General features: G+C 36.2%; 1 pseudogene; it reads right to left on the minus strand.

The window, feature by feature from the left end:
• Positions 1-14580: 14580 nt before the first annotated feature.
• LOC134368155 (F-box/WD repeat-containing protein 2-like) lies at positions 14581-136031 on the minus strand (annotated as a pseudogene).
• Positions 136032-288358: the final 152327 nt, after the last annotated feature.

Below are 288358 nucleotides of genomic sequence, written 5' to 3' on the forward strand. Positions count from 1 at the left end.
TCTGAACTGGCAGTAGAGGTGTGCTCCAGGGTGACTGGCATGGCCTTAGAAGTCTATATTTGAGGATTCTGTCTAGATGTTTTTGCATCCCCCATTGAGCCCATCAGGGGATATGGTATTGCTTTTGTTGGACCAGCATTGCCCCTGGTTTCACTTTCACCAGGACTGGGGGAATGTCCTTGGCCAGACCTGGTGGGTTGTCTTCAGCTTAGACTCTGGGCATTCAGAAGGGAAGCTCCAGCAATGTTGGTGTTGTGGCCTCTAAGCTAAACAACTGCCATCCTTCCCCTGGGGAACAGTGAGAGACAGGATCTGAGCCTCTGAATCTCCCAAAGTTAGGGACATTTCTCAAGTTTTTGAGAAAGTTATTGGGGCCTGTAACTTACTCAGTAGATCTCATCCAAGTAAGGGTATTGGACAGTCTGGCAGGTAGAGGAACTCGTGAATGACTTCTCTTTTTCTGGGCAGCAAGAAGGAGAGTCTCTGTTGGTTTCCTGTGGCTCTGACTATGGTGGTTTGTTTCTGAGATAGAGGTCCAAGAGGCTGTGTGACTACTGAATGTTCTGCTCCAGTGTCCACCATGAAGTTTATAGGTTGGTCCCCTACCATCATTTGGACCAAGGGCTCCTGGGGGCCCAGGGAAAGGGAGCCCAGTCAGTCCTATGTATTTTCATATTGTTCAAGTTTTGCTAAGCTGATGAAATCTTGCTGAGGTGCCTTGGTAGCTGGTTTGCCTGGGTTGTGGTTTCCTTGGGAGGCTTGTCACTTTCTCAGGGGCTGGAATTTGCCCTTAGTGGTGGCCAGGAGTTGGGGACATTTTTTTTTAATGATGGTCTTCATGACAGGAGGCACATTAGTTGGGTCTTAGAGGTGGTCTGGAACCGGGTGCATCCTGTGGCTGCCCTCTGGTTGGCTTTTGGCCTCAACCCTGGGGCCCTTTTGGAGGTCCTGACTTTTCAGTCAGTGTAGCAGCTAGGAGGTCCACCTTCTTCTTTATTTTCCTGTTTGCCTTGTGGTGGGCCTTCAGGTCCCAGTTGATGAACATCTTGGCTGTAATTTTTAGGAGTTGGATATCCCCCTGTGCTAGTCCCACAAAAGCGGCATTGGCCATCCTCTGGTTTTCATGTTGCTCAGGCTCAAAGGGCGTGTAAAGGTGAAATGGCTTGCAGAGCCTCTCATAAAACTGACTGGGGCTTTTGTCTGGCTTCTGGAGGACTTCAGAAATCCTACTCGTATTGGTTGGCTTCCCCCCCCACCCTTGCCTTTAAGTCTCCCAGAAGACTCTCTTGGTACTGTTCCAGCATCTGTAGGCCCTGATCTGTGTTGGGGTCCTATTGTGGTTCCTTATCTGGGAAAATGGGTTTGGGTATACACTTGGGCATTCAGTGTCCCAACTGGAGCATGGTCTTAGAGCCATTTTAGAGCTGCCTGGCTGATATGGCATCACTCTTCTGTATTGAAGAGAGTCATTGAGAGCTGCCTGCAGTCCATCCAAGTAGGTTGATGAGTCTGAATGATGGGCTGGACCAGATCCTATATAGCCTGGAGATTTTCAGTATATGTGGGCATATGATGTTTTCAATTCAAAAGGTCAGTCATTGTGAACAGCTGATAGATGAAGGTGGGGTGTCCTCCCTGCAGGTGCCCATCTTGATCATAACATAAGGGACCCCAAGTCTCTCTGAGTGGCATCTGGAGAGCCATTCCCCATGGTGACTCAGTTGAAGGCTGGGTCCGGCTTGGACCATATGGGGTCAGGGTAGGTGGTGGCAAGGTCTCTGGAGATGTGGGAGCTGAAGTGGTCCCTTCTGATGGGGCAGGAGGAGATGTTGGAGTCACCACTGGAGTAGGAGGCAGTGATGGGGGCCATGGGGGCAGCAGAGCAGCTGGCTCAGTTAAGTAGGGAGGTGGCAGATCCTCTGGATCTGAGGGTAGAATAGCTGGCTTGGGGGCCACATGTAGCAGTCACCTCCAGGCATGAGCCTGACCTGGGACTGACATTTCTCTGGCCAGGAGAATTTGGCAGTGTATTTCCATGCAGGCCTTTAACCAGAAGGGTGGAGAATGATCTAAGTCTTCCCAAGAATCAATATAGGGGTACTGGTCAGGGTGGCCCTGAGGGTCATTTGCACATTGGCCAGTAATAACTCACCTGACTCAATAGATAAGGGAAAGGTCAAAAGACCCCTCAGAGGGCCATCCTACATTGAAAGACAGCCAATCCACCTCACAGAATGCCGTGAGTTTATCAGGAGATAATTTGACACCAGAGTCATCAGAAAAGCCCTTTTTAAAATTCTTCAGTATACAGGCAAGGGGAGTTTGTTTGTTAGGTGTTCCTCCCATGTTTTTCACCTGTGATTGGTGTCATAAAGACACTCTATTCCAATCTGTTTGTCCATCTCTGGCTGCTCACCTCGTGGTGATATTTCAGCATCTCTTGGCTTTGGTGAGACAGTATAAACCCCCATGAGGACCTCTCTTGCGAGAGTCACCCTTAGCCATATGAGGTTGCAATGGAACCACAGATTGGGACTCTGCACTCACTTCATATCCAGGATATGTCTCAGCCACACATTCACACACTTTCATTCACCACCCAAAAATTCCTAAAAATCCTAACCTGACCAGGGAATGTGGTTTCCTCTGTATAATGGAGTACTAAGACATTTCTCCCTTTGGGAGTTGATCAGGCTCCCTTTCTACACTCATGGGAGTAGGAACTTAGTGGGACCTGGGTCCTTACCTATTCTGACAGGTGGAGCTCCCTGGTCTGCTTCCTGCACCACTTTGAGTTCCATTGAGCACAGGGTTCATCCTCTGGGTCCAGTTGGTGAGGTCTTTCCCACTCATGGAAAACTCTCTCTTGGTGTCTGTGAGAAGTATGGTGCGTGTCATTGGGTATCCTGGGGGCTGAGACTGAGAGACAAGGGAGGTGGTTAAGCTGCCATTTCCACCATCCCAGATGAGCCCCTAAGAAATGTTGCAGTGTGTTACTGTGAACTCACAGGGAGAGGCAGGAAACACCAAGGCTTAAGACAAGAAACAGAGTTTATTGATATGCCAGCATCAGCTCAGCAGACTATAGTCACAAAGGCTGAGCCATGAATGCAGTGAGGTTGTTATTTTTATGTCATAGCATTTTCGGGTTTTTGTAACAGGGCAAGAGGGATGATCTTATGATCTTATGTGGTTATGACTCTGTCTCAGGGTGGAAAATTATAGCAGGAGAAGCAGAAGCAAGGTAGAAAATTCTGTTACAGCAGTCTGTGGCAACTGCAGTGTGAGAAAAGGCAGGGCTGTAGCTGTAGCTGGGTCTGTATGATATGTGGGTCGGGGTCTTGGTTACAGCATAGTGTGACACAGCATGGGTGCCTAATGGCCACAGCTAGGCAAGACACAGCCAGGTAAGTACAAGTGTCTCAGCCTGACCTATGGTTTATTTTTGAATTCATAAGTGTCTTAAAGTTGAGGTTATTTTGGAATCAATAGAAGAGTGAGTTCATTAAAATAATTTGATTGGTATTAATCAGCAAGCACAAAGTCACATACTTAGCCTTCAAAGTGTTCCCCTGCTCCTAGGCCAAGTAGGCGCTTGAAAAGAAATGAAAGAGACATGTTACCATCTCTGAGAAGAAGGCAATTATTTCATCTTCTGAGTTTATATTCAGAACACATCCATAGCAAATATAATTTAAGTCCGTGTCATAAATATTTCACAAGAAATGTTCACCAGTTCCCAGAACTTGGAGTCACCTCTTTGGACACCAGACCATTCTGAGATATGCCATCACTTTCATGTAGGAGATAACTATCACAGAATATTTATTGTAGTGCTCCTTATTTTAGTAGAATATATCTTTAAAGAAGGTTTCAGTAAAGTGATTGTTTTTATTTTTCTGCCATCTAAACATTCACTTATCTGACCAGATATCTGGAGCTCAGGAGCTGTGAGAAGTTCCCATATTTGGTGCAGTACTTCTACATTGGTTTTGGAAAGAAAACAAGGCTCCAAGCCCAATGCCCTGATTTAAGCACCTAGAAAAATCTAAAGTGTCTTTTGTTGTTGTTATTGTGAATGAACATGTAGTCCTTATTTTCTCCTTATGCACATATTAGTGAAGCATACTTTAGAAACCATGGAAGGCACTTTTCTACATAAGAGAAGTTACTTCAAAAAGTTCATGGAAAAATACAATTAAAAGATAGTACAAATCTTACCATGAACCTTTTGAAGTATTGTTGTATATAGCCCATCCCCTGCATTAAAATGTCTAGTTTGTCTGTGAAACCCATACTTCTAAGGCAGTCAGGGCCTACCAGTGGGGTAATGTGGGTAGTGGTAGCTAAATAGAACCAGAATGCTAGACACAACTCAATTAAACAATGGTACATGGGATCTGAGAAATCTATTGTAATTACTCCTTGGGTCATGATCATCAGTGTAGGCTTCTGATATGTGGGAGAGCAGAGGGTTAAACAGAAATATTGTACATAAATAGTTAAATTTTAATAAAGTAATGAAAAACCCAGCCTCTTGTACAATACCTCGAATATAGTAAGCACTCAGAAGAATTTGTTGAATCATTGAAATTTCCCCATTTCTTTCTACCTCAACTCCCTCTTCTTGGATCACTTGTAAAATAATATAAACAAAAGTTTAAAAAAAAATGAGAGATACTTTTATGAGCTCACTGTAAGGGTGTCTTTCTTTTTAAAAAATAATATGCAAAAATACTAACCATAAAAGATAAAATTGATATATTAGACTATATTAAAAATTAGAACTTCTGTTCATTACTAAAAGTGAAATGGCAAGCCTGAAATTGAGAAAATGTATTTATAATACACATAACTACAAAATGATTGATATCTAGAATGTAATTTTTAAAAACTACTACAAATCACATCAGTAAAACTCACAACCCAATAGCTAAGATAGGCGAGAGTTGCTACAGAAATTTTGTAATAGGTAAAACGAATATGGAGAATAAAAACATGAAAAGATGTTTCTTTCATTACTAATCAAAGAAATACAAATTAAGAGAACCATGAAGCAGCATTTTACACATCTGAAAAAATTAGAATTATCAGTACAAAATGTTGACAAAGTGTGAGGATCGATCGGAACATTCAGGATCTGCTGAGGGTAAAGTAAATCTGACACACATCTTGAAAAATAATTTGGTATTATTTTTTAAAGTTAAACTTTTATATACTTTATGGTCCACCAATTCCAACTCAGGAGTAAGTTTTAGAGAGATTCTTGCACATATACACCAGGGGAACTATATAGGAAATGTTCATAGCAGCATCATTCACAATAATGCTAGGAGGATGGATAAATCAATAAATGAATGCATTTTTGGTATATTGAAATAATAGAATATCACACAGCATTGAAAAAGAGCAAATTATAGTTCACACACACAAAAAATGAATAAATCTTAGAAAAAGAGTAGAAATCTAAGTCAGAAAAGATTACATACTGTGATTTCATTTTTTATGAAGCTAAAAAGCAAGGAAAACCGATAACATATTGTTTGTGAATACATCAATATGTGATAAAAGTATTTATAAAAGCAAGTGAATAATAAAAATGACTTTGCAAATGGAGGTATTACCTCTAGAGGAAGGCAGGGGGATGAAATAGGGAAGAAGTGCACAGGTAAAGTCAATGGCTTTGGTAACTTGTAGCAATTAGGTTGGGGACTGGGCTGTCAGGCTTTTACTTTATTATTATGTGTTGTAACTGGCAACATCTGTTAAGTATGTTCTTTTATATGCATTAAATATTATATAGTTTTCAGTTAAAGAGCTTGAGGTACCTAGTGATGATCCCTGCTGGTCCTGAGTTTCAGCTCTTCCTATCCTATCTCTCAGCATTAGACCAGGGCCCTGGACTTCTGCTCCCTACTCCTAGGTTTCAGTCTGTTATGCTGTCTGCTGCCCCAGTTATTTATGGACAGATTTCTTGGATACCTCTCTTCTTACCTAGAATTCTAAGAACTGTCTTCCACAAACTCTGTTTTAGTCTCCTGCCTAGCTATTGGTATCTTGCTTTTGCACTGTGGTTCTCAAATATTTCCTCAATTGGGACGGAGAGTTCTGTGCTTCTTGGATCCATCTCTGTTCAGCTGACTGCACCTCCAAATTCAGCTTCCATTGGAGTGAGTTTCCCAGCACTTGTCTCCTGCCATTGGTTGGGTTTTAGATTTATCATTTGTCCTGTTGGCGTGCATTACTGAGTGGAATCAAGAAGTCTATTCCCCAAGTCCTGAGTTAACATGAGAAGAAGGAAGATGGTAAAGAGAATTCTTGAGACAGTTAAGTACAGCAAAGGTAATAATCACCATTCTTTTACTTTTGGAGTTCCAAGATATATTCACAGAAGTGCAGCCAAATTACTGTTTATGGTTAGTGTAATTCTTAGGAAAATGTTACACAGATATTGTCACATAGCAGATTGCCCTTTCAGAGTAGGGTAAACTTATTCCTGGACAGAACTTGGCACACATAGTTGAGTATGCATCATGGTGTACTAAAATATGAACACTGATGACCCTTGAAATTTTTATCAGATCACAGCAAAAATTAATTCTACTTTCATAATTTATCTTTCTCCTTCTCGGACAGAATATTAAAATGCCAATTCCTGCTTTTTGAAGTACATTTAGCCAAATTCTTGGAAAATGTTCTGTGGGTTCAATCTTTTCCGTTAAGACTCATTGTTCTCATTTCCAAAGATTATTCTTACTTATTAAGCATTTATTTCCATCAGATTTCAAAAAACATTTTTAAAGCGCTTGAGTATTTTATCAAGATGTGCCCAGATCCCATCCTTTTCCTTTGCTTGCTTAATCAAAATCTTCTTTTAATCAGTACTCTGATTTTCACCTTCACAAATCTCTTAATGTCAATGAATTCTGCTCTCCTTAGAAGTCACATACCCTTAACACCCCCAAGCAACATTTTCTCACTGGACAATCTGCTTGAAACCAAAGTAAAGCTTTTAAAGATGTGTATCATTTGGTTTCCTTAAGCTGTTCCTCCTATGTGGTAGAATTTCTTTTTAATATCTAGGGACCAACTTGGGTTATAGGAAGAGAGGTGAGATTCACCTCTATGCTTCCCATTTCTCCAGCCTTAGCCACTGAAACCTGGGTTTTAATAGAATCATGGATATATCTAGTATTGGGGATGGAAGGGACCTTAAAGGTCATCTATTCCAACTATGCATATAACTTTTCATTATTCAGACAATTAGGAATTCAGTGACAAGGACATTGAAAAGAAGCATAACTCTATCCCTTCTCTAAATTCATACAAGTAATGAATTTAGTGAGATGCATTCTTAGGTCCCTAGAAACTATGTCTATAGCAACCAGAAGAATAAGAATATAAATTCACCTGAATATTAGAGGGAAAACTTTATATGCTTACTTTTGATCAAACAATGCTTTATTTTTCTTTTCTGACCAGAATAATGTGCAGCCAGTGGAGAAAGTACTACAAATAGTAGGTATGCTAAATTTCCATTGAGTTTAGCGTTTTTATGGTCCACTAATAAGATATTTGCTATGATCTCTCCCTATTTAATTTTTTCTCTGAGATAAATTCTTTCATCTGTCTGTAGCACACACCATATTTTTAGCATCTTAGCATTTTAAATCGTCATCATGTTTTGTTAAAACACATCCTTTAAAGAACAGAATTATTCCAGGACTGCTTAATTTAAGGCTTTTTACCCCTGACATTATGCTACCAGAATATGGCAAATGTAATTAATCTGTCAAAACACAAAAGTTGTGAGTTTATTGTGGATCATTATTCATTTGAAAAAATATAAAAGAATTAACATTTAATATGTGTCATAAAGCACATTAATGGCATTTTCCAAAGTTTAATGGGTAAAAGTTAGATACGTATAATCCATGTGTGTTCTTTGTGCTAGATTTTTAACAGATAAATGTTAAAACAGAGGACACCTTGATATATATTCTCTTTTCATAAAAATGTGGTTTAAAGCAGAACTATGGTCCCCAAAGGAAAGCACATGCTGAGTGATCATTTCAAATCTGCCTGGGCTAGTTTAGTCTATGGCTATGTCTATAAAATATAAACTAAAGAGTCAGAGTCACTGAATATCTGCCAAATGGATTAGCCATTGGGTGGGCAGAAGAGAGAAAAAAGACATCTTAATTAGTTAGGTTGTTTGATTTTCGCCTCTGGACAATATGGTGCTAGATCACTCAGTCTGGTGCTTTACATTACCTTTTTGATTCTGCTTCACTAAGACAAGACTTGAGTTAACTGTTTTTCTTTGGCTTTATGCTTCTTTGAATGGGTTGTTGACCAGTAGATCTGTAGAACAACACCATATCTATTTTAATTTATTTTTTGAATTGAAACTTAATTGATTATACATATCTAAATGCCCCAGCACCTGTGTAGTCTATGGTTGGTGGGCACTAGTATGAAAGTTTCCTTTTGGTTCCTTGCAATTTGTTTTAGGATGTAATTGCTCCCTCTGAGAGATCAGAAGAGGCAAAAGATAGATCGAAATTCCCATCCGGTTCTCATTCGGACAGATAGAACCCTCTTATGGCTGATTAGCAATTTATAATTTATTTGCTTTTTATTCATTCATTCATTTATCAGTCATTTCAGTCATTTATTCAGCATCCCATATCTAATAGACATGAAGGGATATTAAGATGAATAACAGTCACTACTCTTCCTCAGAGGTGCTGTGCTTCTGTTGTGGTTTTAATAAATATCCAATAAGGTAGATTTAGAATATGTGGGAGAAAGAACTTCTCCAACTATACTAAAGTTCTCCATGACTTTGATGTCATGCTTCAGCTTGGCACTACTGACTCTTTAATCTATTTTATGCCTATAAGGAAACAGTGCAGGTGGAAGAGAAAAGCCTTGAAGGATAGATAGTTGTGCTTCTGATTAGCATGTACTTGTGATTTCATACCAAAGGGCATGATTCAAATGAGTAGTTTAAACATAATACATGTCACAGGGTTAAAGGACTCATGCCTTTTGTTTAAATTTCACTGCAGTATCCTGATATGTCTTATTCACACCTATTGTTAAAAGTAGATAATGGCTCTGGATACTGGCTCTAAAAAAGCAACCAACAGATATGTTGAATTACACTGAGTCTAACCTGCCTACTTTCTCTGATTTGAACCTATCAGCTTTATTTTAAAACATATTTCACATTATCTGCAGGTAGAAATTGCTACCAGATAGGCACAGGAAGGGAAAACCTTTCCACCATCGTATTCCACTCCCTAAGGAAAGAATTAGGATACGGGCAAATGATAGGGGAACTCTAAAGTGAGAAAGAACCAAAATGACAAATGCAAATTTCTCTCTAAATGTGACAAGGAGAATGTTGGTAAAAAGGGTAATTTGGTAGCAGTTAAATTGTTGAGTCAAAAGTGCAAAACCTTTTATGGACAGAAATCATCTAGACTAATCTATTTTGTCAGCACAGAGAGAAAACAGCAGTTCAAGTGTATTTTATAGAAAGGCTATAAATGTTTATCCTTATCTAAAAAGGAGAACGCATACATCTGTTTGTTTAAAACTTGACTTACTTATATTTTCTGTGTTTGCTGTGATATTTGTCTTTTGATTTTGTGCCTAAATATTTCAAAGTTCCCTTAATTATTTGCCCTAGGAAATATGTTGACATCCTGTTATATAAAATAGTAGCATTTATTCTAGAAAATTAGAGAAGAAACTGTGAATACATTTGCTTGGGTATGGACTAAAATACATCTACATCTAAAATACATCTAAAATAATAAAAAGCGTATATATTGACATTGATTAATAAGAACATATTGCTCAACTTCCAAGGATAATTATGTTTTATGCACACAAATACATTCAATGCAGATGTCAAACTGCCTGTTCAGTAATTAGTGTTACCTGCAGCTTGAGTAAAACTCAAAATTGATATGCCAACTGCATTCAGTAATACAACACATCACAAGGAATATATATACACTAAAACTGAGGAATTTATACTTCATGCTCACCGATTTATCAGTTAAAATATGGACATTTAAAATTTGTTCATGGTAATTTGGTGCATGTTTTGGACAATGACATATACTATTCAAATGCTTCTAAATAATTTAGAGTTATTTTTAAATTGGGCCATGTCTTGCACCACAAAATGATAATGTTCTTGTTTATCATTCTGCCAAAGTCACACTGTGGTAGAGTGAATCAGTTCTTTAGTTATGAATACTGCAGCACACTAAACCCTGCTTTTCTCTGTATTTAACGAACCAGTCTGTTGAAAAGATGGATAAGGATATGGTTCTCGTAATTTAGAATATATCATTTATGTGGTCAAGATTCTCCAGTTGGCTTACTCAAACCACAAACACTACAAGGAAGCTCAGGGTAGAAATCTACCGTGCAATTTGTGATTTCACATTTGTTTCTGCTTGCAGTCAAAAACACAATATCACTCAGAGGTAGTCTGTTGTAAGCTTAATCATCATATTTTCAAGAGTTTTTATTTTTAGAACTAACAATGCAAAAATGATAGTTCCACTAGGACTTAAAACTAAGGACTTGTCTAATCAGAGACAATCATTCTGATAAAAGGAGAAAAAAAATTCCAAATGTATCCACATAGTCAGTGTTTGATATCATTATATAAAACAAAATAATAATAATGCCATCTGTTTTATCATATCTTATTTCATTTAAACCATACAAAACAAAACCCCCCTAGGGACAAAAATTATTTTTTTCCATTTTACATATGAGGAAACTGAGGCTCAATGAGAGGGTTCAAGTCCATCCATATCTGACACTAACATGGTGCAATGCTGCCCCATGAATGTGTAAACTAAACTTTTCCAATTACCTGTATCAGTACTATCTCATGTGAATTTCTTTTTATGCATCACAGATGCCTTTGGTATTTATAAAATTAGGAAGAAAATCTTGGGCACTTCCTGACATTATAGAAATAATAAATGAGATAAATCTTGAAAAGCATCCATTGTGTAACAGATAGGATTGCTTATTTTTGCTTCCAGAACTTTAGATATCATATCATCATAATGATTATACAATTCCCAGAAGATGATAGTCTTTTAAAAAATGTTTATCTGGTCTTATTATTACAAATATATTATAGTAATTCTATATTTACAATGCTATCTTGCCATTGTTTGAGGCTAAAGAAACATAATTCTTCTCACTGGATTTGAGATTTCCTAGTTAAAAGCCATATAGAACACAGTCATGTGCCGCATAATGACATTTTGGTCATTGATAGACTGCATATATGACTGTGGCAATACCATATAGCCTAGGTGCATAGTAGGCTATACTATCTATGTCTGTGTAAGTGCACTCTAGGATGTATGCACAATGATGAAATCAACTAAACATGCATTTTTCAGAATGTATCCCAATCATTCAGCAACTCATGACTATTACTTTCTAGTTACCATTAGTAATACTAACTAGTCATGTGGATTAAATAGCAGATCCAAATTATGGACTGTTCAGGTATATTGGCCACTTTTGCCTCATTTGATGTGTTATCTAAAACATAAGTATCTTGTACATAACATATTCTTTATAATATGTGATTACACTGAGTTAAAAATCCTAGCTTCTGTCCTTAGAGAACATATAAATTGGCATGTGTGCCATTTAAAAGTACCCAGAAAAATTAGTTTCTGTTGTTCTAGTAAGTCATCCTCAACAATTGTTTTTCATGTGTCATCGTGCTTTCATACTAGTTAACCTGTATCAGAACCCTCATGTCTCACATCCAAACTGTCCTGTTGACTCTATATCTTAAATATCTAGCAAATTGTTCCACTTATTTTCATCTCCACCTCCATTACTATAGTTCAGGCCATACTGTAGCAGATAACCTTTAAAGTAATATTTGGAAACAAGCATCAAGACTTACATACTTCTGGTGTTTTTTCTTGGATTGTATTAAAAGTCCTGAGAATAAGAAAACATACTTAGGAATGTAGCAGAAGTTGGTGAGGATCAATTACAGCAAAGAAAACATAAAAAGGAAAAGATTTTCTGATCCTTCCTCAGTAGGTCCGTTATCTTCTCTCACTTATCTGTTTTTTTTTTTCTTCATAATGCATATCCCAGTTTGTGAATACTTGTTTCAGTGAATTTTAGATGCCATCATTGAAAGATGCACCATTATTTTATGGATCACTTAAAACAAACTAAAAATGCTGCCAATTATGTTATGGTACACCATTGGTTATAAGATACATTCAGATTTCAGAGATGATTAAATGTGAAAAAAAAGTATGTCTCAGAATCAAAGCATTATGGGATTTATTTACATATAATGATTTTACATATTTATTGTCTATCTTCTCCACTAGAATATCAGATTCAGGGGGACAGAAAACATGTCTATTATTTTTATCATTATATACTCAGAGAAACTAGTGTAATACTTGGTATAAAATCAGTGCCAAGTATGAAGTTTTTAAATCAATGAGTGTTGTGTGGGTTTATTTTACGTGTCACAGGATGGGGATGGTGGACATTTATTTAAAATACACATATGACTTGCAGAAAGAGATCTAAGAACCATCAAAAATCATAGCACTGGAAGGCTAGTTGGGTTACGGTCTAAATCCTGACACTTAAGAAGGATTCGCATGGGGCTGCACACAAGAGTATTCCACTCAACTCTGTGGCTGAACATGTTTCCCAGGAAAAGTGCCACCTGACTCTTGGCATGTAGTTATTGCAGAGGAGGAAAAAGGAACTATTAAAGGCTAAATGCCCATGAAGGAAATTTTGGTATGGATTTCTAAAAGGCTAACAGCATCAAGGTAGGAATGCACTCATTTGGGTTAAAAATGCAGACCCACCCTACTCCCAGGCTCTGGTAGCCAACATTCTACTCTCTACTTTCATGAGTTCGACTTTTTTAGATTCCGCATATAAGTAGATCATGGGGTATTTGCCTATCTGTGCCTGGGGGGATGGAAAGGTGAAATGCTGATCAAAGGGTACAAAGTCTCAATTAGACAGGAAGAATAAGTTCTATTGCACAGAAAGGTGACTATAGTTAATAATAATGTATTCTATATTTCAAAATTACTAAGAGAGTGAGTTTTAAATATTCTCAACACAAAGAAATGATAAGTATGGGAGATGATGGATATGTTAATTCACCTGATTTGCCCCTTCCACAATGTATACATGTATTGAAACATTGCTTTATACCTCATAAATGTATACAGTTGCTATCTGCCAATTAAAAATAAAAATAAAAATTTTAAAAATGCAGAATTACTATTCATATATAAAAGCCAGTCGATTCTGACTTTGCCATGTGCAATAGTTCTTCAGCCACAAAAGTTTTAAATATTTTTCAAACTTTATTGACTAAATGTAAAACACAGATCCCTGGGCCCCACCCCCAGGTATTTTCTAAGGCTTGTTTTCTTATTCAAATATAACTTATGGAAATTCTTCAAAGAAAGCTGGTATAGAACTGTTTTGTTATTTTTTAATAATGCAGAAGATTATATTTTGAACTTACAGCAAAATTTATTCAATAATGTCCCTTCTAAAAGACATTCATTTGCTGTTTTCATCTTTTGCTACTATGAACAATGCTGCAATACATATATACTTTGTATATATTTTTCACCTATTGGTGTTTTTATTTTTGTGTTTTTATTTCCTAAAACTGAGATTTCTGCATTGAAGAGTATACCAACAGTGCTTTCCAGAACAGCTTAATCAATTTATATTTTCAATAGAAACCTATGAGAACAGCTTTTCCTTCTTATGTAAACTATAGATATGTATTATCATTGTTTTACTATAGTATATGATCTAATATGTCTACTTTTATATCTTTTAAAACTCCTCAGTTTCTGATTTTGGCTAAGAAGCTGATTACTTCCCCTGGCCTCAGATTTTGTATGTAAACTCCTGTATGTTCTTACATAACTTTTTTGTTCACATTTAAGTATCTAGCCCATGTGAAGCTTACTAATGTTTTTGCTTGTTTTAAGTGATGGGTTTAAGTTTATTTATTTATTTTTAGACTAATAGCTAGTTATGCCAGTGAAATCTATCAGATAATTCATCCTTTCTCAAACAAAATATCACATCGGCCTTGCCATATTTTATTTTTTATGGTAAAAAGCTTTAACAGACTAAATGTGATTTTATAGGCAACTAATTAGCAGATTAAAAAATCACTTAACTTTCTTTACTTAAAACCTATATTCCACTCAAGAAAGATGAACCCAAAATGCATCTTATACTGACCCACATAACTAAGTACAAATGGAGTCAATGGTGTACCCTGTTAGCATGCTGCATAGTATGTCAATAAAACAAGCCCTTCTCTGCCCTGAATCCTGTCCCCCTGGCAAACAGAGATAAATGATTGTGCATTGCATGATGATACCATTAGGTGAAAACTTAGGTTCATGCAGTTGGTTGCCATAGAAATTGCACCCAAAACCCACAGCCCCGGCCCCCGAAGTCAGTTAGCAGTGGTGGCTTGTGGTGTCAGCCGTGCTCCTTCCACAACATCATGTGAATACTGCGGTCAGGCATGCTGGTGGCAAAGACCAAGCCTGTGTCATTGTGCCCATCCAGTCCATTCATCCAGGATACTTTGCCTGTCAGGAAGCTTGAGCCTTTCCTTGATTTCCTGTACTCCAGCAGAGGACAGCGCCTAATCAGACTCTCTGTCCTTAAGTCCGTGATGTACAGGTAGCAGTTGTCAAACAGCAGGGCAAAGATATCTCCAAAGCCAAGCAAGGCCAAGTTTGCTATCTCAGGAGTCTTGAACCCTGAGAATATCATAACTGTCAAAGTCCCACTGGTAGAGACCTAGTGCTGAACTACAGACCCATCAAAATGAAGTTGGCAGCAGGCGGATACTTCTATCCACAGAGACATATAATATCTTTAAGCACTTTCAGTTGATCTCTCTCCTGGTTGGTCAAATCTTGATCTCATATTTGTCTGTGGTTAAGAGGATGTAGTCTTCAGGGCTTAGCAAGAGAGACTTGACTTTGTACTTCTGCAAAACCACCTTGGTGATCCATTCCACGTGTCCAGTGAGTGTGTTCAGGCATGTCCTAGCAGATAAAGCCCATACTTTCACAGTGAAGTCTGCAGAGTCACTCACTAAAATACCCAGTTCATCATCATAGTCCATGCTAAACACTGCCCCTGTGTGCCCCCGGAAGTGCTGGGTCCTGGCTCCGGAACTCCATTCCCAGCTGGCCACGGTGTTGTCAAAGCCTGTCACACATTTCTGCTCACTGAACTTCATCAAACTGCATAAGGGTGGGTCTGGATGCCATAAACGCACTGCCCTGTGCTCACTTCCCACAGCTTTGCAGACAAGTCATCTGACCCTGTATAGAGAAGCCCATCTTTCTAGTAAAGTGCATACACTCTGGCACTGTGTCCAATTAGTAATGAGGTTTCAAAGGCTTCATGGTCCTCCAGTTGCTTCATTCTCAAAATAGCCTTCAAATAAACCTTCTTCCAGTGCAAAGTATCCTGAACAGAATCATCTATCTGCTAGCCCAAATTTTTACACAGAATCTGCCACACCTCTGTACAGGCACTTATCACCTTATTCCACTGTTTAGACACGAGGCAGCGCGTGAGTGAAGTCTGAAGATCTAGTTATTTTAATAAATAAAAACTGAGCTCCAGGGGAAAGAGTTTGAGAAAGTCCCGCCTGAGGAGAGTCTCCAGGTTATTGGGGAAATGCCTGAGCTGGACTGTCCCACTCAGACTAATCAGGTGATCCAGAGTTTCATTTGTCTGCAAGTCCACCAGGCAAAAAATGTAACAGAAATGTTATCAAGCCATGTCTCAAAGTCCTTTCTCTCCAAAGGTTATGGAAGAATTGATCTGAGTGAGCACCCCAGGGCCTGGGGCCTCATATCAGGTTCATACTGACTAGGTGCGCTCGGGCCACCACTCAGCTCAGCAGCCAGGGTGCCTGGCCCTGCAGCATCCTTTCGGAGCCCGCAGCCTCACACGGGAGTGGCTTCTGGTGCTGCCTGTGTCATTTCTGGCTGTTCCACTCTCCCCACCCTTGCCATATTTTAAATTATCATATATACTGGAATCTATTTCGGTTTTCTCTGTTGGGTTCTACTTGCATATGCCTATACTGGTACTCTATTGATTTGATTAAAGTGGATTTACAGGATGCTCTGTTGAAGTTTCAACCAGTGTTTTAAAATAATCTTTTGGCTACAATTTGTCATTTAATCATCAATATAAATTTTAAAATCATTTCTTCCAATTATGAAAGGACAAAATTGTTGGGATGCTAATTGGAATTGCATTGAGTTTAGAGATTATTTTGGGGCTAACTGACAGTTTTATACTATCTGCTCAGACCTTGCTTTGAACTCTTCTGTAAATGCTTATAATTTTCTTCATATAGGTTCTTTGACTTTATTTTTTATTTCAATTTTAATAGTTTTTTGGGTTTTTTTTTTGCTATTGTGAAGGGAGCATTTTTTCCCCATTGTCTTTTCTAGGTTCTTATTGTTAGAATAAAAAACAGCATGTAATGTTTGCATATTTATGTATTATTCAGGCAACTCATCAAATTATACTAATTATTTAGTTGTCTTACCTTATTTCAGTTGCTAGAATATCCAAGACAATGATAAAAAAAATAATGATAAGAACTTGATTCCTTAGTTACTGATTTTAATTATATTGGTTTTAGGGTTGACTATTTGAGATAATATTTGTTTGGGACTTTTGATAGTATTTATTTAAGTAATTTTACTCCATTGCTATTTTATTTAGATATTTTATCAGAGGTGGCTGCTGAACTTTATTAAATAACTTTTTAAAATTTGTTGATATAATAATATGGCTTTTCTCTTGTGTTAACTTCATGGCATATGCAGACAGATTTCCTAATATGGAACTCCTTACATTTATGAAATATATATTAATTGGCTATACTGCATTGTAATTTTGATACAGTATTGGATTGTATTTTCTAATATGTTATTTAGGATATTTGCATCTATATTCATATTGAAGTTGGTTTATAGAGCTTATTTTAATACAATTTTTAATCTAGCCTTGGTAACTAACGTATGCTCTCTTCCTAAAACGACTTGGAAAATTTTTAGTTTTTTTCCTCTGGATATGAAATAGTTTAGATAGCATTGAAATTATGTGTTCATTACAGATTTGAAAAAATCCAACTTTTAATCATCTGCTGCTATCTTTCACAATGATGGCCTTATATCACATTTGCAATCTCCTATCACAATTAGTATATTCATGTTTTTTAATTCTTTTTGGGTCATTATTAGAAATTGTGTTATATTAAAAGATCATCAGATTTTCTCTACATTTTCAAATTTGTTGTCTTGGAACTGTGTGTTAAATTCTTTTTAGAAGAGAATTCTTCTGAATCTGTGATTATGTTTTATTTATCATTCTGATATTTAATTTGCTCTCTCTTTTTCTTAATGAGTCTTAGGAAGTAGTTAATTATTTTATTTATCTTTTTAAAAGGGTTTACACTCTTGTATTATTTATATATTTGCTTTTCAATTTACTAATTTCAGCTTTATCTGTATTAATTCCTATTCCTGACTTTTTAGGCTTGTCTTGAAGTTCTTTTTTAAATATTTTAAATGAGAAATACGGTCATATATTTTTATATATCCTTTTTACATCAAAGGTATTTAAGCTTCAATATTTTCTTTAAATACAGAGGTTTCTGTATCTCATATACTTTGATATGAAGTGTTTCCTTTTTAGCTTACTCCAGATAGGTTTTAATTTCAATTTTGATTGTCTCTATGATCCAAGTATAATCTAAGATTATATTATGTAGTTTCCACGTAGTTAAGATTTTTTTGTTTTTGTTTTTGGTCATCTTTTTATAGTTTGTTTCCAGTTTTTTGGATTATGACAGAAATGTAGCTTGCATGTACAATCTTTTGAACATGTTAAGTTTTGTGTTTTTTGATGAATATATGATTTTTATGAATGTTCAATGAACATGCAAAAAGAGTCTGTTTGAGGAAGACAAGGTTCTATATATGGCACGCATAGTGAAATGCATTATAATATTATGATATTGTCAATATACATTTAGCCTATTTTGTATGTCTGCCTCTGAAAGAGATATGAGGATACTTCAAGATGTTTATGGAAAATGGAGCTAAAAAATAATACAAATCTTTCCATGAACTTTTTGTAGTACCTTTGTATGTTGATGTCTCTTACTATAATCATATTTTCACCAATTTCTTCTTGAATTTATAGCAAGCTTTTGTTTAGTAAGTTTATCTTGTCTGGTGCAAAAAACTATATGACTGATATATCTTTTTTGTAAATTCAGCCTTTCATATTAAATAATCATGGTGTTTACTCTGTTTGATGCTTTTAAATGTTTTTTTCCAAAATATTTTAACATTTATTTGTACATTTATTTAACATTTATTTAACATTATTGGTGGGGTACAGAGTTGACTATTAGTATTTGTGTACAATATGTGATGATCAAATCAGGACAGTTGGCATAATCATCATTACAAAGCATAAAATGTAGTTTACATTTAAAAAGACTAAGATTATAGAAAATATGTTCTCTGACCACAATAACAGAAAGAAATTTAGAAAATTCACAAATGTGTGGAAATTAAAAAACACTCTCCTAATTAAACAATGGGTAAAAAGAAAAATCACAGGAAAATTAGCGAGTACTTTGAGGTTAAAAATCAAAGCACAACATTTCAAAATTTTTAGAGGAAAATTACACTTAGAAAATTACTTAGAAGAAAATTTATACTTATAAACATCTGTATTAAAAATAAGAAAAATCTCAAATCAGTAATGTAAATGTCTACCTTAAGAAAATAGAAAAAAATGAGAAAACTAAACCAAAAGCAAATATAAGTAGGAAATAACAAAGCCTACAACAGAAATATATGAAATAGGGAATTAAAAAACAATAGAGAAAATCAACAAAACCAAAAGTTGATTCTTTAAAAAGATCAACAAAATTTGCAAACATTTATCTAGACTGACCAAGAAAAAAAGACTGAAATTACTAAAATTGGAAATAAAGCAGGAACGTTATTACATTGTCATTATGGGTTATTTTTTATGGTGGTAAGATTTAGTTTCTTTCTCTTACTTATTTGTATTTTTGTTTGACCAGTAGGTTTTGTTCTTGTGTATTCATGGTAGTGGTTATCATTTTTTGGATTCCAGATGCAGGACTTCCTTGAGGTTTTCTTGTAGGGCTGGTTGTTTGGTAGCAAACTCCCACAGCTTTTGTTTGTCTGGAAAATACGCTGGTTTTCCATCATTTCTGAAGGATAGCTTAACTGGGTATAGTATTCTTGGCTGGCAGATTTTTTCTTTTAGTATTTTGAATATATCATCTCACTTTCTTCTGGCCTGTAGAATTTCTGTTGAGAAGTCTGCTATTAGTCTGATAGGGCCTCCCTTGTATGTGACTTGATGCTTTCTTCTTGCTTCTTTTAAGATTCTTTCTTTGTCTTTGAGCTTTGCCAGTTTGACTACAATGTGTCTTGGAGAGGATCTTTTTGGGTTGAATCTTTTTGGGTATCTTTGAGCCTCCTGGATCTGAAGGTCCATGTATTTCCCTATACCTGGGAAGTTTTATGTTATTATTATGTTGAATAGGTTTTCCATGCCTTTTCCTTTCTCCTTCCCTTCTGGGACACTCAAGATTCAAATATTTGTGTACTTAAGGTTGTCTGCAACTCTCTTAGATTTTATTCATTTTTTAAAATTCCTTTTTCCTTTTTTTGTCCTCTTGGGTTATTTTGAAAAGATTATCTTCAAGATCAGAAATTCTTCCTTCTGCTTGTTCTAGCCTGTTGTGTATGCTTTCAGTTGTGTTTTTTATTTTGTTAAGTGACTCTTTGAGTTCTATGTGCTTTGCTACAGTCTTTTTCAAGGCATTAATCTCATTGTAAATTTCCTCCTTCATATCCTGGACTTTTTTCTTGTTTCATTATGTTGTCTAACTGACTCTTCTTGTATCTCAGTGAGTTTCCTTAAGATTGTTGCTCAGAATTCCTTTACAGTCATTTCATGGGGCAGGGGTGGTTCTTGCTCTATAGGGTCTGGTATTTGAGAATTACTCTTTTGGTGGTGTCATATTTTCTTAGGTTTTCATATTTCTAGTATCTCTATATTGATGTCTGGTCATATGGTAGAGCATTTGCTTCTTCCATTACGTTGAAGTGGGCTTTGAGGAGAGAGATGTCTTCTTTTTCCGGTCTACACTGGTGACTCTCCTTGTGTCAATGCAGTCGACTCTCTAGTAGGTCACCTACATGGCAGCTGTGGCTACTGCTGTCATATCAAGCTGCTTTTGTGGCAGCTGTGGCTATGGTGGTGGCTGTGGTGGGCCACCTGTGTGGAAGTGGTGTTGTCAGTGTGTACTCTTCCATGCTTCTGGGTGGGGGTGCTGCCCTCAGCTCTTGCTTAGGACCCTGGGCATTGCTGTCTTGCCTGCTTCCAGGCAGAGGGGGATGCCCTTGGCTATTGCCTAAGACCCCGGGTGTTGCTCTCTTGCCTGCTTCTGGGTGGAATGGGCTGCTCACATCTCCTGCCTAGGACCCCAGGCATTGCTCTCTTGCCTGCTTCTGGCAGAGGGGGCTGGCTGCCCTCCAATCTTAGTCTTTTAATGCAGGAAGTCACTCCATTCACACTTAATAAAGTGACTGATATACTTCATTTTATTGTAATCATCTTTATTTTAAAAATTTATTTATATTATTTGCTTTATTTCACTTTTCTCATTTTTCCTGGTTTGAGAAAGTTGATATAAATTTTGGGAGTTCAATATCTAGGCTGTGTTTAAAGCCATGACACAGGATGAGACCACCCAGGAAGTGAGGGTAGATTGATAAGAGATTTGAGGTCTAAGCCCTTAGTTCTTCAATATATAAAGGTCATAAAGATTAGAAGGAACCAGCCAAAAAGACCTGTAAGGAATAACTAGTGATGTTAGAGGATTTTCAAAAAAGAGACTGTTGCCCAGGAGACCAAGTAAAATGTTTCAAGAAGGAGAGAGTGATTAATTATGTCAAATTCTGCTTATAGGTCAAGAAAAATTAGACTGAAAATCAGATTTAACAGTGTGGTGACCATGATGACTTTGACAAATTTTGGTGGAGTGGGGGGAGGGCAAAGTCTTAATTAAAGTTGTTGAAGAGAATGTTAGAGGGACGTCTGGTTATGAAAGTGTGAAGAGGATGGATGCAAAATACAACTATAAAACAGTCAAAAACAAACATTTGAGGGCAATGGAAATTAAGCAAGGGTGCAACAAAATTGATAAACGTTTATTCTTCAAAAACTGCAAGAGCATTTAGTAAGAGAAGCAAGAGTATTATAGTCTCCTTGCCTTGGGAAGATCTCATACTCCTCAGTTCCCCACCAATTTGCTTAGTCAGAAAGAATGATGGTATTTTACCATTTAGGAGCTCCTCATGAAAACCAGAAAATTTGCTGCTAGAAAGAATTAATTATGGGGAGTGAAAACCCATTGGTGTCTCTGACTAAAAATAGTGTACTAGGTTAGGAAAAAGGAAAGAAACCCCCCAATTTTACTAGCTGAGGTTACTGTCCCAGAAGTGAGCAACAGGTTAACCAGAAATGTAATGGTAAGATGCTAGAGATAAGAGAGTGATAGAAAGGTAGATATAAGCTCTTCATGCTTTCCTGGTTAAAAGGAAAATTACACATGTGTGCAAAAGTCTCAAGAGAGCCCCAGCAAATAATGAAATAGGACTGGGCACAGACTTCATGAATACGACCCCAAAAGCACAGGCAACCAAAGGAAAAATAAACAAATGGGATTATATCAAACTAAAAAGCTTCTGCACAGCAAAAGAAACAATTAACAGAGTTAAAAGACAACCAACAGAGTGGGAGAAAATATTTGCAAAATATACATCTGACAAAGGATTAATATCCAGAATATATAAGGAACTCAAACAACTTTACGAGAAGAAAACAAGCAACCCAATTAAAAAATGGGCAAAAGAGCTAAGTAGGCATTTCTCTAAGGAAGATATCCAAATGGCCAACAGACATATGAAAAAATGCTCAACATCACTCAGCATCCGGGAAATGCAAATCAAAACCACATTGAGATACCATCTAACCCCAGTTAGGATGGCTAAAATCCAAAAGACTATGAACGATAAATGCCGGTGAGGTTGCCGAGAAAAAGGAACTCTCATACACTGTTGGTGGGACTGCAAAATGGTGCAGCCTCTATGGAAAATGGTATGGAGGTTCCTCAAACAATTGCAGATAGATCTACCATACGACCGAGCTATCCCACTGTTGGGAATATACCCAGAGGAATGGAAATCATCAAGTCGAAGGTATACCTGTTCCCCAATGTTCATCGCAGCACTCTTTACAATAGCCAAGAGTTGGAACCAGCCCAAATGTCCATCATCAGATGAGTGGATACGGAAAATGTGGTACATCTACACAATGGAATACTACTCAGCTATAAAAACGAATGAAATACTGCCATTTGCAACAACATGGATGGACCTTGAGAGAATTATATTAAGTGAAACAAGTCAGGCACAGAAAGAGAAATACCACATGTTCTCACTTATTGGTGGGAGCTAAAAATTAATAAATAAATTCACACACACACACACACACACACACACAAACACAAAACCGGGGGGGGGGGAGAAGATATAACAACCACAATTACTTGAAGTTGATACGACAGGCAAACAGAAAGGACATTGTTGGGGGGGAAGGGGGGAGGGAGAAGGGAGGGAGGTTTTGGTGATGGGGAGTAATAATCAGCCACAATGTATATCGACAAAATAAAATTAAAAAAAAAAAAAAAAGAAATGCCAAACATAAAAAAAAAAAAAGAATATTCAACATTAAAAAAAAAAAAAATGAAAGCCAAAAGAGACTTGGTAACTCACTGCACATTTGAATACACTACTGAGCCCACATACAGATAGATTGGCATTGGGTGGATACCTTTCAGGTTCAAGATGTTTGAATAAAACCTCTGCCCAAATCACTGGTGACCACTAAGCAATGTAAAGGGGTGACCCTAGGAAGCTAGACTAAATGTATGTATAAAATCAAAGACATCAGTGGCTACAGTGGAGGAGACAGAGTTCACAGTTTAAGTCCAAGCAAGTTACTAAAACAAAACAAACAGCCTGAGGGAAGGGGGGATATATATATGCTGCTATATTGCTTAAACATTCACTTTTGGCTAAAATCTTACTAGATATGCCAGAAAACACCAAAATATTAAATATGTGTATACAACACACACACACTCACAGACAATTTAAAATGGCATTCTAAAAACTATTTAACATGGGCGCCAGCAAACTATGGCCTGTGGATCAGATCTGGCCCACCATTTGTTTTCATAAGTAGAGCTTTATTAAACACAGCCATGACCATACATTTATGTATTATCTATGGCTGCTTTTACATTACAATGGCAGAGTTGTATAGTTTCTACAGAGACAAGATGGCTCTCAAAGCCTAAAATATTTACTATTTGACTCTTCACAGAAAAGTTTGCCTATGAAGGCAGTGAAAAAGGAATAGAAGGACAAAAAGATATGACACAACCATATCAATAATTACATTAAATAAAAATGGACTAGAAACAAAGATTGGCTAGGTATAAAAAAAGCAATATTCAATCACATACTGCTTTCAAGAGACATACTTTAGCTTCAAAGAAACAGAGTTTAAAAAGATAGACCATGGAAATAGTAACCACAATGAGCTAGAGGAACTATAATAATAATATCAGATTTTAAGACAAGTTACATTACTAGAGACAAAGAAGGATATTTCATAATGATAAAGGGATTACTACATCAGGAAGATATAATGTAAAAAGAAAGAATGGGAGGAGATTAGTAACAAATATAAATAACTCTTTTGAGGAGTTTTGATGTAAAGATGACATGAAGTGGAATGTGAAGTAAAGAGAGGGGTTTTTTTTAACCTAATTAATATAGCAGTTTGTTATGCTGATGGAAGTGATCCCGAGGAGTAGGAAATAATTGATGATGCAGGAGAGAGGTAGAATTTCTGGAGTGAAGGCTTCGAGTAGTAAAGGGAGAGTGTATGGGCACAGATGTAGGATATAGATGTAGGCGGCGTAATATGTGTTGATATATTCTTTAGGAATATTCAATTCTGCTACAGAGGAGAACAAACAAGATCAATAAAACTCACAAAATTTGTTTTTTGGAAGATAATTCTTCATAAGTCTCTCTTGTTTTTGCATATCTTGAGAGCACAGGCATCTTTTCTAGAATGGTGGTATAATGTACAATCTTGAAAGAGAGATAGCACTCTCTCTCCAGAGCCTAGTGCAGATTTGTTTGCTCTCCATTATAATAAAGATAATGTCGTCATCCAGGGCAAAGGATAGGCGTGCTTGCAATTCATTATAAAAAGTTCTGGTTCTCTTATGTTTGGATTTCTTCTCCTGTACTGAATCCCTCTAAGTGTGCAGGCTTCATCTGACTCTTGTTGCATTGTTCTGTGGGATTCAGAGTTTGGGCAACTGCTGCAAGAAAATAATATTCTGACTACTGCTATTGCTGTGGAAATAAATTCTCCTTTATGTCTGACCAGAAGTGTCATATGTTCTTCTACAAGAAACTATGGCAAACTAACTTGTTAGCTTGCAAGCAACATGAAATCTCATACTCTTCACAGTTTTTGACAGTGTTCATCAGATTATAAGGAAGAAATTAACTTACAGGATGTTAATGAAGTCCATAAGTTATGGTGAGCACAAGTAATGGGTAAGCACACAGCTTGTGAGACACAGGCAGAATTCATAAGATATGTTAAATATAGGTAATAAGTTAGTATGACATGTTACATATAAATAGACCTATTAAAGATAGAATAAATGGAATATATCATGGATCAAACAAGGTAGAAAGGAATGGAAAAATAACATAAGATGCCTTTATGCCCCCATCTGAATTAACAAATGTGCCATCCCTAAATTGGCCATTCATTGGTAACACCCAGTATAATTCTTTTCTGGCCCCACCTGTGCTCTGCCCAAGAAGCAAAGGTAAAGCCACAGTTGTTCAGCAGGTTAATCAGTGAGCTACAGCTATTGGCCCAGCACATTACTTCTTTCTATAAAGCAAGCCACAGATGCCTTCTGTTTGTGCCTCCTCCATCCCCTTTCTCAAAACTCATCTCTGGTCCTTACAACCACACAATCAGTGGGAAAAGTTGATGCAACAGAGAGATAGAACATATGAAAATTGTGTAATGCAAGATTCAGGCAGTGTGGTCTGTCCAGCCACTTGCATCTTATTCTGTGTATTGACATGCCAGATTTCTTTCCCCGTTGCTTCTTGATGTGTGTTTTAAATTGATTTAATAGATCATGTGATAAAAAAAAATCTTAATTTTTCTCTATGAGCTTTTCTGTTCTGTGATCTCTTGGAGAGTTTGGTAGTAGGCTTGGTAGACACCATTGCATTATGGTAACTTCACACAACAATAGTGGCAGCCTGTGAAAATGATCCTCTGATTGCTTCAATTTTCATAATTTATTAGGAAGTAGGTGATCAGCTGAGAATGAAGAAAGGGAGGGGACTGGAAGCTTGAGAAAACTGAAAGTGCAAAACAGTAATCTGGGACAGATGTAAACTAAACTGATTAGGAAAATGTAATCAAATTATTGGGAAGCAGTAGGGACCTGCTTGAGGTAAGTTGTCATAGAGCTCAGTAGGTTAGAGCATGGTGATTTTAACACTGAGATTAAGGGTTCAAATCCCCAGACCAGGCAGCCAAAAAAAAAAGAAAAGAAAAGATAAAAGATACTAGTTGTCATGAATTTAAGTGAAACCTGTCGCCATGATCTTTTCTTTATCTATAGCCACATTCAACTGTATGGGTACAAGCAGGAAGTTAATGGAGTTGCATTTATCCAGAATTGGGGCTTTTCTTTGAGTGTGTGACAAGGAAAGAGGGGTCAATGGATTTGAGTATGTAAGCTCCGTGTTGGGGGAACTGTTCTCCAATGCTTAGAACAGTGACTGACAGTACATGTTTAATAAATATTTGCTGAATGAATGAAAACTTGTTAGATTTTTCTTTTCTTCAAAGTTCAGTAATTTGGGCTGACCCTGTGGCGCACTGGGAGAGTGCGGCGCTGGGAGCGCAGCAGCGCTCCTGCCGCGGGTTCGAATTATAGGGATGGCCGGTGCGTTCACTGGCTGAGCGCGGTGTGGCCCATCGCAAAAACAAAACAAACAAACAAAAAAAACCCCAAAGTTCAGTAATTTTACAGGTATGTCTTTTCTCACCAATTCTGACTAGAATTTGGTGATCCCTTTCAGTCTGTGAGCTTAGCTATTTTTTCAGCTTAGGGAAATTTTCCTCTACTATTTGCATAATTGTTGTCTCTCTTCCACCTGTAATTTATATCCTTCTGGAACTCTTATTATTTGCATATTAAATTTCCTGGATCTATCTTCTAAGCTCTTACCTTTTCAAACCCCCATGATTTCTTTCACTTCATATTTCTGCTTTGCGTTTTAGGTATTTGTTGTTTTGATTTTCTAGTTTCCCAATTTGGGTGTCAATAAACATTATTCTTTACTTAAATGTATCTACTCTGTTTAGTTGGCAAATTACCCAATGGCTTTCTTTTATTGGGTGTGTGCTCTACTTGTTCTGAATGATATTCCTCTCCCTGATTGCTTGGTCCTTTTGGTTTGGTTGTTTTCCTTTGTCATCCATTGTGAGCTCATTAGGGCCAAGGCACATTTGTTGGAGTTCTCTACATGATAAGAGTCCCACAAGTGTTGAAAGGTGACATGGTGTCTATCCCTTAGGGCTAATGGTTTTAAAGCAGATAGGCTGTCAGTCTTACACATCCTGGTTTCCTTGCACATTCCTGGCCTCAGAGTCAGGGAAGACTCACCTACTATTCCAGCTTCTTCCTGGCCTCATATAAACCAGGAGGATCAGCCACACTCCCACTAGGGGTTTACTTTTCTCTCTCTCGCCCTGCCCCAACAAGAAGGCCCACGCGTCTCTGTAGGCCAAGCTCTGTCTAGGGTCTACTGTTGCCTCATCTGACTGTAATGCTATTCTCCAGCAGAAATCTTTTAAAAACTATTCTACCATCACAACCTTGTTAATGACCCAAACAAACAAACAAACGAACAAAAAACCCTATATTTTTAAAACCTTCTTGGAGGAATCCTACTCTGCTTTGACTAGTGTCTTTATGTCTATTGACCACTTAGGTGCTCCATTTTTAATGTATACTTCTACCTCATTTGAAACAAGGCCAATTTGTGAAAATATGGATTAATATAAGTAACAAATTAGGGAGTAACTCTTTGCTTTATCAAACTTCCCAAAGCAGTATTGCATCAATTAAGCTTCTGTTTTTTCTCTAAAAGCAATTTAATTTGAGAAAATTTAATTTATGCATACATTTTCAGGAACATATCTTCTGCTGAAAGTCAGGCATTTCAGTATAATTTTGTATCTGTTAGTGCACTTACTAATTATTCCCAAGCCACGGAATATGTTGTGTATCTAGACCATAACCTAATAACAGTAGAAGCTGTCTCCTCAACCATTTTTATCCTCTCCACAGTGCCTGAAACTGTGTTTGTACATTGAAGATTGTTAATAAATGTTTAATTAACTGGACTGTGGTTAAGTCCAAATTGTAGTAATTATCTGGATAATAGTTATGTTACAAATGCAAAACATATTATAACGTGAATCATAATATTACAGTACAATGGTCACAGAGTTTCTCCCTTCTTTCAGAATTTCTGGTCTCATGAAGAGTTTGGTGTTGGAGGTAAAGAAAAAGTATGAACAGAGAAATTGGCACCATCTGGTAATGTCAGCCAATGCATACTTTTCTCACCGTATTACCTATTTATTCTACTTTTCCTGTATCTTTCTTCTTCAATGTATTTTTAAAATCTACCTCATATATTTTCCTGGCATCTTTGTAATCTTTTCCAAAAATCTAAATAGTTGCATGAATTTTCATTATCAAATGAAAAGCAGACCAATTTTATAAAATCTGTTTTCCTAATTGCCAGCTTATTGCATTCATTAAATACCCACAAGGGAAGTACACATTCACTTGGTCTCTCTATTATGTAAGAGTTTAAAAACATATTAATTTGTCTTAACCTCTTTAGTTAAGGTGACTGCTATTTCAACTTTGAATAGAAAGTGATAAAATTTAACAATTTGGAGAAAAACATGTTTAATTCTTACAGGCATTAAATGGGAAATTCTTAGTCCAGAAGTAAATTTTTATGCAGAATCTAAATACTTCAAATGTATTGTGTTTCACGAGAGTAAAAAAAAAAAAAAAAAAAAAAATCCATATTAAAAGAAGGAAATCCTGTCATATGCTATAACATGGATAAACCTTGAGGATATTATGCTAAGTGAAATAAGGCAGTCACAGAAGGGCAAATAGTGCTTAATTCCACTTGTATGAGGCACCTAAAGTAGTTAAACTCATAGAAACAAACTCAATTGGTGGCTGCCAGGGACCGAGGGGAGGGGGAATGGGGAGTTAGTGCTCAATGGATATAGACTTTCAACTACAGAAGATGAAAAAGTTCTAAGGTCTGCTGAACAAGACTGTGCTTATAATTAACAATACTCTGCCCTTAAAAATTTGTTAAAAAGATAGATCTTGAAAGGTCTTGTCCTACTCCAGATATGTTACTGATTTTTGTATGGTTGTTTTAAATGTCTTTTGTTCCTTTCATTTACTTTTATTGTTTGTCTTCAAAGCTTGTTGGTTTTTTTGAGTTGCCAAATTTTGTTTCTTTCTCTTTTGCCTATCTGTCCTACCAGTGGGTTTTATTCTTTCTTGTGTATTCATGAAGGCGATTATCATTTTTTTGGATTCCAGATGCAGGACTCTCTTGAGGATTTCTTGTAGGGCTGGTCATGTGATGGTGAACTCCTGTAGTTTTCGTTGTCTAGGAAATACACTATTTTTCCTTCATTTCTGAAGGATAGCCTTGTGGGTATAGTATTCATGTTTGGCAGTTTTTTTCTTTTAGTACTTTGAATACATCATCCCATTCTCTCCCGGCCTATAAAGTTTCTGCTGAGAAGTCTGCTATTATTACTTTGCTGGAGACTCCTTAATAGGTGACTTGATGCTTTTCTCTTGCTGTTTTTGTAAATGGTTGAATTCGCCACTCAAAAGACATAGACTGGCTGAATGGATTAAAAAACTAGACCCAACTATATGCTGCCTACAAGAAACTCACCTCACCTGTAGACTCATACAGACTAATAGTGAAGTTATGGAAAAAGACATACTATACAAATAAAAACAAAAAATGAGCAAGAGTACTATCAGATAAAATAGACTTTAAACTAAAAACTATAAAGAGACAAGAAAGGTCATTATATAATGATAAAGAGATCTACCCAGGAAGAGAATATAACAATCATAAAAATATACACACCCAACATTGGAGCACCTAGATATATAAAGTAAATACAATTAGACCTAAAGAGAGAGATATGCACCAATATGATAATAGTGGGGGACCTCAACACCCTTCTCTCTGCATTGGACAGATCATTTAGGCAACAAATCAATAGAGGAACACAGGATATAAATTACATTTTAGACCAATTCGACGTGGCAGACATCTACAGAACATTTCATACAACAACCACTGAATATACATTCTTCTCATCAGCATAGGGAACATTATCCAAGACAGACCACATTTTAGGTCACAAATCAAATCTCAACAAATATTAAAAAACTGAAATCATTTCAAGTATCTTTTCAGAACACAAAAGATTAAAACTAGAAATCATTAACACATGAAATTATGGAAACTATGCAAATACATGAAAATTAAACAACATATTCCTGAACTAGCTATGGGCGCAAGAAGAAATTGAATATGAAATCAAAAATTTCTCAAAACTAATGAAAATAAAGATACATCACCCCCAAACCTATGGGATACTGCAAAAGCAGTACTAAGAGGGAAGTTTATTGCAATAAGTGCTTCCATTAGAAGAGCAGAGAGACTTCAAATAAACAGCAACCTAATGTTACACCTCAAAGAACTAGAAAAAAAAGAACAATCCAATCTCAAATTTAGTGGATGGAAAGAAATAATTAAGATCGGTTCAGAACTAAATGAAATAGAGACACAAAAACAATTCAAAAGAGCAACAAAAAAGTTGTTTTTTTGAGAAGATAAAATAGACAAACCATTAGTTAGGCTAACTAAAAAAAGAAAAGAGAAGACCCAAATAACAAAAACTGGAAATAAAAAAAGGAGACATTATAACCAATACCATAGAAATACAAAGAATCATTAGATATGATTATGAACAACTACATGCTAACAAATTGAAAAACCTAGAAGAAATGGATAAATTTCTGGACACATACAAACTACTAAGACTGAACCAAGAAGAAATTAGAAAACAAGAACACACCAATATTAAGCAACAAGATTGAAGCAGTGATCAGCAGTGTCCCAACAAAGTAAAGCCCAGGACCAGATGGCTTCACTGCTGAATTCTACCAAACCTTTAAAGAACAATTGATACCAATCCTTTTCAAACTATTCCAAAAAATTGAAACAGAAGACTTACTTCTAAAATCATTCTCTGAGGCCAGCATCACCCTGATACAAAAATCAGACAAAGGTACAAAAAAAAAAAAAAAAGAAAGAAAGAAAACTACAGGCCAATATCCTTGATGAACATAGACACAAAAATCCTCAACAAAATATTAGCAATCAGAATACAGCAAAACATCAAAAAAATTATATACCAGGATCAAGTGAGATTCATCCCAGGGATGCAAGGATGATTCAGTATAAGCAAATCAATAAATGTGATACACCACATCAGCAAAATCAAGGACAAAAACCATAAGATTATCTCAATAGATACAGATAAAGCTTTGACAAAATTCAACATCCCTTCATTTTAAAGACTCAGCAAATAAGGTATAGAAGGAAAGTATCTCAACACAATCAAAGCCACATATCATAAATCCACTACCAATATCATCCTGAATAATAACATAAACAAGAATAAGATTAAGAACAGGAACAAGACGAGGATGCCCAGTCTCACCAGTTCTATTTGACATACTACTGGAAGTACTAACCACAGCAATCAGTCAAGAGAAAGAAATAAAGTGCATCCAAATTGGAAAAGACGAAGTCATATTGTCCCTGTTTGCAGATGACATGATCCTTTATATAGAAAAACCTAAAAACTCTACCAATAAATACGTAGAGATGATAAATGAATTCAGTAAAGCTGCAGGATACAAAATCAATGTACAAAAGTCAGTAGCACTTTTATACTACAATAATGAACTAGCAGAAAAAGAAATCAAAAAGCAAGCCCATTTACACTAACAACCAAAAAAATAAAATACCTAGGGATCAATTTACCCAAGGAGGTGAAAGATCTCTACAAGGAGAACTACGAGTCACTGCTGAGAGAAATTAAAGAGGACACAAAAAGATGGAATGACATTCTGTGCTCTTTGATTGGGAGAATTAATGTGAAATTTTCTACACTACCTAAAGTGATCTACAGATTCAACGCAGTTTCCATCAAAAAACCAATACATCTTCCATAGAAATAGAAAAAGCAATCTTAACATTCCCATGGAACAAGAAAAGATCTTAAATAGCCAAAGCAATGCTGAGCAACAAAAATAAAGCCATAGGCATTATAATGCCTGACTTCAAATTATACCACAAAGCTATAGTAACCAAAACAGCACATTACTGGAATAAAAACAGACACATAGACCAATGTAACAGAATAAAGAACCCAGAAAACTATCCACATACTTAGAACCAACTGAAAAAGGCACAAAATATATACACTGGGGAAAGAACAGCCTCTTCAATATATGGTGCTTGGAAAACTAGATATCTATGTGTAGAAGAATGAAACTAAACCTGTACCTCTTACCATATACCAAAATAAACTCAAAATGTATTAAAGACTTCAATATAAGACCTGAAACTGTAAAACTCCTAGAAGAAAACATAGGAGGAACACCTCAGGAAGTAGGACTGGGCAATGGCTTTACGACTAAGATCCCAAAAGCACAAGTAATGACAACAACAAAATTAAAGCAATGAGATTATGTCAAACTAAAAAGCTTCAGCACATCAAAGGAAACAACAGAGTGAAAAGACAATCTACAGAATGGGAGAAAATATTTGCAAACTATATATCTGACAAGTGATTAATATCCAGAATACACAAGGAATTCAGACAACAGTAAAAAAACCACACATAATCCTATTAAAAAACAGGCAAAGGAGCCGAATGCACATTTCTCAGAAAAGACACACAAATGGCTAACACGTACACCAAAAAAAATTCTCATCATCAGTAATCATGAGGAAAATGCAAATCAAAACTACATTGAGATATCATCTCACGCCATTCAGACTGCTCACTGTCAAAAAGACAGAATAACAAATGCTGGCAAGGATGTGGAGGAAGGGGAACGCTTCTATACAGTTGGTGGTACTGTAAATTAGTACAGCTATTGTGGAGAACAGTATGGAGGTTCCCCAAACAACTACAGATAGAACTGCAATACAATCCAGCAATCCCACTACTGGGTATATACCCAGGACAATGAGATACCTAACAGCTGTCTCACATTTTTAAAGCCATTACAATCTCAATGAAACATACTTGGGAAGAATTTGGAAAATAAACATTCCCCAAACCCTACTATAATGAGGCAAATACCATTAGAAACAAATTGGCTGGAATGCAAAGGAATGGAAATCATCATGTCGAAGGGATACCTGCACTCCCATGTTCAATGCAGCTCTATTTATAATAGCCAAGATATGGAACCAACCTAAATGTCCATCACTGGATGATTGGATAAGGAAAATATGGTATATATACACAATGGAAAGCTATTCAGCCATAAAAAAGAATGAAATTCTGCCATTCTCAGCAATATACATGAGCCTGGAGAAAATTATGTTAAGTGAAATAAGCCAGGCACAGAAAGAGAAATACTGCATGTCCTTACTCATAAGTGGGAGCTAAAAAATAATAAATAAATAAATAAATAAATAGAAAGAAAGAAACAAACAAACAACAATCACAATAATACATTAAACTTCCAGAATGAGAGAACACAACTGTGGTTACTAGAGGTGGGGAAGGGGTAGGGGGTTAGAGAGGAGAAATTGTTAATAGATACAAAGAGTGATTACATTTTGTAATGATGAATATAGCAATTATCCTGATTTGATCATCACATATTATACACAGGTGTTGATATTCAACTCTGTACCTCACAGGTATGTATAATCAATTGTGTTTTAATAAAAAATAAAAATAAAGTTTTAAAAAGGTAGATTTTATGTTTTGTGTTTTTTATCTGAGTTTAAAAATCCATATGAATTTCAGCCTTCCTTTCCTTTTAAGGCCTCTGGTATAAAAACACCTTCATTTTTGAAATAGAAATTTTGCATCTACTAAGTCTACAACATGTACTAAGGCATTTTGATAATCTAAAAATTATATTCCTTCTGTTTAGTTACATCAAGGGGAATAAAATTTGAAAGTAGCTGCTGAGATTCCACATAATGTTTTGAGATCAAAAGTTCATTGATATCAATGTTTGTGATTCCAGGACCTTTTACTATCTTCAAGAGGTAGAAGCAAGCCCCAAGCAACCAATTTGTTTCTAATGGCATTTGCCTCATTATAGTAGGGTTTGGGGAACGTTTATTTTCCAAATTCTTCCCAAGTATGTTTCATTGAGATTGTAATGGCTTTAAAAATGTGAGACAGCTGTTAGGTATCTCATTGTCCTTCATGTTAAAAGATAATACTGCTGACATGGTTTCTTCCTGCAGTGTGTGTTACTGGTAAGAACATTACAAAGTCTGTGTTCTCTACCCTACTTCTCTCTCTATGTGTCCTTTGCTTAATACTTATAGCTGCTTTAAGGACAGGTGACTAACTGCTAAAGTTATACTTTACAGAAGTCTCACCTTCCAGGTCAATTTGAGGCACCCCATCCCTAATTGTGTGTCCCCGTGTTTTCTGTCTGTGCTGGTTGCTTTGTTAAAAGTTAATAACTTCTTAGAGAGTAGAATAATGGTTGCCAGGGGTTGGTAGTGGGGTGGAGGGGAATAGGAAAAGTGGTGAACTAATGAGTACAAAACTATGCTATCTACCCTAAGAGAATCATTGTGCAGTATATGCATATATTGAAACAACACACTGTACCCCACAGGTATGTACAAATAAATGTCAAAGTAATAAAAAATTCTAGAAAAGAAATAATCTTAAAATTAAATATTACACTAAAATACATACACTTAATACCAAAGAAGGCATTAAAAAAGGAACAGAAGAATTAAAAAGACTTGAGATATATAGCGAAAAATAATAGTTATAAATCTAATCATATCAATAATAACATAAATATGACTGGATTAAATAATTTTAGAGGGTTTGAGGGACTTGGTGACTGATCATGGAAAAAGATTTGACTATGAGGTTGCAGAAGCACATGCAAGCTTTACTGAGCAATGCTTTGACATGTTTGTATGTGGAGGAAGACCCTTATAGCCAAAGTCTGTCCAGAGGTTATAGCATGGGGATGGCTACTAAGAAAAGGAGAACTCAAAAGAACTCCCCGGGACGGAGAGGGAGCAGAGAAGGACTTAGTGTTTAAGTGAGGTGACTCAGCAGCATAACGGGGCATCCCGATGTCAGTGAGCTCTGAAGGGCAGCAGCCTCTTTGGGGTCTTTATGGCCTGGGGCTCATCTTATCTATTATCAGCAGATGTTGTGTGTAATTTTGTTTGGTGCAGGTAGGCTTTTAAGCTAGTGTCTCAGCCTACAGTGAAGAAATAAAGAACCTAGGGGCCGATACACAGAGGCAATCTTTGGCTCATTTACTTAACAATAATTTATTCATTCGAAAGGCGGATATTATCAGACTGGGTTAAAATAAAAGATCTAACTATATATTATCTAGAGGAGACATATTTTAGATTTGAAGGTACAAATACTTTAAAAATATGAAAAATATATTTTATGCAAACTGCAAAGATAAGAGAGCAAAATGATTATAGTAATATCAGACAATAATCTAGAATAGTTGCTACTTCTTGCTTATTAGTTCCAATAAGCATAACATCATCAACGTAATGGACTAGTGTAATGTCTTGTGGAAAGGAAAGGTGTCAAGGTCTCTGCAGACTAAATTATGACATAGGACTGGCGAGTTGATATATTCCAGAGGCAGGAAAGCAAAGGTGTATTGCTGACCTTCACAGCTGAAAGAAAAATACTTCTGGTGTTCTTTACTAACAGATAGCAAGAGAAAAGCATTTGCCAGATCAATACCAGCTTAGTAGGTCCCACAGGATATGTTAATTTGCTCAAACAATGGAATCACAACTGGAACAGCAAAAAAATGTGGAATCACTGCTTGGTTAACTTCATAACAATCCACAGTTATTCTCCAAGATTCATATGTTTTACGTACAGGCCAAAAAGCCTCATTGAATGGGGATATGGTGACAATCACCACCCCTGTATCTTTTAAGTTTTTTTTTTAATTGAAACATAATTGATTGTACATATCTGAGGCACAGAGTTGCATATCAATACCTGTGTGCAGTATGTGATGCTCAAATCAGGATAATTAGTATATTCAATATTATACAATGTAATCATTTTTTGTGTGTCCTTTAAGTTTAATGGTGGCACTAAACTCTGCAGTCCCTACAGGAATGTGGTATTGCTTTTGGTATACTATGTTGCTAGGGAGAGGCATTTCTAGAAGCTTCCACTTAGCCTTTCTTACCTTGCTAGTCCTCACACCACAGGTCAGGGAACCAACATTGAGATTCTGTTAGCTGCTAAGTATGTCTATTATAATTATGCATTTTGGAACTGAGGAAATGGGTCTGAGAACCCATTGGACCCACTGTGAGACAGACCTAAACTAAAACTCTGTTGATCACCTGTCCTGCATAAGTCCCTGCTCTGCCTGGTGGACCACCAGTGTTGTTTTAGAATTAGTGTCAGTTTAGAGCCATTGTCCAGTAATCCCTGAAAAGTATAATTATTTCCTTTTCCACAATGCACAGTCAGGTTCTCAAAGGCCTTAGGTTCCTTTGGGACAGGCTAGGGGAAAGAGAAACAGTACAGATTTTTGGTACTGTATCTGGTCCTTCTTCAAGAGGACCAGGCCTCCCCTTCATTCAAGGGCTTCTAGATGGTGAACTAGCTCATGTCTGGGAATTGATTGAGGGGGAATGCTCTATGTTTTTATGATTCAGGTTAGGCTTTTGTTCACCTGACCTAGGTCTTTCATGCTTATACAGATCATGTGATAATTTAGTAGACTTCCCATTTATTTCACTTCTAGGAACACCATGATCAACCAGCTAGTGTCATAGCTCTCAACAAGATGGATAATTTGATTACTGTTTTAATTCTGCCATCCATTAGGGTAACCATGCCCACATTGTTTGGGGTAATTAAGTGCCACCTTTGGTCCCTGCCACCCCAGGATAAAATTATCCCCGTGGCATTTAAGGACCCCTGTTTGGGGCAGAACTTCCCAGTGTAATTTCTGACATATATAGGAGAGTGACTATGAATCTCTTCGAAGGTGCTGGGGCTCCCCTCACCAATTTATTTTTCACAGTTGTGGTGAAAGGTGTATGTTCTGGACACTCCCAGGGTGCATGATACATAATAGATTCACTCTGACTTTCCAGGCTCCCTAAGTCTTCACATACCTTTCTCTATACCTTCCTCTACAGTTTAGCATTGCAGTTCTGACACTTCAATTTCCTTTAGTGTAGGCCACCTTTTGGTTGATGTTCCAGACTACCAACTGAACAAACTGTCAGAGTTCTTTCTATCTCTTTGAGCTATAGCAATGCATCCAGAATCTATGCTTAGAGGTCCCATATCAAAAAAATTGGTCTGATCCAACTTTGTTTCTTCCACCATTTATCTCACACCCTTAATATCCATCCCTAACTATATTACCCATATGGAACCAACCTAAATGCCCATCGACAGATGAATGGATAAAAACTGTGGTATATATACACAATGGAATACTATTCAGCTGTAAAAAAAAAAAAAAGAAATGATATCCTATCATTTGCAGCAACATGGATGGAACTGGAAGCCGTCATGTTAAATGAAGCGAGTCATACACAAAAAGATAAATACCACATGATATCACTCACATGATACTATTCATATTCATAATCTAAAAAAATAAAAAAGTGGTTCTCATAGAAGTAGAGAATAGAATAATGGGTACCAGAGGTTGGGGGTGGAGTGGAGGGGAGGAGGAAAAGTGGTGAACTAATGGGTACAAAACAATGCTATCTACCCTAGGTGAATCATTGTGCATGTATTGAAATAACACACTGTACCCCACAAATATGTACAAGTATGTGTTAAAATGTTTTGAATGAAAAAAATAAGTTAATAACTTCCAATATAGTATTCATTCAACATGTGATTTCTTGATTCTTAGAGGCTGTATCTGGGCATACGAAAATGATTAAATACTCTGAATCGGTGAATGACTTGTCCTTCAGCAGACTGAGCTTGCTCTCTCCTGAGTTTTTGTTGTCATTTGCTTTGTTTTGTTTTTTTCTTTAGTGAATACAGTATCAAGGTTACATGAACTGTTCTTCCCCATGTATTGCACTTTGGTGAGAATGCCTTCATATTCTTCATTAGCTGAGTCTGCACTCAGACTCCCCAGGAGGACAAGCTGTTTGTAGAGGTACATGTGTGTCAGGTTGCCCAGATGAAAGGGTGTATCATGGGTTCAGAAGGCCTGCTGATTTGTGTTTGTTTTTCTAAAGTCAGATAGCAAGAGAAGAATATTCTTCTCCACCGACCCCCTGCTATTATCACAATTTAGAGCTTTAATTCAATAGCCAAACTATGTGGGTTCATGGAAGACTTTGAAACCTGACTTTTCTGTTCCCTGAAAACAAAATATACATGTTATTGAATTTTCTTGCATGCCAAATATTATTAAGGATATGTGACCTTACCTCCAAGCATTCTTAAAAATAAAAACAAAATCAAATATCATTTGCTTTGGGCAAATGGTAGAATAGCAGATACACATTACTGTGCCTTCAGAGCAAAGCTATAGCTTTGTGAAATGCCATTAAAGTGAAAGAAAAGTAGGAATGAAAAGGAAATAAAACAATCTCTAACAATTAGGGAAACACCTCTCTACAAACTGTAAAACCCAAAGAGATGTAAATGACTGCTTGAATCAACCAGTGAAGCATTGACCTCAGTAGGTAGTACCCTCAGTTGTAATTTACACTTATTGGTGTGCTGAACGAGCCGGATGCAACCTCAGCGCTTCTTGACTGTCACTTGGAATTGTGATTTATTTTTCTTCTCAGGCAGAATCAAAGAGCCACATGCCACAGCCTGGTACCTTCATATTAACAGCTTATATTTATTGAGCACTTTCACATGCTTTTTATATGTTTCACCTATAATTATAATCATAATTGTATTTATATAATTAATTATAACTATAATTTAAAAAATAATATTTAATGTTCACAATAGCTTTATGAGGTCTAGATTATATTGTTATCATCATTTTATACAAGAAGCCGCTAAGACCAAGCAGCTAAGGAACTTGCCCAATGTCATAAACCTAGAAAAGGAAGAAGTTAGAATTTGCAAGCAGAGTTGATTCCAGGCCTCATATGCTTAACCTGCTACCCACTACTGCTTCTCTTCTCATCATCACCATTAATCTCTTTTTTAAGTAAAGCAAGAAATACTCAGACTTGTACCCACCTCTCTGGTCTATGGTGGGCCTATTAGTAGTTCTTAGAGTGGAAGGGTCAAGTTTTCACTGAATACCTGAGGCAAAAATGGAGAAACAGACTAGGGGATTGGCGCAGCAGTGGAGATGTCCTAATCAGGCTCATGGTCTGTTTGGAATAAGGAGTCTGAAATAAGTCCAGGGAGGAGATTAATTCAAGAAGAGAAGGTCTGGGGTAAAAACTAAATTTATAGATTTTAAATAATAATAATTTTAGAATCTATGGAAAGAACTTGGGCAGTGATTACAGAGTCAGAAACCCAGACAAACACCCTTCAGAACAAAAGATCAGAATTAAAGCAAAGAATGAGAGGAGTATATAAGAGGTAATGACAGCAAGAAGGATCTTGATGTGGAACCAACCTTTTGCTTCATGTTTAGAGCTTTCAGAAACTTCCTGTTAAAATAGCCAACCACTAAATTTGGCTAATCTGGGGATGCAAGTGAAGACGTCCATCATTTTTTGGCAAGACTGAAAAATAAGAAGCCTGAGATAAAAGCAGTCTCTGAAACTATCCATTCCTTTAAAACATCTGCATTCAGGGAAAGAACTGATATCAGTCATTTTTGCTTCAGTGTGAATAAGGTACATTCTGTGCTGCCTCTCCTAGGAGATTTTACATTTTCAGTCTTGGCTTTCAACGTAGAATAAAAATCTCGATCCTGGTTTTTAGGGATTTCTAGCTCAGGCCACAATATGGAAGTAGATTTAGGGAGAGGAGTGGAAGATCTTCCCAGCATTCTTGATAATAAGCCACTTTGCTTAGACTTTAGACCTGCCCTACCAATTTTGATCATTTAGCAGTGAGAATCCCTGAAGGACTTACATATTTTGGTGACTTATTTCATTTCCAGTTGGAAGTCTTTTGTGCTTCTCTCTGTAATAGTCAGTGTAGATATTTTAAAAATTAGAAGATAGCAGAAAAGGTTGACCTTTTCAGTTAATGCATCTTTATATGGGCACAGCAGTTTCATTGGTAAGTGCCCTATCCTGGCTGGTATTCATAATTAAGGTGATTCAGAATTGTCAGATAACTGCAATTTTCTTATCAGTTGTAATTCTTAGAATTTAGTGAAAGAGAAACAAGGAGAAATTGAAGTTTATACCTCTGTGGCTAAATTGCAAGAGCATTGCTCTCAGTTGGTAATTCATCCATCAGACCTGCAAGAGGCTGTATTCAGGGATAAAACAGACATCCTCTTTCATCTGTCTGCTCTTAGGAATAATGAGTCCAGTGTGAATGAGTAAGATGATAAGCATACAACTAGATAAGAAATTGTACATAGTTTTAGAATACTGGGTAATATACTGTAAGGGAATTAAATGATGTTAGGAGACAAAGTAGCTGTGTTAATTTGTCTCTACACTGGACTAATATACTTTCAAAAATCAACATGCACTCAAACTCAGGGCTTAAAAGAAACACTCACATATTTTCATGTGAGTTATATTATTTTTTGTGGCTCTACCCCTTTCTTATTGTGTAAGCTTGGGCCAGCTATTTGAACTCAGTAAGTTAGTTTTATTCTCGTAAAATGGTGATAATAATGGCATATTCTTCATAGGTTATTGTAAGAAGTAAATTAGATAATATATGTAAATCGCTCAGCACAGAGCCTGGCACATAGCAGATATTAAATAATAGAACCTATTATTATTCCTTTATTTTGTTAAAACAACCCTGTATAGTAGGTAGAGAAGATATTAATATTCTCATAACAGAGAAACAGTCTCAGGAGTTAAATTATTTGTTCAAAGTTGGTAAGTAGAAGAGTCAGATCTATAATTCATGAATATTTATTATTGTTACCTTTAGAATTTAATTTAATTCTTTTTTTTTTTTTTTTTTTTGGCAGCTGGCTGGTATGGTGATCTGAATCCTCGACCTTGGTATTACAAGGCTGTGTTCTAACCAACTGAGCTAACCAGCCAGCCCCTAGAGTTTAATTCTTGATATGTGTGTGCATGTGCAAGTTTTCTTTGCACAGAATGAAGGTAAATGAAAAGGTAGAATAGAATACCGAAAAGTGAGAATACAGAGTGGTACAAAGAAGTATTGGAATCAGAGTGTAGCTCCAGGAGATGGCAAATCCAGGGAAGAGATAGCTTGTATTTCTAGAATATGAAGAATCTGAGAATGTAAACAGAAGCAAAGGAGCCAGCATAAAGGCCTGATGCGGTAAAACAGGGGTCAGGAGCTCAGAAGTCTCCAGGGTCTGCATGTAGTTAGCTGGCTGAGGCCAGCGAATGTAGGACAGTAAGAAGGAGTGGGGACTGAAACAAAACTAAGAGTGTGTGTCCCATCTAAAAACATTACAAAAACAAAACAAAACTCTATGCAGACCAAACGAAATGAATCTGTGAGCTAATTTCAAACCTTAAGCTGATGACACCTGGTATAATAATGGGACAGGTGTTAGAGGAAATGGGATGAGATGGCATCAAGAGCAAAAAAAAAAAAAAGGGAGAAAGGGACATCTATCTTGAGGTTATATAATAGTTAGGGAAGTGCAGTTATAGATATTTAGATGTGGAGGGGAGAAAAGACACAGGAGTCTATGCCCGTCTGTCTTCTAAGGAAAGTAGAAAGTGAGCTATCTCTTAGGGGTGTTTTTGAAGACAGAACAGGAACTGTGGGCTTGGGAATATAGAGAAGGCCTACCTAGAAAAAGTCACTGTAAGAAACACAACAAGAAGTCAGTCAAAAGGAATAAAAGAGCTGCTCACTAGCAGAGGAGGAAAGCTGAGGTCAGACAGCATAGATTTGAAGTGGGACCACTCAGCATGGTTTTATGATTTTTTTCTAAGCTCACACCGAAACTGTTTCTTATCTGCCTTTCATCACTCTAGCTGTAGTGTGTTCAAGTAGTACAAACCCTTGTATTATTAAACAATGTCAAATGTGATTAAAGATACATGTACAACACAACAAAAATATCATATTGCTATTGCTTTAATTTTTATAAGAATGATTTTTGGTTTCTTTATGCTGCTGGTTCTCTCTCAGTGTGAAAGATCAAGAATTGGCCAAATAGTACTTTCTTTGTCTTAATGTTCAATTTACTTTTTCATAGGAGTGGGGTGAATGTGTGTGTGTGTGTGTGTGTGTGGGTGTGTGTGTGTGTGCGCGCGTGCGCGCACGCGCATGCATGTGTGTGTGGTACAAGAAAATCAAGCATTCATTTGTGAATGTTCTCTTAGTTCATGGATATCAGAAAGAGGGGCCTAATTCTCAGAGATTGCTGCACAGGTTAATGTGGATGACACGAACAATATTTTTGTAGGCCTGCATAGTGTCTTAACATCCCTGCAGTGTTGATCTCACAGATTATATTTAGGCACCTTAGGATGTGTGTCTGTTTTAGCATTTCTCATAGAGAAGAAAGTACCTTGGTACTTTTTTTTTTTTTTCTAATATGGTATAAGAAAAACGAGGAGCTATGAGAACTATTTCCTGAATAAGCAACCAGTAAAATCTGCATATTTCTTCTACCAATAAACAGTTTTAAACACCCAAGATGACATTAGATATGTGCTAAGTACTACTGGGTATTTCAAATGTAGTGAAAGATGTTTTGTGATAATTTCTTACTAGAGAGTAAGAGTAAGAGAAGAACCACAATTATCAAGGGGCTCTGGAGTTTGGAGACTTCCTCCAAATTGGGAAAAAAAGAAAGAATGGAGCTTGTGGATCACTAGCCATTCTTGAGTGGCCTGAGGATGGGAAGCAATCTACTTGAGAGAACTTCTGCTCAGAGGCTAAACAGTGTGCCACAGGGCAAGGAAGGAAGAAATGAACAGAGAGAGCATTATGACAATGAAAGATCTTAGAAGATGGGAGAGGGTAGGGAAGATTTTTAGCAATGGTCATGCCAAGGAACTTTGAGGATAAAGAAATATGCATATTTTGCATTTCTGTTAAGCTTTCTGTGTGCAGTGCTGTGTAAATCTTCTGAGCCAGCCTTGGTCTTCTAGAATTTATCATTCTTTAAAATGCAACTACCTTCATAGATTGGGTCATGTAGGACCATGTCATTTGTTAGGGGCACACAGAGGCATAAAGTCATGTCCTTCATCCTAAGGAAAAAATAGCAATCATAGAATATAATGACATACAAAATTGCACCTTACTGCACAACTTGGGAAGAAGTAGAAATTTATGGGAACTCTTTATTTTAGGACCACAGCTTCATCAAAACTTTCTGTATTCTGACCTTTCAGATAAAGAACAAAAGCAGAATAACTCAATGACTTTTCTCCAAGCTTTTATCAGACCTTAATGCCTACGTAGAGACAGCTCTACGTAGGCAGAGGCAGCTCACATGGAAAGAAATTGCTTGGCAATCCCTTTGCAACTGATGTTCAAGTACATTAATAGAAGATACTTGTTAAAGACTGATGGCAAGCCAGCGGGTACACCAGAGGCTCCTCAGCCCCAGGGTGGCCCAAAGTGTGGGGCAGCGCAGTAGTGGTAGGCTGAAGAAGGTTGCAAAGGAAGTGGTGTGGTGGACCAGACCCCTCAAGAAGCCTGACACACCACTGCTGAAGCCCCGAGGGAGCCACAGGTAGCCGAGCATCAGCAACATCCCCTGCCACTGCTGCAGACAGCAGTGTGGAACAAGTGGACCATGACAGCCTCTGCCAAAACAGCAGCCACTGCTGCCTCACAGGTTTTCTGGTGAATACATATCAGCACAGGCAGAAGGAGTGTCACCAGTGGAGCCCAGGGAAGGAGGAAGGAAAAAAGAGAAAACCCATCCAGGGTCACCCATTCAAATCGAGGAGTACTAGTATACTTCAATGCACCCAATAGAGTAAGGGGGAGCTAGTCATGGTGCCTACAGTCCTGCCCAAGAACACTCACTATAATCTAAGAGTGACAAGACACCAAGGTGCTATCACCCCAAATTTGAGAGCTTTCCTGTGTCCTAACAAGCTGGTATAATGTCACCAACTTCAGCAAAGAAATAATAAGTATCCAAGGGAATAGGTCACAGAGGCACTCTCACACAACTCCAACATCAAATTTGGCCAAAATACCTTCAAGGTGACTACATGATGGTATCTACCAGGATCCAATTCTAAAATACCCCATTCAACCATCATTATATAACATACCTGCAAGAGGAGCTCCCTCTCTTCTAACCCCTCCCCAAAGTACCAGAAAAAGTAACTTCTCTATCACATGACTAAACACCAATGCAGAGATACTAGAAATATGAAAAAATAAGAAAATATAACATGACCAGAGGAATATAATAACTCTCAAGTACAATATCCTATAGAACAGGAAGTCCTTGAAAAGACAGACAAGGAATTTTGAGCAAGAATTCTAAGGAAACTAAATGAGATACAAGAAAACTCAGTTAGACAACACACTGAAATGAGGAAAATTACACAGGACCCGAAAGAGGAAATGTACAAAGAAATCAATGCCCTGAAAAAGGATGTAGCAGAGCTTGTGGAGCTGAAGAATTCATTCAATGAAATAAAAAACACAACAGAGAGCTTAAATAGCAGGCTAGAACAAGCAGAAGAAAGAATTTCTGACCTTGAAGATGGCCTGTTTGAAATAACACAGGTGGACCAAAAAAAGAAAAATGAATTTAAAAAACTGAAGAAAATCTAAGAGAGATAACAGACAACTTAAGTGCTCAAATACTCAAATCATGGGTCTCCCAGAATGGGAGGAAAAAGAAAAAGGCATTGAAAACAAATTCAATGAAATAACAGTAGAAATCTTCCCAGGTACAGGGAGAGATACAGATCTTCAGATTCAGGAGGCTCAAAGATCCCCAAACATATTCAACTTAAAAAGGTCCTCTGCAGGACATGTTATAATCAAATTGGCAAAGCTCAAAGACAAAGAGAGAATCTTGAAAACTTCAAGAGAGAAGCATCAAGTCACCTATAAGGGAGCCCCTATCAGACAAACATCAGACTTTTCATCAGAAACCCTAAAAACAAGAAGAGAATGGGATGATATATTCAAAATACCAAAGACAAAAATTGCCAGCCAAGAATACTTTACCCGGTAAGTCTATCCTCTCAAAATGCAGGACAAGTAGTGTATTTACCAGGCAAACAAAAATGGCAGGAGTTTGCTACCACATGACCAGCCTTACAAGAAATTCTCAAGGGAGTACTGTGTTTGGCACCTTAAAAACAACCATCACTACCTTGCATCCTCAGAAAAGAACAAAATTCACCAGTAAAAGAAAAATGCAAACAATGAAGAGAAAATAAGTTTATCTAGTTTATCAGATAAAATAGACTTTAAACCAAAAATCATAAAAAAGACTAAGAAGGCCACTATATAATAATAAAAGGATCTATCAAGCAAGAAAACCTAACAATCACAAATATATATGCACCCAATATAGGAGAAGCAAGATATATAAAGCAAATACTATTAGACCTAAAGAAAGATAGACACGAATACCATAATAGTAGGGGACCTGAACACCCCACTCTCAACATTGGACAGATCATCTAGGCAAAAAAATCAACAGATACACAAGATCTAAATAATACTTTAGACCAACTGGAATTGGCAGATACCTACCGAACATTTTACACAACAACCTCAGAGTATTCATTCTTCTCATCAGCACATGGAACATTCTCCAGGATAGACCACATGTTAAGTCACAAATCAAGTCTCAACAAATTCAAAAAAATTGGAATTATTCCATGTATTTTTTCAGACCACAATGGATTAAAACTAGAAATCAATAATAAATGAAACTCCGGAAACTATACAAATACATGCAAATAAAACAACATTCTACTTAATGACATATAGGTCCAAGAAAAAATTAAACAGGAAACCAAAAATTTATTGAAACGAATGAAAATAATGACACATCATACCAAAATCTGTGGGATACTGCAAAAGCAGTACTAAGGGGGAAGTTTACTACAGTAAACGCTTACTTTAGAATAATGGAAACATGGCAAGTAAACACCCTAACTTTTCACCTTAAAGAACTAGAAAAACAAGAACAATCCAAACCCAAAGTTGGTAGATAGAAAGAAATAATTAAGATTAGAGCAGAACTAAATGAAGTAGAAGCCCCCCCCCCAAAATGATACAAAGGTCAAAGAAACAAAAAGTTGTTTTTTTGAGAAGATAAATATAATCGACAAGCTATCAGCTAGGTTAACTAAAAAATGGAGAGAGAAGACATAAATAGCAAAATTTAGGAATGAATAAGGACATATTACAGCCAATACTTTGGAAATACAAAGAATCATCAGAGATTGCTATAAACAACTATACGCCAACAAATTTGAAAATATGGAGGAAATGGATAAATTTATGGTCACATGCGAACTACCAACACTGAACCAAGAAGACATAGAAAATCTGAACAGACCAAAAACAATCAAAGAGATTAAAGCTGTAATCAGCAGTCTCCCAAGGAAAATAAGCCCAGGACCAGTTGGCCTCACTGCAGAATTTTACCAGACCTTTAAAGAAGAATTAATACCAATTCTCTACAAACTATTCCAAAAAAATGAAACAGAGGCCATTCTAGTAAACTCATTTGATGAGGCAAACATCATCCTAATACAAAACCAGACAAAAATACAACAAAAAATGAAAACTACAGGTCCATATTTTTGATGAATATAGATGCAAAAATTCTTGATAAAATATTATCTAATAGAATACAGCAACACATACATAAAATTATAGGTCATGATCAAGTGGGATTCATCCCCGGGATGCAAGGTTGGTTCAACATACACAAGTCAATAAATGTGATACGCCACATCAAGAAATCAAAGACAAAAACCATTTGATCATCTCTATAGATGCTGGAAAAGCATTTGACAAAATTCGACATTTGTTCATGATGAAGACTCTCAGCAAATAAGGTATAGAAGGAAAGTATCTCAACCTAATTAAAGCCATATATGGCAAACCTACTGCTAGTATCATCCCGAATGGGGAAAAGTTGAAAGCTTTTTACTTAGGAACAGGAATGAGACAAGGATGCCCACTCTTGCCACTCCTATTCAACATAGCATTGGAAGTACTAGCCAGAGCAATCAGGGGAGAGAAAGAAATAAAGAGCACCCACATTGGAAGAGATGAAGTCAAATTGTCCCTGTTTACAGATGATATGATTCCATATATAGAACAGCCTAAAGACTCTACAAAAAAACTCTTAGAGTTAATAAATGATTTCAGCAAAGTTGCAGGATACAAAATCAACATGCAAAAGCAGTAGCATTTTTATACTCCAACAATGAACTAGCAGAAAAAGAAATCTCTTGATTTACCCATTTACAATAGCTACCAAAAAAATAAAATACTTAAGAATAAAGTTAACCAAGGATGTGAAAAATCTCTACAGTGAAAACTGCAAATCACTGTTGAGAGAAATTAAAGCAGACACAAGAAGATGGAAAGATATCCCATGCTCTTGGATTGGAATAATTAACACTGTGAAAATGTTCATACAACCCAAAGTGATCTACAGATTCAGTGCAATCCCAATCAAAATTCCAATGCCATTCTTCTCAGAAGTGGAAAAAACAAACATTCATATGGAATAACAGAAGACCATGAATAGCCAAAGCAATTCTGAGAAAAAAAATAAAGCTGGAGGCATAACACTACCTGACTTTACACTATATTACAAAATTATATTTATCAAAACAGCATGGTATTGGCATAAAAACAGACACACGGACCAATGGAACAGTATAGAGAACCCTAAATCAATCCACACACGTACAGCCATATGATCTTTGACAAAGGCACCAAGAACACACACTGGGGAAGAGACTGCCTCTTCAGTAAATGGTGCTGGGAAAATCGGACATCCATATGTAGAAGATTGAAACTAGACCTGTACCTCTTGCCATATACCAAAATCAACTCAAAATGGATTAAAGAATTAAATATACATCCTGAAACAATAAAACACATAAAAGAAAACATAGGGGAAACACTTCAGGAAGTAGGATTGGGCATAGACTTTATGAATACAACCCCCAAAGCACAGGCAACCAAAGGAAAAATAAACAAATGGGATTATATCAAACTAAAAAGCTTCTGCACAGCAAAAGAGACCATTAACAGAGCAAAAAGACAACCAACAGAATGGTAGAAAATATTTGCAAAATATACATCTGACAAAGGATTAATATCCAGAATATACAAGAAACTCAAACAGCTTAACAGCAAAAAAAAACCCCAAAAACAAAAAACAAGTAACCCAATTAAAAACTTGGCAAAGGAGTTTAATAAGCATTTCTCAAAGGAAAGCATACAAATGGCTAACAGACACCTGATAAAATGCTCAACATCACTTAGAGTTCAGGAAATGCAAATCAAAACCCCTTTGAAATATCATCTCACTCCAGTCAGGATGGCTAATATCCCAAAGACTGAGAATAATAAATGCTAGCAAGGATGTGGAGAAAAGGGAACCCTCCTTCACTGTTGGTGGGACTGCAAAATGGTGCAGCCTTTAGGGAAAATGGTATGGAGTTTCCTCAGACAATTAGAAGTAGGTCTACCATATGACCCAGCTATCCCACTGCTAGGTATATACCCAAAGGAATGGAAAACATCATGTCGAAGCAAAGCGATACCTGAACTCCCATGTTCATCGCAGCACTCTTTACAATAGCCAAGAGTTGGAACCAGCTTAAATGCCCATCATCAGATGAGTGGATAAGGAAAATGTGGTATATCTACACAATGGAATACTACTCTGCTGTAAAAAAGAATGAAATACTGCCATTCACAGCAGCATGGATGGACTTAGAGAAAATTATATTAAATGAAATAAGTAAGGCATAGAAAGAGAAATACCACATGCTCTCACTTATTTGTGGGAGCTAATAAAAATAAATAAACAAATATACAAACAAATACATGGGGGTGGGGGAAGACACAACAATCACAGTAATTCCTTGAACTTGTTAAGGTAAGTGAACAGATATGATGTTGTTGGGCAGGAGGGGTGAGGATGGGGGACAAGGCAGAATTGGTAAACGGACATGAAAATCATCTACATTGTATACTGATAAATTAAAAAATAAAAAAGAATGAAAGAAAGAATGAAGATAATGGTTGGGGTACACACTGTTCTAATTGCCCTTTATTTTTCTGTAGCCATCTAATTACACACCATTTAAACAATGTTTTTGCCATATCACACGTATTCAGTCTTCTTAAACGTAGTTGTATTGATCTGTTTCTGTGTTGCTGTAACAATATCTGGGACTGGGTAATTTATAAAGAAAAGAAGTTTATTTGGCTCATGATTCTGGGGCAGCTGTGTCTGGTGCTGGCCTCGGCTGCTTCTACTCATGGCAAAAGGTGGCAGGGCAGCCAGTGGGTGCAAGATCATGGTGAGGAAGCAAGACAGAGAGAGGGAGAGGGAAAGTTCCAGGTTCCTTTTCACAACCAACTCTCAAAGGAACTAATCCATTCCTGTGAGAGCTTACACACCCCCTACTCCTAGGGAGGGCATTACTCTATTCATGACAGATCTGCCACCAGGACCCCAAACACCTCCTAACACTGCCACATTGGGGATCAAATTTCAACATAAACTTGAGTGGAAACAAACTTATCCAAACTACATCGATAACCCACACTTTTCAGTAAAAGCAGTCAAGAGAAATAAAACTGTTTACTTTCTTATAGCCATTCCTTTTTCTCTTTTGAAAATTATACTTTCAAATAAATGTATCAGCTTTTGAACCCTGTCAAAGTCTAAAGCCCATAGCATTTTTTAATAGCCTTGCAACTTTATTCAGATCTCTGAAGACTGCCTGTAAACTGTTTGAAGTTCCTACGATTCAGGTAGAATTTCGACTTTGCAGAAAAGCTAACCTTGCTGTAATAAGCTTGCTTCGAGTGTGTATGTGTGTATTTTCTTCCTGATTTGAGCCAAGTGCAAAAGACTTACAATCTTGCTCTGAACAGAAGAAAATGTTTCCTTTCTCATTCCCTGAAATTATGGCTTTCCTATTTTTCTTTATGCAAAATTCCTCCTAGAGAGGTTAAGGAAAATAGTGAAGTGGGGAGCTGCTAAAGATTTTTATAGGTGTATTAAAATAAGAAATGATAATGTGGGTAAGCAATTTCTGGTCATGTGGTCTTAAAGATTTATACATGTGGTTTTGAAATAATATTCACCCATCACATCACCCTGCTAATCTTGTTCATTTGATAAACATAGTTTTTCACTTTTGTTCACTTGTTGGCTGACAAATCAATGTGGGTAGTTTGAATCTAGCAAAGAGAATACAAAATCACTCTCCTATGATATGATCTGATTTGGATTTGGACCACCACTGAGAGAACTATGTAAGGTTTCAAAACAGAAATTTGTGCACACCAAGATTGTAGTAGCAACATCCTGCCAGTAATTTGATTTTGTTGAACTTGTATTCCATTCTAAATGGTATAAACAATATACAGTTTAAAACAAAGTAAATTAACCATATTAACCATACCATTGTTTTGAAAAAAATTTTGTTGGTAACTACTGAGATAATTAGAAATGAAAAATTCATGTTGAAGTGTTATAGACAACGGTTGAAAATAACTGCTCTTAATAATGGACAATATAATATATCAACTGACCAACAGAGTACTTTTCTTTTTTCATCCCCCAAATTTTAGCATTTCAATTTTCACCAGTTTGTTCTAGCAAATTTTTTTACTTGTAGGCAGCCAACAAATATGAATTAGACTATAGAAAGTCAGTGATTACCATTACATCTATTTGTAACTTCAGTAATTTCACATTTTCATTAGCAGTCTCAATGCTAATTGCCAAATTTCTGCGCTTCTCTAAAGCTAGTGCTTGCAGAGTATGCAGCAGAAAAATATTAATTATTATTGTAAAGACCAATTAAAAGTTGAAAGCAAAGCTTTAATAAGCATAAATACCATTGTTTGTCAAATGTGAAAAACACATACTAACTATTATTTTGCGAAACCTTATCCTTAGACTCATATGTGTGACTCTCAAATACACAGACAATAGCATTATGAGATGGTGATTTGGGGTAGGAGTCTAAACTTAAAGGAGATCAGTACCTCTAGAGTCAGTCAGCATATTAGGATATTGAGGGAAAAAAGCTATTTTTCACACAATGTATTTTTGATAATGACAAAAGAAAAATAATGAGTGCAAAACATTTGCTTTCCATCTTCTTCGGTGATGCTGAACACAGTAGTAAAAGGAAGTAAAAAGCAGACAGCAAAAAGACAGCTTGTGAAATACACAAAATTTGTCATCAAATTGCCAGTAGTTGTGAAGAATGGGCAAGTAAAAAGAGAGAAGACAAAAAATGAAGATGGGAGAAAAGAGGATGCTTTAAATTTACAGGATGTTTTAGCATAAATCACACTTCTAAATCTAACTAAGAAAATAATTGTCCTAACCAACATCTTTTTCCTTGTTTTATGATATGGGTTTAGGATAAACTAGGTCAAGTGGTGCTATTTAGCAGTAACAGGTCATTGTGAAATCTCTCATGGAGAAGGACAGGAAATGCTGAATTGTTTGGATTGCTCAAAGTGCAACCAATACCTGAATTTCCAGTCTTGTGTCTAATGATACAAAATAGACCCTATAGAGACAAATTATAGGAACCAGAGGCCAATTAATTCAAGCCAAAAAGCTGAAGCTGATCAAATTATTAAAATCAATATGTAGTCCAGAGGGGGCCCAGGAGGATAACAATGATGTCCTTATATGGCCAGTGGTACAGCAACAAAAGAGAGTAATTTACAAGCCCACATAAGGCTGCCATAATGTACCTTGCCATCTCCTCCTTCAGGCACTCCCTTATTATTGCCAAGTGTATTAGTCAGTGTTTTCCAGAGAGACAGAATCAATAGGATATGTTATAATTATATGAGAAGGATTTGTTAGGGGAATTAGCTCAAGCGACTGTGAAGAAAAGTCCCACGATAGGCCATCTGTAAACTGGATGCTGGTAGCGTAGCTCAGTCCAAGTCCAAAGGCCTCAAAACCAGGGAAGCTGATGGTGTCCTCAGTGTAAGTCCTGGAACCTAAAAGCTGAAGAGTCTCGAGATCTGATGTCCACAGATAAGAGAGAAGAGTGTATCCCAGCTCCAGTAGATCAAGAGCTTCACCTCTTTCCTCTGTCTTTTGTTCTCTCTGAACCCCCAGCAGATTGGATGGTTCCCACTCACACTGAGGGTGGGTCTTTCACACCCAGGCCACTCAGACTCTCATACTAATCTCTGCTGGAAACACCCTCATGGATACCCCTAAAAAGATAGCTTTACCAGGGTTCTCAGCATTCCTTCATCTAACCCAGTTGACACCTAGAATTAACCTTCACACCAAGCTTCTGGAAAATAAACAATGTGTCTACAATAATTGCCTGCATGTCTTCAGCTCCTAACCCATGTCATTCTGACTTCTTCCCACACTACTAACCTAAATGGTCACCAATAATAAATGGCCACCAATAATCTCCTAACTGCCAAATCTGTTGAAGATTTTTCTTAATTGATCTTTGACATTTGACTTCGTTGAAAACTGCCTTCTTCTTAAAGCTCTGTCTTCCAAGGTTTCTGTCCAACCTTTCTTCCCAGTTCACTCCACTGACGTCTATGTGTAAAGCACCTGGCAAAGTGCTCATCACATAGAATATGCTAGGGCAGTGTCCTTTCCCCTAATTCTACCTGTCATTTAAACTTCAGTGTTCTGCAGGATCTTGTTGTCAGTCCTTTTTCCAATTTACATGCTTTCCTTGAGCAATGTCATCCTCCCCTACAGTTTTAACTACTGTCTAAAAATCTTTGACTTCAAATTCATACAACAAGTTTTTATCTGTTTTTTAAGGTGTGAACCTATACATCCAACTGCCTGCTAGAAATCTTCACCTGGATTTTCTAGTTTCAACTTAAATTCAATACGTCTGAATGTAAACTCAGTACGTCCCTATACAAAATTGTCGTCTTCTTTTGTTAATCTTTGTGTATCATACAAATCCCCTAATGACAACTCAAGCTAGAAGCTTGAAGTCTTCAAGAACTCTTCCTCTCTCTCACCGCCTGTATCTGAACAGTCATCTAGATCGATTCATTCTGCTTTCTAAATATATTTGCAGTGTAATCTCTCATCTATTCTTCTTTCCTACTGACACTGCCTCAGTTTAGGTCCTTATAATTTTTTATGATACTAGAGCACTTCTTCTCCGTTATGACTATTCACACCCTTATAGCCTTCATAATATTACCAAAGTTACCTTTCTGACATGCATCTAAATGGTCCCCTTCCACTTTAAAACTCACTAGTGATCTGCCATTTGAATGCAATTAAACTTCCATATACAAAACTCCTGTGGACTGGTCCTTACCTATTTCTCCAGCCTCATTTCCTGCCAGTCACTTCCCCCCTTGCATCTGCATCTGTGTCTTTATGTTCCAGTATTATCGACATACTTGCAAATTTCAGGGCTTGAGTCTCTATTCGACCAGTTTTTCAGATGTGTGACTTGGGGCTAATCATTTAGCTTCTCTAGGACTTAATTACCTCATTTTTAGAAAAGGGAAAACTCATAGATTAAATGTGAGTATTAAATAACATATGGAAATGACCAACCATAGTACTTAGTGTTTTTAGACCTTTTCTTGCAATTTCTTTTTAATATTTATATTTCCCTTACTGGCAATATCATAGTATTAGATGTTCTTAATTAAGTACTTTGAGCCTTATAGAAGAAAATGGCATAATATTTAATAGGAATAAATCACAAACTCAGTTTCTTTAGCCTGTATTTATAAATCCAGTCCTTCTGTTCCTCTTCTCTGCACCTTCCCAAATTTCTCAACATGTAAAACTCAAGACTAAACTTAATACTTATCACATAAGAACTTCACAAAATAAGAATATATGAGCATTTTTTTTGTCATTCTTTATACTATTTCTTGTTGCAGAATTGTAAGTTCCTGTCTTTACTACATCTCTACCTTACTCACTTACATTCAACTTAGGAACCACTAGGAAAACTAGATTTAGCTCTGCTGCTTGGGACATAGTCAATCACCCTTCATTTATTACCATTCATTTTTAATTTGGACTCTCGGGGTAACTATGAATGATAACAAAACCACCAGTTGGATTTGTCAACAGAGTGGAAATCTAGCAAACTGATAACATTGACTAGTCAAAGTCTTCAAAACAGTCAAGCCAGCAGCCAGCTATAGTAACATGGTCTCTGTATTATTTTGTAAAAAAAAAATTCTATTGAATTTCATTCTATTTCCTGCATTAAATGACTATTTCTCATTTTGTACTTTGCTTCAGTTTGGAAAGATGTTATCAGCCCTACCCAAGTTTTTACTTTTCACAACGTACTCAGTATGTTTTCAATTTTATCAGTCAAGTGATTATTTTGGAGGCAGTATATTGTATGGGGCTTGTAATCTATTAAAATTGAGTTGAAACTTTAGTTTCCTCATTTGTAAAATGTTGCTAACAATGCTAAATGGATTGTTTTAAGAATTGAATTGAATAATAGCATCATATCTGTTAGCATCATATCTGCCACGTGGAAGACAAACTTTAAAGGCTGATATTTGTGTATTATTTGCCCTTGTTCCTCTCACACAGGGGTAAGATCCTGTAGGCTTCTTTTATGTAATGTAGAGTCCCAGATTGTATCAAGAATGAAATTCCCTTACCTGGAACAGGAAAGAAATGGCACCATGCTAGTTTATAGGGGTTTGTGTATGGAAAATACCTCTATTGGAAACAGCAGAAGAGTAAGGGCAGTCATATAATATTTGGATTGGAGTTTGATGGGGTTGAGGATGAATAATTTGCTAAAGAACAGTGGGACCTAACATAAGTCACCATGGTGGGGAAGGACGAGCATTTCAGTGGCTTGCTGTTGAAAATGGAGAAAGGAACCAGATATTATGTTGTTTCATTACCCAACTTGTTACTGGTCAAGGTAGAGTCAAATGGACAAAGCAATATCATATAGAATAATTATTCACAGAAAAGATATACTCTATTTTGTTTATATTTCAAACTTTTATTTCTAATAATTCAGAAATCACTTATCAATTGACCAACCACCTCACATATATGTGCTTTTGATGAAATCCTCTAAGTTTCTCCCATCCATACAGGTTTGAAAATTAGTGTATTAATCAAATCAACAAATTAGACACAGGTATTTGTGATGTCCCTGGGTTCTTCAAAGTTGATTTAACTTAAGATGAATTTCTATTTGTATTTCCTCTCCTATCTCTGCTATTTTATTTAGACACCCTAAATTAAAATATAAGTGGTACACTAAATCCCAAGTGTTCTAGCAATGCAGTACGTGCCACCTATGAGCATCTTTGAATCATATCTTAATTTTCTGATGGACTCAAGTTTTTGATATTATTAAGAATTCAGCACCAAGACCACTCAGGAAGAGCTGAAGTGCTTTCTGTTGTAGCTCATGCATCATCAAGCAAATTGTCAGCTAAGCTCTGGTTGCAGAATTTTTATTACTGGCAGCAATGAAAGAGGCAGAAAGGGCACAGCTTGAATCTTAGATCTCTGGATGAAATTTCAGATTGGGTAATGAAAATATTATTTCATCTTATTAATGAAGCAAATGTAGATATGTCTTTGATTAAATGAAAATGGAAAACCCTGCAATGTCATGGCTTATTTTTCAACCTGACATCAATTGTACTATGATCCTAGTTACCTGTTCTCTCAACATAGTGCCAACATTCTTAACAAAAGGAACAACAGAGTCAAACTAGATAGCATGTATATTAGCCTGTTTCTGTTGCTTACAATGAAATACTTGGAACAGGGTAATTTGTAAGAAAACAAAATTTATTGCTTACAGTTTTGGAGACTGGGAAGTCCAAAGTCCGGGGAATACATCTGGTGAAGGCCTTGGTAGTGGCAACAGTGACCCAGGGGTCTCACATGGCAGTAATGGTGGAGAAGAGAGAGAGAGAGATAGCTCTTCATGTACTCTCCTTTTAAAGCCCCCAGAACCACTCCCATTATTCCAAGAATGGATCAATCCATTAACAAAGGTAATATTCGAAATCTAATCACCTCTTCAAGGCCCCACCTTTCAATACTATAATAGGATTTCCCACCCTATTTACACTGTCATAGTGGGGACTGAGTTTTGAAGTACATCAATCCATAGCAACATGGTTTGAAACAGAAAAAATCAGCATCTTCCCCAGTATCAGTAAAGTCTGTGATGCTTGTCAAAGATAGAGAATAAATGATCAAAGGACCATCACCTGCTGAAGGCGTTTATTGGTAATTAAGATAAAGGAGCATGGGTTGATTAAAATATATCATAAAATTGTCAGGGCAGCGGGTTGGGTGTGGACTATCCTAATCAATATTGGAGCAATTGCCACTTCTCTATCATAAGGTAGTGAGACAGAATTCATAAATCTGACTAACTATGAAATTATGTCTGCTTAGATTTTTGCATATGGCTTGGTTGTATTTTACAGTAATCAAAGTGATTTTCAACTCTGTTAAAAATGCATCACAGGAAATCTCTTCTTGCTGAAAGATCCATTTTCAGTCAGTTTGAGCACAAAAATTCTTCAAAGGACGGAATAAATCTATAGACTTGCTTGGAGATTCTTACTCTTGTTTTATTCTCTTCACTAACCTACAAAGAGAGATTGGAAGAAGGCAGGTAAACCTCTGCAAACACTGTAGCTCCTTACTATTTTATTATTGGTAAGTGTTTTATATGTTCTGGAAGAACTGTGAGAAATAAAAGAAAATGGAGATGTCTGTCCTATTGCTGAGATTTGAACCATAGAAATTAAGAGTATGGCACAGAAGACAAGACTTGAAACATTAGCTGGAACAATTTTGGTAAATGCAATTGGTTACAATGTACACATTGTAAGGTGAGGATGTGTATGTTAGGGTGTGACACATACAGCAACCCTCCTTCTACACTTTGGATTAGAGAAAGGAGGAAGAAGAGGCCATATACATTGAAAGGACCTTGGCATACATGTTTGGACAATTATTCCTTCTTTGATTTTCCTTTTCTTGTCCCTCAAAACCTTTCTCTTTTAATGTGGAAATTTCTATCCGTCTCTGTGTTTCAAGGGCAGCAGGAGGTAGAGCAATATGAGAGGCATGTAGAAGGAGGTCATTGGGGTGAAAAAAAAGAGCCAGTCTGAGCATGGAACACCCACTGGAGTCAAAGAGAATAATGGGATGTAATTGAGTGGCTTCCTAGGGAGATGAAGCAAGAAGAGCAACCTACCCGAAGATATTTTTCTCATTTAATAATATAACACCTCTGTGCATGTAAAAGTGATGCTGTTGGTTCATAGAAAGTTCTATATGTGTGTAAACATTCTGATCCACCTCCAGGATGGTCACTGATTTCATCCACAGTTGCTTCATTAGCATTCTCTTTTAAACAAGCTACTTACTAGCTAAGAGATCATGCATGTTTACCTGTGACCAAATCTCATCCACAACCCCAAAATCAATAAACAAACAAGCAGATAACCCATAAAAGCTCAACAGAGAAAAAGAATATTTTCTAAGGCCTGTTTACTGATTCCTTGTCTTTCATTTATTAACATAATGATAAAAACTGTCTACCAGTTGGTTATATAAATGCAAGAATAAAAATCAGAAAAATCCTGAGAGTACATTGAACAAAGTAGAAATTCAATCAGTGGTGTGCTGGAGCCAACTTATAATGGCTTGTGAAAGCTGATTGTTAAATTATCAAGAATTTTGCAAACCTGTTGACCTCATGTTGGTAGCTTGAAATCACCATGATGGGAGGACGGAAATTGGCAAATGCTATAAATCAGGACTTTTTTTTTTTCTCAGAGAGCCAGTTTTTAAACATTTACCTGTGCACCACCAGATTCAATCAAGCCAATGCAATCTTTGTTGCAGATTTCCTAGTTTCTCCATAGGTTAATAGCATGACAGAGAATAGTGCTTTTCAAATCTCTCTCCTTTTTAACACAAGGAAGTTTTTCCAAACAAAATCTTACATGGAAACATACATAAAATCAATAAAAGCAGAAGTGCTGTTATTTAAATGGATTGGGATGGTGTGCCATTCCCTGGCCTCCCTCAGCCCTGTGAGCTGCCAACTAGACCATTCCCTGCAACCCCACTACATCCTGGACTGTGAAAGGCATATTTATAAAAAAGAAAGAACAGTAGCTGAAAAACACAAGGAATTACAGCCCCAGTTTTGATCTCTGTCCAATCATCCTAGACCTTTATTTCTTTATTGTGAAGTGAGGAATTTGGACAAAGGATCATTAATATTCTCCTAGCTATAAAGCTTTATGCTTCTGTTATTAAAAATGCATGAATGTTTCATAAAAACAACTTTTAAATTCTGACTTAAAAAATTAAAGATAAATTTTGTTTCCAGTAAGCACTGTCATTTGCTTTCATCTAACTTTTAGGAAAATTATTTTTGCACTCAAATTAAGTTGCTATTGACTCATTTTTGCAGCTACTCACAAAAGCAACCATCTTGCCAATGCCTATACAAAACTACTAACATTTTTACCAAAAAATATTCTCATTAAGTTGATAGCATACCTAACTAAACAAGACAAATTTTCCTTCTTCACTACTTCACATTCATATTTGGTCTCTACTCTACTGATGGGTTGTTTACTGACTTATCTTTATGCATTATGTCACCCTAAACTCTGCTGCTTCCATTTCCTGTCCTTAGTGTTCGTGCGAGGAGGGAGTTAAGATATAATACCCTCTGAACTGAGAAGGAACTTTGAGACCAAAAGATGAAGCAGGCAATTGCATACAGTTTACAAAGAATTTTATTAAAGGGTAACTTACATATGGGGAGGTCACACAGCAAAGACTCAGACGTCTCTTGGCTATTGTAAAGAGTGCTGTGATGAACATTGGGGAACAGGTATACCTTCGACTTGATGATTTCCATTCCTCTGGGTATATTCCCAACAGTGGGATAGCTGGGTCGTATGGTAGATCTATTTGCAATTGTTTAAGGAACCTCCATACCATTTTCCATAGAGGCTGCACCATTTTGCAGTCCCACCAACAATGTATGAGAGTTCCTTTTTCTCCGCAGCCTCGCCAGCATTTATCGTTCATAGTCTTTTGGATTTTAGCCATCCTAACTGGGGTTAGATGGTATCTCAATGTGGTTTTGATTTGCATTTCCCGGATGCTGAGTGATGTTGAGCATTTTTTCATATGTCTGTTGGCCATTTGTATATCTTCCTTAGAGAAATGCCTACTTAGCTCTTTTGCCCAAAAGTTGGAACCAGCCCAAATGCCCATCATCAGATGAGTGGATACGGAAAATGTGATACATCTACACGATGGAATACTACTCAGCTATAAAAACGAATGAAATACTGCCATTTGCAACAACATGGATGGACCTTGAGAGAATTATATTAAGTGAAACAAGTCAGGCACAGAAAGAGAAATACCACATGTTCTCACTTATTGGAGGGAGCTAAAAATTAATATATAAATTCACACACACACACACACACACACACACACACACACACACAAAACGGGGGGGGGAAGAAGATATAACAACCACAATTATTTGAAGTTGATACGACAAGCAAACAGAAAGGACATTGTTGGGGGGGGTGGGGGGGAGGGAAAAGGGAGGGAGGTTTTGGTGATGGGGAGCAATAATCAGCTACAATGTATATCGACAAAATAAAATTAAAAAAAAAAAAAGACTCAGACGTCTACAGCAGGTGAGAGCTCTAGCTTTCTAGCTTTAGACAAAGTTTATATAGCAAAATCAGTGTTGCTAAAAATAACTTCAAGGAAATGGGTTAAGAAAAATAAGTTGATGACATAGTTCACCAGGTGTCCTGTGATCTATGAAGCAGGGACCTTGTGATGCTAGTGTGCAGACTTACTGGCACCATTCACAGTGATAAATCATCTACTCCCAGAAGCCTATGTTCCCATTATGCTTGCTCCAACATGACAGGTGGGACCACAGATGAAATCAGGCTGGTTCACCCTCTAACAGTGTTGTAGTCTTTCTTCAGAGTCTATATGAGCCATAGTAGTAAAAGAATAGCTGAACAGTCCTGGAGTGGGTCTTCATGGCTGGTATTTGGAGTTGGTGAGGACAGAATCCACAAAATGAGATGATGAATTTACCTTGGCAGAAGCAATTCTGAAAGCAGGAACAGGTATGTTATGTGTGGCTGTGTAAGTATGCATAGGTATACATGTGTACTGATAGGCCCATAATTGCCCAAAGAAACTAGTTTTAAAAGAAGAGTAGTAATACATATAGCCGTCTTTCAATTATTGAGGGATAGATTAATAAGCATGTGGACTAGCTAAAATAAAGACATGTAATGGCATATTTATGAAAAGCATTAAAATTATTATAAATCAGTTAAAATAGCTACACATAAGAATATATTATCTAGAACTAGAAAAGTAACTGTTAGGATCTTGACAGGTCTGAATGTTTGTAACTCACCAAAATGTATATACTGAAATCCTAATTCTCAAGGTGACAATATTAGGAGGTGGGGCCTCTGGGAGCTGATTAGATCATGAGGGCAGAACCCTCATGATTAGGATTAGTGCCCTTATAATACAGAAAATAAAGAGATATCTAGCCCCTTCACGTGATGACAGAATGAAAAGATCATAAGAAAGCGAGCCTTCACCAGACATCGAATCTGCTGGCACCTCGATGTTGGACTTCCCAACCTTCAGAACTGTGAGAAATAAATTTTTCTTGTATATAAATACCCCATTTATGGCATTTTGTTATAGCAGCCCAAACAGACTGAGACAGCAGGAATGATGATATACTTAAAGAAGGTTTTTGAAGAGATTTTTAAATAAAGAGACTATTTAAAATGTCTAGGATAGAATTAAAAGAAACCAACAAAAAATGGTGAACTACTCAGGGCTAGTGATATTGAGGAGCTTTTGCCATCCCTTGGCCTGACTGGACAAGAGAAGAGAAATATTACCAGATCCTACAGTAAGAGAAGGGCACCTGCTAGAAGCAGTGATTTTTGGAAGAGGAATGTAGCTGTCAGTGAACTCTCTAGAAGGAAGTTATTAGAATAAATACCGTGACCTCTTGCACCTCTGACCCTCTAATCTCCTGTTGGTGACTCTCATTGGCCAAAATCAACCAAAAACTAGAGGGCAAGGAAGCCTAGATGCAGACATAAACCCAACTTTTGGGGGCACTGAACAAGGTGAAAAGGGTAGAGAGAGGATTAGGCAAGGAGAATTGAGAATATTCACCACAGTAACCAATAGTCACTACATTGTGTCTACTGGAATGTAAGAACATCCTTTCACCTTTATTCATTCATGAATCTTTGTTTATTTAGCCCTTACTATACACCAGGCACAGTTCACAGTTAAGTAAATAAACAATCAAAATAACTTCAGATAATATTAAGTAATACTACAAAATAAAATGAAGAAGCATGATAGGATGATTACAGCAGTGGCGTGGAGCTACTCCAGATGATGTGGCTAAGAAAGGCCTGTTTGAGGAGGTGAACTGAACTGAGACCTCCAAAATGAGAAGATGTTAGCTATTGTCATAACTAAGGAAAGAGAATTCTAGGCTAAGGGACTTTAAGGTCCATGAGGCTGGAACAAAGTTTCCATATTAGAAGAAAGAGAGAACATAGTATCGAATGAGTCTGGAGAAGTAAAGGGAAAAGCATCATGAGGGATGTTGCCATTATCTATTGCTGCACACCAAGCCACTCCAAACACAATAGCTTAATACAACAATTCATCATTCTTCAGGATTTTGTGGGTCAGGAATTTGGGCAGGCCTTGGCTCAGTGATTCTTTTGCTCCATGTAGTATCAGCTAAAGACACTTGACATTCATCTGATGACTGGGCTGGGCTGTATTGCCCAAGAAGGTTCTAGACCCTGGGTGCATAGATGCTTCTCCACAAGTCCTCATTTTATTCCCATGACTACCTTAGACTTCCTCTGAGCATGATGGTCTCAAGGTAGTCAGACTTAATACATGGTAATTGTCTTTCACCAAGGAAGAAGCAGAAGCTGCTAGATCTCTTATGATCTGAGCTCCAAAGTGCCAGAATGTCACTTCCATTGCATCTTATCAGTCAGAGCAAGTCACAGTGCCAACTCAATTTCAAGCAGAGGGAAAACAGACTCTAGCTCTTGACTGATGATTGCAATCTTTGGAGACCAGTTATCATAAAGGCTCTTGCAGGCCATAGTAATGTGTTTGGATTATAATCCAAGTAGAGTGGGAAGCCATTGAAAGTTTTATCCAAGGGTGTGATGTGATTTGATTTAGGCTTTAAAAATAATACTCTAGCGGCTGTGGAGAATGTACCTTAGTGTTGCAAGAGTGTAATTTGAAAGACCAGTTAGGCTACTGTAGCAGACAAAGAGAAAAATCAGGGCGATATTGGTAGATGTAGTGAAGTATGGACAGATTTGGAATATATTTAAGAGATAAAGCTGAGAAAAGTTTCTGAGGGATTTAATGTGTGAAGTGAAGAAAGAAGAGGAATCAAAGAAGACTCTGAGGGCTTGGAGTTTTTTATCTGAAAAGCAGAGAAGATCATGTCACATAGAGAAATGAGAAAGTTTGGGGGAGAGGCAGGTCAAGAGAGTAAATTCAAGGTTTTTTTTTTTTTTTTTTTGCCAACTGTCAAATTGAGTAGTAGGCATACTGAGTTAATTAAAATGTCTCTTACTCTCCCTACCAAAACCCACATAGAAATAGTGTTAATAACTTATGCTTAGCACTTACTACATGTCAGGCATTGCTATCAGATCTGTACATATATCAGCTGTTCAAACACCAACCCTGTGAGAAAGGGACTACTATTGTCATTCCCATTTTACAGATGGGAAAACCTAAGCTATAGAAAGGTTAACAAACTTGCCCAAGGTCACACAATTATTGATAGGTGAAGGCAGAGTTTGAACCCAAGTAATTTGGATCTGAAGTCCATTGTTGAAACTATTACACTATACTACCTTTTCAAATAACACGTTTCATACAAAAGCAAGCTAAAAAGTAAGTATGGAAAATCCCCATGTGCAAGACACAAAAGAAGAAGGTAAAAGTCAGATTGATGAGTTAGACCTGTAGCTCGCTTCTATTGGTGCATTTTTGAGGCTTCAGTGCTGCTTAGGTGTCAAGTATTACAAGCTTTTGCAGGCCAGCCTTGTAGTTACTTTGGTGATACTGTTTCCTCAAAGACATTGCAGGCTTTTGGTCAATTTGTTCTGGTTATATTCACTAATAGATAAAGATCTTGTCTTTACATAGATTTTTAAGAGCAGCTTTATTGAGATATAATTTCCGTGTGCTGAGTTCACCTAGATAAACTGATGTCATCAAAATTGAATCATTTATGCTGTAACCCATATCATCAAGAAAGTGAAAAGGAAATCCACAGAATGAGTAAAAATAATTGCAAATCATATCTCTAATAAGGGGCCTGTATCCAGAATACATAAAGAATTTACCCAACTCAATGATATAAAGACAAGTAACCCAATTAAAAATGGGCAAAGAATTTGGAAAGACATCTCTCTAGAGAAGATATTTATGTAATTTTCTTTTATCATCTATTCTTTTTGGTGTCATGCCTAAGAAGGAAGGTCTATGATCCACTTGGAGTTGATTTTTGGGTACAGAGTAAGGAAGGGGTCCAACTGCATTCTTTTGCATATGGATATACAGTTGCCCCACCACCAACACTGCATTGAAAGACTATCCTTTTCGCATTGAATTATCTGAGCACCTTTGTCCAAAATCAATTGACCACAAATATGCAGATTAATATCTGGACTCTAATCTTGTATGTCTGTCTTTATGCCAGCACCATATTATCTTGTTTACTGTAGCTTTGTAGTAAGTTTTGAAATCAAGAAGTGAGTCCTCCAGCTTTGTTTTCTATCAAGATTGTTTTGGCTATTCTGCATCCCTTGCATTTTTATATAAATTTTAAGATAACATCACTTTTGGCAAAAGACAACTGGAATTTTGATATAGTTTGCGTCAAATCTGTAGATAAATTTGGGGAGAAATGACATCTAAACAATACTATGTCTTGTAATTCATGAACACTGATGTCTTTCTTTTTTATTTTGGCCTTCTTTAATTTATTTCAATAATATTTTGAAGGTATCAAAGTCCTATACTTCTTTTGTTAAATTTATTCCTAAGTGTTTTATTCTTTTTGATGCTATTGTAAATACAATTTTTTTCTTAATTTCATTGTCAAGTTGAGAAATACAGTTGATGTTTGTATGTTGATCCTGTGTTCTGCAGCCTTGCTGAACTCATTATTAGCTCTAACAGATTTTTGTGGATGCCTTAGGATTTCCTGTATACCAGATCACATCATATGCAAGGAAAGACATTTTTACCTTTTACCTTCCAATATGGATGCATTTTATTCATTTTTCTTGCCTAATTGCCCTGGCTAGATCCTCCAGTATAATGCTGAATAGAGGTGGTAAGAACAGATATGCTTGCTTTTTTTTTTTTTTTTCATGCTGAACACATATTTTTTAATTTTAACATTTGGTTACACATATTTGTGCACTGCAGTAAGTTGTTTCAATACAATCATATATTACATACTGATTCACTTAAGGTAGGTGGCATAGTTTTGTATCTGGTAGTCCACCCCTTCTCCTCCTTCCCCTCCCGGGCTCTGGTAAATATTACTCCACTTTCTATTTCTACTAAGACAACCAATTTTTTTTTTTTTTTTAGATTCCACATATTAGTGAGATCATGTGGTATTTGTCTTTCTGTTCCTAACTTACTTCACTTAACATGATGGTTTCTAGTTCTGTCCACGTTGCTGCAAATGGTAGAATATCATTTCTTTTTATAGCTGAATTGTATTTCATGTGTGTATATACTACAGTTTTTTAATCTATTCATCTGTTCATGGGCATTTAGGTTGATTCTATCTCTTGGCTATTGTGAATAGCATTGTGATGAACATAGGAGTGCAGGTGTCTTTTTGATATATTTTTTTCATTTGCTTTGGGTATATAACCAATAGTGGGATAGCAGGTATATAAGGTAGATCTATTTTTAGTTCTCAGAGGAACCTCCATACAGTTTTCCACAATGGCTGTACCAATTTACATCCCCACCAATAATGTAGGAGGGTTCCCTATCTCCGCATCCTCACCAGCATTTATTTTCTGTCTTGTTGATAAGAGCCATTGTGACTGGGGTAAGACGATATGTAATTGTGGTTTAAATTTGCATTTCCCTGATGATTAGTGATTTTGAGCATTTTTTCATGTGTTTCTTGGTCATTCGTATGTCTTCTTTTGAGAAATGTCTGTTTAGGCCCTTTGCCCATTTAAAAAAATTAAAAAAAATTTTTTTGCTGTTGAGTTGAGCTCTTACATATGCCGGATATTTAGCCCTTGTCTGATGTGTGGTTGGCGAACACTTTCTCCCATTCTGTAGGCTGTTTCTTCGCTTTGTTGATAGTGTCCATTGCTACGCAGAAGCTTTTCAGTTTGATGTAGTCCCATTTGTTTATTTTTGCTGTAGTTGCCTATGCCTTTCTAGTCTTTCTCAAAAAAGTGCTGCCCACTCCCATTTTGTGTAGCATTTCTCCTATGTTTTCTTCTAGGAGTTGTATAGTTTCAGGTCTTAAATTTAGTTCTTTAATCCATTTTGTGTTGATTTTTGTGTATGATGATAGATAGGTGTCTAGTTTCAATCTTCTGCATGTGGATATCCAGTTTCCTCAGCACGATTTGTTGAAAAAGCTGTCCTTTCCCCACTGCATATTCTTGGCACATCTGTTGAAAATCAGTTGGCTGTAAGTGCGTGGGTTGATTTCTAGGTTCTCTATTCTGTTTCATTGATTTATTTGTCTATTTTTATGCCAACAACATGCTTTTTTATTGGTATAGTAGTAAAATATACTATATTTTAACAAAAATAATCCCTTGTTGGATATTTTAACAAAAATATAGTATATTTTGAAGTCAGGAAGTGTGATGCCTTCAACTTTGCTTTTTTTGTTCAAGATTTCTTTACCTATATGGAATCTTTTGTGGTTCCATGCTGATTTTAAGATCATTTTTTCTGTTACTGTGAAGAATGTCATTTGTATTTTTTTGATTTTTTTATTTTAAATTTATTTAATTTTTTAATTTATTATTAGCATATTTATTTATGCTAATAAGAAATAACATGTTTACGTTTTTATTCATTATTAGCATATTCATTTTTACAAGTCGTGATATTTCTTTACACCCTTTGCAATTCAGGAAAGTGCTTGTTCATGTGGGGTGGGGGGAATGGGGGAGATGTGAGTGGCTTATCTGTATCAGTATTGCTTTAGTTTAAAAAAATTAAAAGAACTGAAGCAAACACAGTGACATACTAACATTTGTTAAATCTGGATAGATGTTTTATGGATTACTATTGAACTATTTTCTGTAATTGTATGGACTACAGCAATTTTATAACATTAAAAATTAATTTAAAAAATAGATTAAAAAAGTTCTCAAAGGATTTTTTAATTTAAATTTTTAAATTTATTATTAGCATATTCCTTCTTACAAATTGTGATATTTCTTTATGCTCTTTGCCCGACCTATCACGTCCCAAATCCCCCTCCCTCCCCCATGTCTAGTATCCTTAGGTTTGTCTTCTCCTTCTGAAAGTTCAACATACTGTTGTGGTCTTTTCTTTCTTTCCTTTCTTCCTTCCTCCCTCCCTACCTCCTTCCCTTCTTTCCTTCCTAGCAGCTAGTATGAGTGAGAACATGAGGTATTTTTTTTTCTGTCTGCCTTATTTCACTTAACATAATTTTCTTCAGACTCATCCATGTTGCTGAAAATGGCAGGAATTCATTCTTTTTTATGGCTGAGTAGTATTCCATTGTGTATATATACCACATTTTCCTTGTCCAGTGTCCATCAACGGACACTTAGGTTGGTTCCATATTTTGGCCATTGTAAATAGAGCTGCAATGATCATAGGAATTCAGATATCCCTTAGACATGATGATTTCCATTCCTTTGGATATACACCCAGTAGTGGGATTACTGGATCATATGGTAACTCTATCTGTAGCTGTTTCAGAAACCTTCATACTGTTTTCCATAATGGCTGTGCTAATTTACAGTCCCACCAACAGCGTAGAAGAGTTCCCCTTTCCCTGCATCCTCTCCAGCATTTGTTATTCTCAATCTTTTTAATAATGGCAAGTCTAGATGGGATGGGATGATATCTCAATGTTTTCCTTTGCATTTCTCTGATGACTAGGGATGCTAAGCAATTTTTCCTGTACCTGTTGGCCATTTGTATATCTTCCTTTGAAAGATGTCTATTCATCTCTTTGCCCATTTGTAATTGGATTATTTGTTTTTTTACTGTATAGTTGTTTGAGTTCTTTGTATATTAATCCCTTGTTGGATGTATAGTTTGCAAATATTTTCTTCCACGCTGTAGGTTATTGTTTTACTATGTTGATTGTTTCCTTTGCTGTGCAGAAGCTTTTTAGTTTGATATAATCCTACTTATTTATTTTTTTCTTTTGTTGCTTGTGCTTTGTGGGTCATATTAATGAAGTCTTTGTCCAGTCCTATTACCTGGAGTGTTTTTCTGATATTTTCCTTTAGTAATTTTATGATTTCAGATCATATATTTAAGTCTTTAATCCACTTTGAGTTGATTTTGGTATATGGTGAGAGGTACAGGTCCAGTTTCATTTTTCTACATATAGATGTCCAATTTTCCCAGCACCATTTATTGAAGAGGCAGTCTTTTCCCCAATTTATGTTCTTGTTGCCTTTGTCAAAGATCAGTTGGCTGTAAGTATGTAGGTTGATTCCCAGGTTATCTTTGCTGTTCCATTTATCCAAGTGTCTGTTTTTATGCCAGTACCATGCTGTCTTTGTTACAATAGCTTTGTAATATAATTTGAAGTTGGGTAGTGTTATGTCTCTGGCTTTATTTTTTTTTACTTAGGATTGCTTTGGCTATTTGGGGTCTTTTGTTGATCCATATGAATGTCTGGATTGCTTTTTCTATATCTGTGAAGAATATCATTAGTATTTTGATGGGGATTGCTTTGAATCTATAGATTGCTTTGAGTAGAATGGACATTTTCACAGTGTTGATTCTTCCAATCCAAGAGCATGGTATGTCTTTCCACCAGTTTGTGTCCTCTTTAATTTCTTTCAGTAGTGTTTTGTAGTTTTCATTGTAGAGCTCTTTCACCTCCTTGGTTGAATTGACACCTAGATATTTTATTTTTTTGGCAACTATCATAAATTTGCTTGCTTTCTTGATTTGATTTTCTGCTAGTTTGTTATTGGAGTATAAAAATGCTATTGATTTTGGGTTGTTGATTTTGTATCCTGCAGCATTACTGAAATTGTTAAGCAGCTGTAAGAGTTTTTTTTTTTTGAGTCTATATTTTTTTCTCTATATAAGATCATGTCATCAGCAAACAAAGACAATTTGATCTTGTCTTCTCCAATCTTGATGCCCATTATTTCTTTCTCTTGCCTGATTGCTCTTTCTAATACTTACAATACTATGTTAAATAAGAGTGGTGAGGGTGGGCATCCTTGTCTTGTTCCTGTTTTTAAGGGAAAAGCTTTCAGCTTTTCCACATTGAGGATGATATTGGAGATTGGTTTGTCGTAAATGGCTTTCATTGCATTGAGATAATTTCCTTCTATTCCTGATTTGCTGAGAGTCTTAACTATGAAGAGATGTTGAATATTGTCAAATGCCTTTTCTGCATCAATTGAGATAATCATATGGTTTTTGTCCTTGTTTTTGTTGATGTGGTGTATCACATTTATTGACTTGCATATGTTGAACCAATCTTGCATCCCTGTGATGAATCCCACTTCATCATGGTGCATAATTTTTTTGTGTGTTCCTATAATCTGATTGTGCTAGTATTTTGTTGAGGATTTTGCATCTAGTTCATAAAGGATATTGGCCTGAAGTTTTCTTCTCTTGGTGTATCTTTATCTGGTTTCGGTATCAGGGTGATACTGGCCTCTTAGAATAAGTTTTGGAGAATGGCTTCTGTTTAAATTTTTTGGAAAAATTTGAAGAAAAGTGTTATTAATTCTTCTTTAAACATTTATAGTATTCAGGTATAAAGCTATCTGGTCCTGGGCTTTTCTTTGTTGGAAGATTTCTGATTACTGTTCCAATCTCATTGCTTTTATTCATCTGTTCAGTTTGTCTATTTCCTCTTGGTTCAGTCTTGGTAGTTTGCATGTGTCCAGCAATTTACCCATTTCCTCCAAGTTTTTTAAATTTGTTGGTGTACAGCTGTTTGTAATAATCTCTAATGATTCTTCATATTCCTGTGGTATCAGTTGTAATGTCTCTTTTTTCATTTCTGATTTTTTTATTTGGATTTTATATTTTATTTTTTTTGTTAACCTAGCTAATGGTTTGCCTATTTTATTTTCCTTTTCAAAAAAACAACTTTTTGTTTCATTGATCTTTTGTATTGTTTTTTCAGTCTCTATTTCATTTAGTTCTGTCCTGATCTTGGTTATTCCTTTCTGTCCACTACGTTTGGGATTGAATTGTTGTTTTTCTAGTTCTTCAAGGTGTAGTGTTAGGTCATTTATTTGAAATCTTTCCATTCTTTTGATGTAAGCATTTATTGTAATAAACTTCCCTCTTAGTTCTGCTTTTGCAGTATCCCACATGTTTGGGGACGATGTATCTTTATTTTCATTAGTTTCAAGAAATTTTTTGATTTCCTATTTAATTTCTTCTTAGACCCATAGGTCATTCAGGATGCTATTGTTCAGTTTCCATGTACTTGAATATTTACCAAAATTTTGCTTGTTATTATCCATTGTGGTCTGAGAAGATACTTGGGGATGATTTTAATTTTAAAAAATTTGCTAAGCATTGTCATTGGTATTTTGATAGGGATAGTGTTGAATATGTAGATTGCTTTGGGTAATATGGACATGCTGATGATGTTAATTCTTCCATCCCATGAACATGGCATATTTTTCCATTTATTTGTGTCCTTCAATTATTTTCACCAATGTTTTTCAGTTTTCATTGTAGAGGTCTTTCACCTCATTGGTTAAATTTATTCACAGGTATTTTGTTGTTACTGTTGCTACTGTAAATGAGATTGTTTCTTGGTTTTTTTCTTCAGCTATTTCATTATTGGTGTATAGGAACGCTTTTGATTTTTGTGTGTTGATTTTGCATCCTGCCACTATACTTAAATCATATATTAGTTCTAGTAAGTTTTTGGTGAAATCTTTAGGATTTTGTATGTATAGGATCATTCATCTGCAAATAGGGATAGGTTGACTTCCTCCCTTCTGATTTAAATGCCCTTTATTACTTTCTCTTGACTTATTGCACTGGCTAGAAGTTCCAGTACTATGTTTAATAAGAGTGAGGAAAGTGTCTTGTTTCAGATCTTAGAGAAAAAGCCTCCAATTTTTGTCCAATCAGTATGATATTAGCTGTGGGTTTGTCATATATGGTCTTGTTGTCTTGAGGTACATTCCTTTTATTTGTTAAGTTTCTTTTTATCATGAAGGTGTGTTGGATTTTATCAAATGATTTTTCTTTGTCTATTGAAATAGTCACATTTTTCCCCTTCATTTTGTTGTGATGTGTCACATTTATTGATTTCCATATGTTGAAACATCCTTGAATCCCTGGGATGAATCACACTTGTATTTTTAATATGTTGTTCAATTCTGTTTGCTAATATTTATTGAGAATTTTCATGTCAGTGTTCATTAGGAATATTGGTCTTTAATTTTCTTTTTTTGTTGTGTCTTTTTCCAGTTTTGATGTGAAGTTGATGTTGGCCTCATAAAATGAGTTTGGAAGTACTCCTTCCTTTTCAATTTTTTGGAAGAGTTTGAGTAGAATTGGTATTAGTTCTTCTATAAATGTTTGGTAGAATTTGGCAATGAAGACATTTGGTCCTTTGGTTTTCTTTTTTGGGGAGACCTTTTATTACTGCTTCAATTTAATTACTTGTCATTGGTCTTTTTAGATTTTCTAGTTCTTCATGATTAAATTTTGGAAAGGTGTATGTGTTCAGGAATTTATCCATTTCTTTTAGGTTTTCCAGTTTGTTTGCATATAGTTGTTCATAGTAGCCTCTTATGATCCTTTGTATTTCTGTGGTATCAGTTGTAGCATCTTTTTTTTCATTTCTGATTTCATTTATTTACGTGCTCTCTCTTTTTTTCGTCATTAGTCTAGCTAAAGGCTTATTGATTTTGTTTATCTTTTTGAAAAATCAACTCATTGTTTTGCCAATATTTTGTATTTTTTAATCTCTAATTCACTTATTTATGTTCCAATCATTGTTATATCTCTCCTTCTACTGATTTGGGGTTTGGTTTGGTTTTTGTTTTTCCAGCTCCTTGAGGTGTAATGTTAGATTTTTTTATTTTCAGTCTTTCTTTTCTGATGTAGGCAGTTATTGCTGTAAACCTCCCTCTTAGAACTGTTTTCACTGTATCACATAGGTTCTAGTATGTTGTGTTTTTATTTTCATTTTTCTCCAGTAATTTTTAAATTTTCTTCTTGCTTTGTTATTTGACCCACTTGTTGTAAAGGAGCATGTTTTTTAATTTCCATGTAATTGTACCGTTTCTATTGTCTCTTTTGTTGTTGATTTCTAGTTTAATTCCATTATGGTTGAACAAGGTAGTTGATATGACTTCAATTTTTTAAATTTGTTGAGGCTAGTTTTGTGTCATAACATGTGGTCCATTCTAGAAAATGTTATATGTCCTGCTGAGAAGAATGTGTATTCTGCAGCTGTTGGATGAAATATTCTACATATGTCTGTTAGGTCCAATTGGCCTAGAGTAGAGATTAAGTCTTTTCCTGATTATGTTTCTGTCTGAATGATCTGTCCTTTGCCAAAAGTGGGGTGTTAAAGTTTCCAACTATTATTGTGTTGGAGTCTATTTCTCTTGCATCTAATAGTAATTGCTTTATTGAATTGAGTACTCTAGAATTGGGTGGATATATATTTAGAATTGTTATACCCTCTTGTTGCATGGCTCCTTTTATCATTAAGTAATGGCCTTCTTTATCTTTTACTTTCCTTGGCTTGATGTCTATTTTATGTGATATAAGTATAGAAATTCCTGTTCTTTTTTGTATTCCATTTGCAGAAAATATCTTTCTTCATTCCTTCACTTTCAGACACTGTGTGTATTTATAGGTGAAGTGAGTTTCTTATAGGCTGCTTATTGTTGATTCTTGTTTTATAATCCATTGAGCTTCTCTATGTCTTCTAATTGAGTCTTTTAATTCATTTACACTTAGAGTTATTATTGATATACAGAGAGTTGTTACTGTCATTTTTTTCTTTCTTTTCTGGCTGTTTTCTTGGTTCTTTTTTCCTTTTTTCCAGTCTTACTGTCTTCCTTTGTGTTGAGTGGTTTTCTCTAGCAGTGTATTTTGATTTCTTGGTACTTATTTTTAGTATGTCTGTATGTCTGTTATGGTTTTAGTGTTATGGTTACCATGAGGCTTCTAAAAAACATGTTAAAGTTATAACAAATTATTTTATACTAATAACAACTTAACTTTGATATCTAAGGAACATGAAAAAACCAAATCCAACTCTAAGCTTTGTTGTCATTTCCTCTCCACTTTTTGATAATTTGGTTGCAGGTAACATCTTTTAATATTCCCTATCTCTTATAAGCATGTTTTATATGTTAGCATCTTGTTAGGTTTGTTCTTTAGTCTTCATACTAAGGATGTAAGAGATTTATTCACTACCCTTATGACATTGAAGCATTCTGAGGTTTTCTGTGAGTTATGTACCTTCAAATGTTGTCTTGCTGCTCCTTAGTGTCATCTTCTTTCAAATTGAAGAACTCCTTTTAGCATTTCTTGTAATGTAGGTATTGTGTAGATGAATTGCCTTAGCTTTTGTTTGTGTGGAAAGACTTTATTTCTCCTTCATAGTTGAAGGTTAGTTTTGCTGGATGCAGAATTCTTGGCTGACGGTCTTTTTCCTTCAGCATGCTGAATATATTATCCCATTCTCTTCCGGCCTGTAGGGTTTCTACTGAGAAATATGCTGAGAGATGAATGTTATGTGTTTCCTTCCTGTTGCTGCTTTCAGTATTCTTTCATTGCCTTTTGTTTTTGATAATCTCAATGTGATGTGACTCGGGTGTTCCTCCTTGGGTTGAATTCAGTTGGTCACCTCTGAGCTTCACTTACCTGCATGCTGCCATCATGGTAAGTTTTTGTCATTATTTTCTTGAATATACTTTCTAGATCTCTTCCTTTTCCACCTCTTTTGGGTATGCCAGTTATGCAGAGGTTATTTTTGCTTGAAGGAATCCCATGTTTGCTATAGTTCTGTTGCATTTTTTCTTATTCTTTTTTTCTTCTGATTTGATAATTTCATATGTTCCATCTTTGAACTAATTCTCTACTCTGCTTGATTAAGTCTGCTGGTGGAACTTTCTATTGAGTTTTTCAATTAAGATAATGTATCCTTTGTTTCTAGAAATTCTATTTGTTGGTTTTTTTTAATTGATTCAATTCCTTTGTCAAGTTTCTCATTCTGCTCCTGGATTATTTACCAGATATTAAATTTTCTATCTGTATTTTTGTTGTGACTCCCTAACATCTTTAAGAGAGTTATTCTGAATTCTCTGTCAGACATTTCATAAATCCACTATTTCTCTGGGTCCATTGCTAGTGCTTTTTTTCCCTCTGTTGGTGTCATATTTCTCTGTTCTTTCTTGATCTTTGTTTCTTTACATTGATGCCTGGGCATTTGGGGAGACTGCCACATCTTCTAGGTTTTATAGGTGTTCTTTTGTGGTGTTAGGCCTTTACTGGTTAATATCAGAGGTCTGTCTGCGGTCTGTGGTTCTGGTTAAATCTAAAATTGGGGGAACTTCCTGTGGGGACCAGCACTTGAGGTCTGTGGTTGCACTAAATTGCTCCTTTGCTGCCAATTCTCTGAGAAAGCATTTTTTTTTTTTTTTTTTTTTTTTTTGTCGTTTTTTCGTGACCGGCACTCAGCCAGTGAGTGCACCGGTCAGTCCTATATAGGATCCGAACCCGCGGCGGGAGCGTCGCCGCGCTCCCAGCGCAGCACTCTACCAAGTGCGCCACGGGCTCGGCCCTCTGAGAAAGCATTTTTGTGAGACCAGATTTTAATTGTTGGGCTTTTAATCACTTCTGGGTCTTGGGAGGTCAGATACACCTGGGCTTTGTGGAAGTTCTGGCCTGGGACTGGGTCTTTCCAGTAAACTGTGCCCCCTGCAGTTCTATCACACTGACCAGTCTCCACTGAGGGGACCTATGCTGATCCAATGACAGATCAGCTTCACACTGTGTACCACAATGTTTTTCTAATGGGCCAGCCTCCATCCCTCACTCCAAATGCTTTCCATGGGGTGGGCCATATGCAGGTCCCTTGTGATGACTCACTTGCCTCTGGGTGATTCCTATGTTTGGTGATTTCAGCTCCTCATTCTTATGTGGGTCCACAGGAACACTGCTAGTGGTCTCACTAGCCTGGGGGCTAATATGGAGTGCTCCAAGGCCTTCTTCTCCCCTGTAGACTACAGCCAACTTCATGCAAAGGGCTGAGCTGTGGCTTTTGCTGGCTCCTGCTCCATGTGCTGCAGCTTCTTCCTGCCTTTCACAGGGCTGGTCCTGAATCAGCTGTGGTTTGAAACAGTCAGAGTGGTTTCTTCTGCCTCTTGCTGAGTCTTCTCCTGCTATAGCAAACTCTGTGGATATCTCCTCCTCTTCTCCTGAGTTCCAGCAGTCCCAGGTTGGCAGTCTTTGCTTTATAATAGTTGTAAATTGGTCAGTTGTGGGGAACAGTGACCCTGGGTAGCGTCTATTCCACCATCTTGATGATGTTACTCCCAGATATTCTTGCTTTGTTTCTAATCCTAGGGTGAAACTGTTCAGTCCCTCCCCTTTAAGAATGATATTAGCTGTGGGTGTTTTCTTAGTGCCCTTTATCATGGTGAGGAAATTCTTTTTTATTCTTTGTTTAGTGTTTTTATCACGAAAAGACATTGGATTTTGTCAACTGTTTTTTTTATGTCTTTTTGAGATGAACATGTACTTTAGCTCTTTACTTATTAATATGATGTTTCACATTAATTGATTTTTGGATATTAAACCACCCTTGCATTCCTGCTATAAATCCCATTTTGTCATGGTGTATAAATCTTTTCATATGTTGCTAGGTTTGTTTTGCTAGTATTTTCTTTAGGATTTTTGTGTCTTTATGAAAGGATATTGTCTGTAGCTTTCTTTATAAGTGATGTCTTTGGCTTTTGTATTAGGATAATTCTATTCTCATAGAATGGATTGGAAAATGTTCCCTTCACCTTTATTTCTCAAAAAGTGTTTGTGAAGGAATCGTGTTCATTCTTCTCTAAATATTTGGTAGAATTGACCAGTGAAGCTGGGTCCTGGGCTTTTCTTTGAGGGTTTTTTATTACCAGCTAAATCTCTTTATTTGTTATAATTCTATTCAGATTTTCTATTTGTTCTGGAGTCAATCTTGGTAGTTCATATCTTATTAGGATTATGTCCCTTTCATCTAGGATATCTAATTTGTTGGTATACAGTTGTTGATAGTTTCCTGTATAACCTCTCTTCCCACCCACCCCATAAATGTCAGTAGTGATGTCCTCTCTTTCATTTATGACTTTTGTAATTTGAGACTAGTCTTCTCTTCTATTTTTTTTTTCTTGGTCAGTCTAGCCAAAGATTTGTAAATTTTGCTGATATTTTCAAAGAACCAAAATTTGATAGCATGGATGTTTAAGCCTGACGTTTCTGGTGTGTCACTTCCTAGAATTTAAACGTCTTCCATTCTCTTCTCTCTAACCATAAAGACATTTTAGGTTTATATGTGAGTAGCATGAACAACTAACATAACATTGAAAACACAAGTTTGTTGCTCATGTTGCTAATGTTGGCAGTTTCAGGCTAATATGACACTTCATTATTATAACTCCATCTTCTTTTATCTAATTGTTCAGCTATTCTTAAAAGTTGATCAAACTGACTACTTGAGCCCCACCATCATGCCGGCATTCCAACCAGCACATCAATATTATGGTCAGCATGTAATAGACTAGTATTTCTACTACTTTTAAGAAGATTTCCATCAATTTTAATGTATCACTTCCACTTACAACCATTTGGACTGATCCTGTTATATGGACCCACCGAAAAACAAAGAGGCTTAAAATTGCCATCTATTTATGATGTTCCCCTTCTCCAAATAAAATTCTGAGCCCCAATTATTGAGGAAATAAAAAAAGAATACTTATTGAAGGATATAATCTTGTAAAAGTATGCAGTACTATTTAGTATGTGTATATATTTTGAATTTTGCTCTATATCTTGTTCAATATTCTGCTTTTTTCATACTTACATACTTAATAGCATTTATGAAAACAGTTATAAACTAATGAAGTAATACACTCTATACGTATGTGTGTGCATGCATGTATGTAGTATGTGTTTGTGTGCTTCAGATTTAATGATTACGAGAGTGAACATTTGTGATCTACTCATTACTTTCTTCTTTTCTATTATACTTTCATTTCTGATCTTTTCTTTAGAAATTTAAAGGTTTATCTATACACTCTATAAGAGTACTGGTTCTCAGATGTTTGTATGAATAAGAATCACCTAAAAAATTTATTTTAAAATGTAGACTCCAGGTTCCATCTCAAGAAAGTCTTATTCAGCAGGTCTAGGGTAGAGCCAGAAGCCTGCATTTTTAATAAGGATGCTAGGTTGTCTGGCCAGAGTGTTTGAAAAATTCACTGAGTTAGGGAATGTGGTGATGACCAACTTTTTTATTAACGTAAAATAGATTAAACAACTAAGACACATGCCTTCTTCCTCTCTGTATTAGTCCATTTCTGTTGCTTATAACACAAATACCTGAAACTGGATGATTTGTAAGAAAATGAAACTTAGTGCATACAGTTTTGGAGGTGGGAAGTTCAAAGTCTAAGGAACGCATCTGGTGAGGGTCTTGGTGGTAGTGACAGTGACCCAAAGGGTCTCACATGGCAGAAATGGTGGAGCAGAGAGAGAGATAGTTCCTCATGCTCTCCCCTTTTAAAGCCCTAAGAATCACGCCCTTGACTACCATTATTAATCCATTCACTATGACATGGTCCTGTAATCTAATCACCTCTTCAAAGCCCCACCTTTCAATTACCATAATACGACTTCCCAACATCAACAGTTGCAGTGAGGATTTAAGCTTCAATGAGGTTGGGAGGGGGAATCCAAACTACAGCACTCTCTACAAATTCTTTTGAATATGGTTTCCATTACTTATACAGGAACCTGTCTTCTTAGCTGCTTTAAGGCAAAACCTTACAAATGTTATGTTAGCTAAATGACTTATGGAGGCAATGAAAGAAGAAATGAAGAAAGTTAGGTCTCCTTATTCAACTTATAGACAATCTATAATGCTCTTGGTAGGGCAGAACCCTTATAATGAAATGATCAAAGCATTGTCTTCTATTGTAAAGATAAAACCACTTGATTTTCTGTAACAAAGCTTCTTCTCAATTCAGTCTTTGAGATACATCTCACCCAACTCTCCTACATGAACACCCTATCTCAGCATTGTTTTTATTCTATTACAGATGCTACTTCTACAGATAATTCTCAGAACTTCTTGAAACTTTTCTGTGTAGTAAATAAGCTGTGATAGAGATGGGGATTGTGCTAAAATGTAAATTTTTATGACTTGATTCAAATTAAATGACAAAATCTCTTATTTTGTTTACTAAGTGAACAGTAGATTTTACATAGATTTAAAAATATTTTTAAAATGAGCCCTAATTATTTCCTTAGACTAAGTTTCTAGAGGTAGAACTATTGATTCAAAGTGTAAGAATGATTTGACCCAGAAGTTCCAATTTTAGAAATTTATTTTAAAGCAATAATCAGAGATATGTACAAAGATGCATGCATGGTGATGTTCATATCAGTTTTAATTTATAATCAAGAAATACTGGAAAAAATACCCTGTAGCAGAAGATTGATTATGTAAATTATGACAGATTTATATGACTAAACTGTAGACCACATTAAAAATGTGCCAGTTACTGGACACATGGAAACTACCAAGACTGAACCAAAAAGAAATAAAAAACCTGAACAGACCAATAACAAGCAATGAGAATGAAGCAGTAATCAGCAGTCTCCCAACAAAGAAAAGCCCAGGATGAGATGGCTTTACTGCTAAATTCTACCAAACATTTAAAGAGGAATTAACACAATTCCCTTCAAACTATTACAAAAAATAGAAACACAGACCAGTCTCTCAAACTCATTCTATGAGGCCAGCATCACCCTGATACAAAATCCAGCCAAAGATACAAGAGAAAAAGAAAATTACGGGCCAATATCTCTGATGAACATAGACACAAAAATCCTCAACAAAATAGTAGCAATCAGAATACAGCAACAAATCAAAAAACTATATGCCATGATCAAGTGGGACTCATCCCAGGGAGGCAAGGATGGTCCAACATACACAAGTTAATAAATGTGATATACCATATCAAAAAGAATTAAGGACAAAAACTATATGATTATCTCAATAGATGCATAAAAAGTATTTGACAAAATTCAACACCCCTTCACAATTAGGTATAGAAATAATCTCAACACAATGAAAGCCATATATAACAAACCCACTGCCGATATCAATATCATCCTGAAGAACTGGAACTAGACAAGGATGTCCATTCTCAACACTCCTATTTAACATAGTATTAGAAGCCAGAGCAATCAGGCCAGAGAAAGAAACAAAGCACATCCAAATTGGAATAGATGAAGCCAAACTGTCCCTGTTTGCAGATGACATGATCCTATATTTAGAAAAACCTAAAGATTCTATCAAAAAACCTCTTAGAGCTGAAAAACAATAGCAGTAATGTTGCAGGATACAAGATCAACACCCCTAAATCAGTAGCATTTATACACTCCAATAATGAACTAGCTGAAAAGAAATCAAGAAAGCAAACCCATTTACAATAGTCACCAAAAAATTTAAAATACCCAGGAATAAATTTAACCAAGGAAGTGAAAGATCTCTACAATGAGAACTACAAAACACTACTGAAAGAAATTATAGAGGACACAAAAAGACATTCCATGCTCTTGGATTGGAAGAATTAACATTGTTGAAAGTCCATACTCCCAAAGCAATCTACGGATTCAATGCAATCCCCATCAAAATACCAATGACATTCTTCACAGAAATAGAAAAAACAATCCTAAACATTCATATGGAACAACAAAAGACCCCAAATAGCCAAAGCAATCCTGAGCACAAATAATAAAGCCAGAGGCATAAAAGTACCTGACTTCAAATTATACTAGAAAAGTATAATAACACAAACAGCATTGTACTGGCATAAAAATAGACACATGGATGAATGGAACATAATAGAGAACCCAAAAATCAACCCACATACTTACAGCCAACTGATATTTGGCAAGGCGACAAGAACATACATTGGGAAAAAGACTGCCTCTTCATAAATGGTACTGAGAAAATTGGACATCTGTATGCAGAAGAATGAAGCTAGACCTTTACCTCTCACCATATACCAAAATCCACTCAAAATGGAATAAAGACTGGAGTATAAGACCTGAAACTATAAAACTACTAAAAGAAAACAGGCGAATAACTTCAGGAAGTAGGACTGGGCAAAGATTTCATGAATAAGACTCCAAAAGTACAGGCAACAAAAGAAAAAATAAATAAATGAGATTATATCAAACTAAAATCTTCTGCACAGCTTAAGAAACAATCAAGAGGCTGAAAAGAAACCTACAGAATGGGAGAAAATATTTGCAAACTATACATCCAACAAGGGATTAATATCCAGAATATACATGGAACAAAAACAACTTCACAGTAAAAACAAAACAAAACACAAAGAATCCAGTTAAAAAATGGGCAAAGGTACTGAATAGACATTTTTCAAAGGAAGACATACAAATGGCCAACACGTACATGAAAAAATGATCAACATCACTAGTCATCAGGGAAATGCATAACAAAACTACAATAAGATATCATTTTACCTCAGCTAGACTGGCTATTATCAAAAAGACTGATAATAACAAATGCTGGCTAGGATGTGGAGAAAGGGAAACCTTTCTACACTGCTGGTGGGACTGTAAATTAGTACAGCCATTATGGAAAACAGCATGGAATTTTCTCAAACAATTACAGATAGATCTTCCATATGATCCAGCAATCCCACTGCTGGGTATATACCCAAAGGAAAGTAATTATGATGTTGAAGGGATACCTGCATTCCCATGTTCATCATAGCTCCATTTACAATATCCAAGATATGGAACCATCTAAATGTCCATCAATGGATGACTGGATAAGGAAATGAGGTATATATATACAATGGAATACTACTTAGCCTTAAAAAAAGAATGAAATTCTGCCATTCTCAGCAACATGCATGAGCTTGGAGAAAATCATGCTAAGTGAAATGAGCCAGGCAGAGAAAGAGAAATACCACATGTCCTCACTCATAAGTGGGAGCTCAGAAAGAAGGAAAGAAAGAAAGAAAGGCCACAATAATGTGTTGAACTTTCAGGAGAAAACAGACCTATGGTTCCTAAAATGGGAAAGGGGAAGTGGGATTAGGGAGAAATTGGGTAAGGGACACAAAGAATAGTTACAATTGGTAATAATGATCATGCTAATAATATTGATTTGATCAACAACAAAAAAAATAAAAAATAAAAAAGGAAAAATAAAGCTTATTTCCCAAACTATGTCAATTAATTTAATGATCAAATATAATATCCGAGGATGATTTGAAAATGAAAAATTAATAAAAATATTTTGTATAGACTAAAAGAAATTAAAAATAAAAAAATCATACGAATGAAGTCTTTATTGACATAGGAAATGCTCATAATATGTTAAATTTCTAAAAAATTAACTTAAAATACTACATGTAGTATATAATCTAAATTTTGAGAAAAATAAAAATGTGTCTGCATACACAAGCACACACATATACACTTAGAAAAAAACTGTCAGGATGTGGATCAACCTGAGAAAATGTTAACAGATTTATTTCTAGGTGGTGGTATTATGTGTGATTTTAATTTTATTTTGTGCTTGTGCATTTCTATATTATGCTTGATTTTGCTTATGCTTTTGTTATATGCTCTCTATTTTGCTTATAAGAAAAGTGCTATTTTATAAAATAACAGTACATGGAATTAAAATGTACCATTTGCCCTCTGAAATTTAACATTGACTCAGGTTTAAATGGATAAACCTGTCATCCCACTAAATCTATTAGCACAAAGTTTATCAGCTTGAATCTTTTAAATGTGATCTTTACCCTTTTGTACACCAGCAGCATTATTAAAAATCTTTCTGGAGATACTCATGTGGTGCTGATGAGGGAATTGATGATATATATGGTTCTATCATTGCCCATGCCACGAACACTTTTGCACATGAAGCAGGTGAATACTGTTGAGTAATAATAGCTTGCATTTCTTTGATAAGGACCTAGATATAAATGGTAGAACTTCAGTTCTTTAGTGTGTGTCTTAACACAGATTTCAACACCTTTCTTGTTAATAGAACTAACAGCAGTGCCACCAAATCCTCATGCATTCTGTGGAATATTTTGTCATTAATTAACCATCTCTTTTTCTGAATGTAAGACATTTTGCTCCTGAGTCAATGAGTTCAAATTTTAAAAAGTAAAAGAAAAAACTCAGGACTGGATATAAATCAGAGTTTTAAGATTTGGACACTTTAAAAAAAAAATTTATTTTATTTTGTCAATATACAATGTGGCTGATTATTTTGGCCCATTACCAAAACCTCCCTCCCAACAATGTCCTTTCTGTTTGCTTGTCGTATCAAATTCAAGGAATTGTAATTGTTATGTCTTCTTCCTGCCCCCCATTGTTTGTGTATTTATTTATTTATTTTTAGCTCTCACAAATAAGTGAGAACATGTGATACTTCTCTTTCTGTGCCTGACTTGTTTCACTTAATATAATTCTCTCTAGGTCCATCCATGTCATTGCAAATGGCAGTATTTCATTCTTTTTTATAGCAGAGTAGTATTCCATTGTGTAGATATACCACATTTTCCATATCCACTCATCTGATGATGGACATTTGGGCAAGTTCCAACTCTTAGCCACTGTAAAGAGTACTGCAATGAATATTGGAGAACAGGTATACCTTCGACTTGATGATTTCCATTCCTCTGGGTATATTCCCAGCAATGGGATAGCTGGGTCATGTTGTAGATCTATCTGCAATTGTCTGAGGAAACTCGATACCATTTTCCATAGAGGCTGCACCATTTTGTAGTCCCACCAACAATGTGTGAGAGTTCCTTTTTCTCTGCGACTTCGCCAGCATGTATCATTCACAGTCTTTTGGATATCAGCCATTCTAACTGGGGTGAGATGGTATCTCGGTGTGGTTTTGATTTGCATTTCCCAAATGCTGAGTGATGTTGAACATTTTTTCATATGTCTGTTGGCCCTTTGTATATCTTCCTTTGAGAAATGCTTATTTAGCTCTTTTGCCCATTTTTTAACTGGGTTGCTTGTTTTTTTCTTGTAAAGTTGTTTCAGTTCCTTGTATATTCTGGATATTAATCCTTTGTCAGATATATGTTTTGCAAATATTTTCTCCCACTCTGTTGGTTGTCTTTTAACTCTGTTAATTGTTTCTTTTGCTGTGCAGAAGCCTTTTAGTTTGATATAATCCCATTTGTTTATTTTTCCTTTGGTTGCCTGTGCTTTTGGGGTCATATTCATGAAGACTGTGTCCAGTCCTACTTCCTGAAGTGTTTCTCCTATGTTTTCTTTAAGAAGTTTTATTGTTTCAGGGTGTATATTTATTTCTTTAATCCATTTTGAGTTGATTTTAGTATATGGTGAGAGGTGTGGGTCTAGTTTCATTCTCATGCATATTGATATCCAGTTATCCCAGCACCATTTGCTGAAGAGACAGTCTCTTCTCAGTATATAGGCTTGGTGCCTTTGTCAAAGGTCAGATGGCTGTAGGTGTATGGGTTGATTTCTGGATTCTCTTTTCTATTCCATTGATCAGTGTGTCTGTTTTTATGCCAGTACCATACTGTTTTGGTTATTATAGCTTTGTAGTATAGTTTAAAGTTAGATAGTGTTATGCCTCCAGCTTTATTTTTTTTGCTCAGAATTGCTTTGGCTATGTGTGGTCTTTTGTTATTCCATATAAATGTTTGGATGGTTTTTTCCATTTCTGAGAAAAATGTCGTTGGAATTTTGATGGGGATTGCATTGAATTTGTATATCACTTTGGGTAGTATGGACATTTTCACAATGTTGATTCTTCCAATACAAGAGCATGGGATAACTTTCCACCTACTTGTGTCCTCTTTAATTTCTCTCAGCAGTGGTTTGTAGTTCTCATTATAGAGATTTTTGACATCCTTGGTTAAGTCAATTCCTAAGTATTTTATTTTTTTGGTGGCTATTGTAAATGGGCAGGCTTTCTTGATTTCTCTTTCTGCATGTTCACTATTGGAGAAAAGAAATGCTACTGATTTTTGTGTGTTGATTTTGTATCCTGCTGCTTTGCTGAAATCCTTTATCAACTCCAAGAGTTTTTTTGTAGAGGCTTTAGGCTGTTTGATATATTGGATCATGTCATCTGCAAACAGGGACAGTTTGACTTCATCTTTTCCAATCTGGATGCCCTTTATTTCCTTCTCTTCTCTGATTGCTCTGGCTAGCACTTCCAAAACTATGTTGAATAGGAGTGCTGAGAGTGGGCATCCTTCTCTAGTTCCTGTTCTTAAAGGAAAAGCTTTCAACTTTTCCCCATTCAGAATGATACTGGCAGTGCATTTATCATATATGGCTTTAATTAGGTTGAGATACTCTCCATCTATAATTAACTTATAGAGGGTCTTTGTCATGAATGAATGTTGCATTTTATCAAATGCTTTTTCAGCACGTATAGGGATGATCATATGGTCCTTGTGTTTGGTTTTATTGATAAGTTGTATCACATTTATTGATTTGCGCATGTCAAACCAACCTTGCATCCCTGGGATGAATCCCATTTGATCGTGGTGTATAATTTTGTGTATGTGTTGCTGTATTCTGTTAGCTGGTATTTTATTGAGGATTTCTGCATCTATATTCACAAGGATATCGGCCTGTAGTTTTCTTTTTTGGTTATATCTTTACCTGGTTTTGGTATCAGGATGATGTTTGCTTCATAGAATGAGTTTGGGAGATTTGCGTCTGTTTCGATCTTTTGGAATAGTTTGTAAAGAATCGGTGTCAATTCCTCTTTGAATGTTTGGTAAAATTCTGCTGTGAATCCATCTGGTCCTGGGCTTTTCTCTGTTGGGAGCCTTCTGATAACAGCTTCAATCTCCTTTATTGTTATTGGTCTGTTCAAATTTTCTACGTCTTCATGGTTCAGTTTTGGGAACTTGTGTGTGTCCAGAAATTTATCCATTTCCTCCAGATTTTCAAATTTGTTGGCATATAGTTGTTTATAGTAGTCTTGAATGATTCCTTGTATTTCAGATGAATCAGTTGTAATATCGCCTTTTTCATTTCTAATTTTTGTTATGTGAGTCTTCTCTCTTCTTTTTTTTGTTAGCCATGCTAATGGTTTGTCAATTTTATTTATCTTTTCAAAAAACCAACTTTTTGATTCGTTGCTCTTTTGAATTGTTTTTTGGTTTTCAATTTCATTCAGTTCCGCTCTGATCTTAATGATTTCTTTCCATCTGCTAACTTTAGGTTTGGATTGTTCTTGTTTTTCTAGTTCTTTAAGGTGAAGTGTTAGGTTGTTCACTTGCCATCTTTCCATTCTTCTGAAGTGAGCGTTTAATGCAATAAATTTCCCCCTGAATACTGCTTTTGCAGTATCCCACAGGTTTTGGTATGATGTATCATTGTTTTCATTAGTTTCAATAAATTTTTTGATTTCCTGCTTGATTTCTTCTTGGACCCATATGTCATTAAGTAGAATGCTGTTTAATTTCCATGTGTTTGTATAGTTTCCAGAGTTAAGTTTGTTATTAATTTCTAGTTTTAATCCATTGTGGTCTGAGAAGATACATGGGATAATTCCAATTTTTTTGTATTTATTGAGACTTGATTTGTGACCTAATATGTGATCTATCCTGGAGAATGATCCATGTGCTGATGAGAAGAATGAATATTCTGAGGTTGTTGGGTGGAATGTTCTGTAGATATCTGCCAATTCGAATTGGTCTAGAGTCTTGTTTAGATCTTGTGTTTCTCTACTGATTCTTTGCCTAGATGATCTGTCTAATATTGACAGTGGGGTCTTCAGGTCCCCTGCTATTATGGTATTAGTGTCTATTTCCTTCTTTAGGTCTAATAGCGTTTGTTTTATAAATCTGGCTGCTCCAACATTGGGTGCGTACATATTTATGATTGTTATGTCTTCTTCATGGATCAGTCCTTTTATCATTAAGTAGTGTCCCTCATTGTCTCTTTTTATGGTTTTTAGTTTAAAGTCTATTTTGTCAGATATAAGAATAGCTACTCCAGCTCGTTTTTCTTTTCTGTTTGCATGGTAAATCTTTTTCCATCCTTTCACTCTTAGTCTGTGTGAATCTTTATGGGTGAGGTGGGTCTCTTGTAGGCAGCATATAGTTGGGCCCTGCTTTTTGATCCAGTCAGCTAGTCTGTGTCTTTTGATTGGGGAATTTAAGCCTTTTACATTAAGAGTTGTTATTGAAAGGTGTTGATTTATTCCTAGCATTTTATTGGTTGTTTGGTTGTCTTAGGTGTCTTTTGTTCCTTGCTTTCTGATTTACTGTTTGGTTTCTGTGTTTGTTGGTTCCTTAGGTTGTAGATAGCGTTTTTGTTTGCTTGTTTTCTCTTCATGAATGCCATTTTTATTATACTAGTGGGTATTGATTTTTCTTGGGTTTTTATGGCAGTGGTAGTTATTTTTCAGGAACCAAACCCAGTACTCCCTTGAGGATTTCTTGTAAGGGTGGTCGTGTGGTAGTGAACTCCCGCAGTTTTTGTTTGTCTTAGAAATATACTATTTGCCCCTCATTTTGGAAGGATAGCCTTGCAGGGTAGAGTATTCTTGGCTGGCAATCTTTGTCTTTTAGTATTTTGAAAATATCATCCCATTCCTTTCTAGCTTTTAGGGTTTGTGATGAGAAGTCTGATGTTAGCCTGATTAGGGCTCCCTTATAGGTGATTTGACGCTTCTCTCTTGCAGCTTTTAAGATTCTCTCTTTGTCTCTGAGTTTTGCCAGTTTGACTATGACATGTCTTGGAGAAGGCCTTTTTGGGTTGAATACGTTTGGAGATCGTTGAGCTTCCTGGATCTGAAGATCTGTGACTTTTCCTATACCTGGGAAGTTTTCTGCCACTATTTTTTTAAATATGTTTTCAATGGAATCTCCATTTTCCTCCCCTTCTGGAATACCCATGACTCAGATATTTGATTGCTTAAGGTTGTCTGATATCTCTCTCAGATTTTCTTCAATGTCCTTGATTCTTTTTTCTTTCTTTTTGTCTGCTTGTGTTTTTTCAAACAGCCCATCTTCTAGTTCGGAGGTTCTCTCTTCAACTTCAACAAGCCTGCTGGTTAAACTCTCCATTGTGTTTTTTATTTCGCTGAGTAACTTCTTCAGTTCAGCAAGTTCTGCTACATTTTTTTTCAGGACATTGATTCCTTTGTACATTTCCTCTTTCACATCCTATATACTTTTCCTCATTTCATCATGATGTCTAGCTGTGTTTTCTTGTATCTCATTCAGTTTCCTTAGAATTATCACCTGAAATTCCTTGTCAGTCATTTCAAGGGCTACTTGTTCTATAAGATCTAGAGTTTGAGATTTATGAACTTTTGGTGGTGTACTTTCTTGATTTTTTGTATTTCTGGTGTCTTTTTTTTGATGTTTATTCATTGTGGCAGGGGGTTTCACAGTCCACCGGTTTGAGACTAATTAATAACTAGGATGTTGCTGTGGTTGCCAATTCCGTATGGCTCCCTCCGTGGCTGCTCAGTTGGCCTCTAGTGCCTTGTGTGTGTGGTTGCCTCGGTCTTGAGATTCTCCAGGGAGCCACTTTTCTGGTCAGCTTGGACTCTGCTGGGCTGGTTGATCACGTACCACAGGGTGTGTGATCGCTGTTGAGCTTTCACTTCCTGTGCAGGACTTCTCCCCGTTCCGTGTGCTCTGGCCCAGGCTGTTAGATCGTGCAGTGGCGACCCCACCGGCTGTGTGGTTTCTGTCGAGTCTCCGCCTCCCTGGCCGCACGTCTACCCACTCTGTGCGCACTGTGCTGGGCTGGGGTGTGTCTTCTGCAACCCTCGTCTATCAGCTGGGCCTCCAAGACCCTGCTCAGCACCGCCTCGCCCAGGAAGTCTACCAGGTTTCTGCTAGGCACAGACGACTGGTCGCTCTGGGTGCCTTTGTAGCACTGTTTAGATCTTTCTCGGGACTTGTTCACCTTTGTATCCCCCCGGTATAAACCGAGTCTAGTGCCCGCCTGCAGCCAGCTCTCCGGCAGGTTCGAGCGGACCTGGGAACTCTCCTACCACACTATTCCCAACCAGAAATTCGTTAGGCTTTTTTCCGAACTGGTGGCCGCAGAGATGGTATCTGCCTCCCAGTAACAGGAAGTTTACCGGGGGCCGGAGTCCAGGGTGTGGTGGAGTGACAGTCGGCCCGCCCGTACTTCCTTGCCCTCCCGACACTGGCTGGGGATGCCCCACGCCACCAACCCCCCAGAGAACCGTGGAGGGAGTGGGAGGGGAGGCCGGCCCACAGACTCTGGAAAGCCCTTCCGGGCCAAGCAAGTGGGAAGGTTCTGTGAGGGCCGAGCCGGGTGGAGCTGCCAGCACCTGGGAAAATGGAGGCAGCCCCGGGGCGGTGAGTGTCCTGGTGGTGCAGGTGGGAGCCGGGTGGGCATTAGCCCCCCAAACAGGGCTGGTCCAGGGGTCACTGTCAGGGTTGTGCCAGGTCGGGCGCTCACTCTCTGTCTCTGGTTTGCCGCCTTCCCCGTTCTCGGCCGCTGCCGCCTCAGGCTGTTCAGTCACAGCGCAGCTCGGGCGCTCCCAGGAATCTTCTTTAATGCTGGCCTGAAACCTCGAATCCTGAATAGGGCAGCTGGCCGCCTTCAGCGAGGCCCTGGCCTCTGGGATCCTGTCTGCATCCACAGCAGCCCTGGTGCCGTGTTCCCTGTTTCGAGACTCGCATTTGCAGCTAAGAAACAGTTCTTTTCCTGCTCCACACTTCAAAGCTGTTGCCTGTAAATGAGGCAGCCTCTCTTGCCGGGAGCAAAGTGGCAGTCACCACCCACGACCGGCCACCAGCAGCGGTCCTCCCTTAAGAGATGGCAAGAGGAAGGTCCACAAGTTTCCCGGCTGCCTGAGGCCCAGTGGCCACCTTTTCCACCTCAGCTACTCCGCGCCAACCGCCGCAGCCACCGCCATCTTGAAAAACTGTCTTCAATGTTTTTAATTCTTTTTTCTTTTCTTTTTCTTTTTTCTTTTTTTTTTTTTTTCTGCCTGTGTTATTTCAAACAGCCCATCTTCAAGGTCAGAAATTCTCTCTTCTGTTTCTGCAAGCCTGCTTGTTAAACTCTCTGTTGTTTTTTATTTCGTTGAATGAATTCTTCAGCTCGGCAAGCTCTGCTACATTCTTTTTCAAGGCATTGATTTCCTTGTACATTTCTTCTTTCTGGTCCAGTATACTTTTCCTCATTTCATCGTGCTGTCTAACTGAGTTTTCTTGTTCCTCATTTAGTTTCCTTAGAATTATCACTTGAAATTCCTTGTCAGACATTTCAAGGGCTTCTTGTTCTATAGGATCTAGAGCTTGAGAGTTTTTACCCTTTGGTGGTGTACTTTCTTGATTTTTCATATTTCTGGTATCTTTCCTTTGATGTTTAGTCATCGTGGCAGGGGATTTCATGGTCCCCTGGTTTGACACTATTGTCTGGCTAGGATGCTGCTGGGGCTGCCAATTTGGTTGGCTGCCTCAGTGTCTGCTCGGTTGGCCACTAGTGCCTTGGGTGCATGGTCGCCTCAGGTCTTGGGCCCCACCTGGGAGGCGCCTCCCTGGTTAGCATGCACTCTGCTGGGCTGGGGATGGAGTCAGGTGGAGGCGGCAAGGCCTCCCTGCTGGGTCACGCCAAGGTCTGGAGACATTAAGTGACCAAAACGTTTACAAATCCTTTAGAAATATTACAGTCTAACAATGTTTTACCCCCAAATTGTTCTGTGTGCAGGGATAGGAAAGTTGGGATAAAATTGGATTGTGGGGTATTTAGCATACACCCAGGACAAATACACAAAAAAGCCTAACAACAGATAAGGATGACTAATGCAAAATGTTAAGGACAAATAGTCCTTAAGAGAGAAATGAGGACACTAACATTTATTGAGCACCAACTCTGTACCATACTCTATGTTGATGGATCAGTAAGTAAAGAGTGGAGTCAGATACTACTACAGAATTTGGATTCAGTCTAAGGATTAACAAGAGATAAATCCTTTCATGCAATGTTTGTCATCATTCCATTTAAAAGTAATTAGAGCTATTTTTCTGGTATAAATCCAGATGTGTGCTGAATATGTAAGCAAGCCCCTATTTCAGCAGCTATTCGTTTTTTGGTTTTAATGTAGTTTTTATTTTATCAAAGTTATATAAGTACATAATTTAATAATCAAATAGTTCTATGAGGCTTGTTAAGAGTAGTTCCCTGACACCTTGTATACCACATATCCTGTCACCTAGGGAAAACCAATCTCATTCTTATAACATGTTGCTACTTATACTTTGTCAAATAATGTATTTATGTTGCTACTTAATTTTGTTACTAATTCCTTGGCATTATCTACTTCCTTCTTACTGTAGAAAATGAGTTAGTTCTCTTGCACAACCTCTGCTACACTTCATGTGCTCCGCCATCTCAATGGAGTTAGTTAATTTCTCAGTGCTTACATGATTATGACTAAACAAATCCTTAACTGAGCTGAGCTATACAGTAAACTATGTTTATTTGCCATTTCCTACCCATCTTTTGGTTCTTTCCTCAGTTAGTAACTACTTTGGTTTTGATTGCTTAGCTTTCTGTGTATTTGTCAATGATTTGGTCCCAAACTCTTCCCAGTTGTGTAAATCTTCTTTCATATATTCAAGTACAATTTCATATTCTTAATGTCTTTCCCAGATCACCAATTTGTGTGTGTGTGTGTGTGTGTGTGTGTGTGTGTGTGTGTGTGTGTGTGTGTGATGGAGTCTCTGTTGTCTTCCTATTCCTTGACATTTTCCCTGGTTTTAGAGGTACAAATCCTCTAGGAGCTTCCTGGAAAAGGGTAGATGTGTGGCACAGTTTTTGACACTCTGCATATTTGAAATCTTTGTATTCTATCCTTGGTTTAATTGATAGTTCATAAACATCAAACTCTAGGTTGAAAATAACTGTCAGAATTGTGAAATCATTATTTCATTGTTTTCTAAATATCAGTACTGTTGAGAAGCCCAATACCATTCTGAGATATGATCCTTTGTGTGAAATGTGTTCTTTCTCCTTTAACCTTTTAGGAACTTTTCTTTCCTCCAGTGTTCTAAAATTTTTGATGATGTGTTTCGCTGATGGCTATTTTAATCCACTGTGCTAGGCACTTGATGGGCCCTTTCAGTCTGGAAACTAATGTCCTTCAGGCCTGGGAAATTTTATTGGGTTATTTCTTTGATTATTTTCTTCCCTCTGATTTCTATATTCTCTTTCTGTAACTCCTATTATTTGGATTTGAATCTCCTGAGTATGTCTGTATTTTTACTATCTTTTCTCTCCTACTTCTACCTCTTTGCCTTTTTTCTCTACTTCCTGGGATATTTCTTGAACTTTATCTTTTAACCCTTCTTGTTGAACTTTTCATATTTGATAAATTATTTTTAACTTTCAAGAGCTCTTTATTATTCCTTTAATGTTCCTTTTTTTAAAAATAGCAAACAGTTGTTTCATGAGTTAATAACCTATCATCTCTTTGAAGACTTGAGTATTTTTTAATCTTTTAAAAAAAAATTAATAGTCTGTTTTTTCCTAGTTGCTTGGTTATGTCTATTTATTTTGATATCTGTCCTTTATATTGGAGACTTTTTTCAAATGCCTTGTTATCCTTGACCACTACTTCATAGTTAATCTTCTAAAGAGCAGATTGGAACCTCTGGATGATGAATGGGATTTGTTGACTGTGGCTTCATAGTAGTCTGATCTGTAAATCATTTCCATGGGAACACTTGGATTTTCTAATCTCCTTTATTGTAGGGTATAGGCCTGGTTGCCAGCATTCTGGAATCTTAGTGGGGAAGGAATTTTGAGGTTCTTTATATTCTACATGTGAACTTTCACATAATCCCTTTTTTAGTAAAGTAGCCTAATCTTTAGTCATATCCAGTGTCCCCTATTCCAGAGACTCTATTTTACCTTTTCAAGAGAACTGACTTCCATTACTTTTCCATGTGCAGGAAAAGGGCAGTGTGCCAGTTACTTGAATTTAGAGAAGGGGCTTGGGTTCTAACTCCTCAGGTAAATTCAAGTAAACTGTTAAAACCAATTTTCTTGCTTTTAGCCCCTCATCACCTTCCAGAGGTTACTGGCACTATCCTTCCCTGAGTATTTTGGAGGTACACTGATATAAATTTGCTTGCTTCTTGGCTTCCTCTACTGCAAGCTAGGAATTTAGCTGTCCTGGGTGTGCCAAGTCAGTTTCCACTCATCCATCTGCTTTCCATATTGCAACATTTTGTTTCCTGTTATCTCCTTTCCTATTCTTTCGGACCTGCTAACACTTAAAACAGCACTGGCACAGAATAGGTGCTAAATTAATATGTATTGAATTAAATTGAATTTAGAGCTGTCACTCTAAAGTGACATTAAAACATTGCCCCAAACCCTTTCAATGGTAGATCAAAACAGAAAGTGGTAAAACAAAACAAAAACGAATGACTCAATTTTACAGAATACAGCTACTTCTCCATCCTCAATTATAATCTAGTATTTTGTGCTGAACCCATACGCATTACTCCTATATGTTGTTGTGCTCTATCTTAAGAAATCAGAGAAGGCCAGAATCAATAAGAATTCTATCTAGCTTTCATAACAAAAGTTCACAAAACCTCAGATTTTTCTGGCCTTCTGAAATCCTGCATTAGCAGGACTTTTTTTTTTTAATTGAATCTGGGTTATGAAGGGGAAAAACATTTTTGGAGCTGGAAAATGTTTGAATTGCTGCAGTATTAGAAAAGAAACCAATTTATCGAATGGCACAGCTGTTCACTGTATGATCATTATGATCCTTGTTATTTGGGTGCTGGTTGGTATTTATATCTAATTAGCTCTCTTACACACCATCAAGCAATCTGCATTTAGGGAATAGCGAAAAACTGAAATATAGAGAGATCCAAGCTGCCAAATACATATAACAGAATGAATTCAAGTTTAATTCACTGCAGACCGATTATTAACAAACCACTGAAATTAGTTTGCATTTTTACTTGTGTGTGTGTTTTATAGGAGATGAAAAGGCAACAAGAATAAACTTTTTAAAAAATACTTTTTTTCTCATTACTCCCTGACCTTGGAGAGCTGGACTGCGGTCATAATGAGATTTTGCAACCCATTGCCTCATTGATGTCTATTTACCGATATGCATATAACACTTTATAATACATTAATAAAAATGTCAGTTCTTAGTTCCTTATTAGCAACTTATGTGTTTCACAACTAAAGTCATGTTTTTGCTATACTACCACATATAAAAAACACTTACGGACAGATTAGTGTTTATGAAAGCACAAGTGGTCACAACCAAGTTTTAAGGGTCTTATTTGGCTATTATATAGAGCAACAAAGTATATACTCTTATTAATGAGAAAAATCATCATAATGACTCCACTGAAGTTATCATCTTACATTTTTCACTTGATTTCTTATTTTAACTTTTTGTTTAAAAGTCATTTCAGATTTACAGAGGAGATGCAAAGATAGTACAAAGATGTTACGGACAATGTTTGTGTTCTCTCAAAATTCATATGTTGAAGCCCTAACCCCAGTGTGGCTGTGTTTGTAGATGAAACCTGTAAGGAAGTAATTAAGGTTAAATGAGGTCATAAGGGTGGGGTCCTGATGTGATAGAATTAGTGTCCTCATAAGAACAGACATGAGAGCTCGCCCTCTCTTTCTCCTCTCTCTGTCTCTGTGCCTCTCTCTGTGTATCTCTGTTTGTCTGTCTCTCTCTCCTCGTGCTCATGCATCAAAGAAAGGTTATGTGAAAACATAGTGAGAAGGAGGCTGTCTACAAGCCAGGAGGAGAGTCATCACTAAAAACCAACCATGCTGGCACCTTGTTGTCAGACTTCCATTCTCCAGAACAGTGAGAAAATAAATTTCTGTTGTTTAAACCACCCAGTCTATGGCATTTTATAGTGCCATGAGCTGACTTCAAATGAGAGTGTTCCCTTATAAACTTCACCCAGATTCCCCTAATGACATCACACATAACCATGATACATTTATCAAAATTCATTCTAGCATTCTTCCTTTGCTTATTTATACTCCTTTTCCTGACAGTGTGAAACCTGGCTCACATTATCTACAGTATATTTACTCATTTGTTCAAATCTAGTATACATATAATTTCAAAATTGCTAACTTCTCTCATTGTGAGAAACAAATTGCCCAGCTAAAGTCCAGTGTTTTTCTTTTTTGTCTTTAGCTTAACACTGTCTAATCAAAACACCATTTTACTTAGGTCAGCTCCTTTCTTTTCCACCACCTTCAGAAAGATTCCTGAGCCCTATTCTAAGAGATTTTCTTTCAGTAGTTCTTGGGTGTGGCTCTGGAATTTTTATACAGATATACAGACAATCCCTGGATTTCAGTTTCTGATTTACTGATATAGGGTATGCTGAGTATAAATTGAGCACATCCCCATTCTCCAATCTTGCAGAGCCCAAATAAGTTAACACAAAGCTAAAACATGCCCCATTAATCTAAGCCAGAGAGGAGCATTATGAGTACTCTTTGGAGGTTTAACCCTTCTCATATTTACTTTTTCTCTACTTCTTCTACACTGAGTTCTATTTACTTATGTGAATTCTAAGGAAGAGGGATATCAGACAAAATGTGGCTTCTTGTTCCTTTTTAAGTATTACTCTAATAACAGAAACTGGGAAGCCAATTTCAGGAAACTGGGAGATCAGAAACTATCAGATTTATAGCAGAAACAAGCTTGAGTCAACCTCTCTTGTGAGTTTGAGTTCATTCTTTATTTTGATGAATACATGAGTGCTGTGGCACTTCACTGCTTTGGCACTTCACTGCTTTGGCACTTCATTGGTCCAGCAAGGTAAGACATAAGAGCTGCTGCCTTCGGCAAGCCATACTTATAATGAAACTCTTTACCTATCTCTAGTAAGTTCCAGAAAACTTAAAATAGGGTAGTTTGATTATTTGCATTTTAGAGATGACGAAAGAGAAATGCATAACTGAAATGACAATTTAATATTCAAAGCACTACAGTAATAATCCAGCTTAACTCCACCAATTGCATAAGATGAAAACCCTTCTGTCTGTGTGGCCTCTGCATTTTACTGGTCATTTTCAGGGGACATTTACTTGCATAGACTTTGAGGAACAATATAAATCTGTGCTTATGGTAACATAGAGAAAGTTAAAATATGATCCAAATATGATAAAGGTTCTGACTTAGAGTTTTCTTTTTATTTTTCAAGCTTCAACCTAAAGGCATTGTTTCTTGCCTTGAGGTATCATACTGGGAAACATGTTGTGAAATACCAGCCAGCAGTTAGTTGTAGAGAGCTGCTAACATTTCAATAGAAGAATACCATTCTATGTCTTAGTACTATGGTGATGTTAGTAAAAAGAATGAACATTTTGCAAGAGAAAAGATCCAACCCACTCTGAAGAGCTTTGTTGTTCAACTGGTAATCAATGGCAGGGAAGTTCTCTCTTATTCAACATCTGGTACTCAGTTAGAATTCATAATTCAGAATAACTGAAAGGAAATCCATTCGGAGGTTAGCTTATTGAATTTGGATGCATTTTTTAAAAAAGAAAAAAATCAAAAGTCTATGTGCCTTGGAAATCATGTAATGCATTTCTCTTCATTCTTTTGCTTGATATAATGTCCCCTTGTTACTTTTTCTAATGTACAGGCTAGTTTACTATAATACAGTGTCACTCCCAATAAACATGTCAGTATTCTGTAGCTTGCGCTGACTTTCCTCTCTCCTTTTTCCATGCCCCCTACCACCTGCCCCTATGCATCAGTCATTCATGAGTAATAAACTGTCATTCTGTTCTGAAACCAAGTGGGCCACTCTCCACAACAACTCCACAGCAATCTATGAAAATAGAGGGGAGATGGGAATTCAGAATGTATTCCGTCTTACAGTTGGCACAGCTGTGCTCTGAACCTGGTCAATGGATATATTTATTTTAGGTTATGAACCAATAGAAAATAGGGATTTTGCAAATATCAAAGTACTGTGCACTTTCCTTACTCTAAATTTAAGTACTTGACAATTGGCCAATTATTAAAGAAGCTGTATGTGTTTTACATGATTTGTTTGGGACAACTCAACACTCTTCTATCTGAGGACACTACAAATACAGTACATGATTGTATTACATAATTATATATTATCTACAGCTAATAGAAAGAGACATTGCTGCATGGAGACATGTCAAGTTTAAATGTTTAAATGCTGTTAGAATGGGAACTTTTTGTTCGGTTGCATATAAATGGAATAAAAAGACATGATTTGTTTAGCCTGGACAGTGTTTTCAGCATAGTACAGAGTTTAAGCATTTAAGTCATATTGGGAGAGACACTTTTTCCTCAAGGGATCTATAAACAACATCTATCACATTCAAAGAAAGACTTCTCATTTGATCTCCTGGAAATATTCCCTGGGTATTTTTCACCCCTGCCTGCTGTTGTCACAGTTTGACAGTAAATGTATAAGCAAGACAACAATGTCTAATTGCCTGCACCTTGTCAATTCAATATGGAGTGGCTTTGGTCATTCATACCCTGATTATAATAATAGCCAAAGGAAAAAACATTAAAAAGTCGAAATGTCTCTTTCATAAGTTGTCAAACAGTGAGAGAGCTCTTTGCTCAGTACTCAACTGTCTTTAAAATTGCCACCCAACTTAATTCTGAATGTCAAGCATTACATGATTGATTATACTGTAAACCTTTTAGAAATTTGGGTTTTGAAGGCAGAGTGAGGTTGACATACGTACCTAGACCATTGCCCTTGGGAATTTTCATTCTATCACAAATTCATACATTCCTATATTTTCCATAGCAAAGGATATTGGAGGAAGAGGCTGAGGTATTCCCAGGCCAATTTATGAAAAAAAACATATCATCATAGGCAGCAATAAGGCCATAGAAATGGAGAACACAGTGTTCATATCCAGGTCTAAGTCTTCTGATAGCTTCCAATGCAAAAGGAAGTAAAGGTAGGAAAGGGAGACTGCGTCAGTGAAAGAGATTGTGGGAGGAAGCAGCCCAAATAGCAGCCAGTGAAATGGAAGTGATAGAGACATACCTCACTGAATGTATCAAAAAGTCTTTACTGCACGTCAATGAAGACTTCAGAGAACACCAGTGTGCATCCTAATGAAGCACCATACTGAAAGAGAAGGAAAGTACCACAGTTCTATGTGGCTACTATATGCCAGGTTCTGTGCTTTGTGCTTTACATTTGTGTGATCTCCCTTAATCTTCACAAAGCACTATGAAAACAAGGAAACACAGTTTAGAGGGGTTATTTGTCTTGCCCATTCTGCTACTCATTATGTATGTACTATTGAACTTCTGACTGCAGTTTCAACTCAGGCGTATTTCCTTAGCCACAATACAGAAAATTACTGAACACTGAAACTTGTAAATGGCTACAAGACTCTCCTTAGCCACTCAGAGTGGTTCCTCTTATCTTTCCACTCCGGTTTAGGAAACAGAAATAGCTCCCAATAACATGTCATTATTGTGAAGTTCCATTATCAGAAAATTGCTCTATATCGGCAGTTTCTTTGAATATTTCCTTCATTTACTTATCTAACCTGAAACTTGGTAGTTCTGAAAAATTCATCCTTTTCCTGCCATCATCTCAAGTGGGCACTTTTTTTCCCCTTTATAATCCATATAACTCAAACGTTGGGATTAGTATCCTTCTTGCTTCCCAGTGTTGCTTATTTACTTTTACTCCCCCTTCTCTTGCTAAAAACCCTTTTTTTATTAGGATCACATAATCGTTATAGTTCACCTCTTTTTCAGTAGCATTGAGCTGAAAAAAATTTGAATCTACATGATCAATCTCTTGCCCAGCCGATAAGCATCAAAAAACCTTTATCACCCTATGTGTGTGATCATGCAAACCAAATGAACATTCAACAAATCACAGCAATTTTAATAAATGTCTCTTTAATTTTACTTTCTAACTCTCTGCAATCACTTTTTCACACCTTGTTTATTCTTCCTAAATATTTGAGCTATCCATCACTGCCGTATGTCTCATACTTCATAGAGAAAGTAGAACTTATTAGATGCGAGCTGCTGTATCATCATCAAATAAGAAAAAAGCTTAGGAGTATCTTTTCCCATCTTTGCCTTTCCCCTCCTATTTCAATAGAGGAAGAAGAGGGAATTCCGATGAGTACATGAACCTCAAACCACAGTTTCCAAAAGACCACAAGACAGATATAATCCACAGATCAGTCGAAAGCCACGAGGGAGAAAATGAAGACAAGAAATATGGCGAGTGACAAGTTAGTACGGAGGTAAGAGATTTAAGAAAATACCAGCACAGACAACTTCCTGAAGGAGAGATGATCACCATGAAGTGCAAAATCTATTTTTTGTTGAAAACTAGATGTGGGAAATTGGTTAGCAGGGTTAAACCCAATTTATTTCAAAGGATACGGAATAGAGCTAGATGAAGAATCACAAGCAGAAGACATATTTGCAAAAAGTCATCTGCCTCCGTGGCAATAGAGAGGAAATTCTTTGGGAATAAAGCCTGAATGGCCACAGTGGCCCCCATTTTGATCAATCTACACATAGCTGGTCTAGGAAAGTCCAACTCATTCAGTGATAAATAATATAGAGGGGAACTGGTATGGCATTGACATAAAGATATAAGAAAAATATTAAAAAGAGCAGCAAAATTTAGAAACAAAAGAACACTCACCAGAATATGTTGCAATAAAATAAATGACTTAAAAATAATGAATCAATCACACTTATAAAGGAAGATCACAAATCAGAAATGTACAGTCAGAGAAGAAATGAGACAACAGAAGCAGTGAAGCATAAGCTGGAATCACTAAGGAGATAAGAAAATGAAGAGAAAAAAATCTGAAACAAAAACAAAACTGACAGAATCACAAAAGAAAACAGATGCTATGGAAAATCGGGTGTGATACTGTGAAATAATAACAAATATATATATTGGTCTATGTCCTTGGTTCCTGACATAAAGCTCCTAAAGCCCTTGTAGATAGGGGCACTACAAGAATCTTTTGTTTTAATATTTGGTCTTTGACTTCCAGTTCCTGAGAAAGAGCTCCTAAGACCTTTGTAATTTTCCTGAACGATATCAGCATCTGACACAGAGTTCCTAAATGACTTGGAATTACTTGGGTTATAAGAGTATCTTTTCTTCTGATGAGGCAACTCTTGGTGGGCTCCTGGATAGCCTTGGGATAGGGGCTGGTTGCCAGAGAACCAACCATGTGATCAGAGGGTCGGAAATTGCAGCCCTAACTCTGACCTCTGGGGAGGGTAGAGGGACTGAAATAGAGTTGATCACCAGTGGCCAATGATGTACTCTATCATGCCTATGTAATGAAACCTCCATACCCCCCCCCAAAAAAAAGGATTTTGAGAACTTCTGGATTGCTGAATTCGTGGAGGTGCCTGGAGGATGGCACACCTGGAAAAGCCATGGAAGCTACATGCCCCTTCCCATATACCTTACGCTATGCATCTCTTCCATCTGGCTGTTCATCTGTACCCTTTGTAATATCCTTTATAATAAATGAGTAAATGTAGGTAAAGTGTTTCCCTGAGTTTGGTGATCTACTCTAGCAAATTAATTGAAGGGGAGGGGTTTGTGGGAATCCCAAATTTATTTACTACCTGTGATTGGCATCTGAAGTAGGGGACAATCATGGTAGGCTGAGCCCTCAATCTATGGGATCTGATGCTGTCTCCAGGTAGATAGGATCAGAACTGAATTAAAATTATAGGACACTCAGTTGGTGTCCACTAAAGAATTGATTGTTGGTGGGGGAAAATCCCCACACATTTTGGACACAGAAGTGTTCTGAACTGAGGGTGAGAGTAGAGGAAAAAGTTGGGTTTTTTCTTCAGATAGAGTCAGAAACACAAAAGATAGAAATTAGAAAATAAATAATGAAGATGATAATAATAAAATGAATAAAGACTTTAAAAAGGATGGATGAGAAATTGATAGATTTAGAAGCCAGGCAAAGAAGAGTGAACTTATGTGTAACGGGAGTACTTGAGGAAGAGAACTAAAACAATAGAACAAGTATTTAAATATATTAATCAATAAAACTCTACTAATAAAAGAAGACAAAGCTACATATAGAAAGAACTGTGTAAGGAACATTGTGTGTGTAAGAGAAAATTGAACCAGAATGGTCAATGCTGGGAAATGTCCTAGTAAAATTATTGGTTGTTAAAGATAGAGAAAGAATTCTTTGAGCAGCCAGACAAAGAGATCAAGTCATGTATAAGGAGAAAATAATTAAGCCAGCCTCAGCTTTCTCCACAGAAAAATTCTATACCAAAAGACAGTGAAACAACATCTACGAAGTATTAAAGGAAAGAAAATGTGAGTCGAGGATTTATATCCCAACTATCCTTTATGTGTAAAGACTACAGAAACATTGTTTTGAACTGGCAAGATTTCGGGCTATTGTTTCTGTGAACGTTTTAGTGGAAATTGCAAGAGGAATAATTAGAGTCAGAAAAGTGATGACATAGATTAAACCAAAAGATTGGCATTGAACTTTGAACATATTTAACTGTATAATGAAGACCAAAACAAAAGTGGGAATACAGTGACGGAATAGAATGTAAATGCCATATGCCTTAAAAATGTAGAAATTGTGTAATTAACACCAGTTGGGAGGAGTAAGGGAGAGAATGTGGTGGTAGAGTAAGTGCGCTGATAACCTCATTTGTAATAGATGGGACTCAAAGAAGCCATTTAAATATGATGAGGCATAGTAATAGTTGAGGCAAGTAATAGCTGTATGTTTGGCTACATAAGAGAAAATACTGAGAAAGAGTGTATTATTGAAGAACAAAGATACTTTACTTCTTGCAACGGTAAAGAGACTTACATCACCAATTTAAAGAAAAGAGAAATTTAAGATTGAATCATAAAGCAAAACCAAACTTTATGCTATGTATATAAGAGATAAATATACAGCAAAGTGATTCTCAAGGTTGGCAAGTAAAAATATACACTAAATAAATACAAACAGAAAAAGGCAAGGGTCAGGTTTTTAGTATAAAACAAGATGTAATTAAGACTAAACGCATTATAAAAAAAGAGGGAGGGACACTTTAAAGTGATAAAGGGTATAATTCACATGTAAAATAAAATGGAGTTGTATATCTAGCACCATGTAGCATAGTAAAAACATTTATAGATCAGAAATCATAGGAAATAAAGGGAGAAATAGATAAAAATATAATAGAATGATAATTCTCTCTCAATCTTTGTCAAATTAAATACACTAAAAAGGTAAGAATATAGAAGAAACAGATAATATAATTTATAGGTAACTTTTGGTATATATTGAAGGTTGTAACCTAAAAATAGAGATGGAAAAACTTTTCCAATAGACTCTATAGCGTTTACTAACATTAATGTAGTATAAAAATACTTTCTGATTACAATAAAATACATCTTGAAATTTCTAAATCTTTTTTTAAAATCATGAAAACAATGTGTTTTGTCTATAAACTAAAAACAAAGTTCCGTAATTTTAGAGAGTCCAAGAGGAAGTACAAAACTGAAGTATATTTGTCTTTTAAACAAATATAGTAAAAGCATTATATATCAGTACCTAACAGATACAGCTAAAGCAGTGCTTGGGGAAAAATTCAGGGCCTTAAACATGTATACAAGTAATAATTCAGAATGAAACCTAATAAATTAGCAATCTGGCTTAAAATTAGAATTATAACACCAAAATAATTACAGTAAATTTGAATTAATAAATTGATATAAGATAGAGAAATTGACTTAAACTTATAAAAAAGTATTAGAAATAATAAATAAATCTAAAAATATATTTCTAGTAAATCTAACTAAGAAAAAAGGGGAAATCACTAATAAAAAGCAAGAAATAAGGAGGAAATAACCATAGAATTAGAATTAATTAAAAAGATAAGAAATACTCTCCTCAAACTTATACAAATAAATTTGAAGTCTTGATAAAATATACAATAGTCTAGAAAAATATAATTTACCAAATTTACCTCAGAAAAGATAGAAATTCTGAACATATGCATTTCTAGAGTAAATGAAGAAGATTGTCAAAGTACAACACTCTCCACCCCACTGCCAAACAACAATAGAAATAGATGGTTTCACAAGATATTCTCCAAAATTTTAAAGGACAGATAATTACAAAGTTACTAAAATTGCTCAAGAAAGGAAATCTTCCAAATTTTATTTATGAAGTGAGATTAATGCTAACAGTAAAACTTGGAAAAGATTGCACAGAAAATAATAATGAAAAAGTTACAGACAAATATCACTTATGTGTATTGATGTGAAAACTCCCAAACAAGAGTGATGTCAACAAAAATGGTAAAGTAAGATCTTTGAAAAGTCTCTCCTCTGTTCAGTCAATGAGCAAACTGGCAAAAATTGTCAAGTTCAGAATTTTCAGAGCTCCGGAAATTAACCAAATGTTTACATCAATATAGGGAGCATTTATCCAAGAAAAACTTTTGAATCTAGCATCAAGCTTTGGGACAATTTAACTTGTCCTGTTCTGATCCTTCTCTCTCCAGCTCCAAGGTAGCCTTGAACACCAACAGCCTGTAATTGTGAAAAACAGCAGCCTGGAAGACACCAGAGAGGGCAGAATGAGGTTGGAGTCCCTTTAAAGCCTTATTGTCAGAGGATTGTCATTATTTGACCTGTCTGGTGATTTCCTGAAATATCTTACTTGCAAAGCTGTCTTTATTTGGTCTCACTCAAAGCTCAGTCAGTGCAAACAGCCTTTCTCTTGAAGCACTTGTTAAAATAATTACTGGCAAGTGTTTAACTTTGTGGCTTCTCGAGGAGGTACATAACAGTTGGGGTAAACAATAGGCTATGACCAAAAGCCTAAAAGGAAAAGCTGTAAAATAAGATGCCCATATGGGGATTTATAAAGCTTTGACATACTCCTGGGAGTATTAAAGGTCATGTGCATGCATCAGGATGTGAGAATGCCAAGGGCTGTACTTATGCACAGATCTGTGAATGTTCACAAGAAAGACTTGAGAAGGCCCTAAATTCTCATGTCTGGCTGACCTTGAGTCTCGATAAGCAGAAAGGGAATATTAAGGCAGAAGTGTCAACTTCCTGGCTGAGTATTGAAGGTGTGCACCAGCATGCACACAGAGCCCCTCAACAAAGCCTGGGAAACATTGAATTCAAGCATTTAAGGAAATCTCTGTCCAATCATTCCCTGACGACTAAGCCAACTGAAAAGAGATTTCAGTGTTCACATATGACAATGAGTACAGTCTTTACAGAAATAGTTCAGAAAAGTAACTAAAAAGCAAACAAAGAGTAACAACAAACCATAGGGAAAGAGCTCGGCACATTATATTATTTAAAATGTTCAGTTTCAACAACAAAAATAACAAAATAAGACATAGGAACAGAAAAAAAAAAAGGAATCAATAGAAAGTAACCCTGAAGAAGCCCAGATGTTGGATTCATTAGGCAAAAAATTTAAATAAACTATTTTAAATACTAAAGGAAACCACGTCTAAAGAACTAAAGGGAAGTATGAAAACAGTATTTTACCAAATGAAAAAATATCAATCAACAATTATAAAAATAAGCAAATAGAAATTCTGGAATTGAAAAATATAATAACTAAGTTGGAAAATTCACTAGAGGGGCTCAAAAATAAATTCGAGCAGGCAGAAAAAAAGAATCAGCAAATGTGAAAGTAGGTAAGCTGAGATTATTTGGTGTGAGGAATGGAAATTTAAAAAAAAAATAAATAAACGGATACCTTTGACTTAGAGACCTGTGAGACACTGTCGGCCATATCAACAAATGAAGTTGAGACTCAGAAGAAGAAGGAGACACAGGGGTAGAAAAAATATTTGCAGAAGTAATTGCTGACACTTTCCAAATTTGATAAAAACCATTTATATACACATTTGAGAAGATCAAAAAACTCCAAGTAAGATAAAATAAAAAAAGGTTAATGCCTAGACACATTATGATCAAACTGTTAAAAGCCAAGAAAAAGAGGGAATCTTGAAAGCAGCAAGAGAGACTCATCATGTACAAGGAATTCTCAGTAAGATTAACACATAATTTTTCATCAGAAACCACGGAAATCAAAGGGTAGTGGATGACATATTCAAAGTGCTGAAGGATAAGTCCATATATTATTTTTTGAAAACTTTATTTTATTTTATTTTATTATGCATACCTATGGGGTACAATGCTGATTTTCAATAATTGTGTACAGCATGTGGTGGTTAGATCAATATAGTTGGCTTATTCATCATTACAATACACAATTATTCTTTGTGTCCATTGACCAGTTCCTCATTAGCCCCCCCCTCACTCTCCCCATCGCATCCCCTTTTCCACCTCTAGCTTTATAAAAGTTCAACATTTGTGATTGTTGTTTCTTTCTTTCTCTCTGTCTCTCTTTATTGCTCATTTGTTTATGGATTCAGTTCCCAGCTGAAGGAAAATTCTGTCAACCCAAAATACTGCATCTCACAAGATAAAAATATAAGATATTCTTGGATAACCAAAAAATGAAAGAATTCACAGCTAGAAGACCTGACCTACAAGAATTAGTAAAGAGAGTATGTATTAGTCAGGTTTCTCCAGAGAAACAGAACAGAACCAGTAGGACACACACATACATGCACGCACATGCATGCTTGTATATGAATGTGTTTGTGTGTGTGTGTGTGTATACACATATCTATAAATCATGTGATTATGGAGGCTGAGAACTCCCATGATCTGCCATCAGGAAAGCCGGTGGTGTAGTTCTGAGAACCTGGGGGCTAATGGTGTAAGTCTCAGTTGAGGACGGGAGAAGACTGATGTCCCAGCTCAAGCAGTCAGGCAAAGAAAGGAAATTCCCCCTTCCTCCAGGCTGTCAATGGATTAAGTAATGCTCTCCCACATTGGGAATGGCATTCTGCTTTATTCAGTTCACTGATTCAAATGCTAATCTCATTTGTAAAAACCCTCACAGACACACCAAGAAATAATGTTTATTTGGGGAACCCCATGTCTCAGTCAAGATGACACATAAAATTAACCATCATAGAGTGACTGAAGGAAATGAAATGAAAGAAAAGGACACTAGTCAGTATCTCTAATCCACATGAAGAAATAGAGAACCAGTAAAGGCAATTGCATAGGTAAATACAAAAGAATTTAAGTGTATTTTTGTTTATAACTCTTTTTTGATCCATATGATTAATATACAGATAAATGAATTGATGGATGTACAATGTATAAGCATATAACTTTTATGACAATAACACCAAAATGAGAGAAAATAGAGCTATGTAGGAGCAAAGTTTTTGAAAAATGTTGCAGTTAAGTTAATATTATTCCAAACAAATGGCTAGAAGTTGAGATGTTAATTGCAATTTCCAAGGAAATCACTAAGAAGACAACCCAAAAATATATATTAAAAGAAACAACAAAGGAATTAAAATAGTACACTAGAAAGTAGCCATTTAACATAGAAGACTGTAGTAGTAGAGGAATAAAAAACAAAAAAGACATGTAAACAACAAATGGCAGGTATAAATCCTTCTTTGCCAGTAATTACATGAAATGTAATAGACTACACACTCCAATTAAAAGACAGAAATTGGCAGAACAGGGTTTTTTTTAAAAAAATGATTCAATTATGTGATGTCTACAAGAGAAAAACATTAGACTCAAACATACAAAGAGATTAAAGTAAAATGATGAATAAAGAATATACTTTGCAAATAGCAGACAAAAGAGAGCTGGAGTGACTATATTAATATCAGAAAAAATAGACTTTAAGACCAAAAATCTTACTAGAAATAAAGAAGGACATTTCATAATGGTAAAAGATTCAATCCCTTAAGAAGATATAACAATTATAAACATATATGCACCTAAAGACAGAACCCTAATTATGATCAGAATGGATGGGAGAAATAATTCAGCAATAATAGTTGGAGATTAATACCACAGATAGATAATCACCAAGAAAATAGACTACTTGAACACCACCACAAACCAACAATACTTAAAAGACATCCATAGAATACTCTACCCAACAATAGCAGAATACACATTCTTCCAAAGTGCATATAGAACAATTTCTGGGAAAAATCATGTGTTATGTCATAAAATAAATGTCACTAAATTTAAAAAGAATAAAATCATCCAAAGCATGTTTTTTTACTGCAATGGAATGAAACTAGAAATCAATAACAGAAGAAAACTTGGGAAATTAAAAAATATGTGGAAATTAAGCAACTCACCCTAAGTAACCAGTGGTTCAAAGAAGAAATCACATGGGAATTGAAGACGTAAAATAAATATGCAACATACTGAAACTTTTGGGATACAGCAAAAGCAGTGCTTATAGGGTGATTTAGAGCTTTAAATATCTACATTATAAAAGCAGAATAATCTTGAAAGAATAACCTAACTACCACCACAATAAATTATAAAAAGAATAGCAAACTAAACCAGATCAAGTAGAATCAAGAAATGAATAAAGATGGCAGAGAAAATAAATAAAATAAGAATGAAAAATAGAGAAATTTAATAAAACCGAATGTTGGTTCTTTGAAAATAACAACAAAATTAAAAAAAAAAAATGAAAAAAAAACTTTAACTAGACAGACCAAGAAAAAAAAAAAAAGATGAGACTCAAACTACTAAAATCAGAAATGAAGGAGGGGACATTACTATCAACCTTACAAAAAATAAAAATGGATAATAAAAAATTAGTATCAACAACTGTGCCAAGAAATTAGATAACCTAGATTAAAATGGAAAAATTCCTAAAAATATGGAAACTACCAAAACTGACTCAGAAAGAAATAGAAAATCTGAATAGATCTAGAACAAAGAGATTGAAAACATAATCCCATAAAAGAAGCCCAGGACCAGATGGCTTCACTGGTCTAGTAAATTCTACCCAACATTTTAAGAAGAATTAATAAGAATCCTTCACAAACTCTTCCAGAAATTAGTTGAGGAAGAAACATTTCCAAGCTCATTCTATGAGGCCTGTATTATCCTGTTAACAATAATCAGACAAAAACATCATAGACAAGAAATATATAGACCACTATCCCTTGTTAATATAGATACCCATATCCTTAATGAACACTAACAAACTGACTCTAACAAAATGTGTATATATATATATATATATATATATATATATATATATATATATATATATATATATATATATATAATGTCCAAGTGGTATTTATCTCAGGAATGCAAGGTTAGTTCAACATACGAAAATTAATAAACATAATGCAGCATATTAATCAAATACATAAAAAAACACACATGATTATCTAAATGGACACAGAAAAAGAATTTGAAAAAATTTAACACAACACCCTTTCCAGATAAAAATACTCAACAAACTGGTAGTAGATGTTAACTTTCTCAATCTGATAAAAGTCATGCATGAATATCCCACAACTCATATTATGCTTTAAAGGTGAATGACTGAAATCTTCCTACCTAAAATTAGAAATAAGAGAAGGATGTCTACTCTCATCAATTTTATTCAACATTGTAATGGAAGTTCTAGACAGGGCAATTAGGCAAGAAAAATAAATAAGGGAAATTCAGATTGAAAGGAAAATTTCTCTATTTGCAGATGATATAATCTTGCACATAGAAAATCCTAAGGAATCCACATATTAGAGTTACTAATAAGTTCACCAAGTTTTTAGGATACAAGATCAGTATAAAAACGTTACTCATATCTCCATAAAATAGCAGTAAACAATACAAAAATGAAATTGAGTAAACACTTCCATTTAAAATACCATTATAAATAAATTTAGATATAATATAACAAAAGAAGTGAAGACTTGTATATTCAAAAGTACAAAGCATTGTTGAAATTAATTAAAGGTGGCCTAAATAAATGGAAGGATATCCCATCTTTATGGATTGTGAGAAATATATTGATAGCCCAATACCCAAATTAACCTATGGATTTTATGTAATCACTATAAAAATCACAGCTGGCTTTTTTTTTTTTTGGCAGAAATTGACAAGATGATCCTAAAATTCAGATAGAAATGCGAAGGACCCAGGATAGTCAAAACAGTCTTGCGAAAAAACAAAGTTTGAGGACTCACTTTGTGATTTCAAAAGTTAGTATAATTCCACAGTAATCAAGACTGTTGGGTTCAGGCATAAGGGTAGACACAAAGATCAATAGAATAAAATTGAGAGTTCAGAAATAAACCAGTACATTTATATTTAATCTATTTCTAACAAGGGTGCCAAAACAATTCAATGAGAAAAAGTATAGTGTTTTCAACAAATGGTACTGGGACAACTGCATGTCCACCTGCCAAACAAACAAACAAACAAACAAACAAACAACAACAAAAAAAGGAATTGTATTCCTATCTTACACCATATACAAAACTTAACTCAAAATAAATTAAAGACCTAAATATGAGAGGCAAAACTATAAAACTCTCATAAGAAAACATAACAGTAAATCTTCGTGACTTTGGATTAGGCGGTGGATTATTAGATATGAAACCAATAACACAAACAACTAAAGGAATAATATAGATAAATTGGACTGTACTAAATTTAAAATGCTTGTGCTCCGAAGGATACTATCATGAAAGTGAAAGGACAAACCACAAAATGACAGAAATCATATATTTGATAAAAGTCTAGTATCCGGAATATATGCAGAACTCAACATTAGACTATAACAGGACAAATAACCTTTTAATTAAAAATTGGCAAAGAATTTGAATTGACATTTCTTTAAAAAAAATAAATAGAATAACTAATAAGCACATGAAAAGATGCTCAGTCCCCAAAGTTAAGGAAACGCAAATGAAAACCATTATTAGGTACCTCTTCACACCCACTTGGGTGGTCATATTCAAAGACAGACAGTTACAAGTGTTGTCAAGTATGTGGAGAAATTGTAACCCTCATACATTGCTCGTAGGACTGTAGAATGGTGCAGCCATTTTGGGAAACAGTTTGGCAACTCCTCAGAATGTTAAACAGAAAACTACCTTACAATACAATAATTCTACTTCTAGGCATATATTCACAAGAATAGAAAAATCCACAGGAAAACTTGTACATGAAAGTCATGGTAGCATTATTCATAGTAGCTAAAAAGTGGAAACAATGAAAATGACCATCAGTGGATGAATGCACAAACAAACGTGCTATATCTATACAATATAATATTATTTAGCACTAAAAAGAATGAAGTTCTGATATATGCTACAACATGGATGAACCTGAAAACATTATGCTAAGTGAAAGAAGCCAGACACAAAGGCCACATTAGTATAACTCATTTATACATAATGTCCAGAATAGGCGAATGAATGCGTGAGAGGAGAAAGGAGATTAGTGTTTTCCAAAGACTGGGAATGGCTGAGGGTGGGGGAGGGTTGAGGAGTGACTACTCTTAGGTAAAGGGTTTCTTTTTGGCATGATGAAAATATCTGGAATTAGTAGTCATGTCTGCACATCCTTGTGATTTCAATAAAAATTACTAAGTTGTACACTTTAAAAGGGTGAATATTATTGTATGTGTTATATCTTTAAAGAATACTGAAAAAAAATCTTGTGCAGAATATTGGCAAACAGAATTTGGCAGTACATATTAAGAAACATACATCCAGACCAATAGAATTTATTGTTGAAATCAAGAATGGTTCACTATTTGGAAATCTACTTAACAAATGATTGTATTAATTGATCTAAGGAAAAAATTATATACTCATCTCCATAGATGCTGAAAAGGCATTTGACAAAATTCAATGACAAGTCTCAATTTAAAAAACCCAATAAGAACAAATCAATGCTTCTTTAACATGATTAACTATATTTATCTTAGCCCAAAATTCAATGTTGTAGGGAAATACAGCAATGATTAGCGCTAAAATCAGCAAGAAGTTTGGAATGTCCACTATCTCCTCTATTATTTAACATTTTACTGCACACAATAGCTAAAGCAATTAGATAAGACAAGGGACATACAAGTACAAAAATTGGAAAGAAGAAAAATATGATCATTTATTGCAGATTATATAACTGTAAATAAAAAATACAAGAGAATCAATAGAAAAACTACCACAAGCAAACAAGCGTACAGTAACATAGTGGAATATATATTAATGTATGAGTATCAATAGTACATATAACCCCATTTACAATAGCAACAATATAATAAAATACCTAAGAATGAACTTAGAAAATGTATAACACCTACATGAAGAACATGTATTTTTTTTGTAGATCATCTTGTTTATTTCCCAGTCACAGTAGGATTGTCTACCTTTTTAATTACATTTTATTAGCAATAATTGTTCTTCGTCATTTTTTTTTTTTTACTCTTAATCATGGTAAAATACACATACCACAAAATTTACCATCTTAACCACTTTTAAGTGTACAGTTCAGTAATGTAGAAGAAAACTTTTAAACACTAAAAAGAATGCAAGAAGACATGGATAGAACTGCTATGCTCCTGTGTAGAAAGATTCAACATTACGTACATGTAAATTTTTCCCAAGAAAATGTATAAATAAAATGCTGTCCCAATTAAAATACTCACACGTTACATCTTTAATCTGGAATTAGAAAGAGGCTGATTCTAACATTCACATGGAAAAATACACAAGCAACAACACCAAAGAAAATTCTGAAAAAGAAGAGCAATGAGTTTATGTTTTGAATTTGGCCCACCCTGCCAGACATCTTCCTCAATGAATTGCTGATAGAGTTCCTGTTGTTCCCCTTTGATATCTGCCTTCCATCACATCATCCCCCATTCTACCAGTCAAGTCTGGTCCCCACCTGGGTTATTTTCTTTTCCATGACAACTCTGGGCAAAATTCATATCAGGGAACATGGTTGGGCATCTATTTAAGTACCCCTGAATATTCCATAACAGGGAAGCTTTGTCTGCCCAGATCAAAGAGAAAACCTCTTAGACAGTGCTGCTTACTGTCATAGGCTAAACTATTCAGATTTCAGCTCTGGCTCCATGAAGGCATTAATAAATCTCAAGAATCAAGAGGAAATAAATGTAAGTGCAAGACAGTTCTACTACCAGCATGAATGAAGATCCTGTAAGCGTCATGTGGTCTTCTACACTGGGAAATACTCCATCATCGTTTGTCCTCCAATATCATCTACCTAGTGAGTAAAGACTCTCCTAAACCAGCAGCAGAAATCTTGAGTATTTAAAAAGATGTGTGCCTGTGTTTGTGATTTTTTTTTTCTGTTTATAGGATAGGCTTCAGACTTTTTTCACAATTACGCCTGTGAAAAGTGTAGTCCTAATGGACATAAATGCACAGCATCGTGCTCGTCATTCATACTGAACTGTTGCAAAAAGGGGTAGATTCCCATTTCAATGAGCAAAGGTATTTGCACATGTATATAAGGTGATAGATAATCTAACAGAAGTCTGATGTAAGTCTACTTATAATTTCTCTATAGATGTAATTAAGCTGTTAAAAAGAAATATTTTCCTTTATGTATCTATTAGCACAATGTTAATGTACCTCCCAAGATGTTTTACTTGTTACTTCAATTTGTTAAAGAAGGAAAGAGCAACAGATTAATATTGAAAATGTAAGAATCAGTTAAGGCAGATTGTTTAACATCGCCTATATGAATATTTTATATGAATATACTTATAAATATTAAGATCTCTTTTTCTGACTTCTACAGCATATAAATCATTCTACCCAGTTTCTTTTTTGCTCTTTCTTTTCTCTTGTCTGTCCTACTTCTCTTTTTCACTTTGAGTTGAAATTTGAAAAACAGCACAGGAAGAAATCCCCAGATAAGGTTAAGAGTGAAGCAGCCATGATTTGGAGCTTTCTTCAGCAGAATGTTTGCAGACCTTGTTAGTAAAGAGAAGATTACACCACTTTATGTTTACCGCCTATCTACCTGTGATACAAACTGACACCGTGGAGTTGTTAATCACTGACTGATCAATCTGATAACTCAATTTAGTTCTTAAGGTGACCAAAAAAAAACTGGACTATACTCATTTTTTTCCTGATTGTCCCATAGCATATTCAAACAAGTTCAATGTATAATAAAATAATTAAAAGATTGCCCCAAAACGCTGTCAGTAGTGTGCTGTGAAAGCCTATCTTCACTGTAAACAAACTCTACTGTCATTTGTTATGTAAATACAGAACAAAACAAAACACAATATGTGCTTCCATTTAATTACCATTATATATTTGAGACTGTGGCTGCTAATTTTTTTTATTTCATGCAGATATGTTCCATATAACTGCCACCTCTTTCATGTTTGGTAGCTGAATCTCCTGCTGAGCTCTTTTGCTTTTGTGATCAAATAAAGACTCACTCTCATTTTGTTGTGTAGTTCCATTTTTCTTTTTTTTTTTGCATTGTAGTATGAAACACCTAAATGCTCTTTTCAGCTGCTTTAATTTCTGATAGTCAATATAATTCGTTGGACTTTATTCTAGAACTAAAAAGAGTTTTCTTTTAAAACCCAACAGAAAATCTGTCAGAATATATTATTAGGCTAACATTCCTGCCTCCCACCCCCCACCAAAACGAAGATCATAATTATATCAAGAAAAAATACATGTATAGATTAACTATCCTATTTTGCTAAAATTCCTAAAAGGTTGAATCCTACTATGTGCAAACCAAAGAGTTGTGATTACACATGAACCTCATAACTATTCAAGCTACATTTTTATTTTTCCTCCTTTAATGAGGTGGTAAAATGACATTTATAAAGGTTCCCAGGCATATGTACAGAAAATAATATAAAAATAGTGAATTATAATATAATAAGTGAGTAACCAGTATATTAAACAAGCAGGATTTATTGGGTGAAATCAGAAACAACTTAATCCCAAACCCCATTAACATTTATTGAGAGGGAGAAAGATCTTTCTTTCTTATGGTTAAAAATTTGGAAAATCCCATGACATTTCTGAAACAAAGTCCTCCAGTCACTTTTAGTGACAAAAATTAATAATTATATTTTTTTTCTAAGGAGATACAAATATGGAATGAGAGAAAAAGAACACTTGATGTTACATTTGAATTAGAACATCAGAATAAACTCATGATTTCTCAAAAAATACACTTCCTCATAGTGTCCATTAGATGATTGTAGAAGAAAAAACACCCCATTAGTAATGAGCACCCTTAGCACCCAGATCCTAGTTTCTCTTTTTTATTTATTTACTTATTTTTTATTGAAACATAATTGACTGTACATATTTGTGGGATACAGAGTTGACTGCTAAGACTCGTGTACAATATGTGATGATCCAATCAGGATAATTAGCACATTCATCATTACGAAACATAATCATTCCTTGTGTCTATTAACCAATTTCTCACTAACCACCCCCTTCCTGTATCCCACCTCTAGTAACCACAGTTCTGTGCTATCCTTCTGAAAGTTCAACATATTACTGTGATCCCTTCTTCCTTCCTTCCTTCCTTCCTGCCTGCCTGCCTGCCTTCTTTCCCTCCCTCCCTCCCTCCCACCCTCCCTCCCTTCTTCCTTCCTTTCCTCCTACTTATGAGTGAGAACATGCAGTATTTCTCTTTCTGTGCCTGACTTATATTGCTTAACACAATTTTCTACAAACTCATACATGTTGCTGCAAATGGCAGAAATCCATTCTTTCTTATGTGTGAGCAGCATTCCGTTGTGTATATATATCACATTTTCCTTATCCAGTCATCCATCAATGGACATTTAGGTTGGTTCCATATCTTAGCTATTGTAAATAGAGCTGAGATAAACGTGGGAGTGTGGGTATTACTTCAACTTGATGATCCCATTCTCCTGGGTATATATCCAGAAGTGGAATTGCTGCATCATATGGCAGTTCTATCTGTAGTTGTTTGAGTAAACTCTGTACTGTTTTCAATAATGGCTACACTAATATACAGTCCCACCAACATTATAGAAGGTGTTGGGAAAATAGAATAATTTAATCAGGTCCCCTCACCTGAGGTCTGGTTGGGAGTGGTGCGGCACATTCTTTGTAAGCAAATTGTGTGTGTGTGGGTGGAGTTAGTGCGCATGTGTGGCACCATGACTTGTCTGGCGTCTGCCTCAGGTGTACACTCTGTGTGGCCATGCTCTTGAACCTATGGCTCCAAGGACCTTTTGGCCTGTGAATGGGCTTGAGGGGTCTGTGAGCTCGAGAACCAGCCCTAGCTTGACAATTGGCATCACAAACAGGATTACAAGCAGGTAAAAGAGCTCGGCATAGAGCTTGTGAACTTTAGGAGCCAGAACTATGGCAAAAAATGGGATTTGGGGATTCTAAAACCTTTTATGTAAAAACTAAGAGAAGGGCTTAGACCACCTAAATCAGAGTTTATATCATGAACCAGAGCACAGGGAGAATGCTAATTACATAAGAGCAGTTTTCCCAACCAAAAGGAAATGGACATTTGACAGGCTAACAAGTGCTAGTAGGTACCTGAGAAGAAACCTCCATATGTTGCTCCTCTCTTGGAGTCAAAATCCTGGGGTGGAAGGAGAGAAAGGAATAGAAACCCCAGTTAATGTTTATAGGGATCCCAGAGAAGAAGGGACCATTTTCTGACTTTTCAGGATTTAGTCCAGAACACTCCATGTTCTAGTTAGCTGGTGATAGAAAAAAAAAAAATTACAAAACACAGTAGCTTCAGACAACAATAATCATTTGTTTATTGCTCATAGTTTCTGAGGATCAGGGTTTTGGGAAAGGCTGGGATAAGCAGTTCCAACTAGTGAACTACTGGGTCTCTCATGCCTTTGCATTGAGATGATGGCTGGAACTATAGCAGTGGGTGGAGGGTGTTCATAAATTCCTTCAAAAGGTGGAGCCTAATCTCTATCCTCTTGGCTGTAGACTGGCCTTAGTGACTCACTAGTAATGAATAAAGTGGAAATGACAATGTGAGGTTCTGAAACTAGATCATAAGAGGCATTGAATGCCTTACGGCTATGTATGGCCGGCCTGTAGTCATAGAGAGTGATAATGGAACCCACTTTACTGGACATGGGGTTCAAAGGTAGGCCTCCCAGTTGTCCATTTAGTGGAAGTTACATGTGCCATATCATCCCCAGGCAGTGGGAATGATTGAATGGTACAATGGTCTTTTAAAAAAGGGACTAAGGCTATCTACCCAACCCCCATCCCTGAAGGGGTGGACATGGCAGTTATGGCCAACATTCAAAATTCTAAATGAAAGACCCTGCAAGGATGGGCCCTCTCCAGTGGAACCTCTGTCACATAGGGCTGCAGCCCCTATACAGCTGCAAATCACTACTAAAGATATGTTTTTGAAGCCAGGATATGGCAAGAATGGAAATATTCTCTTACTGGCCCCAACCTGTTTGCAACAGGGACAGACAGTACAATGGGAATGGCCTTGGAGAATAAAAGCCCTTCATATATGCTGGGTAGGTCTAATAGGGCCTTGGGGGAAAGGATTAGATGAAGGCTTGCAAGTTTCACCTTGGGTGACAGGTACCTGGCCTCCTCGAGTAAAGGTAACATGTCCTGTAACAGATAAGTGCTCTATTCCAAAGGGCACATTTGTATTATCATTATGGCCAATTATGTGTTCCCCTATATTGTTACATGTAGAACCTACAGATCCCACAGTGTTAGCAGATAAAGTATGGTATCATAAGCCAGGAAAGATACCTATTCCTGCAACCATCCTTTCTCAGGATGGCAAACTGGCATGTATCTTACCAGAGGGGTGAGAACTTCCCCTGTTGGTACCAATAACTCTTCTGTCTTTTCACCCATAGTGTTCTGGCTGTAGGCACTGCACCAGATTCAACTGGGTACATACATATGTTGGCGTGATCATCTACTGAATATGCATTGAACTGCCCATCAGTATGACTGCAGGATTCCCATGGAGGATCACACCAATGGTGACTACTAACCGGACTTATGCGGCTAACAGTTAAAGGGACAGAACTACAAGCCTTAAGGCATATTGAATGGATAATAGGTTATGTAAATGTAAGGGTCATTTATCCTCTCTAAGGGAATGTCATGGAAGATTCTGAATGTGTAGATTGTAGGGCAAGGGACCCTGAAGGGGTGGATTGTTGGGAAAATAGAATAATTTAATCAGGTCCTCTTGCCTTAGGTCTGGTTGGGGGTGGTGAAGCACATTCTTTGTAAGCAAATTGTGTGTGGGGGTGGACTTAGTGTGCATGTGTGGCACCACAACTTGGCTGGCATCTGCTTTGGGTGTCTGCTCTGCATGGCCATGCTCTCAAACCCATGGCTTCAAGGACCTTTTGGCCGGTTACCTAGCTCATAGACCTGTGTATGAGGAGTCTGGTGACCCAGCCTGGTGTGTGAAGGGTTTATGACCCAGTCTGTGAATGGGCTTGAGGGGTTTGTGAGCTCCAGACCCAGCCCTAGATCAACAATTGGTATCATGAAAAGGATTACAGGCAGGTAAAAGAACTTGACAGAAGGGTTCCCCTTTCTCCACATCCCTGCCAGCATTTGTTTTTCTCTGTCTTTTTGATAATGGCCAGTCCAAGTGGGTGAGATATCTCAGTGTGGTTTTGGTTTGCATTTCCCTGATGATTAGTGGTGTTGAGCCTTTTTTCATGTACCTGTTGGTGGTGTATATCTTCCTTTGAGAAATGTCTGTTTAGCTCCTTTGCCCATTTTAAAATTTGATTCTTTGTGGGTTTTTTTACTGTGAAGTTGCTTGAGTTTCTTGCATATTCTTGATATTAATCTCTTGTCAGATGCATATTTTGCAAGTATTTTCTCCCATTCTGTAGGATGTCTTTTCACCCTATTGATTGTTTCATTGGCTGTACAGAAGCTTTTTAAGTTTGATATAATCCCATTCATTTATTTTTTCTTTTGTTGCCTGTGCTTTCGGGGTCTTATTCATAGTGTTTGCCCAGTCCTACTTCCTGAAGTGCTTCCCCTGTGTTTTCTTCTGGGAGTTTTATAGTTTTAGGTCTTATATTTAATTCTTTAATCCATTTTGAATTGATTTTGGCATATAGAGAGAGGTATGTGTCTGTTTCATTCTTCTGCACGTGGACATCCAGTTTCCCCAGAACCATTTATTGAAGAAGCTGTCCTTTCCCCAATGCATGCTCTTGCTGCCTTTTTTTGAAAATCAGCAGGCTGTAAGTATGTGGATTGACTTCTGGGTTCTCTATCTTGTTCCTTTGGTCTGTGTCTGTTTTTATACCAGTACCATGCTATTTTGTTTTCTATAGCTTTGTAGTATACTTTGAAGTCAGGTAGTGTAACATCTCTGTTTTTATTTATTTTGGCTCAGGATTGCTAAGGCTATTTGGGGTCTTTTATTCTTTTATATAAATGTTAAGTTTCATTTATCAGCTCTGTTTTTTGGTAGAGACTTTAGGCTTTCTAAATATAGAATCATGTCATCTGCAAACAGGTACATTTTGACTTCTTTTTTCTCAACTTGGATGCCCTTTATTTTTATCTTTTGCCCGACTGCTCTGGCTAGTACTTCCAAGATTATTTTAAGTAGTTGTTGTAAGAGTGAGCATCCTTGTCTTTTTCCCATTCTTTAAAGAAAAGCTTTCAGCTTTTCCCCATTCAGGATGATATTAGCAGTGGGTTTGTCATATATGGCTATTATTGTGTTGAGATATTTTCTTTGCATATCTCATTAGCTGAGAGTCTTTGTCATGAAAAGTTGAATTTTGTCAAATGCTTTTTCTGTATCTATTGAGATAATCATGTGGTTTTTGTGACTGATTTTTTTGATGTGGTGTATCACATTTATTGATTTGCATATGTTGAACCATCCTTGCATCACTGGGGTGAATCCCACTTAATCATAGTGTATAATTCTTTTGTTGTTTTCCTGTACGCTCTTTGCTAATATCTTGTTGAAGATTTTTGTGTTTATATTTATCAAATATATTTGCCTGTAGTTTTCTTTTTTGTTGTATCTTTGTCTAATTTTTGGTATCAGGGTGATGCTGGCTTCATAGAATGTGTTTGGGAGAATGGCCTCTGTTTACATTTTTTTGGAATAGCTTGAAAATGATTGGTATTAATTCTTCTTAAAAGTTTGATAGAATTCAGCAGTAAAGTCATCTGGTCCTGGGCTTTTATTGGTTGGGCAACTGCTGATTACTGCTTCAATTTCTTTGCTTGTTATTGGTCTTTCAGGTTTTCTATTTCTTCTTGGTTCAGTCTTGGTGGTTTGTGTCTGGCAATTTGGTTTCTAAATACCATTCTCCATAAAAAGAAATAAAGCTCCTTAGAAAAATAACCAATTCCAGGTCTGGAGCAAGTAAAGTGCAGAAAAGCCTATGTAAGAATATGGCATTGCACTAGAAAGGAAGTACTCAAAGAATGATGATCGTGGGGCCAGCCTGTAACTCACTGGGTAGAGCATGGTGCTGACAATACCAAGTCAAGGGTTAAGATCCCCTTACCAGTCATCTTTAAAAACAAACAAACAAACGAACAAACAAAAAACAATGATGATTGTATATCAAATAGTCACATGTCAAGAAGCAGCTCCCACTGGCCATATCTGGAGCAATCTGAGCATCAAAAAGAATAATGATTGTAATATATTGTAACATATTAAATTTAAAAAATTCATGTGTCCATAATGATACTCAAAAAGTAGGTGGGAAGGAAAGCTTTTATTTACAAATAAATGACAGCTAATAAATGTAAAAAAATGACAAATAGAAAATCATCATTTTAAAACTACATTTTAAAACTACAATATACTAATTTATTCAAGCAAGGATCATCGATGAATGTAAGTTTATTGGGGAACAGGATATTCACTTAGCTTCAAAGTATTCTGCAGATTAACTATTAGTTTACAAAGGGGAAAATGTATCTTTAGAAAGGACAAATCTAGGATTTATCACCTTAGATTAAAATCTTTTATATTCTCAATCATGAGATTACTGAGTCAACTGGTAGAGGGATGTTCCATTTTAATAAATAATAGCTTTCTAAGACAATGCAATGTTGTTTATAAATCACATTTATGGTATTAAATTATAGATGAAAATAAGGCATTAACACGCAAAATTTAGGATAAATGTTTTTTCTAGGGGAAAGATAGGTGTTGTGATGTGGAGGACATACAGACAACTTTAAAGACAATGATGACATTTATTCATTAAACTGGGGGGTGTGTACATGGATGTTTATTTTGTTATTTTTAACTGTACACATGCATTATATATACTCTATTCTTTGTATGATAAATTTCAGAATAAAAATTAATGCATGGTGTGCAAATATCTGGCAGAAAAACTCACAAAAATAAAGGCAGGTAATAATTTTAAAGAAAAATTCAAAAGAAACTAAGTTCTTAAAAAAATTCATTTTTGGCACAAAACAAGTCAATACATTCAAAAAGACGTAGAAAATATGTTCTCTGACCAAAATAACAGAAGGAAATTTAGAAACTTCACAAATGTGTGGAAATTAAACAACACTCTCCTAAATAAACAATGGGTAAAAAGAAAAATCACAGGGAAATTAGAGAATATTTTGAGATAAAAATCAAAGAGCAACATACCAAAGTTTATAGGCTGCAGGGTTCAAGCAGGGCTTAGAAGAAAATCTACAGAACATTCCATCCAACAACCTCAGAACATTCATTCTTCTCATCAGCACATGGATCATTCTCCAGGATAGATCACATATCAGGTCACCAATCAAGTCTTAAAACATTTAAAAAATAGGAATTATCCCATGCATTTTCTCAGACCACAATGGATTAAAACTAGAAATCAATAACAAACAAAACTCTGGAAACTATACAAACACATGGAAATTAAACAGCATTCTACTTAGTGACATATGGGTCCAAGAAGAAATCAAGCAGGAAATCAAAAAATTTATTGAAACTAATGAAAACAATGATACATCATACCAAAACCTGTGGGATACGGCAAAAGCAGTATTGAGGGGGAAATTTATCGCATTAAATGCTCACCTCAGAAGAATGGAAAGATGGCAAGTGAACAACCTAACACTTCACCTTAAAGAACTAGAAAAACAAGAACAATCCAAACCTAAAGTTAGCAGACGGAAAGAAATCATTAGGATCAGAGCAGAACTTAATGAAATTGAAACCCAAAAAACAATACAAAAGATCAACGAATCAAAAAGTTGGTTTTTTGAAAAGATAAATAAAATTGACAAACCATTAGCATGGCTAACAAAAAAAAGAAGAGAGAAGACTCAAATAACAAAAATTAGAAATGAAAAAGGCGATATTACAACTGATTCATCTGAAATACAAGGAATCATTCGAGACTACTATAAACAACTATATGCCAACAAATTTGAAAATCTGGAGGAAATGGATAAATTTCTGGACACACACAAGCTCCCAAAACTGAACCATGACGACGTAGAAAATTTGAACAGACCAATAACAATAAAGGAGATTGAAGCTGTTATCAGAAGGCTCCCAACAAAGAAAAGCCCAGGACCAGATGGATTCACAGCAGAATTTTACCAAACATTCAAAGAGGAATTGACACCGATTCTTTACAAACTATTCCAAAAGATTGAAACAGACGCAAATCTCCCAAACTCATTCTATGAAGCAAACATTGTCCTGATACCAAAACCAGGTAAAGATATAACCAAAAAAGAAAACTACAGGCCGATATCCTTGATGAATATAGATGCAAAAATCCTCACTAAAATGCTAGCAAACAGAACACAGCAAGACATATGTAAAATTATTCACCACGATCAAGTGGGATTCATCCCAGGGATGCAAGGTTGGTTCAACATACGCAAATCAATAAATGAGATACACCATATTAATAAACTCAAACACAAGGACCATATGATCATCTCTATAGATGCTGAAAAAGCATTTGATAAAATTCAGCACTCATTCATGACAAAGACCCTCTATAAGTTAGGTATAGAGGGAAAGTATCTCAACATCATTAAAGCCATATATGACAAACCCACTGCCAATATCATCCTGAATGGGGAAAAGCTGAAAGCTTTTCCTTTAAGAACAGGAACTAGACAAGGATGCCCACTCTCACCACTCCTCTTCAACATAGTGCTGGAAGTACTAGCCAGAGCAATCAGAGAAGAGAAGGAAATGAAGGGCATCCAGATTGGAAAAGATGAAGTCAAACTGTCCCTCTTTGCAGGTGACATGATCCCATATATCGAACAGCCTAAAGCCTCTACAAAAAAACTCTTGGAGTTGATAAATGATTTCAGCACAGTAGCAGGATACAAAATCAACACACAAAAATCAGTAGCATTTCTTTTCTCCAATAGTGAACATGCAGAACGAGAAATCAAGAAAGCCTGCCCATTTACAATAGCCACCAAAAAAATAAAATACTTAGGAATTGAGTTAACCAAGGAGGTGAAAAATCTCTATAATGAGAACTACAAACCACTGCTGAGAGAAATTAAAGAGGATACAAGAAGATGGAAAGATATCCCATGCTTTTGGATTGGAAGAATCAACATAGTGAAAATGTCCATACTACCCAAAGTGATCTACAAATTCAATGCAATCCCCATCAAAATTCCAAAGATATTTTTCTTAGAAATGGAAAGAACTATCCAGACATTTATATGGAATAATAAAAGAGCATGCATAGCCAAAGCAATGCTGAGCAAAAAAAAATAAAGCTGGAGGCATAACACTACCTGACTTTAAACTATACTACAAAGCTATAATAACCAAAACAGTATCGTACTGGCATGAAAACAGACACACTGATCAATGGAATAGAATAGAGAATCCAGAAATCAACCCATACACCTACAGCCATCTGCTCTTTGACAAAGGCACCAAGCCTATTCACTGGGGAAGGGACTGCCTCTTCAGCAAATGGTGCTGGGATAACTGGATATCCATATGCAGGAGAATGAAACTAGACCCATACCTCTCACCATATACTAAAATCAACTCAAAATGGATTAAAGAAATAAATATACACCCTGAAACAATAAAACTTCTTAAAGAAAACATAGGAGAAACACTTCAGGAATTATGACTGGACACAGACTTCATGAATATGACCCCAAAAGCACAGGCAACCAAAGGAAAAATAAACAAATGGGATTATATCAAACTAAAAAGCACAGCAAAAGAAACAATTAACAGAGTTAAAAGACAACCAACAGAGTGGGAGAAAATATTTGCAAAATATACATCTGACAAAGGATTAATATCCAGAATATACAAGGAACTCAAACAACTTTACAAGAAAAAAACAAGCAACCCAATTAAAAAATGGGCAAAAGAGCTAAGTAGGCATTTCTCTAAAGAAGATATACGAATGGCCAACAGACATATGAAAAAATGCTCAACATCACTCAGCATCTGGGAAATGCAAATCAAAACTACACTGAGATACCATCTCACCCCAGAAAAAGGAACTCTCATACATTGTTGGTGGGACTGCAAAGTGGTGCAGCCTCTATGGAAAATGGTATGGAGGTTCCTCAAACAATTGCAGATAGATCTACCATATGACCCAGCTATCCCACTGCTGGGAATATACCCAGAGGAATGGAAATCATCAAGTCGAAGGTATACCTGTTCCCCAATGTTCATTGCAGCACTCTTTACAATAGCCAAGAGTTGGAACCAGCCCAAATGTCCATCATCGGATGAGTGGATATGGAAAATGTGGTATATCTACACAATGGAATACTACTCAGCTATAAAAATGAATGAAATACTGCCATTTGCAACAACATGGATGGACCTTGAGAGAATTATATTAAGTGAAATGAGTCAGGCACAGAAAGAGAAATACCACATGTTCTCACTTATTGGTGGGAACTAAAAATTAATATATAAATTCACACACACACACACACAAAAAAAAACCGGGGGGGGGGGGAAGAAGATATAACAACTATAATTCCTTGAAGTTGATATGACAAGCAAACAGAAAGGACATTGTTGGGTGGGACGGAGGAGAGGGAGGAAGGAGAGGGGTTTCGGTAATGGGCCACAATAATCAACCACATTGTATATCGACAAAATAAAATTTTAAAAAAAAAGAAAGAAAATTTATACTTGTATACACATATTAGAAATAAGAAAAATCTCAAGTCAGTAATGTAAACTTCTACCTGAAGAAAATAGAAAAAGAGAAAACTAAACCAAAAGCAAATATAAGTAGGAAATACCAAATTTTACAACAGAAACACATGAAATAAGGAATTAAAAAAGATAAAAATCAACAAAACCAAAAGTTGATTCTTTATAAAGATCAACAAAATTTGCAAACCTTTTTCTAGACTGACCAAGTGAAAAAGAAAGCTGAAATTACTAAAGCAGAAATAAAGCAGGGGCATGGTAGAGCAGTTTCTTCTTCTATTACACTGGAGTGGACTTGAAAGAAACGTCCTCTTCTTTTTCTGGTCTGCACAAGTGACTCTCCTTGTGTCACTGCAGTCAAGTATATGGGGGTCACCTATATGGTGGCTGTGGCTCTTGCTGAGGCATCAAACTGCTTTTGCAGCAGTCATGGCTGTGGCAATGGCTATCGTGGGCCACCCACACGGAAGTAGTGTTTTCAGGGTGCTCCTTGCATGCTTCCAGGCAGGCGATGCTGCCCTTAGCTCCTGCCTAGGATCCCAGGCATGCTCTGTTTCTACATTCTTTTTCTTAAGCATACATGGAAATATATTAAAATTTTTCATTTTAAAATTTATATTTGTCACATTCATATTTATAACATTTGCTTTTTATAAATTCAATAATAAAAACATGTATAAACAGGTATTTTACATGAAATTTGATAATTATGGTGCAGAAACATTTAAAATATATTTTAATAATTTAATTTATATCTAAGCTTAGTGGGCTATTATTAGCCATCATTCATCTGTAAAGAAAAGCTTTCCTGTTTGCCCTCTTTTTGGGTATCATTAAGGACTCATGGATTCTTTTTTATTTAACATGTTACAATATAGTACCATCATTATTCTTTTTGATGTTCAAATCACCTCTGAAGAATATAGCTAGTAAATTTCTGTCTAGATTATACAAAAAGCAAATAAATAGGCAATCAAAACAAGCCTCAATAAATTCTCCAAAGTCAAAATTAAAATTATACAAATTATTCTCCATGATGATGCAGTAAATCTAGATATTAATAATAATTTAAGCAATGAAGTATTAGCTATTTAAAAGGAATCATCATCATCATAATGCAACTATTTAAAATAAAGATCGGGGGCCCCTATCAACAGAAAGCAGGAGTGTGAGGACTTCAGGACACAAAGGCAGCCCCTGTTGATAGGCAGCAGGAGCACGAGGCACCGTTGCGCAGGTGGCCTGCCACTGCTTCAGACATATCATCACCATGTGGGTGGTCTGCCATAGCCACCACATTAGCCACTACTGCCACAAGAGTAGCCAGCCACCACTGCCACTGTGGAGGCAGCCTGCCAACCACTAAATTGCATTGACACAAGGAGGATCACCAGTGGAGCCTGGGGAAATAGGTGAGCAAGCATAGACTTACAACCCAGTGACCCAACCCACAGAGGGAATTACACTGCCTCACCATGGTAGCACACCTGCGGGTGGGAAGTACGTGTGCAGCCCACAAGACTACCTTGACTCACAGAGAGACATGTGCAGAACCCCCGGAGAGAGCAGAAACCCACAACAACCAAATAAGGTAGGGAAGAAAATTCCCAACTGCCACCAACCCATCCCCCAACCAAATCCAATAGTACATCAAAAAGATTATACATCATGATTGAGGATGGTCCAACATATGCAAGTCAATAAATGTGATATGCCATGTAAACAAAATCAAGTACAAAAAAGATATAATTATCTCAACAGACACAGAAAAAGCATTTGACAAAATTCAATATTCCTTTGTGATAAAGACCCTCAGCAAATTAAGCATAGAAGGAAATTATCTCAATGCATTAAAAGCCATATATGATAAACCTTTTGCCAGTATTGTCCTGAATGGGGAAAAGCTGAAAGCTTTTCCTTTAAGAACAGGAACAAAACAAGGACGCTCACTCTCACCACTCCCATTCAACATAGTGTTGGAAGTACTAGCCAGAGCAATCTCAAAAGAGAAAGAAATCAAGGACACCCAGACTGGAAAATACGAAGTCAAACCGTTCCTGTTTGCAGATCACATGATCCTAAATAGAGAAAAACCTAAAGACTCTACCAAAATACTCTTAGACCTGATAAATGATTAAGTAAAGTTGCAGGATGCAAAATCAACAAAAAATCAACAGTGTTTTATACTCCAATAGTGAACTAGCAGAAAAGGAAATGAAGAAACCATGCCCATTTACAATAGTCACACACACACACACCACCCCAAATACCTAGGAATAAATTTAACCAAGGAGTTGAAAGATCTCTACAGTGTGAACCACAAGTCACTGCTGAAACAAATTAAAGAGGACACTAAAAGAAGGAAAGACATTCCATGCTCTTAACTGGAAGAATTAACACTGTGAAAAATGCCCATATTACCCAAAGCAATTTATTGATTCAATGCAATTCCCATCAAAATGCCAATGACATTCTTCACAGAAATAGAAAAAACAATCCTAACATTCATATGTAACAACAAAAGACCCCGAATAGCCAAAGCAATCCTGAGCAAAATGATAAATAAATACATAAATAAATAAATAAAGCTGGAGGCATTACACTACCTGGTTTCAAATTATACTACAAAGCTGTAGAAACCAAAACAGCATGTACTGGTATAAAAACAGACATTCAGACCAATGGAACAGGATAGAGAATATAGAAATCAACCTCTGTACTTACAGCCAATTGATCTTTGACAAAGGCAACAGGAACACACATTGGGGAAAGACTGCCACTTCAATAAACGGTGCTGGCAAAACTGGACATCCACATGCTGAAGAATGAAATTAGAACCATACCTCTTGCCACATACCAAAATCAACTCAAAATGGATTAAAGACTTAAATATAAGACCCGAAACTATAACACACCTAGAAGAAAATATAGGGGAAACACTTCAGGAAGTAGGATTGAGCAAACACTTTATGAATAAGACCCCAAAAGCACAGGCAACAAAAGAAAAAATTAACAAATGGGATTATATCAAGCTAAAACACTTCTGTACAGTAAAGGAAACAATCAACAGAGAGAAAAGAAAACCTACAGAATGCGAGAAAATATTTGCAAATTATGCATCTGACAAGGGATTAGTATCCAGACTATAAGGAACTAAAACAACTACACAATAAAAAAAGCAAGTAACCCGATTTAAAAGTGGGCAAAGGAGCTTAATAGACATTTCTCAAAGGAAGATATATAAACGACCAACAGACACATGAAAAAATGCTCAACATCGCTAAGCATCAGGGAAATGCAAATCAAAACCCCACTGAGATATCATCTCACCCCAGTTAGACTGGCTATTATCAAAAAGACAGAGAAAAACAAATGCTAGTGAGGATGTGGAGAAAGGGGAACCCTCCTACACTGTCGGTGGGAGTGTAAATTAGCTCAATCTTTATGGAAAACAGTATGGGTGTTCCTCAAACAACTACAGTAGAACTGCCATATGATGCAGCAATCCCACTGCTGAGTATATACCCAAAGGATTGGAAATCATCAAGTCGAAGGGAAACCTGAATTCATATGTTTATTGCAGCTCCATTTACAATAGGCAAGAGATGGAACCAACCTAAATGTCCACTGATGGATGACTGCCTAAGGACAATGTGGTATATATACACAATGAAATACTACTGAGCCATAGAAAAGAATGAAATTCTGCTATTCACAGCAACATGGATGAACTTAGAGAAAATCATTTTAAGTGAAATAAGTCAGGCACAGAAAGAGAAATATTGCATGTCCTCACTCATAAGTGGTAGCTAAAAAAATCAACAAATAAACAAAATAAAGAAGGTAAAATTAAATTAAATAAGGATTGGGTGAAAGAGAATTTCAAAACAAAAAGCACATAGTATTTATAAAATAACAGCAATGAGAGCACAATCTATCAAAATTTACATGATACTGCCAAAACTTCATTTAGAAAAACCCATAGCCTTAAAAACTTTTGTTATTAAGCAAAAGCTAACAGAAGAAACATGATCTAGATTCTAACCAAGAAGATAGAAAAAGAACAACAAAATATCCCAAAGCAAAGTAAAGCTTAAAAAAATGACAGAGCTAAAGACAAAAGTTAATTCCTTAGAGAAAGTAAAAACTTCAGAACTGAAAATTTAATTTAATTCAAGAACTAGTTGTTGGGGACAAAAACAAAACAAAACAAAGGAAAAACATCTGCTAAATCTGACAATTGTAATTTTAAAAATCATGAAAGCATAAGAAATGAAACTAGAAGTAATAAAGAAGATATAATAAGGGATGTAGATGGCTTCTTAATAACAACCTAAGGCTGTCTACGATTTATTAATTTGATAATTTCAAAGTAGTGGACTATTTTTAAAATTACATTTTTATATCAAATGTATTCTGTCTTTTTCATTCCTTTTTTCTTTGAGTTTCAGTTTTGGAAATTTTCAATGACACATCATTAAGCTCACAGATTCTTTCCTTGGCCATTTCCATTCTCTTGGTGTTATTCCACTCTGTTAGCAGTGTTTTTGACTTCCCATTTCTCTGCTTACTTTACTTATCTGTTCTTAACATGCTGTTCACTCAGAGCCCTTAGCATACTAACATAGTTGTTTTAAATTCTAAGTCTGATAATTACAACATTTCTGTCATAGATGAGTCTCATTCTGATGCTTTCTCTGTCTCTTCAACTTGTGTTTTATGTCTTTTATCATGACTTGTAATTTTTTGTTAAATGCTAGACATGATATACTGGGTAAAAGGAACTGAGGTAAATAGGCTTCTAGTGTGACGTTTTGTATTTATCCAGTTAGGGGTTAGTACATAGGTTTCAGTGGCTAAAATTTCCTCTGGTGTCTTTGTTTTGTTTCCCCTGCTGTCTTTGGGTTTCCCTAGAGAATTTTTATTAAATAAGTTCTGAGACATGAAGTTTTTTTTGTTATATTCCTCTGTTATTAAAAAGGAGCCCTATTGATGTGGTGGTAAGGTGTGAGGGGTTGGGACATTCTACAGTTCCATAATTAGGTCTCAGTTTTAATAAGCTTGTGTCCCTAGGCTGTGACTTTCACAAGGGCTTCTCAGTCTCCCCCCACCCTCCATGGGTGATATAGAAAGTCTACAGTGGGCTGGAGTTGCCTTTTCTCTTCTGTCAGATTAATTAAGCTCTAGTAAAACCCACTTCCGTTAAGCTCTGGAAAAAGTTTTTGTTGAGGGCAGGAGTTTTTAAGAATAACAGAATGGTCTGGGCATATTTAAAATGGCTACTTTCCCACTCCTGTGCTAGAAGTAGGAGGGGATTTTTCTTTGATCTTCACTGTGAGAACCTGAGAGAACTCCCCAAGGTAAAACCCACAAAGGTGTGGAGGCCCTCATAAGACTGGGTCCCCTGTGATTTTTAGTCCTCATACTTGTCCACACTGCACCTCTAGTAGTTAGTCAAGTACAGTTTAGATTTTCCTATTCCACTACTTATTTCCATGGAGGTTTCTATTCCTAAGCATCTGCTCTGGTAAATTGCAATTTTCTATCTCTTCATGTCTTTCTCTCCAGTTTTGGGGGCAGTGGTTTGCCCTGTGAGCTCAATTCTCTGATAGATGTAAGAAAAGTTGTTGATTTCCAGTTTGTTCAGCTTTTATTTTTTGATGTGAGGACAAGTGTAACAACTTCCAAGTTCCTTACACACTGGACTGGAAATCATAAGTCAGTAGTTTTATTTTAGTTAAGCACAAAAATGGGATTTTCACTATTTCACAATTATTATCACATTAGAGTTTTCCTGAGAAGACATGTACCCTGACCTCATTTTGAAATGAAAATTAAACTCAGATCCAGACCTCTTGTGTGATAGCCAACCTCCAAGATGATTTCCAGGGATTCTCACTTCCTGGTATTCATACCTCTTTGCAGTTCCCTTGCTAACTGAATAGGGCCAACCTGTGTAACCAATAGGAAATAAAAAATGTGTGACTTCTGAGGCTGTTTCTATCATGTGCTCTCTCTCGAATTATTCACCTTTAGGAAAGCCAGCTGTCATGTCATGAGGACACTCAAGTGACTCTATGGAGATGTGGTAAGAAACTGAGGTTTCCTGCCAACAACCAGCACTAACTTGTTAGGGATGTTAATGAATCACCTTGGAAATGAATTCTCCAGGCCCAATCAAGCCTTTAGATGACTGCAGATCCAGCAACATCTTGACTGCAACTTCATAAGAGACCTTGAGCCAAAAAGACCGAGTTAAGTCACTCCCAGATCCCTGACCCACGGAAACTGTGTACATTTTATTGTTTTAAGCTGATGAGTTTTTGTGTAATTTTGGTGTAATTTGTTATGCATTTATAGGGTATAATAGCTTGATCCATAGCCTTAGTGCACCTTGAGCTTTGTCTGTCTGTTCTTGAACTTCTCCCATTCTCCTGATATTCCAGTCCATAAATTCTCCTCTCTAGTTAATTAAGAATTCTCAATATTTTGGATTTCAGTTGATTTCTGCTCATCTGTAGTCACAGAGTCCTGGTGCCAATAATTTCTGCCCCTTCCAAACTGAATCAATCTGGATCATGACAGGGAGGTAGAAAAGACTTCTTTCTTCTACGTGTGAGTAGGCTCTTTCTACCCTATTTTGGTGTCTTTTATGGCTTGGATGAAACTTTGAGCCCCTTCTCTCTAACTCTTGTCATGCTTACATGGGTTAAATGGCTAAGATTTAGAAACTATCTTAGTTCTTGGACTGGAGCAGAGCTAGAACTTTGACTTGAACTCAACTTGCTTAGCTGAGTTCCAACATCCTAAACGTGAGTTTGAATCACATCTTTACCACTAATTGGTATATGATTTGAGTAAGTAGCTACTTTTCTGAAGTAGCTTTTCAAATCTAAAATATGAATAGGTCTTACTTTACAAAGTTATGAGGAGAAAATAAGATCATATATGTGAAGTTCTTAGTGCGTGGTTCATAAAGGGCACTCAGCAATATATTGCTAATTTCTTTTCCTTCTTTGCTGTCTGCCTTCCTAGGAAATGAATTTTTTGTGTGCCATTCAGATGCATAATATAGCCACACTTTGACTCTAAATTTTGCACTCCTAATAAACTCAAGGTACTTAACCCTTCCAACAGTCCAAACATCCTTGGATACTAATTTCAATCCATTTAAAGTCTGAATTCAGCATGGTCCTTTGAGCACTATAATCTTATATCAGTGGTGTGTCCCCTATAAAAGACCATTACCCAAACCCTGGTTTCTTCCCTTTTGTCCCCAGCTATCCCTGGAGTTCCCCAAATTGTGGTCAATTCTTTTTCTGTTGTCACAACCTACGACTTTACTGGGTGCAATGTTTTAAAGAAAACATTTTTCTTTAGGCATTATACAAGGGTACTTCAAAAAGTTCGTGGAAAAAGAATTAAAAGATAATATGAATCTTTCCATGAACTTTTTGAAGCACCCTCATACATGTTTTGTCTGATCAGAATGCTTTCCTTTTGTAGACAGCCTATTCCCCACTCCACATAACTCTGAAGGGACTGTTACTGACAGAACTCTGCTCCCCTGACCAGAGGGTGGGTATGTAACCCAAGCTAGGCTTATCAGATTTTCCTTCCTGAAAATTTGCTTGTTAATTGGTAGCACATAGAAACGAAGGCAATTGGACCTGAGAGATCAGATGGAGGTACCCTGGAGAAATGGTGCTGGAAAAACTAAAACTGAGATATTGAGAACTGCTCTGGTTCTTTATTTTTATGAAGCCTGATTTTTCTATCTTCCTTTGCATTAGTTAAGGACACCGTATCCATCAAGTAAATCTCTCTTTCTTGGTCTAGTAAGAGTTGTTTTTTAATGCTTTCAAAATTTATTTTTGAAAAAGTCAGCAAAAGCATAACATTCATTGTAAAAATCTTGGGGAATATAGATTAGTATAGCCAAAATATTGAAAGCCACCCATATTTCCACTATCGTTGTAGATCTACCACTAACATTTTCTACTACAGTATATGCTGCATTATTTCACTTAATGTTATGCTATAAGAATTTTCTATGACACATCTCTTTATTAAAATGATTTTAGAGGTTGCTTGTTTTCCATTGTATGTACATGCCATAATTTAGTTTTTCCCTTATTATTGGATATTTAAGTCGTTTCCAATTTTTTTGCTATTATAAAATATTGCTGCAATGAAATCTCTGCACATAAATTTTTGTTTTCATTGTATTTTTTTTATTAGTGTTAATGAGCCAAACCCTATCTAGAACTCTTTTATTTCTTATCACTTTCCATCTAGAAGTGGTCATGTGACATACTTCTGAACAGGGAAATGGGAGCAGAAGTTTCTGGGTGAGACTTTTGTGAAAGATTTTTAAGAGGGTCAGAGCTCTGCTGGAATACCTTCTTTTGCAAAGCTAGCAATGATGATGATAATGATGTAAGGGTGAAGGGCCTTCCTCTGCTACTTGCACTGTGCCAGAAGTGCTCTCCTTATTAATGCTGTCCTCTGTATGAATTCTCTCAGTTACCTTTTCTCTCCCTGAATAAAAGTCTTCTTCTAATTGTCTCCTATCTTACCTCTAGGTTACAGAGTCAATAATTTCACTAGCTACATCTCACTTTCCTGTTATCCACCACAGAGGTCACCTACCAACCACCTCTTTGCATTCCCATTGTCTTGATTCAGGATTGCACAATAGAGGAAGAAAGGTTAGAATGTGAAGAGAATAAGTGTAGCTTAGTGGTTAACAGCATGTTCTCTGGAATCTGATAGGTTTTTATCAGCAATTATCTTAATTTCTCTGTTTCTCAGTTTTCTCATCTGTAAAATGGGAAACTAATAGTAGTCCCCTCATAAGGTTGTTATGAGGATTAAACAAGTTTATATTTGTAAGGCACACATGTTCAGTGCTGCATGAGTATTTATAAAATCCTACATCTCTTCCTGCCTCATCTACCATCCCCTCATACAAAAAAAGAAAGAAAGAAAAAGGAAGAAAGAAAAGCTACAGTACCACTGTGTTTATCACTGCTTACATGGCTTCCAGATGAGGACTTTTCCATTCTGGTATTTTTGCTGCAAAAAACCCCCAAAAAACAAAAAAACAAAAACCAGTTTCACAACTTCTCCATCTCTGTCTAACAAGGCTGTTACTCTTTACTGACCCACTGTCAGCAGACAAGTGGTCCCCCATCCCTTGTGAATGGCTGAATGAAGAGAGGGGTACTTTTTTTTCAAATGTTAATTTTAACCATTGTTATTTCCCTTACAGTGCAATAGATCCCAGGTGTTTCATATTTACAAAAGGCACCTTGTAAATTCTTCCCTGCCATTCCTAAAACAGTCAGTTGATATTTCAATTTTACTGTCTGTAACTGTGCCTATTTATTGAAAAAGACCAGATTGAAAATCATTGATACAGTCTTTTGAGCTGTCACAGTGGATGATATGAATATATCCCTGCTTATCTGACACCCATTCTGCTATTGAAGAGGAACAACAATAAAATGGAATCAAATAAATGGGGAAAGGAGAACGCAGCAAGACCATTCTTAACATTTGCGTGACACTTAAAATTTTTCATCATAAATTATTAGAGAAATGGTGAGCTTCCTTGTGATTTGAGAAATTTTTGTTATTTTAAGAAAATAAATGTTTAATAAAATTAAACAATATGTTGGATAAATTCTATTGTTTTTAATATATCTTCTCTGCTCTAGAGGATGAGTTCACATATATGTATGTCACTATCAGAAGCTTTGTCTTTGTGGGTGATCTATTCATAAAGTGTCACTACAAATAAAGTTTCTTACATTTGAATCTTTAAAGGTGGCACAAAGGCAAAATTAACTGTTAACCAATGTTCTTTCATTTAAGAGTGGCAAACTTTCCCATTTTGACGACATTTTATCAGGAGTAAAAAAAAAAAAAAAAAAAAAAGATGAATTTAATGTCATTCACCTTAAATTATTTAGTTTTCAAATTGGTAAGGTCTAGTTTTTATCCATTAACTGTTTGAAATGTCTTATATTTATTTATTCACTCAACAAACTTTTATTGGTCCTTGCTATGTGTAAGACATAGGGAAAATACAAAGAAAAAAGAAGATATTAAGTCTTCATAGCTTCTGCCCAGATACATAAAAAAAATTTCAAAGTTTAATAGTAAGCCTCATATTCATCACAAATTTTCCCAGTGAGCATATATACCTAGCTTTACTGCATAATTAATAAAATTACCTTAATATATAAATTCAAAATGTTTCTCATCAGCAATGAGTAAAACCTAAAATGTCTGTATGATATAATTACTTTAGCTACGGAATAGAGCAAATGTGGACAGCTGAAAATAGTCTCCTATGTTTAAAATTGTCTCTGTTTTTGCTGTAGTAAATTACATATTTAAAATAATCAATATACTTTTGTTACCAAATTAGGCTCTTGAGTCCCAAAGTTATAGAAATGAACAATGCACCCAGCAGTAAAGCAAGCGATGGTTTATTAAAGTAGGAGATAGACTTATGCATAAGGGGGTAGCCACAGGAAAGCTAGCCCCCCGAGGGGAGCTGTTCAAGGTCTTTTATAGGGAAAGGAGTCAAAGGGGTACAGGCCAGCATCACTGGAGGTGGCTTATTCTGTTCTTCCCGGTTGCATCATGCAGCGCATGCTCAGTAAAGGCTTTTGTTCTTGCACCTGCTCAGTAGGTCCAAGATGGTGGTGGTATTCATTATCATCATCCCAGGAGGGTCATTGTAGCAGTCACCTTGAAGCTTTGTGCACAGGCAGGAATTCCTAAAGGGGTTTTAAGGTTAATCTGTAACTTAATTTTTATAATTACAGTAAACAAGCCTTGGGGAAGGGTTTTACAAATCAGTGACTATCTGATCCCCTCTTATCTCAGTTTATTTTATCAGGGTGGGCCATGGGGTAATCATGTGCCCCGGGGGGGGTCTTATGACTGAGGACTAGAAAAGTAACAAAGTGTCCTCTGCAGGAAAAATGGAGTCAGTTTGGTTCACAGGCCTAGCCTTACTCTGTCTCACTTTCAGAAGTGCAAAGGTAAAGGTGTATATAAAGAGACCAAGAATAAAAATATAAGCATGTCATCAACTATTAAAGTTCTTCACGAATGCTCTTCAGACTTAAACAAAATATAAAAGACAAAAACTTCCCCAAAGCACAATTTTAAAATAAAGCAGTTTAGAATAACATAAACCCAATTGATCTGTCCCCTCTTCTACATCAAACACCGAGTCAGTCACAAGGCACCTACATCCTGAAATCATCTTTCACCAGACTGACAGATTTAATGGATCACATATTCTGAGTCTAAATGACCTATTTTTTCTTATGTTTTCTTTGGGATTTGGAAAACAAATGTAATGTAACTACTTACACTTACCTTTGAGTTTCAGGGCATAACAGGTCAATTGCCATCATTTCTTGCTGGAAGAAATTGATAAACTCACAAACCTTTTATGACTATCTTTTAAAAAAGCCCCCTCTTTTCTCATTTATTTTGCTGTTTTTGTCCCTGCTTCTCACTTGCCCATAGATTTCTAAATACCAAATTAACGTGTGAAACCTTACAGGTTGACTGAAAATCTGTAAAGCTACAAAACTGAGCACGTGTCCCTTGACAATAATGAACCCTTAAAAGTTCAGCAATGCCAAATGCTCTTCCCATTCACCTTCCTGATAGCAAAGAATATTTATGGAAGATTTCTTAGACTGTGAGCCCTTTAACACATCAATTCCATTCAATATAATTAGCATTACAGTAACAGTCAACTATTTCCAGGCACACTACAATCACAGAAAAAGCCCCTTGGAAAAATTTATTTGGTTTCTTACACTTTTCAGTCTAAAAAAGATGATAACTAGTAAAAGCAAACAAACAACAAAAAAATCACTTTCAAGGATAACATTTCGTGTAAGCCCTTACTGTAGGTCTCATCTTCAGAACTGGCAGTGTAATGACAATAAAATGGAATCCTATAAATAATTAATTTCTAGAGTCAGAATAACAATGAAATACTAAGGTTTAAAAACAGTAACAATTATCATGGGTCAGTGAAGAAAAATAAATCAAGAAGAGAAGGAAAAAAGAGAGAAATAGAAAGCAGAACAGTGGTTACCAGAGGCAAGGAAAGGGAGGGGGGAGTTGGGGCTGGGGAAAGGTTGGTAGAGACTTGTACAAAGTTACAAAGTTACAGTTAGGTAGGAAGAACAAGTTCTGGTGCTCTAGGGTGACAATAGCTAATAATATTGTATTGCATATTTCAAGATAGCCAGAAAAGAGGATCTCGAATATTCTAACTACAAAGAAGTGGTAAATGTTTAGGAGACAGATATGCTAACTGTTCTGATTAGATCATTATACAATATATGCATGTATTGAAACAACAAACTCCCTTATAAACATGTACAATGAAAAAAAAAAATTAAAATAAAATTACAAAAAACCAAAAAAGAAAACCCCACCAAAAAAAAAAAAAATTGGAATTGGCTGATTGAAGCATTTTTTAGTACAGGTGCATTCGATTTAATAACAAAAACTTTTTGACCTCTTCAAAAAATTTAATATTACTACTCTTAGACTTTACTTTTTAAAATATAGTAGGTATTCATAATAAATATACTTTTCTATTTTTAAATTAATGTGTGGTAGATGAATAAACATAGAAAGGGCCCCATGTCAATCATGAGGGAGTAAGAGTTTGGAGGTTCTAAATCCTGGAGGCCAAAACACAAAGTCATTTCCTCAGCAAGATTAGTAAAAATGCCCATAATTCTCAGACTATCTTTGCAATATTTAGATGCATTATATGTTCTAGACCAGTGGATCCCAAAGTTCAGGCCTTGGACCAAAAGCATCAGCATCACCTGAGAAGTCATGAGAAATGCAAATTCGCAGGTCCTACCTCAGATGGACTGTTGGGAAAATAGAATAATTTAATCAGGCCTCCTTACCTTAGGTCCGGTTGGGGGTGGTACAGCGCATTCGTTGTAAGCATATTGTGTGGGTGGGTGGGTGGAATTAGTGCACATGTGCAGCCCCAGGACTTGGCTGGCGTTGACTGCCTCAGGCAGCCGCCCCATGCAACCATGCTCTCCAACCTACAGTTTCCAAGGACCTGTTTGCCGGTTACCTAGCTCGTAGACCTGCATGTGAGGGGTCTGGTGACCCAGCCTGGCATGTGAAGGGTTTGCGACCCAGTCTTGACAATGGGCTTGAGGGGTCTGTAAGCTCCAGACCACAGTCCTAGCTCAACATGGACTAACTCAAACTCTTTGGTTGACACCCAGCAATCTTTGTTTTAAGCAGTCCTCCAGGTAATTCTGATGCACGCTGAAGTTTGATTATTTTTCTAAAATGTTACAGTTAATTTTCAGCAGTTTTAAACTTAACTCATCATAGAATGAGCTTTTCATAAATGTTGTGTTTTGTATGTTGTAAGGACATCACAATAGCTTTACAAGGTGTAAAGAAAAATAAACTCCAACTTTAAATGCATCATAGAATTGGAACTATATCATGCTTTCTCTTTACCAATTTGATTCTTTTCCCCTGCCTCTCCCACCTACCTCTAAACAGGAGATTATGTCACTTCTCCTGTTAGAGCCCTCTAATGGCTTGCTATCTCATTCAAAGTAAGCACCACTGTCCTTATAATAACCTACAAGGCCCTGCAGGATCTGTTGCCCCACCCCACTCCCATTACTTCTCTGACTTCATCTCCTTCTCTACCTGCCCTCATTCCCTCAATTTCAGCCACACTAGCCTTCTCACAGCTCTTCACATTTGCTGGATGTACTCCCATCTCAGAGACTTTGCATCCACTGTTCGTCTATCTGTCAACAGTCTTCCTTCAGACATCTAGATAGCTGGTTTTATGTTTTTCACCTCCTTTGGGTCTTTGCTCAAATGTTACCTTCTTGATGAGACCTTCCCTGGCCACCCTATCTAAAATTACAATATCCTCCACATTCTCTCGTCCCACTTGCTTGCTATATGTTCCTCCTTGGCACTTATATCTATTCTTGGAATATATTCTGTCTGTTTACATATTTATTGGAAGTGTTTCCCTATGAAATGCAGATTAATGAAAGCCATGATTTGCATCTGTTTATTGACTGCTGATTTTCAAGTGGCTAAAAGAGTGCCTGACACTTGGAACTCAATAAATACTTGAGAAAGGAAGGGAGGAAGGAAGGAAGGGAGGGAGGAAAGAAGGAAGGAAGGAAAGAAGGAAGGGGTTCTCTCTTGGAAGTTACTCACCTCTTGGCATAGCTATGTCTTCCAGATAATACTAAAATTCTCTTTTTGCCTAAATGCCTCAAATATATGGTTATACTTGTAATCATTACTAATCCATAAAGCACTTTCCTTGTAATCCTCAAGATTCCTTTCTTACATCTTAGCTAAAACTGAGTGCCATCTTCATAATTCATGCTTTCTTTTTTGCTTTTTTCCCAGAATCCATTTTTCCATCCTTTTATTTTTAATCTGTCTTAATCACTTTGTTTGATGTGTATTTCTCATATGAAAAATTGATGGGTTTATTTTCCAGGTATAATCAGGAATTATTTATCTTTTAATTGGTAAGTTTAGCCAATTTACATTTATTGATATAACAGACATGTTGTAATGTCTTAATATTTTATATCTTTATTTTCTTAAAATAAAGTCTTTTACAATGTTATCTGCTTGTTTTGCTTTATTTTTTTCTGTTTAATTTTCAAAATTTTACTAATTTTTCTCCAATTACTGTGCATAACTAAGTGAAATTTTATCTATTTTCTTTTTTATTGAAGCATAAATGATTATACATATTTGTGGGGTACAAGTTTACTATCAATAGTTGTGTACAATATGTGATGGTCAAATCAGGATGTTAGCTTATTCATCATTACAATATGCTATTTTAAAAATTCTTTATTAAAAGTTTTTATTTCATTTTGGTGAGAACACTTAACATGAGATCTACCCTCTTAACAAATTTTTAAGAATACAGTACAGTATTATTAGCCACAGAGTAAAAGTTGTATAGCAGATCTCTAGAATTTATTCACCTTGCATAATTGAAACTTTATGCGTGTTTATTAGCAACTCCCCATTTCCCCCTCCCCTAAGCCCCTGGAAACCACTATTCTACACTCTGATTCTACAAGTGAGAATATTTTAGATACTTCATATAAATGTAATAATATGTATTTGTCCTTCTGTGACTGGCTTATTTCACTTATCATAGTGTCCTCAAGGTTCATTCATGTTGTTGCATATTGCAAGATTATTTTTCTTTTAATGCCTGAATAATATTCCATTGTATATATATACCACATTTATTTTATCCATTCATCCATTAATGGACGTTTACATTTTTTCCACATCTTGGCAACTGTGAATAGTCCTGCAATGAACATCAGGGTGCTAATATTTCTTTGAAATCCTGATTTCAATTTTTTGATGACTACTCAGAAGTGTGATTTCTGGATCATGTGGTAGATCTACTTTTAATTTTTTAGGACCCACAACACTGTTTTCAATAGTGGCTGCACCATTGTGCATTCCCACCAACAGTGTACAAGGGTTCAAATTTCTCCACATCCTAGCTAACAGTTCTCTTTTTTCTTTTTCTTTTGATAATAGCTATCTACAGGTGTGAGGTGATATCTCATTGTGGTTTTAATTTGCATTTCCCTGATGAATAGTGATGTTGAGCATCTATTTATATACCTGTTGGCCATTTGTATGTCTTCTTTGGAGAAATGTCTATTCAAGTTTTTAGCTCATTTTGTAATTAAGATATTTAGTTTTTTGCTATTGAGTTCTATTAGTTCCTTAAATATTTTGGAAATGAAATCCTTATTTGACATATGGTCTGAAAATATTTTCTCCCATTCTGTAAGTTCCCTTTTCACTCTATTGATTGTTTCCTTTGTCGTACAGAAGCTTTTTTAGTTTGATGCAGTCTCACTTGTTTATTTTTGCTTTCATTGCCTGTGCTTATAGGGTCATATCTAAAAAATCTTTGCCAGACAAATGCCATGAAGCTTTATTCCTGTTTTCTTCTAGGAGTTTTACAGTTTCAGGTCTTACATTTAAGTCTTCAATCCATTTTGAATTGATTTTTGTGTATGGTGTAAGGTAAGTATCCAATTTTACCACTTTACTTGTAGATATCCAGTTTTCCCAAGCTATTTGTTAAAGAGACTAACTTTTCCCCTTTGTGTATTCTTCGTACCATTGTTAAAGTTCAGTTGACCATATATGCATGGATTGATTTCTGGACTCTATTTTGTTCCATTGGTTTATATGTCTGTGTTTATGCTAGTACCATACTGTTTTAATTGCTGTAGCTTTGTAATATATTTTAAAATCAGGAAGTGTTTTGCCTCCAGTTTTCTTCTTTTTTCTCAGTATTGTTTAGGCTATTCAGGATCTTTTGTGGTTCCATAAGAAAGTTTAGTAGTGTTTTTCTATTTCTGTAAAAAATGCCATTGGGATTTTGATATGAATTGCATTGCCTTGAACCTGTAGATCACTTTGGGTAGTATGAACTTTTAATAATATTAAGCCTTCCAACCCATTAGCATGGGATGTTTTTCCATTTGTTTATATACTCATTAATTACTTTCATCAATATTTTGCAGTTTTCAGTGTATAATTCTTTCACCTCTTTAGTTAAGTTTATATCTGAATATTGTTTTCTATGCTATTGTAAATGGGATAGTTTTCCTAATTTCCTTTTTAGATAGTTTATTGTCAGATTATAAAAACACAATTCATTTTTGTTTGTTCATTTTGTATCCTGCAACTTTGCTATTTGTTTATTAGTTCTAACAGGTTTCTGTGGAGTCCTTAGGATATTCTATATATGAGATCATGTCATCTACAAACAGGGACAATTTTACTTCTCTCTTTCTGATTTGGATCATTTCTTTTTCTTGCCTGATTGCTCTGGCTGGTACTTCTAGTACCATGTTGATTGAAGTGGTGAGAGTGGATATCTTTGCCTTGTTTCTGATCTTAGAGGAAAAGATTTTAGTTTTTTATTTATTTATTTATTTATTTTTACCACTGAGTATGACATTACATGTGGGCTTTTCACATATGGCCTTATTATGTTGAGGTAATATCCTTCTATTCCTAGTTTTTTGAGAGTTTTTATCAGAAAAGTGTGCTGAATTTTGTCAAATGTTTTGCTGCATCTATCGACATGATCATGTGATTTTATCCAGTGTTCTGCTAATGTGATGTATCACATTAATTGATTTTCACATGCTGAACCATCCTTACTTCTCAGGGATAAATTCCAGTCAGTTATGGTATATTACCTTTTTGGCGTGCTGGTGAATTTGGGTTGCTAAGTATTTTTTTGAGGATTTTTGCATCTATATCCATCAGGGATGTTGACCTATAATTTTCCTTTCTTGTAGTGTTTGTCTGGCTTTGGTACCAGGGTAATGCTGAGCTCATAAAATGAATTTGGAAATGTTCTTTCCTCTTTAAGTTTTTGGAAGAGTTTGAGAAGGGTTGGCATTAATTCTTCCTGAGATGTTTGGTGGAATCCACCAGTGAAGCTATCTGGTCCTGGCTTTTCATTGTTGGGAGGTTTTAGATTACTGATTAAATTCTGTTTCTAGTTATAGTTCTGTTCAGACTTTCTATTTCTTAATGATACAGTCTTGGTAGATTATATATTTCTAGGAATTAATCCTTTTTTTAGGTTATCCAGTTTATTGGCAGTTAATTGTTCATAATTATCTCTTATAATCCTTTTTATTTCTGTGGCATCAGTTGTAATCTTTCTTCTTTAATTTCTGATTTTATCTATTTGAGTCTTCACTCTTTTTTCTTAGTTTAGCTAAAGAATTTCAATTTTCCTTATGTCTTTAAAAGACCAACTCTTGATTTTATTGATTTCTTGTATTATTTTCTGTTCTTTATTTATTCTCAAATCTTTATTATTTCCTTCCTTCTGCTAGTTTTGGGCTTAATATTTTCTTCTAGTTTTAGTTTCTTGAGGTATAACATTAGGTTGTTTAGTTGAGGTATTTCTTTTTATAAAATTTAGGTGTTTATTGTTATAAACTTCTGCTGTGGTCTGAATGTTTGTGTCCCTCCAAAATTTGTATGTTGAAATCCTAAACCCCAAGATGATGGTATTATGGAGTGGAAACTTTGAGAGGATTAGATCATGAGTGTGGATACTTCTGAATGGAATTAGTGCCCTTATAAAAGCAAAACCATGGAGCTCATTTGCCTCTCCACCATGTGTTTGCAGCAAAATGACAGCTTTCTAAGAAGCAGACCCTCAACAGAGACTGAATATGCCAGGGCCTTGATCTTGGAATTTACATGCTCCAAAACTATGAGAAGTAAATTTCTGTTGTGTATAAGCCACCCAGTTTATGGTATGGTATTTTTGTTATAGCAGCCCGAGCAAACTAAGACAGCTTTCTTCTTAGTACTACTTTTACTGCATAGTGAAAATTTTGGTATGTAGTATTTTCACTTTTATTTGTCTCAAGATATTTCCTGATTTCTCTTTTCATTTCTTCTTTGACCTATTTGTTGCTCAAACATGTTGTTTAATTTCCACATATTTATAAATTTTCCAGTGCTATTGATTTCATTCCACTGTGGTGGAGAATATTCTGTGTGTTGTTGCGAAGAATGTATATCCTGCTGGTGCTGAGTGGAATGTTCTGTGTTTATCTGTTAAGTACATTTGGTCTATAGTGTTGTTCAAGTCTGCCATTTCTTTATTGATTTTCTGTTTGGTTGTTCTATTTATTATTAAACTCTCATACTATTTTTTTTATTAAATTTATTTTTTCTTAATTGACACATAATAATAACTGTATATATTTATGGGCTACATTGTGATATATTTATGGATATGTGTGTACATGTTCAATGATCATATTGTATCACTGTCTATCTCTTCAGTTTTGTCAATGTTTGCTTTATATGTTTAAGTGCTCTGATGTTGATTGCATATAAATTTATAATTGTTATGTCTTGCTGGTAAATCGACCCTCTTATTATTATATGATGTCTTTCTTTGTCTCCTGTGACAGTTTTGACTTGAAGTCTATTTTATCTGATATAAGTTTAGCTACCCCTGCTCTCTTTTGGTTGCCATTTGCATGGAATATCTTTTTCCATCCCTTCACTTTGATCTTGTGCATTCGTAAATTTAAAGTGAGTTTCTCATAGACAGCATACAGTTAGATCTTGTTTTTTTTAAAAAAACATTCAGCCATTCTATTCCTTTGGATTGGGAATTTAATCCATTTACATTTAAAGTAATTATCAATGGGGAAGGATTTACTATTGCCATTCCATTAATTGTTTTGTTTGTCTTGTAGTTCTCTTGTCTCTCCTTTTCTCTCTTTCTGTCTTCCATTGCTTTGTTGTTATTTTGTGTTGATTTGCTTTGATTCCTGTCTATTGTGTGTGTGTGTGTAAATTCTATAGGTGTTTCCTCTGGGTTTACAATGGAGCTTACCTAAAATATCTTATGGTTATAACAGTCTATTTTAAGCTGATAACAACTTAACTTCAACAGCATACAAAAACTCTAGACTTTTACAACTCCCCACCTGATACTTTATGTTACTGATGCCACGATTTACATTTATTTATATTGTATATCCAATAACAGTTTTTGTCCTCTTTTTATGCTTTGGTCTTTTGATTTCTATATTAGAATTAAAGATGATTTACTCTCCACCATTACTATAGTACCCTATTCTATATTTGTCTATATATATTTACCTTTACCAACAAGTTTTCTACTTTCTTATGTTATTGTATTGCTATTTAGCATCCTTTCATTTCAACTTGAAGAACTTCCTTTAGCATTTCGGGTAAGGTAGGTCTAGTGGTGATTAACCCCCTTAGATTTTGTTTGTCTGGGAATGTCTTTATTTCTCTTTCATTTCTTAAGGACGGTTTTCCAGGTATTGTGTTCTTGGTTAGCAGTTCCTCACTTTCTCTCATTTCTCCTCATCTTCTCACCAATTAATTTTAGTCAGTAATAATACTTTTTTAGTGTTTACTTATGTAGTGTTTGATACCCTTAATTGCTATTAGTGGCATATCAAGGGTGATCATTGAGAGTGGTCCATTCAAAGTACACCAATAAAATGGTGCACTGTCTATAAGAAATTTTAAAACAATAATGAAACTTACTGAATCTATCTGCTTTTTATTATCACCATACATGAGGAATTCTAAACAATGTTGGTGATAATATATTCCTCCCTGTAGAGATATAAATGGATCACTCCCACTATAATATTGCTCAAGGACAGCCACATTTCCTCCGTCTCCCAAGGGGTTTTCCACTGTAGTGCCTGGTCTATGCTGACTTGCAGTGCAGAGAGCAGCAACCCAATCCCCATCAACAGGAAAGTGGCCATGGGGTACAATGTGTTCAAAAGTAGCCACATTTCCTCCTTCTCCAAGGGCTTCTTGGCTCCTGTACCTGCTCCAAATCCTACACCGACTATGCCAATTTTGGGTAATCCTGCCAACAACAGCAATTGTAGAGCTAGAGCTAGGGTCTGGTGCTCACAGATCCCTCGAGCCTTTTCACAAACCCTTCACATGCAGGTCTATGAGCTAGGTAACTGGCAAAAAGATCCTTGGAGTCTTGGTTGAAGAAGGAATAGTCATTATTCAGCACACACACATCTAGGAGTTAGGCAGTACAAAGGAGAAACTCAGAAACTCAACTGCTATGGGCAAAGTCCACAGAAAAACTGAAACTAAACAGCTGCCAGCAGAGTAAACATGTTCTATTGTTATATGTGAGCTCTCTGCTGCCAGCCTGCTTTACAAACTGCAGAACACACAATAGCTACAAAACTAAAAAGATACATTGGTGCACATGCACACCAAATCCACCCACACAGAACTTGTTTACAAGAAATGTTAGGGAGCCTGACTAAATTATCCTATTTTCCCCACAAATATTGTATAAATCAAGAGGAGTAAGGTAGTTTGATTAAAGAGTTTCTAACGTCCTTAAGACTCTGATATTGATTTACTTTATTCTCTTACTTTAGTCTTTAAAAGTTAATCAGGGGAAAGGAAAGTAGAAACAAGTTTAAGTTCAAAAATATCAGTAAATCACAAGTAAATGTCACTGAATGAAACCCACACATTTGAAAAGTAAAATTGTCAGACTGTTTTTTTTTAAAAAAAAAATCCAAGCCAAACACTATTTACTATTTACAAGAAATATACCTAATACATAAAACATGAAATGTTTAAAAGTAAAAAATTGAAAAATATATACCAAATACTAACTATACTAACAAATATCAAATAAGATCACCACAGCTATATTAAAAACAGACAAAGATACTTTAGGATAAAATATCACTAGAGGTAAAGAGGGTCACTATATAATGATAAAGGGATTATCTGCATGTAACTACAGTGTTAAGATATATAAAGCAAAATTGACTTTCAGGGAGAAATATAAAAATCTATCATTAGACTGCAAGATATTTTTCCTTTTTTTATTGAAACATAGTTGATTGTACATATCTGTGGGGTAAAGATTTGAATATTAATACCTGTGTGCAATATGTGATGCTCAAATCAGGATAATTAGTATATTCAACATTATACAATATAATTGTTCTTCATAGCCCTTTACCAATTTCTCTCTTGCCCTCCTCCTCTTCCCTCTTTCCTATTTCTGGTATCCTAGTTCTTTTCTCTCCTTTTGAAAGTTCAACTTATTATTGTGATTGTTGTATCTTTCTGTTTTTATTTATTTGTTTATTTTTGTATCTCCCATGTAAGAGTGAAGACATGTGGTGTTTCTCTTTCTGTGCCGGACTTATTTCATTTAGTATAATTTTCTCTAAGTTCATCCATGTTGCTGTGAATAGCAGGATTTCATTCTTTATATGGCAGAGTAGTATTCCATTGTGCAAATATACCACACTTTCCTTATTTAGTCATTCTATGGTGGACATTTAGGTTGGCTCCAACCCTTGGCTATTGTAAGTAAAGATGTGATAAACATGGGAGTGCAGGTATCCCTTTGACATGATGATTTCCAATCCTCTGGGTATATACCCAGAAGTGGAATTGCTGGATCATATGGCAGTTCTATCTGTAGTTGTTTGACGAAACGCTTACCATTATTCATAATGGCTGCACCAATTTACGGTCCTACCAACAGTGTAGGAATGTTCCCTTCTCTCCACACCCTCGTCAGCATTTGCTATTCTCTATCTTTTTGATAATAGCCATCCTAACTGGGGTGAGATGATATCTCAATGTGCTTTTGATTTGCATTCCCTGATGCTGAGTGATGTTGAGCATTTTTTCAGATGTCTGTTGGTCATTTGTGTGTCTTCATATGAGAAATGCCTATTTCAGCTCCTTTGCCCATTTTTCAATCAGGTTATTTGTTTTTTTACTATTAAGTTGTTTGAGTTTCTTATATATTCTGGATATTAATCCTTTGTCAGATGCATAGTTTACAATTATCTTTTCCAACTCTGTAGGTTTTTTTTTTCACTCTGTTAATTGTTTTTAATGGACCTCTTTCAACTGATATTTATGGAGACAGAATTTAATAATTGATCCGTTAAAGAGGCAGAGTTTAATAACAAAGTTAGAGAAGATTTGAACAATGCAACTAATCTATCTTATTTAATAGTTATATATATATATGCCCTTTTTTTCTTAAGAATACATAGAACATTTGTAAAGATTGAACGCATTAAATCATAAAGAAGCCATCAAAACTTTCAAAGAGTGAATATCACACAGATTAATTTTTGAGGATAATGCAATTAAATTGGATTATCAGTAACAGAAAGAGGAAGAATGGACGTTGATACCTACAGAAATCAAAAATGCATTTCTAAATTACTCACAGGACAAGTAAATTATAACGGAAATTTTAAAATAATTAGAAATCAATAATAATAAAAATACTAAAATCAAAATTTTGAATGTAGCAAAAGCGGTACCCCATGTTTTCATTCTTTCGAACAAGAATTTTCAAGGCCTTCTTTATGCTGATTCCCACCTCCATACCTTTGCTAGTGCTAATTGTATCCCCTCCAGAAGATGATCTTTTCTGTTGAAATTTTCTAAAGTTCACCTCCAGTTTCACCTTGTTTGTGAAAACTTAGCATCTACTTATTTGTTAATTATTTCTCACATTAGTTTGGTATTCCAAACTAGTTGGTAAGGTTTTTGAGAGGGTAGGGACTTTGCCTTTGCTTTATTTTATTTATATACTTTGCAATTCTTTCCTATAGCACAATCCTAGGCACCACCCCTCTCCTATCTCTGTGCTCGCTTGTGCTCAAAAAAGGCTTTTTGAATGATTTATAAAATCATTTAACACTTTGCAATGAACTATCATTCCAGAATAGTTTAGAACATTATATCATTGGACAATATTGCTGCAATAGTCCACTGGTTTTCTATTTTGCTTTGTTTCTTTTCCAAACCAGATTTAAAACACAGAAAACTATTGTTCTTTAAATTCAAGGTCTTAATTTGAATATAACATCTGTACTTCTTGCTAAATATATCATTAGCAACTTTAGCTTTTATGGAGGGGTGTGGGGTGTGAAAATGTGCTAAACATGAATGAAGTGACAGAAAAATATAACCAGAACCAGAATAAGCAAAACCAGGTCTTTAATCAGTTAACATTTTACACATTTTATAATTTCACTCGCATACTAATAATGGACCAATACACTCGACAGGTGGAAGTGCTCGAGGGCCATTGAGCATGGAATTTTCCTAAAGTAGTGCAATTACAGAAACACCTGTGTTAAACAACCAAGTGCTAATTTACTATGAAAATATGCAAAATGTTTAACAGTGCTCCAAAATTGTGATTTGCTTTTGATAGACTTGGTGGATTTACAATGAGTAAATGACAGTTTATTGTCAGGCAAACTATTACACTTTATAAATTAGTTGAAACTATCCATATCCCTATTAAATACATATGGAAGCAAAGATGCATGCAGAGGGAGGCCTCTTAAAACAAGCTCTGTTCAGTCTCTGATAAGGTAACTGAAAAATAAACCAAACAAAACCTTAGCTTCTCTTGTTCGTCTCATTAGAGGTTTTGTTTTTGCTTTTTAAGATGGGGCTTTTGTAACCCTACCCAAAAAGTGGCACAAAATGCCTAAGACTACTTCTACAGAGCTAATAATATATCTTTGATGTTGATAAAATACAAAAAGTAGGAATGAAATCACAGCAGTCAGTAGCTTACAGGAAGGACAGAGGGGTCAATATTTTCTAGATGAGAAAAGACAAAATGGATGACGAAAGAAAAAGTATTTTCATTCTTGAAAGGACATTACAAAACTGGGGATTAAAGCCTGGAAAAATTTTAAAATAATGTAGTGGTGGACTCTGACTGTTGGAAGTAATGTTGATTCGACATAATATTGACTTGCCTAATGCATCTCCTAAAGTAGCTTTAACATCTTTTGGAAACAGGTGACAAAGTTTTTATAAGCAAAAATGCCACAACAGATTGAGGGAGTCTTAAGAAATCTCTATAATAATATATTTGAGGATCCAAAATCTTTTTCTGTATTTTGGCTTATAATTGTTCTCAGTAATACATTTTGCCTTTCTATGTATATGAACTCAACCAACTAAATCTAACTCTAATGCAATTCTAAGAGAAAACAAACTGTAAACAAGTCATAAAATAAGTTACTAAAATATGAGATCCCTTTTGCTCTCTGGCAGTGTTTTGCCTTTTTTTTTTTTTTTTTATCTTCAATTGTAGGGCAAAGGAAAATAAAAGAGCCACTTCAGTGTTAGATAAGAATAAAAAAAGAATAAAGTTAATTCTCCCACTGAGCCAGTTGTCTGGATTAGAAGAGAACAGAAGACTTGATTAAAAAGTATATAGGAAACACTTTTTGCATGTAAGGAATCTCCCAAATATATGTATTACACACACACACACATTATTTGGGTAGACTTCTTTTTCTTTCAGTGTTCAGACAAGAAGCATAGTTAGGATGGAACAGCTTGGTAATAGAACAAAAATGCCAGAAAGATCAAGATTAAGTATCATCAGTTTTGCAAAAGGTAATTTGTACTATGTATCGCCTAAGGAAATGATTTTTTTTATGAGAGTGGTGGAAAGGAAAATTGTGAAGAAACAGTTAAGTATGGACTTGTCCCGGTGGTAATATTTTAGAAGGGCCTGTGGAGAGGGGATGGGGATGGGGAGTGGGAGGGTTAGTCATCCTGTAACAAACAAGCACAAAATCTCACTGGTTTATAGCAAGTGTTTATTGCTCATGTGCCTAGGATGGTCTTCTAGGGGTTTTGTTGATTTTGGTTGGGTTCTCTTACACGTCTGTGATTTGGCTGGCTGGGATAGAATGACTAGGGCAACTTGGTTCTGTTCCACACATCTCTCATCATTCCACAGGTTATCCCATGGATGCTCTGATGGCAACAGAAGAGAAAGAAGAGAGGGAGCATGCCCAGTTATGCAATCATTTTCCAGAATCTTCTTGTTTCATTTTTGCTGACATCCTGAAGGAGGTCATATGGGGAAACCCAGAGTCTTCATAGAGGACCCTAAAAAATAATATGGCAAAAGGAGGGATGAGGCTATTTTTGCAACCTACCGTATGGTTCCTGGGGAGGAGATACAATCCCATCCTCCGTTTGGTTACCCAGAGGTAAAACAAAAGTAATCTATCCTCTACAGTGATTAGGCTTCAATAGCCTTAGGGCTTTTGTTTGTTTCTTTTTCACTTTTATTTTCATCAAGCTGTACAAGATTATGTTGCAGTAACTGAAAACCCTCGAAATCTTAGCTGCAGGTGGGGTCATGCTCCGAGTAGTAACTCAGGGATCTGAGCTGATGCGAGCTCTGTCTCAGCATCTGCTTCCACAATTGCTGAGGAGGCAGGAAACGGGAAAGTAGCAAAATGAGCACTGGCTATTAAGGCTTCATTCCTAAAGCAACACATGTTCTTTCTGTCCATGCTTTATTGACTAAAGTAAGTCACACGGCCTCAGCCAAATTCAAAGGAGCGAGGTTGTACAGTCCAATCCTACTATGTACCAGAAGGATGAGAAACATAATATTTGTGAACAACCCTAATGATGACACAGTTTTGCACTGAAAGGTAATTCTTAAAGTGACAAGTCTCCATCAATGTATCCTCACTTTACAAAAACAAAAAGCACCTCAGTTGAATTATTTTGTTTACAGGAAATTTTGAAGAATATGATTTATTTTTATAGTGAGAAATGGCTAACATATTGAGGAATATCTGAAAAAAATTATCAATTTATTATTATAATTGCCTTTTTGAAATGACAGGTAGGTCAGTCAACCCACAGTGGAAATACTTAAACAATTTTCATAGGTGAGACTATTAAGAGTCAGGTTCTAATTAGCTAAATTGGCACAAAACAACCTTCTTTTGGCCTATAAAATTTTCCAGACATTATTTTAATGAGTTCAGAATACGTGGAATCAAAATTGGTGTTTCTGTTTAAATCTCCCCTTATAATAAACACTGTGCTGTGACCTTTTAAAGAAGAAACAGTTAATATATGCACATGGAGAAATTGAAGAGAAAATCATCTGAAAGCCAGATTTCTATACTGAGGAGTCTTTCAAATTATTGGCTGAAGTAGTTATTATTTTAAACAGGCTGCTATTGCCATCAAATCTGATGCTCCACTGCTTCTTATTTTCTCCATAAAAATATCATTCAGTAGAGTTGTTTCTTAAAAACAAGGAAAAATAAAGTATTACATTTTGCAAATATCCACATGGTAAAAAGGAAAGCGAAACCAGAGGAATATGTGCTCCACTTTTTATGTTATTATTATTGTAGAAACTGTGATTAGCTGGAAACTATCATGGGGTATACAATATGTGTATGTTTGTGTTTCTTAAAAAGAAGGTGATGCCCTGCAGCTCACAGATAACACAAATAGCATGTGATGCAGTAGTTGCTACGGGCAACCACACATCTTTTCTGTCATTTCTTTATCCCTAAATGGCCAAACCTAATGATGCCCCCAATACCATAAAATCTGTGGATTTGCCCTTAGAAGTTTGACAGAAGACAGCCTATAATGATAACTGGTTGTGTGTGTGTGTGACATTTAAAAAGAGTGGACCTAAAATTCATTGCTTTAGGCTGAAGAAAAAAGTACGTGCACTATATTAAAATCTGACTCAATACCAAATAGACCCAAAACATGAATAAATATTGAATAATCCAAGCAGATTGATTTAGCATGTGATATTGCTACCTTTTATGTTCAAATTTCCATAATTCAGTTGGGCCAATGGTAGAAAATGAATTTAATGCATTCTTTTGAAAAATTCTAAAGATCAAAAAATTATTCTGGTTGATGATAACCAGAGAAATACTCAGCAGCAAATATTGTCACGTAAGGGAATCAGATACTTCTATCCAGTTTTGTTTGGGTTTAATAGAAAGCTATATAATGGAATTCAGCAGAAATCTCTTGTTTTCTAAAATAGAAAAGGAGATTAAGAGACAAACACACAACTCATATTTTCAAGGAAGAATTTGTGTTTGTAGCAAACAGCATACATAGTACACTTTGATTATGTTAAGACTAAGCACAAATGCTTACTAAATGTGGTGAATATTCAATTCTGTCTACCAAGATTTCCAAGGTTTTGTGTTGTCCTTTGTTTTGGAAATGATATCTCTATTGTTGCTTTGCTCAAATTCTGCTTCAGGGATCCATAATAAAAAGTGAATGGGTTTAAAGAGGGACAATGGCTAAAAGGCCTCCTGTCACTTTAGCAGAATTATCATTGTCTCTGCAATTATCACCCTTCAGAGTTCTAGCATAGCACCAAATGCTTGGTAATACAAGGGCTTGAGTAAAGAATAGAAAATGTGTCCACAAAGTTTGCTTCTACTTGTTTTGAATCTATAGGTGACTATTTATGTTCAAAAATAAATATTTCTTTCAACATACAAACTTTTACCAGAAAAAAATAGAGCTTCAATGCTCAAATCTAAGTATGCTTCCAGGTCTCAAAATAGTGTAATAAAAAGTTAGTTTCTAGGTATATTTTTTTCTTGTCAACCACAGTTATAAGTAAGTGGGTACATGTGTGCGTGTGTATACATATATACGTGTGTTAGTTTAGTTACTGAATTATATCTGAGCATAGGAAGGCAGCTTTCTCCCCATGGTTAGTTCTGCCCTGAGCACGAAAATTTCTGGCATTGCTGATAAAGATCATAAGGCCAGAAAGGGAATGAATAGCCCTTCATGTAAAACGGGATATTTAGGGAATGTGCAAAAAGTGATGTAGACTCAAGGAAGACCATTTTATGAGAAACGAAAGAAAAGTAAAAATAAAGACTAAGAGTGGAAAGACAAAATTTCTTGGTTGATTTTTTTTCAAACTTCTGTTTTGAGAAATTTATCATTTTCCAAACTCTTAGCCAGTTTCTACCTATCAGTAGCCACTATTATTAGCCAAAGAGTAACTTCTGAAATACCTAGAACGTAGCCCCTCAAAAGTAATGAATCTAAAACCACAGGAACACGTGAGTATACATGAGTGTGTTTGTGTGATGTATGTTTTCCAGATAAACACTGATCAGTGCCATACAATCCGTAGTAATGAAAATGGAAGTTTGGACAGTAGAAATGTCCATATCCTGGTGGTGCTAGCTGGGGAGGCTTGCTGCAAGGAGCTAAATCTCCAGCAGAATTTTGGGAGAAAGGAGAAGTTTGATTTGACAAAGAAGTAGAGGCTGAAGATGTATAACGGTATGAGAATAGCACATTCTGTGTGCTGAGGAGAGAGAGTAGTTATATTTGGCAATAGCACAGGGGACTAAACAGTGTGCATAGGAGAAGATGGTGAATGGGTTCAAAGAGGGACAATGGCTAAAGGGTCTCCTGTCACCTTGGCAAAATTATTATTGTCTGTTAAGCTATCACTCCTCTCCTGGTAGCAAAGGAGTCTTTATAGGACTAAAAAAGTTTCTGAAGTACACTGGCCTTTGGAGGCCATTAAGATATATTGATTCTTGTGTTGTGTCAGTAACTCGTTAAGTGACACACCAGTGCATATCCGGTGAGCTGCAGCAACGCTTTACCAAAGGAAATCCTAATGGCCATGACAGAGTTAACGTACCTCTGAAACTTTTGGTGTACTCTTCGGAAGAACTTTGCCCACAGAGAAAAGCTGCAAAACAGGGCTCTCCAGTAGGGCTGATGTTTTCGTAGTTCAGCCTAATCAGCACATTTAGGAAGAGGAGGCTCACGTCTGTCAGACTGGGCTTATAAACAAGAACAGCCTTTTTAAAATTTGGTTTGTAATGTTTGTTTGTTTGTTTTACAAAACACGCTGAGGCCTTTGTCAATCTGTTTGCTTGTTTATACCCTAGCTTATTCCAAAAAGGGTTTATGGTGGTTTTGTTTAATTTGCTTCTTGATGTGTCTGATTTAAATGAGCATTGCCACCTCGGCAGAACTAAGATTCCACCAGACTCTTCTAGGATCACTAGAGTTTGATAGCACAGGAAGCGTTCTACCCCCTCCCCAGTCCTCCCTTTCTGTGGCCTATTCTTATACTTCGTTTACAAAGGAGACAGACACATCATTGTTGTAGCACTTCAGCCTGATTCTATCGTATATGAAATAATCACAGTGCTAATCAGGCTGGTTCTGCTGGTCTCGCTCCATGGCTGCAGCTATCAGCAGCACACAGCAGGGCCTGACAACTCCCATACTGACAACCCCTCCCAGAAAAAAGCTTACCAATTAACCTTCAGTCACATCGGATCGAAGACTGACATTCATTATTTTAATGAAAACAGTAAGAAAGGGCACTATTGAAACGCCTGAAAACTAACCCATTATTCTGTTGCATGTTCTGCTTAGCAAGGTACAAAAAGCAAGCTCAGGGTCAGAAAGACAGCATGCTGGGTACGAAGGAGGAATGCAGAACAGGCACCCATAGCTCCCTGCTCCTCACGAACCATCTCTGAAAGCTTCTGTAACCCTTTGTCAGAGAAGAGGATGGAAGTTGCTTGTACCTTAGGAGGGGACTATTTCAAGATGACCGAAGGGACACCGTGCACATAAAATGTTACCATGGCTTTCTTTTAACTTCTCTTTCCTGTGGCCAATGTTATGTTTCTTCCAGGGGCTTTGCTTTGGGGTTATTCTGCATCTACACTTTGAACTGAACTCCAACTCTTTAGAGCAAAAGTTATTTTATCTATCAATAAATCTGACAGAATTAATAAATACGTTTTTTTTCTTTTTTCGAGAGGATTGTTAAAATATCATAAAAATCTCTTTATCAATATCATAGCACCTCTTTAAAAATGTCCTCTTCATTCATGCCTAAGGAATCAAAAATATGTACTGAGTCATTCATCTAACAGACATTTATTGAGTGCCTACTATGTGCCAGACACCATGCTACACATACAGTGGATACAACCATGTATAAGGTGGAGGTCCTGGCTTTTGAGAAACTCGGGGGGATATGGTAACGTTGCCTTTCCTTATAGCACTTTACCTGAAATATTTCCTACAGGCAAGCCCGGGACTCAGGAGGCTTGTGATAATTTTAAGCCTCTTCAGCTCCAGTTTGAAGCATACTCATGTGGGGATACCAGTAGGTTCCATGGCTTTTTCAGTCATGAAAATTAGCTTAGAATTTAAGTCTAAATCATTAAAAAAGAAATGTACTCACTCATATGAGGGAGCTAAGAGAGAAGGAAGGAAAGAAGACCATACTAGTGCATTGGACCTGCAGAGGGAGAGAACATTCCTTGGGCTACAAAGTGGAGTGGGGGGAAAGGGGGAGGGGGAGGGAGGTTGGGCATAATTGGATGGGGGACACGGGGTGCAAATGTAATTTCTGGTAATGAGTATGCTGCCAGGATGAATCTGGCCCTCACATCATGGACATGAGGAGTGACAATCAGCTTTGTATCTCATGAATATTTATAACCAATTAAAAAGAGAAGAAAGTAGAAAAAGACTATGGGATTGGGGAGATGAGGGGGATATTCAAAGGCTCAAGGTAAATCCAAATGATAGACTCCAGCTACAAATATAATGTCTTGGTTTGTTCTCTTAATTTTTCATGCATTATTTCAGGATAATTTTTTCTTTTCAATTAAACATGAACGTAAGCGTACAGACTAATTAGCAGAAACACAAAAGAAATGTACTTTGGCACAATTTGGCTCAGTCTAACCTTTTCAGACCTTGAGCCTTATCTCTCTTGTATGCAGAGAAATAGTGGAACTTTTTTTGGGTACAGTCTCAGAGTCTGCCCCGGAGCCCAGCCCAGACCCAATTCTTGTAGAATAGCTAAACTATGATCAGTGGTCTATACATTGTGACACATCTCCACACTTCCCCATACATTTCTGGGAGATGCATGTCATCTTGGAGGCAGAATGTCATCTCTTTGTTTCTGGAAGTATGGACAGTGGCAATGGGGCTATTAGGTGTTGTAGAGAGGAGTAACCATGTTCACTTCCATGGTGGGAGAGAGAAGACACATTTTCCCATCTTTCTTTTCTTGCTTCTACAAACCTCGATCAGACAGTTTTATGAGAACTTGCTCCCCAATCCACTGGAAAAGAAAATCAGGCAGGGTACATTTTTAGACCTTTCACATTCCCTAAGATTTCTGTCACATAAATAATTTACATGTTAGGAATATTTGGAATTTGGGGATTACCCTGTCTCTTCTTATTTAATCCAAATGGTATTGGACCTCATAGCCAAAATTTTCAACAGAAGGGATTAGAAATGAGCCCTTTATGCATAACATGTGAGGTCAGAATGTGAATTTATACTCAGGTCCAGGGTTCGTCTCAATGATTACACAATCACAAAGACCTTTAGGTAAATCCTTTTTTTAACCAGTTGCAATGTCATCATTAAGACTACAAATATGTTGGGTTCAAATCACCGTCCCTACATTTGCTAGCTATGACTTTGAGTAAGCTGCCTAACCTCTCTGTGCCTCAGTTTCTATATTCGTAAATCGGAGACATTATTTGTTTTCTACTACTAGAATGTAAGTTCCACAAGGAATCTTTGTTTTATTCACTGTTTCTCAAATGCTTCAAACAGTGCCTGTTATAGGATAGGTGCTTAATATTTGTTGAATGAAGAGATCCTAACTCCTGGGGTTATTATGAGGATTAAATAAATGAATACACAGAGAGTGGTCATGCCTGGCATACTGCAACCCTCAATAAATGTTAACCTACTATTATTATCATGATTATACTCTCAAACTTGAATATAAATGAGCAGACTTCCCCACCTGCTAAATCTGGTAGCAAGTTATAAAAAATCATGTTTTTACAGGGAAATGCCAGGAAGCTCTGGAGTCTGCTCTGCTGTGGCCTTGTCATGGTCACAGGGTGCAAGAAGACACGAGGCAGGGCCTCAGAGATCTAGGGTCAGCTGCAGAGGCCCTGCAGCTTGCCTGTAATTTAACCTTTCTCCCTTTCCTCTCTCCCTCTCTTCTTCCCTTCCTCCTTATCTCCTTTACTTCAAATGAAAATAGTTTTAAAAAAGTGTATATGTATATATATACACACATATGAGAGTAATATAGGTACAGTGTAAAATCTTCAGAAATTTCTTGAAAAGATAAAGAATAAAATTCATCTGGAATCCACTCTATAGTAGATTGAATTATGTCCCCCCCAAACTCCCTGAAGCTTGAATTGTGTCCCCCAAGTTTTATGTATTAGGAACTTAGCCCCCACTGTGACTGTTAAGAAGGTGGGAAATCCTATTATGGTAATTGAAAGGTGGGGAGAGTCTGTCTTGCTCCCTCTCTGCTCCCACCATCTTGCAATGTGAGACCCCTGGTTCATGGTTGCCACCACCAGATGGACTTCAGACTTCCCAGCCTCAGAAACTGTAAACAATAAATTTCATTTTCTTTCTAAGTCACCCAGTTTCAGGTATTCTGCTATAGCAACACAAAATGGACTAATATGCACTCTTAGTATTTTTATTTACTTCAGCCAGTCTTTTGTCTACGATTATGTATACACACACACACACACACACACACACACACACACGCTCACACACACACATCTCGGTCCCCCCGATGTACATACATGTGTGTGTGTGTCCGTGTGTTATATATACATACACATACATACATATACTAAAATGAAAACACACCCTACATATTTATAGCTTAATATTTTACTTAAGAATTTTTTGTGCTACTGAATAAATAATTCTACCACATGTAACTCTTTTATAATTGAAGTTGCTTTTAGAGATTTGGATTAGATAGCACCATGGAGAATGAAGGGTGTAGGTTTTAGGCTGAGTTCAAGGGGAATCTATGGAAAGGCATAGAAGCCCCATGAAGCAACATTTTCTGAGAGTCAGATGCATCCCAAGATTATCACTGGGAGATGAAACAGGTTAAAAATTATTTTTAATTTCTTTTCCCCAGGGTTTGCTGGTTACTATCCATCATAAGCTTTCCCAAGCAAACATGTGTTCTGATTCAAATATGTTACTTATTTGTTGAGGATGCACGACATGCCAGACATGGTGCTAGATGCTGTGTGGTATTTCATATAATTCTTTGAGCAATACTTGGAGGGACCTATTGCTAGCCCTGTCTTACAGGAGAGGGAATAGAAGCAGTCTGTATTTGCAAGCACTGTGGGGATACAAAGATGTGTGAGATGCACATTATTTGCCCCCCAAAACCTGAGATACTTATAATAGCCAGCTCTTGGGGCTGTGACAAGGTTTGAATAAATGCATGTAATGCACTATGTATCATACCATGTACATAGTAAATGCTCAATAAATTTCATCAGTGATGAAGATGAGGATGAGGATGATGGCAATGATGATTGATGGTCAAGATGATAATGATGTTGGCATGGTGCAAGCAAGGACTAACAGTGAAAAGGTAGGATGAGGCCAAAGCATACTCCGTGACAGCCTAGGGACTCTGGCCTGAAGCAAGGGATCAATTGACTTGTCATTTGATTCTCCTATCCTTGTGGGGAAGTTATAGTATTTCCATTAGGAGAGATATCCAAGGTCGATGCTATCAATGCTAGATACAGTAGGAAGAGGAAATTCTTATGCTTCTAAGCGCATGATGACTTTGGGAAATGTTTTCCCCTCTTTCAATTGAAGGTCAAAATTAAAAATTTTCCAATATGCTAGTTTACGTATTATAACTCATTTTATTTTCTTGCTCAGTTTTAACAAGGTGGGGATTTGGGAATAGAGTTAATTATAAAGAAATACACATTTATTACCATATTGTAACACTCTAGGTAGTGCTTAATTAAAGATTAAATTTTTTAAAATTAACATATGATACTTTGTGTTTCCAGACAAAAGGGAGGGTGCAAGGTCTAGAGGAAAGGGAAGTGAGCTTGAAGTTCAGAGTTCTCCGCAGACAGAAAATGACCCAGTGAACTTGGGTAAGTTATTCATCATCTCAGAGCTTCAACTTCCTAATTTTTCAAAATGTAGTTTATAGTAGCAATGTTTCTTATTTGTGTGCAAAGTAGCCTTACATGCATTCTCTTCTTGTGATCCTTACGATGACCCTGACAGGAGTTGGGCAGGCATTATTATACTCATTTAACAAATAAGGAACTGAAATTCAGAAAGGTTAAGTGAATGCCCAAGGTCACAGAGATAATAAGTGCTACATCTAGGATTCAAAATACTGGTTTTGATTTCACATATAATACTTTCTTTGCATTACACATCCAAGTTCTTCAGGAAGCAGCATGATGAATGGAAGAAAAACCTAGGTTCTAAGTCCAGCTCTCTCACCAAGAAGCTGTGTGGTATTGGACAAGTTACATTGCTTCTCTGGGGCTTCTTTTCCTTGTTCATAAAGTGAGAGAAATGATTAATTTTTGCAAGGTCTCTGCAGAGTGTGCTTCATCACCATTTCCGTAAATGAGGGAACCTAAGCAGAGAAAAGTAAACTGCTTTGCTCAACATTACACAGTAAGTGGTAGAGAGAAGCTGCTTCTGTCTCCAGAATGATGCAACTTTTGCCTAGCAAGGGGTACTCATCTACACAGTTTGAAACTAAAGAAAAAAATAAATATATTTCTAACATGCTAAGATGCAGGCTGAAATCTACTTCCTCAGTGTAATCAGAGGTAAAAAGGAGAAATTCCTTACTGCCTCATGATGTACAATAATCCCTATCCTAGAAATCCCTATACTGAATGATGATAGGAGTGATAGACTATTCCAATTAGCCCACAGAACAGTGGTTCTTGCCAACATTTTCCTAAGGGCCATACGCAAGAACCTGAAAAGGGGAAACCTGTTGTACATAATTTTGTCAATTTTTACGGACTGCGTACTTTATTCCCACAATTCTAAGTAGCGGCAATGCTGCTGATAATGAAGATGATTGCTAATGAATAATCCATGCACGATGTTGAATTGGCATCAACAAGGCAAACTTTTTAAGGAGTTACATTTCGTCTTTAATTTGCCTTTTATCTGAGCACATACTGTGCATTCTCTATGTCTAGGAAGCCACCCTGATGACATGTGCACCCAATCTTTCCCTAGTTAATTCCCCCTCATCCTTCATATCTCAGTTCAATAATGACTCTTCTCCAGGAAACCTTCCCTGAGGTTTATGCCAGTTCTCCTCTTTAGTGGAAATCTGTTGTTTTTACCAGCACAACCACGATTCTGCTTCTGGGAAATACAGCTTGGTTTTTAATGAAAGAACTTCTTTTCCCCCATGCATGCAGTGTTGATAGGGCTATCAAGTCAAGGTCATCTTCTCTTCCCTAACCAAGTAATGGGAATGTGACCTGCACTAGGCTACTCTGACACTCCCTCACAGGAATTTGTACCTGGAGCAGAATTGCAGAGATGGAAAATCGAGCCAATTCATCTGAAGAATCTGCCCATTAATCCCTGTTCCCTGGATCCTTGAAACTGCTCTGCTTCTTGTCTCTCAGACCCTGGTTTATTAGCCATTTCTTCTTTACAGACAGTTGTCCTATATCCTTTCAATACTTTTCATTTTTGCTTATGTTAACCCAAATAGATTTCGGTTGCTTCTAACCAAAGAACCTGTCATATGATTCATGTTATATGATTCATGGTACATGTACCTTGTACATTGCCTGTTACATGATTCATGATACGTGCACTTCTCCTTAATAGCATTTATTTTATTTCATAGGTATACACTTTGGTTGATTATTTGGTTAATGTCAGTCCCCCTCACTGGGATGTGAGTTCCAGGAAAGTAAAATTATAACCCCAGTTCTTAGAATAGCATTTAGCACTTTCTAGTAACCTAATACAATTTTAGTTTATTTTATTTAATGAATGAATTAAAGAAATTTCAGGTTCTCATTGTTTTCTACTGTTTTTTAGTATGGGGATCCCCACCAGCACATGTCACCAAGACTACTTGCTCTCCTAATGTCAGATGTTTTGAGCCTTTCCTTTTTCTCAGTCTTTTGCTTTCTCTCACACTCTCACCATCTCCCTCTTTCTCTCTCTCTCTCCTCTCTCCCCCTCTTCCAATTTCCAACTACATTGATGTCTTTAGGATTGCGTTTCTCTCCTGTTATCAAACTCCTCTTTGACTCTCTTTTACTTTCAGTAAAAAGTCCCAGGCTTTTCATGATCGCCTTTATTGTCTCATGTCCTGTCTTAACTGCTTATATTTTTGACTCTGGGCATGCAGAGCTCTTTCAGTTCCTGGATGCACCAGGCTCTCTCATATCCCCGTTCCTTTGGACAAACCGTCATCTCTTTCTGCAGTGAGCTTCAGTCCTCAGCCCTAGAATTTTTTCCTCCATGAAGCTTCCTCTCCCACATCGTCCACCTTTGCCCAATCTTGGACTAGGTTAGATGCCCGACTTTATGCTCCCAAAAGCTCCTTCTGCACAGGTCTATTCGTACATTTGTTATTCATTAATTTTATTGTTTTTCCTGTTTTACCTACCCTCTTTAAACTGAGCCTCTCGAGGGCAGAGGCCGTAACTTCCACCTGTATATCCTCACAACTCAGCATGATACTTGGAACGTAGCAAGTGCTCTATAAATGCTTGTTTAAAAATAATTAAATAAAGGATTGAATCATCCTACTAGCTGCAGTTTTAGTGTTATACTTATAACCCTCTCTTACAGTATTTATTGAATTCAGCTTTCAATTACAGATATCTGTATACATAACATATTTCCACTGTTTTGATCCCTTAAAGGTAAAGTCTATGTCTTCATATTATGCAAATCTGGCATACTTCTTGATCTGTAATAGGTGTAGAACAATTATCTGTTGAGAAAAATAAATGATGAATTGAGCCATGCTAAAATACTGATGATTTAGTATATTAAAATGTATAGATGAAATATTCACATTTCACAAATAACTTAAATATGACAGTGACTTATTTCTAAAGGAATAAGTCCCAAACACTGAATTTCAGATTGGTTAAGATAGGTATAAATCTCTAATTCTCTTAAAATGTATCATAATAGAGGGATGAGAAGGACAAGTTCAAGACTGCACAGGAACATTTATGCACTCAATAATAAATAGCTAAATCTTTGCAGTGGACTCAGGTTTGGTTTTTTAGAGTATGAGGTTTGTTAGTAGAATGCCAGGGTTTGGCAGTGCACAGAACTCCACACATTTTGTGAAGCATTTTGATGGTGAGATTCTTTCCTAAATTTTACATGAGTAAGGAAAACTTTCTGGAATAGGTAGGATTAAAATGGAGTGATGAAGAAAGAGAAGATAGTAGCTTGGACTTGAACCTTGTTTTAAAATAGTATTAAAATAATACAATCACAGGCAATGCAAGACCAAATTTAAGGGGAGTTTAGTTTAGACACCAAGTTACAATTCCTCTTTTTACCAAAAAACTAACAGCTCATACCCCAAATTCTAATCACTTTTTGCTCAATGTTGCTAGTAGTTGTGATTTAAGATGAGACAAAGCAGAAAAAGATCTTAAAGATACTATACTTTTTAGGTCCAGGATGGTGTCCATCCATCACCAGTGACTCCAAATGCTTCAAGATCTATTTTCTGTTTGGACACACTCCCCAAAATGCAAATATTCTGAATCTACCTCCTTAAACATTTGTCAATTTTGTCAGTCTCACAAGTCACCTAGAAACTGAGTTTTTTAAACTAACCCAAGAGTCTCCATACTAATCGTTCTGATTCTTTCTCTTTCTCTTTCTCTGTCTCTGTCTCTCTCTCTCATTTAGTTTGGAATGAACATGGATTTTAGACTAATAGGAAGAGCTTGGGGAAAGAACCAGGGGAAGGGAAGTCTAGCTTCATAACTGCAGATACGTAATACATATGGACTTTTCAAAGAATCATAGAAATCCTGCAGGGAAGAAATTTAATTCAGTATCTCACAAACTTATTTGACAACATAGTCTTTTTTCTCAAAATCACAATTGAACATCATGAGAAACAATTGCAGAGACACTGAATATGATATTTTATCTAAAATTCACTGCAAGTAAGAAATGGTTAAAAATATTTGTGATGTTTAATATGGAAAAAGAGTAGACTTGGGAAGTAAAAAATATATATGTACATAGGAGGAGTATATACACAGTGCTCTCACAATAGGTTATATACATAACCCATATATATGTATTATATATACATTTCATTGAGGGATTTCAATTTTCTGTATGCCATTCTAGAATATACTGAAACTATCCAAGAAAATGTTGGAGGGCATCTGTCATGGCCAATTTGTCATAGAGGTTAGATTATATCTAAGATATCTTCCAACTCTAAGACTAGATGATCTTGTGATTAACTGGCAAACACAGTTTTTTCTTTAAATTTTCATATTTCAATTCAACCACAGATGTGCTTCCACATAGAGGCAGTGGAGGCACCTCTTTCAGGGTATAATTTAAGGGGCAGAATTACTGCCTTCCTACTAACCACTATCACTGAAAATACCTTCCCTCCATTTTGCCACTTAGCCTGAGATTCTGCTATTAGGTCTCATGGTGATTTATGAGTGTGAGTTTCAGAGACAGACAGACCTAATTTTGAATCCTAGCTTTGGTTCTCACTATCTTTGTGATTTCAGGCAACTTACTTAGGCTTTTTGAGACTCAATTTGCTCATCTACAGACTATGGATTATAAGGATTAGAGTTAGTACATCTAAGGCAGCAACTGTATCTCTTGGCTTTCAGTAAGTGCAAAATGCAAGATCATTGTTATTATTTCGTTGCATTAAAATATGTTTTTCCATGAGTTATCTTTTAAAATTCAAATACAGATGCTCCTTAACTTATGATGGGGTTATGTCCAGATAAACCCATCATAAGTTGAAAATATCATAACTCAAATGTGCATTTAATATAACTAATCCACCGAACATCATAGCTTAGCATAACCTACCTTAAATGTGCTCAGAACACTTACAAGAGCCTACAGTTGGGCCAAATCACTTAACGCAAAGCCTGTTTTACAACAAAGTGTTGAATATCTCATGTCATTTTTTGAATACTGTACTGGAGTACAGTTTCTACTGAATGTGTATCACTTTCACACCATCGCAAAGTTGAAAAATCATAAGTTGAACCATTGTAAGTTGGGCACTATCTATAGTCTTGAGAGTAAGAAGTTTGAACATTATCAACCATTACCACTGTAGTGCGAGTAAATGAGTCATATGTGAGCACAGGACAGGTATGTTTTGCCAGGTGGAATGCAGGAGCTAGGACAGAGTAGCTGAGAAGCAGGGGGAAGGGGACCACTGAAAATAAATATTGCTTGAGGCTGTTTCTGATCAACCTCTTTTAGATCTGGAGATCTAGGGAAAAGACAGGCTGAAAAATATTTAGCAACTGGGAAAACACAGATACCAATCCATCAGAACAGAAGATAGCTCTGCTCCTGGAATCAAACAAGAAAGATGCAAAGAGAAGGGCCAGAAAGAGAAACAGCAATGGGAAACAACCATCATTTAAGTAACAGAGTAAAGTCATTAGAAGATATTAATTCCTATATTATAATTTATGCTTAAATGCCTAAAATGAATTATACACTGCTTTCTTGACCAAACTTATTTGATAGCTTTTTAGCTATTAACCTGTAATATCTTTTTTCCCCCGGGGCAGGGAACATCTCACCAGGTTTAACCTTTTAAATATTTTTTGAACCCTCATGCTATCTTCAAAGAAATATTAAGCTTTCATTTTACATTTTTAAATGCTGTGTACTGGTTTACATGCCATAATACAACTCCCCATGCACCAAGTTGCTTTGACAAATGGAAATTTGAATAGTAAGAGCCTTTTAGCAGAAATTCACATTTCTTCATAATTCCTTACAATTCAAGGATTGTACATTTTCTAAATAAGATATGTGACACCACAGGCAAGGCTAGATTGTCCTTATCTTATAAAACTGAGCAGAGTTTCCATTTTTTGAATAGTTATCAGATAAAAGCACTCTGTAAAGGCCCTACAACACTTCATTCAGTGGCGGTATTTCCCCAAATGTGTAACTATACACAGTGCACAACAGGTTGGAACAACTGAAACTGCATTTAAAAAAAAAAACCTGCAGTTGAATTTCTATATTCTTTGCACTGATATCACCACCTGGGGAGTTCAAATAGGTAATAAACCTATTCGAGCAAAGGCATAGCAAATGTCTCTGTACGGAGAAGAAAGATCTGCAAGGGAGCCCACAGGGCTGCAGGCAATTCTCATGTAGCAAAATCCCACTTAAAACAAACCTCCCCTTTCTCTTGGGATCTCCTGTAATCCTGGGATTAGATGGATCAGTACTGGCAGTGGTTGCTCTTTGCTCAAAGAATTTGCTCAGGTTGTATGGGGCTCATTCTGTTTTCCTTCAAACTTCAAAATCCAGCACTGAGAACCTTTTACTTATTAATGAATTTCTCAAGGTGGTCTTTGATCCATGATTCTACTTTGCATTCTCCAGGGGCAAATCTGAACCCCCAAAAGCCTTCATTTTTTCAGTTTGGGGTGAGCAATGCAAACTTTGCCTCTAGTCTCTTTCATATACCAGACGTTGAGCTTTTTGGGAACAGGGACATGGCTTATTTGTCCTTTGTACCCCTCCTCTCTAGCATGGTGCCCAATACTATAAATAAATATTGAATAAATATTTGTATAATGAATTAATGGCATAAAATGCTAAAGAGTATGGCTAGCACGTAAGAGCCTATTTCCTTGTTTGTTATTGCATGGAATTAGCTTATACAGGGTAATCTACACAATCACTTACAAACTTTAGGAAAAACTTAACACGTTGATTTTAATCTGTAAAGACATAGATAGTAGCCCTTTAGTTTTTCTAAATGTCACCTCTCTTTCAAAATTCTTTTGTGAAAAAGGTAGGACAAATGAGAACACTCTTGTCTTCTTGTGATTAAATTTTAAGGGAAAAGCATGGTGTTTTCCCAAAAGGATTTTTGACTTTGGAAACTCTTTGCTCTCCTTACTGCTAAAACTTTGGTTTATTGACCTGTTACAGGGTCTATCAATGTTAATTTTACTTATGCTGAGTAGCCAGGAAGTATTTTCTTTTCATGTCTTAATGCTTATCTATTGTACGTGTATGACATAAAGAAGTACAAACTATTGTAATGGGAATTTCTCAAATATGTAAGCTATAAATATATTACATTAAGCAGATATAAATGATATGCATTTTTCATAAATTCAAAAGATTTGAAAGTCAGGAAGATTTGAATTATAAATGCTATTTTTTAGCTTCCATCTTAAAACCTCCCAGAGACCTACAACATTTAACTCTCAACCCATTCCTCTAAAATGGAGTAAGAGGAAGATATTAAAAAGAGTCTCTGTTCTGCCTTCTAAGATCATTACTTTATCTTCCAGAAGTGTATCCTATTCCGGTAAGACAGATATGTCCCATTGATCTTAAAAATATGTTGTTCCATGGCTGCAATTTCTTTCTCTGAAATCATCTTCTGGTATTTTAAATTTATTACCAATTGGCTGGTGCAGTGTGGTTTTCAGTTGCTGAAAATTTAGAGTCCATTACAAAAGTGAGGTTTGGAGTAATTTCCTGGACTGTGTTTGGTGCCAAAGTCCCCACAAACTGATTTTTTTGTCACTCTTTTGGCTGCTTGTCTCAATGGGGAAAATCTGTCTTTTTATTTGTGTGGATTTGGTACAAGAAATACTATCTATAGACATCCTCTGTCAAGATTGTAATCACCTGTTGTGTAAGAGAGAAATTTGAGGCTGAAACATTAAAACACACCTGAAAAAATCAACATCGAAAATCTGAGTTCATTCTGTTCAATGGCTTCATCTGCTCCTAGACCTTAAGGCAAGGTCACTGTACTGCGGTCATGGGAATCTGGGTCACGGGGAACAAAGCTCAAACTCATTTTATAAAAGGATAAGAAAAAAAAATTTCCCCTGAAACAAATTATTCATTTCCCTAAACACTCAGTCCGAGCGGTGAAACAATCTTTAACAGATGAATGCTCAGAAGACACCTCCTTCAAGAAGGAAAAGCATTGCACCCCATGGTCTATTAAGTAGGAGGTTGGTTTTTATTAATGACAAAGTTTCTTATGGAAGCTAAGATTAACCTGGAAAACAACAGTGTCTTCCTTTTGCTTGTTTTCCTAGCATTTTGATTATAATTGGGTAAAGGTCAAAGGACATTTGGAAGAAAAGTTCATTCACTCACACTTAACTGCAGACTGATGTTATTGCTACAGTCACGGCACCCAGCATTTCAGAGTGTGGTGAAGTCAGGTTAAGTCTCAGTCTGAATACCCACTCAAAAACACGCTCTCTGAAAGTAGAAGGAACAACCCTTCACTTCCCCATGCTCTTCTAGGGTTGGGCCTATGCCCGAATTGCTCTTCGAAGTGTTCGGGCAGGTAATAAACTTCAGCACTAGTCAGTGAGTTTGACCATGTCATCAGTCTACACATCCGTTTTTAACACCCTATTCCTATTTTCGATGGATGTACTATAACTGTTTTCCTTGCACTAAATTGGACACTAAAATAAATAAGGTCCTATATCTATAAAAATATGTGTACAAGCTTACATTTCTTATATTCTGTATTTCATTATACCAAGACATCTGAAAAAAATCAATTTCTTCTTCACCTGCCTATCCAGGGCTGGATTAAGGATTTATAAGAATTGATGACAGCACTTGCAAAGCATAGAGCACTCCCTGACTGCTCCTCTCTCTTCAGTTCTTTCAGAGCAAAGCTGGAATACTGATTTAGATTTTTTTTTTTCAGTTCTGTGAAGGAAATGTACTTTTAAATGTTTTCCTTTAAAATGTGGATGTGATTATCATTATTGTACAAATGTATGTGGCATTACTGGCATATTTAAGTTTCAGTGCATAATGCACACTCCTGATTTAGAAACTTAAATAGTTTATTTTTTAAGAGCTTTCCATTTCACTTTTAAGCTTGTGTTACATAAGCTTAATGGACTCACTCAGCTTCGTGATGGAGAGAACCCACCAGGTGAACAGCAGTAAGCTCATGAGCTTTGAAGGGCTTATTTTGCCAGACTGCAACTCCGGCTTACTGTTTGGAGTTGCACTATTCTGCATGCACTGATTATAACACCGCAAAGCTCTGATAATATTTATTGCAGAATGAAAATGTCTTTTGCCCCCATCCTCCCCCTTTCTTTTTGCATAAATACAGTAAGTTGAGCTTTAACTAAGGTGATGCCTGAATTAAACTGACAAATCCAAATGCCTGAAATTTAGGATTGCATTTATGGATTTCATCTACAGTATATCAGCATCAAAATGTCAGAGACAGTAAGTCACAGCCAGGAGAAGTTTCTATGGGTTTTGGAACTTTCAGTTCATGTCATTGTTGTCTTATCTAGCACTGGTCAGAGCAGCAGGACTGATGGGGATGGTGAGACTTAAATTCAATACTTAAATATTCCTTCAAACTAGAGATTTACTCTGGCGCATGTGAGAAATAAAGTATATCTTTAAGAGGAATGTGTGTGTATTTTTCAAAGAAAGAGAAAAGGAAAATGGCTGGTGAGACTGATTGAACCAGAATCCATTTTAGCAAAAAAGTATACAGTAGTTTTTGCTTTGAGGACTCAAATGCCAAAGACTTTGGTTACTTAGGAGAAATATTAATGAGATGTCTTCTCTTTGTTATTCTGAAGGAAAATAAAAGATGGTTATTCAATTTTTGACTGTCTTAAACGTGCTTACTCCTTTTTTTGTTTTTAAATATTTCTGCCTCTCTCATGCCTCTGAATGATCTCAACAGGTATTTTAACCCCAAACTCTTTCAAATGTCGATTCAGACTCTTCCAAACATATATTGGCCGGTGCACTCACTGGCTGAGTGCCGGTCACGAAAAAGACAAAAAAAAAAAAGAATTACCAAACATATATTCTAAGATGTTCTTGAGAATATAAACTCTGAAAATAAATTATGTATCCTTTTTCAAAATAGAATTTAAAAAATTTTCCCACTTGAAGGATCACACTTGGTTAGTGAAATAAGTAGCAAAATTTTTTTCCAGAAAGCAACTCTAGATTTGAGATTCTACCATTATCTTCTAGAGGCAGATCTATGGCAGCCTTTAAATGAAGAGCTCTGTAAAGTCATTGTGTGGGCAGGCTGAGCTTTACCCTGCAGCCCCCCAGGGTGAGGACACCCCTATGAACACAACCTGACCATATAGAATAATGTAACTACTGTTAATATTGCGATGAGGTTCCATGGAAATATTGCACCTTATTCTTCTCCTTGGAGCTATGAAAATTATATTGGAAACAAAATGGATGAACCTCAGATGAATGATTCTGGAGAGGTCTTGGACCTTCTATGCCAGAATGGTGATGCAGATGGTCAGCTGCCCATTGCAGCATTCCATAATGTTCTTTGGTCCCACACCTTCTTGACCTTACTTCCATTTTCTGCTCCTCTCCTTTTCCTCTCTCCAGCCAAAAAAAGAAACTGGAAATGTTTAGGTAAGAAAATTGTAGAAACTGGTGATAAGGGACATTATTTAGTTTCATTTTCCCAACTTAAATGTTTTTGACTCACCTCACCATAAAGACTGTAAAACAAAACCAAGTAGAACAAAGCAAACCCCCACTGCCCAGAAGATAATCTCATTTTAATTAAGACCTTATTTCAAAAAGAAGAACCTACCATAGAAAGCAATGAAGGGGGAAGATAATCTTGCAAACATGAGAAAACAAGAATTGAAAAAATCGTAGGGTGATTGGGAGGTGGGGAGGGTGGATGGAGGCAGAAAAGAGAAACTTCAGTAAGAAGAGGAAGAAAGAGAGAACCAGGAGAAGGGACAGAGGAAATGAAAGGAAGACCACAAATGTCCAAGGATATTTAGTTTTCAGACTTGAAGAGGGGTAAATTACACTCTTCCATCACAACACTTAATGCTTAGTATTATAACTTCCACTGAACATAGAAAATTAATTATGCACATAATTTTTCAGTGTTAAAAAATGAAGAGAAACAGAAGTTGACAATTTGTTAGCAATTAAATAGTAATATATTTGCTTGTGGGCGGAGAATACCATTAGACCTAACCTTTTAAAATATAGCATTTTGCCTACTTTTGGAGGAATGACAGGTGCACTTTGGTGTTTATGCAACATGCATGTGTTTGGCATACTGAGACATTAGTCTGTCTGTGCGTTAGAAGAAAATGAAAACTTGAAATTGTGATTCAAATGTGAAGACATTCTTCTAGGTATTTTCCTTAATGTACATAGTACATAGCAGTGTAGGGCCCATCATGGACCCTAAACTATGTGGAGCTTGATCAAACTTGCAAAAGGAATAGATAGGCTGTGTAATAGTATAGGAAATTTTCACATTTCTTTTGCCCCCAAGTAAACAATCCAAAGCAACTGCAATGTAGTTATTAATAAATACATACCTGAATAATTAGATAATGTTACATTCATAGACATAACTTTAGATCACAAAGCGCATTCTTTTATACTATTCTCACAGCCATCCTGTGAGGTTTTCAGGGCAAGTTATATTTTCTCTCTTCTAAAAAAGAAGAAACTGAAGCTCAGATAGTTGAAGTGACTTGGCCAAGATTAAAATATAGAAAGTTTCTGCTGAAACTCATGTCTTCTGAATCCAAAACAAATGTTTTTTCCATCAACTACACCGCTGCTGAAATCATGGGAATCATAATTAATGAGGTCAGATTGAGCATGGCCATCTATAAATCCTAGCTGAAGATTTAGAACAGAATCCAGAAGACACCCCAACACTTTAGGTAAATTTTAATTTTCCCCCTAAGGTCATTCATTTCTGAATGCATCATATACCAGACATTTTATCCTTGATCATTCATAGCTCCTAGCAATAGTCTCTCCTAGGTATACGACAAGTATTCAATAAATACCTATTTGGTTCAATTACTACTCAAAAGGATTATAACTAATAATCAATCTAATGAGCTGCTAGTGTTTGCATTTACCTTCTAAATTGATTGAGAGAGTCTAGAGTTAAGGGGTATGTGGTGTTAAAACCACCCATAAGGTACATCAATTTTATTGATATGTTTTTTTTGCAGAGATGTGCTATACATTTTTTTCTTCTTTTAAATTCATCAAGCTTCTCATGCATTCAAGAACATAATTATAAAGTGCTCCAGATATTATTTCAAAACTTATTATCTGATTTTTAAACATAAAACGAAAACTTATTAATATTATGTTTGAAAATAAATATTCTATGACAAGTGTCTGTGTTACATGTGGGGTAAGAAGAAATATATAGGTTAAAGGCAAGAATTTATGTATGTGCTTACTCATTTTTCTCTAACAAATATGTAAAGATACACTGAACTCAGATTCAAGACTATCTGTTTTCTTTTTGATTTTTTCTTTTTTTGCTTTTAAATAGGGGCACTTATAAATGTAATTATTTTTCTTGAAATGTAGTATTAGCCAAATTCAAAACATTTAACCTGAAACATAAAAACACTGATTTTAAAGAAAGCAGTCTCAAAAGGGGACCTAGAAGCTCTTATGTCGTGCCATATTTGGATTTATGGCTATTGAATTTACGGCTATTAAGTAAAATAGGAGCCCAAAACATCTCAAAATAGAATGTTTGTTAACTATAGAGAATCCAGTGGAAATTGTGACTTCTAAAAAGACACAGGAGAAATGTCACAAAACTTCATCCATGTCTAGCACTTCTGCTGAAACAGAAAGAAAACAAAACAAAAATATCATACAAATTAATGCTGAATCAATTCTGAGCAGCTGCTTCAAAGATGTGACAACTCCTTGTCACTTGTCTAGGTACCACATCTTAGTGTTAGTGTTAGATACGAAGAGAGCTACATGTAGTGTCATTATATAATACCAATATTTGTTTTTCTATCTTGTGCACATGACTAGAAGATTTATGAAAGCAGACATCATTGCTAACTTGCTCTCAACTTTATCTCCAATGCCTAGAATAGTGTATGGCCCATGGCAGACACTTGATGAGTATTTTTCAATGAATATGCAATATCAAGATGGAATGGGTTTGAAAGTAGAATAATGCTACACAAACATCCAGAAATCTAAAATATCCAAAGCCTTGCTGAAAAAAAAATGCCTCTTACAGTAAAGAAATAGCTGTTGTGCAACAAGCGGGCATGAGTATAGTAAAGAGCCCATAGCTGGTCACACCCTCATACTATAATTGGTTGGTTCATCATTAGAGAATAAATTTCATGGATTGATAAAAGTCAACCTTCCAGGCACAAAATCTGAAAAATACAGAAGTCATGTGAAAAGGATGAAGAACAATCAAAGAAAGAAAAACAAATGACAGGGACTGAGCAGCAGACTGACACCAAAGTTCAGTAGCAATAAGATAATTGACGTCTTATTGTCACACGCTCTGTAGTCTTCCAAGCCTAACAGCCATTTCATTTTCAGTAGTTCTCAGGAGACCTGTAAACACTAAAAGCACAACAGCTGACCCTTTGGCAGCGGTAGAAGAGTGTGTGTGTGTGTGTGTGTGTGTGTGTGTGTGTGTGTGTGTGTGTGTTTGTGTATACTTGTTAGTGTGTGTGTGGGGGGGTGTGGATAGCCATCTACATCTCAATAGTCCTTAGGTACATTACTGTGTCCTATAATAAGCATATCAGTCATTGAACATTTTTTTTTTCAGCCAGGTGAATAATACTTTTAATGAAAGAGCAGACATTGTGATAGGTCTAAAAAATAGCAGATGATGTTCACAATGTCCCTAAGTCAAAAAGAAGCTTAGAGCAACAACAAAAATTCCTGGAAGGTTAAGCAATGACTTAGGAGAAGGCTTCTTTAGATTTTGATTCAACATTCAATTTTGCAGAAAGGCATTCATGTTACACCCCACAGGAGATGAGACTGTTCCAATAATAGCAATTTTTCAAGAGAGTGATTTTCTGGCACCAGTACTTATATAATTTTATTTAGCAGTTAAATATCTATCTATCTATCTATCTATCTATCTATCTATCTATCTATCTATCTATCTATCTATCTATCTATCGTCATATATTTGATAATAGAGGGATTGAATTATGTTTCATATAGTCTGATAGAGTATAACATATTTTGGAAATGTATCCATTAGGGAAAAAATAAGTTTAAACAAAAGCATTGGTTTTTACAGGACTCTACACAAGTTATTTGGAAATTCACTTGGCCAAGCTCCAGCATTCCTGCGTGATGCCATATACACCACTTTCGGCTGAACAGGAACTAGCAAAAGCTGGATGGTTTTAACCCTGATGAGGGGTACACAACTATTTTAGTGTACCACTGTCACCTGCAGGGTCACAAAATGTAAAACCTGATTTAAGAAAGGAAGTATAGGGACCTGATCACAAGGTATCAGGAAAAAAGAACTACAATACATGTACTCAAAAGTGTGAACCACTGCAAACCCAGACTCTTATCTACCTCTTATTGCAAATCGCTATTATCTCAGCAACAAGTTCTTTTTAATAGAGCTCGTACTATCCCAGATACACTCCAATATCCTCCTCATTAAACAGTCTTAGGAATAGTCTAATTCATTGCTGTGGGTTTTTTTAAATACAAATCTGGTCATAAGATTGTAGGCAATTCCTACATTCCTTTTTCACATGTGGGCATTATTTGAGACTATTTCTAATGAGGAAAAATTCATAATTTACACTGAGACGAACTCCCTCCACTGTTAAAGTATTTACAGCTTGTGAGATTAACATTCTGAACAAATCAGTGGCATGGCATCAAAATGAATACAGTAGGAATAAATTTTACAGATAAATATGTGCCTAGAGTCAGTGACAAATGAAGACAGAAGGGTATTAAAACAGGTTGCTTTAATTCTGTGGTCTGCCTTTGTAGTTCAGGTGGATAGCTTGTGAACAGAATGGACAAGAATGCAATTGTCAAAAGCTAGTAAAGTTTTATAATTATCCACAAAATTAGTTCTCATCTTTATTATTACAACTGAAGGTGAAGTATAATTATCTGGCATAGGGCTGCAATGTTTATAAAAAAATGTTATGAATTCTTCATTCTGCATGTTTTTTTGTGTAGCAATGTAGCCCTCAAATAAAACAAATGAAGTAGGGATGACTCCGGCATTCTGAATTTAGCTTAATCTCTAATCATTTGATAAATTCTAATAAATCTCATCTAGATTATTCCCAGAATCCAATTCTTAATCTTTTAAAACTGTCCATTAAAAGTAATAATGCAATTTTTATGTTCTCATTCATTTAACACTTGTGCTATACTTTTTTGGTCTTGAGGCCTCGAGTTTAAAAGTCTTTAATGTTTTAATCATCCACTCCTTATTGACACACTTTTGGATTCCTTTCCTGACAGTCTTAAGAGATATGTTTCCTTTAGGCACCTCAAACTCTCTTCTTCTTTCTTTTAAATAAGTTCGAACATGGAAAGAAATTGGGGGAGGATAACTAATAAAGTTTTCAGATAAATTACAAGTAATTCTTACCTCAAGTGCAATGTTTTCTGTGAGTGGTTAGAGGCCATTATGGCAAATATAGTGATAGTGATATTTTCTGCCAAGACAAGATGAAAGGACTCTGTAACCTTATTCGGTTAAAGTGACTTAGAAGCTCGGGCCGGCCCGTGGCTCACTCGGGAGAGTGTGGTGCTGATAACACCAAGGCCACGGGTTCGGATCCTATATAGGGATGGCCGGTTTGCTCACTGGCTGAGCGTGGTGCTGACAACACCCAGTCAAGGGTTAAGATCCCCTTACCGGTCATCTTTAAAGGAAAAAAAAAAAAAAAAAAAAGTGACTTAGAAGCAGGTCCCTGGGAGTGAGGTGAAGAAGAAAATAAATGGTTTGCTGCTTTGGATGGCTGGGCAGGTCTGGGCAGTTTGGAAACAAAGGTTGTTTCCACTCAGTGAAGTAAGGGTGAGGTCTGTTTCATTACATGCTATATTCTCAAAACCTAGCATCATGTCTGCTATGGCCTGCATTTTGGTGTTCACCACCCAAATTGATATGTTGAAACCTAACTCCCAATGCAATAGTATTATGAAGTGGGGCCATCGGATCCCCACACTGGCCAGCTGACTAAAAAAAAAAAAGTGGGGACTTTAGAAAATGATTAAGTCAAAGAGGCAGGGCCTTCATGGATGGGATTAGAGACCTTATAAAAGAGGTTGAAGGCAGCCTTCTTGCCCCTTCCACCATGTGAGGATGCAGCATCAAGGTGCCATCTATAGAGCAGAGAGCAGCCCTCACCAGACATCAGACCTGCTGCCACCTTGATCTTGGACTTCCCAGACTCCAGAACTGTGATCAATAAATCTGTTGTTTACAAATTACCCAATCTAAGGCATTTTGTTATAGCAGCACAAACAGACTAAGACAATATCTGCTACAAAGTAGGTGCTCACTAAATATATGTTGACGGACCAATGCAATACTAATAAGCTATTCATCCTGTCTTAACACTTCTAAAATTCTTATTTTTTAAAAACAAATGAAGACTGCAAGAAGATCTCTTTCTCTCAAGCTAACTAGGATATTCCAATATAATTGGAAGAGCAACAGTGAGTCAACCCCATCTGGGGCCTCTTGAGTTGGAAAACGTAGGCATCATTATTGAAAATGTGAGGCATCATTCCAAATATTTTGGAAGTAGTTGAGGAAGTGAAGAGAATGGATTTCCTTCACAAAGGAACAAACATTCTTTTCCTTCAAAAAGGAAACCCAATACAACAGATAGAATGAAGATATGAGATGTAAATTTTGGCATTAAGCAGGAGTCTATCTGCAACATGCACAGTTGCTATAGTTTACATTTTAGTATAAAATTAGCAAAATGTTGTAGCCTTCCTATATTATAACCATGAGTGTTTTTACATAATAGGAATTTATATTTATATACTCATGAGCACTTTCATGAACTTAGTTTTCTTTTACTTTAACTTATTTTTTACATAACAATTATGCTTTTTTAATATGTCAGAAGTCAAACAGTTTTTAAATTTTTTTTACTTCAATATTATATATGCTATCATATTTTGTCAGGTTTGCATTTATTTATAAGGATATTTTATTTAACATTTATTTGTACATATTTGTGGGGTACAGTGTGTTGTTTCAATACATGCATATACTGTGCATTGACTCACTTAGAATAGATAGCATAGCTTTGTACCTGTTAATCCACCACTTCTCTTCCCCTCCACTCCCCTCCCCTCCTGGCATCTGGTAACCTTTATTCTAGTATCTACTTCTACGAGAACCACTGTTTTTTTTTTTTTTTTAGGCTCTACATACAAGTGAGAACATGTGGAATTTGGCTTTATATGCTTGGCTTACTTTACTTAACATAATGGTCTCCAGTTCCATCCATGTTGCTGCAAATGACAGCATTTTGTGTTGTTATAGCTGAAAAGTATTCCACTGCATATACATACCACAGTTTTTATCCATTTATTTGTTGATGGGCATTTAGGTTGATTACATCTCTTGGCTATTGTGAATAGTGTTTCAGTGAACATGGGAGTGTAGGTGTCTCTATGATAAGTTGATTTAATTTCTTTTGGGTATATACCCAGTAGTGGGATTGCAGGGTCATAAAATAGTACAATTTTTAGTTCTCCGAGGAACCTCCATGCTGTTTTCCACAATGGCTGCTCCAATTTACATTTACACCAACAAGGTCAGAGAGTTTCTTCTTCTCCATATCCTCACCAGTATTTGTTATTTTCTGTCTTTTTGAAAAGAGCCATTCTAACTGGGTTGAAATGATATCTCACTGTGGTTTTCATTTGCATTTCCCTGATGATTAGTTACGTTGAACATTTTTTTATGTGCCTGTTGGCCATTTGTGTGTCTTCTTTTGAGAAATGTCTGTTCAGGTCCTTTGCCCGTGTTTTAATTGGGTTATTTGATTTTTTTTTTCTGTTGAATTATTTAAGTTCCTTATATATTCTGGATAACATCCCCTTTTCTGATGTGTAGTTGGCAAACATTTCCTCCCATTTTCTAGGTTATCTCTTCACATTGTTGACAGTAGTCCATGTTCTGCAGAATCTTTTTAGTTTGATATAGTGTCATTTATGTATTTTTGCTTTAGTTGCCTGTGGTTTTGTAGTCTTGCTCAAAAAAGTGCTGCTCACTCCAATTTTGTGGTGTTTCCCCTGTTTGCTTCTGATAGTTTCATACTTTGGGGTCTTAAATTTAGAATTTTGATCCATTTTGAGCTGATTTATATGTATGTTGAGAGATAGGGCTTTCAATCTTCTGCAGGTGGATGTCCAGTTTTCCCAGCAACCATTTGTTGAAGAGGCTGTCCTTCCTCATTATATATTTTTGGCACCTTTTTCAAAAATCAGTTGGCTGTAAATGTGTGGGTTTATTGTGGGACTCCCTATTCTATTCCATTGGTCAATTTGTCTGTTTTTATGCCAGTACCATGCTGTTTTTGTTACTATAGTTTATAGTATATTTTGGATTCAGGGAGTGTGATGCCTCCAACTTTGTTCTTTTTGCTCAAGATTGGTTTAGCTATATGGGATCTTTTGTAGTTCCATGCAAATTTTAAGATCATTTTTTTCTGTTTCTGTGAAGAATGTCTTTGGTATTTTGATAGGCCAAAACCCAGTTTTGAATGTCTTTGGTATTTTGACTGTGTTGAAGGTATAGATTGCTTTGTGTAATATGGACATTTTGATGATGTTAATTCTTTTTAGCCATGAACATGGGATATCTTTCCATTTATTTGTGTCTCTTCGATTTTTTTCACCCATGTTTTATAGTTTTCATTGTCAAAATCCTTCACCTCCCTGATTAAACTTAATTGTAAGTATTTCATTTTTATCCATTCATCCATCTATGGACATTTAAAATCAGTCTTTACTCTAGGCTGAATGGACCTAAAGGACATTTATAGAACATCGCATCCAACAGCTGCAGAATACACATTCTTCTCAGCAGCACATGAAAAATTCTCTAGAATAGACCAATGTTAGAACACAAAACAAGTCTCAACTAATTTTAAAAAATTGAATCATGTCAACTACCTTGTCTGACCACAATAGAATAAAACTAGAAATCAGCAACAAAAGTGACACTAGAAACTGAATGAATACATGGAAATTGAACAATGTGCTGGTAAGCAACAAAAGAGTCAAAGAAGAAATCAAAAAGGAAATTAAAAAATTTCTGGAGGCAAATGAAAATGAAAATACAATATACTACAACCTATGAGATACAGCAAAAGCAGTTCTAACAAGGAAGTTTACAACAATAAAGCCTACATTAAAAAAGAAGAAAGACCCCAAATAAACAACCTAGTGTTACACCTCAAAGAGCTGGAAAAACAAGAACAATCCAAACCCCAAATCAATAGAAGGAGAGAAATAACACAGATCAGAGCAGAAATAAATTAATTAAAGATTAAAAAGAAATTATGAAAGATTGGTGAAACAAAGAGTTGGTTTTTAGAAAATATAACAAAATTGGCCCAACCTTGTGGCTCACTCAGGAGAGTGCAGCGCTGGGAGCGCCGAGGCTGTAGGTTCGGATCCTACATAGGGATGGCCAGTGCGCTCACTGGCTGAGCACAGTGTGGGTGACACCAAACCAAGGGTTACGATCCCCTTACTGGTCACAACAACAACAATAACAAAAAAAGAAAATATAACAAAATTGATAACTTTTCACTAGGCTAATGAAGAAAAAAAGAGAGAAGACTTAAGTAAATAAAATCAGAAGTGAAAAAAGAGACATTACAACTGATACCATACAATCCTAAGGATTATAAGAGGCTACTATGAACAATTATATGTGAACAAACTGAAAAACCTAGAAGAAATGGATGAATTCCTGGAAACATACAACTTACCAAAGATGAATTATCAAGAACTAGGAAACCTAAACAGATCAATAATGAATAAGGAAATTGAAGCAGTAATGAAAAGTCTTCCAAAAAAGAAAACCCCAGGACCAGATGGCTTCACTGTCAAATTCTACCAATCATTTAAAGAACTAATACCAATTCTTCTCAAACTCTCAAAAAAACCATGTGATCATTGCAATAGATGCAGAAAAAGCATTTGATAAAGTCCAACACCACTTCATGGTAAAAACACTCAACAAAGTAGGTATAGAAGAAATTTACCTCAACACAATAAAGTCAGTATACAACAAACCCACAGCTAATATCAAATGGAATGGACAAAAATTGGAGGCTTTTCCTCTCAGATCTGGAATAAGGATATCCACCCTTATTCAACATAGTACTGGAAGTTCTAGCCAGTGCAATAAGGCAAGAGAAAGCAATAAAGAGCATCCAAATTGGAAAGGAGGAAATCAAATTATCTCTATTTGCAGATGACATGATCCTATACACAGAAAACCCTAAAGATTCCACCAAAAAATTACTAGAACTAATAAATGAATTCAGTATAATGGCAGGATACAATCAACAAAAATCAATAGTCTTCCCCTACACCAATATACTCAATAGCTGAAGAAGAAATTAAGACAGTAATCCCATTCACAACAGACTTTTTGTATTTGATCATTTGTAAATGCAAAAAGTTATTTGATGCCTAGATAGGAAAATGTCTTTTGTTGGGGAAAATATTTTATAGATTCTGAAATGAAGTTTTGGGCCGGCCTGTGGCTCACTTGGGAGAGTGCGGTGCTGATAACACCAAGGCCACGGGTTCGGATCCTATATAGGGATGGCCGGTTAGCTCACTGGCTGAGCATGGTGCTGACAACATCAAGCCAAGGGTTGAGATCCCCTTACCGGTCATCTTTAAAAAAAAAAAAAAAAAAATGAAATGAAGTTTCTTTCCCCCTACTCAAATAAATATTGACACCCTATTGGTTAATTTATTGAAGGAACATGGACTTCTACAAAGGTCTTTCCCGTGAAGCTAATCAGTTGAATGTGCTATTTCTAGGTAATGTCTAACTCATTAACTATTCTTGAGTATGGGCAGAAAATATCACTATCACTATATTTGCTATTTGAAAGAATAACCCTTGTAGCTAGATATGATGAGGAAAAAGATGTATGTTGTGGGGAAAGGCAGGAGTGTTAACAACAAAAATAATGAAATGCTAGACAAATTAGGGTTAAAATATAATTGGTCATGATTTTTATTTTATTTATTCATTTACTTGTCTTTAATATTTGCTGTTTAATTCTGCTTGCTGCAATTTTATTTGGGGTTTTTCACCTGAGTTTATAAGGGAGGTTGCCTGTAATTTTCATTTCTTCTGCAGTCTTTGGCTACAGTAGATCTCAAATGTGAGTTGGAGAAATTTTACTCATATTTAAACTCCTGGAACAGTTTTTACACTGGAGTGATCTTTGATATTTTGGGTAAAAACCCTTAGAATTGTGCTGTTATTTTTTTACTGATTATTATTGTGTTCATATGTGGAAGAGTAGATATTTAAATGGCATGTTCAGTTTCTTTAATGGTCTATTCTGATTTCTTATTTCTTCTGGAATCAGCTTTTTAATTTACTGATGTCAAGGGATTTTTCTATTTCATCTAATATTTAAAATGAATAGATAAATTGTTCATAAAATTCTGTATTATAGTTCCTTATGGTTGCCTTTTTTACTCCTTTTTTTCCCTTGACTAGTATTACCATATTTTTATATTTACTGGTCTTTTCAAAGAACCAGCTTTTGGCTTTGTTGATTTACTTTAACATTTCTTTATTTTTATTTCATTAATTTTAGCTCTTATCTTTCTATTTCCCACCTAACTTCTTTCTGCTTAGTCTGTTGAAAACATTTTCTAATTTTCGTATGATATCTTTTTTTACCCAGGAATTGTTTATAATTTTGTTTTAAATATTCTTCAGTTTGTTGTTCTGGTTACGGTTAATGATTTCTAATTTAATCACATTTTGGCTAGAGATCACTATATCATTAATACTTTGTTATTTGTTGAGACTGTGTGTGTAGCCTCTTTAATGGTCAATTTTTATAAATATCTCATGTGTGCTTGAATAGAAATGTGTATTCTCTGAATGTGAGATGCACAATTCTATTTACATCCATTTAACTAAGCTTGGTAATTGTGATATTCAAATCTTCTACATCCTTACTGTTTTGGGAATGTCTTCTTAAAACAGCTTATAGCTGTATTTTTTGTTTGAAATTACTCTCAGAGTCTTTAACTTTTAACTTATAACTTATAATTTTGATGCTGACTAAAATATTTGGGTTTAATTTGCTTTGCTATTTTTCTTCTTTTCCTTATCCTACTATTCTGATTGATTTTTCTTTACTTCTATTTTTCCTCTTCCAGCTTGGAAGATAATATCTTTTCTTTGATGGTTCTCAATGCTTTTTTTAGTTTATCACACAGACTAATAAATTTTTATCAGACTTTTTACTATGAGGTAATTGTAGATTCACATACAGTTGCAAGAAATAGCACAGAGAAACTGCATGTACCCCTTACCAGTTTTCCTTAATGGTATCATTTCTCAAAACTATGGTAGCATATCATAAACAGGAGATTAACATTGACACAGTCAAGCTACAGAGCAGTTCTATAACAGCAAGGATCCCTTGTATTGCCCTTTTATAGCCATACCACCCTCCCTCCCACAATCCTGCACCCTGGCAACCATTAGTCTTCTATTTTTATAATTTTGTTACCTCAAGAATGTTATATAAATGAATCATGCAGTATGTAACCTTTTGGGATTTGCTCTTTTCATTCAGTGTAATTCTCTGGAAATTCATCCAAGTTGTGTGTATCAGTAGTTCCTTCATGGATCGGATCCCCCTTCCACAACCAGGCACACTGTGCCAGTGCCTTGGGGCCCACCCAGGGACCCAGGGCATGGAAAAGGGGACTGGACCACCCTCCCACAACCAGGCACACCACACCAGCAGCTCAGGGCCCGCCTGGTGACCAGAGGCATGGAGAAGGGGATCAGACATACCCCATAATCAGGCACACCACCAGTGCCAAGGAGCATGCCAAAAACATCACCTCCATGTGGATGGCCCACCACAGCCACCACAATAACCATGGCTGCCGCAAAAGCAGCTAGATACCACAATCACCATGCAGATGGTCCTTCAACCAATGGAGTGCATTCACACAAGGACGGTCACCAGCGGAGATAAAGAAGAGGATGTCTCTCTCCACAAAGCTCATTCCAGAGTGACAGAAGAAGCATCTGCTCTATGATAATATTGGGGAACATGATCATACCTCTCAGTATTGGACAGATCATCTAGGCAACAAATTAACAGAGTTACCATTATCCTTTCAGAAGGAGAGAAGAAATCTAGGGTAATTAGAGGGGGAAGGGGGGAAGGAGACGAGGATGGGGAGAGATTGGACAAGGGGCATAAAGAATAATTGTGATTTGTAACAATATATAAGCTAGTAATATTGATTTGATCAACATATCTCAATGTTCAACCCCCAAAATTTGTATAATCAATTTTGATTCAATAAATAAAATACATTTTTTAAAAAAAAGTAGTTCTTTTTCATTGCTGGGTCTTTAAATTTTTAAAATGCAAACCGATATAATACAATCCTAAGGTAATCAACAACTCCACTCCTCTTCCAAACAATAGAAAGGATCTTAGGGCACTTTAACTGAAATTCATCTACAATGTTTTTGTTTTGTAATATTTAGATCCAGCTTGTTTTTAACCTCCTAAATTAATTGTAATTATTGTTGTTACTATTTTTTTGAGTCCAATCTAACCTTGCATACATAGTCTCCAATTTCTGAGCTCATTGCTGTTTCTTGCATTCCATTCAATAACTGTTGGGTACACTTTTCTTCATAGTGAAACATCATTTTCTATTTCTTTCAGTAACAATCTATATAAGGTACATTCTCATAGTCTTTGTCTAGAAAATGTTTCCGTTCGCTTTTACTCTTGAATAATTGGCAAGGTAGAAATCTCAAGGTTAGCAGTCACGGTCCCTCGTCACTTTGAAGGTATTGCATTGACTGTTGGCTTCTATTATTGCTATTAAGAACTTCATATATAATCACTATTTTTCTTCTGGCTTCTTTTAAGATTTCTACTTGACATCGGTCTTCTGAAGTTTCAGTATGATGTGTATGTTCATTTTTACTTATTCTGTTCAAACTTATTGTACTTCTAAAATATGAGAATTCATGTCTTTTGTCATTTCCAGAAAGTAAATCTCAACTACCATCTCTTCAAATATTGCCTCAAGGCCCATCCCTACACTTGTGAGGCCTGGGCTAAAAGTACAAGTTAAGGTGGTAATATAATATGTCTAAGTTTTTTTAAGTTATAAATCAGACTCATTTTTCAATAAAATAAGTGCTATAAAATACCTTGACAAATATATCTTTATAATGAAGAAAGTTAAATGTGTAATGTTGACTTTAAGTTGACTTAAGTTTTATCTGACTGAAAGTTGACAAAATAACAAATATGATTAAATTTAATTACCTTGTATGTGTATGATGGGCTAAAAGCATTGAAATGTGTAAAAAAAAATACGTACATATGCATACATTATTATTTATTTCTTCCATAAAGTTTATTTTGCTTGCTTTATGTGGTATGGAGAATTCTAAGATGACCTCCATGATCTTTCCACCTGGTATTACATCCTATGTAGTTCTCTTTCCTTGAAGGTGGGTAGAATCTGTGACTTGCTTCTAACCAATAGAATATGACAAAGGCAGTGGAATGCCATGCCTATCATTATGTTACCTTATATAAGACGCTGTCTTAACAGACTGGCAAAGGAGACTCCTACTGGGCTTGAAAACATAAAGTGCCATGTTGTAAGAGGCCCTATGAAAAGGTCACATGGCAGTGAACTCTTGGTGGGCTGTAGGATGTGGGGTCATCCTTTAATTGGCAGCTAGCAAAAAGCTGGACCACTCAGTCATATAGCCAGAAGGAAATGAACTCTGCCAGCAACCAGAATGAGCTTATAAGTGGATCCTCCCTCAGTTGAGACTTTCAATAAGACTTCATTCCTGGCTGACACCTTGACTGAAGCCTTGTGGGACCCTGCACACAGGACCCAGTTAAGCCACATCTGGACTCCTGACCCACAGAATCTGAAATAACAAATTTGTTTTATTTTTAGCCCTAAAATTGTGGTAATGTGTTTTACAGCAATAAATAACTAATACACTAACCAACTCACTAGCAATGCTGTTATAATGAAGATATTCACATAACTTTTTCCCCATTGACACTGATCATCTAAAGCAGGGATTGGCAAACTTTTTCTATAAAAGGCCAAGTAAAAAACTTTGCATTCCACCTACAGTCTCTCTCAAATATTCTTTTATTTTTATTCAACTTTAAAAAAAATTTAAAACTGTTTTTAGTTCACCAACCACACAAAACAGGCAGTGAGCCTGTGGCCATGGATTTCTGCACTCCTGATCTAAAGACTTAAGAAATATAATTAAGATTGTTGCTCACTTTCTCAGGGCCAACCTGCGCTTCACTGGCTGAGATGTTGAGGAGATGAATTCCCTTCTTGTCACCTACATTCTGCACTTCTGGCCTGACATTCCTTCTACAAAGAACACCACAGCTTTGGATCTTTTAAACACTGAATACTAAGGTGAGTACCTCTGCCAGTGCTGCTCCCATGACCCAGCCCCAGTTCTAGGTGCTGGCCCATGTGCCTGACCTGAGCCCTTGGAGAAGCCACACCCACTGAACAAAGGCATGGGTGCCCCAGATGAGTGCCACTGTCACTGCCCACTCCCATGACCTGTCCCTGACTCCAGGTGCCAGCCCAACACCTGCCTCAAGCCTGGAGAAGGCACACCCACCTCATACTCAAGTTCTTGGATACAGGAAGAGTCACCAGCAAAGCTTACAAATAGAGGAGGAAGTCTTTCCCCTCATAGCCCACTCCAGAGTAATAGAAGAAACAAGAGTCCTACCAGGTGACCAAACATCAATGAAAAAATACTAGAACTACAAATAAACAAGAAGATATGACACCACTGAAGGAATATAGTAATTCTCAAGTACCATATCCCATAGAGCAAGAAACCCTTAAGATGTCTGAAAAAGAATTCTGAGTGCTGATCTTAAGAAAACTGAAAGAAAGAAGAGAAAAATCAATTAGAGAACACAATGAAACAAGAAAAAATATCCAACACACGAAGGAGGAAATTTACAAAGAGATTAACAGCTTAAAAAAAGAACATAACAGATCTTCTAGAGCTGAAGGATTCACTCAATGAGATAAAAAAAAGAACAGAAAGCTAGAGCAGCAGGCTAGAGTAAGCACAAGAAAGAACTTCAGACCTCAAAGATGGTCTTTTTGAAATAACCCATGAAGACAAAGAAAAGGAAAAAAGAATTAAACATCCAAATTTTGGTTATTCCAGAAAGGGAGGAGAAAGGGAAAGGCATTGAAAACCTATTCTAGGAAATAACAACAGACAATGTCCTGGGTATAGTGAGAGATGCAGACCTTCAGATCCAAGAAGCCCAAAGATCCCCAAACAGATTCAATCCAAAAAGATCCTCTCCATGACACATTGTAGTCAAACTGGCAAAACTCAGAGAAAAAGAAAATTCTAAAAGCAGTAAGAAAAAAGCATCAAGTCACCTATAAGGGAGCCCCATCAGACTAACAGCAGACTTCTCAACTGAAACCTTGCAAGCCAGAAAGAAATGGGATGATATATTTAAATACTAAAAGCTAAAAATTGCTAGCCAAGAATTCTATATCCAGCAAGATTATCCTTCAGAAATGGGGGAGAAATAGTGTAATTCCAAGATAATAAAAAATTATAGGATTTCACTACCACACAACCAACCCTGCAAGAAATACTCAAAGGGGTCCTGCATCCAGAATCTGAAAAACAAAATCAGTATCATGGATTTACAAGAGAGAGCAAAACACACCACTAAGACTAATATGCAAACAAGAAACAAATATGTTAAATCATGTCACCTCAAAAATCCAATTAACATCAAAGATGAAAAATAAAAGGGGAAGAAAGGGAAAAATGATACTTAAAATACCTAAACTAAAAGCAATATAACATCAGGAGTTGACACAGTTTGGATGTGTTGTCCCCGCCAAAACTCATGTGGAAATCTGATCCCCAATGTGGCAGTGCTAGAGGCTGTTTGAGTCGTGGAGGTGGATCCCTCATGAATGGATTGATGCTCTCTCTGGAGGTGGGGGTCCTGAGTGAGATCTCTGCTCTGTTGGTTCCCATGAAAGCTGGTTGTTTGAAAGACCCTGGCACCTCCTCTGTCTCTCTCTTGCTTCCTCTCACCATGTGATCTGCTTATACCTGCCAGCTGCCTGCCACATTCTGCCATGAGTGGATGTAGCCTGAGACCCATGCCAGATGCAGTTGTCCCAGAATCATAAGCCAAATAAATCTCTGTTCTTTATAAATTACCCAGTCTCGGGTATTTCTGTTATAGCAACACAAATGGACTAATACAGGAGTATAGCATTATCTGTCAATAACAGCCTTAAATGTGAGTTGGTTAAACTCCCCATTCAAAAGACACAGACTGCCGGATTGGATTAAAAAACTAGACCCAACTATATGCTATCTTCAAGAGACCCACCTCAACTATAAAGACACACACAGACTAAAAGTGAAGGGATGGAAAAAAATATACCATGCAAATGGAAACCAAAAACAAGCAGGAGTAGCTATTCTTATATCAGATAAAATAGGCTTTAATCCAAAAACCATAAAAAGAGACAAAGAGGGCCATTATATAATGATAAAGGGATCTACCCAGTTAGAAGACATAACAATCATAAATATGTATGGACCCAACACTGGAGCACCCAGATATGTAAAGCAAACACTCTTAGACCTAAAAAAAGAGATAGACACTAATACAATAATACTGTGTGATCTGAATACCTGCCTCTCAGCATTGGACAGATCTTCCAGGCAACAAATCAACAAAGGAACAAATGACTTAAAGTATACCTTAGACCAATTGGACCTGGCAGACATCTACAGAACATTTCATCCAATAACTACAGAATACACATTATTCTCATCAGCACATGGAACATTCTCCAGGATAGACCACATGTTAGGTCACAAATCAAGTCTTAGCAAATATAAAAAAACTGAAGTCATGCCAAGTATCTTTTCAGACCACAATGAATTAAAACTGGAAATCAATTACAAACAAAATTCTGGAAACTATACAAGTGTGTGGAAACTAAACAACAGGCTCCTCAACAACATATGGGTCCAAGAAGTAACTAAACAAAAAATCAAAGAATTTTTTAAAACTAATGAAAATAAAGATGCATCATACCAAAACCTGTGGGATATGGCAAAAGCAGTACTAACAGGGAAGTTTATTGCAATAAACGCATACATTGAAAGAATGGAAAGATTCCAAATTAGTGACCTAACATTACACTTCAAAGAACTAGAAAAACAACACAATCCAATCCTGAAACTAGCAGATGAAAAGAAATAATTAAGAGCAGGGCAGAACTAAATGAAATTGAGACCCAAAAAACTATACAAAAGATCAATGAAACAAAAAGTTGTTTTTTTGAGAAGATAAATAAAATAGACAAACCTTTAGCTAGGTTAACAACAACAAAAAAAGAAGAGCAAAGACCCAAATAATGAAAATCAGAAATGAAAAAGGAGACATTACAACTGACACCACAGAAATATGAAGAATCATCAGGTATTATTATAAACAACTATATGCCAATAAACATGTAAACCTGGAGTAAATGGATAAATTTCCAGACAAATATAAACTTCTAAGACTGAACCAAGAAGAAATAGAAAACCTGAACAGACCAATAACAAGCAAAGAGATTGAAGCAGTAATCAGCAATCTTTCAACAAAGAAAAGCCCAGGATTGGATGACATTACAGCTGAATTTTATCAGACCGTTAAACAAGAATTAATACCATTTGTCTCCAAACATTTCCAAAAAGGTGAAACGAGAGACATTCTCCCAAACTCATTGTTTGAGGCCAGCATAATCCTGATACAAAACCAGACAAAATTACAACAAAAAAAGAAAACTACAGGCCAATATCATTGATTAATATAGATGCTAAAATCCTCAACAAAATATTAGCAATCAGAATACATCAAACATATTATACACCATGATCAAGTGGGATTCATCCCAGGGATGCAAGGATGGTTCAATATATGCAAATCAATAAATGTGATACACCATATCAACAAAATCAAGGACAAAAACCATATGATTATTTCAATAGATGCAGAAAAATCATTTGTCAAAATCTAACATCCCTTCATGGTAAAGACTCTTGGTAAATTAAGTATAGAAGGAAACTACCTCAACACAATAAAATCCATTTATGACAAACCAATTGCCAATATCATCTTAAATGGGGAAAAGTTGAAAGCCTTTTCCTTAAAAACTGGAAGAAGACAAGGATGCCCACTCTCACCACTCTTATATAACATAGTATTGGAAGTACTAGCCAGAGCAATCAGGCAAGAGTAAGAAATAAAGCACATCCAGATTGGAAAGGATGAAGTCAAACTATCCCTATTTCTAGACAGCATGATCTTATATACATAGCAAAACCTATAGATGCTACTAAAAAACTCTCAGAGCTGATCAACAATTTCAGTAATGTTGCAGGATACAAAATTAACACCCTCAAGTCTGTAGCATTCTTATACTCCTGTAACTAACTAGCAGAAAAACAAATCATGAAAACAAGCCCATTTATAATAGTCACCAAAAAAATAAAATGCCTAGGAATCAATTTAACCAAGGGGGTGAAAAATCTCTACAAGGACAACTACAAATCACTACTGACAGAAAATAAAGAGGACACAAAAATAAGGAAAGACATACTATGTTCTTGGATGGGAAGAATTAACATTGTGAAAATGTCTGTTCCACACAAAGCAATCTACAGATTCAATGAAATCCCCATCAAAATCCCAATGTCATTCTTCACAGAAATAGAAAAAGCAATTCTAACATTCATGTGGAACTTCAAAAGACCTCAAATAGACAAAGCAAAAAATAAAGTTTGAGGCATAACACTACCTGACTTCAAATTATATTACAAATCCATAGTAACCAAAACAACCTGGTACTGGCATATAAACAGACAATCAGATCAATGGAACAGAGTAGAAAACCCAGGAATCAACTCACAGACTTACAGCCAACTGATCTTTGACAAAGGCAATAAGAACATAAATTGGGGAAAAGACTGCCTATTCAATAAATGATGCTGGGAAAATTGGACTTCTATATGTAGAAGAATGATACTGGACCTGCACCTCTCACTGCATACCAAAATCAACTCAAAATGGGTTAAAGACTTAAATATAAGATCTGAAGCCATAAAATTACTTAAGGAAAATATAGCGGAAACACTTCAGGAAATGGGACTGGACAAAGACTTTATGAATAAGACCCCAAAAGCACAGGCAACAACAAAAAAATAAACAAATGAGACTATATCAAATTAAAAAGCTTCTTCACAGCAAAAGAAACAATCAACAGAACAGAAAGACAACCCAAAAATGGGAGAAAATATTTGCAAACTATATATTCAAAAAGAGATTAATATCCAGAATATATAAAGAACTCAAACAACTATACAGTGAAAAAACAAATAATCCAATTAACAAATGGGCAACGGAGATGAATAGGCACTTTTAAAAGGAGGACATACAAATGGCTTACTGGTATATGAAAAAATGCTTAACATCACTAGTGATTAGAGAAATGCAAACCAAAACCACATTGAGATATCATCTAACCCCAATTAAAATGGCCATTATTAAAAAGAACAAGAACAACAAATGCTGGCAAGGATGCGGGGAAAGGAGAACTCTTCTCACTGTTGGTAGGACTGCAAATTAGCACAGCCGTTATAGAAAACAGTATGGAGGTTCCTCAAACAATCCAGCAATCCCACTATTGGACATATATCCAAAGGAATGGAAATCATCATGTCAAAGAGGTACCTGCACTCCCATATTCATTGCAGCTCTATTTACAATAGCCAAAATTTGGAACCAACCTAAATGTCCATTGACAGATGACTGGATAAGGAAAATGTGGTATATACACAACAGGATACTACTCAGCCATAAAATAGAATGATATTTTGCCATTTGCAGCAACATGGATGAGTCTGGAGAAAATTATATTAAGTGAAATAAGCCAGATAAAGAAAGAGAAATACTGCATGTTCTCACTCATAACCGGGTGCTAAGAAAGAAAGAAAGACCTAAACAATTCCTAGAACTTTCAAAATACTAGAGATGGGGGTGGAGGGTGGGGGATTTGGGGAGAGAAAGTTTGGGTAAAGGGCATAAGGAAAAATCAAAATTTTTAATAATAATATGCTTATAATAAATAATGTAAATAATATAAATAAATCCTGAAAAAATAAATAAAACAGTGAATACTTTTTAATTAAAAAAAGAAATGTAATTAAATTCATTGTGCACACAAGTCTGTATGTCTTTATAAAGATGTACATTTAAGAAAATACAAAAATATCAACAGATTGAAATTATTTTATATGTATTTTCAAAAATACTTCTAAAATTTTAAAAAATTAACTAATGAATTAAAGCACAAAATATAAGCTATAATTAATAATTGCAATTTTCTTAATAAAAAACGTGTCTCCTCTTTTCTTTCTGAGTCTTCACCAGAGTGTCTTTTAATGTCCATATTTTTACTGAGTATTTTCAAGGCAATCTAGATTTTTTTCTATTATGCACCTCAAAACTCTTTCAGCCTCTGCAAATTACCCAGTTCCAAAGCCACTTTCATATTTTTAGGCATTTGTTACAGCAGGACCCCACTTCCTGGCACCAAAATCTATAGAAGTTTACTAGGGCTGCTATAATAAAGTACCACAGACTGGGTGGCTTAAACAATAGAAATGTATTGTCTTATAGTTCTGGAGGCTGGAAGTCCAAGATCAAGGTATTAGCAGGATGGGTTCCTTCAGAAGGCTGTGAGGGAAAGGTCTGTTCAGGCCTCTCTTCTTGGCTTGTAGGTGGTCATCTTCTCATTGTGACTCTTCACTGTCTCCCCTCTACGTGTGTCTCTGTGTCCAAATTTCCTCCTTTTATGACACCAGTCATATTGGATTAGGGCTCACCCTAATAACCTCATTTTAACCTGATTACCTCTGTAAAGACTCTATCTCCAAATAATGTCACATTTTGAGGTTCTGTGGGTTAGGAATTCAACATATGAAATTTAGAGAGACACAATTCAACCCATAACAGTATATACAGTCATGTGTCACTTAACAATGGGAATACATTCTGAGAAATGTGTTGTGATTTTGTCACTGTGTGAACATCATGGAGCGTACTTAAGCAAACCTGGGTGGTATAGCCTACTACATATCTAGGCTGTATCGTACAGTCTATGGCTCCTGGGCTACAAACCTGCACAGCACGTTACTGTACTGAATTCTGTAGGTAATTGTAACATAATGGGAAGTATTTGTGTATCTAAACATATCTAAACACAGAGAAGGTGCAGTAAAAATACAGTATAAAAGACAAAAAATGGAACACCCATGTAAGGCACTTACCATGAATGGAGCTTGCAGGACTGGAAGTTGCTCTGGGTGAGTCAGTGAGTGCATGGTGAATGAGTACAAAGGCCTAGGATATTACTGCTGTCCACTACTGTAGACTTTATAAATACGTAAACACCACTAAATTTATAAACATATTTTTTTTGATTCAAAAATAAATTAATCTTGGGCCAAGCCCGTGGCGCACTCGGGAGAGTGCGGCGCTGGGAGCGTGGCGACGCTCCCGCCGCAGGTTTGGATCCTGTATAGGAATGGCCGGTGCACTCACTGGCTGAGTGCCGCTCACGAAAAAGACAAAAAAAAATAAAATAAAATAAAATAAAATAAAATAAAATAAAATAAATTAATCTTACCTTACCGCAACTTTTTTTACTTTATAACTTTGTAAATTTTTTTAACCTTTTGACTGTTTTGTAGTAACATTTAAAACACAAACATGTTGTATAGCTGTAGAAAAATATTTTCTCTATATCCTTATTCTACAAGCTTTTTAAAAATTTTCTTTTCTTTTTTTCTTTCTTTTTTTTTTTTTTTTTTTTTTACTTTACAAGCTTTTTTGTTAAAAACTAAGACAGAAACATGTACATTAGCCTAGGCCTACACTGGGTCAGGATCATCAATATCACTGTCTTCCACCTCCACACCTTGTCCCACTGGAAAGTCTTCAGGGGAAATAACACACATGGAGCTGTCATCTCTTATGATAACAATGCCTTCTTCTGGAACACCTCCTGAAGGACCTGCCTGAGGCTGTTTTACAGTTTGTTTTTTTTTTAATAAGTAGAAAGAATACACTCTAAAATAATTATAAAATGAATGGTACAGTAAATATTTAAACCAATAACAGTGTCTTATTATCATTATAAATTGTTACATACTGTACATAATTTTATGTGCTATACTTTTATGTAACTGGCAGTGCACGAGCATCACCACAAGCATGGAAGTAATGCGTTGTGCTATGATGTTCTGATCGCTATGTCATCACTAGGTGGTAGCTATTTTTCAACTCCATTATAATCTCATGGGACCGCCATCTTATATGTGGTCTGTCATTGACTGAAATGTCATTATGTGGCACATGACTGTATATAAATTTTCTGCTGAACCATTTGATAGTAAGTTGTGGACATAACACCCTTTACAGCCAAATATTTCTGCATGTATCTCTTAAGAACAAGGACATTCTCTTACATAACCACAGTAAAATTGTCAAATAGCAAACTCAGAAAAACATAATTAATATGATGTGATTATCTAATAACAGCCCATATTCAAATTCCCTATTTTCCCTTATTTGTCCTCAGAACAAAAGGCAACTATATCTGAATACAGAGAAGATTTTTAGGTTAAAACAAAGTAAAACAATTATGTACTTTATAACCATTTTTTAATTAACCAAGTTTGAATCCAGGATAACATATATTGTGGTGTCATGCCTCTTTAGTGTTCTTTATTTTATTTTATTTATTTATTATTTTGGTAGCTGGCCTGTACTTGAATCTGAACCTTTGACCCTGGTGTTATCAGCACCACACTCTGCCAGTTGAGCTAACAGGACAGCCCATCACTAGTGTTCTTTAATCTGAGTAGTTTTTCAGGCTTTCTTTGACTTTTGTGATACTGACCTTTTTTTAAAGAGTAGGCCTGCTGATTTGTAGAATGCCAGCTGTTTTGTAGAACGTCTCACAGTTTGAGTTTGTCTGATAGTACACACACACACACACACACACGCACGCACGCACGCACATACACACATACTTTTATATATATAAAAATTTAAGAGTAACATAAATTGTTTAATATTGCAAACTACTGCTATGTGTAATTGTTGGGAATATCACACTATATTGTGAGTGCTTTTGGTAACATGAATTGGAACATGAAGAGAAGCAAGAAAGTAAAGAAAGAAAGCTCATTGCAAATGTAAAGTGATACTTCGTTATCCAAGAATCTGTTGCAATCAAGCCGAGAGGAAGGATTTGACAAGTTAATCAATTTGTCTTTTTTTTTTTTAATCTGATTTCACTTCTCAAACCCTCCCCACACTCTGAAGCAGCGTCCAGCTTTTGGTAGGAGTATAACCCCAAAATCTCTGTGTTCAAATAGAGTTGCCTTTTGCTCTGAGGACATAGGGCAAAAAACAAGGGGAAGCATTCTCTGGGGGCTCGGTAACGTTTTGCTTTTGTTTTTAGTGAGAACAGATGCTTAGGGCTACTGTTTGCACTAGGCCAGTGCCAAGTACCAGATCCTGAGTCACAGTGGTATCCATGTGTTTTTTTAAAAATAAATTGTGTTTGTGTGTGTGTCTGTGATATATGGGGCACTCGAAAGGACAGAGCCCAGGGAAGGAATCCCTTTGGCTTAGGTGAAAAGATGGCACTTATTTTCTCTTCCCATTCTCTCTTACCTCTACTCACAAGATTCATTTTATTTTTTAAATTTTTTTATTTTTTAAAATTCATTTTTTAATTGACATGTACATATTTAGGGGGTAAAATTTACATTTCAATATATGTATACAATGTGTCATGATCAAATCAGGGTAATCAGCATATCCATCAACGCAAACATTTATCATTTCTTTGTGATGAGAGCATTTGAGCTCCTCTATTTTAGCCATTTGAAAACATACAATAAATAATTTAATGTAGCCTAACTTTCCTTTTAGACATATGTTCATCCGTCTCATTCTATCTTCCAAGTCCTTTTAATTTTTCTTTCGTATTTTCATTTCTTTTTCTCTGTTATTTGCATTCTAGGTAATTTTCTGGAATCTATTTTTAAGGTCACTAATTTTCTCTCCAGCTGAGTATAATCTGTTATTTAATCTATCCACGAAGATTTAATTTCAAGGATTTTATTTTTTATTTTTAGAAGTTCCTGTTTCTCCTCCTAATCTGTTTGTTGTTTTCTTTTAGCATCTTCTTCATTTATTATGGTTTTTATTCCTTCTTTAACTCTATAATTATTTTATATAGACTTATTTAATACTGTCAGACTTCATGCCTTTTTTTTTACTTTAAGAATATTCAACCAGAATACATTTTTGTATGTTTAGGTTCTTCCCTCTGTTTAAATCGCTGACTCTTACTCGTGGTAGATTGTTTACTTGTATTTTAAAAATATTTTCATATGAGTTTATATTTAGTTAGATTCTTTTCCCTCCCTATAAGATTCTTGTGATTCCTGCATTCTTAATTTTTTCCTCCAGAATAGTTTACATTTGTTCTTGCCAGATACCCCAGGGATGGCATTGTCCTGACTCATTTAATATGAATTACTTGGATTGGGGGGGAGGTTCCTGTATTATGCAAATAACATAAATTAGGACTGTAAATTTAAGTAAGATTCAAGTTTGAGATTTCCGTCTTACAGGCAACTTCTTTTCCTCCCACCCAGAGTCTGAGGCAGGAATGAGCTTCTTTCCTATCTTCCTGGGCTGGCGGGTGCAGCCCAAGGAGGACCTTAGCTTTTTGTTAGCATCTCAGGTCTGTTGCATCCACCTTGAGTGAGTCTAAGGGCTTGCTACCAGTCCTTCATGTGGTTATATAAAACCAAAGGCCCTAGCTATTATGGGCTCTTTCTGATTCCCCTCCCTACGGCCCCGTGCCCATCCAAGTCCATGCTGAATGGCTGTCAGTTTCCTCTGGCACACAGGGATTCCTCTTTGTTTCTTAAGAGCACAGATATTGAAATATATATTTAAAATTTGGTTTTGTAATCTTTTATCCAGTCTTTTCAGGTGTTTGTAGTAGGAAGGCTTCCATGCTAGCTCAGTTCATCAAGGTGCCAGAATTGCTGTGCTATATTTTAATACTGTCCTCTCCTCAACTCACCACCAACTGTACCATCTAGATGCTACCTTCATAAAATCCTCATATTGCTCTAGAGGTCATCTATGACCACATTGTTGCTAAATCCAGTGGATTCTTTGTGTCCTGTATATACATATATCAGGAACTGGCATACAGTCTGTACTCAGTAAATACATATGAAGTGAATTAATCTTATTTGACATCATAGCATCGTTTGCCACCTCTACTCCTCACACCATTTTCTATTTCTTTGACTCTCTTAACAAAGTTAAGAGAAACCAGGGGGGTTTCCTTTTATTTCTTTGTATACTCCTCCTCAATCTCCATTCAGAATTCTTTTAAAATGCATCCATTTAGTTTTGTTGCTTTCCATGTGTTCATTCTCTCTTCCTGGCTAAAACCACACACTGTCTTATCTTTAGCTATCACCATGTGCTTCCACTTGTAAGTCCTTATCTCCAGCTGAGATTTCTTTCCTGATATCCAGACTCACATACAAAACTGTCTACTATGTGACATCTAACAGGACCTTAAATTCACATGACCGAAACTGAATGCACAATTCCCTCTCCTGAATTTACTCTTCCTCCTACATTTTTTTAACGTCATTTCCCTGACATAGAAATTCTTGATGTCACCCTTCATTAATCCTTTTCTTTCACCTTGCCCACCAATCCAAGCCAATCTCCAAATGCTGTAAATTATGTCTCCTAAACATCTCTTGAGTCTGTCTTTTCCTTTCTATCCCTATGACCACTGCATAATTCAGACCTTTATAATTTCTTTCCTACATTGTGGCAATGGCCTCATCTCCAACTTCAGGTTTTAACTTTGTTCTCCTATACTGTAGCCTCAATCCATCTTTCACCCTTCTGCCAGTTTAGTCTTAAAAATTAAATCTGGTCATGACATTTCTTTAATCGAAAATTCTTCAGTATTTCCCTAATTGCTCTCAGGATGAAATTTGCTCTTAGTATGGCATTCAAGGTCCCTGCTTACTTTTTAAATCTCATATCTTAACAGTATGCCCTTGCACTCTATAATCCAGCCATACTGAACTACTTACAATTCCCTGAATGAATTTTTGGTACTTATGCAGCATTTACCAATTCACTAGTCTGGATTAGGTGCCATTATTATGTAGTACTCATCACAGTGTTTCATGATTTCCTCAAATTAGAGACACTGTGTAATCGATATATCCTCAGCACTCATGTCTAGTGTATACTAGAACCTCAATAAATGTTAAATGAATGAATATAAACCTATACCAGGGATCTTCAAAAAGTCCATGGGAAGATTCATATAATCTCTTTTAATTTCATTATCCTACAAACTTTTTGAAATTCCCTTATATTTTAGTATCCCCTCATTTTTCCTACTATCTATCTATTAATGGATGGGTTACTAGTAAGAATAATAACACTAACATAGTATATACATATGTGTCTGTGTCTATATATGTATACACACACACACGCACACACACACACACACACACACATACACATATATGTATATAAGTACTTCCGATAGGCCAGGCACTATTCTAACTGTTTATATATGTTAATGTACTTAATCCTCACAACAAAACTTGTATCAGCATTTAAGGCACAAAGAGATCATGTGACTTGTCCAGGATCACATAGCCAGTAAGTGGTGGAGTTGGGATTCAAACCCAGGCAGTCTGTCTCTGGAATCCACAACAAGCCATAGGACAGAAAAAGAAGAGTACATTTTATGGATTCAAAATGAATTACCAAGCCCTAGATTATTGATAGTTGATATAGTGGATATAGTCCAGCAATTTGGACCTTATGTGATATATGTAGAGAGCATACAACTGTAGTATAAAATTAACCTTAATTTTGCTGACTTACATTGTTATTAATTTCTTGATTTTTTTTTCAGGCCTATGTTTTATTCTTTGGCTGTCTCTGATCTTTTCTATGTTGTCCATCACATCCTTCATTTTACATATGAACCAGGTCAATTACCATAGCCAATAGCTTCAAAAATTAAAAAATACTGACTGTTATGATTTCTAAGACTGAACCTTATTTCAATTATTATTAAAGATAACGGTTTTTGCTTTTAGATTTCCTATTCCTAAACTCAGGAGAAATTATTCCAAGCTTGCCTTTTGTTTGTTCATTTGTTTTGAACCTTGTCTTAGTCAGCTTGGGCTGCCATAACAAAAGGCAATATACTGGTTGGCTTAAACAACAGAAATTATTTCTCATAGCTCTAGAGGCTGGAATATTCAATATCAAGGTGCTGACAGGGTAGGCTTCATTCTGAGGCCTTTTCTCTTAACTTGTAGGCCGTCGCCATTATGCTGTGTGCTCACATAACCTCTTCTTTGTGCTCACACAGATTGCTCTGTCTCTCTTCCTTTTCTTCTAAGGGCACTAATCCCATCATGAGGGCCCCACCTTCATGACCTCATCAAAACCTAATTACCTCCCAAAGATACCATCTCCAAGCACCATCACATTGGGAGTGAGGGCTTCAACATAAAAATTTTGGGGGAGACACAATTCAGTCCGTAGCAAACCTGAAGATGAAAATGAAGTGATGAACACCAACATAAATGGGTTGTGTAGGTACTGATGTCTTAAAATAATTTTAATTTTCAAAAACATGTCATCTTTCAATAACAGTATTTTTCCTATGTCAAATACAGAGTATAGTTTCACATGTAATAAACTCAGAATTGTCATTTCTGAGAAATGGCTATTGAATTGTCATCAACTTTATGGTCAATGACAACATCTCTTGGAAATTTCTGCAGTTACTTGTACAGTGTTTCACTATTTGGGTATTCAATGCTGTCTCTTGCTCCAATTTTTTCTCTAACCTGAGTTTCCCATAGTTCAAAGCAATTGTCCAGCAGAGACTTGCATCAACAACCAGAAATATACCCTACGAAATTATGAACCTGCTGCAGAGCAAAAATGGCCATTGACTTTTCTTCTTTTATAGACCACTGCTGTGGCCTCCATTTCTGTTGTAAACACATGACTGAATTTTATTACCAGGACACAAAGTTATAGGCCTTATGTACTGGTAAATGATTGATTACAATAAAAGTTTGCAGTCATTTGAAACACTATTATTATTCTCCCTAAAAAAATTAAATGTATCTAATTAAACTGAAGGCCCCTTAAAAATATGAAAAGTGGACTGCGTCTGTACTATTTTAAACACAATCAGGCTGCCCAATTAAATGAGTATAATCGGTAAAACTTTTAAAAACTGATACTCTGTAAAAAACATAATTCACATATCTGTTTACGGAAGTCCCTTGATATTGAAACCAGCTTGCTGATCTCTATTTTATTTCAAAGAGGAGGTAGATTGCTATTTTTTTTTTTTTTTTGCAATGAGCTGTGCCATAATACATTCTAGTAAGCAAGTGGTATAAATTGCTTTGCTTTCCAGTCCTAGGCTCATACAGATGATGTGGGAAAAGGATCGATTTTTTTTTTTAAATGCTTTTAGCAGTTCTGTTAGGTGTGTTGTTCCTAGAATTAGAGCTTGTTTTTTTTCAACTTTAACTTTTCCCTTCACTGTGGATCTTGCCTTGACATAGTAGAAGAGGTTAATGAAATGTTCGGTTTTTTCTTTCTCTTCCACTGGTCTTTGACAACTATTATACATACAGTCTTCTTTCCATTGATTTGGGAGGACTTTATATGCTCTTAAATAATGAATTCTTATGACTGAACCAAATACTCCTCAAGATAGCAAACACGTTTTCCATTACTCTCGATATCTGTGGAACTTCTGACTCTGGGGGTTCTTATGGACAAATGCAGCCTCTGTCTTCTCTCTGCATACACTGCCCAATGCTTTGGCACCTGGCAAGAGCAGCTGCATGTACGTACTAATTCAGAGAAAGCAAATTGGCTTCTCTCACCCAAACACATGGCCTTGTTATTTAGAGTTGCTGTCTGGATTCTTTAAGTAAAAGTAAAAAATAAAAAGTGCTCTTTACAGTTAAATCTATTTCAATTGTCATCTTCCCAGTGTTCTTCACCTTTTCATGGGAATAAATTGCTTTGTTTTCTAATGTCAAAATTTTCTGAATCCTTTTTTCATGAGCAATCTTCATAGAATTCTAAATATCTCCTGATTCTCAAAGATGTGCATAATTCCCCAGCCCATATCCAAAATATGAGGGAAAAATGTCATTGGATTAGGTCTCACAGTAACAAAACATGCACATATTTGTTGGAGAGAAAGAGGTAATAAATTCTAAAAGCACCATCAAGTCTTGAAGGAATCATGTTTTACAAATATAGTAACCAAATACTATTTATAATTTTTTTTTTTTGATTTCTTTGTTTTCAGGGCTTTGAAGTTCAGAGCCAGCCTAAAAAGTTAGAATAAGTCTTTGAAAACTGTTTCCAAAATCACCCCAGGGAAGACGTTGAGTCACAGAAAACACACCTTTTCACCTTTTCATGAATCAGGATAAGTCAGTTTGAGTGATTCACTGTCTGACCACTGGGCAAAGTATAAATCATGTAGGAAAATGTCAGTTGAAATGTTAGTGCACTTTAAGGTCATCTGTTGAATTTTTAGTGTGTCTGTATCATCTTCAAAAATTCCCAGCACTAAAATACAGTTGTAAAGCAATAAACATTTACTTTTCATTATCTCTGTTTAGAAATGTATAAGCTGCACCATATTCAAATTTATGTCAGAACCAGTATGGTAAAAATTAATGCATGGAATGAAGCAATGAAATTTAGTGCTATGTTCGTTCATGAGATGGAAATCAATTCAGCAAAGATAGACCTCATTCCCTACTTCCCTCAAAACAAATGAACAAATAAACAACAACAAAAAATTTGACCAAACAAAAGAAAACCGCAAGGATTTTACACAGTTGGCAAAAAAAAAAAAAAAAAAAAAAAAATGTCGAAATTAACAGATATAAAATGTCAGTTACTTAGCGGGTTATTTTTTCCCCCATAAGACTGACCCAGATTCTTTACTAATCTAGGAGATTCATTGTGTTTTGGCAACAATTCGGATGATAGTTTTTCTATCATTTGCCACTTAATCTGTAAGTATCCATTTCAAATATATGCTATTAGACTATATTTAGGCAGTGGTGCTTGTAATGTATGGAAGACAGGCTAACAGCAGAGTCTGAAATAATTTTTTCTAAAAAAAATTTTCCAAAATCAACCCTACATTCTATCATCTGATAAAATAAATATAAAAATATGAACCAGAAATTATATGGATGGCAATTAATATCCAAATGAAGTAGCAACTCAGCATGGTAAAGGAAAACAGTGGTAAGTATTATAGCTAACATTGTCGAAAATTGAGTATGTGGTGCTACCTAACACTCTCTACTACAGCAAATTTAAGGAGCAATTATAACAATTTATTAAGCATTTGCTAAATTAATATATACAATATGCTATGCATTGTTAAATGTCATTAAAATGCAGCAGTTCAAAATATTTTGGACTTTCCAAAACTTCCAACTTTAAAAATACATTAAAGTAACAATAGAAACCAATTATAAAACAGTTGACTATTATCTTGAAGCCATTAAGGTAGAAAATCTACTCTTGTAAAAATAAGAAAAAAAACCACTTCTATCCACTGACTGTCACCACCACTCTAATGCAACTTCCAAGAGTAGAGGGACTTTGTGGTACTCACCACTGTATCTCCATTACCTAGATGAGTGCTTGGTAGATAATAGGCACACAACCAATGTGTGTTGAATGAAGACATATATCTAGAGTTGATAACCAAATTAAATAAACAACGGCACCTTATGATCCAACTCTGAACAAGGTTAATGTGAATGGAAATACTTTGAATGGTACTGAAATGACATTAAATGAAAAGCATCAAGGTTTACAAACACTTTACAAAGAACTATATTTCTAATCCCACATTTATAGGATATTTATGCTCTCTATACAAACCACTAAAAAAATAGCTAGCTGTGTGTATTAGTTTGCTAGGGGCTTCTATAACAAAATACCACATACTGTGTGGCTTAAACAACAGAAATTTATTTCCTCACAGTTCTTGAGGCTAGAAGTCCAAGATCAACATGTTGGCAGGGTTGGTTTCTTCTGAAGCCTCTCTCTTTGGCTTGTAGCTGGCTATCTTCTTCTTGTGTCTTTACATGATCTTTGCTCTGTGTGTGTCTATGTCCTAATCTCCTTTTCTTATAAAAACACCAGTCATATTGGATTATGGTCTTCCCTAAAAACCTCATTTTAACTTAATTGCCTCTTTAAAGACACTAACTACAAAAACGGTCACATTCAGAGATACTGGGGATTAGGACTTCAACATATGAATTTTGGGGGGACACAATTCAGCCCGTAACACCATATGACACACAAGATGGAGTATGCTTATATGTATATATTTGTAAACAATATATACAAAATCTTCAAATACAGACAATCTAATGTGTGAATCATCTACTTAATTTTCAGTGACCACAAAGATGAATGCAAAGACAATAGAAGACAATATATGAGTACAAAGTAGCAGTATAGACTATAATCACCGCTGCTGAGGGGACTCGGAAAAACAACACATTGAACATAGGTATCAGGGAACATTTCCTGGAATAAATCTTTTGTTGTTGTTGTTTGCTTGTTTTTCAGGTTTATAGTTTCTTAATGAGGGCTCCAAAAGTCTGAAAGAGTTAATATTTCTACAAGAAATGATCAATTTATTTCTTCTCAACCAAGACAAGTCCATTAAATTGTTTATTCCCATGGAGCCATATCTACAATAATTAATCTAGCAGATGGCTAATATACTGGAAACTCACTGTAGTATACCTTGATTTTAAGGAATTAGGTGGGTCTATTTTGGATCCCCAAAGTATTTGTTACTGAATTACACACACCCAAAAAGCCTCATTATAAAGTTGTGTGATAATGCTACTCTAGTATACGAGGTAAGTAGATAATAAATGTAAGGGGGGAAAAGCTAATATATGATGAAAGAGAAAGTCAAACTTTCCTGATTTATATATACAATCTAAGCCAAAAAACATTGTTTTAATTTTCTAAGTTTTGTCAAATTAACTGAGGGTGAACTTTAAGTGGGAACTTTTAGGTACTAAGCTTAATCATCTCATGTACAGAAAAAATACTTTATGTTCACACTAATTTAATTATCCTATAATATTACAAAATAAAGTAACACCCATTTGTTAGATTTCCTTGTGTTTTAAGATTATTTTTATAGGAAGGGTGAAAGTGTTCCAAAGATCTTACACTGACCAAACATGAAGGTCAGGGGGAGTTTTCTGGACAAACAAAGAATAAAGGAGTTCTGAAGATAAAGAGTAATCAGACAGTGAAATAAACAATATGTCTTATCTTGATTAATGAAAAGGTGAAAAGGTGAAAAGGTGTGACTCTGTTACTCAACACCTTCCCTAAAGCGATTTTGGAAACAGTTTTTAAATACTTCTGTAATCTTTTTAGGCTGACTCTGAAATTGCAAATTCTAAAACAAGAAATCATGACACACTAATGAATTCACCTGAATTGTTTTGCCTTTTGTAGTGGATTGAATTACTTCCCCCCAAAACTCACTGAAGCTTGAATTGTCCCCCAAGTTTTATGTATTAGAAACTTATCCCCCACTGTGACTGTTAAGAGTGTGGGAAATGCTATGACAGTAATTGAAAGGTGGAGCCTTGAAGAGGTGATTGGATTGTGGGACCGTGCTGTAGTGAATGGATTAAAAATGATGGTCAGGAGTGTGGTTCTGAGGATTTTAAAAGAAGACAGAGTCTGTCTGTCCTTCTCTCTCTCTGTGTTCTCTCTGCTTCTACCATCTTGCAATGTGAGACCCCTGAGACACTGTCACCACCACCAGATGGACTTTGGACTTCCCACCCTCAGAAACTGTAAGCAATAAGTTTTGTTTTCCTTGTAAATCACCCAGTTTCAGGTATTTTGTTATGAGCAATGGAAATGGATTAATACACTTTAATATCTATAAAAAAAATTAAAAAGTGGTTAACGGATGAATCCGTTTAAGTGCTAGCATACTCCTGAGCAAGGAGCTAACCAGATACTACATGTTTCTTGTCTGAAGTCATGAAACCTTTAAAAGCAATTCTCTGTGTTACTCGAATAGTGAGTATATTGTGATGAGCGTTTCTTGACCCTCATTTCTTGCCCTCATATTTGAGGTATAAACATTTTGTTTTCTTCGTGGGAAGACCTAGAAGCTTTTGGAGCTTAAAACATAAGCCCCTTGGACTGAGGGGTGGGAGGGGAATTAGGAAACTTTTGTTTTAAGAGCCAGGTTTAAAGTGCTTAATAAGATAGGTTAAGGTAAATGAGGATAAACTGTTCCTACCACTTCTAACAGTTAGGTCTGCCTGTTGAGCTCTTTAAGAACCTAGATTTAATCCCTAATTATGTATAAGGGAATTCAGAGCCAAAGTGATTTTGAGTCCAAACAAAAGCATGCTGCCATGGTGGGCAGGGAACCAGGTTTGTCACAAAGGCTACTGCGTAGAGAAAGTTTCCCTGGGAAGTGACTTAATAGGCCCTAGTCCTTGTTTGGACCTCAGCCTAGTAAATCAAGCATCTCTTCACCCTTTGGTTGCTTAATCTAAGGATCGTCGAAAATAGTGACTGAAGATCAAGACTATACAAAAATACCATTGATTCATCAATCAGTTTGTTAGTTGGGGTGGTTGAGACTTTGGTGTGAGAGGGTTGTGCTACGTAAAAGGTCTGGAGATTTTAGAGACATCTTTGATTCCTCTGTTTCTCTCACACTGCATGTATAATTCATCAGGAAATGTTGGAATATCTTCAAAATATACCTGAAATCTGACCACTTCTCATCACATCCACAGCTAGTACCCTGGTCCTTGCCACCACCATCTACAATAGCCTCCCAAGTGGTATCCCCAATTCCCTTCCTCCTTTTTTCTCTATAGTCTATTTTCAACTAAGAAACCAAAGTGATCTTTTAAAAATGAAAATCTGGTTGCCAGAGGCAGGGTGGGTGTGGCAGCGGAGGGGGGGAGTGGTGGGCTAATGTGTACAGAACTATGCTATCGACCCTAAGGGAATCATTGTGCAGTATATGCATGTATTGAAACAACACACTGTACCCCATGAATATGTACAAGTACATGTTAAAATATTTTGAATAAAAAAATTACAATCTGATCATGTCAGTCTTCTTCTTCTTCCTTTTTTTTTTTTTTTTAAAGATGACCGGTAAGGGGATCTTAACCCTTGGCTTGGTGTTGTCAGCACCACACTCTCCTGAGTGAGTCACGGGCCGGCCCTGATCATGTCAGTCTTCTGTTCAAAACCCTGCAAAACATATTCATTTCAACCAGCATTAAAGCCAACATGCTCAAAATAGCCAATGAGGTCCTATATGACTTAGTCCCCATGATTTCTCTGACCTCTTCTTATACTATTCTCCTGCTCATTCTCTCAGCTCCAATGTCACTGGCTTTCTTGTTATCCCTCACACATGCCAAGCATGCTATCCTCTTAGGGGACTGTTCCTTCTGCTTGGAGTTTTCTACCCCAGATATCCATTTGTCCAATTCATTCCCTCATTCAAGTCTTTGCTCAAATGCCTTTTTCTCAAGGAAGCCTATCTTGATTCCTGCATTCTCTCAGCCCACCTTGGCTCTTGTAATCCTCCAAATTCTGTTCTACTTTTTTTCTTGATAGTACTTATCATTCTCTAATATACTAGAGAATTTATTCATTTATTTTGTTTATTGCTTTTTTTGTTTGTTTTTTTTATTATTTATTCCTCCTGCTAGACTGTAAGTTCATCAAGGGCAGAGATCTTTGTCTGCTTTGATTACCTTGAACAGTGCCTGGCAGAGGGTAGGCACTCAACAAATATTGCTGAATGACTGACTGAATAAAAAAAATAGATGCATCTTGTGGAGATGGTAAATCCATTTGATATACATGCAAGGATGGTTCTGGAGAAAGATGAAGTCATTGGAGCATGACAAACCTGCAAGGTGGGTGGTATACTCATTTTATAGCATAGCCAGAGAGGTTAAATGACTTGCCCAAGGTCACACTGCTAATAATGCCAGAGCAGAACTTTCACTTTCATGTATGTCAGTAAAACTTCAGATCATACGGCTGCATGTCAGAAGGTGCTAGCAAAAAGTTATATGGGACACAGTTTTTTTGTAAGGAAAGCCCAGAGGAGGTGGTGTGACCTGTTACCTAACTAGAAGTAAGACCCCTTGAAAGGGGAATAGCTGTCAGGTTAGAGGAAAGAGATCCTGAAAGATAGATTTTCAGGGCAGTGACTGTAACTCCAAGTAATTTAGGTTCACTGGCCACTGGGTAGAAACCTGGAATGTTTAGAGGAGAGACAATACCTCAGGAATCCTTGAGTAGGAGATTTATTTCTCCCCGTTATGCTTTGACTAAATCTTTGGGAGAACCCGAACATTGAGACCCCTTTCTGTAGATATTCTCTGGAGTCCCAGGTAGAATTCAGATCAGAAGTAGCATGCCAAGGTTTATCCTTCATTCAGTGAAGAGGGTACTCAGCACATCTCTAATGGAATTCAAGGTTCTTTAAGGCCTGACAAGCTGGTCAGAATACTTTCCCATGAAAACAGGTATCACGTCAGGACCGTGCCCTAAGTTACTTCACTGTTAAATGTGACCTCATGGGACTGGGCCCACTCTTAGGTACATTACAGCTGGGGGAGCCAGTACTGCAATGTCCCTATTTGATGGGCCATCCCATTTAAGGATTTTTGTACCTAAAACTGTGCTGCCTAGATTGACTGTCTAAGGGCATTCCTCCCTACCCTTACCACTCCCACCTTACCATCACCCCCACCAACCTCCCGGAACAGGGGGAGTTGGTGAGCTGTAACAAATGTGATGGAACTCTCAGAAGTACACAGACTGTTACAGAGATATATACTTTGTGAAACATGAGTTATGATTCTGTTTTTTTTATGATGGGATAAAAATAATATTTTTTAAATCAAAATTGAAAAGGAAAACAATGAAAAATGAAAGGATAGTGTAAATCTTTGCTGTATGTCAAGCCACCCTGAAACTTAGTGGCTTAGAACAATAATTATTTATTGGCTCACACTTTTGTGGGTCAAAAATACAGGCTAGACTTAGGAGGACTGGCTCATGTCTGTGGTCATTCATTCTCAAGATGGCTAGCCCAGGCTTCTTCACATACCAGTGGCAGGGTTCCCAGATAGCAAGAGCGTAAGCAGCAAGGCCTCTTGAAGACTAGGCTCAGAACATACAGACTGTTACTTCTGTGATATTCTATTGATCAAAGAAAAGTCACAAGGTGAGGTCATATTTAAGGTGTGGGGAAATGAACTCCACCTCTTAATGGGAGGACCTAATAACATGGCCATTTCAGTCTGCCACAGATACCTGCCCCGATCACGCCTAAACCTCAGAGATAATAAACCAAAGCCAGATCAGGCAGGAACTGATAAGCTATATTAAGAAAGTTAAACTTTACCGTGAAAGAAAGGGAAAGTGTTGGAATGATTTGAGCAGAGAATTGACATGATTAAATGTACGCACTAGAAAAATATTACATTGACTGAAAAGTGGAGAATGAATTAGAACGGATTAGAGAAAAGCAAGTATGGAGGCTGTAGTGTTGCTTGGAATCTTCTTATAATGATCCAAGCAAGAGGTGACTCGACCCAGTGTAGTGGCTGTAAGAATGGAGAGAGATGCACAAAGTGGAAAGATGTTTAGAAGATAGTAATCATCAGGATTCTTGTGAAGATGGCAGTAAACATAAGTGGGTAAAGAAATAAAATAATAATGATGGAACTTGAAATATTAATTTTTGGTTATAACTCTAGCTTGTTTGCATTTGATTTCTTTCAGTCCCCATACTAATATTTGAACTGTGCAGATGTTTCCCATTATTAAGCAACATTGCCTTTAAAGTTGTTCAATTATAACATTTGTACCATTACATTGTTAACGGGTCACTAATATAGCAGGCTACACAAATAAAATCTTATTCCGTAACATGGATAATGTATCTCTTCCTGCTTTTTTAGAAGCAGAAAGTAGGTATGTGTCTGTTTGCTAGTATTTTGAATTAAACAGACTATCCAGGTCTTCATTATGAGCCAATAAGAACAACTAGCAATCTTCTACAGTTGCGTCTTCTAAATAAACTAATGATACGTACTGATAAAATGAAATGTTTCTGGTCCATCTATTTTTCATGGTTCTTAAAATTTACATTCCATACCCTGTTAACCTGACAAAGTAGATTTCATTCTCACAACCAATACAATACTGTTCCATTAAGGGTCACTAACTTTATCCCTCTTTTAGTAGTTGTAGCATAGTGTTCTCTTGTATAATGGTTTGGTATTTCTCTTCTTACAAGTTTTGTTTTTTTTTTTGTTTGTTTTTTTACCGTAAGTATGGTTTCAGGAGGTAGCACCAGTTTATTCTGAGAACACAGGATGACATTTTATTCCCCTCAAGGTCTTTCTTTTCCTCATCTCCTGAACTTAATTTTTGCCCAAGGGGAAAACATACATAAATGAAAGCAACTTCCACCACGCATTCATTATGTGTCTATTGAACAGTCCTACCTTCTGTCATAGCATTTAGCTAAGATATAAATCTAAGAACAAGGTGAATAATGTATTTTGTTATGCAGCTGCCATCTAATTTTCACATACACTGTTTTCAAGTCTAAGTGGTACTCATATGACCTTTACTTTTATTCACATTTAGCCTTATAGGAGGAAAGTAAGGGTTTTAAGATGTTGCTTTCAGAGAGGGAGGAGGTGTGGTGAATCTGTTATCTTCATACGTGCTTAATACGTCAAACACTTTCCTCCATCTGACACTAAGAAAATGCAAAAGCATTGTCTGTTAAAGTTGAGTGGAAACTAAAGTTTCACCTTCAAACAATAATTTTATCTCATCCTAAACCTGAAATAAATCTTAGTAATGCCTTCAGTCCCTACAACAAATTAGCTCACATGAGAAAGCCAACTAAATATAAAACAGCTGTGTGCACATCATTCTGCTTGATTGTACATTTCAGTCCACAATATGAGTAGCCTTGTATGCATACTGAATAATCCATACCCAGAGGGTTGTTTGGATGGTAGCTGGTAGATTTATATTGTATTGATTGAGAAAGTTTGAGAAAAGTAGCTCCCCAAACTATAGTAATGAGAAAAAACTATAATGTTGTGCATTGATGATTATTTAGCTACAAAGGAAAGATTACTTCCCAGACCTGATTTACCACGGTACTAAAATGTATGTTTACTTCAAATGGACAAATTAAGGAGTACTAGTTTCAGAATAAGACTGCAAATGATTTCTTTGAGAATCGGAGAGTAATATTTCTAAATGCAACTTTATTTCAAAGGTAAATTAATGATTTCTGAGCTGCCAACTAGATCTCACTTGACTGGAAGGTTTGGAAGCCTAGCTTACTCAAGAAGTCTTTGATTTTAGCAATGGCATCACACTCATAAAACCTGGTTGAAAGAAGAATTTTTTATTTATAGAATACAATCATCATGCCTTCCACCATAGCATCTATTATTGTGTTTGATATATAGTAGATTCTTAATAAATGTTCATTTATATCAACCAAGCAATCAATCAGTATCAAAAGATACTGGAGTTTTTAAAATGTGTGGTAAACTTGAAGAATGGTATACCTGACAAAAGTACTCTGCAGGTAAAGCACTAGGTGACTTAAAAAGAAATCCAAATTGAAAATCAGGGCAAGGTGATGGTTCATCAGTTATATGACCTTGGGCAAGTCAAGTAACCTCTTGTGCTTCAGTTTTCTCATCTGTAAAATAGAGCTATTAATATATGAAAAGCACTTAGAATAATACCTGACACATGTAAGCATTAAATAAGTATCAGTTATTATTGTGATGATGATGCATAAATATCTCATTCTAAACTCCTGTATTAATCAGAGTCTAACTAGGAAAATAGAAGCAACTCTGAGTACTTAAGTACTTTAAAATTCCTTTTAAAACAAATGGAATTTAAAGCAGAAAATTACTACCTAGGTTATGAAAGATCTGAGAGGCCAACAGGGAATGGTGAAGCAATTGAGAGATTAGCAAAAGCAGAAATTTGCTACAGTACTGGATTGTAAGGCCAAAGGAAGGAGTAGGTGTAACCAGAACAGGAACCCAGGGACTAGGGCCACATAGAAGAACCTAGAACCATGGCAGGCTCTACAAAAGGAGCTGGAGCCATGGAGATCAAGAAGGGGGGCGGGGAGAAATACTATGACTTTGCCTTCCTGTCCTCCAATATCTTGCCAGTGGCTTCCATTGCTCAAACTCTTGTAGAAGCCAGCTGACAAAGTAACCTTGGAAATGCCACCTGCAGGGGTCAGCCCCCGACAATACAGAGCAGAGCAGAGAAGTGCAAGGAATGGATTTGAGAGCCAATAGGCTAAAGACTTGTACAACCCCACACTGGCTGTTCCCTTAAATTATTGCTTTATGTCTATCTCACTAGACAGTAAGTTTCTTTGACAATAGAGTCTAATTCCTGACCGCCTTCTCCTATCAGTACTGTGCTTTGCACATTATAGGTGTTTAGTTGTGGTACTGATGAAAATTTTTCACATGAGTCTGGATCTCTTGTCTCCTAAGATATAATTATTGTTTTTTCTATGAGAACGGAAGATATTAATCAATTATGCCTGCTGTCTCTTATGCAAAATAAGCCTTTCTACTAAGAGGCAAAGACAATTACATGCTAACATACCTTTATATCTGCACTGATTAAGAATGAGAAATATTGTTAAAGGGATATGAAAATCAACTACATTGCATATTGATAAATTAAAATTTTTTAAAAAAAAGAAGAGACATGAGAGAAAATCTCTCTCTTTGCCATGTGAGGATACAGCAAGAAAGTGGCCATCTACAAACCAGCAAGAGGGTGCTCACAAGACACTGAATCTGTAGGCAACTTGATCTTGGACTTCCCAGCCTCTAGAAATAAATGTTTGTGTTTAAGCAAAAAAAAAAAAAAAAAAAAAAAAGAACAATATATGCAGAAGCCCTTTGTTAGAAAAACTACTTATTTGTAGAACTCCCTAATTTACTTGGGGGAAAACAGGCCCCTTTACTTATGAAACAAAGCAAAAGAATGTCATAATTGATATGTCAGTGGTAGAAGTCTAAAGCAGTAGCTTTCACGCTTGTCATTTATAACCAACAGTAAGAAATATATTTTACATCATGACCTAGTGCACGCGCGCGCGCGCGCGCGCACACACACACACACACACACACACACACACACACACACACACACACCCCTGAAACAAAAGTTAGTTAGAAAAATATGCAATTTTATTCCATTTTTTAATGCTGGCCAAACCCGTTAAATTGATTTCCCAACCCACCAGTGGGCTGCAACTCGCCTTGGCAGAGATTGCATGTCATCATAGGTTCCCAGCCTCTTCCTTGACAGAGGTGACAGAGGGGATAAGAACACCCCCTCCTTCTACAAGTGGAGCCTGAAGAACCAGAGCTATGGGGCCCAGAGTAAGGGCAGCACCCCCCTCCCATGCTTCCCATCTACCCCCAGTTGCCAGCTGTAAGCAATTTGGGCAGGTGAAGATTCTATCCTTAGGCAGGGGGAAGAAAACTCTGAAAACAGCATTTAATTATGTCTTAGACATTGCATTTCTTAGGGTATAAAACCCTTTAACCAATCTCTGTGGGTCCTAAAGTTTTCTTTTTATGGTTAACACAAGCAAAGCACAGTCTGGCCCAGATTGGGGAAGGATTCTTTATTCCATCAGATGCTGAAACAAAAACTAAAGGGGCTAACTAGAAGTCATTGTGGAAAACAAGCTCAATACAATTTGGAAGCATACTATTATTGAAAAAACAAGAAGTCTTTTATGATGGTAAAAACAAAGACTCTTTCCTTTTGACTATCATCTCAGAGTTTCTATTGGTTCAAAAAATCACATTTTTAGAAGTTCTGTTTTCTCACAAACTTCAGGATTTCTATCAAGCTGTCTGAAAACAAAATATTTTGTTCCTTAAACACAGCTGGCAGATTTGAGAGTGTTATACACAATTGGCCATATGTCAAAAGATACACAGAGCATAATGCATTTTATATGGTTTTGGAATAAAATACTTAATTAAATGAAGAATCCACCCATATTCAGGAATGCAAATGTAATATTTTGGAGACTTCCTCATGAATTTTCAGGTAAATTTTGTAATGGATTTTAGTACTGGATTTAATTTACCCACTCCTAGTTACCATCCCAGTCCACATAATAAATATAGTCAGTCTAATTCCAGTGTTGGGATGATATACAATTCACAGTAGACAAATTCATCCCGTAGGCACATGCTCACTACCTCAGCGACCTTTATCTGAGTATAAAATTTGACATACTGTCTTCAAGACAAAGTCAACCCCTGAAATAGTTACGCTTATGGAAAGTATGGATAAAGGGCATGTAGATAATCTTAAAAAATAATTTAGTTCTATCTTTGGAATATAATCAAAAGATACCTGAGAAATAAAATACATATCCATGGGTAGCAGCACTGCAGAGCTTAGGGTCTGGAGTATGGTTATCATTCTGGCTCTGTCATTTCATCATGTACCTTGGGAAGTTACTTAACTTCTCTGACTCATTTTTCTCATCAGGAAAGTGAGGATAATAGAATATGACACACAAAGCTATTGCAAAGATTAAATAATATTATATTTGGAAAAGGGCTTAGTTCTGTGCCTGGAACATGGAAAGCTCTCAATAAATATTGTCAACCATAATATACATTCTATAATTAGAACGATGATTATTATTTTCCTATATTTCATTTCTTCCAGCTAGTCTTGAGTTTTTTGTCCCATCACATGATTGTTGGTAGCCTGAGGCTCTACTGGGTGTGTATAGATGAGCCAGTGGCATATTACTAAGAATTGGGTACATACCCATACTTATATAAGATTAAAATGTATCTGTTTCATTCACAGAGATTTAGCCTGAAGATCTCATCTTCACCTAATGGCTAGTCACATTTTTGAGAGGAACTTCATGATGCAGCTGAATGACAAAGAAATGACGCATCCACTTTACTCTCTATCCATTCTCACTTGACAGGCTCACTTATCCAGTGCCACTCTCTGTATACCCTGTCACATCAGGAGCTGTAGAACATGAGTGCATAGCTCCTATGGGGAAATCCCAGTGGTGATAATGCTGAAGTGCCATATGTGAAGATGATATAAAATCAAATTTAGGCAGAACAAAACAAACTGTGATTGTCACCTCATGCAGTGCAGTAAATGAAAAGGCCATTAAAATCTATGAATTAGTCCCTAAACTCTTACACTATGCAGATGAGATAAATTTCCTTATGAATCCGAGTGTGTTGACCCAAACACAGAAGTGTGCTTCTAGATCCTTGCAGCAGTTCAACATTAGAGGGAAGGAAGTTTGAATAACAATTCTTAAGAGGCTGATAGCAAAATAATATCTGCTACTCTATGTGCTTCTGCATATGAGCAAATTGAAATAACCTGCAAGTAGCGACAAAGTGTCTTATCTGCAAATCACTTATGATAGGTAGTTTTGAGAACAGAGCCTGTTACTGTGTCTTGACAAGGGATAGTCTCCACCACCCAGTTAGCTGTCACAGGACATTCTATCTCTGTGTTGTGAGCACAGTTATCTGAGAGAAATGTTGAAGCCATATGATTTCTTCATATTCAGCTAGCACTGCATTGCTTCTTGGCGTAGAATAAATCTTGCTGTTACTTACTGCAAAGCTCCTTTGCTTCGAGTTAAACAGAACGTCATTTGAAGGAACTAAACATTATATTTTAAGTCACTTTCTAAATATCTTGAATTTGGAGATAACTTAAAACTTGCTATGAATAAAAATGGTTTATATTTTCTAGATTGGTACCCAAATCACAGTACTTTATATGCTTAACAGCTGAAAAATAAATAGGAAGTTAAAAGGTTTAGCAAATAGATTCATGGTGAAAATGATGAACTATTGTGAAGAAAGATAAATTACTCAATGTTATCCCTAAAATAGACATCACTACTGCACTAGTAATATAGCACTTTTGAAAACAAACAGTACTGTTATGATAATAAATAACAAAACAGTTTGACAATTTATTAAGTGGTAAACTGTAGCATATAAATTTAATGTATGAGACATTTTCTGCTTATTGAATATTTGTATAATTTCTTTTCAAATTTTAATATTTATTTTCTTGTAATAAACAAGGCATTAATTTTCCTTATACAATATATTGGTGGACCAAATGTAATTTTTTTAGAATATTAAGGTAATTATCTTGCCCCAGCTCACACTGATTTGCAAAGTAATTTTCTTTAAGTTGTTCTGAAAAATACTCATGGCCCTATCTTTATTCTTTCAATCTTATTTCAAAAATAAAATTTCTCTTCCTTAGTGCATATGCTCTTCCCATGCCCTAGTACTTTTTGCCCTAATGCTAATCTCTGGTTTAATATGAGAATTATATCTACCAGTGACAGTGTAATTTAGTATCTGTGACAATACCATCTGTTAGAATTTGAACTGAAACTCTAATTCACTTTGGTTTTACTGAAATGAACACCTGTCCATTAGGTTCTAGACTTGTGAACAGGGATTCATTGTGAATCATCATTGCACAGCTATCCAATGATGGCAAACAGACCATGTTTATTGGAATAAACTAATGGTAAAATCCCATTACCAATTCCCCCAAGTGATCTAGTTCCCTCTTAAAATATATTTCTAATTTCTTCATTTTATAATGTAACTAGACAAAGCTACTATTTTTCTAGAATTTGAATGACACTGAAATTACTGAGTGTGGTAAACGACCATGGAAACTGAGGCTGAATTGATTTGAAGACACAGACTGGGGAAAGTGAAATGTTTTTTGGTTACCTTCTGTGCCTGTGTACATGCCTGCCTGGTCTTCTCTTAAAATGCAGGTCAAGGAACTAAATATCAGTTACCTGTCAATCCTTTTATATCAAGCATTACATTACCCACCCCAGATGCACTATTCCACAGTGCCCTTGGGTGTTACTAAGAACAATCATTCCCTACCTGCTATGGTCCGAATGTTATAAATGATATAATCCTCCTCAAAATTCATATGTTGAAATCCTAACCCCTAAGGCCTTTGAGAGGTGATTAAGTCATGAGAACAGAGCCCTCATGAATAAAATTACTGTTATTATAAAAGAAGCTCAAGCGAGTCTCCTTGCCCCTTCTATCATGTAAGGACACAGCCAGAAGGTGCCATTGATGAACCAGGAAATGGGCCCTCACCGCACCCAGCATCTGCCAGTGACTTGATCTTGAACTTCCCAGCCTCCAGAACTGTGACGAATAAATTTCTGTTCTTTAAGCAACGCAATTTACAGTATTTTGTTATAGCAACTCAAATGGACAAAAACACCATCCCACCCTCCCTTTCACCTTACATTTACAAATTTTTCTGTCCTAACAACATAAAATTGCTCTTTTCATTCCATTCCTTTACCCAGTGGTTAGGATATTTATTTCCCAAGGAGGAGGGAGAACCTCCCAGTCTGGCAGGCCTTTATTTTGTTTCCTCTAACCTAGAAATTATTGTCAGTTTCTTCAAACTTCCGGGTGATTACTCCAGCATGGAATGGGACGATATATTTATTTAAATATCAAAGTCAAACATTAAGTCAGACTCTGTACCAGATATTCAATTTTGAAAATTCTAGCCATAGAATTTTTCAAGGGAATTTGGGAAATATGACTTCCTTCTGATAGCATGGTAGTTCAATGTCAGTGATCATAAACTATTTCAAAAGAAAAAAAAAACTCAAGCAAGTTCTGTTTGAGATTAGAAAGGGAAGATTTGTGTAAAATCAGGATGTGAAATTATGTCAGTTCCTAGAAGCAGATTTTCGGGTTTGAGGGTGGTGGTACTTTAAAGGTTAACCTTCAAAATTCTTCCATCTGCTAGATAAAAAAAAATAATTAAGCTTAAAAAGCATAACCTGAAAGAAGTAGCACTTTCTTGCCAAGATCATTTGAGATCTTTTTGTTGTTGTTCAAAATAATTAGAATGGTTTTTTCTGTTCCACAGGATGCTTATTTTGACACAACAATGTTCTCATGTTTTGGAATCATTTACTTAAAGATAGACATAAAGGCACTCAAAAAATCACTAGCTTCTTCTATTTTAATTAATTTTCTTTAGTTAGGTTTTCTGTGATGCTGCTGATTGGGAACAAGTAAAATTGGCAGATACCAGAAGGTCTGTTTTACATCATATATAACTAACTCTCAAGCTGAAGCTCCAGACAGATTGGACAAAGAATTTGGCCTTTCAAATCCCAAGTAAAACTCATCTTTTTTGTTTTTGTATTCACCTAAATCCTCACTTTAGTTTTCCTTTCTCTGCTTCTCTCCAATAAACAAACAAACAAACAAAAGAAAACAGTATACGACCAGGTATTTATGCCTAGAAACTTGGAACAGTTAATGTCTTTTTTCCCCTTCACTGAAGTTATTAAAATTATCTATGTAAAAAAAAATACTTTACTTTCCCTAAAAATTAAAGATTATTTATGCAGATGACTATTATTTTCCTGACCCTGCTGTTTAACTCCGCAGAACTATTTCCCTTCCATCTATCTCCCATGCTGCTTCCTGTCCTTGCTGCTGCATGTTATTCTTTTACTCCTCTCCCTTTCACCATACCATCTGGCTAATCCAGCAGCAAGTTTATGAAAACACATTTTCCTGAGTCACAAAGAAACAAATGGCTTGCAAATAGGTAGATATTTGGGGCTTGATTGTATAGTTAATGCATGAACAAAATACAAATTTGAATGGGGAAGATCAAAGAGAAAGATGCAGCACTCATCAATCTTTTTCAAATAGTTTTCACTGGGGACACGAAGATATGACCAAGGCAGAAGATGTGGCACTGCACACAGCCTTTAGATGGAAACTAGACAGTAGGAGAAGTGATTGCAGCATAAGAAAACCAAATTATTAATGCACTACACAATAGGTTTATGGTAAACAAAGGGATGGGCTCAGAGCCTTGTGTTATTTTTCCTGGAATCCTGCTATTAGATTTTCTGGGACAGCAAAAATGGGCAGAAAATTAGGTGTAGTTTAGTTGCTGTGATCTGTCTGCACTGTCTTAGAGACAGTGGCATTAAACTTCTTCGGTGGGCCACAAAACAGGTAACTGTTGAGGCTACTGCATACCCATTTGCGTCCTATGCTGGCTGTGGCTGCCTCAGGGACTTGGGAACAAATCCAGGGAAAGTCTGTTGAACTCACTGCTACCCGTTGCTGGCCCAAGGAATTTAAAAATACATACAGAAGAGGGAACTTGCTTGGGATTTCCACCTCTTCACCTTCAAGGCTCCCAATTCTCTCTGATGCTCCCTGACTGTATTAAAAAAGGGTTGAGTATCATCTTCTCCCTCAGGGTCTCCTCTGCATTAGCCATGCTGATCCTGGACAGTGCCTCCTGGGAGTGGCAGTGACCTGACCTTCGGTAATCTGTGCTCTTCACCTGATTCTGCAAGCTTCTGTTGCAGCTCTCAGTCTTTGCAGATAGGCTCATGAAACAGCAAAGTGAGCAGTGCACAAAATTTGAAATTGAGGATGGCATTAAGAAAAACAAAGCAACCAGGAGGAGTATGGGAGCATTCTCCAAAGGCTGATTGTTGCCAACATATATCTCAGCACTATTTCTGTAAATGTACCCAGAGACTAAACGACTTTACTGCTTGTGTGATGAAAAGTCAAAGGTACAAATGCCATGGTTTCACATTCAGAACACTCTGTGCTTGATGGATACTAAGAAAACATACTAAAGGTCTAAAGGCCTATTAATACATCTCCCAGTTTACTATGTCAACCTGCATTCCACGTGAACCTACAGAGCATGTTCTAGCACAAAGGACTGCAGATCAATGACTCTCTACTATTTATTTTAAATTCACAAGGGAAAGACTAAAGATATAAAGACAAAAATCAGAGTGGCTTGATTTTTCCATCCACAATAAAATATTAGCAAAAATATTATTCACAACCTTGATCCAACCAACATCGTCTGAGAGTCTTTCAAGGTCTAACAACACTGCACATTAGTCAAAGCCAGCCCTATCACCAGACGCTCCCACTCCAAATCATCCAGGTTTAAGTAGACTCATAATGGCAGAAACTTCTGAATCTTTCCAATAAAGCAGAACTTTCTTTCAGTTCGGCTAAGTTACATTTCTTCCATGAGCGTTGCTTTGATTGCTCATTGGAATCTCTAAGGTCACTGGCCTTTTCGTGCACACCAGCCCTTGATTACTGCTCATTCCTCAGATGAACTGACTCTCCAGTTGGCCTGCCAGAAGCTGTAACTTCTTAGTTCTTGGTTCTTTCCATTCCTCTCTTTTTAATTATTTATCTCTAGATTTTGTACAATAAAGCGAAACTGCTTCATTGGATTTCCCCGGAGAAAGGATACCATCAGTCTAGTATCTTGTTCACTTTAAGGAAGCGTCAGTTTTGCAGTTTTAGTAATTCAATTCGCTGAAAAGTTCTCAAGTGTTAACGATGTACTTAGTACTTATATTGACCAGAAATCTTATGGTAATCTGTTCAAGTTAATATTAACTAACATATTCAGTCCCTGGGAGGCAGTTATTCTAGTAGATTCCTAAGACAAGTTTTAAATAGCACACCTATGACCATATTTTTTTAAACTGGTAGTAAGAACATACTTATATTTTGATAATATGATAATATGTTTATTTTATATTATTTTATGTATAAGCAACTAGAATTTTAAATTCCATTTTGTTACTGTTACTGATTTCTGGTGTAATACAATGAAATGATATGAATTTGAAATGACACAACTTATTTATGAAAAAATTCACTCATTAATTGAACAAGTGTTTATTAACCTACTATGTTCCAGGAACTCTGTAAGGTGCTAGGAATATAGCAATCCCTGGTCTCATTAAGCTTTAAGGAATCAGGGGCTACAGAAGAGTAAATAGTTGTAAAAGAAGGTGATAAAAGCAGTGAAGAGGAGTAAAGGTACTCTCAGAATACATAGGATGGGCTTCTCACCCACCCATGGTATGGTCAGTGATGACTTCCTGCAGAAATCTAAATGATATCAAAACTGAGACCTGAAGGGTTATTACAATGTATTGGGGCTGGGAGAAATATTCTAGGCACAGTAGTGTGCTGGAGGAATTTTGCAAGCAAGTTATTAAACCATTTACAGCTTGAAACAGGCCATAATGGGAGAAGTTATACTGTAGAAATCAGCAGATGATCCAAACCAGGGCCTTCCCCCTTGTGGGAGACCAAAATATGCCTCCCACAAACATGAAGGATTGTTGAATTAAAGGGAATAAAGAAGATACAGATACAGGAGAGCTCTCTAGTCTCCCTCTATTTGCCTAAAATTAGGACATAGATTTACAGAGACAAAAGGTATCCTGTCCCCCTCTTTATCAGGGAGAACAAACGTTAACCACTGGAGGTAGCTTTAGATCCTCATCGGCCTGGAGATGATACTAGAGGAATTTATGTTAACAAGCTTTATTTACAAACTGTCCTTTAACTGTCATTTAGTTGCCTTTCCCTAAATTGTCGCCTGTAGAGACTCAAAGTCCTTTTCCTTTGTCTTGTCACTTCTCTAGAAGTTTACTGTTCTTTATTGAAGATGGTATATAAGCTGGAATTGAAAGCCACATTTTTGAGAGCTACCCATTCTCTGGGTATTTCCCACGTATGTATGAAATATATCTATTAATAAGCTTCTGTTTGTTTTTCTCTTGTTAATTTGTTTTTTGTAACAGGGGCCATTCCAACTACAAACCTATAGGGTTATTATTTTCTCCCTACATCTTTCTATGCCCCACTCCCACTCCCAGCTAATTTACCAGTAATCCACTGGAAATAAGTGAGGGCATAATAGTCAATTAAGGAACTAAAGGTAGTCTGCATTGAGGGGAGTGGTGAAAAATGAGGCTGGAAAATTAAGTACAAGCCAAATCTTGAAGGACCTTCATCAGGAGGATGAAGGGGAAGCAATAAAGAGTTTCAAAGGGGGAAAGTCTTGATCCTGTCTGCATATTTAAATGTAGAATGTAACAATAGTATGGAGAACATTTTGGATGAATGCCATGTGTGCTTTCTCAGAAACAAGTTGAAGGACATCGAGTCATTGGGAAAACACAGGAAAAACATTCTCAATATGACAAGAGTACATTTGGGGCAGATTTACTCCCATGGCATATTATGATAGTATGTACTCTAACATATGGGAAAGGAAGGTAAAATAGATTATGGCAAGTGTTTCATCGGCTGTCACCTATAAGACAATAGTCATAAATGGAAGTCATGTGTTGTGTTGACCACAATGTCAATTTGAACATTAAGGCCCAAGAGAAAGCCAGCCAACAGATCATCATTCACGTATTATGAATATAATTCATTAACTGTGATGTAATTCATTAACATCTACTAATTAACTGGCAGAGATATCTATAAAGTTAATTTGGGGGGATTTACTATTGGTATCTGACAATGAAATGTAAAATAATGTCAACATTACAAGTAACATGAATTTTTTTACTATATTTGTAAATTTAGTGCCTTTTCTGGATAAAAAGGAAATGTATAACTGATTTTACAATAGGACCTGAGCATTTCCAAATTTAACATGTCCATAGTCTATAGTCATTTAAAATGTTGCTAATGACCATTTATGAAATGCACATAATGCTGGGCAGGTTTCTGTATTGGAATCAGTCATTTACCTAGTAAATGAGCCTACACCACAGCCCTGCATCTGCACCTCAAGAAAGCTTTGTTGTTGGTCACTTTGATGCTGACAGACTTAACAGAAGAATTGAATAAATGGGAGAACACTATATTCTTGACTAAGAAGCCTCAACATTTTAAGATGTCAATGCTCTAAAAAAATGAATCTATAAATTAAAAACAATCCCAATAAAATTACAAAAGAATTTTTGAAAACTAGATATGATTACTCAAAACTATATATGGGAAAATAAACATTAATAAGATCTAGGAAAATTCTAGAAAAGAGGATGAATGAGGGGAACACAGCAGTACCAGATACTACCACATATTATATAGGCATGGTAATTAAAGAATGAGATACTCACACATAAATTGAGAGACAGAGTAATGGGACAGAATAGAGAATCCAGAAATAGACCCAAGTAGAAATGTAAATTTAGTACACAATAAAGGTGACATTGTAAATTAATAAATCAAAAAGAATTTAAACATTAAAAATGAAGCTGTAAAAGTGGTAGAAGAAAGTACTAAAGGAAAGATAGTATAGTTTTAAAAATAATCTCGGTACAAGGAAGGACTTTGAAAACATGACAGAATACAGAAACCACAGGAAATGAAACATGCAAATTTGAATGGATACAATAAAATGTTTCTGCATGATAAAGCATCATAAACAAAGGAAAAAGTAAATAATATGCTGGCAATAAAATATTTGTGACATATGAAAAAGGGAATTTTGCCGTAATGCATAAAGAACAAATCAATAGAAGAAAGAACAAAAACTCAATAGAGAATAGGCAAAGATCATGAAGACAGACTTCACAGAAAAAGATAAAAATGTCTTTTAAATATGTGAAAATATGCTCAAACTCACTCATTACAAATAAATGCAAATTCGAACTTCAAAGAGAGAAATTTTCACCTTCAGATTGGCATAGTAACAGTCTATGACACATTCATATTTGATAGGAGGTTAAATTGGTATGATTTTTTAAAAGGCAATTTGACAATTTATATCCAAATTTCAAATGCAGATATCCTTTGACCCACAATTCTACTTTAAATAATTTATTCCTCATGCATATTTGTACATATATACACTAAGATATTCATTGTATCATTATTTTCAGTAGCAAAAAATTTGAAGCAAACTAAATGATTATTAGCAGAGAATTGTTTAATAAATTATTGTGCATCCATATAATGGGATACTATAACACAACCAATAAGAAATAAAGCAGATCTGTCAGGACCGAATGGGAGAATCTCCAAGATATAGTGTTAAAGGGATAAAAGAGGTACAGAACAGTTTGTATGTATAGTATATTACTACTGCGGGAAAGAAATTACATATATGCCCAGAAATGTGTATGCAGGTATGTATAGAGAATATCTTTGGCAGGACACAAGAAAGGAGTGAGGAAGAGAACAAATAAGTAAGAGACAGGTTTTGTTGTTTTGTTTTAAATATGTACTTTTTAGAGCATGTTATTTTGGAGGGTCAACTTCAGGAGTGGCTGGAATCAATGATAGGAAGATTATGAAAAGATTTCAGGGAGAGATTTCAGCAAACCCAAAATGTGTTCAGTGAGTGAAAGATTCAACTTAAAAGTCAAAAAGGCTTTCTTTCATGTAGTACATTTCATCATCTTCATTCATGAAACATCTACAATATGGTAGGAATCATCATTATTCCTAGCCATCACTGTGGGTGAGTGTTGCATGGGCTGGGACTATGTCCTGTCTTAAACTTCATTGAATTTATTGGAATTAGCACAGTGCCTGTCAAAGAAACCCAGAGCTGAACAGTAATTAAAGAGGTAAGAATAGATTTTGTTAAAGAACTAATGTAATAGGGGAAAAGAGACCTCAGTATAGAATTGAGATCAATTCCGAATACAAGAAAAAGTGGGGATTTATAGCCAAGGAGCAGGGTGGTGGGCTGGTGGATGAAAAATTAGGTAGAGGGTAGAGTAATTCTTGCTAAACTGACCTAACAGGATTCTTGCTGAAGGCAGGGCAGATATCGTATATCATCTGGGATGTGGTAGAAAATGATGAATTTAATCAGATATTGAAGGTAATCAGATACTTAGGGTGGGGATTCTGGCTAAACTGACCTAGATTTTTTGCTAAAACTGGGTGATTCAAAGACTAACAAGGAAGCCCAAAGGTCTAGGCCTAATTGCGAAGAGGACTCAAAGGAGTCTGAGTAAAGTTCAGTCAAGGAGAAAGTCTTTGTTGCCTAGCACATAGTGAGCACTCAGTAAATACTATGGAATGAATGAATAAGTATATAATGAGTGGGTGATAATAAAGTTAATGTTATGGTTATGATATAATGGAATGTATACCACTTCTTTTAAAGGCACTTTTTTAAATGAATGACTTTGCTCCCATATTTTTTGTTATTATATGTAAGTGATCAGTTTACTTCTTTAGTTACTCTTTACTGTAGTTAGTATGGAAAATATGATATTAAGAAATCTAGGTATTTGTAATCATTTTAGTATGGATCCCTCTTGCCAGACGAGGCTATACTATAATGCTTACCAAGGATGGTATAGAGACCACCTGAGATGCTTGTCTAAAATGTAGATTGCTTGCCCCCATGCCCAGATATTCTGGTTTAGTAGGTTTGGGTTGGTGTTTAAGAATATTTAAAAATCTTCTCGGATAATTTTCATGTCTATTAAAATTGGTGAACCACTGGTTTAGAATTTTATTTTTTCCTTAGGGACCTGATAGTAAAGACATATGGTAAAACAAAATGTATTTGGTGCCTTCTTTTTAAAAATTTAGTTAATGTTGCACTCTCTTTGTCACCTCTCTCCCCCTGGGTGATGGAGACACAAAGGATTACTCAAAGCCCATTTCTTCTGAGCAGTGAGAAATCCCAAAGGGGTTAATTTCCTGGAACACTCAAGAGAGAAGCATTCCTCCTGGGGAAATTAACACTGGACTGGGGTTCTTTCTCAGTATTTATTCTCCAGGCCAGAAAGTTACAGAAAAGGAACATAGGTGGAGTTACGGCTAAGTATAGTTTAACAATAGAGGCTGGTGACATCAGTGAAATAACAAAGTGACATTCCATAATGCAATTTGCAAAAGGTTAAGTCGATCCACCAACAAAAGCTTATGCTTAGCAAATACTGTCTTTCCTTACAGTAATTTCCTCAGTATGTTTACATAACAATAAAGTAACTTCAGGTTAACCTGCTCCAAGGGCATCTGTCCTTCAGCCAGCAATTTTGCTGTGTTATAATTCTTTATCTACAACAGAGACTTTAGCCTGGGGAGTTTCCTGTCTTTTGCAAGCTTAACATTTCCATATGTAATTTGAAAAAGTTAGGTTATACCTGAAACTACAGGGCTTTGGAAACTGGGCCCTGTGAAATACATTTGCTTTATAAATGTTAGTATACTCCACATTTAACAAGCATTCCTAATGTGCTTACTTTGTACCAGTCACAGATGAAAGTATTCTACAAACCCATTTAAACTCCATAATAACCTTTTGAGGTAAGCACTACATATTTATCTTCCCATTTTACAGATGAGAAAACTGAAACATAGAGTTTTTTTTTTTAAAAGAAAAACTTAAGAAATGTCAAATACACATAGATAAAGAATAAAACAGTGGTTATCAGAGATGAGGGATGGGATGGGAGGGAGGAAATGGGGAGATATAGGTCAAAGGATTCAAAGTACCAGATTTGTAGGATGAAAAAGTCTAGAGACCGAGTGCATACCATGAGGACTATAATTAGTAATATTGCATTCTATTTGGAGTTTTTGCTAAGTGAGTAGATTTCAGCTGCTCACCCACAAAAAAAGGGGGGGAATAACTACATGAGATAATGAAAATGTTAATTTGCTTCACTATAGTAACCATTTTACTATCTGTATGTATCCTATAACATCATGTTGTAAACCTTAAATATACACAATAGAATTTATAAAAGAAAAAAAAAAAAGAAAAACTTGCCCAAGTTCACATAGCTTGTAAACCAAGTCTAGGCAACCTCAGAGTCAGCACTTACTGCTTTTTTTCTATAAACATCTTAACAACATCTAAATTGTTCCAGCATTGTTTTACCCTCTAATAAATATGCATTCAGTGACACTGGATCAGCAAAAAATGAAACTACAAGAACAAAAATTTTAAACTAGGGTTTGAATAATAATTAGAAATTGGGCACTGCAAAATATTCAGCCAGAAACTTTTTAGATTAAGTTCCATAGTTGATTCTCTTCTTTTCAAATATGACACCTCTAATTCAGCATCACGGATTTTGTTCAGACATAGTAATTTTAGAGATTTGAACTGGAAAAGTTGATCAATACATATCCAAATCAAAAGGGGAAGAAAGTTAACTTGTTTATTTAAGGAAAATTCAGATCGATTCTGGGCATATGATAATGGCCTGGATTTACTGGTCTAGGATGGTGGCTTTGAAGTATCTTTCCAACTTTAATAATAATCCTTGTCTTAGTGTTTGTCTGTGTTGCAGGGGCCAAATGTGTGAACTCCAGAGTTTTAAATGCTGTTGTGCTCCACTGTCATGCCTGATGATACAACAGCTAATCATCCAATGCAAAGCCTAAGAAGGCCTGATGCCTGTACAGATCAAAGCAACTACCATCATGAACATGTTACATGATCATCACCCATCAAATAGTGCTGCACATCTGGATTGACCAAGTCTCCAGAAAATAATGGTCTATCCTTCACTTTAGGTTGAAGAATGACCAGAAGGGGGGGTGGGGGGCATTAAAATGAAAAATGGTCTTGCTAGCAGCTCAGCTATGAGGGGGAACTGAGAAGTGAGAGAGAAACCACACCTGAAAAGCTGTACTATGACTCCAAAACCAACTGAACCAAACCAAAACAAAATCACAAATTATTAAAGCTCACAGGCTGGAACACCAGCTCCTTCAGACCCACATTTTCTAGAGAAGACCACAGACAAACTGATCTGGCACCAACAGTAACTGAGGAGATGCATGTGTTCTAAAGATAAGTTCACTGACTTAGTTTACAAATTTGGTCCAATTCCTGCCAACACCATCCTATTACTAACTTCAGCCTACAAAATTCCCTAAGTCCTTCTCCTGAACTCCTTCCTTTTGAGATACCCCATGCTCCTCCAATGTGCATTCTCCCTTGCTGCAGCAAGCTAATAAATCTAACTTTGACTACAGTTGTGCTTCTGGTAGTCTTTGGCTGGCTGTCTGGCTTTAATGCTTTTGTTGACATGAAGTAAGAAGCCCTCTGACAGAAAGGGGTCTTCCAATCATTCTTCCCTATCCTGTGTAGAGGCTGTCGAGAGAAATACACATTTATTATCCAAGTGCATTTTGTACTCCTATATTGACTACTAATTATACTATTCAATGGTGCTGAGTTCATTACTGCTAAATTGGTGATTACATGTTTGTGCACATGATCCAAATTAGCATAGTTAATATGCCTCTTAAAGGAATGTGAGTTTGACCACACTCAATAATATTATTAGTATATTAATATTGAGTCAGACTCTCTGCTCTCAACAATGACTAATCCATCATTTTCCAGAAGTGGTTTAAGTATTTAGAGATCTATAGCTGTGCAGTGCCTTGCATGAGAAATGTGTGTTCTCTTTGCCTTACCTGACTAGACAGCCATTGCTAGAGAATTTCAGTGTCTAGCGCTTCCACTCTGACAACTTTCCTCAGAGCTAAATTTACTTTCAACAATGAAGATGCAAGAAATAATTATTCAAAGATTATGTTTCAGAACTTTGTCTTTGTCTATCAGTCTCTATCTGTCTCTCTGTCTCTGTCCATACACGTAAACAGTGTATCTGTCTACATGCATATGCCCACGTGCGCGCGCGCGCACACACACACACACACACACACACACACACACACACACACACACATAACAGATGTGTTTGATTAAACAAGTGAGTACTGTAGCCTAGACAAGTTGACACATAACACTAACTGCCACAGTGATCATCTAAGCAAAGTCAACTAATTTTACACATGACTAGTCACCTAGCTGATAAGTTTATGGCATACTGGAATTATACCCAAATCTATTTGTACCAGACTGAGAATTCTCACCAATCAAAAACATTGGTGTGTACCACTGTATTTGTGGAAGAATTATTGTTCCTAGGTATTTGTTGTTCATGGAATTTCTTATGATTGCGATTAATGTGGAAAGATTATCCTGAGACTGTTTAAAGCACCTTATTAAAAAATATATTACATACATCGACCAAACGCTGTCACCAAGATATACATAGTAAATTGACTGATGTCTTTGTAAGTCTTAAGAACAGAACTAAAATATTTGAAACACAAAGAAATATTGTTGAACTGTTTTATAAATAGGGTCACTAAAGGCCACTAAGTTACTTTGTATTTAACCTCCTACTTGCAATTCTACTTTAATGAAAATGTCTATTAGCTTACATGTAAAATAAGTTTTGTTTAACTCACATTTATTTACTTTACAAATCAAATCAGGTAATATTAAGATGTATTATTTATAAGAATTTTCACTTTTATCTATTAAGAATACTTAGTTTCCAGTGAGATTATTTCATACTTTTGTTTCTAAATAAAGCTAGCAAATTCAGTGGAAATATTTTTTACAATAGGAAACAGGATTTCTAATTAAATAATTTGGCTTTGTTACAAAAGAGGTAGCTTTTAGAATCAAGAATATGATGCAATGACACTCTCAATATTCACCTTTTTTTAACTGGAATCTTTGCAAATGAACTTGATACTGGATAAAAAACACAGAATGGCATGATCTTTTAGATCATAGAAGTCTGAACTTTTTATTAGTGACTTCATTATTTAGTCAGTAAAGGAAGACATCAGTTTCTCAGAAATGCTTGGGAAAATATCATTAACAATTCAAGAAATTATTGAATGGATAACAAATCAAAAAGGAAAGGACAAACATGACAATTAAAAAAAAGTGGCAGAAATATGAACAGGGAAATTCAAAACAAGAAATATAAAGTCCCAATAGAATATGAATAAAAAGGTTAATTATATTAGTAAACAATAATCAATCATGAAAATTAAAATGAGAAGATATTATTTGACTACTATATTGTGAAATATTAAAAGTACTAACTTTGGTGTTGGTGGAATGTGCATCTTCTTAATGGTTGTTGATATTGGCAATTTCTTTCAGTAGGTCAATTTGGCAATCCTATAGAAAAAATCTTAGAAAAAAATGCATCCTCTTTTTCTCAGTAATTTCTAGAAATTTATCTTAACGATATTATTGAATAAGTGAATAAAGATGGATGCACTAGGATATTCATGTTTATAATAATTATAAGTTAAGGTCAAAAAGTTCTATAAATTACAGTTTATTCATTCAATGGAATACTACGCAGCCTTAAATGCTGCATATAATTATTTAATAATGAAAACTCGGGTCATAAAAAAGTGTGCATAAAGGCATAATATGGTTTCAGTTTTTAAAAGTATAAACGTATCCATTGAAAAATGTCTGAAAATACATACAGCAAAGTGTTAGCATGCTTACTTTTCAAACTAGAGACATCTGCTATGGACTGAATTGTCCCTTCCTCCCATAAGCACAAATTCATACGTTGAAGCCCTAATTCCAAATGTGACTGTATTTGGAGATTGGGTTTTTAGAATGCAATTAAGGTTAAATAAAGTCATAAGAATGGAGTCCTAATCTGATAGGATTGGTGGCCTTATAAGAAGAGGGGGAGAGAGAGGTCTGTGTCTCTCTCCCCATGTGCACACTCTGAGGGAAGTCCATGTAAGCACACAGTGAGAAGGCGGCCGTCTGCAAGCCAGGAAGAGAGACCTTATCAGAACCTGTTGCACTGGCACCTTGATCTCTGACTTCCCACCCTCTAGAACTGTGAGAAAATCAATTTCTATTTTTTAAGACCTTATCAGAACCTGTTGCACTGGCACCTTGATCTCTGACTTCCCACCCTCTAGAACTGTGAGAAAATCAATTTCTATTTTTTAAGCCACCCAGTTTGTGGTATTTTGTTATGGCAGGCAAGCAGACTAAGACATGTGCTTTCAGTCACCTGTAAACTTTACCCTGTCTGCTCCCCAAAAAGATTCAAATTGGCTAAAATAGAGCTATAATGAATAAGTTAAGTCAGAGGAAAGAACTTAGTGTTGACTCAGAAGAAGATGTGGTATTTGGAAAAGGAGTAAGGGTGGTGTGAAGATGGTGGTGGGTAAGCAATGGCGTGGGACAGGGGGAGGCAGTATGAGGCATGGTCAGGGGATAGGAAGCAGACCAGTATGAGTACACAGGTTCAAGAAGACCAGCAGATGATTGGGCTCTCATTTTTCTCATTAAATCCCCTTTCAAAACTGTTACTAAACATTCACAATGGACAAAGACAAGCTGTCAGGTGTAATAATGTTCTTTGAAATTTTGCTAAACCACATTTTGCTTTAAGATATATTATCAGCATGTAATTGTAATATTGTGAAAATCTGGGTGAAGGGCATGGAATCCCTCAGTATTATTTCTTGCAACTGCTTGTGAATCCACTATTATCTCAAAATACAAAGTTTAATTGAAATACTGAGGTGTCCAAAGTTTAAACAGGATCTGGATTAATATTCTGAAGGTTATACCTTAAAATCATGATGTTATAGATAATACTAGACTTATACTTTTTTGGGAAGCACTAACTTGCAAATATTTGGAAGAAATGAGATTATTGAACAGGATCAGCAAAGGCTCAATCTACCCAAGTGCTCAGAGAAATAGCAACTCCTACCCTGAGGAGGGGCTAATGGGCTGTTATTTGTTAGGGTACTGATTAGGGTCCTGATTATGTAAGTACATATTTGGAAATTTCTGTTACTGTCTCACATTTTCACCTCAGTTTTGAAGATATCCAGTTATCTGCTACCTAAAATTCACAACAAGAAGGAAAAAGGTAGAAATGCAAAGGCAATGGCAGGAGAACAAGGGAAACAATATAGACTCATACATCTCATGTTCTCTGTGACCTTTTGTACGGGGCCAATGCCATCTGTACCCTATTAGCGATTACCTACTAAACTATGAAAAATTATTTTATGGTTGAAGAAGAACTGTGTTTCATAAAGAGGAAGAATTAGATATGTAAATTTTGAGGTCAATGAGAAAGGAAAGGTCAATGGTAATGTTGAAAAAAATGAATGTGTTAAACTTTGATGTTTCATGATACATCTAGTTTATAGAGTGGTCACTACAAAATGACTCTTGAGATGTTATCTGTTTTAGAAAGATACAAGTCAACAAAACTCAAATTTTCTTTTTAAAAAATACTTCAGCCTAATATTAAGAAGCATCAATATGACTTAAAACCAATGTTTGGGAAGATGGATGGGGAAATGGTTGGATTGCTTTTCCATTAATGATTGACTAAACACATTTAATTATTTATTTATTTGACCAGCATTTAGGGAATGCTTACTATGGTCCAAGCACAGTGGCACTAGAGATGGGAAAAAGGTATGTTTTCTGACCCAGAGCTGCATATAGTCTGGACACAGGATCAGTCTCCCAAGTCGAATAGTCAATATATTGGGGGAAGGGGCAGTTAGCAATAAAGCGGAAGTCACTTGGGCTGCAAAGTCTTTAGAAAAATATTACCAGTTAGGCATTCATGCCAGAAACTTTAACCATTATTTTTAAAAATTTTTATGAGCGTGCTATTGAGATGAAACTTATCCTCATTTTACAGAGGAGGAAACATAAGTTCAGAGTGATGAAGTTATTTGCCTAACGTCATAGAACTTCTGAATAGCCAACTGTGAATTTGAACTATGTCTGCCTAATTCTAAGACATGTTACAGTACTTCCTCACATTATACATCATCCTTTCTAGCTGCTTCAGTCGTTATGCAATTATCTTGTTTCTTGTTTTCCCCTCCCCACCCACCCAGAATGTACATTTAAGAATAAGAATCTGTCTTGTTCATTGCTATATCTCCAGTGTCTACATCAGTATATGATGCATATTTTGCATTTATTAACATTTGTTGAATTCATACAATATATACATCAAATGTATTTTCTTATTATCACTGTTATTATAAGCTAATTCTTTTTTTTTTTTTTTTTTTTTGTCAGCTAGCTGATACGGGAACATGCATCCATAACCTTGGTGTTGCAAGGCTGTGCTGTAACCAATTGAGATAATTGGCCAGCCTATAAGCTAATTCAAAGAGGGGGTACATGCACTCCAGTTAGGGCTGTGCAAAGCAATCCGTTAGGCTGCAGGAAAAAACTGTTAGAATTCCTATTTATATTTCATTTATCTTTTTCAATTTCTATTTTTATGTAATATGTACAGAAAATATTGGTGCAATAGTCCATGCACATAATTCATATATCAACAAATATGCATATATTTGAAGTACATGATTGAAACTTGTTACTGATATGTGTTTGTTATCAAGAATGTTTGGAGAACACTGATCCAAAAGAATAAGTAGAAGTGTAAGTAAATACCTACAACTTAATATTCTATGTATGTGATATAAGTGTCTATACAAATTATTTTAGGTACAATAGAAAGGGAGGGACTAATTTTTCTTAGTTTTGTGGTGGTGATGGGGGAGGGAATTGTTAGTATTAGTGGCTAGAAAAGATTTCATAGAGGAAGTGATATTTTAAAATAGAATCCTGTGGGATGGATTGGTGTAATGGGGATTTTTAGAAACAGAGAAAGTAACACTTGGGAAGCATAGAAATGTGAAAATCCTGCTGCAGCAGAATGCAGTGTGGTGGTCTAGGAGTCTAGAAGGTAGATATACATGCCGTACTAAGGACATTGGACTTTATCCTGAAGGCCATGAGAATGAAATAAACTTTAAAGCAGCAAATACGGAGTGATAAGGCTTCTGCTTAGAGTGGTGCCTCAAAATTACAGTTAAGGAATTTGGACTTTATGAGCTAGGAAAAGAAGAGCCATTGAAAGATTTTAAGCTGGAGAGCAACATTATATATTTTCATTGTAGGTAAAAGGCCATTCTAGCAACCCAGTGAAGAATGGTGAGCAGGGAAGAAAGCTGGAGGTAAAATCAAGTTCATGCGACTTCAGCCACTAATTTAAAGAAAAAAACAAAACTTTCCAGCAGAAACGTTTCAAAGATAACTTCAAAATGGCCCCTTAAAACAGATGAATTAAACATCTTCTCTCTACATTACTGCCTATTGTGTAATATCCAAAAAATATTTTCTCGTAATTTCCCCCATACCTCTTTCATACAATCCTGCCTCAATTCTTCTTTTTTGTTGCCCATTAATTTGGGGCAGATTCTTGACTTGCTGTTATCTATGTCACCTCCTTATGCTCCCACATTGGTCTGGCAGCTTCACTCTATGCTTTTTGAAACTGTTGTCCACTTACTTAAGTTCTCTACTGTTCCACGACCAGCCTGTTCTATGACCCTGCCGGAAAACAATATTATCTCTATCCTAGTGTCTATAAAACCCTATGTATGTCTGCCATCCAATACAATAATGACAATGACATAAATATTTATTCCGTTGAAGCAAGGGAGATAGGTGAGGCAGAACCCATGAAAGTCTCAAGTGCCAGTTCAATATGCTGCCTTGGTCTATCTTGGGTCACTGTCATGTGGAAAGGGCTGAATGTATAATTAAAAGATTGGCATAACAATTCTAATTAGCAAGATGTTGTGCAAGAAGGAATTATTTTGTTTGAAATTGTGATAACAAGTTCCTCGGCCTCCTATGTATCTTAGATTTTGTGGGATGCTGATAGAGGCCATAGCAATGTGACTGTGAGAATGAAATATTTGGTTGGACCGACTCTCTGCAGGTTGTCTTAATAGCCTGTGAGATTTATGAATTCAGGTGTATGGGTGCTTGGAACCAAGGTGCTGCAGTGAGCTGTACTGTTGGCCTGTAATCTAGATGAGTTATGTAACTGAGGGTTTTTAAAAAGTTTTCTTTCATTCCCCTAACCCTGTCATCACTGTACTGTTTGCAAATCCTACCTTCAGCTGACTTCTATTAGGGAGCCAGCTAAACGGAGAGGACTCATTTAACTGACACAAAAGAGCTCTGAGAGTCTCCGTTCCCCAACCTCATTCTGCCTAAATTACCATATGATGAACATGCATTTATTTTTGTAATAATAATTAGCATTATTGCGGTTCATATTTTCTAAGAGCAGTAATATTTCATCTTCAAATCTCCAAGGCTCCTTGAGTTAGGTCAGTATTTTTTCTGTATAACAAATTCAGAAACTGAGGCACCATGGGGTTAAAATGGAAATGACTTACTCATAGTCACAGTGCTGGGATTAAAGCCCAGGAGAAGAGACCCAATTCTGGGCTCAGACCAATGAGCAATACTCCCTCCTCACATGAGTTTTGGGGTTTGTATTAATTTTAGCTTGTAATAATGTGACTGCTACCTAAGAGCAATTTTCCATAGGTCTGAGAAAGTTTCAAATCCATCATGTTAAGCACCACTCTAAAATGATTTCTACCTTTTTAGCTTTGTAATTTATCTTTAAATGCCCATAGACAACCAAGGCACATAAATCTAGGAATTGCTAATATGTAAAACAATGTTTTTATTGCATATTTTGGACTAAAGAATTAGCTAAAAGAAAAGAGAAAATGAAATCAAGTGGGAAAGAGCAAAAAACAGCAACAAAACATCTTTCCTTTTGTTTTTCTTTTAATCACCTATTAAATACTTTAATTTTTTAAAATTTTTATTTATTTTACTTATTTTTATTGAAACATAATTGATTGTACATATCTTCGGGGTATAGCATTCAACATAAATACCTGTATGTAATATGTGATGCTTAAATCAGGATAATTAGTATATTCAACATTAGACAACGTAACCATTTTCATGGCCCTTTACCAACATCTTTCCTTTAAACTGATACCACAGAAATACAGAGAATCATTAGAGACTATTATAAATGACTATATGCCAACAAATATGAACATCTGGAGGAAAAGGATAAATTTCTGGATACATACAAACTACTATGATTGAAGCAAGAAGAAATAAATAAACCAGAACAGACCAATAACAAGCAATGAGACTGAAGCAGTAATCAGCAGTCTCCCAGCAAGGAAAAGCCTAGGACCAGATGGCTTTACTAAACCTTTAAAGACAAATTAATACCGATTCTCTTCAAACTATTCCAAAAAAATTGAAAAAGAAGCCATTCTCCCAGGCTCATTCTACGAGGCCATCATCACCCTGATATGAAAACCAAAGATATAACAAAACAAGAAAACTACAGGCCAATATCTCTGATGAATATACATGCAAAAATCCTCAACAAAATATTAACAAACAGAATACAGCACTGTGTCAGACAAATTATACACCATGATCAAATAGGATTCATCCCTGGGATGCAAGGATGGCTCAACATATGCAAGTCAATAAATGTGATACACCACATCAATCAAATCAAGGACAAAAACCATATGATTATCTCAATAGACGCACAAACAGCATTTGATAAAATTCAGCATCCCTTCATGATAAAGACTCTCAGGTATAGAAGGAAAGTAGCTCAACCCAATAAAAGCCATTAATGACAACCCACCACCAATGTCATCCTGAATGGGGAAAAGCTGAAAGCTTCCCCCTTAAGAATGGGAAGAAGACAAGGATGCCCACTCTCACCACTCCTATTTAACATAGTATTAGAAGCTCTATTCAGAGCAATCAGGCAAGAGAAAGAAATAAAGGGCATCCAAATTGGAATAGAAGAAGTCAAACTGTCTCTGTTTGCAGATGGCATGATCTAAAACCTAAAGACTCTACAAAAAATCTCATAAAGATCTAAAACAATTTTAGTAAAGCTGCAGGATAAAAAATCAGCACACAAAATTCAGTAGTGTTTTTATACTCCAATAACAAATTAGCAGAAAAAGTAATCAAGAAAGCAAGCCCATTTACATAGTCACCAAAAATATAGAATACCTAGGAATCAGTTTAGCAAAAGAGGTGAAAGATATCTACAGTGAAAACTACAAATCACTGCTGAAAGAAATAAAAAGGACACAAAAAGATGGAAAGACATTCTATGCTCCTGGATTGGAAGAACTAACACTGTGAAAATGTCCATACTTTCCAAAGCAATCTACAGAGTCAATGCAATCCCCATCAAAATACCAATGACATTCTTCACAAAAATAGAAAAACAAAAAACAAAAAACAATCTTAACATTCATATGGAATAACAAAAGACCACGAACAGCCAAAGCAATCCTTAGCAAAAAATATAAAGTGGGACGCATAACACTACCTGACTTCAAATTATACTACAAAGCTATAGTAACCAAAATAGCATAAAAACAGATACTCAGAACAATGGAACAGAATAGAGAATCCAGATACCTACCAACATACTTACAGCCAACTGATATTTGGCAAAAGCAACATGAACACACACTGGGGAAAACACTGCCTCTTTAATAAATGGTGCTGGAAAAACTGCACATCCATATGTAGAAGAATGAAACTAGAACTGTACCTCTTGCCACATACCAAAATCAACTCAAAATGGATTAAAGACTTAAATATAAGGCATGATACTATAAACTGCCTAAAAGAAAACATAGGGGAAACACTTCAGGAAGTAGGACTGGGCACAGACTTTATGAATAAGACCCCAAAAGTACAGGCAACAGAAGAAAAAATAAACACACGGGATTATATCAAACTAAAAAGCTTCTAGGTAGCAAAAGAAACAACAGAGAAAAAAGACAACCTACAGAATGGGAGATAATATTTGCAAACTATGCATGTAGTGAGGGATTACTATCCAGAATATAGAAGGAACTCAAAAATTTAACAGTAAGAAAAGCAAGTAACCTGATTTAAAAATGAGTAAAGGAGCTGAATAGGCATTGCTCAAAGGAAAACATACAAATGGCCAACAGAAACATGAAAAAAATGCTCAACATAACTAAGCATCAGGGAAATGCAAATCAAAACCACATTGAGTTATCATCTTACCCCAGTTAGACTGGTCATTATCAAAAAGAGAATAACAAATGTTAGTGAGGATGCAGAGAAAGAGGAACACTACTATACTGTTGGTGGAACTGTAAATTAGTGCAGCCATTATGGAAAACAGTATGGAGGTTCCTCAAACAGCTACAGGTAGAGCTGCCATGTGATGCAGCAACCCCACTGCTAGGTCTATACCCAAAGAATGGAAATCATCATTTCAAAAGGATACCCGCACTCGTATGTTTATTGTAGCTGTATTTACAACAGCCAAGTTAGAACCAACTTAAATGTCCATCAGTGGATGACTGGGTAAGGAAAATGTGGTATATACAAACAGTGGAATACTAGTCTGCCAGTGAAATTCTGCCATTCACAGCAACATGGATGAACTTAGAGAAAATCATGTTAAATGAAATAAGCCAGGCACAGAAAGGAATACTGCATGTCCTCTCTAATAAGTCATAGCTAAAAAAATAAACAAATAAAAAAAGAAAGATACAACAATCATTCAACAATAATTCATTGAATTTTCAAAAGGAGAGTACAGAACTGAGTTTACCAGAGGCGAGAAAGGGGGAGAGGGGTGAGTGAGAAATTGGTAAAGGGCCACAAGAAATGATTACATTGTGTAATGCTGAAAATACTAATTATCCTGATTTGAGCATCACATATTGCACCTGGGTATTGATATTCAATGCTGTGCCCCACAAATATGTATGATCAATGATGTTTCGATAAATAAAATTAAAAAATAAAATAAAATGAAAAAAAACTTAGTCAAAATAAAGGGTATTATAGACTTAAAAATATGGTTTGTCTTTGAATACCTTAAATAATTCTGGCAAATATGGTTTTTTTGTGTGTGTGGTGATAACACTTAAAATCTACTCTCAGAAGTTTTCAAGTATACAATATGTTGTTATTACCTATAAGCACCATTTTGTACAATAGATCTCTTAAACGTGTTAATCCTGTCTAACTGAAATTTTGTGTCTTGGACCAATATCTCTTCAACTCCTCTCCCACCCACCTCCCACCCCTAGTTACTGGTAACCACAATTCTAATTTTGATTTTATGAGTTCAACATTTTTAGGTTCCACATATGAGATTATAATTTGCCTTTCTGTGCTTGGTTTATTACACTTAACACAATGTCCTCCAAGTTTGTACAAGTTGTCACAAATGACAGGATTTTCTCCTTTTTAAGGCTGAATAATATTCCATTGTAAAAACAGTCTTTTTTTTTTTTACCTTTACCTTCTATGTAGACACAAAGCACATACAATAGTATCTCCCTGTAGCCATCTTTTTCCTCTGCCAGTCAGGAAGGTGCTCATTTTTCAGAATAAGCAGGGCCGTGGAGACATTTGTTAGGACCATAATCATTGGTTGGCCTGGGCTGTATAAGATGTTGGCTTGTTGCTAAAAGATCGTGTAGGTATGAAGGGTCCTGTTGGTATTGATTTCTCATCATTCCTTATTTATTCATGGGCCAGAAGTATTCTGTCTTACATTTCTATTAATGTTGGGAAGTGGTTCTGGTATGACAATTTTGTTATAGACTTCTAAACAAGTAACAAATAATAAATGTTACAAACGAGTATTTTTTCTATTCCTAATCCTTTATTATAAATTTATTCAAGGTCTAAATCAGTGTTCATAGTCTATACTTAGGTTATAGGAACCACAAGAGTTCAGTTGGTTTCTCTTCCCCAGTTTGCAATGTCAACACAGTTGGAAGAATCCAAAGACTGAGGTTAGGAGAGATGTTCAACTAATTTCACTTCAATACATATTTATTGAATGTCTAATATCCAATGCAGTGAGACAGAGACAGTTATAAATATGATATAACCTTTGAGCTCGAGAAATTTACTGTTGAGGGTCTGGCTGGTTAGCTCAATTGGTTAGAGCACAGCCTTGTCATGGGTTCAGATCCCCGAACTGGCCAGCCACCAAAACAAACAAACAAACAACAAAAACCATTACTGTTGATTCAGTATTCACTCAAAGAATATATATTGAGCACCTGCCTTGTGACAGACACAGGCAGGCACTGGTGATAAAGTAATAAATAAAATGGTGAAAAATGTCTGCCTTCAGGAAGCTTACAGTCTAGTGGAGGAAGACAGACAATAAAGAAATAAGTAAAATATTCAGGTGTTGGTAAGTGCTATGTAGAAAAATAAAACAAGAAAGAGGGATATGAGTTGAGAGTGAGAAGTATTGGGGGTGGTGTGTTTAATCATTGCCCCTAGAGTTTTATGAGGTTAAAGTTGGGGATTAAAGGATAACCTAGGAGTGCTGGGTTTCTTGAGGCATAAACAGAGATAAGGGCATAATGAGATTAACCTGGACGATCTCAAGGGATATCATAGTGGCAAAGCTCTGAGCATTGACAGAGAGGGAGAGATGGAGGTCTCTCCAGATACAGGCAGAGGTCTGCCCCACCTCACCCTCTTCACAGTGAAAAGTGTAATGTGAGGACCAGAGAATAGGAATCTTTCTGGAGTATGCAGAGTTTTTGAGCTCCCCCCTATCCTCCTGTGGGTGGAAGTGTAGGAAATGTGGAGTTACTTAGTATATTCCTGTGAATAAAAAGTCATGTCTACCACTAAGTACAATATGTGGGAGAACTTGGTGAGTTCTGTGATAGAAACTCAAAGATAATACATGGGCATAGGGAAGAAACAAAAGATTCGTCTTCACTGGAAGACTTCATGGAGGAGTTGGCATGCTTATGATTGAGCTGTTGTAACCATCATCTTTGTTTTGGAGGTTGATGACTTTCTCCTTGTCTGCCTGATGTGCTTGCCCAGCCATATGGCGAGCAAGTGACTCTGGCAGATTCCTGAATCATGTGTCAAGAACATTTTCAAAAATCTACTTTGGAGAACATACACCCCTGTGATCTGAATCCTGCTGCAAATAAATGTACAGAAATGTGGTCTAATGTTCCACATCTGATGTGCTGTATACATGGTCAAAATGCCACAGATATTTTGGCTGGTAATATCCTTAATCATTATTATCAGTATAGATTTTTATTTCAATGTTTGCAATAAGATTAAAGTTATCTTCTGTGTCCAGAATAAATTTTAAATCAAATTTATGTTCACTGGAATCAGGGGATATGTCAATAGAAACTAGATCAAGATTATTCATAAAAACTACCATTTATTGAGTGCCAGTTGCTTTACATACATTATAACTAAGCTTCCCAGAGCTCTGCAATGGAAATATTCTTATTTCCATTTTAGAGATGAGCCTCTCTTACAAAGACATTAAATGACTCATTGAAGATCACACCGTTAGTATGTGGCAGGGCTTGGATTTGACCTCCTTTACTGTACTTTTTCAACTACATCACACTGCCAAGAAAGGAGTCCTGAATGTTAACACTGGATCAGTTGGTTTAAAAGATTGTTCACCTTATACATGAATAACAGAAACAAAGTGGATGCCACAAGTCCCTTTCCAGATATGTTTGGCCTGTTGGCTTATACAGTCTAGCAGTTTCTACCACTACCACAAGAATGATAGGGACCTCAAAAATTATTTGTTGTGACCAAGGGTTGTTGAAAATTATTTGCTATACAGAAAAGGCCAGGAAGTATCTCCAGATAGTAAATGGAGGGGCCAGCACCTAAATGGAAGTTTTCATAAAAGTTAACTATACAAAAAGAGTTTGTCATTTGCCCCAGGACAATACTTAAGGAGTGATAATTGTGTCATGATTTATCAATCTTGGAAACTTAGGACTGTTTGTTGTTTCATTTTATACACAAGTGTTCTTAAATTGAAGCACAATAATGCAGGTAAGTGTATTTTAGAATACTACCTCATGTTTGCCCAGCCATACAAGTTGTTTGCAGAGCCCTCTAACTTGCTTTTCATAAAGACATTGGGCATGCAGCAGATATTATCTCAGGTTTTCAAAATTGGAACTAAATCTCAGTTTAAATAATTTGGCAAGGCTGCACAACTAGTGAATGATGGAGCCAAGCCAGGTTTTCTCATATGCAGTTCAGCAGTCTTTCTTTACAGTATGTTGTTCCATAGGCCTTTATAATTTTGATGTTCATCATTTGTTTCAATAGAACATCATCAACTGTCCTATTCATCATAGTACAATCATTATGATGCAAGGTACGTGCAACTACAGTGGTCTTTCCAAGCTTATTTGTATATTGTCTCATATCTCAGCCTGAGTAGGTTGCTATGGTAACAGGCACTATAGAAATGCACAAGATAAATAATGGATTGTGAATCTTCACAGGTGTCCAGCTAGAATACCTTTAATGAAAAGCCACTCCAAAATTGAAAGAATATTTCTCATATATATATGTTATGACCCATGTGTTGAAATCACTTATTTATAAATAGGTATGCCAGTCACCAAAAGGCCAGGTGAGTTCTGCTCAAGTAAGAAACACAGTTTAGAGAAGTTACTTTAGATTTGCACTTAGCAGAATAATTAAACTAGTTTTACTGTATTCCTTTTAAAGTTGTCCAGCCTAAAAGACTCACAAATACTAAATGGACTCATTGCTTTGCTTTGTCCCTCTCAGCTCAGATCAGATGTAGCTTAACATTTGCACTACTGCAGGCTCTTGTATGTCTTGATATACAAATTTCATGAGCAAATTTTAAAGGAACTTGGACAAATGGCAATATCTAGATGAGGAAGTCCATAAGTGTGAGAAGTGTGGAATTCATTTTGTGTACAGAATAGTTGAAGGAACAAGGTGTGGCTTTCCCAGTGAAGAAAAGACCAAAGAGCACATAAGAGCTGTCTCAAGGGTTTGAATGCTCATCATTAGAAGAGACAACTTACTCTGTAGCTTTCTGGAATGCAAAAATACAACCCAAGTGTAGCAGTGACAGGAGGTGAGTTTGGTTTCCGTGTACAAAGTGACTGTGCAGCTCCAAGAGCTCGTCAATATAGAAACGTCTGCCTCATGATGTAGCGAGCTCCTCGAGAGGATTCCTGGAGGGTGGTATGCTTGGAAAAGAAAACTGCTAGGATCTCTTCAAACTCAGAGTTATACAGTTCTTGGATAAGAATTGTGAACATTCGCTGAGCTCCCATATGTTTTACCTATTTTAGCTCATTCTATCCTCACAAGAACCTTAGGAAGTAGATACTAGTATTACATAAACAAGGAAACTGAGGGGCAACGAAATTCAGTAATTTACCCAAAGACACTTGATAGGAGTAGGAGATTTGGGACTTGATCTCAAATAATTTGGTGCCACAGCCAAAGCTGTTAACTACTATGCCACAGCACTGTTAAAGTCAAGTGGTGCATTGGTTCTATGTGACCCTAAATGTCTCCAAACAGCCCCCTTCAGAAGTCCTTGTACCTATTAATAGTCTCATCTTTACCAGTGATGTTACATACTATATTACAAGTATATGCAATGTCTAAATTCAATTAGATACTAAAAGTACAACTACTATCTGTGTGTGTGTGTGTGTGTGTGTGTGTGTGTGTGTGTGTGTGTGTGTGTGTGTGTTTATGTTGGAGAAGTAGTCTGAGAAATTTGGGGCATTAAAATGTGCTTCTGGCCTATCTCTTCTATCCGCTTCTCTATAACACTTTCTCCTCAGGTGCTCCATTCTGTCTCTCGGCTTTAAATACCATCTACATTTTGATGACTCCTCAAATTTAAATTGCTAGCCCTGACTCTCCAGCTCTGACCTCTGCATCTATACACCTACCTGTTTATCATGGATGTCCCACTTGGGGTGCCCAAAGTGCAGTTCTTTCCAAAAACTTACCTATACCCTATGCATGTAGGCATTTATCAGAAATATATTTTTTCTCTCTGTATGCTTTTCATTGAGCTTTGCCTTTCCACATTATAGTGATACATAATGAACATGATTTTACAAGTTAGATTTTCATTTTCGAGGACACAGTAACTCCAACCACGTTATCTAAAAGCTGTGTTAAATGCCAGTTATTTCAAATATTTTTTCCACAGTCTTTTCATTAAATGGTGCTGGGAACACTGGATATCCACATGTGGAAGACTGAAACTAGACTCCTATCCCTCACCATACCCAAAAAATTAACTCAAAATGGATTAAAGATCTAAATAAAGACCTGAAACCACAAGAAGAAAACACATGGAAAACACTACATGAAATGGGAGTGGGCAGTGCTTTTTCGAATAAGACTACTAAGGCACAGGCAACTAAAGCAAACATAGACAAATGGGACTACATCAAACTAAAAAGCTTTTGACAGCAAAGGACACAATCAATAGAGTGAAGAGATGACCTGCATAATGGGAGAAAATATTTGTAAACTATGTCTCCAACAAGGCATTAATATCCAGAATATACAATGAATTAAAACAACTCAATAGTAAGAAAACAAACAATCTGATCGAAAAATGGGCAAAGGACATGAACACACATTTCTCAAAAGGAGACATACAAATGGCTAGCAGGCATATGAAAAAATGCTCAACATCACTAATCATTAGGGAAATGCAAATTAAAACCACAATGAGATATCACTTTACTCCAGTTAAAATTACTATTACCAAAAAGACAAATAACAACATCTGGTGAGGATGTGGAGAAAAGCAAACTCTCCTACATTGTTGGTGGGAATGTAAATTGGTACAGACATTGTGTAAAACAGTATGGAGTTTCCTCAGAAAACTAAGATTGAATATGACCTAGCGATCCCACTACTGGGTATATACCCACAGGAAATGAAATTGATATATCAAAGAGATGCTTGTACTCCCATGTTTATTTTATCAGTATTCACAGTATCCAAGAAATGGAATCAACATAAATGCTCATCAATGGATGAATGGATAAAGAAAATGTGGTATATACACAATGGAACACTGCTATTAAGCTGTAAAAAATAATGAAATCCTGTTATTTGCAGCAATATGGATGGAACTAGAACCTATCATGTTAAGTGAAGTAAGTCAGGCACGGAAAGACAAATACCACTTGATCTCACTGATATGTAGAAGCTTAAAAAAAATAGTGGTTCTCATAGAAGTAGACAGTAGAATAATGGTTACCAAAGGCTGGGAGGAGAGGGGATTGAGTGGGAGAGGAAGTGGTGGATTAACAGGTGCAAAGCTATGCAATCTACCCTAAGCAAATCATTGCGCAGTATATGCATGGATTGAAACAACACACTGTGCCCCCAAAACATGTACAAATAACTGTTAAAATTTTTTAAAAATGATATAGAAAAAAAAAAGAAACTGAATGTACACCCTCTGCAAGGTATAATGTTTTAGAGTTAGACTGAAAAATAAGAAGATACGATGGGCTATTATTCTACTCCCTTTGTTTTTATATTGTAATAAAATAATTACCATTTAAGGGAAAAATAAGTTACCATACCTAAAAAGCTTGGGAACACTTTAATCTAGTTGAAAGGCATAAAGTTTGGAATCAGACATAACTGAATTTAATCTATCATTTACTAGGTATAAAACTCTAGACAAGTTGCTTCACCTCTGAGATTCATTTCCTGATTTGTAAATTTGAGATAATGTTGTAGACTTTTATTGGGATTAACTAAAATATTCTGATCCTAGTGCTTGTCACACAGTATGCTTGAAATAATTGTCCACCTGCCCGCTCACTCACCACTAGTGTTTGATCACTCCAAAGAATATTCTTCTGTTACAGAGTGTAAGCAAGGGAGCTTAATATGAGAGGAGAGGGTTGGTATAAACTCTTAGACATCATTCTGGCTCAGTGAGTTCTGTGCCTTTAAACTCTTAGGTTCTCCCCCCACCCCCTGCTTTAGATAAAGCTTTAAGTTTATATTTTAAGTGAAAAACAGTAACTCTGCTACTTTGCAGTCATATTTTGTGACTTATTTTGACTGCTATTAACCTATCAAATATTTGTTCTTCTTTAAATGTAATTTTAAAGGGTTTGTTGCATTCTTTCCCATGATTTTATCAGTGCTTGAAAGCAAAATATTATTTTGACGAAGATATTGTCAATTTTATATTGAAGCCAATAAGAAAATAGGATATGCAGGACAAATATTACTTCACAGATAAATTTTGTTGTTTAAAATATGACATTTTTGGTCTCCATCTGCTTTGTTTATCTCAGAATATTCAGAATATGATGAGTGGCCAAAAGTGAATCCAGATTCTCTCCTGCTCCTGGGCAGTCATAAGCTGATAATTTTAGAAATGTAATAAGAAACCCAAACTAAGAAACATAAAGATTCCTAACTTCAGTTTTCTGTGGATTTTCAGAAAGAGGCAAAAGGGATTTTCAGGTTTGGCTTTTGCTCAAGTTACATTTAACATGTTGGTATGAGAACAAATGTGACAATTAAAAACAACCAAATGGTTACCTAGTTTAGAGAGCAGAGAGGGAAAAAATAGAAAGTAACACCTTCTGTGGAAGAAGAAGAACAAATGGCAACGCTAGATATGGAATTGCATCAACATAGTTCTTTTTCCAATACAAAATGCCTTGGAAGCTTGCAGAAAATATTACGAACTCGATAGAATATGTTCTCTGATTTTCTTTCTATCCCTTAGGAAAAGGCCAACAGACAATTCAGGCATCATGTGCACATGTGCACCTTGGCTTTTCCTTCTCTGTTCCTCAGCCAATCTGCTTGCTATTGTCACTTTTCCATTGCCACCATTTCCCCCAGTCCCCAATACTTACCCTTTCTTTTAACAGATATAGATTGCACTCCTGAAACCACGTTTTGTTCTGAATATACCATAAAACAACAAATTTGAGACCAACCGTTCTTTATCCAGTGTTTCACAAATTGTGGCCTAAGAAATATCTGCAGCAGAATTACCTGGAGTATTTGTTAATTCCTAGGCTCCCCCCTAGATCCACTAAATCAGGATCTTTGAGGATGGGGCTAGACCATCTACAAATTAAATATGCTTTCCTAAGGATTACACTCAAGTTGGAGAACAGCATCATCCAATGATCATTTATTTAAACTTAACAAGATTCAAACTACTGAGACTTCCCTCTTCCAAAGACAGTATTTTTTATTATTTATTTATTTATTTATTTATTACCACAAAAGGGAAAGATTAGAAGAGTGGAAAGTTCTGAGCAAGATGCTAGAGGACTAGAGGCTAACACTTGGTTCTAACACTCTCTGACCATGTGATCTAGCTTTCAGTTTCCTCATCTGTAGAACAGGACTAAACCACCTGCCCAGGCCAACTCAGAGGGCTGATAAAAAACAACATGTAATGGAAAGTGCTTTAAAAACTGTAAATTTCTACACAAGTTTAAAGTCTTCTCATATTATTTTGATTCTACCCAAGACCATTTTCTAAAGAAAACTTAACTCAAGAGACTAAAGGTAAAGTTTATTAAAAGAAGTAGAACTTGTTTGTTACATAAGGGGTTAAGACCGTGTAAGAAATCATTAGCATGGAGTTTTTTCAGATGAATCCTACCTAGTTCCATTAAATGTAGCCACTGATTTATTCATTCTGTATGGACTGGGTGCCATGCTAGCTGCCAGTGATGCAGTGAAAAAAATGGTATTATTCTCTCCCTGGATAACAACTACAAGTGGGGAGATAGACACATGATTTATTATCAAGCAATGTGACTAATAATACACAATGTGCCAGGAAGCAAATAAGCAGGAAGGCCAGGAGGGGTTCATAAATGTTCTCACCGAGGAGGCGATATTTGAGTTGTGTCTTGAAGTATGTGTAGAGGTTCTCTAACCCTTCAAGGAAGGGAAGGCCTTTGGGAAAAGGGGACAATATAAGAAAAAAATCCTCTAGGTCTAAAAGTGCAGAGTGGGAGCATGAGGAGTAATCTGGGTGGGTGAAGCATAGGGAATTTTGTGGTGACATGTGGTTTCATGACTTGTGCGCCTGCTAATAAACTGTGTGATCCCCCTAGTTTCTTCACTTGTTGAATGGAGACAATAGGAGTAAGTTGCAGAATTGTTTTGAGAAATAAGTATAAAACAATAGTGATAGTATGAACTCAACATTTTAATGATGATTGAGATTCCATCTAAATAGTGTAAAAGAAGAAAGAATAGGTGAAAGGTCACTGATTCTCAATCCTTCAGCACATGGACTGGAAACAAACAATATTGTTCAGGACTACAGGTGTGTTATGGGTTCCAGAGCTGGGATAAATTTAATTATTGAAGACCAGCCCACTTGAAATAAAAACATAGAAGCACTGAGCTCTAGAATCTGCCCAAGGGTTTGCTGTTTTCAAATTATCAGCCTGCTATGCACAGGTAATCTGATTCAGCATCTACACATATATCAATAAGTCTTTATATGCCTTTATTTTTTAATTTGCTCAACACATTTATTGAATTCTTATTATGTTCCAGGCACTGAGATAGGCACTTCGAGTACAATAGTGGATACAACAGTAATTGTGTCTGCTATCACAGTGTTTTCATTCATGCACATAATCAATGCATACTCGTTTCAATAACATTTTAGTTTGAAAAGTAGTATATGATAGTTTTTCGGAGCGCTCACTTTGGCATCAAACAGAGATGTACGTGAATTTTATCTCCATCAATTTCCAGCTCTGTGAGCTTGGAGAAGTATATTGTCTGTTCTGAGACTAAATTTCTGCATTCAAAAACTGGGTACTTACCTCATGTGGGTTTTGCCAGGATTAAATGAGGCAATTCATGTAAAGCACTTAGTATATTATGAGCGTATATGTAGTAAGCATTCCATAAATATTAGCGACTGATTTTGGTTACAGTGCTTTCTATAAAGACTCCACCTAGACATCTTTCTTGGGCAGTAGAGCAAGCTATAAATAATTCTTTTGTGGCAAAACAACTGAAAGTGTTGGCTAAAATATATTTAATTAATTATTTCTATTTGCATAGCTTTGCTGGCAAGAAAGGAAGAAAAACTACTAAAGACCAAAAATGAAGGTAAAGCAAAAATCTAGAAAGGTTAGTACAAAAATCAGCTTTCACCCTGGAAGCATCTGTAAGCCCTGGTGACCTTGAGTATGAATGTTTAAGACCATTGGTCCAGAGGCCTGGAGACAAAGCCTAATACCCACACAAGAAGGGGAAAACCTGTAGAAGACCCTGGCAAAAAGTTTAGATGTCATTGTAAGGGTTTAAGACCTTCATTTTAATGGTGAGCTTAGGAGCAAAACAAAACAAAACAAAACAAAACAAAAAAGCAAACAAACAAGAAAAACTCACCCCAGATGAACCTCAGCATGGAAAAGATGTGACTGTTTTAGAGGCCTCCCCCATAAGCCTGGATTGGCACCATTAGTTCAAGCCAGCAGAAACAACAGGCAGCATGATAAAACCTGATCCAGATTCCAGTTATTAGAATTATTAAATGTCAGATATAAAATGCTTAAAATTAGTAAGTTTGAGGGAGGCATATGAAATTGAAAGCATGATGAAGAAACGAGACCATCAAAACAGATGCTTTCAGAAAAACAGAAAGTGAGACACTTTATCAGCCACAGACCCCCACCAAAGTGTGCTTCAGGCCAAAAGGAAATCATCCCAGAAAAAGATGTCGAGATGTCAGTAGGAATGGAGAGTCAAGTAATCTATAAATTTGTGCATATATCTAAACAATGTTCACTGCAAAAACATTCATAATAATGCCCATTTTGTGGGGTTAACAAAATCAAAGTAGATCTAAAATCTGGAAACAGCACATCATTTTTTTGTAAGTGAAGATTGGAGGTAAGTTTTCTAAAGTCCCTGCATTGTTTGGAGGAGTGTGGAGAAGTTGATTAAGTTCAGAGTAACTATGCATGTTAACATTTTAGGGAAATACGATATGAGACCCCAAAAGCCCAAATTAGCCCAAAATTAGGCAATAAAGAAGGGAGGAAAACACCAATAGAAAAGCAGGAAAAATAGAAATCAGCACCTAAGGTGGTAAAAGTAAATCCTAGCTATACTTGTGATCACTATAAGTTTAAATGGATTAAAACATCCAGTTAAAAGACAATGATTTTCTGACCACATAAAAAAATAAAATGCAGCTATGTGCTACATAAAAAGACATATGAGAAACATAAAGGCACAGGGAGGCCAAAATTAACAAATGAGAAAAGATATACTAGACAAATACTAACCAAATGAAAGCCAGTATATCTAAGCTGGTTGAAAGAATCAGTAAGTATATAAGTATTTAAACAGCATAATTAAAAATCTTGATCTAATAGACTCAGCAATTGTAAAATCCACTTTATTTTCAGCCACATGTGGAAAGTTACAAAAATTGACCACGCACTAAGCCATAAATCAAGTCCTAAATATCACAAAATAGATACCGTGTAGATCATATTTCATCATAATTCAATTGTTAGAAATTGAAGGGCATTAAAAGTCTAATTAAGTGAATGTGGGTGGATCCAGGAATGGACCATCGTATATACAGAAATTAATTATGATAGGGCTGGTATTGGAGATCAGTGGGTAAATTATGGAATATCCAACAAATTATGCTTGGACAATTGATTATCCATGCAGGAAAACATAAATTGTATCATACAAAAAGTCAGTTTCAAATTGATTAAAGGCAAATATGAAAAGCAGAACTTGAAAACTTTTATAAGACAAATGAAAAGAATATCTTTTTTTAAAAAAATGAACTTTCTTTTTCTTTAACTGAAATATATTGACTATATATGTTTTGGGGCACAGAGTCATAATTCAATACATGTATACTATGTGTGATGATCAAAGCAGGTTAATTAGTATATTCATCATAAGAGAATATCTTTATGTCCTTGGGTATAGAAAAAAAATCTTAAATAAGGTTCCAAAGATGCAAATGGCAAGTAAAATTGATAAATTTGACTATATAAAAATTAAGACACCATATCTAAAGTGAAATAATGTCACAAAGTGGGAGAAGATACAATAAGAAAAGGATAAAAAAAAGGGGGCAAACAATAAAATAAGCATTTCACAGAAGAGGAACACCAAAGACCAATACATACATGAAAAATGCAACAGCAACCTCATTAGCAATTGGGAAATACAAATGAAATGTAATCACTTTAAACCTATCACATTTGTAAAAGAAAGTGGAAGATCTGATATTATCAAATATTGGCAATGATGTGGAACGATCAGAACTTTTATTCACTGTTGATAGGAGTAAGAAATGGCACTACAACTGTGAGAAACAATTTGGCATAAGTTTGTAAAGATAAAGACATATGTATATATTGTGGGACCAGGCAATTCCACCTCTATGAATACTCTCTAGAAAAATCTCTTATACCCATTCACAAGAAGACAGGCATAGCAATGTTTGCAGTTGTAAAATAAGAACAACCAAATGTCCAAAAACAGGAGAAGAGAAGGAAAAAATACAGTGTGGCATCTTACAGAATGGAGTAGTATACAGCTGTAAAAAGAGTGAGCCACAGCTACAGGCAACAACATGGAAGAAGTATATTACTATAAGGTCAAATAAAAGCAAACAACAGCAACAACAACCAAAGCCAAACTAAAACAAATCTCAGAGGATTACCTAAAGCATAATTTCATTTATATTAACTTCAAAAACATACAAAATTAAACAACATATTAATTATGGATACAAACATATGTGGTAAAACAATGCATTGGAATGATGAACAAAAATCACTGCAGTGTTTACCTCAGAGAGGAGGATGGGGATGGAGGGAAATGGAGTTAGGGAAGGGTGTAGTAGTGAGCTTCAATATTCAGTCAATGTTAATTTCATAAGCTAGGTAGTGAGTAAACAGACACTGGATAAACTGTTACATGAGTGTGTTTGTGTCTGCATGCACACATGCATGTGTGGGCATGTGTATAGGTAGTATGTATTTTTTAATTAATAAATTTTATTTTTTTACAACAGTTTTAAGTTCATAGCAAAATTGAACCGAAAGTACAGAGGATTTCCATATATCCCCTGTCCCCACACATGCACAACCTTCCCTACTATGGACATCCCCCACCACAGTTGTATATGTGTTAAGGTTAATGAACCTACATCATTATTACCCAAAGTCCATAGTTCACATTAGGATTCACTCCTGATGCTGAATACTCTATGGATTTAGACAAATGTATAATGACATGTATCCATCATTGTAGTATCACACAGAATAGATCAGTATTCTAAAAATCCTCTATGCTCTACTTTTTCATCCCTCTCTTCCCCTTAACTCCTGACAATCACTAATCTTTTTACTGTCTCTATAGTTTTGCCTTTTCTACAATGTCATATAGTTAGAATCATACAGTATATAGCCTTTTTAGATTGGTTTCTTTCATTTAGTAATATGCATTTAAGCTTCCTTTACATCTTTTCATGGCTTGATAGCCTATTTCTTTTTAGTGCTGAGTAATATTCCATTATTTGAATATACTACAGTTTATTTATCCATTCACCTACTGAAGAACATCTTGGTTGCTTCCAAGTTTTGACAATTATGAATAAAGCCACTGTGAACATCTGTGTGCAGGTTTCTGCGTGGACATAAACTTTTAATTCATTTGGGTAAATAAACAAGGAGTGCAATTGCTGAATCATTTGATAAAGTATGTTTAGTTTTGTAAGAAACTGCTGGACTGTCTTCTAAAGTGGCTGTACCATTTTGCATTCCCACCAGCAATAAATGAGAATTCCTGTTGCTCCACATTCTCACCAGTATTGGTGTTGTCAGTGTACTAATACGTATGTAGTGGCTGATTTAATTTGCAATTCCCTAATGACATATGATATTGAACATCTTTTCATATGATTACTAGCCATCTGTATATCTTCTTTGATGAGATGTCTGTTCAGGTCTTTTGCTCATTTTTTAATCGGGTTGTTCATTTTTCCTTTGTTGAGTTTTAAGAGTCCTTTATATATTTTGGATAACAGTCCTTTATCAGATATGTTTTTTGCAAATATTTTCTCTCAGTCTGAGCTTTTTCTTCTCATTCTCTTGATGTTGTCTTTTGCAGAGCATAAGGTTTTTTTATGTACTCTTTTTTATGTTTTTAATTTCTGGTTAAAGGAAATAGAAAAAAAGCACCTCCCTCTAGGACTGCATTTTAGAATTTTAATGTACCTTCATAAAGATCATTTTTCAACTTGTTGTAAAGGGCACAGAAAGGTGATAACATGAATGCGTACATTTTTCTACAGTTTACATGTTCATCCTTTATCACAATAATACACAGACTATACTTCTTTTGAGTTTGATAAAAAATTCCACAGTTTCCTGTTATTTTATCTTGGCTTCTTGGCATATAACAATGTTTCTAACAAAGGGTAAGGGGTGCAACAGAAGTTATCTTTATGGGTGAACATAACTGGGCAGTACAATATATTAGCAGGCTAAATTGCCTAGGTCTACAGTGAATTGCATAAACATTCAGCCTAGCAAAGTAATGCTGCTTTGTAAAAGCTCATGTATCCTACCATTGATTTTATTAGAATTCGCAATCTTTTCCTTAGTGTATCCCTGTAAAGAACAGAAAAGAATTTCTGAACAGCTTATACTGAATATTAAAGGACAGGAAAGTCACTGGCAAAGTCAAGGAATTCTTTTTTTGTGTGTTCCCCTTCCCTTAGAGTAGTATAAGAAACCATTCAGGTAGGTTCTCTGCATTCCGGACATGCAGGCTTCCATAGATGAAGTCCTTTCTCCACAAGTCAACCGTTTTGCTGTCAGCTCCAATGTCAGCCCCTCCAAGCTCTCTGTTTCCATAATAAACCCTGACCTGGCATGACCACCTCCTTCATGGTTCAGGAGTCATTGAAGAGCCATCATAGATCAGAGCTGGGTCTCTCCCGAATGAAAGCACTGACTGTGCCCAATTGTATATAATTATATGTAGACAACTGTCCTCTTGGGACTGAGTGGAGGCAAAGAGGGATGGATTTCTACCACAGTGTTAGAGCATAAAGGACAGTTCCTTATTTTGTAAGCCACCTAGTTCTAGGATTGGACAACATATCACCACTTAGCATTTGGACAGCAAACTGTTCAAAAATCTATATCCTTTCTGCTGTCACATAGCTGAAGAGAGTGCTTTTTTTTTTCCAGCTTCTGGACTTGCTAACTTCAGGGCCATCTGTGTAAAGTCTGTGCTGTTGAAAGCAGGTGACTTTTGCCCTCAATGTAAAGTTGCCATTAGCTGAATCAGCACCCGTTCAGGGAAGTTTGGAATTCAGCAGTTGCAACTTCCTCGATATGATCCCTGGATGTGTCATGTCCAGACCAATCTGGAAAATTTAAACCTCTAAGGTTTTGAGCACCGGATTGTTTTTGGCATAAACATAGGCATGTTTTTAAAAGAGAAATATGGGTTTCTCTGAGTTAGTTACAAATATTAATTCTGAAGCCGAAATAAGGTTTGGATTTTAACTGTTCTGTCTGGGAAGATAAAGATTGGATAGACACTCTGGCTTCTTCTGACCTCACTGAATGGCTTTGAAATTATGAGGCCAATACAGTTGTGGTGCCACAGAGCTAGTTTTGCAAATCAAAACAATATCCTGTTTGGCTTGCTGGGCCAACCCCCACATGCCACCTGCCCCACCGCTAGGCCTTAGGGCCCCATCACTGTGGAAAACTTTAAAAAGTTCCAACACCCAGCACCACCTGCAACACTGCAAGGCGTGTTGGCTCCATTTTGCTGTTTCAGTTGATGATAATCCATAGTTCAACTACAATGATGAGAGAACATTTTCTGGACAGCTTTTGGCAATGTAGCTTCTTTACTAATAAAGCAAATGAGAGTGATATTGTTGTCCTTGCTATTATTGTTTTTATTAAAGTTTGATTTCTTTATTTTATTTCTTTATTTTTTTACTTTTCCTTTAAAAAGCCATACAGGCAGACACTATATATATGTATATGTTACAGATAACATCATTAGCCCATCTTGTTCCAATGCAAGCTGCTGAATATTTCTGTACCCTACAGCTCTATGATCACAGGCTTGTGCTTGTGTAAGCAAGAGACCACAGGCTGCTAGCTCTCAGCTTTTCTATAAATGGAAAATAGGCAAGTCTACTTTTTTAAGAAGAAGTAGAAGGACCCTCCTCAAGTAACCTCCCTTCCTGCCTTTGTGCCCAGGTGTGATGAAGGCCCTTACCCAAAGCTTGTTTAAAATTATGTCTGCATGGAAAGTTTTATATCTTGCTATGTCTCGCATATTTTAGCTTCTGTAAGCCATCTATGCTTGCTCCTGCAAAACGTCCTGTGTGCCTTACAGGATGTCACTAGCTGCCCGCTCAAGGTTAAACATAAGAAAACCATTTTGAAAAAACAACTATTTTGGTTCATTTCAAGGATAGTGGGGAGGGGGAAGGCTGGTTGGAAAGTCCCCGCCAAGTGCTAACCGCAAAATTAGCTTATGTACACAAGGCTTGCTTGCATGAGCTAAACGCAAACCAGGAGATCATCTGATCGCGCCAAACTAAACATAAAAACTGAAAGTAAATCAGGCTCGGGGCCACAGCTTGAATTGGCTGTTGCGGTCCCGGCTGCCAGAATAAATCTTTAAAACTCCTTCTGAGTGTGTCTCCTTTGAACTTTAGCTACAACATATATACATATATGAAGATACTAATAAAGATTGTACCATATGCCATGTTAATAAACTTTTTTTTAGAAATAGTCTGGGACAGACCCAGGTTTTATTCAACCCAGTATTCTTTTTTTAATTATTATTTTTAATTAACGCATAATAATTGTAATTATTGTAAAAAATTTATAGGGTCCTAGTATTATTTTTATGATATTACAGAGAGAGAGAATGAAAAGTTATTAGCTTATTTTCTAGGACATTATGCTTAGTAGTTATCTATGTACTTGTGTACAAAAATGTTTATGGAAAAATGGAATTAAAAGATAATATGATCTTTCCATGAACATCCCAGCTTTTTATTAAATAACTTAATAATCTATCATCCACTGATTTAGTTGACCCTTCTGTAATGCTGTTATATTGTTATTCTATAGCCTGTCACAGATTTATTTATTGTGGAGATTTAGATAATTGAATTATTCTTTATTTTAGTATTACCACAAATACTGTGAGTGCTTTTCAGTACCCCCATGACAAAGGCTTACCATGATATCAACACTATGGTATCATGGGGGAAAAAGTCCTGGACTAGAAATTCAAGTAATAGGGATAATTCCGGTTCCATCTCTTATTTAAATATTTGATGGTGGGTAACTCATGTACTTACAATTTCCAAAATAATAGTTGGCCTTTATTAAACATTTATCATGTGTCAGTAAACAATGTTCCTAGCACTTGACATGTATTTTCCCCATTATTCCTCACAAGAACCTCATAAACAAAGTACCGTTAATATTCCCATTTCAAATATGAAGAAACTGAGACTAAGACAGATTAAGTGATCTGTGCAAGGTTAAGATCCGTGATTTACATTTAGAAACCTCTGACTCCCAAGCCAACACTAGTTACACCTGGCCACATATGTTTCTCAGTCACCATTCTCCTATTTGTGAAACCAAGATATTACCTATGTGATCTTTGCAGCTGGGTGTGACAGTATATATGAAGTATATAGAAAGACTAGGACACAAAAAATAGACAGACACAGATTACCTTCAGTGATAGACTTTTTCTAGCTATAGACAGGGAAAGGGAAATGAGATTGAGAGGTTGCACCATGCAATCACTGTGGGTCTCAGCCCCTTTCTAGCCTGGGGCATATCGTAGATCTCAAAAAAATATTGGCAATATAGTTTGTCATCATTTAGTATATATTCTGGGCACCAGTCTCCTCTGAATGCTCCTATTCTTTTCTCCAACTTAGTTTGCAGTCATTCAATATGGAGCATTTCTCTTGGGCAGAGTTTCATACAAAGCCATCTCAGAGGAAAATGGTGTCCTCTATCAAGTCAATGCATGGTAGAATTCCTGGGCAACAGCTTTGGCATTTATTTATTTATTTATTTATCTATTTATTTATATTGTAGCAAAGTTGATTGTACATATTGGTGGGGTACAGAGTTGAACATCAATACCCATGTGCAATATGTGATGCTCAAATCAGAATAATTATTATGTTTAATAATATACACTATCATTGCTATTCATGGCCCTTTACCAATTCCTACCTCCCTCCTCCCTTCCCACTTCTAATAACCTCAGTTGTCATTTTGAAAGTTCAATGCATTTTGTTTCTTTCTTTTATTTATATGTTTAGCATTTTAGCTCTCACTTATGAGTGAGAACATATGGTATTTCGCTTTCTGTGCCTGGCTTATTTCAATTATGATTTTCTCTGAGTTTATCCATGTTGCTCTGAATGGCAGTATTTCATTCTTTTTTATAGCTGAGTAATATTCCATTGTGTAAATATACCACATTTTTCTTATCCAATTGTCCACCAATAGACATTTAGGTTCCAATTCTTGGCTATTGTAAATAGAGCTGCAATAAACACAAGGGTGTAGGTATCTCTTCAACATGATGATTTCCATTCCTTTGGGTATATACCCAGCAGTGGAATTGCTGGATCGTATGGCAGTTCTATCTGTAGTTGTTTGAGGAAACTCCTTATTGCTTGCCATAACGGTTGCACCAATTTACAGTCCCACCAACAGTGTAGGAGAGTTCCCTTTTCTCCACATCCTCACCAGCATTTGTTCTCCATCTTTTTGATGATGGCCAACCTAACTGGGGTGAGATGGTATCTTAATGTGGTCTTGATTAGCATTTCCGTGATGCTGAGTGATGTGAACATTTTTTCATGTATATGTTGGCCATTTGTATGTCTTCCCTGGAGGGATGCCTATTCAGTTCCTTTGCCCATTTTTTAATCAGGTTATTTGTTTTTTTACTGTTAAGTTGTTTGAGTTCCTTGTATATTCTGGATATTAATCCTTTGTCAGATGCATAGTTTGCAAATATTTTCTCCCACTCTGTAGGTTGTCTTTTTGCTCTGTTGTTTCTTTTGCTGTGCAGCAGCTTTTTAGTTTGATTTAATCCCATTTGTTTGTTTTTCCTTTTGTTGTCTGTGTTTGGGGGTCATATTCATTAAATCTTTGCCCAGTCCTACTTCCTTAAGTGTTTTCTCTTGTTTTCTTTTAGGAGCTTTGTAGTTTCAGGTCTTATATTTAAGTCTTTAATCCATTTTGAGTTGATTTTGGTGTATGGTGAGAGGTACAGGATTAATTTCGTTCTTGTACATATGGATGTGCAGTTTTCCCAGCACCATTTATTAAAGAGGCAGTGTTTTCCCCAATGTATGTTTGTTTTAGTCCGTTTTGTGTTGCTATAACAGAATACCTGAGACTGGGTGATTTATAAAGAAGAGAGGTTTATTTGGCTTACGATTCTGGGACAGCTGCACCTAGCACGGGCCTCAGGCTGTTTCTCCTCATGGAGGAAAGTAGCAGGCAGCCAGCAGGTACAAGCAGATCACATAGTAAGAGGAAGCAAGAGAGAGGAAGCAAGAGAGAGAAAGAAGGTGCCAGGGTCTTTTTAAGCAACTAGCTCTTGCAGGAACTAATAGAGCGAGAACTCACTCATTAATCCCCCTCCCCCAGGGAGAGCATTAATCGATTCATGAGGGATCCGCCCCCATAACTCAATCAGTTTCCAACACTGCCACATTGGGGATCAAAATTCCACATAAGTTTTGGAGGGGACAACACATCCAAACTCCATCATTCCGCCCCTGGCCCCCCAAACTCATGTCACTCTCACATACAAAATACAATCATTCCATTCCAACAGTCCCAAAAGTCTTAGCTTGCTCCAGCACCAGCTTAAAAGTCCGAAGTCCAAAGTCTCATCTGAGACCAAAAGCAAAAATCCTTCCAGCTGTGAACCTGAAAAACAAAACCAAATTTATCTACTGCCAAGACACAATGGTGGAACAGGCATTGGGTGCACATTCCCATTCCAAAAGGGAGGAATAGGCCAAAAGGAAGGAAAAACAGGTCCCAAACAAGTCCGAAACCCAACAGGGCAGACATTATGTCTTAAAGCTCCAAAAAAAAATGTTCTTTTACTCCAAGTCCTGCATCCTAGGCACAGTTGCGCATCTGGGCACCCAAAGCATCAGGCAACCTCATTCCCACAGCTCTGCCAGGTGCAGCCTAGTGGGCTGCACTGGTGCCTGCAACTTTTCCAGGCTGGTGTTCCACTCTGGTAGCTCCATAAGTCTGGGGTCTCCATGGTGGTCCCACAGCCTTGGCTCTACTAGACATTTCCACGGTGGGGGCTCCCTGTGGGGGCTCCTACTGCACTTTCCTGCTCAGCGTTGCTCTAGTAGATGGCCTCAGTAGTGGCTCCGCCCCTGCAGCAGGTCTCTGCCTGGGTCCCCAGGCTTTTCCATACATCCTCTGGAGTCTGGGTGGAGACTGCCATGACTCCACTACTCTCATATTCTGCTGTCCTACAGACTTAACACAACTTGGATGCCACCAAGGTTTCGGGCCTCTACCCTCCAGGGATGCTGCATGAACCATACTTGGGGCTGCAGCCAGAGCAGCTAGGATGCAGGGAGCAGGATCCCAAGGGAAGCTGTGCCCCAGGTCTGTCCTCCAGGATAACTCAGTCCTTCCAGGCCTCAGGGCCTGTGATGGTTGGGGCACCCTTCCAGACTTCTCAAATGCCTTTAGGGCATTTTTTCCATTGTCCTGATTCTTAGCATCTGGCTGCCTCACCACCAAGATAATGTCTTTAGCAACCGGTTTATCTGCCTCACCCTTGTGTTTTTCTCCTGCTCTCCGCTTCTCTACGGCATGGCCAGGCTACAAATATTCCAAAACTTTACTCTCTGCATCCCTTTTAATTTCTGGCTTTACATCATGCCTTTGCCACCATAACTCAGAGTAGGCTGTTAGAAGTAGCCATGCAGCATTCTTAATGCTTTGCTGCTTAGAAGTTTCTTTGGCCAAATGCTCTGGTTCACAACTCTTAAGTCTCACCTTCCACAAAGTCCAAGGGCATGGACACAATGCAGCCAAGTTCCTTGCTATGGTGTAGCAATGGTTATCTTTTGTCCAATTCCCAATAAGTTCCTCATTTCTATCTGAGACCTCATCATCCACATGGCCTTTACTGTCCACATTTCTATCAGCATTCTTCTCACCACCACATAAGTCTCTAAGACATTCCAAACTTTCCCTCGTCTTTTTCTCTTCTTCTAAGTCCTCTAAACTCCTCTAACCTTTGCCCATTACCCAGTTCCAAAGCTGCATCCACATTTTCAGGTATTTGTTTAGCAGCACCCCACTCCTCGATACCAATTTTCTGTTTTAGTATAGTAAAATACCTGAGACTGGGTGATTTATAAAGAATGAGGTTTATTTGGCTTATGATTCTGGGACAGCTGCATCTGGCATGGGCCTCAGGCTGTTTCTACTCATGGAGGAAAAGTGGCAGGCAGCCAGCAGGTACAAGCAGATCACATGGTGAGTGGAAGCAAGAGAGAGGAAGCAAGAGAGAGAAAGAAGGTGCCAGGGTCTTTTTAAGAAACGAGCTCTGGTGGGAACTAATTGAGCGAGAACTCACTCATTAATCCCTCCTCCCCCAGGGAGAGCATTAATCCATTCATGAGGGATCCACCTCCATGACTCAATCAATTTCCAGCTCTGCCACATTGGGGATCAAATTTCCACATGAGTTTTGGAGGGGACAACACATCCAAACTCCATCAATGTTCTTGTTGCCTTTGTTGAAGATCAGTCAGCTGTAGGTTTGTGGGTTGATTTCTGGGTTCTCTATTCTATTCCATTGGTCTGAGTGTCTGTTTTTATGCCAGTACCATGCTATTTTGGTAACTATAGCTTTATAATGTAGTTTGAAGTCAGGTAGTGTTATGCCTCCTGCTTTATTTTTTTTTTTTTGCTTCCAATTGCTTTGGCTATTCAGGGTCTTTTGTTGTTCCATACGAATGTTAGGATTGTTTTTTCTATCTCTGTTAAGAATGTCATTGGTATTTTGATGGGGATTACTTTGAATCTGTAGATTGCTTTGGGAGGTATGGACATTTTCACAATGTTAATTCTTCCAATCCAGAAGCAAGGAACGTCTTTCTATCATTTTGCGTCCTCTTTAATTTCTTTCAACAGTGATTTGTAGTTCTCATTGTAGAGATCTTTCACCACCTTGGTTAAGTTGATTCATAGGTATTTTTGTGTGTGAGTGTGACTATTGTAAATAGACTTGCTTCCTTGATTTCTTTTTCTGCTAATTCGTTATTGGAGTATAAAAATGCTACTGATTTTTGAATGTTGATTTTGTATCCTGCAACTCTACTAAAGTCATTTATCAACACCAAGAGTTTTTTTGCTTTGGCATTTTCATGCAGAAAGAACAATTTACGGCCCCTTTTCTTAAAAGGGGACTGTGGGTCTTCTGGGTGCTTAGGACTTGTGATTTCCTCTCTGAGACAAAGTGCTTCTGGGTAAAACACAAAGCACTAAATTAAATAGAAGATTATAGCATTCTTCTCTTACCCTCCCATTAAATTGTAACCTCAAGGAAAGCCAAGAGTAAAGCATAGCACTTACGTGTCAGAGAAAAATAATAAAAAATATGTAATTTATAACATAGATTAAACAATGTATTCACTAGACTTTAGATTTTTAAAAAATATTATTAGCCAATACTATGCCTGATTAGAGAGGCGATATGGCATAGTGAGAGTGCAGACAAACCTAGGTTTGAATCCCTCCTTCCCCTCCTCTACATATGTATTTCCCTTATTTCTTCTTTGGTACAAAGTTGGGGATTTTGGAGAGACAGGCAAAAAACCAGTAGCTGCTTAGGGAATGTAAGCAGATAAATTAATGATATCAGATAAATAGCAAGATAAAAAGAGAATTAAATGAAGAGAAGAGAAACAAGCTTTGCAACATAAGAGAAACACAGGATTTGGGATTGGAGGAGAGTGACGACAGGTACAGGAAATAATTGCAAGTGAGGTTTTGCAGAATTATTGCCACACCATCCAAAAGTAGTCTACCTGTCTTCAGTTGGCCCCCCGTTCCAATCCATCTTCCCCACTGCCACAAATTGATCCTTCCAAGATAAAAATGTTGCCAAACTGCTGTCCTTGTTTAAAACTTGATAGTGGCTCCCCACTGAGTTCAGCATAAAAATACTCTTTTTTGCCTGTTTTCTGTCCATCTGCTCAGCCGTACTGCCAGCTCTTCCTTCTGCATATCAGATGCTCCAGATCGACAGAACTCCCAGCCTACCCTACTGCTAAATGCACCTTGCTTTTTCACACTCCAGAGTTTTGTGTATGGTATTCAATGCCCCAAATGTCTCTTTACCCCTTCACTTGGGGTTTACAATATCTTCAGATTGCCTACTGGTTAGCTGATCTTCAGAAATCTCCCTTTCCGTCTTTTCCAAACATTTGTTGAGCACGTACTGGGTGGGCTCAATGCAAGAAACTTGGGAGGGGTAGACGAATGAGATATATTCTCTGTTCTTAACTAACTCACAATCAAAAGTATCTGTCTTTATCATGCTATTCATGTCTGTTCTTTTTCATAAACTGATTCCAAGTATAGAACACCTTATTTTGATCTTTGGCTCTTAAAAATGTGAACTTAAATTTGAAAACCAGGCAAATGTATGATTGTATTCACATATTAATCTTACATTGACTTTAATTTTTTAAATTTAATTATTTAATTTTATATTAATCTTACATTAATTTTACTGATTATCTGACAAGCAAAAATTAAAGATTGCAGTTCCACTTAATGAACTGATGCTAAGTGTTTCAAAGGTATATGTAAAGAACAAATGCATTAATGCAGACACCATTGCTTTGTGACAATTAGTAGTTAACACATAAATACTATATTATTACTTAAAATGTGCACAAGTGCCATATTTCTAGGCACTGTGGGCAAATTTAAAAGAAGGCTAAAGCATTCCCCAGCATGTAGAGCTTACAATGTTATTATATTTATCGGGTAGGAGCATTCAATTGTCACATTTGATAAGGCAGTGATAAAAGCTGTTCTGCTATCTCTTCCTTCCAAATGGAATTTTCTTTCTGTGTAGCTAGACGAGGGCTATGGCCCACGAGATCATCATTTTTTTAAAAGTGGATTGAAAACTTTATTATAGAAGTGTGTCTTGTTCATCTCTGTTTTTTCATTGCCTTACAATGTATAGCACATAATAGGCACTTAATTTGTAGAATGAATAAATAAATGAATGAATTTATAGATGGATGATGAATAAATGAAGAGAGTGCTCCTTTCATATGGTACCCGTATTTCTTTTCTGAGAAGCATCTTTCTTAAGAATGAATACAAAGTATGTATGAGAATTTCTATTCTGAGCTTTTGTTGCCAGATTGTGGATTTTGGAATCAACAAAACAGCCATGTTGGTCAAGTTGGAGAGTTTAGGGATGACCTAAGGTGTAATTCCAAAATAATCATTACTGAAGTGGGGGAAAAGTAAAACAAACAAAATAAACAAATAAAACTATACAGTCAGCATGAAAACTTACAGAGCTGGTTTACCCAGTATATAGGCTAGGTGCATGCTTAAGGCACCAGCACATCAGGGGCAACAAAGAGAAACATACAGCTGTAACAAACTCATCTGGCTTTTTACAAACAGTAATTACATGAGGCTAATGGACACAAAGAATGATTACATCTTGTAATGATGAATATGCTAATTATCCTGATTTGATTATCACATATTGTACACAAATATTCATAGTCAACTCTGTACCCCACAAATATGTATAATCAATTATGTTTCAATTAAAAAAATTTTAAAAAGAAATTACACGAGGAAGTTATTTTCATTTCAGTACACATATATGTATTATTTCAAAAAAATATTGTACTTTGAATTATAAAACACATATATTTTTTAATGTGTACAGGAACTGCAGGTTTCTACAATAGGACCAGCAGATTTCACTCCTAGCAAGGGTTCTAATTAGCCAGACATCTCAGGAAATGACCCACTTAGTTGTTGTGTTTTGGGGTTTTTTTTGAGAATTTGTTCATTTTTTAAATGTTTTTAATTTTTTTATTGGTTATGAATATTCGTAGGATACAAAGCTGATTGTCACCACTCGTACCCAAGATGTGATGGCCAGATCCATACTGGCAGCATGCCCATTACCACAAATTGTGGTTATACCCCACGTCCCCCACCCAATTATCCGCAACCTTCCTCCTCATCCCCCTTTCCCCACTCCATTTTGTTTCCCTAGGTATGTTTTCTCTCTCTGCAAGTCCAGCACACCACTAGGGTCTTTCTTTCCTTCCTTCTTTCTCTCTTAGCTCCCATTTATGAGTGAGTACATGTGGTATTTATCCCTCTGTGCTTTGCTTATTTCACTCAACGTAAGTTTCTCCAAGCTCATCCATGTTATTGCAAATGGGAGAATTTCATTCTTTTTTATGGCAGAGTAGTATTCTATGGTGTATATATATCACAGTTTCCTTATCCAATTGTCCACTGATGGACATTTGGGTTGGCTCCATATCTTGGCTATTGTAAATAGAGCTGTGATGAACATGGGAGTGCAGGTATCCCTTTGACATGATGATTTCCATTCCTTTGGATATATACCCAGCAATGGAATTGCTGGATCATATGGAAGATCTATCTGTAGTTGTTTGAGAAATCTCCATACTGTTTTCCATAGTGGTTGTACTAATTTACAGTTCCAACAACAGTGCAGCTGTGTTCCCTTCTCTCCACACCCTCACCAGCATTTGTTATTCGCCGTCTTTTTGATCATAGCCAGTCTAACTGGGGTGAGATGATATCTCAATGTGGTTTTAATTTGCATTTCCCTAATGACTAGTGATGTTGAGTATTTTTTCATGATCTGTTGGCCATTTGTATGTTGAAACAGATAGCCCTGCAGTAGAAAAGGAATCTAGGAGCCATTCTCCTGCTTCTTAAGTAAGGGGTTGGGGGGAGATAAAGAGTCATAAATCAGTTTTGAAATTCACATTCCTTTACCTGTATTTACAGCAAAAAAATGATGTGTATACTTCTGAGGCTGCATATCTATGTGCCCAGGAGTTTTTAAATTACCAATTATGCCGAATAATTGTAACAAAGGATGGCAGAGAAATCCTGCACATGTTGATTTTTCAAAGTTCCCTTATACTTTTCAATATGCAACACTAGCTGCAATTTTAATACCGTGAGTTTGTTTATATCTTGGGTTTTTTTTTTTTTTTTTGCCATTTGATAGTTTTCCTACATTCCCTGAAGATTTTCCTCTTGCAAATAAAAGAGCTAATTATTTCTATAATGGAAGGATTAGAGCTCCCATGAGCAGTTTTTTTCTGTTTAAAAATTGTTGTAGGTGTAATAAAATGCAAGTAGTTCATTACCAATGCAGCTGCTCATGGAAGTATCAGAGTGAAAACTGAAAGACGAGAAATACATAAAAATATGTTTGGTTTTTATTTTTGTTTGTTTGTTTGGGTTTTTTTTAGGTGCTATTATTGGCTACTAATATTCAGGTCAGGGCCAGGGAGAATAAATTAGTGAGGTAAAGCCATAGTACAATAGCTGATGCTCATGCAGCCTTTTTTTGTTTTGTTTATGCAATTTCCACTGCACCAGTTCAAGGCACGTTTAGGTGAGTTATGTAACAGCTACCCAGAGAATTTCATTTTGTTGTAGTTACAGCACTTTAGACATGCTTTGCATGCATGCCATTTTTACTTGCTATTTGAAAAGAGCTAAGCTCATCTTTTTAGGTGTTTGATATTGCTTGCTTTTTTTTAATTCTGAAGTTATTATTTTTCTGGAATGAAGTTGTTATTTTTCTGGAGTGGTTCGCCTCTCACTCCTACTATCTAATGAAGGCCTAATACTCTAGAACAGGCTTATTTTATTTAGCAAAAATAGAACACCGGTTTCTAGGAGTGTGTTATCTGGAGGCTGGTCTTATTTCATGCCAAGCTGTAACAATGACCAACATCATGTATCTTCATGTACCCAGCTCATCATCTTTCAGGCATGTTTTTGGCTTCCACAACCTGAAGAGTAGTGATCATGCTGAGAAGTTTACCTGCAATGATTTTAATTCATTCATTAGGAGTCGATGATGCTAAACATTTACAGAATTCTTGCCCTTATGGAGATCCAACAAAAACATTTCCTCTTAGCATGCTCTTTCTTCTTTTGTCAAGGCTGACTATTAGGAGAGCTGAAGCTCTGGCTACTTGTAGAAGGCTACTACTAAATCCTAACATTTGAAGAAGTTGACTCATTGCGTTTGGTCAAGTCTTAAGAAAATGGAACCACACGCTTGGTGATTTACATTCTTTTGCAAATTTCTGTCTTTGTGAATCTAGAACAGGTAGGCCCATATGATTTTGACTGTGGCCAAAAAAGAAACTGGAATATTCTGGGTTTTCATATGCTTTCAATTTGATCTGGCCTTTTCTATGCTGATGGTGCTTTTCTCTGCCTCCTTGTGGCTGGTGTTTGAGGACAATCTTAACAGGGTGTCACATCCAAAAGAAGAGTAACTCTAACTCAAAAAGCATTTAAGCATGTGCATATCTATCTATATATGTTTCTTAATTTGTCTCCATGCCAGTTACTCAAAAATCTCTGCTCAGTCTCTGGCCCATTCTCTGACCCCAGACTTGAGCTGTGCTCACTTATTCTTTTGTCTTCTTCACCCTTTCTCACTCTTGCTTCCTTCTCTGGCCTTGAATGACTGATCTCTTCCCTGAGAAGCTCCTTGCCATTTCTTTATAAACTTAAAAAAAAAAAAACCCACAAAACTTTAAATTAGGAAATATTTTCAATATGCAGAAAAGAAAGGGAATAATTTAGCAAACACCCATGTATACACTACTGAGATTAAACATGCATTATGCTCACGAATATTTTGTATAAAACAGAGACTATCTGTTCCTTGAAGTTCCCTGAAAAAAAAGCTTTTACAACATTTTAAGCGTGGTGCATGTTTATATGTATGTATATAGACTTTAAAATACTGATTCAATTTGTTTTTCACATTTATAGGTGTATTCAAATTTTCTATTTCTACCTGAGTCAGTTTGGCAAGTTATATTTTGGGTAGGTTATATATTTTTTTACTAGGAAAAAAGTCCATTTAAGTTTCCAAATTCATTGGAATGCATTTTTCAAGTTTTTGCCTATGATTTTTTTTTCTTTGCTCCAAATAGGTTTTCCTTCAGTCCTCCCCAAAGAGTACAGAAAGTAGAACATAGAGTTTAGGGACTCTCTCCATGCTGAGGGGCTCAACAAGATGTCCTGTGTTAAATGTTGCAACCTGGGAATTTGTTTTTAATAAAACTCCTAAAGGAGCAGAAATGTTTAATTAGCAGTAATCACATATGAATTTGGCTCACTGGGGTTTTTCAATAGTGGATTTTTTAAGCTTTAATTATTTAAACTAGCAAGACCCTATATTTAGGTTTTACTTCCTATAATGAAATAATTACACCGGAATATCCAAGTGGCTGATTTCTCCCCAGCATGAATGCATTAAGGTAGAAAATACGTTGATTTTTCTTCCAGTGATAACAGAAGGAAAGGTCACAGCTTCCAAAAAGTGTGATTCCAGAAAGATTCATGCTTGGAATAGTGCATTCTCTATTTAATGACAGTAAAGTATGTGGTGATTGAACAAATGTATCATTTTTGGCTTTGATTTATCAATGAAAAGAATATCAAGTAATGTAATAATTTAAAACATGTTAAAAATCTTTTATTAAATCTTAAGAAGTGCACTATAATCCTATTTCACATTCTAATGTTCGTAAAGCAACATTTATTGTCAAAAAATTACTTTGGGTTTCTATTTCAGTACCCAGTACTCGTGGGTCCTTATGAGTTGAGCTCTCCCAGGACCTGAGGAAACCCAGTTCGAGCTCTTGGGTACTTAATAAATAATATATGCTATGTTGTGAGGTGTCACATCTTGTGCCCAGATGCTGTGAGGAGGCTTTCAAGGCTTACGAGGAAGAGTAGGAGAAAGAAAATAGGGTGGCAAAATAATTGCAACTGTATTAGCAAATATTTTTTAGCACTTGGTGCCAGACACTATGCCAGGTACTTTATTGTCAATATTTTATCTAATCTTCATAACAACCCTTTAAGGTTAGAATTCTTATTATCTTTGTTTTGCCCTTGAGGAAGCTGAAGCGCGGAGAAGTGAGATAATTTCCCCCCAAAATATGGTGCACATAAGTGGCAGTGCCAAGCCTTGGGTCTTTCTCTAACTCTAAAATCTACATTCCTAACCCATATTTTTTATTTGCCTTCCTGACTGCAGATGAGCTACAAGTATGGGACCTAAATAGATGCAATTAAAGCCAACGTGAATTTCTGTGACTCTAGAATAGTATTTGTGGCTTAAAGACTTTTCTAATAAGACACAACAATCGCAACAATTCCTTGAATTTGTTAAGACAACTGAACAGATATGATGTGGGGGGAAGGGAGAGAGGGAGGGGGAAAGAGAAACAGATAAAGGCTCACAAAAATCAACTACAATGTATACTGAGAAGTTAAAACTAAAAAAAAAAGACTTTTCTAATACACTTAAGAAACCATCTAAACTATAGGATGTACGCACTTGACGCCACTGTTTACTGTGTGTATTAGTCAGGGTTCTCCAGAGAGACAGAACCAATAGGATGCATATAGATATATGAGAGGGGATTTATTAGGAAAATTGGACCACATGATTATGAAGGCTGAGGGGTCCCACGATAGGCCATCTACAAATTGGATGCCAGTAGCATGACTCAGTCCAAGTCCAGAAGCCTCAAAAAGAAGGGAAGCTGCTGGTGTGATCCTCAGTCTGAGGCCAAAGGCCTGACAACTGGGGTGCTGCTGGTATAAGTCCTGGAACCCAAAGGCTGAAGAGTCTTAAGTTCAGGTGTCCAGGGACAGGAGAGAAGAGTGGATCCCAGGTGAAGCAAAAATAGAGCAAGAGATTCACCTTTTCCTCCATTTTTGTTCTCTCTAGGCCCCCAGTGGATTGGATGGTGCCCACCCATATTGAGGGCAGGTCTTTCCCTGCCCCAAGTCCATTCAGGCTCACATGCTAACCTCTTCTGGAAACACCCTCATGGACACACCAGAAACAATGCTTTACCAGGTTTCTAGGTATTCCTTAATCTAGTCACATTGACACCTAAAATTAACCATGACTCTGAGGCTCTTCTCCTTACTCTAAAATGTTTAATCAACAGGTGGATTTGTCAGTGGTGTCCAGGTCCCACTGCTCTCCACTCAGAAACAAAATACTTGTCAGTCCCAAATGTTGGTGCAAAGCAGGAAGTTTATTATCAGATGTCTGAAGAGACACTAGAACTGTCTCCCTGCTTTAGGGTTTCATTGGGGGTGGGGGGTGGGGGAGAAGAGCTGAGGGAATGGAATGAGGGAAATGAAAAGCAGGAGGGAGGGAGACGTGCAAAAGGTGCCAGGTGCAGTCTCACCAAGACTCCGTCTGTTTCTGCTCTTGTCCTTGCTGTTATCTCATGGTCCTGCTGGAGGGGTGGGATCAGCATAGCTTTATTGATGTCTTCCTTGGTTTCCCTTCAATAGTACGTGCAAGTCTGCAGCTCCAGGCTGACTGGAAAACAACTTTACATTCATAAAATAATGTCATCTTGTGCCATAAGCAAGGTTCAAAATATCAAATAACCACGGGAAAAGAGGACACTCAGAGAAATGCATGCTAAAAAATCTGTGTCCTTTTAAAATCATTTACAGCCCATGTGGTTTTAGATTAGGTCACAACATGGCCTCAGTCCTGCTCAGTCCAACAGATGGTTCTTTAAAACAAATGTTCATGTGCTTCATAGTGCGCAGATAGCTTGCTGAGGCCCCTGTTGTCTGTGTTTTTTTTCTCAGTTACAGCTTCTTGCCTATCTCCATATTCAACAACCATCTTCAGTGATGCCCACACTGAAGCCCACAGAGACCTATGAGCTGTGAGGGCAGAGGGAAAGGAGCGAATAAAGAGGGGAGAGGGTGAATGACTGATCCAAGGTGTTGAATATATGAGTACTATGACATAATACTTATTCTCTTCTCTCCGGAGAGGAATTTTGTGTTCTGCAGAATACATTACAATCACAGCTGTAGGGAGTTAACATAATGCAGAAAACAGCAAGTTCTTTGGAGTCAGATGATGACGATGATATTGATGATGATGGATAATGGTAATGGTGATAATAATAACAATAACAATAGCAGGAGCTATCATTTACCGGGTGTCTGCTCTGTGTCAGCCGCTCTTCTGAGCGTTTTATGTGTACTGTCTCAATCCTTCACCAACCCTGTGAGGTATGTACTTATCTCTGTTTCATAGGTGTGGAAACTGAGGTATAGAGTGGTTGAGCAATTTTCCAAGGTCACACATGAAGTAGCTGAACTAAGCTTCCATCTCAAACAGTCTGACTCCAGAACGTGTGGTCTCAACAAATTCTGGGTTCAGTTCTGACATCCATCATGTAGAAACTGTGTGAGTTGGAGCATGTTATTTACTTCCCTGAGCCTTGTTCTCCTCATATGTGAAAACAGAGGGCTGTGGTGTGGATAATATGAGACAATGTATAGAAAAGCACCTAGCAGCACAGTGCCTAGCCCATAGTAAAGGTTCAATAAATATTTTCTCTTTTTCCTTCTTCCTAGGTGCTGCTCTGGTCCAGGGTTTTTCAAATTGGGTTTAAGAGAACGCCTGTATCAGAGTCACCTGGGGTGCTTATTAAAAATGCAATACCAGCATTTCTTATGCTCAAGGATATTCAGTTCATAGCTAGAAGTTTTGGTATAAATAAGCAAAGTAAAATTTTAATGCCATTTTCTAGCAAGTAGCGATAAAAAGAAATTTCTAAGTATCCTTAGAATTCTGAGCAGATGTTGCTTTCTGGCCATCTGAATCAACAGCATCACAAACATGTCAACCAAGTATATAAATCTGACCGAATCTTACATCATCCCATTCACCCCATTGCAGATATGATAATGAGATTAGCAAAAATATATTAATAATATAGGAACCAACTGTATTTATTATGTTCCCTGAGTAGCACCATACAGGCTAGTAAATGTGTGTACATAAGCACATGCATGAGAGTTAGAATGAACTTGCGCATGTGCCTAGAAACACACAGAGAAAAGATCAAGCAACGTACAAACATTTCTTCAGGATACACATAGACCTGTCTGAAATGCACAGGTTAAAGGAGAATTACCTTATGTCTAGCTAATGAACTTTATACGGGAATGGTGTGTGGCCAGAAATGAGACAAATTCTTCTCTAGTTAACCTTTGGATTGCACCACCCCTCCTGCAAGTTTAATAAAGGGTCCATGTCCTAAAGTTAAGGAGTGGAAAAAAGAATCATTTGGGACATTTCTCTCCAGTATCTGATACTTAAAGGTGGACAGTGCATTGATTCAATCGTTCATTCAAATATTTATTGATTGCCTACCATGTAACAAAACAACGTTTGAAAACAACTCATCTAGTGGATTGAACAAGTATTTAAGGAATGGTTGTCAAGTTATAAGGGAGGTGAGGTCCCAAAGCGCAGTGGTTTTCAAATTTTAATGTGCATTTGAATCACCTGGGGAATCTTGTTAAAATGCAGACTCTGATTCAGTACATCTGGGGTTGGTGCCCGAGATTCTGCATTTCAAAGAAGCTTTTAGGTGATACCCATGCTACTGGTCTGAGGGCCTCATCTTAAGTAGCAAAGCTATAGTTCATGTTGTACATTCCCAAACTTATCTTCTACTTATAGAGCAGACTTTGATCACTCTCATTCATCTCAGGATTCTTTCATCAAAGTGTGAATCAGAATCAGAATTGTCTGAAGGTGCTAATTAAATATGCAAATGCCCCCGGGTGATACTGATGAACACTAAAGTTTGAAAACCACTGCTTTAAGAAAAACGGTGACTAGAAATCATTCACATGTGTGAAGCAAGCCTCAACTTTCCAATTTACTATAGGTCAGTGGTTTTCCAACAGGCAACACATTAGAATCACCAGGGGAGATGTAAAAAAAATACCAGCGTTCTGTTCCTATCCCAGACCAATTAAACTGGTATCTCTGGGGATGGGCCCCAGACATCTGTATTTTTAAAAAGCTCCCTAGGTTATTCTAATGTACAGACAGGGTTGATAACCACTGCTAGAGAGCAAATTGCCTTTTTACTTAAATTTAGGAATAAAGTTGATCTAAGCAGAAATTGTGGAGTTAATAGTTCCTCTTTGTCATCTCTCCTTTCTGGGCCTTTTTCATAAGCACTCTTCCTGCCCAGGGTACCTATTGCCCTTGTGTTCCCCTGGCTGTCCAAGATTTCCTGTCACGGTGACTCAATGACCCCATGTGTTCCTAGTCCTGGCTTCCTTCCTTCATCAGAAGCATGCCTGTGCCCCACCTCACACGAGCCATTTTTTTCTTTTTCTGTTAGTGAGTAGAAACAGGTTAATCAGAAAAAACAATCCCAGCTCATGCATAAATTAATGTGCTTTCCCTCTTTGGTAACACACTCCCTTAACCCAGTTTAAATAGACTTTAAGGCCCTCCTGAAGTTGGGAACTGAAAACCTGACTATTTGGAATAATATGTTTATGCCTCGAACGAGCAGCACATCTACTCCAATAATTGTTAGCCCCGGCCTTGCTCAAGGAAGGACTCCTGTTTTGTGGTTGATTTCATTATAAAATGTACATTTTTTTTTTATTGTAAATACTGTTCAAGATATTATATGATGTTCTGTGGGATTTTTTAAAAGAGGGAAATTCTAAATGTGGTGAGGAAATCATTTTGACAGCAGTTGATTTTGTTATGAAAAAGGGATTTAGCACTATTTTAAATATGTGCTTTTCTAAGCATGAGGAGGTAAGAAAGTCTTTGATAAGGGCCTTGTAATCAGGGAAGCATAAAAGAAAACAAAGGATGCGCAAATATGAGAAATTGACTACTTCCAGAAGGAAACTGTTACATCAACATCAATTAATATTTATTGAGCACCTACTGGGTACATAACACTCTGCTAGCAACTTGAAAAATGACATGGAGTACATACCTATAAAATATAATTACCAGGGACTATTTTTGGCTATTTGTTTAAGTTCATTATAGCAAGGACAAGCAAGAAGGACTGCTTGTAATTTGGTCTCATTAATAAAACTGATTCCTAGGGAGACTTGCTCAGAATGATAGAATATAAACCATATTGAAATATTATTTTCTATTACTCTGGTAATTACAACACATTACATACAGGTGGGGCCAAATGCTGTAATTTCAAGTATGTGATTCTCAAATTTCAGTCATCAGTCCATTCCTAGAGGAAGTATGGGATCCAGGACACTGCTTGAGATTTTCTTCATCTATCATTTGTAGAATTTGTGAATGCTATTGATTTGTTCTACGGCCTGAGGTTAATTATGCAGGCATGTGTGTATATCACTGAGATGTGGGGACAAAGAAATGGGACAGATTCCACAGCTTGTACATAGCGATCATTCTCACTTACTTATGCTCATGATGAAAAATTACACATTTACACCTCTTCTGCTTTAAAAATGGACACAGTGTTTGAACTATGTGACAAAATCACCTGAAAATCTTAGCTAATATATTTCTGTTTGACTTCAGTGAAATGGGCTGAAAAATCTGTGCTTTATCTGTGTGAAAAGTGCCAGAATAACTTAACTAGAAGATTCAAGCTTTGGAAAAACTAAGACAATCTGAAAGTTTTATTGACATTAACCTCTCCTAGGATATGGAAATTAGCCATGTTACTTAAAATTAAGAGAAAATTGATATTTTGTGTAGATTCTCACACTAATCAATTCAATTGACCATTTTTTAGTATTCTGGTTGGGCACGGCTCTCTTATCACTTGGAGTAGAAAGCAATTTTGCAAATATTTTATTTCATGTATTTGTAAGGTTTACATTTTCCACTTCCAGAAAATATCTAAGGTGCTTACCTTGTCAGGTAAGAAAAATAGACTAAGGAAAACTTAATGCATGTTCCTAGCACTCTAGGATGTTTGTGGCCTGCTCCATACCCATGCCTTGAAAATGATGTATTTGAACAACCTAGAGAGGCACAGTCCCAATACTATGGGTCATATTTCCAATTTTTATTAAAATTATGATTTGCCCTGGGCCTGTGAGGATATACTTATCTGCCTGATTTGATTATATTCTCTCTGAAGGTGGTACAAGGTGAGATACTTTCCATAGATGAAGAAATAACTTGGATGGATTTGCTAGGAAGTTGGTGAATAATATCTACTGTTATTCTCAATTTTTACTATATTTCTTAAAGCAAATAGTGTGGTCACAGTACAGATCAGAAATAGTGCCTGATCCTAGTAACTACTAGGCAGCTAGTATTGTCAAGAAGCAGAAAAAGGAGGGAAGAAGGAAGGAAGGAAGGAAGATATGCTTTATAGGGTACATATCCTGAGCCTGAGAACCAGCCCATCAAGTTCACCAGCTCTTACTGTTTTTAAAGAGATGATCTGATCAGAAAGGATTATATTTACTCAAGTTTCAGGAAAATGTTCACTCATTTCTTGACCATATATCTCAGCTATTGCCTTAAAAGAAACAACTGGTAAAATAGACTCTAGAGCAATGTAAGGAGACAGTTCTCCATAAGGATCAGGTGTTTCTACACATTGACCCGGTGTAGAAGCACTGACTACCTTTGTGCTGGGCTATCATTTTAAGGATATAAGTATAGCAAACAACCTTTCTACAGAGAGATAACATCTCCTGCTGGAATAAAGGGCAGGTTTGCTCTTGTAAGTATGAGGGTACTTCAAACAGTTGATGGAAAAATAGAATTAAAAGATAATATGAATCTTTCCATGAATTTTTTTTAAGACCTCTCACATACTAAAAATAATATTTCCCTCCAGGAAAAAGATCAGGCATGCTTACTGCCCATTATAAACTATTTGGGTTCCTTAAGCTCAGAGTTCTTTTCCTATAATGCAACGCAATGCCTACACAGATGTCATCTGACCCTCTTCATATTGCCCTTGGGAATTGGGGCTTAGGGAACTTACACAAATGCTGATACTCTGGGTATTGCTACTGCTATGAATAATAAACTGTCCTTTGCCTCTGACCCAGGAGTCTTGTGTCTTCTGCTAGGTTAACTTTTTAGGTTGCAAGTAGGCCAAAATCTGACTTGTCACAGTTACTAACAACAGGATATCAGATCTAAAAGGAACATTAGAGATATGTAGTCCAATATATCAATAGATTAAAAGCTCTATTAAAATCCTACAATGAGGACAGCTATGATTAACATTAATTAACCTAGTTTTTCCAAAACATATTTGAGCATAGGATTTTTGTTTGTTTGTTTGTTTTTTCTTTTTACATAACACCTATTAGTATTTTGTGGACTTGCTGGAGGAAATGGCCTTAAGCTGTAGTTCAAACTTCTTAACGTGTCCTGTGAAGCTGGTCTATCCCTCCTTATCTCTATTTTATAAATGAAGAAACAGACCAAGGATTTAATTTACCTCCCCAAGGTCAAAGAGGTGGTTAACAATAGAACCATTTCTGGAGGTGATTAAAGCACATCCAAAAGGCAAACTGATTAACTCGGAATTTGTTTATAATCCCATTTTAGACTTGGTAGTGCTCCTTCCAGATCTCCTCAGATTTCTCCTGCAATATCTGTGTGCCCTTTCCCATGTGTATTTTGTTTCCAGCCTCTAGGGTTTTCAGGCCCAGGAGTATGAAAGCCCAGCATCCTTGCCTCAGGCTGGGATGGTTCTGAGATATAACACTCCTCTGTGGAATCCAGCTGAAGCCTCTGCTCCCCAGGACTTTTCCCCAAGATTGCACCCTTGCTTGGCTTCCTGTCCTGTCCTCCTTTCCTTATGCTGTTATCAGTGTCTCCTGGGAGCATTTCCTTAATAAATCATGTGCACAAATCCTTGTCTCCAGGTTGGCTGTTGGGGAACCTGACTCAAGATGGTAATCTAACTATTCAATTTAATTAGGCAAGTCCCCAAGCTTTGAGAGAGCAATATTTGTATATATCCCTTCCCCTTCTCACCTGGAAAATCTGATGAGTAGAATTGAGCCTTCAGTAATAACAACCAGTTTTTATCTGTGCACCATGGTGACTCCATACTCAGTATATTTTAAAAAAACACTGAGCTCAATGACTGCTACCACCATCAGAGTAAGAGTTAGAGGAAGTATGATTGACTGACTAAAGGAGGTGAGACAGCACAAGCTCAATTCATAGATATAGCTGTCATTTAAAAATTATGATGTGCTTACTCTCTGCAAGGCATTGTAGGATATGTAGAAATAAATGACAACAGTCCCTTCCCTCAGGCAAAGTCGATTAAATAATAATAAAAAAAAAAGACAGGAGAAAGACTTTTGCAATGTGAAGAGGGTTGTTTCCAGAGCCTAAGAAGTAGAAAAATTGAGGCAACATAAAATATTTAAAAGACAGAACTGCTACAGTTTCTTCATTCAAAGAATTACTCATTAAATGCCCACTATACACCAGGTACCAGGTATCACACTAGGCACTAAGTCAGTGCTGTGCTGGTGATATTTAACAACCAACTCAAAACAAGCCTGCTTTGTTGTGTTTGCCAGTTTCTGTGGTGGAAATATTCCCACTATGGCTGATTTCAAGCTACCAAGGGGGCATCAATGGGCTCACAAATTCCTGAAAATGTAACAATAGGTGTGAGCCAGCACAAGCCAGCTCCATCACACCACTGCCTGAGGGTATAACAGTGAGCAGGGCTTATTGCCAAACAAGGACACAAGCAAATAGAGCGTGCCTGGAAAAATAGACAAATGTGCCCCTAAAAAGAACCCCTAAATGAGTCTTAACTGTGTGGGAATGAGCAAGGCTTTCCAAAGAAATGCCATTTCCTTGGAGACCAGAAACATGAGAAGGAGTTCAGTCAGTGAGAGGATGGTTTCCTATAGGGAACTGAAAAGAATAGGAGCAGTAGGGAAAGTAGCAAGGGTTGAGAGTGGAGAGATAAGGAGTGTTAGAGTATGACCATCCTCCAGTCACCATGTCTTCCAGTAAGTCCACAAAATACCAGGAAGTTTTTATGTAAAAAGACAAAAACCAAACCTATGCTCAAATGTGTTTTGGAAAAACTAGATTAGTCAATGTTAAATAGTTGTCCTCACTGTAGGATTTCTCAGAGCCTTTAATCTATTGATATACAGTGTGGCTCTCCCAGAGTGACGTATAACATGTACCATCTCCTGGACTTATTTGGTGGTGGGATATCTCCTACTTATTTTTAGGATTACATCTCAGGAGTATTGTGCTAAGGAACTAGTGTTCATGGAACACAGTTCGGAAAGTGCTTTTTGAAGAACAATGTGAAGGCATTGGTTAAGGAACAGTGACATGATCTGATAATGCTGTAGTTATGTTTTCTTTCACTCAGTGATTTGTTTTGACTCACATTTTTCTAATGCCCCCTCTACCCTTCCTCAACTGGCTTCTACCTCCAAATTGTAAAAAGGCATAGGAAAAAAAATAAATGCATCTTATTATAAAAACTAAAAGAGTTTTATGGAGGCATTATACTAACACTAATTTGTTAGATTTTATTGTTTTGGTTTCTGGCTTTAATGTCTCCTTAGACAATATCCATTACTTCCAAATAATAGATTACACCCTTGCTTGAAAAGCAGAGAGGATAAGACTTGGACTTCTCTCAACTTTTAGACCTAATTTAAAAACAACAACAAATGACAACAAACTGTAATCTATCTATAGAGGATTATAGCTCCCAAATTTGAAGTGGAAATTGTAGCTTGATGATTAGGTAGTGTATGTCAACTTTATGACAACTTCATTCTACATAACGAATGGAGGGGACTGGGGTTGAGGTAGAAAAGAAAAGGAAAAAAGGGGGGCGGAGAGAAAACAGACCATTTAGTCACCTATCAGAGCTTGATGAAGCCTGATATAATTAAGAAACTTGTGATATCTCTAGCAATTGTAATTCCAATTATTTGCTAGCTGAAGGCAAGTTTCACTGCTCTAAGTTAGGAAATCATGTAAATAGCCTAATTAATATAATTTGCCTTATGCTCTACTAAGAAAACAAAAACAAATATGTCATTTTTTAGAATAAATAGCATGGTATAGACTAAATATTATAAATATTCAGTCAGTTTGCAGAACAAATATTGCATATTATGGATCCTTTTCAGCAATTCTATGAAGTTCAGCATGATTTAATGAAATTATGATGGCTGTTTGAGTTTTACAACTACATTACAATAAAAAGAAAGCACTTTCTTTGCATGGATAAGAAGAAGATCCTTGACGAAATAGCATGGTAGAGCTTGTAATGCTGTGGGCCTGAGGAGACAAAGAAGATTTCATTCTTTTTCTTGCCAGTTCTCTAATCCCAAGAGAACCCCAAAGTTAAAATAAATCTTTAAAAAATTCCATATGCCAGTGGTGGAGAGACATAATAAATAATTCTTTGCCATTGTATCATGTAGAATTGAGAAAGAAAGCTGTTTGTAAAATCCTAAAAGACTTACAAATCATTTCAGCAGGTTGTCATATGTTAATGTCAGTGAGAATTTAATCACCATATGTAAAAATGCATAACACAATGGTTGGCATGAACTGCTTGTTGTCTGGGGGGCTCTGCCTCACCCCTTTATATTTAATCACCTGCCCTCTATCCTGCTCTCAGGTATTTACCCCTCAAAAACAACCTGAGTAGAAAAGCCATGAAAGTTAATGTAGTAAAGGCTGCTAGACTCCATTCACCTTTTCTTTCATAGAAATAGAACTGTAGCTGGGCGTATACATTGCTGGTGTGGTAAGCAGAATAATGGACCCTGAAGATAGCCACACCCTAATCTCTGGAATTTGTGAATATGCAGGTTACATGGCAAGGAGAAATTAAGGTTGCAAATGGAATTAAGGTGGCTAATCAGTTATCCTTAATTAGGGAGATTATCCTGGATTATCTGGGTGAACCCAATGTAATCACAGAGTCCTTTAAAATGGAAGAGGAAGGCAAAACAAGAGGCCAGTCAGACAGATTTGAAAAGGTATGCTGCCAGCTCTGAAGACAGAGGAAGGGGCCACAAGTCAAGGTATGTGGGCAACCTCTAGAAGCTGAAAAAGGCAAGGAAATGGATTCTCCCCTTGTTCCTGCAGAAGGAATGTAGCTCTACTAACACTTTGATTTTAGCCCAGTGAGACCCATTTGGGGCTTCTGAACTCCAGACCTGTAAGATGATAAGTCTGTATTGTTGTAAGCCACCAAATTTGTGGGAATTTGCTACAGCAGCAATAGGAAACTAATACAATTGGCCGGCTATACTATATTTCCCATCTGCTCTTGCAGTTAGGTGTGACCATGTGACTAAATTTTCACCAGTAAATGATACATGGTGATGTGCATGATATTCAGGCCAGAGCCTTTAAGAGAGTAGACGGTTTCTTTCACAATCTCTTGCACCATCCAGTAAAATGAAATACAGATATGACTGCAACCACATTTCAAACACAAAGATAAAGGTAATACCCTAGGAGACAGTAGAGAAACAGAATGGAAGAAAACTGGACTCCTAGGTTATGTTGTGCAGGAAAACCTGTCACTGATCTTGAACTTGGACTGTTACGTTAGAAAGAACTAAATTTGCATTGGGTTTGAGTCACTGCATTCTGGAGTCTTTATGTTACACTAGCTAGTATGACTCTAAATAATACAGAGTATGATTTCCTTCTAAGAGGGAATACATAGGTGGTAGAGGAGAGAGGTTGGAGAAGAGAAGGTTAAGGTAAGCCTTTGGGAGCATCTTCATGTAGAGGGTGAGAAGAAGAACCAACAAAATTTGGAGAGGAGAGTGCAGTGTTACAGCATCTATGGGAGGACAAAATTTGAAGGTTTCTCCTTTAAATGATTAGTAATTGTAAATGAACCAGAAAGATGTAGGAGAACAAGGCTTAAGGAAAACAATAACCCTTAGAATATAGCATTCGTGAGTCACTCTGGTTCACTTTTATTTGTCCTCTTCCATCTATTCCTATTGTTTTAAATACCATCTATATGCATGTACCTCCCAAATGTATGTCTTCAGACCAGGTCAGCCTTCTAACTTACTTGATACTGCCATTTGGATGTCTCATAGTCATCTCAAATATAACAGATCAAAAAACGAACACTTGAGTAACCCTGCACCCTCCAGAAAAAGTCTGCTCTTCCTTCTGACTGCCTCATCTCAGTGAAAGCACCTCATTCCCCCAACTGCTTAAGCTTGAAAACTGAGAATTCCTTTTTCTCCTTCACCTTCCACATCCAATTCATTAATCCATCACCAAATCCTGTCAATTTCACATCAAAATACATCTCAGATTCTGCTCTTGTCAAATCCACCATCATTTCTTGTGTGAAATCATGTAATTGTTTACCAATTTTACCCTTCCAATCTGCTTTTCTCCACATTATAAAATTGTAAATGGTATTTTACCACTCATTTTTAACCTTCAACAGCTTCCCATTGCACTTAAGATTAAAATATAAATCATTAACAAACAATCCTGCATACTATTTCCGAGGCTTACCCTTCCAGCTTTTTTCTCTCACTTTCCCCCTTGCTCTTCCTGTTGTGGCTGTACATCACGTCTTTCAATTTTTCTAAGGCACCAATTATTTTCTTCCTCAGGGTTTTCATACATGCTTTGTCCACTGTCTGGAACCTTCCCTTCTGTTCTATTCATCTATCTAATTCTTCTAATCCTTCAGGCCTTAGTCTAAACATGGTTTTTAAAAAGAGAAATGTCTTATCCTTCAATCAAAATGAAGTGACCACTGTTTTCTCTTCATAGGGTCATATTCTTTTCCTTCATAGCACTTGTCAAATATTTAATTCTTATTTTTGTGATTATTTAGTTAGTCTCTATATCTCTCTTTAGTTTCTATTTCTATGTGGGCAGAAATTATGTTTGTTTTGTCCACCAACCTATAAACAGCCCTTTATTTGTAATATGCCTAATATGTAGTATGCACTTAGTAAATATTTGATGATCTCGGTGACCTTTGGGGAAATACTTTCCATTTGAGATGTGGAAGCAAGAATACAGACTTCAGAGATTTAAGAAGAGAATCGACAAATGGGAAGAGCTGAAAGAATTGGGGAAGGGTTAAAGAAGGAGAGAGGGAAGAAAAGATCAGGAAAAGCATCCCTGATTGCCTTATATTAGCGCTATTTCAGCTCTTGACCATGAGACGACTGGCATATATGAAAATCTTACATTTTATAAATATTGGCATTGATTACTATTAGAAAGTGTCTGTGCATTGACATTAATCGCTCTGTTAATAGAAATGTTCCTTGGCTTCTAGAACCTAAAAACCATAGAAAGAAAGAAAAATGGTGAAAAAGACATGTAAATGAAGAATATACAGTGGGAAATGAGAATAATATGACTGGAAAAGGTAATACATAGTAGAGACATAAGTTTACTGCTAACATGAAGCTTTGCTAGGTAATAAACACAAAACAAAAATGATGAACCTGAAATGGACAATAGTAAGTAGATTGTGTGAGAGTGAGAAAGGGCAGAAAGTGGCATGAGGTACAAAGTAAATGACTGTGAGTTAATATGCTTATAAAAACATAATCCTAGGGGCCGGCCCATGGCTCACTCGGGAGAGTGTGGTGCTGATAACACCAAGGCCCCGGGTTCGGATCCCATATAGGGATGGCCGGTTTGCTCACTGGCTGAGCGTGGTGCTGACAACACCAAGTCAAGGGTTAAGATCCCCTTACCGGTCATCTTTAAAAAAAAAAAAACAAAAAAACCCCACATAATCCTAAATATACATATTGGAGTAAAATTATCAAAAGGAGAGTTTTTACAGACTTTTGTTACAAAAGAGAATCTACCTTGCATACTCAACTTCTCCTGTCAACTACTTCTACTCCCCCAACTATCTATAAAAGTATCTCACCCAGACCAGTTCTTAGATTTTCATGATATAGAATCAAAGAATAGTCAGAGGAAAACAGGGAGACAGGACAAGAGAAGCTGCAGAAGAAGGAAAAGACTAAGTGAAAGAGGTTAACTGAACATATAAAATAATGAAGTGGGAGAGCAGATAGAAAGAGTAGAGGCTTTGCAGGCTGGAGAGGGAGAGTTGGAGTGGAAGGAATGTTTGGTCTCTAAAGTGTGTGGTGTATGCTAAATTGAGGGGGGTAGAAAGGGGAATGTGAAGCATTGTTTCAGTTGATGAATTAATTTTTTGCTTTTGAAGTGTGCCTATTGAATGTGACACCACTAAAGACTAAACTACATGAGTCATATCTTCATTAGTCTTACATAAGGTGAGCTATCATTAGTAAGTGGTAATGTTCCAGGAAAGAAAACTAGCAATATCATTGACTTTTCCCTGAAAGTACTGACCAAAAGGGCTGAAGCATTTGTTGACTGAAATAATAAAATGACCATACCTCAATCATTGTATGTAGTTCTGGGATTATCCCAACTGAAGAGAGAAAGCCTGGAGAGAAAACAGAAACACCATTAGGATTTGCCATGGATTGAATGTTTGTGTCCTCCCAAAATTCATATGTAGAAGTCCTAATCTTCAATGGGATGGTATTTGGAAGTGAGACCTTTAGGAAGTAATTAGGTCATGAAGATTAAGCTATTATCAATGGGATTATTGTCCTTTTAAGAAGAGACATGAGGGCAATGTTCTTTCTCCACCATATGAGGATCCAGCAAGAAGGTGGCAGTCTATAAAACAGGCAGAGGGCCTTTACCAGGAACTGAATCAGCCAACAGTTTGATCTTGGACTTCCCAGCCTCCAGAACTCAGAAATAAATGTTTGTTGTTTAAGCCTCCCAGTCTGTGGTATTTTGTTATAGTGACCTGAACTAAGTCATTGTATCCTGTGACTAGTATTGGTTGACTAGTTGGGAATAGTTGATGTTTAAGTTTTCTCCCAAACTCTAAGAGTCTGTTAGTCAATCATAAGAAGATAAAGGTAGGTAGGTAGATAGATAGATATGAGAGTACTTCAAAAAGTTCATGGAAAGATTCATATTATCTTTTAATTCTATTTTTTCCACCAACTTTTTGAAGTACCCTGACATAGATTAATAAATAAATATGTACAAACACACATAAATAGAAATACATACATACTTTTTCTTTTCAATTTGGAAAGATAAAGGCTGAGTGATGAAAAATATGCTACAGGTCTGTCAGTGTATATTAAGGGTTGGGCATGGAGTTGATAACAATGTGCAGAACATGAGAACTTTGATTAATGCTGTGAAGTTTCATTTCAGTAGTTTCAAGGCAAACCATGACTCTATCAAAAAGCATAAAGTGGAGGCGACTATAGGATTATCTTGAGGGAAAGAAGACAACGGATGTCTGGAGGAATTTGGAAGGAAGGTTTGGTCTTGGAAAGGCTGAACAGTTTGGGGATTTAGAATTTGGACAAGTCAGGATATATACAGAATCCAGGTTTTAGGGGCAAATATGCATGACTGTAGCTCCTCTTCTCCTCATCACTTTTTCTCCAATAGATGTAAATAAATGACGAAAGAATTTTGAGTCAGAAAGTGATGAAACTAAAAACACAGATAAGGTTCAAATGGACTGGATCAATAATTTAGAAAACATTTATCAGTTGTCTCCTGGGGCACAGCCATGATTCAAGGTGTTCTGGGGGATAGATTTAAGAGAGGAAGAGACATTTATTTCTTTAAGAAATTTGTAAATGTATAAAATTTTTTACTAACAAGATAATGTACTGTGTAGGACAGCAAATGTATAAGTTTTCTCAGGACAATGAATATAGTGTAGAGCAAATAATAGTCATTTGCATTGCATGGACAACATGGAGCCACTGAGGGTTTCTGAGCATTGAAATAAAGTGCACAATGTAGCATTTTAGGAATGCAGAATGATTAGGAGGTCAGGGAAACAAGCAAGAAGCAAGTAAGAGAACTATTGCAGTAGTTTAAAATTCAGTGATTTTACAATATATACTAAATTACTAGATAGTAGATAGTAAATGCATAAAAATCCATTTCTCAGTTATTGGCATAGGTTGAAAATATTGTTTTTAAAGGCTCAAAAGTATTTAGACAAACTTATAGTTGAAACTGCTATAACCACTTAAAGTAAAACGATATATCTCTCAAGTATATGCAGGTTGATAATCCATATTATCATATGCAATCCATATGCATATGCAGAAGACAATCCAAAGAATATGGCTTTGCTCGTATTATATAAAAAATTTGTATTTTAAATTATATTTTACATTTATATTTTTCTAACCAGGAGATAGGGATAAAAAATGAAGAGAAGGCTACTGATGTTACACATTTGTAGATGAAAACATCCAGAGGGGCAATCCTCTAAGCACTTCAATATAGTGTTCACCCTTGTAACCAAAGTGAATCATACATAGCAGAAGCTTGATGAGGATTTGTTGATTGAATTGGATTACAAGAAATAATGCACATGCTACCACAATTACAGTTTCTAGCAGATAAGAAAAAAGAAAGTTATAGTGTGTAGGGTGTGGTGCAGAGAACTGTGGGGCACGCTGAATATTAAAAAAATTCATCTGATTAAGTTATGACACACTTCGCACATTTTGTTAACAAAAATCCTTTCTTTTCAAATAAAATACCAAAGTGAAGTGGCTGAAAAAACTTTAAAGAATAGCTTTCCCACAATTATTTAATGTTGTATGCATTATATAATAATATTAAGACAGTGATTAAAATTAGTGAAATGAATTTGAACAAAACTTTTATTAAAAAACTACAGATTTCTTTTTTAAGAGCAAATTTCATCTGAGAATATCCGCCAGCACTGTTTAAATTATCACCAAGTCATAGTGATAATAACAAATATTATACCCATTTTAAAGATGAAATAAAGTAAATAAAAAATAATTCTCAAAAGTGACATATTAGAGTAATGACAAGAAGCAGAAACAAAGTTAGACTTTTCAACATGATGTATTGGCCAGCAGTAGTCTCATCAATATCTTCAATATATGTTTGCATTTTTTCATAGTATATCTCTTTTTTTCAGTCTCTGATTTTAGCTTTGATTATCACCAATACAGCTAAATTAAGCACAGTTTTCCAGAGAAGCTGAGGAATCTCTTCCCCTAGGGTACAAAAATTGTTAAAATACCCATTTGTGTATAAAGTCTGGGTGAAGTACACTTGAAGAAGAAAGATTTTATTACTTACCCATATGTGATGCATATCCTCTGTATGTACTAAAATTATATTACAAAATAAAGAAAAAATAAATGAATTAAGTATTCAACTCAAGCGGTTGGGAAAAGACCAATTGAAAAAACAAAACAGTTAAGAGGGAAGAATACGATGAAGATGATGATAAAAATAAATGAAACAGAATCACAAAAAACCAGCAAACAACAAAGACAATTCTCATAATTAAAAGCTAATTCTTTGAAATGATAAATTAGACAGAACTTTGGTGAGATGATCAAAAAAAGGAAAAAGATGAAAATAAACAAAATACTTAAAAAAGAAATCCGATGTGAAAACCTAGATGAAATAGATCTATTTGTAGAAAAATGTAAAATGCTAAAATTGCCACAAGAAGAAAATGAACTTTTTTTTTTTTTTTTTGTCGTTTTTTCGTGACCGGCACTCAGCCAGTGAGTGCACCGGTCATTCCTATATAGGATCCGAACCCGTGGCGGGAGCGTCGCTGCGCTCCCAGCGCAGCACTCTACCGAGTGCGCCACGGGCTCGGCCGGAAAATGAACTTTTAATAAACATGAAAAGCATAATCCACAAAAAAATCAATAAATTGGAGTTCATCAAAATTAAAAAAAAATTCACTAGGAAACTCTGTTAAAGGGAACGAAAAGACAGTTACAGACCGGGAGAAAATGTTTGTAAACAAATGTATCCAATAGAGGACTATTATCTCTCTATATAAATAATTCTCAAAACTCAAAAGAAAAATAAAGCAATTCAATTAGAAAATGGACAAAAGACATGAAGAGACAGTTCACCAAAGACACTATACAGATGGCAAATAAGCTCATAAAATAATAAAATAATGTTTGACATTACTACCTGTCTCAGTCATCTCTCGCTGCTTTAACAGAACCGCATAGACTGAGTGGCTTAAACAAAATATATTTATTTCTCACAGTTCTGGAAGCTGGAAAGTCTAAGATCAAAGCACCAGCAGATCTGGTATCTGGTGAGGGCCTTCCTCCTGTTTTACAGATGGCCATCTTCTTGTTGTATCCTCACATGGCAAAGAGGGAAATCATCTGTCTCATGTCTCTTCTTATAAGAGCACTAATCCCATTTATGAGGGCTTTACCCTCATGACCTAATCCCCTTCCAAAGACCCCACCTCCTAACAATATCACATTGGGGATTAGGATTTCAACATCTGAATTTTGAGGAGACACAAGTATTTAGTTACAACACTATCCATCAGGAAAATCAATTTACAACCATGACATCACTACACCCCTATTAGAATAGCTAAAATAAAAAATATTGGTAATACCAAATGCTAGCAAGTATGTGGAGAAACTAGATTTCTTATACATGCTGGTGGGACAGTAAAATGCTGCAGCTGCTTTGGAAAACAGTCTGGCAGTTCCTCAGAAAGACCTAGAGTTACCATATCACTCAGCAGTTCTACTTCTAGGTATATATGCAAAGAAATTAAAAACTTATGACCACACAAACATATATAGAAAAATATTCATAAAAATTATTATTCATAATATTCAAAAACTGGAGACAAACCCAAATTACCTTCAACAGATAAATAGTTAAACAAACTGGTTTATATCTATACTATGCAATAATACTTAGCAATAAAAAAGAACAAACTACTGATACACACAATTTGGATGGATCTCAAGGATATTATACTGAGTGAAAAAAAACCTCAAAAGATTACATACTGTATTATTTTATTTATATAACTGAATGACAATCAAAATGACAAAATTATACAGATGGAGAACAGAGGAGTAGTGGTGCCAGGGATGAGGGAAAGAGGGGAGTGAAGAGCAGGGTAGGTGAAACTATAAAGGGGTAGCATAAGGGACTTTTTCATGGTGATAGAATAGTTCGATATTTTGTGTTGGTGGTGGTTACACCAATCTACACATGTGATAAAATTGCACAGAACTACACATAGACAGATGAGTGCATGTAAAACCGGTCTGAATAAGGTCTGTGGACTATACCAATGACAATTTCCTGGTGTCGATATTGTACTTGTATTATGGCTATACAAGATGTTACATCTTGGGGTAAACTGAGTGAAGGCAAATGGGATCTCTCTTCACTAATTTTGCAACTACTTGTAAATCTATAATTTTTTCAAAACTGAAAGTTAAAAAATCTGAAAAGCAAAACAAAATAAGCAAGAAAACAAATGCTAGATTCTTACATAACATTGTATACAAAGATTGACTCCAGGTATATTAAATCCAAATGTAAAAAGTTAAACTATAAATTCATAAGAAGAAAATGTAGGAGAATGTCTTTGTGACCTAGGGGTAAACAAGAAAGTCTCAAAACTTCAAAAGCACAAATCATAGCCTAAAAAATTGATTAACTTGATTACATACAAATTAATGATATCTATTTGTTGATGATACAATTTAACAGTTCATAGGCAGGTGACAGAATGAGAGAAAATATTAGCAGTGTCTAAAATCAATAAGGGATTAATATCTAATTTATACAGGGGACTCATAAGTCAAAAGAAAAAAAATCAGCAACCTCAGTAGAAAGGTGGGTATAGGTTAAGAACAGGAAATGTAAAGAGTAAATCCCCAAACCCTAATGAGCATATGGAAAGATGCTCAGAATCATTAATAATTTGAAAAGTTTATATGAAGTCACTTTACATCTGTTAGGGTAGAAAAAATTTAAAAGCTGGATAATGTCAACTGTTGATATGGATATGAAGATAAAAAATTTTTCTCTACTAGTAGAATTCTAGACTAATGCAGCCAATCTGGCAATAATTATTCAAGCTAAATATACTCAACTAAATATAAACTCATGCAATTTATGTCTCAAATAAGAACCATGCATAACACTGTTTGTTGCAGCATTATTTGTGGTGGAAGGGAGATGGGGACATTGTGTACATCAACTACTGGGAAAGAGAGGTCACTTGTGGTTGGTACAGAACATGGAGAGCCATGTAGTCAGAAGCAGTGGATCAATGTACATATAGCAACATGGATAAATCTTAAAACACTGCTTAGTGAATAAAGTAAGAAATAGTGACGTATAACACATTATTATCAAATAATGTTAAATGAATGAGCCCAAAATTCACATTTTGCAAAACATGTACATAGTAAATACAATAGAATAGTTGTTCATGGGAGGTGTGGAATGGGTGTGGAGAATGGGGATGGAGAGGATTTAATTAATTAGTCAATTAATTAATGAGAGGAAGATTATGAGGATCAATCATAATAATATACTATGATCTGGGTGGTAAGATTAATTCAAACTTCTGTATCTGAGGTTAAAACAAAAAGAACAAAGGAACATACTAGAAAGAACCACTAGGAAGCAGAAGGCTTAGCTCTACAATTAATAAACTGCATAAACTCATGAGGCATTCAACTTCTCTCTTCTTTAGTTTTCCCATCTGTAAAAGGAGGTAGTTGAATTTCACTAGGTGATTTCTAACTCTCCATTCACCTATGACATTCTACTCCCTTGTAAGGCTTTTCCAGTTCTATAAGTCTGTGATAGTGGAGGAACAATCCATTATGTTTTTTCCCCCAATTTTTTTATTGTGGTAAAATACACATAAGATTTACCATCTGAACTGTTTTTAAGTGTACAGTTCAGCAGTGTTGAGTTAATTCATATTGTTGTGCAATCATCACTATCATTCATCTCCAACACTTGTTTTATCTTGTGAAATTGAGACTTAATACTCATTAAACAATAATTCTCCATTCTTTACAGCCCCTGGTAACCACCATTCTACTTTCTGTATCTGTGATTATCTTTGCTTAGAGATTTTTAGTTACTGATTTAATATTCTTACTAATCATAGGTCTACTCAGATTTTTTATTCCTTTGTAATCTCTTTGGTCTTGGTAGGTTTTGTGTTTGTAGGAATTTGTCCACTTCATCTAGGTTATCCAATTTATTTTTGTACAATTGTACATAGTACTCTCTTATAATGCTTTTTATTTCTGTAGAAATGGTAGTAATGTCTCCACCCTTATTTCTGATTTAAAAATTTGGGTTTTCTCTTTTTTTCTCAGTCAATCTACCTAAAAGTTTGTCAATTTTGTTGATGTTTTTGAAGAATTAACCTTAGATTTTGTTGATTTTCTCTATTGTTTTTTATTCTCTGTTTCATTTATTTCTGCTCTAATCTTCATTAGTTCCTTCCTTCTTTTAGCTTGTGGTTTAGTTTGTTCTTTTTCTAGTTCTTTAAGTTGTAAAGTTAAGTTGTTGATTTGAAATCTGGTTTGTTTGTTTGTTTGTTTGTTTCTTAAAGATGACCGGTAAGGGGATCTTAACCCTTGACTTGGTGTTGTCAGCACCACGCTCTCCCAAGTAAGCCACGGGCTGGCTCTTGAAATCTTGTTTTTTAATGTAAGCATTTATAGCTATAAAAATTCCCCTTAGCACTACTTTTCTGTGTCTCATAAATGTTGGTATGTTGTGTTTTCATTTACATTTGTTTCCAGGTATTTTATTATTTCTCTTGAGATATATGATTCGCTGATTGTTTCAGTGTATTTTTTAATTTCTACAAATTTGTAAATTTTCCAGTTTTCCTCCTGTTATTGACTTCTAACATCATCCTGTTGTGGTCAAAGAAGATACTTTGTGTGATGTCTATCTTTTAAAATTAATTTGTGGCCTAACATATGGTGTATCCCAGAGAATGTCCTATGTGCACTTGAGAAAAGAGTGCATTCTGTTGTTGTTGGCTAGAGCATTTTGCACATGTCTGTTAGATCTAGTTGGTTTATTATGCTGTTCAAGTCCTCTATTTCCTTATCTTCTTTTTGTTGGATCTATCCATTACTGACAATGGGGTATTGAAGTATCCAACCATTATTGCAAAACCATCTATTTCTCCTTTCATTTCTGTCGATTTTTGCTTCATTTTTTTTTGAAGGTCTGTCATTAGGTGTTTAAATGTTTTATAATTGTTAAATCTTCTTGCCATATTGAACCTTTCATTAATATATAATGCCCTTTGTTTCTTATATACATTTTTGATTTAAAGTCTATTTTGTCTGATATTAATGTAGCCATTCCTGCTTTCTTTTGGTTACTATTTGCATGAAATAGCTTCCTCCATTCTTTGACTTTCAACCTATTTATGTCTTTGAATCTAAAGTGAGTTTCCTATATGAAGTATACAGTTGAATCCTGTTTTTAAGTCCATTTACCAATCTCTGTCTTTTGACTGGAGAGTGCTGTGAGTTAAAAGTATCCCCCAAAAGTTCATGTGTTGGAAATTTAATCCACACTGTAAGTGTTAAGAGGGTGGGAAATCCCATTATGGTAATTGAAAGGTAGGGACTTGAAGAGGTGATTAGATTGTGAGGATTATACACTGTGGATGGATTAATTCATTAATGGTTTAATGGATTGTCATGGGCATGGTTCTGAAGGCTTTATAAGGAGAACAAGTGAGTGGGTTAGCTCTCTTGCTCAGTCCATTCTTGCTGTGTGATGCCCTGCATTGCTACGGAGAGTCACCAGGTGTGTTCCCTGGACTTTGGACTTCCTGACCTCTGAAACTATAGGAAATAAATTTCATTTCTTCATAAATTACTCAGTTTTAGGTATTCTAAGCAATGCGAACAGACTAATATAGAGAGTTAAGCCATTTGCATTTAAAATAATTACTGATAAAGAGGGACTTACAAGCATCATTTTTCTATGTTTTCTATAAGCTTTTTTTGTCCCTTGTTTCCTCCATTACTATCATTTTTGTATATTAGGCTGATTTTTTTAAGTGAAGTGAAACATTTTAATTCCCTTCTCATTTCCTTTTGTGTATATTATATAACTATTTTTTATGGTTACCATGTGGATTATATCTACCGTCTAAAAGTTATAACACTCTAATTTGAATTTATACCAGTCTTACTTCAATAACATACAAAAAATCTGCCCCTATATAACTCTTTCTCTACCCCTTTTACTTATTGATACCACAAAATTACATCTTTATACATTGTGTGGCCAAAACATAAAGTAACAATTGTTTTTTATAATGCATCAGTCTCCTAACTCAGGTAGAAAACAAAAAGTGAAGTTATAAACTGATTTTATAAAAGTACTAACTTTTATAATTGCCCATGTGTTTACTTTATTAAAATCTTTATTTTTTCATATGACTTCAAGTTACTGTCTAGTGTCCCTTTCATTTCAACTTGCAGGACTCCCTTTAGCATTTCTTACAGGGCAAGTCTATTGGTAATGAAATCCTTCAGCTTTTGCTTGTCTGGGAATGTCTTAATTTTTCCCTCAGTTTTGAATGACAGTTATGCTGGATATAGGATTTACAGTTCATAGTTGTTATTGTTTTTAACACTGAATATATCAGTCCACTGACTTCTGGCCTCCAAAGTTTCTGAAAAGAAATCTGCTTCTGATCTTAATGAGGATCCCTTGTATGTGACAAGTTGCTTCTCTCCTGCTGCTTTTAAAATTCTCTTTGTCTTTGTCTTTTGAAAAGTTTGATTATAATCTGTCTTAGTATGGGCCTTTTTGAGTTCATCTTATTTGAAATTCTTTGAGCTTCTTGGATGATTATTCATCTCTTTCATCAAATTTGTGAAGGTTTTGGTCAATAATATTTCAAATCTTTTCTCTGCCCCATCTCTCTTTCTTCTCCTTCTAGGACTGTCACAATGTATATGCTGATCTGCTTGATGGTGTCCCACAGGTCCCTTAGGCTCTGCATTTTTTAAATCTTTTTTTCTTTCTGTTTATTAAACTCAATAATTTCAATTGTCTTTTCTTCAAGTTTGCTGATTCTTTCTTCTGTTCAAATATGCTTTTGAATTTCTCTAGTGAATTTTTTATTTCAGTTATTGGACTTTCAGCTGCAGAATTATTTTTGGTTTCTTTTTAGGTTTTCTATTTCTTTATTAATATTTCTATTTTGTTCATGCATTGTTTTCTTGGCTTTCTCCATGTCTTCCTTTAATTTTTGGAGCATCTTTAAGATATTTGATTTAACATCTTTGGCCAGTGATCATCTGGCCTTTCTCTGGGACAGTTTCTGTTGGTTTACATTTTACTCTTTAAGTGGGCCATACTTTTCCATTTATTTGTATGCCTTAGTGTCTTTT

The sequence above is a fragment of the Cynocephalus volans genome, chromosome X (assembly GCF_027409185.1).
Source record: "Cynocephalus volans isolate mCynVol1 chromosome X, mCynVol1.pri, whole genome shotgun sequence".
NCBI classification, from domain to species: Eukaryota; Metazoa; Chordata; class Mammalia; order Dermoptera; family Cynocephalidae; genus Cynocephalus; species Cynocephalus volans.